Source organism: Mobula hypostoma, chromosome 1, assembly GCF_963921235.1.
Source record: "Mobula hypostoma chromosome 1, sMobHyp1.1, whole genome shotgun sequence".
NCBI classification, from domain to species: Eukaryota; Metazoa; Chordata; class Chondrichthyes; order Myliobatiformes; family Myliobatidae; genus Mobula; species Mobula hypostoma.
This window is the reverse complement of record NC_086097.1, coordinates 50,407,300-50,695,657: the sequence shown is the minus strand read 5'-3', so window position 1 is coordinate 50,695,657 and position 288,358 is coordinate 50,407,300. Positions and strand designations below refer to the sequence as shown.

Genomic DNA, 288,358 nt, shown 5'->3' with positions numbered 1-288,358 from the left:
TCCCTAATATTTGATTTCATGTAGTGTAAATTTATTTAGAGTTTTCCTCTTATGAAACAACATGTTGCTCATTTGTCCCAGTCGCTCTGTACTTGGCCCCGTTCCAGTGCTCTTTTTGAAGAAGGTTAACAAAATTGAATTGTTAGTTTTTAATTTTAAAATTCTCTTGATGTAGTCTATCTTGTGAAATGAAATGTTAACCTTTCCTCATTTCTGCACGGTGACTATTCCTAAGTCTTGGCATCCAGAGTGTGCTGTTTCTTAATGACAATGTCCATTTTTTAAAAAATGGGCAGTTTCTAGATAAATTCCAGTGAACCTATGGCTTTTATCTCGACCATCAGCCTGAACTCAGTGGCTCAGAATTTCCTAATGGTGTACAACTGTCATTTCATCAGTGATGTCTGTGTACATTTGGGAACTGTTTGAGAGAAGAAAATGCAGTTTCATAATTTACTCCTTTTATTATGCAGGTTGTTGAGGTGTTTTCAGTTTCCATTCAAAGATATTGGAAATTTATTTATTTTGGATCTCAAGAGAAACGGGGGAGGGGATTAACAGGATCCAGTCCATGCTTTTGATGTGTTTAAAATTCTAGTCTTAATTTTTCCAGTTTATTCAAAACTGGCATAAGTTAAGGAAGTTTACATATGTTATAGTTTTGCACAGGTTCCATGCTGTGTTAATGAATGGCAATGGTTTTGAATTTTAAAAAAAAATTTAAGGTCCAGGAAAGTTATCATGTGATTTTAAAAATGAGTAAAGATCTCTTGTGAATGAATTTCCCTGATTTTTTTTGTGTGCTCTGCCTTTGCTGTTGTTCAAAAGAAACTCTGGACTTCCCATTTATCATATTCCCATTTACCATTTCATAGTGTAGTTGTATACAATTATCTTGGTTTCTTTGGATTAATGCTGATTCTCTATAACAGCATGTGCTTTTCTGAATGTGCACATCACGTTACTAAGGCCCTCTATCTCCTTGTCATTTGCCTCAACTACTCTGCATCTCCAGCACTACCTTCTCCAACACTCTAGCAAACATTCCAGACTTCCTCTTGCCTAAGTGCTGACTTATTTAGGTTCTTATTCAGTGTTATTGCCTCACTTAGAAGGACCACCTCTGCCATGGATAGTTCAATGTGTTGAGAAGATTGACCAAGAGATTTCCTCACAAAACTGGACTTGAGCTGAGATTGTACAGTCACAGAACAATACAACATGGTTACAGGCCCTTTGGTTCACTCAGTTAGTCCCAGCTTTCTATGTTTGGCCCATATCTCTCTACTTCATGTACCTATCCAAATGCTTCTTAACCTTGTGTCTCTTGCATCTGATTCAGCCACTTCCTCTAGCAGCTCATTTCATGCACTTGCCATGCTCTGCATGGGATAAAGTTGCCCCTCGGAGCTGTTTTTAAATCTTTATCCCTCTCGCCCTAAACCAATGCCCTCTAGCATTTATCGTGCAGCATCCTCCAAGGAAATCCATCTGCTTTGATGGCATTCACAGTGGATTTCGAGCCAGGTGCTTCTCTGGGCTGGAATACATCATCAACCCTATCATTGCCAAGATGGCTAAAAGCTGCAGGATGTGGCCACTCTAGCCAAGTTGTCAGAAGGGAGGTCTCCTGAGTTTAACTCATTACCACCCACACGATGCCAGCACTGTTTGAGATCTCACTGCAGAGGCCGAGACAAAAGCTGCTGCACTTAACTGGTTGTAGCATTATACTGGATATAACCATCATTAAATTTGAGAAAGGTGACAAAGGTGCCCAATTACCTTAAGAAGATGGCTGGGTCATCATATAAAACATGCTGACTCACTTCAAGCTGTTGGCATCTCGTACACTTTTGCAGTGTAATTGTCACATACCGAAAGTGCAGCTGCATTCATGGTGCATATGACATTGGCAATTTGGCATACAGTTTTATCATGGTTTGAGCACCATTGTTCCACTTTATACTTGATGGGAATTTGAAACTGGCAGTTCAACACTGGTGCATAGGGTGAGGTCGGTGTTGTCAATATGACTTGTTAAGTAAGTTCTGAATGGAACAAGGCATATACATATCCAACCTTCACTTTTCGTGACGACCAAGTCTTTGGGCAAACTCATGATTTTAATCATTGTCTCTTAAGTTCAGCATTGCTGCACAAGTGTTGAGGATATTACTGGACACACAACTGACAAATCATATGTTTGATAAGGGGTAATTGAAGATATTAGAAGGAGTTCTTCTAGTTATAGATTAAAATACAGTGGTGACTTAAATATCTGAACATGCAGATAAAGTAGATGCAAACACAAGAAAATCTACAGATGCTGGAAATCCAAGGCAACACACGCAAAATGCTGGAGGAACTTGGCAGGTCAGGCAGCACCTATGGAAAAGAGTTAACATTCGACGTTTCGGGCCAAGACCTTTCTTCAAACGTATTGCTCCTTGCTGTGCATTTAAGGGAGAGAGACACACTTGCACATCAAGCTGAAAATCAAATGGAGATGCTTTCATTTGCTAATGCTTGATAATTTTTTTCCACACTGTTTTATCTTGCAAAGATTTCTATTTTAAAAAAAACAGAAAGGTGCTTTAAATTTATCTTGTGATGTCGTCAAGTGCTGCACGTTGATGTAATGGGGCTTTGGAATTTGTTTCTTCCCACCCCCTGCCCAATTAAGAAATAAACGTGAGATCTGCATGACATTCCTGTTGTCCTGAAATGTCATTTTATGTACAATATAATAGTTTTGGCTGATCATGCTGTGTCATTAAATCATGGCATCTGTTAAAGTGGTTCAGAATTCTAGTTAATAAAAGTTAATTATTTTTGTCTTGTTTATTTCTGATATCCATATTTCCATGATTATTTTGTACCTGAGTACGGAATTACCATTTTGTGACTCTTGACACTGTCATAATTTGAAAATAGCTGCACTCTTTTCTGCATGGCTTTCTTCAGTAATATGAGCTGCCATTTTAGATTATCTTCTGAGCTAATCCAGAATCATTTGGCCCCTATGAAGTATGTATCTGGTTGTTCTAAAAAAGAATTTTGAAGATTTGTTTCTCATCTAGCTGATTCCCCTGCTAAATGTTTGTGTTCTTGGCAGTTATCTTGCATATTTTTGGCAATAGACTTGAGTCTTTTCACTCTAAGTAACACAACACAGAAGTTGCTCCATTAGTTTTTCCCTTCTGTGAAGTTGTTTTGCCGAACATTAATTGCGCAAATTATAGGGAAAGATTGAATAGGTTAGGGCTTTATTTCCTTGAGTGTAAGAGAATGAGGGGAGATTTCACAGAAGTATACAAAAGTATGAGGGGTACAGATAGGGTAAATGCATGCAGACTTTTTCCACTAAGTGTCGGTAAGGCTAGATCTGAGGTCATGGGTTAAAGGTGAAATGTTTCAGGGAACCTGAGGAGGAATTTCTTCACTCAGAGAGTGAGTGTGTATAATGAACTGCCAACAGAAGTGGTGAATGCAGGTTTGATTTCACCATTCAAGATAAATTTCGATCAGCACATGGAAGAAAGAAGTATGGAGGGCTGTGGTTTGGGTGTGGGTCAATGGGACTAGGTAGAATAACAGTTCAGCAATGAATAGATGGGCCAGAGGGCCTGTTTCTGCCTGTGGTTCTTTATGACTCTGATTTTGACTCTTATCGTTGTTCTCAGCTAGTTCCATTAACTCCCTGTCAGCCTCCTCTGCATAACAATGACCCTAGGTTTGTAGCTCTAAGAAATTGTATCAAAAACACCAAATACATTCGTAATTGCTAAACATAAAACTTCAACCTGCCATCAATATGTAATATCTTGCCTACGTCTGGGAATGAATGACACAAACTGATTTGCCAAATACCCAGTTTTGATTTTTCTCCCCCCGTTATCAGCAGGTTGTCATTAGTGTATGTACAAACTGTTCAATGAATTAATCACTGTTTATCAAATTCTAACATATGAAAAGTCATGAACTAAAAGTTGTTCAGAAACATCAAAATCATAGCATTTAAATACAAACTTTGCTATATAAATACACACTGACAATCAATGCTTAAAATGGCACTTCGGTGCTGTGTTATTAATTAGTTAAAATCACTGGCTGAGATGTCTATAATTGTGGCAAGAGTAGTTGGAGAGTTAGGTTAGATAACTGACAGTATTAATTGGCAGCTCTTGTTATTTAAATCCATGTGTCTAAGAAATTATGTGGTGGGTGTGGATACATGATTTTCCCTTGTTATGAGTTAACAAACAGTAATTTGAAGAGGTATTATTTGTTCTTGTGCACTTGGTTAAAAGCTCCACGTTGGTTGATTTAAATATTTGCACCTTTAATCTCATGGACATTTCTAAGATAGTACATTTGCATATCTGACTCCGCAGGTGTATAATTATAACTTAATTATGTCTACGTTTGCTTGTTTTTTTCATAATGCAGGTGCTGAAGAGTGATTACATTTCCTGGCTATCCAGGATTAGTTTGTGATAAGAAGTGATGTACTTCTCCTGTCCAGCTACCTGTTAGGGCCAATTAATGAGTTTGATCATTTTTGTGCTTACCAAGTTTCTGGAGGATTTTAAAAATTGGAGCTTTTATTGTTTCCCAGCGTTTGTTTGACTTGCCGATTCCAGTTTGTGGGCATGCTGAAAACTTGAGTTTTATCCCAATAGCTTATTTTTGCCTACCCCCCCAAACACCCTTCTCCTACCCCACCTTTTATAAAAACATTAATCACACAGATTTAAATTGAGCAGATATTTAGATAGGAAAGATATTGAGTGATGCAGGCAAATGGGATTTATTTAGACCGGCATCAGGGTTAGTTCGGGTCAGGTGGGACGAAAGGGCTATATGATTCATTAAATCTTGTGGCTTTGTTGTCTTTAGGTCTGACGTAGTGTGTTTTAGGAGTCTTGGTTTTAGTATGGCAGACTAGAGGAAAAGCTAGCTAGATTTTCCTCTGTTTTTATAAGGTTTCTATTTTGAAATTAAGGGTTTTTTTGTTTACCACCCTACCTATTAGCAGTTTCCAATGAATACCAGTTTGTTTAGGCCACCCGTGGCATGGATTACTTCCTCTAGTGTGTCACTTTCTTTTACTTAAGATTTGCCAAATATAACATGGTTGACAGAGAAATGGAAGATTTGCCTTGTGTTGGACTTGTTTGCCTCCCACACCAGCAAGTGGTCTTAATTTGCTAAGTAGAAGGGGGCCGGAAACTTCCTGTCCTCAGGAACAAATGGTTTGAAGGTCCCATGGGAGGGATGGGGATTAAAATTGTTTTCTCTAAATTTATTACTGGACAAAATATTTATAATTTATTAATTGAAATGTTTTATAATTTTGTTTCATGGTGCAGGTCCAGAGGCAGGTACATCCAACCCTCTCAGCAAAGGAAGATGCCCTTTATTACATAGAAGAATTGATACTTCAGTTATTAAATATGCTGTGTGTTGCACAACCACGTACTGTTCAAGATGTTGGGGTAAGAGTTAAGTACTATTCTTTCAGAGGATAAAAATAAATGACACCTATTAATATTGTTTATGTTCAGCACCATTTAAATTTATCATCAGCATTGATGAGACGTTAGTATAATATGTGCAGTAAATAACAAGGGAACTGTTTTGAGATGAGTGAGAAAACTGATACATGAAACACATTAAGCTGGTTCAGAAATAGGCCAGTAGTTTTCTTATTTACGGCAAGACTTAAATGGCTAAGTTTAAACTTGAGTCTATTGCCATGTAACTGCCAATGTAAAATCTAATCCTCCAGTTTCTATATGCTGATAATGACTGCATACCGTTACAATTTGTGAATAGACTAAGGCAATGACATATAAGACATTGGAGCTGAATTAGGCCATTCAGTCCATTGAGTCTCCTTTGCCATTCCGTCATGGCTGATTTATTTTCCCTCTCCTGCCTTCTCCCCAAACTTTTGATGCCCTTTTACTAATCAAGAACATATCAGGCCCCACTTTAGGTATACTCAATCACTTGGCCTCCGCAACTGCCTGTGGAAATGAATTGCACAGATTCACCACACTCTGGCTAAAACAATTCTTCCTCATCTCTCTTCAAAATGGACATCCCTCTAGTCTGAGGCTGTGCCCCATGGTCTTAGATTCATCCACTATAGGAAACATCTGCTCCACATTCACCCTATCTAGGTTTTTCAATATTCGATAGGTTTTAAAAAGATCCCTCCCTCATTCTTCTAAATTCCAATGAGTAGAGGTCCAGAGCCATCAAACACTCCTCATACATTAACCTTTCCATTCCCAGAATCATTTTCATTAGCCTCCTCTGGATTCTCTCCAATGTCAGGACATCTTAGATGAGGGGCCCAAAGATACTCAATACTCCAAGGTGGTCTGACCAATGCCTTATAGAGCCTCAGCAATATATCCTTGCTTCTGTATTCTAGTCCAAATGCTAACATTGCATTTTCCTTCCTTACCACTGACTCAATGTGTAAGTTAACCATCAGGGAATCCTGCACAAGGACTCCCAAATACCTTTGCACCTCTGATTTTTGAATTTTCCCCTGTTCAGAAAATCGTCCATACCTTTATTCCTTCTACCAATATGCATGACCATACACATCCCTATACTATATTCCAGCTGTAACTTCTTTGCCCATTCTCCCAATCTGTCTTAAGTCCTTTTGCAGACTCCCTGCTCCTTCAACATCACTTGTCTTTCCACCTATCTTCATATCATCTTCAAACTTGGCCGCAATGCCATCAATTACATCACACAAATCATTGATATATAACCTGAAAAGAAGCTGTCCCGACACCGTCCCCTGCTTAACACCGCTAGTCACCACCAACCGACCAGAAAAGGCCCCTTTATTCATACTCTTTGCCTCCTGCCCGTCAGCCAATCTTCTATCCATTTCTAGTATCTTTCCTGTAATACCATGGACTCTTATCTTGTTAAGCAGCCCCATATGGTTTCTTTGTATATCGTGCCTGTATTTCATTAAAGAATTCCAACAGATTTGTCTGGCAAGATTTCCCCTTCAGAAGGCAATGCTGACTTTGGCCTATTTCAGCTCGTGCCTGCGAGTATCCAGAAGCCACCTCCTTAATAATGGATTCCAGCATCTTCTGAGGTCAAGCTACCAGGCCTATAATTTCTTGTCTTTTGCCACTCTACCTTCTTAAAGAGTATGATCACTGCCTCCTTTATCTTAATCTTGCTAATCAAATCTGGTTCATTACACAACACCTAGTCCTGAACTGCCTTTCCCTAAGTGGACTCAACCACAAGCTGCTGTTAAAAAGCCATCTCATGGGTATTCTACAAATTCCCTCCCTTGGGATCCAACACCACCCTGATTTTTCCCAATCTACCTGCATGTTGAAATCCCCCATGACTATTGTTACATTGCGCTTTTTACATGCCATTCTGTCTCCATTGTAATTTTTAGGCCACATCATGCTACTACTTAGAGGCCTGTATACAATTCCCATCTGCTTTTTATCCTTGAATTTTGTTACCTACCCTCAAGGATTCTACATTTTCCAATCCTATATTGCATTTAATCAATCCTTGAGTATTTCCTATTAAGTCAATTGCTGCAGTTGATCATATTTTTGGCTGCCTGTTTGAATTATCTTACATAAGTAATTCTGTGTAACTTGGTCTGCAGAAGTAAGCTTGTACTAATTGATTATTGTATTGGATTCTCAGCAACTTAGAGACCAAGAGCATATTCACACCATCAGACTGCTTGCTCTGAATTGCTTACTCCGATTCTACATTGATATCGGATGTCAGTATAGAATTCAATTTGTTTTGAATTCAGACTAATTTAACATTTTTGAGAACAAGCTCAAATTAATTAATTTGGGAGTTTTGAAATTCATTGGTCTAGAAATTCTGTCATGGGGTGAAAGGTATGAGCTCTACGAGATTAAACATTTTAAATAGGAAATCAAATAAGGAGCCAGAAACTTGTCCATGTGGAGTACAGAGTTTTCTTTGTGGGTCTTTCATTTTTCTGATCTGGTGACACTTGCATTTTGGAGAAATGCAGGTTGGCATCCAAGGGCAGAGCACTTCTGTGGTTTTATCTCACAATAGGGTTTTTCACCCACCACTTGGAAGTCAGCTAATATAATGGGGATGATCTCACATGGCTACCTCAGTCTTGATCACTAGTAATCTGACCCTAAAGGTTTTCAAGGCCTCAAAGTATCAAACTGAAATTTAATCCAGACAAGTGAGCTATTGCATTTTGGGTTGTCTGATACTGGCTGGACAGCAATTTTAGAAATGTTGACAGACAGGGAGATCTGGAGTGCAAGTTTTTGCTCCCTGAAAATAGCGAGACAGATGGGTAAGGCAGTTAGAAGCTGTGTACCTTGCTTACTTGCACAATCAGGGATATTGAGGACAAGAGCGAAGACGTCATGAAACATTTGAAGGAGACCTGAAGGGCCAATCTTTCACATAAAGGTTGCTGGGTATATGGAACAGGTTGCTGGAGGTGGTAGAGGCAGGTACAGTCACACCACTTATGAAAACAAGAAGTGGACAGTTAGGAAAAGAGTAGAGGAATATGGGCCAAGTCGGATGAAGGTGGGCATAGATGAATCGGGCTGAAGGGCCTGTTTCAGTGTTGTATAACTCTGACTTTACAGCTATGGAATTTTGTAGTGGCACACTCTTCGGGAAAATGCATTGCATATAGCTGAATTAATATGCCTTTCTATTAGCTAAAGAATTTATTGGCTGCTTTATTTTAATGTCTAATTGTTAATGATTTAGCAGTACTTTTGTCAATATTCAATTTTTAGATTACCATTGAAGAGTTTTATTTAGCAGAGTTGAACCTATCAGATTTAAAAAGCAGAAGAAATTTTACATACAAATGTTATTCATTGGGGGGAGGAAATAAAAGTACTTATTTGAGAATACCTTTTAGAAGTAGTCCTTTTGAGAGAAGAAATTCAATCATGAAGGTGGTTGTGGCATTTGAGAATTAAACAAGAAGTGAACAGGTTAAGAACTGAGTTGAAATTATTTATTTAAAATAGTGACTACAGTTGTAATGTCAAAAGGGATAATTTGGATGTCAAAGAGGTATCTGAAGATGATAAATGTAACATCAGTTATAATGTTGTCAACTAAAACTGAAAAACATAAAGTGACTGATGCTTCACTTGATTGCTAAAGCATTGTGGCACTTGTATACTGATTTATTCTCTAGCCAACGCTAAGTTAGCTGAACACAGTTAAGGTAGATACTGCATGAACTTGCTGAAAGTACTCAGCAGGTCAGCCAGCGTCAATGCAGACAGACCTTTCCTTAGAAATATAATCAAAAATAGGATATGAGCCTGGGTCTTCATTACAGATGGATAACTAAAAAAAAGACACATTTGTACAGCTTACTTTTGTTGAAAGATGATGTTCCCCATGGGAGATGAAGATTCTGCTGTGCTTGGTAGATTTTGAAATTTGCTACCATCCATTTATGTATTTATTTTTAACAAGTTTTGTTGGCTTGGGAAATGTTAACCAGAATGTTAAGTCAATAACAAAAAAAAACTAGCACTTCCACATCTATTTCTATTCTGCATCTACTTGGTTAAGGGAAGTAAATACATTTCAATCCTGTTTATTTGAGTGCTTTTGACTAAGTAATTATTTGGTTCAAGATTGCATTCAAAGTCACTTTTCTAATAATTCTCCATTATGTTTACAAGAAGCTTTTGGTCGACATAATTAATTTACTCATAAATAGTACCTGAATTTGTTAGTGTATTAAATGGGACAGTTTTGGGTAAGAGTTTGATTTTTCTTTGATGAAAGGCATCTTTTGTCAATGGCTCACACAGTGAGGTGGCATCTGTTTTGAAATTCAGTTGTGGAAATTACTCTTTTTTTTCAGTGTTTGAAAATGGAAAGTTATTTTTTTTCCAGGAGTTGAACACTATAAAGATCACTTCTGAGCAGCCTTGCTTCATTTTGGATATTCAGGTGTGATTTCAAGACGTGATTTCCTTTGTTGCTATTTCTGCATCAGTAGCACATGGGTTGATGCAATTGTTCATGCATTGGTGTTTTTGGAGCATTGCAGGGAAATTTGTAGCATGTTGCCCTGGAGAACCTGGTCAGTCCTTGAATAACGTGGTCTTCACAGCTCCATAACCAACTAGGACACTAAACTTTCTAAAATTAATTGTTTAACTTCGTGCTTGATCTTTCCAGACTACATTTATTCCACTCAGACTTGGCATAAAGAGGAGACAGTGCCCTACTGCTGTGCTAGAATTTCTTGGCAGTCCAAGCCAAGACATTGTTGTGAAAGTTTTCGACAAGAAACAGAAGCATAGCTGACTGGAGTTTTGCTAGTTACTTTAACACATTGCTTTCTGTATTGGTACTGCAAGCCAAGCATTTATTCCAATGGAATTTGTATTGGAATTCACTGATGGGCACTAACTTCCAAATGATTCTCAGTTGAATATTCTGGTTATGGAATATCTGTTCTAGTTTTTGATATTGGAGGATCTTGGAGTTTACTGCAGTAAAAGATATTTTGAAGTATGGATGGTGAGTGATGAAACTCATTACTTATTCTGACATTATATTTATGATGCATATGTTTATTTATATCATTCCCTTTAGGAGCGTGTTCAGAAGACTTTCCCACATCCAATTGATAAATGGGCTATCGCTGATGCACAGTCTGCTATTGAGAAACGTAAACGGAGAAATCCTCTTCTTTTACCAGTGGACAAAATACACCCTTTATTAAAGGTGCACAATTGTTTTGGTGTTATATTCATTTAATTAGCATTAAATATAACATAAAATCTGAATTACACTGCTTAAATGCTTATTTTAATTGTCAAATAACTGGTTGAGAATATTTTGTGCACTATGAAGTATTGGTAATGTGGATATGTATTTAGTCTTGTTAAACATTAATTTTGCACTCTGACATTCTTTAGCTGCATTAGCTGCTAAGTTATTACAAATGGATTGGTTTTGATTGTGGCAAGTTTTCCATGACATATAAATTCTCTTGATGTTTGGCATTAACATAGTGATCCAAGGAACCTATTCTGTGCGTCTTGGCTCTTTGACTCTCGACTAACATGGCAAAATGAATCTAATGGCATTACTTGGTTTCTCTGTCTGTAGGTTTAATTGAAGCATTTTGTGTTATTTACATTCTGTACTGTCAGGATCCAAGTTCAAAGTAAATTTATTATCAAAGTATGTATATATATATGCCACTGACCCAGCTGGTGGCGTAGTGGCATCAGCGTTGGACTTCAGGATGAAAGGTCCTGGGTTTGAATCCAGCCAGCCGGCTCCTCTGCACACTTTCCATCTGTGCTGGGTTACGAGCTGGTGATCTCTTTAGAAACTCACTTGGCAGAAGGCAATGGCAAACCACTGCTGTAACTTGCCTCATACGCGGTACCCCACTACGTCAGAGAGGCGTGGCGGGAAATCGTCCGCTAACCGGAGAAACTCCGGATGTGACGTACCTTCCTTTTTTATATATGTCACCAAATACACCCCTGAGATTCATTTTCTTGCAGGCCTACTCAATAAATCCATAGAATAATAACCATAACAGAATGAATGAAAGACCGCACCAACTTGGGCATTCAACCAGTGTAGAAAAAGACTGCAGATACAAAAAGAAAGATTTAGTAATAAATAAATAAATAAATAAGCTATAAATATTGAGAGCATGCGATGAAGAGCCCTTGAAAGCGAGTCCACTGGTTGTGGGAACATTCCAGTGATGTGGCAAGTGAAGTTAACCACTTTGTTCAAGAGCCTGATGGCTGAGGGATAATAACTGTCTCTGAACCTGGTGGTTTGGGTCCTGAGGCCCCTGTACCACCTTCGTGAAGAGAGCATGTCCTGGGTGGAGGGGGTCCCTGATGATGGATGCTGCTTTCCTGCGACTGCGCTTCATGTAGATGCTGTCAATGGTGGGGAGGACTTTACCTCCATTTATTTTTTTTGTCAAATTTTCAGTTTAAGGGCATTGATTTTTTTCCTACCAGGCTGTGGTGCAGCCTGTTAATATACTCTCCACTACACATCTGTAGAAGTTTGCCAAAATTTTAAATGTCATGCTGGATCTTCGCAAACTCCTAAGGAAGTAGAGGCACTTCTGTGCTTTCTTCTTAATTGTACTTGCGTGCTGGGCCCAGGACAGATCCTTCCATGAGAACTGGCTCATGGACCTCTGGTTTCCTTCTCCTGAAGTCAATAATAGCTACTTGGTCTTGCTGACATTGACTGAGAGCTGTTGTTGTGGCACCACTCAGACAGATTTTTCATCTCCCTCCTATGTGCTGATTCATCACCACCTTTGATTTGGCCAACGACAGTGGTGTCACCAGCAATCTTGAATATGTCATTGGAGCTGTGCTTAGCCACACATTCATAAGCAAGTAGAACAGGGAGCAAAGCGCACAGCCTTGTGAGGCACCTGTGCTGATGGAAACCATGGAGGAGATGTTGTTGCCAATGTGAACTGACTGGGGTCTGCAAGTGAGGAGGTCGAGGATCGGTGGTATTGACCTCCCACATCATGAAGACCCTGGAGAGACTTGTTCTGGAGCTGCTCCGGCCTATGGTCAGGCCACACTTAGATCCCCTCCGGTTCGCCTACTGGAGTGCCACCTGGTCAAGCCAGCGAGCACAGTGAGGGTCATGTTTTTTGACTTCTCCAGTGCGTTCAACATCCATCCGCCCTGCTCTGCTGGGGAGAAGCTGACAGCGATGCAGGTGGATGCTTTCCTGGTGTCATGGATTCTTGATTACCTGACTGGCAGACCACAGTACATGTGCTTACAACACTGTGTGTCCGATAGAGTGATCAGCAGCACTGGGGCTCCACAGGGGACTGTCTTGTCTCCCTTTCTCTTCACCATTTACACCTCGGACTTCAACTACTGCACAGAGTCTTGTCATCTTCAGAAGTTTTTTGATGACTCTGCCATTGTTGGATGCATCAGCAAGGGAGACGAGGCTGAATACAGGGCTATGGTAGGAAACTTTGTCACATGGTGTGAGCAGAATTATCTGCAGCTTAATGTGAAAAAGACTAAGGAGCTGGTGGTAGACCTGAGGAGAGCTAAGGTACCGGCGACCCCTGTTTCCATCCAGGGGGTCACTGTGGACATGGTGGAGGATTACAAATACCTGGGAATACAAATTGACAATAAACTGGACTGGTCAAAGAACACTGAGGCTGTCTACAAGAAGGGTCAGAGCCGTCTCTATTTCCTGAGGAGACTGAGGTCCTTTAACATCTGCCGGACGATGCTGAGGATGTTCTACGAGTCTGTGGTGGCCAGTGCTATCATGTTTGCTGTTGTGTGCTGGGGCAGCAGGCTGGGGGTATCAGACACCAACAGAATCAACAAACTCATTCGTAAGGCCAGTGATGTTGTGGGGATGGAACTGGACTCTCTGATGGTGGTGTCTGAAAAGAGGATGCTGTCCAAATTGCATGCCATCTTGGACAATGTCTCCCATCCACTACATAATGTACTGGGTGGGCACAGGAGTACGTTCAGCCAGAGACTCATTCCACCGAGATGCAACACGGAGCGTCATAGGAAGTCATTCCTGCCTGTGGCCATCAAACTTTACAACTCCTCCCTTGGAGGGTCAGACACCCTGAGCCAATAGGCTGGTCCTGGACTTATTTCCTGGCATAATTTACATATTACTATTTAACTATTTATGGTTTTATTACTATTTAATTATTTATGGTGCAACTGTAACGAAAACCAATTTCCCCCAGGATCAATAAACTATGACTAAATTCCACAGGGAGGTATTAAGGCCAAGGTGTAGGAACTTATTGATTAGTTTTGAGGGGCTGATGTTATCGCATGCTGATCAGCAATATGAATAAACTTGATTTGCATATTTGAAATTAATTGCATACAATAATGCAGTACTAATATACACTTATCAGGGTCTTGCCCTATTTTTTTTTTAGAAAAAAAACCTAGCAGGAAAGCAGATTGTTTTGTGAGGTGGCAGTATTCTGGGGAACTCTGTAATGGAAGAGATGCTGAAGGTGTGGTTTGTGTTCTGTGGATGTGATGTTTGTTTGTAATTTTTAATCCTTTCAGATTTATTTGGGTAATCTTTTACATGGGTATGTGTCGTGCCATTAGTAATATCATTTAGCTATCTTCACACATTCATTGTATTATATCTTAGCAAGCAAATAAATTTTCTTGCCATCTGCAGTGTGAGATGTGGCTTTCTATAGCATCATGGGGTAAAATGTCACATTCACCCAGAATTGTTCATGAAGATTGAATCCCAAAGTGAACTTGCAGAAATTTTTGCAAAGTAGCAGCCGTGAAAACCTCTGTAGGTTTGTAATCTTCAGGCCCATTTCCTATTTCTTGCTTAACGAGTTACTGGAACCTGTCAAAGTCGTACTTTGTGTTTAATTTGGAATGAGGTTAATGTTAAAAAAAACTGGAGTTTATTTGTTTGATTTGAAAACGAAGTATTTGTTACAAAATTGAATAATGACTAAATATGCCTAGGATACAGTTGTTAAAGCTTGATGTGGCTTAAATTTGGATTGCACTGGAAGTGTCATGTTTTTTTATCCTTACTAAGAGGGATGAGGAGGGGAGGGGATAAACGTAATAGTGGTGTTGGGGAAGGTTTGTGTAATCAGGGCAACACAGAATTTCTTTTTGTTTTATTCATTTCGTTGTTGCCCATACTAGATGATCCTTTACCTTTCTGAACGGTAGAGTCTTGCTGTTCAAGGTTCTCTCATGATGGTGTTGGTGAGGGAGTTCCAGGGTTAAGCTAGTGCCACTGCAGGAATGGTGGTGTAGTTCCAAATGATTACGTGCATGAATTTGAGGGGACTCTGCACCACGTGGTGGCACTGCCATGCTCCTAATAGCCTTGTTCTTGGTAATGGTTTTGGCTTTGAGCATTGCTGTCGAAGTGGTCTAAGCAAGTGGTTATCTACATGATGCAGCTGCAGTACACTGGTGGTAGATAGGCTGGCAGTGAGTGGGCTGCTTTGTCCATGATGAAAGTGAATGGGGAAAAGCAAATAAAACTGCAGATGTCGGTATCTAAAACGGAAATTCTGAAAGAACTCAGTCAAGCAGCTTCTGTAAAAAGAGAGACTGGTTAAAATTTCAGGTCAGTGACCCTTTCTGAGAACTTGGGAGAAGACTGGTGGGTTTGCAGTTTTCAAAATAGAGCTGGAGAGGACTGGGGTACAAGATAGAAGATAATTTGAAGATGGGCTAAGACGGGTTAGATGTGATCAGAACGTTATTACTGACTTAGGGATTTTAAAGAAACGGAGTGAGAAAGAGGCAGAAGCATGGGGGTGAAAACAACAGAATGCAGTTCACCCAAAGTTGGAAAACTCCAAAAGTTGTGAAGTGCCTGAACAAAGGAAATATGTTGCTCATAAGTATGAGATTCTGCAGATGCTGGAAATCCGGAGCAACACACAATGGAGGAACTCCAACAAGTCTGGCAGCATCTATAGAAAGGAAGGGGGAAGAATTCAGAATAGAAGAACAATATGTTGTTTTCTAGTTTGCCTTGGGCCTCACCTGGACAGTGAGGAGTCTGCAGATAGATGCTCAGGATTGGGAGTGGGGTTGAGAATTGAAACGGCATGAAACAGAAAGCTGAGGATCTCTGCTGCTGATTGAGCAGGAGTCCTGCAAAGTGATCATCCAATCTGTATTTGGTTTCTCCATTGTAGAGGAGACTACATTGTAAATACTGAATGCAGTACAGAAGATTAGAAGTAGTGTGAGTGAATCATCTAGATGGTAGGAAGCGAGGAGAATAAGTGACAAGTGTTTCATTTCCTCTGGTTGCCTTGGGCACTGTTGTGAGGTGGGTTGGCAGTTGAGGATGCAAGAGCAGGCCAATAATTAATGAAATAAGCAGCCCCTAGAAAATGAGGACAGGGAAGGAGAGGGGAAAAAGTGAGAATTGGTGGGATTGTGTTGGTGCTGGCAGAAATGATCAAGGATAATATGGTGAATGCAGAGGCTGGTGGGGTGGGACTCTTAATTTTGTTCTGTCCCGGGGGAGGGATTAAGAGTAGACATGCAGGACATAGAGGAAATGTGATAAACACCTCCTTCCACTATAGGAGTGGGAAGCTATGTTTGAGAAAGGAGGACATTTCAACTACATCAGAGGGGAAGGCATTGGAATATATGTAACAGAGATGATCGAAAGGACAGGCAGGAGATGAGGCACATTCACAGGGTAGTAGAGGTGTGGTGCAGTAGAAAGCAACAAATACTGGACTGAAAGTGTTGTATTTGAGTGCATGCAGTATATAAAAAAAATAAAATGGACGATCTTGAAATTCAGCTACAGATTGGCAAGTATGACATTGTGGCCATTTCTGAAACTTGGCTAAACGATGGCCGCCATTGGGAGTTGAATGTCCAAGGATATACGGTGTGTTTGTTGGAAAGATAGGTTAGTAGGCACAGGGGGTGGTGTGGCCCTGAGTGTAAGAAATAATATTAAATCATTAGAAAGCGATGACATAGGATCGGAAGGTGTAGAGTCTCTATGGGTTGAGTTAAGAAATGGCAAGGGTAAAAGGACCCTAATGGCAGTTGTATACAGGCCTTCAAATAGCAGCCGGGATGTGGATTGCAAATCACGGCAGGAGATAGAAAAGAGGTGTCAGAAAGACAATGTCATGATAACCATTGGGGATTTTAACATGAACGTGGACTGGGAAAACCAGGCCAGTACTGGACCTCGAGAGAGAATTTGTAGAATGTCTAAGGGATGGCTTTTTAGAACAGCTTATTGTTGAGCCCACTAGGGATTGGCTGTGCTGGATTGGATGTTGTGCAATGATCCGGAGGTGATAAGAGAACTTAAGGTTAAGGAACCCTTAGGGAACAGTGATCGCAATATGATCAAGTTCACTTTGAAATTTGAGGAGGAGAAACTAAATTTCAATGTGTTGGTATTTCAGTGGAGTAAAGGAAATTACAATGGCTTGAGAGGGGAACTGGCCAAAGTTGACTGGAAAGGGACATGAGCAGGAAGGACAGCAGAGCAGTAATGGCTGAAGTTTCTGCAAAAAATGAGGGAAGTGCAAGACAGATGTATTCCAAATAAGAATTGAATGGAAGAAGGACACTGCGTGGCTGACAAGTGAAGTCAGAGCCAAAGTAAAAGCAAAAGAGAGGGCATACATGAAGCCAAAGCTAGTGGGAAGAGAGAGGATTGGGAAGCTTTTTAAAAACTTGCAGAAGGAAACTGAGAAGGTCATTAGGAAGGAAAAGATGAATTATGAAAGGAAGTTGGCGATTAATATCAAAGAAGATACTAAAAACTTTTTAAGTATATAAAGGGTAAGAGAGTCGAGGATAGAGAGAGGACCTTTAGAAAATGATGCTGGGGATATTGTAAGTGGGAGACGCAGAGATGGTAGAGGAACTGAATGCACATTTTGCATCATTGTTCATAGTGGAAGACGTCTGCAGTATACCGGACATTCAAGAGTGTCAGAGAAGTGAGGTTTGTGCAGTGAAAATTACGACTGGGAAGGTGCTCAGGAAGCTTAATGGTCTGAGGGTGGATAAATCTCCTGGACCTGATGGAATGCACCCTTGGGTTCTGAAGGAAGTAGCTGGAGAGATTGTGGAGGCATTAACAATGATCTTTCAAGAATTGATAGATTCTGGCATTGTACCGGATGACTGGAAAATTGTAAATGTTACTGCGCTATTTAAGAAGGGTGGGAGGCAGCAGAAAGGAAACTATAGACCTGTTAGCCTGACGTCAGTGGTTGGGAAGTTGTTGAAATCGATTGTTAGGGGTGAGATTACAGAGTACCTGGAGGCACATGACAAGATAGGCCAAAGCCAGCATGGTTTCCTGAAAGGAAAATCCTGCCTGACAGACCTACTGCAATTCTTTGAGGAATTTACAAGCAGAGTAGACAAAGGAGATGCAGTAGACGTGATGTACTTGGATTTTCAGAAGGCCTTTGACAAGGTGCTGCTCATGAGGCTGCTTAGCAAGATAAGAGCCCATGGAATTACAGGGAAGTTACTAGCATGGGCAGAGCATTGGCTGGTCAGCAGAAAGCACAGTGGGAATAAAGGGAACCTATTCTGGCTGGCTGCCAGTTAGCAGTGGAGTTCCACAGGGTCGGTGTTGGGACCGCTGCTTTTTACCATGTAAGTCAATGATTTGGACTATGGATTTGTGGCTAAATTTGCCAGTGATACAAAGATAGGTGGAGGAGCGGGTAGTGTTGAGGAAATGGAGAACCTGCAGGGAGACCTGGATAGTTTAGGGGAATGGGCAAAGAAGAGGCGATTGAAATACAATGTTGGAAAGTGTATGGTCATGCACTTTGGTGGAAGAAATAAATGGGCAGATTATTATTTAGATGGAGAGAGAATTCAAAATGTAGAGATGCAGAGGGACTTGGGAGTCATTGTGCAGGATACCCTAAAGGTTAACCTACAGGTTGAGCTAGTGGTGAAGAAGGCTAATGCAATGCTAGCATTCATTTCTAGAGGTATAGAATATAAGAGCAGGGATGTGATGTTGAGGCTCAATAGGCTCTATAAGGCACTCGTGAGACCACATTCGAAGTATTGTGGGCAGTTTTGGGTTCTTTATTTGGAAAGGATATACTGACATTGGTGAGTGTTCAGAGAAGATTCCCGAGAATGATTCCAGGAATGAAAGGGTTACCGTATGAGGAACGTCTGGCAGCTCTTCAGCTGTATTCCCTGGATTTCAGGAGAATGAGGGGGATTTCAGATCTCAGATCTCAAAGGGTTTGAAGAGAAAGCAGGGGATGATTGGATACAATTAGATCAGCCCTTGATTGAATGGCAGAGCAGACTCGATGGGCCGAATGGCCTACTTCTGCTCCTATATCTTATGGTCTAAATAAACTGGGTACAAAGGAATGGTTTCCTTATAGGAGGCAGTTTGAAGGGGTACATGATCCAGGTAGCTTGGGTATCTGGGCTTAAAGATGCCAAGCTTTTATAAAGGTTAGCACATCAGCTATAAAAGGTGTGAACTATGAAAACTTCTCTTGAGTTGGAGACAAATGCAGGAAGGGACATGTCAGGTGTACCACAGAAATGTGGAAGCAGGTTGGAAATTGGCAGAAAATGTATGTTTTTTTTTAAATTCTGGTTCTATATGAATGCAAGATGAGACTTCAGTGCAGTCATCAAAGTAATGGAGTTGAGAAAGGGGTCCCAAATAAATTAGGAGGAAGGATTGTTCCATGTATCTGACAAAAAGACAGCTGTAACTAGGGCCCATGTCTGTTTGAATGTGAGTTACTAGCTTCAGAAAACCCAACCTCTGTTTTTGCCAAGCAATATGTGTCAGGTGTGGTTAAATATCAGGAGTTTCCTCATCCCCAACATTGATGTTAACAACAGGAATTCTGCAGATGCTGGAAATTCAAGCAACACACATCAAAGTTGCTGGTGAACGCAGCAGGCCAGGCAGCATCTCTAGGAAGAGGTACAGTCGACGTTTCAGGCCGAGACTCTTCGTCAGGACTAACTGAAGGAAGAGTTAGTAAGAGATTTGAAAGTGGGAGGGGGAGATCCAAAATGATAGGAGAAGACAGGAGGGGGAGGGATGGAGCCAAGAGCTGGACAGGTGATTGGCAAAAGGGATATGAGAGGATCATGGGACAGGAGGTCCAGGGAGAAAGTCAAGGGGGGGGGGAACCCAGAGGATAGGCAAGGGGTATAGTCAGAGGGACAGAGGGAGAAAAAGGAGAGAGAGAGAGAAAATGTGTGTATATAAATAAGTAACGGATGGGGTACGAGGGGGAGGTGGGGCATTAGTGGAAGTTAGAGAAGTCGATGTTCATGCCATCAGGTTGGAGGCTACCCAGACGGAATATAAGGTGTTGTTCCTCCAACCTGAGTGTGGCTTCATCTTTGATGTTAATTAACTCAGCAATAGTGATGCTATTGAATATTAAGGGTAAGTGGTTGGTGATGGTCATTGTTTAGCTCTTCTGTAGTGCAGATGTTACTTGCTGCTTATCACTCTGGCTGCATGTTGTCTAGGGATAGCTGAAAACAAGCTTTTACTGCTTCATTAGCTGAGGAGTTGTGAAGGGAATTGAACTTGTGTAATTATCAGCAAACATTCCCACTTCTGACCTTATTGGAAGGAAGTCATTGATGGAGGAGCTGAAGATGGCTGGGGCTGAGACAACTGCCCTGAGGAACACGTACAGTGATGTGTGGCGCTGAAGTGATTAATCTCAACGAGCTCATTCGTTTTACCGTGAGGTATGATTGCAGCTGTTTGACTGGTTTCCCTGTGATACTCATTGATTTTACTTTATCAGGGCCCCACGATGCCATGCTTGGTCAAATGCTGCTTTGATGTCAAAGCTTGGATGTAATCTTAAGATGAGTGGTAATGGTGAAATCCAGCTAGACATCTTTCAATGAATCTTTGACGGTGTTGCCTGATAGCACTATTTTATGATGTTCACCATCACTGATCCCTTAAGTGTCGGCATCTTCCATCAGTATGCTGATTTGAGAATTGCATTAAAACAGAATCAACGTGGATGTAATTCAGAATTTGTGATTTCCATTTCTTTCAAGAGCCTGAGATGAGGATTAAATATTCATGTTTTCATTAAAACCTCAAGAATTTCTGTTCAAATTTCAAGAATCATTTTATAATGTATCTGGAAAGGGTGTTGAATTTAAAAAGGCAGTGATGTTGAATATTTGGAAAATGTTGATGTCATGATTATAATTAGAATATAGCAAGCATTTCTGGGCAAACTCATGATATATTTCACACAAATTTTAGCAGGAATGAAATGTTAAGTAGCAGTCAAAGAATTGGGATGTTTTCATAACGAGATCCAGGATGAACCTAATTCGGGTTTTAAAGGTAGTTGAAGAGTTTCTGTGGGTATGAAGATCAGTGACAAGTTGAATTTGTTTAATCGCTTAACTTTTATATTAAAAAAAATTGATATTTCAAAAATCAACTGATTCTTGAAGAGGTATCTGAAGGTAATAAATTTAAGATCACTATTAGAGGAGTTGAGGGAAGTAAGGAAAAGTTAGTTTAGCAGGGGGTTGGAAAGCATAAATAGTAGCTTTCAGAATGCAAAGATACAAAATGCTTCAGAGAAGCTCAAAAGTAAGTTACTCTTTCAGAGACCCTATGCAACCATGTAAATAATTGTGGTTGTCACTTAGCCTATCTTTCTGTTGATCTGTTAATTTTTTGTTTCAGTGGCTCAAGTAAGACTTATTTTCAACAATTGTTTAAATTGCAGTTTTTCTTCCTCAATTTGGTTGTTTTTTTTGCCAAGGTCTTGATTTAGTACTGATGTGTTCTCTCTTACCTCTAGCTACTTCACAATTATGATGAATTGGAATTTGTCTTCTGAGCAGGAACTTCTGCACTCAATTTACTATAGTTCTTCCCTTTTTCTGTAAACTCAGATCATGATTTTACATCGCCATTCTGGCCTTGTTTTTCCTATTACCACGTGTTTTTACTTTTCACTTTCATTCATTTTGTCACTTGCTCTCTCCAATTTATTTCTCTTTCCTTCCTTTCCCCTTATCCTTCTCTACATCTTAAAAAGTGTTTTAACTTTTTCTGATTTGAGATGAATGGCTATTGACTTGAACCATTCACTCTTTCTGTCAATGGACAATAGGTGCAGGAGTAGGCCATTATGTCCTTCGAGCCAGCACCACCATTCACTGTGATCATGGCTGATCATCCACAATCAATATCCAGTTCCTGCCTTATCCCTATAACCTTTGATTCTGCTATCTTTAAGAGCTCTATCCACCTCTTTCTTGAAAGCATCCAGAGACTTGGCCTCCACAGCCTTCTGGGGCAGAGCATTCCATATATCCACCATTCTCTGGGTGAAAAAGTTTTTCCTCAACTCCGTTCTAAATGGCCTACCCCTTATTCTTAAACTGTGGCCTCTGGTTCTGGACTCACCCATCAGCGGGAACATGCTTCCTCCTTCCAGCATGTCCAATCCCTTAATAATCTTATATGTTTCAATAAGATCCCCTCTCAGCCTTCTAAATTCCAGAGTATACAATCCCAGTCGCTCCAATCTTTCGACATATGACAGTCCTGCCATCCCGGGAATTAACTTTGTGAACCTACACTGCACTCCCTCAATAGCAAGAATGTCCTTCCTCAAATTTGGAGACCAGATCTGCACTCAGTACTCCAGGTGTGGTCTCACCAGGGCCCTGTACAGCTGCAGAAGGACCTCTTTGTTCTTATACTTAATTCCCCTTGTTATGAAGGCCAGCATGTCATTAGCTTTCTTTACTGCCTGCTGTACTTGCATGCTTGCTTTCAGTGACTGATGTACAAGAACACCTAGATCTCGTTGTAGGTGCTCTCTTTGTAGGTGCTAACCTGACACAAGGTATTCCTGCAGTTTCTATCTTCATGCTTAAAATTTATATAGCATTTGTTTTGTTTGCAGGATGTGCTGGGTTATAAAGTGGATTATCAGATTTCCCTTTATATAGTGGCTGTGCTGGAGTACATTTCAGCTGACATTCTAAAACTTGCTGGAAACTATGTTGGCAATATTCGACATTATGAAATTTCACAGCAGGACATTAAAGTATCGATGTGTGCAGATAAGGTAAGCATCAATTCACTATTCCTGTACTGTAAATCAATACATAAACTTGTTAATCAGCTACATCATAAACATGAGAAATTGTGCAGATGCTGGAAATCCAAAGCAATGCACACAAAATTGCTGGAGGAACTCAGCAGTTCAGGCAGCATCAATGGAAATGAATAAACAGTGGACTGTTCCATAGATGCTGCCTGGCTTGAGTTCCTTCAGCATTTTGTATGTTCCTTAATCAGCTGTATTGCAGACAAACCATGTATGTAGTTTTATGTATATTTCTCAGTTCATTTTACGTTTTTACTGTTACTCCTAGTCTATTCATAAAATAATGTAATATTTTCTTATCAGTATTTAAAGCTCCTGAATCCCATTGTGATTGCAGGAGGGTTAATAAACTTATCCATTTTACTTATTCAGTGCTTAGAGCATCAGTACATCTAAACTTCAATGTCCTTGTACTGTGATAGTTAAATAGTAATATTGATTTCCATTCTTGGTAATGGAGCAATTAAGCTAATTTCTTTTCTCTATAATAGTTTTTTTTTTAGTACCCTTATAGTAGCACTTCTTCCATTGTTGTACTTTTTTCTCTTGTCAGATTATTGATCTCAAATTGGCTTTGTATAGTTACTTAATTATGTTGGTGTGGAAATCCAAACCTGTTATCTGCACTTTGCCAAAAATTTTTAGACTGTGTTCTGAATTCAGACACCTTGGGGCAGTATTTCCCTAGCATTCATACTTGGGAAGAATGGTGTCCCTTCTGTTGAGTGGAGAGGAACTGCTGCAAGAAAGTTAGATGACTAATAAATCCATTTTAAACGGTTTAATTTAGTTTGGACAATAACTTTATAAATGTTCTTAATTTTCAGAAGTCTTATTTAACACTTACCTGCTGCTTATCAGACTGCAGCATCTGCAGCACCTTGTATCCACTTACCAACTTTCTGTCTCTATCTCTACCTCCACCCCCATCTTCCATTCCACATGGCTCCATTTGCACCCTTTACTTGCCCCTTATCTGTCTCTACCTGTTATCCATCTGCCATTGGCTTTTGACTCTCTCCTTCCTCACCTGTCTCCATCTAATCTTTATCTCCCTTGTCACCTGGTTCCATGCATTACCTGCTTACCCCTATCATTCTCTTCATTTTACCCCTATCATTCTCTTCCTTATATTGGCTACTTACCCTCTCTGCTCTCAGCCATCAGCCCTGATAGAGGGCCTCAACTTGAAATGTTGGACAACCCTTTGCCTCCCACAGATGCAACTAGACCAGCTGAAGTTTGCCTTTACAGGTCTTTTTTTTTGCTCCAGATTCTAGCATCTGCAGCCTCTTCTATCTCCAGGAAGCATGCCTGGTATAGTGATCCATTTTGACAGTTGGCTAAACCATGGGGTATTTTCAGATATTGTGCAGGGCCTTGACAGTCGGGATCAGATCTGCTTGGGAGACCAGACAGATCTGAAGAAGGAAAAATTACTACTCTGGCAAGTTGGTCAGCAGTTGGCAGGACTGGCTTACAATTGGCAGGAAATTCAGATGAGAAAGACCTACATGATGCAAGAATAAATATTTGGATTTTGATGGATTAGGTGAAGCAGAAGAACTGAAATGTAACTTAGCTGCTGCTTCTATCTCGGAGAAAGGCTGCATCAGCTCATCATTGAAGGGGATTTAAAATGGTAGTGGATTTATTTCCAGAGCATTTTATTACTCCACTCTGTGCATTTCATAGTGAGTGCAGGAGGCTTACCTCAACCTCCTGAGGAAAGTTTTAGACTTGCACAGCACACTAACATCAGTGGGAATTTGATTTCTCCAATATGTTGATCTCTTGCAATGTGGCCCTGTGTTCAGGGTTTTTAATACTGTGAGATCAAATCCCCAAGCGTTAAAGCTAATCAACACCTCCAGCCATTAACCCACCCCTTCCAGCACTACTTTATTACTTCCCGTCAGTCATCTTAAGTACAGATGCTCCTGTAGTGCCTAGCATCACTTTATGGACATACCATTATTATTTTTATATATATCTAATTAATATATATATATATATTGATTTTTTTTATTATTGTGTATTTTTTTTGTGCTGCATCAGTTCCAGAGTAATAATTATTTCATTCTCCTTTAACTTGTGTACTGGAAATTACATTAAACAATCTTGAATCTTGAAATCTTGGCTATTGAGCAAAACTCCAACAGCCAAGTACACCACAACCCTATACTTGGCCTGCGGTCAATGCTGTCAAAAATTCTTCATGTGGAGTCTAGCGTTGGAGGACATTTGGATATTTTAAAGACATGAACTGCTGACTGCTAATTACTGAATTAAACAGCAAACCTTGCTGCTGTAACACAGAAAGCAGACTAATTTGGCTATTATTTATCTTTTAGCTTGTGGAAAGGTGAAAGCAACAGATATCATTATACCTGATTCTCAATAGTTTATTGTGAATATTATCAGAATATTGTCAGTTAAATTTTATCTGAATTGCTTTAATGTAGGGCAAGTCAAATGAGCAAAATTTTCCACAAATATTTCGTACTCCTTGTACCCTACCTCTACTAAGACTGAGCCTTTTGATGGCATCAATGAAGTTCAAGTTCAACTGTTATTGAGCTATATACTTGAATACAGACAAATGACGATATGACAAGTCCCCCCCCCCCCGCCACCACCATCACATTTCTATCCACTTCTTATTTCATTTGCTAACTAGCTTTTAATTTCATCTGTAATTTGACTTTTTGTTAAAATCTTCCCCTGTACACTTTTGGTATATTTTCTAAATATTTGGGTGCCTTGCATCACAGGTCAGATGTCATTGCTGTCTTTCCTAAAACTTCTATTCAACTGCTGAAATCCAGGAAGGCTCCATACATTATTAGTACACTACAGATGAATGTTGACTGCATTTCCATAATGCAGCTATATCTGATTTAATGCAGGTTTATGGTGATGAGGATCACTGTTATGTCTGTTACTGTTCGGTGTAGTTTTTTAAAGCATCTTTAATACTCTTGATATGTAAAATTTCTGGTGAAACTCCCCTGACCTAGAAATGATTTGGAAGCAGTGTTTGCATCTAAATTTTAACTTGTTGTCTTCATTTTCTTAAATAAAGGTAATGCACTTTTTTCTTTACAGTAAATGTTAAAAAATTATTAGTCTTTGCCTCAATTTTCTTTTCAGGTCCTGATGGACATGTTTGACCAGGATGATATTGGTCTATCTTCATTGGGAGATGATGGGTCAAATGTGACCGATGAGCAGAATTACTATGACTTAGTGAAAGCTGAAATTGCAGAGGAAAGGCAGTATCTGCGTGAATTGAATCTTATTATAAAAGTCTTCAGGGAACCTTTTGCATCCAACAACAAACTGTTTACTGCTCGTGTAAGTTGTTAAATTGCTGATAGAAAGATTATTATTGAAATGTAACTGTGCTAGCTTTACCTTAATCTTGGAATGTGTTTGAATGTTTCTTTATGAACAAGAATGTGCTTAACTGTTTAATATTTTTGTTGTTTATTTTCATGTGGAAATTTATTTTATGTTATTCTTTCCTAATTTATGTTTTATTATAAATGTAGCAGTATAATTTATTCACTCTGATACTATGATAAATTTACTCTACTACTTTCTTGACTTGACCTGGTAAACAGGATAAACCCTAAGGGACTGTAAAGGTTTTACATGTTTCATTGATGAAGTGTCCAAAATTATTTTAAAGTGATGTAAAAGAGTGGGAAATTTGAGGAGAGGGAGTTTTTGTCCACCTAGTTTTGCCAATGTCTCACTGAAAAAACTATTAATCAAGTTGCATATACTCTTTGAAATTTAAAAAAAATGACCATCAAAATATACTTGTTTCCTGAGTGATTTTGCAATCCATATTATAACAAAAGTAAAACAAAATATAACTCACTTTAATTCTAAATTACTGATATGCCAGAAATAATTTTCCTGAAGTGTACCCTTCAGTTTTGGTGACCTCAAATAGTTTCCTAAAACTTGACCAGTTTTTTGATAAAGTGTGTCTCTGTCTCTGTCTCTGTCTCTCTCTCTTTTTTTTTGCTTTGATTTAGAAATGCTATTTCTTTTCAACTGACTTCCCTCTCAAGCTTTTAAGATGTATGTGCAATGCATTGGAAAAAGTATTCAGCCCCCACAACTATTTTCACATTTTACCATCTCATTTTCTAAATTTAAAATATATTGAAGAAGGATTATTTTGAGTGCAACATGTCCAATCAAAAGAAAAATTCCAAAACCTGCCCAATTTACTAAAAATTAAAAACCAAAATTTTGTAATTACTACACCAACTTTCCACAAGTGCAATAAACAGTATTCCCTTACCAACTCCCCCAATTTGTTGATGTAGAAAATTGGAGGGTCACCTGTTTTCAATAAATTTATTACAATAAATACCCTTTCTCTTTGCTAGGTCCAACAATATGGTAGATTTTCAACTGACCAAACTAAAATAAAAATAAGAGCATTCAAGACACATCTGGGAAATGACAGAGAAACACAAATCTGGGGTAAGGGTACAAGACAATCTCAAAGGCACTGAACATACCTTGGAGCTCAGTGCAATCTGCTGTAAAGAAAGTGGAAAAAAATATGAAACCACAGTTACATTGCTGAGATCAGGCCACCCCTCCAAACTTAGTCACCAGAGAAGAATGGCACTTCTCAGTAAGGCTACTGTGATGCTAAGAGTCACTCTGAGTGAGCTGCAGAAATCAGTGGCTGTAACTAGAAATGAAGTTCATGACTCCATGATCTCTAAGGCCTTGCACAAAAAGGGTATTTATGGAAGACTGGCAAGGAGGAAGCCTTGGCTTTTTTAAAAAAAAGTGCACATATGCTTGCCAGTAAAGACTTTGCAAAGTGTCACTGAGCAGATACTGTAAAGATATGGAAGAAAGTATTGTAGACAGATGAGTGGAACATTTTGACCTCAACACCAAGTGGTACGTGTGGCGTAAATCTCATGCTGTGCATCAACTGGGTAACACCATCCCTACTGTGAAGTATGGTGGGGGTAGCATCACGCTATGGAGATGCTTTTCAGCAGCAAGGACTGGAAATCTGGCCAGGATTGATATGAAAATGAATGCTGCTAAATACGGAGATCCTGGATTAAAAACCTGCTAGCCTCTGCTAGAAAGTTTAAACTGGAGAAGAAGTTCATCTTTCAGCTGGATAATGACCCAAAGCACCCTGTCAAAGCAACCATGGAATGGCTTCTAATGAAGAAAATTGATGTGCTTGAGTGGCCCAGTCAGAGTCCTGACCTTAACCTGATCAAACTTCTCTGGCAAAACCTCAAGATTGCCGTCCACTGCTGCTTCCCAACTAACCTGGTACAGCTTGAGCAATTTTGCTAGGAGGAATGGGTAAATCTTGCTGTCATGTTGTGAAAAGCAGGTAGAGACTTATCCAAAAAGACTACTGGCTAAATTAGGTTCAAGGAGTGGTTCAACTAAATACTGAGCAAAGGGGGATGAATACTTTTAAACCGCTGATATTTCAGCTTTTGAATGTTTAGTTTTTCAATTTTCCCTGTTTTTTGGGCTCTATTGTGAAAAAAGAAGCATGTGATCTACAAATAAAACTTCTAAGTTAAGTTGATTAAGATTGCTGGATGTAATACTCATTTATGTGAACAAAGGGTTGGGGGCTGAATACTCTTTGAAGGTACTGTATCTGAACTCTGCTCTTCTTGCTTTATTTTACCAATTAGAGTTTACTGTTGCCTTTTCCTCCTAATGTTTCAATTATGTTGGTGCATTAATCTTATAAATTGCATTAACAAGTTGAATTTGAAAATTCTTGAGCTCAGCTTTCTCCTTGTTAGAACTCCCCTTTATTTGTGACGAATTCTATTTAATATCCTTTAGAAATATTAGTGATTATGTCTGTCTTTCTTGGCGATGCTTATATTTTTGCTTTGGCATCTAGAAATTTATACATTGTGGTTGTTGAATGTCATGTCTATAATTACTCAGTTCACCCAGTCTTCCTTTTTGTGCATAGATGTAACGTTGGTATCTCCCTGGTTCTTGGGCGTAACTTCTGTTCAAATGATTTTAGAAATAGGCTCATAGTCTCTGCTATTTCCTCTTTGACTTCCTTCAGCATTCTAGGATATAAATCATCAAACTGCCATCACTTTTTCCACTGAAATTCCACTAACTTTTGTAGTAATATTTCCTTGTGTACAGCAATTGCTACACTACATCTGCTTGCATAAACTCTCAGCTAGTTCTTCTCCTTCCTCTGGGTTTGTTTAAAGCATTGCTCCAAATCACTTTCCTTTATTTATTTATTTTATGTGAATTTTTTTTCCCCAGCTGTTCTGATGACTATAGTCTATTTTCTATTAACAGAATTAAAATAATTGCACTTTCTTCTTGTGCTGAAAATAAAACTTATGTGGTATAAAATGATGAAAAGTATAGGAAGTGTTAAATGTGGACATGTAATCAATTGTTATTGGAGAAACTAAAATTGTAAACCAGGATGAAATGAATTAAATGTGATTGGAGAAATAATTCTGTTAGACATTCTCAACAGAACAGAGATTTTAATTAATATATTTTCTTGACATTGGTTGAGGGAAATTGTTGTGTAAGAGCACCTATCTTGGTACAAGTATAACTTACTCAGTATCTTTTACTTACAAAGCTAGCTCTTCTCTCTTGCAAGCCTTGTGTCTGTTTTCATGGCAGCTAGGTTATTAACTTGTATATTACTAAGAAGTCTTTTATTCCAAGCAAAAGTATTATCCTTGAGCACATCAACAAGTGTGTAGATAGAGTGACATCACAAAAACAAATAAAAGTTTTCCCCAATCAGAAACCATGGATGAACAGAGAAGTTCGCCTCCTGCTCAAAGTCAGAGATTCAGCCTTCAGGTTTGGAGACCGGGAGGCTTACAGCTTAGCCAGGGCCAACCTGAGGAGGGGAATCTCTCAGGCTAAACACATATACAAACAGAGAATCGAGGAGCATTTCAACTCCTCGGACCCCCGGCGCATGTGGCATGGCATACAGGTCATTACAGACTTCAAACCACCTAGTACTGTGCCCCCTTCCAGCTCTGCTTCCCTCCCTGATGAGCTCAATTACTTCTACGCTCGCTTTGACCAAGAGAACAAGGAGGTCACCCTCAGAGTGGATCTCCCACCTGGTGAACTGCCTCTCTTACTTTCCACCTCCGATGTTTGCGCCACCCAGAGCAGGGTGAATGTACAGAAGGCAGCTGGTCCGGATGGAATACCTGGCCGTATACTCAGAGTCTGTGCAGTGCAGTTGGCCAGGGTCTTCACGGACATTTTTAATCTGTCCCTGGCCCAGGCAGTTGTCCCCACAAGTTTCAAGATCGCCACCATCGTGCCAGTGCCGAAGCATTCCACTGCCACGGGCCTGAATGCCTTCCGCCCAGTTGCACTCACCCTCATCATTGCAAAGTGCTTTGAGAGACTGGTTCTATCACATCTGAAATCCTGTCTGCCCTCTACCCTGGACCCCCATCAATTTGCCTATCTCACCAACAGGTCTACAGAGGATGCCATCTCCACAGCACTTCACTCTGCCCTGACCCACCTGGACAGCCCAACTCTTACGTCAGAATGCTGTTCATTGACTTTAGTTCGGCATTCAATACTGTGATCTCCTCCAAACTGATTGCCAAACTTTGCCAGCTTGGTATCAGCTGATCCCTCTGCAATTGGACCTTGGACTTTCTGACTGAGAGACCCCAATCAGTTAAGTTAGGCAACCTCTCCTCCTCCACTCTCACCCTGAACACCGCCGTGCTTCAAGGCTGTGTGCTGAGCCCTCTTCTGTACTTCCTTTTCACCTATGAAAACCTGCGTTCCTGTACATGGTGCTAACTCCATAATCAAGTTTGCAGATGACACCACGGTGGTTGGCCTGATCAGAGGGGATGACGAGACGGCCTACAGGGACGAGGTCCAGCACCTGGCTGCGTGGTGTGCCGACAACAACCTGGCCCTTAACACCCAGAGGACCAAGGAGATCATTGTGGACTTCAGGCATGCTAGGAGCCACACCCATGTCCCCATCTACATCAACGGAGCTGTAGTGGAGGGTGTATCAAGCTTCAAATTCCTTGGTGTCCACATTTCCAAGGATCTCACCTGGTCCCTGAACTCCTCCATCCTGATCAAAAAGGCACAACAGTGCCTTTATTTCCTGCGGAACATCAAGAAAGCTCACCTCTGTCCCAGGATACTGACGGACTTTTACCGCTGTACCATTAAGAGCATACTTACCAACTTCACCTCAGTGTGGTATGGAAATTGTCCCGTATCGGACCGCAAGGCACTCCAGCGGGTGGTGAAAACTGCCCAGCGGATTATTGGCACCCAATTGCCGACCATTGAGAACATCTACCATAAACGCTGCCTGGGCAGGGCAAAAAGCATTATCAGGGAGGCATCTCACCCTAACCATGGACTTTTTACTCTCCTCCCATCCGGTAGGCACTACAGGAGCCTCCACTCCTGCACCAGCAGGCACAGGAAGAGCTTCTTCCCTGAGGCTGTGACCCTGCTGAACCTCACATCACAGCGCTAAGCAGTATTGCACCCATATTGTTCTGTGTCAGTACTTTTATATCTGTGTGCTGTAGCACTTACTTTTTATTCGCAGTTATTTTGTAAATAACACTATTCTTTGCATTTCTGGTCAGATGCTGACTGCGTTTCATTGGCTTTGTATCTGTACTCGGCACAATGACAATAAAGTTGAATCTAATCTAATGTAATTTGGAATGGTTGCATTTCTCTGAATTTTATGAGCTGTGGTAAAACACCATTCAAGAAATTCTTGTTAAATGTTAAGTACAAAGTATGTGCTTGATTAAATTATGGACTGCTTAACTTTCTGAAAAGAAATGACCAAAGCTGGTCAAACTTGAACTGTTAGATATTCATATAGTTCTGCACAAGACCATGCCTAGTAGCCAGGATTGTCAGAGACTATTTAAAAATAAATTAGAGTTATAAAGCAGGGAAAATAGTTAAGGAATCAATGTTAGGTGAGTTGTTTAAATGTTTGACACCTTTCATATCATTTCAATATTTCTGGAATGATTAAGTAAACACATGTTTAAAAGAAACACAAATATATATCTGCTTTCCCCTGAAAGAATACTGTTTTTGGATTTTACCGTCCTTGAGAGAGATTACTTTGAAAATTTACATTGGAATTCAAAAGTAGCTAAGGCAATACCAACAGTAGAATTCTGCAGACTATAAGGCAATATGTGGTGAAATGCATTTCGGTGCCTTTGATTTCCTGCACAGAAGATTTATGATCTGTGTTGTGAAAATAGCTTCTGAGTATCAATTATATGCCTTTCCACTGGAAGAAAGAAAAATCGAAGGAGATGCTATTCACATTCACCGTTCAATACTTTCCATAATCTGATTGGAATTATGGCTGAGCTGAGAACTAGGTTGGAAGAATATGATTAATCACTATTATCTTACTCGCAACCAATGATATTTTGTGTAGAAACCTACCAGACCCAAAGGTTAAATGTGCAAGTGATCTTAAGTTTGTGCATTTTTTCTTAATAGGACATTGATGTGATCTTCAGTAACATCTTGGATATTCATGAACTGACTGTGAAGCTGTTGGGTTTAATGGAGGATACTGTTGAGATGACGGATGAAAGCAGCCCTCATCCATTAGTTGGAAGCTGCTTTGAAGATCTGGCTGAGGTATTTCATGATAGTGATTTGTATGTGGCCAGATAGTTTTAAACTGTAAGGTCCTCAACCTCAAAGTAAAGCCATTCAGGATTTTTGAAAGTCTTAATTGTTCCCATATGGCTTGTATGCTGGCAATCACCCACAATGTTCACAGCTTGTGTGTTTTGCCTTCTCAGCATTCCTAAAATTAAATATCCCTGATCCCATTCTTGGGATTCAGCAAGAAGTGACAATATGGTTGCATCAATTCTGCTTCTCTTTTTTTTTGGTCTTTTGTGAGCCATACTGATAACTTTTCATGGCCTCGTAGTGCATGTTGAATAAATAATTTTCTCTTCATTGTTTTGGATGTTTTGACTCAGCGAGTATCTAGTTTATTATTAACTAGAATATGTTTTATAAGAAAATGTACTTGCTGCATTGCGAATCATTGCAGGAATGAATTAACATTACGCTCCTCTGTAACATAAAATGTTTTGACTAGTGGGGTACCGCAAGGCTCAGTGCTGGGACCCCAGTTGTTTACAATATATATTAATGACTTGGATGAGGGAATTAAATGCAGCATCTCCAAGTTTGCGGATGACACGAAGCTGGGTGGCAGTGTTAGCAGTGAGGAGGATGCTAAGAGGATGCAGGGTGACTTGGATAGGTTGGGTGAGTGGGCAAACTCATGGCAGATGCAATTTAATGTGGATAAATGTGAAGTTATCCACTTTGGTGGCAAAAACAGGAAAACAGATTATTATCTGAATGGTGGCCGATTAGGAAAAGGGGAGGTGCAACGAGACCTGGGTGTCATTATACACCAGTCATTGAAAGTGGGCATGCAGGTACAGCAGGCGGTGAAAAAGGCGAACGGTATGCTGGCATTTATAGCGAGAGGATTCGAGTACAGGAGCAGGGAGGTACTACTGCAGTTGTACAAGGCCTTGGTGAGACCACACTTGGAGTATTGTGTGCAGTTTTGGTCCCCTAATCTGAGGAAAGACATCTTTGCCATAGAGGGAGTACAAAGAAGGTTCACCAGATTGATTCCTGGGATGGCAGGTCTTTCATATGAAGAAAGACTGGATGAACTGGGCTTGTACTCGTTGGAATTTAGAAGATTGAGGGGGGATCTGATTGAAACGTATAAGATCCTAAAGGGATTGGACAGGCTAGATGCGGGAAGATTGTTCCCGATGTTGGGGAGGTCCAGAACGAGGGGTCACAGTTTGAGGATAGAGGGGAAGCCTTTTAGGACCGAGATTAGGAAAAACTTCTTCACACAGAGAGTGGTGAATCTGTGGAATTCTCTGCCACAGCAAACTGTTGAGGCCAGTTCATTAGCTATGTTTAAAAGGAAGTTAGATATGGCCCTTGTGGCTACAGGGGTCAGGGGGTATGGAGGGAAGGCTGGGTTCTGAGTTGGATGATCAGCCATGATCATAATAAATGGCGGTGCAGGCTCGAAGGGCCGAATGGCCTACTCCTGCACCTATTTTCTATGTTTCTATGTCTATGTTTTATAGTGGATCAATAATTTTAAAGCAGAAAATTTATAAGATATACATTTTACAAATAACATTTACCTATTGATTTATTTCCACGTAACTTTCAATACATTTTAAATTCTGAACTGAATGGCAATGTCAGCTAATGACCATTTCATTAATTATCAAAATCCTAGTGTGTATATATAGCTTATTGTTGCTCTATTTGTTTTTAAAAATGCAACTTTTTTTAAGGGGTGTGATTGTTAACATGTGGAGTTTTTAACCATGCCATAGTTGGTACTGTAGGGAAGTGTAGGTTGAAGTCAAAGGGCTGGAAGTAACAGATGATCTTTCATTTTAAGTTTTTGAAAAAAATTATAGTAAGTGTTAAAATGTGAATTGCTTCATGTTTACTTTGTAAGCAAAATGAAGAGAGTAGAGCATTTCTTAAATGATAGATTTTGGTATTGGGAAAGAGATATTGTAAGTCAGACATATTGACGGTCGACCAGTTGAGCTATAAAATTGAGCGTGTTCTAGGATATAACATCTGCTGAGCAAATGTACTTTTCCTTAATTGGTTACCTGATTAGGAGATGAACTCTACATAACATGTAAATTGAGAGTAATTTATAAGATATGTTTGAGACTCTGCTGAGTTAAATTATTATTGAGCCCTAATATATAGTGAGCCAATATCAGCTTCCTTTTACCCTGAACTGTCTTTTCACGATTGTAAACTTTTCTATTACGTGACTCTAATCTGCTTTGACAACAAAACTGACACCTCTGTTGATTTGTATTTCTTGATTAAGGTGCTGGTTCAGTTGAAGTGCTGTTAATTAATTTGGGTCAATTTATTAAATTATAAGCGTTCTATCTGTAGAACAAACACACAAAGAAAAGAATTGAAATTGGACTTTGGATATAGAAAAATGAAAAAGCACGTGGAGTATTTCTGATCATCAAAGACTTCTGGGCTGAAGTCAGAATCACAATCAATCAGGATCAGGTTTAATATCACTGACATATGTTGTGAAATTTGTTTTATGGCAGCAGTACAGTGTAATACATACAAAGAAACTATAAATTACAATAAAAAAATACAGTGGATTCTGACGAATTGGGGACATATCGGGACCAGTACATGAAAAAATAGGTAGTGTTCATGGTTTAACTGTCCATTCAAAAATCTTCTGTCAAGGGGGAAGAAGCTGTTCCTAAAATGTTGAGTGTGTGTCTTCAAGTTCCTTGATGGTACTGGTGAGAGGGTACATCCTGGGTGATGAGGGTCCTTTATGAATGAATGCAGCCTTTTGAAGATGTCCTCGATACTGGGGAGGCTAGTGCCCATGATGGAAATAGCTGAGTGTGTACTTTTTGCAGCTTTTTCTGATCCTGTGCAGTTGTCCCCTCTGTACCAGACAGTCATGCAATCAGTTAGAGTACTCTCCACAGTGGTGGTTGTCTCTTGTGTCGGACAATAACAGGAGTCCTGTGTGGGGGAGGTTTTAATGTGGAAAAGCCATTGCAGTGGGACTGTTCCACTATCTTGACTTCAGAAGTCTGGGTTTAGTGCATAAACAAGTGTCACAGACTGGGGTCTTAGTTGCACTGGAAGACCATGGTGTTTCCTTTGCCTTTTCATGCCCTTCAATCTCCAAAAAGTGTTACAGTACCGCCTTCCTCACTATTGGATCTCACTGAAGATCTCGCCTGCCTGATCCACCGGAGCTGACTTCACAAGCTAGGACAGACGTATCCCTATCTCACCAGAGGTGCTTTCCCTCCATGGACACCCCATACAACCTATTGTAGATCTGTAGAAGTATGCTAGTGTTTGGTGGTATACCAAGTTCCCTCAAACTCCTAAAGAAGTGTCATGCTGTCATGCCTTCTTTGTAATTGCATCAATATATTGGGCCCAGGATAGATCCTCAGAGATGTTGACGCTCAGCAACTTGAAACTGCTTACCGCTTCCACTGCTGATCCCTCAGTGCGGACTGATGACTGTTCTCTCGACTTCCCCTTCCTGAAGCCCACAATCAGTTCCTTGGTCTTAGTGACATTGTATGCAAGGTTGTTGTTACAACACCAATCAACCAGCTGATCTACCTCACTCCTGTACATGAGTCCTGATGAAGGATCTCAGCCCGAAACATTGACTCTTTATTCCTTTCCATAGATGCTGCCTAACCTTCTGAGTTCCTCCAGCATTTTGTATGTGTTGCTCTGAATTTGCAACATCTGCAGATTCTCTTGTGTTTATGAACTGTACAATCATAATGTTTCTGAGAACTGTCCTATAATTCATTGTACTGTTAGGGTCAAAATGTAGCTGGCAATTGTGTGTTTTCTAGAAACATTAGCACTAGTGAATTCCGAGGGCATGGTAATTTTTACCAAACTCTGTGGAGGGATATGATAGAAGTTGCATCACTAGTTTTTTACTGTTTTGCAGTTGGCTCAGTGAACTTTCAGAGGCTTATCAGATCTTGAGGAATTATACCTTCAGGATATGAACAGACTGTCCTTAGTAATAAAGAGCATGTTTACTGCCGTCTCCTTGCAACTAAATAGGTAATGAACAAAATCATGTAATAAGAAAAATGGAAAAAAATTCAACTTTTTCTTTTTGCATAGGAGCAAGTATTTGACCCATATGAAGTGTGTGCACAAGACATTCTTTCACCACATTTTCATGAGTACTTCAATAATTTGATGTCCCGGTCACCTGTAGCCTTTTACTTTCAGGTGAGTTTTGTTTTGCTTTTGTTCATCTACAGTATACATCTGTTTTGCAATGGAAATTGGTGTGAGAAAGAATTAACAGAGAAGAATTGATTAAAATTAAAATTAACAACTAAATTGTGAAATAAATTTCAAAAATTGATGTTCCAAAGGAAGAGACCCACATGTGCACAAACTGGCCAATTTAGATATTCATGCTGTATCACAGTGATTTACTGCTGAAGTTGTTGTCAAGATTAATTGTAAAATGTGAAGTATGTTTGAAATGGTTTCATCTTCAAAGTTTTGCTTTTCAGTGCCTTTTTAAAAAGTAATTATGCTTACATATGCTTCTACATAATCACCAACTTTGAGAACTGGCTTGAGCTTTGTTCTGACTTGGTTATGTTTGTATGTGTAATGAAAACAAATAATGGAAATATTCATAGGTCAGGCTGCATTGGTGGGGAGAGAAACAGAGTCAATGTTTTAGGTCAATGACCTTCCATTAGACCAGTCACCAGAAAGGGTAACAATTGCTACCTGACTTGTTAAGTATTTATATATGTTTTTTGCTTTACATTCCTGGAATCTGCAGTATTTTTGCTAAGGTGCGTGTAGATTTTAAAATTCCTTTTGAGAATTGAGACTATTACACTTCATAATAGTTTGTGCTTCAAGTTCCTGGGCATAAGGATCTCTGAGGATCTGACCTGGTCCCAACATATTGAAGTAGTTATAAAGAAGGCAAGACAGCAGCTATACTTTATTAGGAGTTTGAAAAGATTTGGCATGTCAACAGATACACTCAAAAACCTCCATAGCTATACCATGGAGAGCATTCTGACAGGCTGCATCACTGTCTGGTATGGAGGGGCTACTGCACAGGACCAAAAGAAGCTGCAGAAGGTTGTAAATCTAGTCAACTCCATCTTGGGTACTAGCTTACAAAGTATTCAGGACATCTTTAGGAAGCGGTGTCTCAGAAAGGCAGTGACCATTATTAAAGACCTCCAGCACCCAGGGCATGTCCTTTTCTCACTGTTTCCATCAGGTAGGAGGTACAGAAGCCTGAAGGCAAAAACTCAGTGATTCAGGAACAGCTTCTTCCTCTCTGCCATTCAATTCTTAAATGGACATTGAATCTTTGGACACTACGTCACCTTTTTTTTAATATACAGTATTTCTGTTTTTGCACATAAAAAAAATCAATTCAATATATGTAATTGATTTACTTGTTTATTTTTTTATTTATTTTTTCCTCTGCTACATTATGTATTGCATTGAACTGTGGCTAATAAGTTAACAAGTTTCACGTCGCATGCTGGTGATAATAAACCTAATTCTGGTTTTTAAATTAGCAGCTTTCAAAACTGCCCCTATAATTTTAAGGGTAAATCCAGGGTCTTTTGGTATTAGATTTTGAAATGTATTTTTTATTTCACTGTCCATGAATATTTACAAATGGTAGGAATTTACTGAAATTAGAGGCTAACTTCTACACATGGTGTTTTAAATAGCAGTGAAGTTGATTAGGTTAAATGGGTGATGGAAGTCCTTGTCCATAAGTACTAAATTCTCAGAAGAATGCCTTAGTAAGCTGAGAAGGTCTTAATTTAACTTATCAGGAATACCTTACTAAATCTCAGAAGAACATCTTAATAAGTTGAGCAAAAAAAAATTATAAATTCATGCTGTTGAAATAATGCATTACTGAAGGTCATCAAAGCATTAAGAGGAGAGTTATTCACTGAAAGTATAAGGATGCTGAATATTTGAGGTGATTTTTGAATTTAGGAGTAGGAGGAATGTCCATGGTATTTATTAAATAAATAGTTTTACAAAGGGAGGATAAAGTAAGGCATGAAACTGAGACCAATAATTAAATTATAAGCTGCTTTTGCATTATGGTGAAATGAGATGAGCCTAACAGCACATTCGAATGTACTATTCAATATCTGGATGGACTTAGTTTTTATAAATAGTTTAACCATTTTGACCTGGTTATCAGATGTAGTTTCTTGGCATGGAAAGGTTTGGGAAAGATTCAATGGACTTAATTTTTTGAGTTCATATATGCCATCTATTCTAAAAGCTGCAAATCATTGATTTTAAGGAAACTGCTCACTTAATTATGTTGATCCAGTTGAGAAGAGACAGGCTTACATATCGTAAGCTTTATCAAAAACTGGTCAAAGTTTCTCAGAAACAAACATGACTGCGTGCATCAAGTGTGAAGGCACAGTATGGTGCATCAAGAAGGTCTATTCATTTGTATTTAATTGCCAAGCAATACATTTTTGCTTGCAATATAAACTGAAGAACACAATTTTAAATGGGTACAGGAACAGAGAAAACTAACAATATACTGTATTGGTTGATTAGTTGAAATTGGCAGGACTGGCTGGGAAAGGAGCTAAGAGTATACAATCATTGGCTTTTATAAATACACTGGTAGGGTTCAAGAGCAAGAAAGTCATGATAAACCTTTTATAAAATATGTTTACCAGAATAGGAACATTATACCCACGTCAGGGTGCAATAGTTTAGAATGGATGTGAGAAGCTCCAAGAATGTGTGGAAGATATGTAATATATTGCCTCCAGAAAAGAGAGACTTCAGTTGTGTGGCTATCCAACATTGTTGCAGTACAAAGTCTGGAGATTGTTCTTGGTTGCTAAGGAAATGTCTGATAGAACAATTTATATTCAGGAAGGGTAATATCAGAAATTCTTTCCATTTGAGGATTGGTTAAGAATAAATGTAATTGGAAAAAGACCATAAGTGACATGAAGAAAAGCTTTTATTCAGCAAGTATTTAGGGTCTGGAACGGACTGCTCATCTGGATAGTGAGCTTGATTTAGTTGTGGCATCCAAAAGGAAACTGGATAAGTATTCTGAAGAAAAACAATTATTAGACTATATAGAGACAACAGGGAAACAGGACTGGTTAACTTTTATTCAGAGTTAGTGCTGTGACCTCCTGTGCTACGCAACCTTCGTGATCCTATATATGCAAAGTTTCCACTATGCTCTATAGTCCTATTTGAGTTTCTATTCACATTGGCCAGACTAGACATTAAAGTATTTCTACAGAATCTGAAAAAAATCATGTGTTTCACAATCTAATATTACACAGTTTGACCTTGTACAGGAATGATGTTGGATATCTTGTAACTATTTGTGGTTCTTTCTGGAATCTGAGTCTGAATTTATTTTCAGAAGGTCTTTGACAAGGTGCTACACATGAGGCTACTTAACAAGATAAGAGCCCATGGAATTACGGGAAAGTTACATACGTGGATAGAGCATTGGCTGATTGGCAGGAAACAGAGTGGGAATAAAGGGATCCTATTCTGGTTGGCTGCCGGTTACCAGTGGTGTTCCACAGGGGTCTGTGTTGGGGCCGCTTCTTTTTACATAGTACATCAATGATTTGGATTATGGAATAGGTGGCTTTGTGGCTAAGTTTGCTGGCGATACGAAGATAGGTGGGGGGCCGGTAGTGCTGAGGAAATGGAGAGTCTGCAGAGAGACTTGGATAGATTGGAAGAATGGGCAAAGAAGTGGCAAATGAAATACAATGTTGGAAAGTGTATGGTTATGCACTTTGGCAGAAGAAATAAATGGGCAGACTATTATTTAAATGGGGAAAGAATTCAAAGTTCTGAGATGCAACGGGACTTGGGAGTCCTCGTACAGGATACCCTTAAGGTTAACCTCCAGGTTGAGTTGGTAGTGAAGAAGGTGAATGCAATGTTGGCATTCATTTCTAGAGGAATAGAGTATAGGAGCAGGGATGTGATGTTGAGGCGCTATAAGGCGCTGGCGAGACCTCACTTGGAGTACTGTGGGCAGTTTTGGTCTCCTTATTTAAGAAAGGATGTGCTGACATTAAAGAGGGTACAGAGAAGATTCACTAGAATGATTCCAGGAATGAGAGGGTTAACATATGAGGAACGTTTGTCTGCTCTTGGACTGTATTCCTTGGAGTTTAGAAGAATGAGAGGAGACCTCATAGAAACATTTCGTATGTTGAAAGGCATGGACAGAGTGGATATGGCAAAGTTGTTTCCCATGATGGGGGAGTCTAGTACGAGAGGGCATGACTTAAGGATTGAAGGGCGCCCATTCAGAACAGAAATGCGAAGAAATTTTTTTAGTCAGAGGGTGGTGAATCTATGGAATTTGTTGCCACGGGCAACAGTGGAGGCCAAGTCATTGGATGTATTTAAGGCAGAGATTGATGGGTATCTGAGTAGCCGGGGCATCAAAGGTTATGGTGAGAAGGCGGGGGAGTGGGACTAAATAGGAGAATGGATCAGCTCATGATAAAATGGCGGAGCAGACTCGATGGGCCGAATGGCCGACTTCTGCTCCTTTGTCTTATGGTCTTCTCTTAATTGTTAAGTGAACAACAATCTGTCTTCACTGCTCCAGTGAGGATCAACACTTGTGATAATTTGTATCCTGACTCCTGATCTTTGTAGTTAAGTTGAATTGAATTTTGTTTCATAAAAAGATTATTTCTTAGAAGCTATATAATCTGTGAAGAAACCCTTCTTATCAACAAAAGCCATCCCCTCCTAAAAGCAAAAACAAAAGAAAATCTGCAGATGCTGAAACCCTTCTAAAAGCAATCTGGTCACGTTGCTGCATGGGCAAAATAACCCTTAAGGTCTTATTTTTTTTTCTTCTGAAATAAACACTGAATTATCTTTATACTGCAAAGCACTTCTAACTTTCTTTTTAAAAAATGTCTCTTGCTATGATCTTGCAGTTAGAAGTGCAAACTTTTGTAGCTTTTATTTGTTGGTGAGGACCAGAGATCAATATAGTTGCATTTTTAAACTTGATTGCTCTAGACTTGCTAGCAAAAGTAATCTATTGATTTCCTGTCCCTTTATAGAAGGCTAACATTATAAGTGATGCATTGACTTCATACTTTGCTCCACTTAACTTGCTGTTTTCTTTATGATTGCCTATCTTTTGCAGTGAGATTACCTAAATAACTTTCCATTTTAATAAGCAGTTAAAGGGCATAAAGGTGAAAGGAGATCTTAAAAATTTAATTGCACTCTTATTGTAGGTGTATCAGAATCTACTATCAATCATTATGAAATGATAATTATGGTTCAATTCATAAGTTTATGCTTGTTTTGTGGCTTCAAGGTTCTTTATGATGTTTACAATCTAATGAAGTAATTCAAAGAGCAAGCCATTGCTAATAAATTATAAATCTTGCTTTCTAGTCTATTGCTGAAGGATTTAAAGAAGCTGTTCAATATGTACTTCCACAACTACTTTTAGTCCCAATTTATCATTGCTTGCATTACTTCGATCTGTTGCAGGTAAGATGTTTCTGTTGTTAAACTGAGGTGAACTACTACAAAATTACAAAATGATTAATTCCCTCTCACTAAGATCCTTACTAAATTGATCAAGTGGAAAATAATTTTCAGCCATGTACTGTGATATTACTTGTAATGTGAAGTTTTGCCTTTTCATGAATATTCATAATTTGTGCTCAAGTTTAAAATGACCTCCAAAGATCATTAAACAGTGCTGCCATCTTGTGACAGGCCACTGTGTTACTGATGTAACTTGATTTTTTTAAAAATAAAAATTAGGTAAGTTTGGCTACACAAAACTATACATATCTGGTGTCCTTCAACAGAAGAACTGTAACTCATCACCATCTGTAATCACTTGGAATAGCATGTCTATGTCTTATACCATTACTGTCAAACATGGGGGGCTAACGCTACTTCAGATGGGTGTGTGGAAGAGTGTCCCAGGAGCAGCATTAGGTGCAATTAAAAAGGAGGTAACTAGGTGAAACCACAATGCACGAATGCCAGCAGTAGAAAGAACACAAGAAGAAAATATAATGTGTAACTATTAGCACTTTCACCTTGCGGTATGATTCCTAGTAATGGTTTTAATTTCTCCTCTTCCCCCCCCCCCTTCCTTTCCCTGTATTTTAAATTTTTTATCTCTAATGTTGCCCCCTTTTGGTAATAACCTATTGAGCTGAAACATTCACTCATTCTCTTGCCGCAAATAGTGCTTGAGCTGCTGAGTATTTATAGAGCAGTTTATTGCTTTTCCGTTCTGATTTTATTTCAAATTTTCAGCATCTTCCATTTTTTTTCCCCACTTTCCTGACTGGAAATGAGTTATTGTTGATACATTTTACTGCATTATAAGATACTTGTCAGGCTGCAATGACCGTCCCTGGGATGCAAACTTAGATTTTCCCACGTAGGCCCACAAAGGAGGCCATTTATTTCATACTGTTGACACCAAAATTGAAAGCATGGAAAACCATGCAAAGACATTGAAAGATAATCAGCTGGCAAGGATGATATGAAATCTGGGTAAGAGAGAGGCAGTCTGTTCTGTGGAGGGATTTTACTTTTGGTCTTCCAGAAAGGACTCTGTGGGAGCCAAGAACACAATGTGAAACTTTTTAAGGAAGAAACAGGCAAGCAGACTGAAGTAGTATACCCTATCAGTTTTCAGTGTATGTGAATACTTTCACAGGGCCAGTGACTTTAGGGAGGACACAAAATATATTTCAATGCCTAAGTTATAGTTCAAAGTAAATTTTAAAGTTTGAAGTAAATTTATTGTCAGAGAACATGTACGTCACCAAATACAACCCCGAGATTCTTTTTCTTGCTGGCATACACAGTAGATCCAAGAGGGACAATAGAATCAATGAAAGATCACACCCAACAAGACAGACAAGCAGCCAATGTGCAAAATAAACAACAAACTGCACAACTACAAAAGACAATAAATAACGATGATGATAAATAAGCAATAAATATTGAGAACATGAGAAGAAGAGTCTTTGAGAGTGAATCCATAGGTTGTGGAACAGTTCAGTGATAGGGCAAGCGAAGTTATCCCCTCTGGTTAAGGGGTAGTAACTGTTCCTGAACCTAGTGATTTGGTTCCTGAGGCTCCTGTATGACAGCAATAAGGAGAGATCTTTGAAGCTCAAGCAATTCTTTCCTATTTTCCTAACTGGTGGTAGGCAGATGTAAATCTTCATTGTTGCAACTATAAAGCTAAATGAAAAAGCTGCTTTGTTGCAGCTTCTGTGTCTGAACTCTACATAATTCTGTTCATAATTAAGTAATGTCAAACAACCATGCATTTAGGCTTGATGGGGGCCATTTTTAAGTTGGAGCAGTAAACCTTTGCCCTCTTGTCTCCTCCCTATTCTTTCTCCATACTGTTTATTCTACTTATCCATTTCCATCTTTGCAAAACTTGAGTTACAGAGGAATGACCTCGCCTGCTTCAGTGGAATGTTGAGGGATTTGCATGCAGTAGAATATTAGCAGGACAGTCCAAGATTCACTAAGCATTCCTGACACAGGTTACTCAGATGATTCTTTATACTTTATACTTTATTGTTGCCAAACAATTGATACTAAAACGTACAATCATCACAACAATATTTGATTCTGCACTTCCCGCTCCCTGGATTACAAATCAATAGTAAATATTAAAAATTTAAATTATAAATCATAAATAGAAAATAGAAAAATGGAAAGTAAGGTAGTGCAAAAAAACCGAGAGGCAAGTCCAGATATTTGGAGGGTACGGCCCCGATCCGGGTCAGGATCCGTTCAGCAGTCTTATCACAGTTGGAAAGAAGCTGTTTCCAAAACTGGATGTACGAGTCTTCAAGCTCCTGAGCCTTCTCCCGGAGGGAAGAGGGAGGAAAAGTGTGTTGGCTGGGTGGGTCGTGTCCTTGATTATCCTGGCAGCACTGCTCCGACAGCGTGCGGTGTAAAGTGAGTCCAAGGATGGAAGGCTGATTGTGAAGTGCCAACATCACCATGTCAGGAGTAGTATTCCAGTAATAAATGTAATGCACCAATATGGGAAAACATTAATCTTCGTAATAAATGGTGGATTAAGGTTTGATACAAAATCGGTGTACAAAATCTGAGATGTTTAGTATCATTATCCAACCCACTTCTAGAAATGGATGTTACTGCTTTTCCAACAGATGCTCTTGGCCTTTCAGTGCTCTGCATCCTTAGATTCACACAATGCTAACCTAGGAAGATAAAATGTACTGCTGGATGGTAAATTGGAGTTAAAGCTGAGAGTGTCAGGGAAAGGAGTGGAGCTCCAAGAAAATCAGCATTAACCATCGGAGAGGAAGAAGTGGAGGGGTGGGCAGGCGAATTGAAGTGCTTGACTTTACTGGCAGAGCAGGGACTGGAATGTGTATTTATTAATGTAGGTGGTTGCCAGATTATTAGTTATTCATGTAGGTGGTTGCCAAATCATTAGTTATGGAAGCTCAGGTCTCTGCACTTTTCGTTTACCTCTGACTTGTAGTATTACTAGAAATATCAGATACAAATCACACTCAATTTGTATTCCTTGTGTTAGAAATTGGGTGGTGTTTTTTTTTGGCATTGTTCTACTGGGACAAAAAAAAGCCACACTAGTTTAATTTGCCTCCAGGAAAAATCTACTTTCTTCTGGCTCTATCCAGCAGAGTTTACTTTGATGGCTTGGCTATTGAAAGAGTAATAGCTAATGAGATGTGTAGCTTTTGATGATGGAGTCTCAGTCGATACAAAATACAACCCTTGACCAGTTTGCCTTTACTATCAGAGTCCTGGAGAAAATTAGGTGCACACAGCATAATCTGGTCTGTATTTAGATTTTAAGTCCCTCTGCTGTACAAGTTTCTCTCGGTTTTATTTTACAATACTTAGCCCATGAGTGTTTGCTGCCTTGATTGTTTCGTAAGGCAACGTGCAAATGCAAGAAACTTTGTGAATCACAGACATATTGTGGTTGGAGGGAAGATGTCATAGGAGGGTTTGCTGCTTGGCCTCGACTGTCTTTTTGTTACAAGTCATTTTTTTTTGTAGGTAGTCAGGTTACGCATGGATAATAACCAGCAATGAATTACAGGAGTAGCCATATATACTTGGAAACAAATTTATTATGGAATGGTATTTTCTTTTACATCAATCAATAAGTGCAGTCAGTTCAACGATATAGTTGCTCATTATTTAGTAATTTATTAATAAATGGAAGCAGCAATATTTATTGTCTTCTGACAGTACATACATGAAGGCAACTGAAACAACATTCCTGTGGACCACAGTTCTCCCACAATACATGTATCACACCCAGCTGATAAACCAAAATATTATGCTATAAATAGTTAATAAAATGTTCAAATTACATGTAGTAAAGCACAGCATAGGTAAACAGTACAGTGAACAGCTCACTGTCTTTGTGATGAGACCTCAGAGGTGACAGGGTATTCATTAGTCTCAGAGCCTGAGGGAAGAAGCTGTTACCCAAGCTCGCGGTCCTAGTCCTGATGCTGGTGTTCTTTTTCCTGATGGTAGTGGATCAGAAGGATTCTGGGATGAGTGGTGGGGATCTTCAACAATGCTTTGGGCCCTTTGTCTGCAATGTTCCCCGTAAATGTCACAAACAGAAGGGAAGGAGACCCCAATATTCCTCCTGGTGGATAGTAAAAATCGCCGAGGAGTGTTGGGGTCCTCTTCCTCTCCGTTTGTGACATCTATGGGGAGTATTACTGTAGTCTTGAGGTCCGAAGCCTTGCAGCTTCTGTACCACACAGTGATACAGCCAGACAGGACACACTCGAAGGCGTTCCTGTAGAAAGTTGTTAGAATCAGGGCGGAGTGCTTGAACGCCTCAATTTCTTCAGAAAGCGTTGGTGCTGTTGTGCCTTCTTGACTAGTGAGATGGTGTTGTAGATCCAGATTAAATCATCTGTTTTGGGCACACAAAGGAACTTCGCTCTCTCTCAATGGCAGAGCCATTGATGTGCAATGGAGAATGGTCAACCTGAGCTGCTTTGAAATCCACAGTCATCTCTCTTGTCGTGTCCAGGTTGAAACTCAGGTTGTTGTTCTCACACCATTTGACAAGCCTCCCTACCTCCTCACTCTGTGCTGACTCATCATTGTTGCTGATGAGGCCAACCACTGTAATAGCATCAGCAAACTTGAAGATGCGGATCTGACAGTGCAGTCGTGAGTCAGCAATGTGAACAGCAGTGGGCTGAGTACAAAGCAGTGAAATGGGCAGCAGTGGTTATGTCTTTGCGGTGACAATGACCTGGATTTCAGCAGTACTTGGGTTGGAGCAGGGCTCAACTTGGGTAATGTAAAGAAGCATGGCACCCAACTCCATTCATTAAAGCTCAGTCAGAAATTCTTTTTACTTCAGTTCAGAGGGAGAGATTGTAATGATGTTAGTGATGAGGTCACAAAGGATCCATAGAGTCATAGAACACTATAGCACAGAAACTCCCTTCAGCCCATCTAGTCAGTACCAAACTACTAATCTGCCCTCATCAACCTGCACCTGGACTATAGCTCCATTCCCCTATCATCCATGTAGCTAGCTAAATTTCTCATAAATGTTGAAATCAAACATGAAACCATCACTTCTGCTGGTGGCTCATTCCGCACTCTCGCCATCTTCTGAGTGAAGAAGTTCCTCTTCATGTTCCTCTTAAACAGTTTACTTTGCACCCTTACTCATGACTTCTAGTCTCACCCAACTTCATTGGAAAAAGCCTTCTTGTATTTACCTTATCTATACACCTCATAATTTTGCACACCTGTATCAAATCTGTCAGTCTCGTATGCTCCAGGGAATGAAGTCCTAACTTACTTGCCTTTCCCAATAATTCAGATCCTCAAGTCCTGGCAACATCATTGTAAATTTTCTCTGCACTCTTTAAATTTTATTGATATCTTTTCTGTAGGTAAGTGACTAGAACTACACATAATACTCTAAATTAGGCCTCATCAACATCTTGTACAATTTCAGCGTAACATCCCAACTGCTGTTCTCTATGCTTTGATTTATGAAGGCCAAAGTGCCAAAAGCTTTCTACGACTCTATTTACTTTTTGACACTACTTTCATGGAATTATGAATCTGTATTTCCAGATTCCTCTGTTCTGCCACACTTCTCGGTGGCCGACCCGTCACCTTGCAAGTTCTACCCTGGTTTGTCCTTCCAAAGTGTAACACCTTGTGCTTATCCGTGTTAAATTCCAGCTGGTCCAGATCCCACTGCGAGCTTTGGTCTTCCTCGCTATTTACTGCACTCCCTTGGTGTCATCCACAAATTTGCCGATCCAATTTACCATATTATCAAAGTTCAAACTACATTTATTATCACAGTCTGTATAAATTATACAATCTTGAAATTCATCTCCTAACAGGCAGCCACGAAACAAAGAAACCTAAAAAGACCCAAATTTTTAAAAAAGGACAGTCGAACACCCAATGTGCAGAGAGGGGAAAAAACACATCATTCAAACAGTAACAGCAAGCAAATAGCGTTCTGAGTTTAAGTCTGTAAAGAGAGTCCTATAGTTCAGTGCAGAGCAGCAATCTGAATCAGTTTGTCCCTTGCCTGGGGCCCAACACCATGACCTTTTCAATCTGGCCCGGTGCCTAAATCATCGTACAAACATAGAGTTCAATTGCCTCTACGCCCTGGGGCCAGGACCCCACCACCTCAATTTGCCTGTGGCTGTCCTCGATTTGGCCCGGCACTTAAATCTCCGTCTAAACGTAGAGTTCAGCTGCTCCGATCTGCTCTGGTGCCTGGTATTATCATTCAGATCATTGATATAGCTGACAAACAACAATGGACCCAGTACCGATCCATGTGGCACTCCACTAGTCGTGGGCCTCCAGTTAGAGATACAGTCATCTACCCCTCTGTGGCTTCTCCCATGAAGCCAATGTCCGAAACAACTTAATGCCTCATCCTGATTGCCAAGCGATTGAATATTCACTAACTTCCAACGTGGGATCTTGTCAAAGGCCTTGCTAAAATTCATGACAACATCACTGCCTTTATCAACTTTCTTGATAACTTCCTCAAACTCTAGGATTGGTTAGATGTGTACAAAGTTATCTTGACTCTTCCTAATTAGACCCTGTCTATCCAAATACTTGTATATCTGAACCCTTAGAACACCTTCCAATAATTTCCCACCAGTGATGTCAGGCTCTCACTGGCCTGTAAATTCCTGGCTTATTTTTGAGCTTTTCTTAAACTCTGGAACAACATTAGCTTTCTTCCAATCCTCCAGCATCTCACCTGTTGCTAAGAACGTTTTAAATATTTCTGCTTGCCTCCCTGCACTCTCTGCACTAGTCTCCTGTGGGGTCCGAGGGAGCACCTTGTCAGGTCCTGGGGATTTATCCACCTTAATTTGACACAAGACAGTAAATTCCTCCTCTCTGTAATCTGAATACTCTCCATGACATCAAAGCTGCTTTGATTTACTCCAATGGACTCTGTCCGATTCCTGAGTAAATACAGATGCAAAGTAGTAATTTAAGATCTCCCCCTTCTCATTTGGCTCTATGCATAGATGACCACTCTGATCTTCGAGGGGACCAGTTTGATCCTTTGCAATCCTTTTGCTCTTAATGTATTTGTAGAAACCCTTGGGATTTTCCTTCACCTTGCCTGCTAGAGCAACCCCATGCTTTCTTTTAGCCCTATTGATTTCCTTAAGTGTTCTCTTGCATTTTTCTTATACTCCTCAAGCATCTCATTTGTTCCTTCCAGCGTATACCTGCTATGTATCACCTTCTTCTTAACCAGGGCCTTAATATCTCTCAAACCAATGTTCCATATGTTCTTGGCTTTTATTCTGATAGCTCTGTACTGTCAAAATTTCATCCTTGAAGACCTGCCACTTACTAAGTACACATTTGCCAGAAAACAACCTGTTCCAATCCACAATTGCCAAATCCTTTCTGACATCATCAAAATTGACCTTTCTCCAATTTATAATCTCAACCTGAGAACGAAATCGATCCCTCTCTATAATTATATTGAAGCTATTGGTATCGCAATCACTGGACGCAAAGTATTTCCTCTACACCAGGGATCCCCAAACTGGGGTCCACAGATCGCTTGGTTAGTGGCAGTGGTCCATGATGCAAAAAAAGTTGGGAACCCCTGCCATACACAAATTTCTGTCACCTGCCCTATGTTGTTCCCTAATATGAGATCTAGTACTGCGTTCCCTGTAGTTGGGACCTCTTTGTATTGATTAAGGAAAGTTTCCTAAATGCATTTGACAAACTCTTTCCAATCCAGCCCTTTTACAGTATAGGAATCCTAATCAATATGTGGAAAGGTAAAATCACCTACGACCATAACCTTGTGTTTTGTAACAATCTGCAGTCTCTACAAATCTGTTTCTCTAAATTCCACTGACTATTGGGGGGGGGGGGGTCTATAATATAATCCCATTAATGTGGTCATTCCTTTCTTATTCCGCAGTTCCACCCATGACGCTTCGTTGGGCAAGCTCTCCATTCTGTCCTGTCTGAGCACTGCCATGACATTTTCCCAGACTAGTAATACCACCCTTTCCCCCTTTAATCTCTCCCGCCCTATTACATCTAAAGCAACTGAACCTCGGAACATTGAGCTGCTAGTCCTGCCCCTCCTGCAACCGTCTCACTAATGTCTACACTGTCATAATTCCATATCCTGATTCATGCCCTAAGCTCAACCAGCTTTCCTACAGTACTCCTTGCATTTAAATATATGCAACTCAGAACGTTAGTCCCACCATGCTGAACATTTTTGTTCCTGACTTTGTTTGTAGGCTTAAGAACATCTTCCCCGCAACTACTCCACTTTCTGTTCTGATGCTCTTGTTCCCATCCCTCTGCATCTCTCCCTCATGTTTAAACCCCTCCCTCATGTACCACCAGCAAACCTTGCCGCAAGGATATTAGTCCCACTCAGGTTCAGGTGCAAATGTCCTACCTGTACAGGTCTTGCCTGCCCTGGAAGAGAGCCCAATGATCCTAAAATCTGAAGCCCTCCCTCCTGCGCCATCTCTCTAGTCACATGTTAAACTGTATGATCTTCCTGTTTCTGTCGTCACAGCACATGGCACCGGTAGCAATCCTGAGATCACAACTGGGTAGGGCCTGTCCTTTAACTTAGCACCCAACTCTTTGAACTCTCAATGCAGGACCTCATCACCATTCCAGCCCACATCATTGGTACCAACGTGGGCCACGACTGCTAGCTGCTCACCTTTCCACTTCAGATAACTTTGGACTTGATCTGAGTTGTCTCTGATCCTGGCATTGGGAGCGGGGCAACATACTGTTCAGGAATCTCATTCCTCTACCTAGAACCCCTTGGTTGTCCCCCAACCATTGAATCTCCTATCATTACATATTGCCTCTTCTCCCCTTTTCCCTTCTGAACCACAGAGCCGGAGACCTGATTATTGTGGCTTTTTGCTGCTAGGCCATTCTCTCTTCTCCCCCCCCCCCCCCAAACAGTATCCAAAGCGATATACCTGTTGTTGAGGGGAATGGTCACAGAGGTACTCTGCACCGGCTGCCTATCCCCTTTCCCCCTCTTGACAGTCACCCAGTTATGTGTCCTGCACCTTGGGTGTAACTGCCTCCTTGTATGTCCTTGTTGATCACCCTCCAGCCTCCCAAATGATCTGGAGTTCATCCAGTTCCTGCTCCAAGTCCAGGTGTAGTTGTCAGGAATTCTGCATCGAGGATCCAGTTGTGATTTTGCAAATATGAATTGGAGATTTTTTCCCCCTGGATGGATAAGAAGAAAATGTGGTTGGGGGCTAGACGTGTTTTGGGTGGTGTGTGCCAATCAGACCTGGTCCCATCTGTGGTTGGGAGAATGGAAACCATAAGGTTATGTGGGATAGAGAGGTCAAGGGAATGGTTATGAAATATGGTTGGGCAAGTTTGTGCGAGAGAAAGAAAATAAAGGGAAGCTTGTGAGGAGAGAAAGCAGCAAATTTGAGAAGGTTGATATTAGTGAAGATGAAAACTGAGAACATTTTTATTATATTTTGATGTGCCCTGAAGAATGGGAATTTTTATTGAAGGATAAGTAGGACAGACAAGGTGAGGAGTGTAAAGGAGACAAAAATGCCAGAGGATTATTAGAACAGGCAAAGTTTATCTTGGTAATTCAGACCACATTGCTCAGCGGTGGTCTGGATTCAACTATCATAGGCTCATGTTAACGATGAAAAGCAGCCGTGTTAACACCTACGTTGACAGGATGAGATAGAATACTTTGATAAAGGGGTTCATAAAGTAAGAATTGTGCTGGTCATTCATTCTAATAAGTTTTGTGTTTTGCTTCCATATTTACTTGTCAGTTTTGAAATTAAATTATAATGTGCTTTAATTTTGCTTCCCATTCCGATATGTCAGTCCATGACATCCTGTACTGTCACGATGAGGCCACACTCAGGTTGGAGGAACACCACCTTGTATTCCATCTGGGTAGCCTCCAACTTAATGGCATGAGCATCGATTTCCCAAACTTCTAGTAATGCCCCACCCCCCACTCCACCGTTCTCTCACCTTATCTCCTTGCCTGCCCATTGCCTCCCTCTGGTATTCTTCCCCCCTTTTCCTTCTCCTTTGGCCTTCTGTCCTCTCCTAAACTCCTCCTCCTCCACCCCTGTATCTTTTCCACTAATCAACTTCCCAGCTATTCACTTCATCTCTCCCCATCCTGGTTTCACCTATCACCTTGTGTTTCTCTCTCCTCTCCCTCCCCTCATCTTCTAAATGTACTCCCCATCTTTTTGTCTCCAGTCCTGCTGAAGGGTCTCTGCCTGAAACGTCAACTGTACTTTTGTCCATAGATGCTGCCTGGCCTGCTGAGTTTTTCCGGCAACTTCTGTGTGTTGCTTTCAGTTTTATGCTCCTTTGATTTTTGATAAAGATTTATTATAATTAAGGTCCTCCAGATCAAAGTAGAATCGTTTGCATGAGTAAATGTATGCACAGTGTAATTGAAATCTTAGTTGCAGCAGTATCACAGGCAAGCAGTTCATAAAAATGTGATAAATTGTACACAATTTTTACAGGAAGAGGGAAAGCACAATCAGAACAAAGAATGCTGTCTCTTGTTGTAAAGTGATCATAGTGTTGCTAAACTGTAGTGGTAATCAGTGTGATATTGCTTATGGAAATACCTGTGCAACATAGATTAAGGTATAAAATACATTTAAAAAAAAACAGGAACTGTTATACTAGGGCTGTTCAGTATTTGTGAATATCCATTATTTAGCAAAGCTGCTTGTTTTGTTTATCATGTAAAATATTTATGACTGTCCAGGTCTTTCAGCATCTGAAAGAGTGTGTTTACAAGTGAAGCTGAGACTAGGTTTCACTGTAATTATAATGGATTTTCAGGTTTTTTTTCTGCCACCCTTTCATAAGAATTGATAGTCATCCAAAAGAATTGCCCTTTTTATAGTGTAACAGGTAAAAGTTATGATATCACTATGTTACGGTTATGTTAAATTGCCTCGAGAGGGGTATTTCCTTGTTTGTTTTCACCTGACCTTACTCTTGTGCTAATTGTATTTTTTTTTGTCTTTAAAATTATAAAAATTACAGCAACTACAAGAGAAGAGTAAAGATGGAGAAGACAGGGAGTGTTTGAAACAAGCCATTACTACTTTGCTGAATCTCCAATGCAGTATGGAACGTATCTGCAATAAACATCTTCCTAAACGCAGGGCGGGGTAAGCAAAAATGTTTTAGTATTTTCCTTTCTGTTGCCATAGGTAGTTGATTAAGTTGATACCTTTCTTTTTACCTTTTGTCAGACTGACCAGAAATCCAAAATAGTTTGTTGGCTGGGTAAATGCATCTTTATTGTGTGTGTATTAATAGTGCAAATTCCATATTAACAAATATTTTTTACCCTGAAGTACAATTGGGGTAAAGTTTTTAACAGCTTTATGGTTGTGAATCACCTGGGAGAAATGTAACTGAATAATATTGGATGTTGGGGCTGACTAGCTGCTCTCTTGAAGCATTATATGGGGGCAAGGTGAGAAAAGATAATCTACTTTCATGCACCATTTTAAACATTACCATTTGCCTCAGTGTCTTGGAGCATCTTTCTAGCAAATTGAATTGAAATTAACATGACATTGAATAACAGTCCTTGCACCATGGCTACTAATTAGTTTTTATCTTGTTGGGAATGGACAATAAATACCAGCTTTTTGAATGCAGTACTGAAAAGTAATGGATTGAAATGGGAGAGGCCTAGCAAGCAAACAGACCGAACACTATTGCAATTAGGGTGCTTCTGAGGGCTAATTGTTCTCTGGCTATTACTTCTACCCAGTTTTGATTATAAAAATTAAAAGGAAGGAATTCTTCAGTGCTCTGATCTGAATGTAGCAAATTTACTTAGATAATGAAAAACAGCATTTCTTCTATAAAGTCCCGTTAATTGAGTTTCTGATCATTTAAAGATTCTTGGTACAGGATGCATTTTTAAGTGTAGATTGATAATCACAAGCTGTAGGTAAATCAGTAACATTGCCAAAATCAAGGAATGATTTATTCTCTTTGAAATAATTTGGTGCTGGAGGATAAGATTGGTGTAGAATACAATGTGTTTTGAACCATACCTACTGCTAAGAATGCTTGATAGTTATGTAACCAAGAGACCAGATTCAAGTTAGTGCATACACCTGCATGCTGAAAAATAAGTTTTGTTGAATGATTTCTTGTAATTTTTAAGCAGCTTATGTAAATTCTCCCTTTTTTGTGCAAGCATGATTAAACTTAAAAAAATATTGTCCCTAACTAAGCATATTATCTTTGTGGTCAAATTGCTGAATACAAATACAACAAAATCTAATTTTTTTTTGTTTCACAGAGAACGTTTACCTCGCCTCTACAACCATCAGATGAGAAGTAAACATCTTGCTATCAAGAAAATGAATGAAATTCAAAAGAATATTGATGGATGGGAGGGGAAGGATATCGGACAGTGCTGCAATGAATTTATAATGGAAGGAGCACTAACACGAGTTGGGGCAAAGCATGAACGACATATTTTCCTTTTTGATGGCTTAATGATCAGTTGCAAAATCAATCACGGGCAGTCCAGACTACCTGGCTGTAGCAATGTTGAGTACAGACTCAAGGAAAAGTTTCTTATGCGAAAAGTGCAAATTATTGATAAAGACGACACTTTTGAATACAAGCATGCATTTGAAATTCTTTCCAAGGATGAGAACAGTGTAGTATTTGCTGCCAAATCTGCTGAAGACAAAAACAATTGGATGGCAGCTTTGATTTCACTTCAATACCGGAGTACCCTGGAACGCATGTTAGACACAGTCCTTCTGTGTGAGGAGAAGGAACAGCCACTCAGACTGCCAAGTCCAGATGTTTATAATTTTGCAGAAGAAGATTCTGAAGAGAATATAGTGTTTGAAGAAAACGTCCAAACTAAATCTGGAATACCAGTCATAAAGGGAGGAACAGTATTAAAGTTGATTGAGAGACTGACATACCACATGTATGCAGGTAAATGTAGTGGGGTTGATGGTGTTGATGGACTAATGGAATTTCCCATATAAAAAAAATTCTAGTTAATTAATCCACAGATGTACCATTCATTTTAGTTTCTGTTCCGTATGTAGTCTAACTTGGTGTTCTAACCTTGGGAATTGTACAACAAACTAAATGAACACAAGATAGAGAAGAATTATGTCTCAGTTCATTATTGGTTGGTAGAAGTAAAGGAGCTGAGTACTGACAACAGTACGTTGTATCCTACCTGTGAAATGTAGTTCCAGTGAAGCCAGAGAAGAGATGCAACTTGCTGCTGTTTCATTTGAAGGCACTTTGCATTACTCATCTGGATGAATTTCTGGGCAAACGTGTGTTCAGTTTCTAAATGAGATATTATAGTTCTCTGAAGAGGGAAACCAAACTGGAAACGTTTTTTCTGTAATAAACTTTGCCATGTGAGTTTTACTTGGGCTATCCTCTGTATCTAAGTTAATGCATATTTTGATCTCTGAGGTGAGTTAGCATTTACCTTTGATCCTTCCAGAAAACTTCCACTAGAATCGCTCAGTGTCAATGACAGGAGCTACTCCTTTACAGATGCATATTATTGTAATGCATGCCTACATTCCTGTTCATCAGCTTTAACTACATCATCACTCCCTCAATCCCAGTTTGACCCCCTGCTTTTTCTTGGTCAAGTACGAAATGGTAGCCTTGTGTCCTATAGGATGATGATGTGTGTCAGTGGCCAGCTCTGTGCTGAATATTAGCTGGTGTGGCTCAGGAGCTCCCCTCTGGAAGTTGTAAAATTTGTAATATCTTTATTATCAGGTATAGCATTGGGTAAATTGAAGTTTTGACTTCAGATGCTGTTGTAAGTATGCACTGATTCTTGGAAGAACGCTCTACCTTGGACTGTTCTACTTGTTGATTTAGAAACATATTTTGCAATATTTTGTTTGTGACATGTATTTTGTTCATTTAACTGTCTGAATACAGATTATTATGCTCTCACCTGCAAGGAACTGACACTCTCCTCACCCCCCCCCCAAACAAAATGGATGTTTACAGCCTTGTGTGGAAAGACGCTTAAATTAGGCTTTTAGATACACTTGTGTCCTGCTTTCATGTGGCGCGTGGCCAAGTGGTTAGGGTGTTGGACTAGCGATCTGTAAGTCGTGGGTTCGAGCCTCGGCCGAGGCAGTGTGTGTGTCCTTGAGCAAGGTACTTAACTAAACAATGCTCCAGTTTACCCAGCTGAGAATGGGTACCGGCAAAATGCTGGGGGTTAACCTCGTGATAGACTGGTCTCCTATCTAGGGGGAGAGTCTTGTACTCTCAATAGCTTCACACCACGGCATAACCATCAGCCTGATGGGCTTCAAGGCTCGTGACAGACTTTAATTCTGCTTTCACCAGTTTCTACACTACAAGTAGCAAGTTCTCTGAAAATAGCAGCTGATTGTAATGAGTTACTATTTTGTTCTAAAAGTTTTTAACACACACTGCAAACTGAACATCAGAATATTGGTAATTTGATTTTTTTTTCTTTCAGATCCTAATTTTGTGCGCACTTTTCTGACAACATATCGTTCATTCTGCAAACCACAAGAGTTACTGAGCTTGTTAATAGAAAGGTAAATAAGCAAAAGTTTTAACTAAATTCTATAAAAGCACACTTTTATAGGACACTCCAGCACAGAAACAGGCCATCTGGCCCATTTGATCTGTACTGACCTAGTCTGTAATCTACCTAATCCCATCAACCTGCAGTTGGACCATACCTCCATACCCATCCCATCCATGTACCTATCCAAACTTATCTTAAATGTTGAAATTGACTCCATATCTATCACTAGCATTGGAAGCTCGTTCCACACTCTGACGGCCCACTGAATGAAGGAGTTCCCCCTCATGTTTTCCTTAAACATTTCACCTTTCACCCTTAACCCATGACCTCTAGTCGTAGTCTCACCCAATCAACTTATTCTGTATTTTTTTGTATTATATATTTTCTGTTGAACTGTTAAATCAAAAATAAATCTTGATATTTATTTATATACAGATTTGAAATACCTGATCCAGAGCCCACTGAGGCAGATAGGCTCGCCAGGGAAAAGGGTGAACAGCCAGTCAGTGCAGAGTTGAAACGGTTTCGTAAGGAGTATATCCAGCCAGTGCAACTCAGGTGTGTTTACACTTTCAAAACAATTTTTTTCAAGTTGACACCATTGTTAGCTGCCCAGTTAGGGTGTCGACTACTGTCGTAACCAATCAAACTTTATTCTGCTGATGTAGTTTGCTATAGACTTTGTTTAAGTTGGTACTTGTAATGTTAAGGTGAGATATGATTCTTCGTAGCATATGTGAATTTTATCTAAAATTTTCCTGTGACATTCAAAAAACAATTCGTAAAAAATTTTATTGCTTGGCAACCAGTTAGGTGCACCTGGCTGGGAAAATGGGCAGTGGTATTTCAGGTTTCGTACTTGCATGTTTGGCTTTAACAAATAATGTGTCTAATCTCTCACAGTTCTCTAATTTTCATTTAAATCAAAGTCTTTATTGCAGAGAAATACTCCAGATAAAGTGTACAACAAGCAAGCGTTAAAGTGGGGAGAAAAGCCTTTCTTCCCCATGGAAATGTATGAGAGCAAATTGTAAATTGAAAAGCATTTTCAAAATTATTCAGGAGTAATATTTTTAATTCCTGTAAGAGGACCACAACCTTGTCGTAGGGTTTGGAGGCTTGTGTGCCTCAATGACCCGGAGAGTTATGTTGGCTGGAGCCAGGGCCTTGTGCTTTGACTCTTGGTGGGGTCACCCATGCCAAACAGGTCAAAGGATAGAGGCCAGACTAAGAGTGGTCCACTGGTCCTCCAGGTTTGGTGTTCAGCTCAGGGCTAACAACCCTGACTGGTCAAAGTACATTGTTACAGAAACAGCAGTGAAGAATCCTTCTTTCCAGACAGAGATGGAGGACCTTCATTGCTGCCCTAAATGCCAGCAGGAAAATGGGCAGTAAGTAATATTTTAATTACACAATTTTGGTAGCCTGCAGTGATCCCAGTGCATTTTTCAGAGTTCTCTTTATTATATAATTTACAAGACTTTTGAGGAAAAAATATGGTTTTCCAATGTATGTATTAATCTGCAATGAAATTGTACTTATTATTTGTAAATACTTATGCTCACACAACTTTGACTTTAAGGTATGAAGCAAGTGAATTTTGGAACAGCTACTCCAAAGGGGTGAACCAAGTGGATTCAGCCACTTTAAAAACTGCCCAGAGGTCAATTTTCACTATAAATCTGATTCTCTAAGGTTCTCTCAAGTTTGGTTTGCACTATTACTGTTGATATGAAACCTGAAAGTTGTAATTGATAAAATTAGACCACAATAAAATGTTCTTGTGCTTTAGTTTTATAAAGTCTTTTCTTTTTAGGGTGCTAAATGTTTTTCGACATTGGGTAGAACATCATTTCTATGACTTTGAGAGAGACAACATGCTTCTTAATAGGTTAGAAGCATTTATTTCAAGCGTGCGAGGTATGTAATTTTGCTGAAAATCCAAGTTTGTCAGGTCCGAAGTTGATTGCTATTTGTTCAAATTACAGATCGCACATTTTGGATATTCAATTTATAATAAGGAATATTGAAACATCCATTTCCTCACGTTGGGCCAACTTATCCTGCTAATGTCATTATTTTTATCTTTAGTTATGCAGTTCTTTCATTGTATATTTCTTCACAAAGTACATGTTTCTGGCTGTTTTATGTGTAGTTATGCCCTGGGGTATTCTGCACCGTCTTTCTTTCTTTACCCTGATATTCAAAAATCAAGTCCAGCTGTGGAGTTACAAATTTAAATATTGACTTTATTATTGTGAGAAACATAAATTGACTCTCATGAATAAGGTGTTGAATAAGACATTGGCCTGAGATGACAGAAAATGTTGTCTGGATTCTCCTGCTACTTGTTTAACTTACCAGGACAAGAAACTCACATCCTTGACACTTTTCAAATTAATGAATGTTTAAACTTTGTAGATAGTGTTTAACCATGGCTAAGTTGTATAACAGTGAAATTATTTGAAAAGTTCTATGACCTGAGAGTAACACAGCCAATTTATCTTTGTAGGAAAAGCCATGAAGAAGTGGGTAGAATCAATTACAAAAATTATTAATCGCAAGAGACAAACTCAAGTAAATGGGATCAGCCATGCTATCACCTTTGAGAACCCACCGCCTCAAATCGAATGGCATATCAGTCGACCTGGACAGATTGAGACATTTGATCTCATGACACTTCATCCAATTGAAATAGCACGGCAGCTCACACTCTTGGAATCTGACCTTTACAGGTAAAATAATAGTTACTTTATTTGGTAAGTAGACTCGGACGTAAGGTCTAACACTTATCAGCTTTTAAGTTGTTGCCATCAGAAATCCAAAATAGGAGTACTTCTAACCTATATCCAAAACCATTTAAAATAATTTGCTCTACAATGATAAATGAGCACATTTTGTTAAAGTTGTATAAAATATAGTCTACAAGTTGCTCTGGAGATTTTTGAATATGCAGTAAAATTGAGGTGGGGGTGACGTTCAGGTGATGAGGTGGTGACTTCTACTTTACAACACATCATGTGTCTATGCACTTTGCCAGTCTATGCATAACCGTGTATCTTTTCCGTTCGATCATTGAACTATATTGTTTTTTACCAGGACACATAATTACAAATTTTCAAGCTGTGTATCTTCCACCACAATGAACATTAAGATAGATAAAATGTAAATGTTTGAATTATAAATACTTCAGTTGAGTACAAAAAGCAGATCTTATTAGAAATATATAGCAATGGTTGCACTTAACATGCCAGTCATGGTGCAGCCCCACGTCCCACATCCAAGTGCTGGGCAGTCACACTGCTTGCTCCAACCTCGCAGGCAACCTCTCCACACTGAGCCAGGGGGAGAATTGTTGCTGGTGGAGCATCAGTGGAGAGTAGGCCTCCACAGCAGCTTCCTGGGACGATATTCCCACATGATATTAGACAGCATAACGGTGAAAGTGGCAGGGATTTGTGCATATTCAGACTGGGACACGGGTGAACGTTAATGAATCAGCCGTCCGCAGAATACCAGTGCAGGCCCACTAGCAGCTGAGTAAGTGAGTTGCTGCGTTTACTGTACACGTGTATAATTTGAATTATGAAAATCAGCTAAAATATTAAATAAAAGCTTTTATTCCATGCTGCAATTACAAACATGCTGTCCCCGTGTGCATTTTAGTTGTACATGTTACGAGCTATTAATAAAAATAAATGCTAATATACAAATTTATTATAGCTATTAATACTCAAACACCAATGATATAAATCTTAGGAGTTACGTGGAACTCTTGTCAATTCTTTGTTCTTGTATTTTTTGGTTTTAAAAACAATCTACTTGTCATTTTATAGGGCTGTTCAGCCATCTGAACTAGTAGGAAGTGTCTGGACAAAGGAAAACAAAGAGGTGAATTCTCCTAATTTATTGAAAATGATTCGTCACACAACAAATCTTACACTGTGGTTTGAAAAGTAAGTTCACATGATATATGACTTTGATTAAATGTGTAAATGATTTGGTTGAATATCTTGGTGCTTTGCCAATCTTAATGTTGCCTGCAAATTTAATCATAGTTGTGGATAGTGAGGAAGATATAAGAGCAATTGGAAGTTTAGGTGGAGAATTGGAGGTAGATTTTAATCTGGATGAGTGTGGTGATGCACTTTGGGAGGTCAAATGCAGGAGGAAAATGTGCAGTAAATGCAGCATTACTAGTAGCATTGATGTACAGAGGGCTGTGGGGTGCAATTCCACCAGAATGGAAAAACAAGTGGATGTGCTTACGGCATCTTTGGAAGCTTATTGTAGAGCCGTATGAAACTTAAGTTGTTCTAATTTGGAGTATTTCATGCCACGCTACAGGAAGAATGTGGAGACTTGTAGAGGGTGCTGAAAAGTTTCACCAGGTTGTTGCCTAGAATGGATTGTTTTCATTATAAGAGAGGTTAAACATAAATGGATTTTTTTTTTTCTGGGGTGTCAGAAGCTGAGAGGTGACCTGAAAAAAGCACATAAAATTATGAGGGGTATAGAGAGGGTAGATAGACTTTTTCCCAGGGTGGAATGTCAAATACCAGAGGACATACCTTTGAAGAAAGAGGGGAAAGTTTTAAAGGAGACAAGTGAAGCAAGGTTTTTTTTTAAAAAACAGGGTGTTATATGTCTGGACAGAAGAGTTACTGCAGATGCTAGACGTCATGAGCAACGCACGCAATAATGCTGGAGTAACTTTGCAGGACAGGCAGCATCTAAGGAGAGGATTAAACAGTCAAAGTTTCGGACTGAGACCTTCCATCAGGACTTTGAGAGAAGTTGGCAGGAGTCCGAGTAGGAAGGCTTGGGGAGGGAAAGGCATATAAGCTGGCAGGTGAGAGGTGAAATCAGGTGAGGGGGTTGGTGAATGGTGGGGGAGGGAGATGAGGTGAGAAACTGGGAGGTGCCTGGAGCATGCTGCCAGGGGAAGTAGTTAAAGCAGATAAGACAGCAACGTTTAAGTGCATTTAGACAGATGCATGTGCAGGTTATTTTCCCCTCCCCTGCCCAAATATTTCAGAGGGATTGCATTCTCAGAATAATGCCTATCAAAGATCCTCACCACTCAGGCCATGATCTTTTCTCACTGCTGCCATCAGGTAGAAGGTACAGGTGCCTTCGGATTCACACGACCAGGTTCAAGAAGAGTTACTACCCCTCAACCATCAGGCTCGTGAATAAAAGGGGATAACTACACTTATTCTACTTCTGGTGTTCCCACAATCGATGGTCTCACTTTAAGGACTGTTATCTTGTTATTTCATGCTCTCATTATTTGTTGCTACTTGTTTATATTTGCAAATATGCACAGTTGTTCATTGATCCTGTTTATAATTACAGTTCTAAAAATGCCTTCAGAAAATGTCTCAGCATTGTCTGTCATGACATGTATGTGCTCTGATAAATATTCGCCATGGTTTATCTCTTAATGGTAACGTCCCCACAGTTGTGTGGTTCGTAGGAGAAGGAATTTTGATTATACAGAAGGCAGAAGAAAGGGTTATCATTTTAAAAACCAGAAAGGATCAGTAGAAACTATTTCCTTTTTGGTTTCTGAAGTAAATACCATAGTTTGCTGGTTGGCAGCAGGTGCCTCTTTGTCTTGTCATTTTCCAAAGCAAATCTCTTTGCACCTTCCAAGGTAACTACAACAGTCACTGGTTTATGGCCAGGTATAATCAAGAGATCACCATGTCAGTTAAAAAAGCAAATTTGTTACAAATGGGTCAGCTGTTTGATTATTGGTGTGATGTGTACATTTTCAGTTGAGGCACAAGTGACTGCAGATGTAATTAAAAAGAAAAACAGGCTAAATTTGTTCTTTTGCAATTTCGTATATATTTATTCCCCCACATCACACATTATGTTGTGAACAATCTGGTTCAGTTCCATACTGTGCCAGTGTAGTGGAGGTTGAAGGCTGTCAATTTGAAGAGGTAGTGCCTGAGAAATGAGCAAATAACATCAGTTAACAAGAGGGAAGCTGGCAATAGTAGTAAGGTGATGCCATCTCTCTGGCCCTACGTTCCTCCTTAGAACACCTGGAGAATAAAGGTGCATATGTAAGGCTCCTTTTCATTGACTACAGCTCTGCCTTTAATACCATCATTCCAAATAAACTGATTCCTAAGCTCCGGAACCTGGGCCTTAGCACTCAGATCTACAGCTAAATCTTCAACTTCCTCACAGACAGGACCCAGGTTGTAAAAATGGGGGACAAGCTCTTCTCTACAATCACTCTGAGCACCGGTGCCCCACAAGGCTGTGTACTCAGCCCCCTGCTGTACTCACTGTACACCCATGATTGTGTAGCCAAATTTCCATCAAACTCAATATACAAGTTTGCTGATGACACCACAATTATAGGCTGTATCTTGGGTAATGATGAGTTTGAGTACAGAGAGGAAATTAAGAACCTGGTGGCATGGTACGAAGACAATAACCTACCCCTCAAAGTCAGCAAGACCAAGGAATTGGTTGTTGACTTCAGAAGGAGTAGCGGACCACACGACCCCATTTACATCAGTGGTGCGCAAGTGGAACAGGTCAAAAGCTTTAAGTTCCTCGGGGTAAATATCACAAATGACCTGACTTGGTCCAACCAAGCAGAGTCCACTGCCAAGAAGGCCCACCAGCGCCTTTACTTCCTGAAAAAGCTAAAGAAATTTGGCCTGTCCCCTAAAACCCTCACTAATTTTTATAGATGCACCGTAGAAAGCATTCTTCGAGGGTGCATCACAACCTGGTATGGAAATTGTCCTGTCCAAAACCAGAAGAAGCTTCAGAAGATTGTGAACACGGTGCAACACATTACACAAACCAATCTTCTGTCCGTAGACTCACTTCACACAGCACGCTGTTGGAGCAGTGCTGCCAGGGTAATCAGGGACACGACCCACCCAGCCAACACACTTTTCGTCCCTCTTCCCTCCAGGAGAAGGCTCAGGAGCTTGAAGACTCGTATGGCCAGATTTGGGAACAGCTTCTTTCCAACTGTGATAAGACTGCTGAATGGATGCTGACCCAGATCTGGGCCATACCCTCCAAATATCCGGACCTGCCTCTTGGTTTTTTTGCACTACCTTACTTTCCCTTTTCTATTTTCTATTTATGATATATAATTTAAATTTTTACTATTTACTATCGATTTGTACTCCAGGGAGCGCAAAGCGCAGAATCAATTTGTCACTGTGATGATTGTATGCTCTAGTATCAATTGTTTGGCGACAATAAAGTAAAAGTGAAGGTTGTGGAAATGGATGGTAGATCCTGTGAAGAAGATGAGATGTGTGTGTGTATATGTGTGTGCATAAAAGTTTTACATATGTATGTAAAAAAAAATTGCTTTAATGAATATCTTCAAAGTATTGTTTGTTAACACTGATTTTTTTGTTAAGTGCACTGGCATAGTACAAATAATTTACCTAGAGATAACATTGATAATTGATAAATCCTAGTTTTACTAAATTAAGATTGAATTGAGTGCAGAATTAAAATGGTAGATTAGAAAGTATTGAATTTAGAAGAGTTGTCTCTTGTGAATGTGAGGATTTTACGTAAAGTGCTTCAGCCAATGGCTTGATTAGGTTCTGTTTACTTTCATCATAGCATTTGACTTTCTATATTATGAATATTGTTTGGTATTGCAAGTGCAATACAATCAGTGAAGAGAAATAAGGATGAAACATTTTTGCAGGCCATCTTAAATTTTAAAAGGTTTCCTAATATGTAACAGTTCAGATTCTGTCCTTGTGACTTGATATTTTCTATTTATTCCCTCAGATGTATAGTGGAGGCAGAAAATTTTGAGGAAAGAGTGGCTGTTTTAAGTCGAGTTATAGAGATCCTGCAAGTATTCCAAGAGCTCAACAACTTTAATGGAGTGTTGGAGATTGTCAGTACAGTTAACTCTGTGCCAGTTTATAGGCTGGATCATACTTTTGAGGTAAGTAATGTATATTGTTGGCCTTGGCTAGTTTTGTAACTCTTGTTGCTCATTAGTTGGTGTAAATTGAACCCTCTACTCCAGTGTTGACAGGCAGTCAAAGTGACTGAATTTAGAAACACAGAAATCCTACAGCACAATATAGGCCCTTCAGCCCACAAAGCTGTGCCGAACATGTCCTTATCTCAGAAATTACCTGGGGTTACCCATAGCCCTCTATTTTTCTGAGCTCCATGTACCTGTCCAGGAGTCTCTTAAAAGACCCTATTGTATCCGCCTCCACCACTGTCGCTGGCAGCCCATTCCACGCACTCACCACTCTCTGCGTTTTTAAAAAAAAACAAACAAACTTACCCAACATCTCCTCTGTACCTACTTCCAAGCACCTTAAAACTATGCACTCTCGTGCTAGCCTTTTCAGCCCTGGGAAAAAGCCTCTGACTATCTGAATTTGTGTTTAACCAGTTCAGTTGATACGGATTTTCAAATAGAGCTAAATGTACTTACGCATGTAAATGCCAGTATGTTTGGAATTATTCACATGGTTGTCTCAAAATGTAGTCATCAGTGGAGCTCAGACTTGCTGTGATACCCTGGATTTAATTTGAAGACTGGTTCTCGTATCCTGTACCAGGAAAGATCCACTGCAAAATCCATGACTCCAGTGATATTTGTATGGTTGCAAGGAAGAAATGTAAATGGATGGCAAATTCCTTTATTTGTTGCATAATTTATATTGCTCTTTAAATCTTCCATTACTTGTCTCTCTTTAATGGCTTTAAATGTTAATTCCCCACTACATTGGAAATGGGGTGGGAATCGAAGTAAAGGGACTCAAGATAGGATGGATTGCAAAATAGCAAAGATAACATGCAGTCAGAATGTCAAGAAGGGCATGCAGATGATGGGACAAAATTGCAGCCAGCAGGGTGAGTATCAGTGTATTGGGGATGCAGAATCAAAAAGGGAGCAAATATAGTGTTATATCTCAATGTACAGAGTATAAGAAATAAGGTGGATAATCTTGTTGCACTATCACAAATTGTCAAGTATGATGTGGCCATCACTGAATCATGGCTGAAGGATGGTTTTGGTTGGGAGATGAATGTTCAATTTTACACGTGGTATCGGAGGGATAGAAAGCTAGACAGAGGGGATAACATGTCTCTGCTGGTAAAGAATGGTATTAAATCAGTAGAAAGATGTGAGTTAGGATCGGTAGATGTTGAATCCTAGTGGGTTGAGTTGAGAAACTACAGGGGTAAAAGGACCCTGATGGCAGTTATATACAGGACTCGCAACAGTGGCTGGCATGTGGACCACAGATTACAGTGGAAAATAGAAAAGGGCTGTTAAAAGCGCAATGCTATGATAGTCATGGGAGATTTTAACATACAGGTCAATTGGGAAGATCAGGTTGGTAATGGATCTCAAGAGACTGAGTTTGTTGAATGCCCGCGAGATGGCTTTTTCGAGCAGTTTGTTGTTGAGCCTACTAGGGGATCAGCTATACTAGTTGGGGTGTTATGTAATGAACCAGAGGAGATTAGGGAGCTTAAGATAAAAGAACAATATGATTAAGTTCAACTTGAAATTTGATAAGGAGAAGGTAAAGTGTGACGTAGCAGTTTTTCAGTGGAGTAAGGGAAATTACAGTGGTATGAGAGGAGTTGGCCAAAGTAAATTAGAAGGAAATGCTGGCAGGGATGACAGCAGAGCAGCAATGGCATGAAGAAGAAAACCTTTAACTTTGAGTGGAGTCATCAGGATGCCATCATGATGGCGTTTTTTTTTTTAGCAGGCCTTCTTATTTTTACAAGGCCGAGTTGCTAGCTCAACGCTCAACCCAGCACGGATGGAAAGTATGCAAGGGAGCCGGCTGGATTCGAACTTCAGCCTTTGCTCCAAAGTCCAGCGCTGATGCCAGTATGCCACCAGCCGGCTAATGGCATGAGTTTCTAGGAAAAATGAGGAGGGTGAAGGATAAATGTATTGCAAAAACAAAGAAATGCTCAAATGGGAAAATAGTACAACCATGACTGACAGGGAGAGTGAAAGCTAATATAAAAGCAAAAGAGAGGGCACACAACAAAGCAAAAATTAGCAGGAAGATTGAGGATTGGGAAGCTTTTAAAAACCTAAAGAGAGCAACTAAAAGAATCATTAGGAAGGAAAAGATGAAATGTGGAAGCAAGCTTGCAAATGTTATCAAAGTGAATAGTAAAAGATGAGTGTAGGTATAGAATGGCTAGAAAGTTACGCCGGAGCAATAATATCTGGGGACAAGGAGATGGCAGATGGACTAAATGAGTATTTTGCATTAGTCTTCACTGTGGAAGACACTAGCAGTGTGCCAGATGTTGAAGGGTGTGAGGGAAGAGAAGTAAGTGCAGTTACTATTACAAGGGAGAAGGTGCTCAGAAAGCTAAAAGACCCAAGGGTACATAAGTCACCTGGACCAGATGAACTGCACTCAAGGATTCTGAAAGAGGTAGTGGTAGAGATTGTGGAGGCATTAGTTATGTTTCAAAATTCATTGGACTCTTAGCATGGTACCAGAGGACTGGAAAATTGCAAATGTCACTCTACTCTTTAAGAAAGGAGGAAGGCAGCAGAAAGGAAATTATTGACCAGTTAACCTGACCTCAGTAGTTGGAAGGATGTTAGTCAATTGTTAAGGAAGAGGTGATGGAGTACTTGGTGACACAGGACAAGATGGGACAAAGCCAGCATGGTTTCCCTCAGGGAAAATCTTGCCTGATGAATCTGTTGGAATCCTTTGAGGAGATTACACATAAGATAGATAAAGGGGATGCAATGGATGTTGTATATTTGGACTTTCAGAAGGCCTTTGACAAGGTCCCACACGTGAGTCTGCTTATCAGGTTAAGAGCCCGTGATAATACAGGAAAGTTACTATCACGGTTAGAGCATTGGCTGATTGTTAGGCGGCAGCACGTTGGAATAAAAAGACCCTTTATGGTTGGCTGCCAGTGACTAGTGGTGTTCCGCAGAGGTTGGTGTTGGGACCGCTTCTTTTTATGCTGCATATCAATGATTTAGATGATGCAATAGATGGCTTTGTTGCCAAGTTTGCAGATGATACGAATATTGGAGGAGGGGCAGATAGTGTTGAGGAACCAGGTAGGCTGCATGCAGAAGGACTGAGACAGATTAGGAGAATGAGCAAGAAAGTGGCAAATGAAATACAGTATTGGAAAATGCATGGTCATGCACTTTGGTAGTAGAAATAAATGTGCAGACTATTTTCTAAATAAGGAGAAAATCCAAGAATCTGAGATACAAAGGGACTTGGAAGTCCTTGTGCAGAACGCCCTAAAGGTTAACTTGCAGGGTGAGTCGGTGGTGAGGAAGGCAAATGCAATGTTGGCATTCATTTCAAGAGGTGGAGAATACAAGAACAGGGATATGATGCTGGTGAGGCCTCACCTTGAGTATTGTGAACAGTTTTGGCCTCCTCATTTAAGGTGTGCTGGTATTGGAAAGGGTTCAGAGGAGGTTCACAAGGATGATTCCAGGACTGAAAGGGTTATCATACGAGGAGTGTTTGATGATTCTGGGTCTGCACTTGCTGGAATTCAGAAGGATGAGGGGGGATCTCATTGAAACGTTTCAAATGTTGAAAGGCCTAGACAGATGAGATGTGGAAAGGATGTTTCCCATTGTGGGGGAATCTAGGACAAGAGGGCACAGCCTCACGATAGAGGAGCATCCATTTAAAACAGATGCAGAGAAATTCCTGTAGCCAGAGGGTGGTGAATTTGTGGAATTTGTTACCTTAGTTGGCTGTGGAGGCTAGGTGGTTGGGTGTATTTAAGGCAGAGATTGATAAGTTCTTGATTGGGCACAGCATCAAAGGTTATGGGGAGAAGGCAAGGGAGTGGGGCTGAGGAGGAGATCAGCCATGATTGAATGGTGGAGCAGACTTGATGGGCCAGATGGCCTAATTCTGCTCCTATGTCTTGTGGTCTTGCATTCCTGTTACGGATTGGGTGGAGCAAGAATTGCAATGGAGTAGTAAAATTCCGTTTTTTTACTGAGTCATGTCAGTAAAAGTACACACTGAGCAATTTCTAGTGTGGGAGTGATGAACTGAGCCCACCAAGACACCCACACTGTAAGTTGCCCAGCATGTACCATTACAAACATGATTTAGTAAAAATGTTTAATTTTACTGCTCAGTTGTAGTTCTTGCTCCTTGCATATGTAACAGTTCCCACATTTACATGAATACCTTGGCTTCCCAGGGTGAGTCTAAACAAACCAGAGGAACAGAAACTCATATTCCAGCAGTATCATGAAGGATCCCACCCTCCTGGTTCATGAGCTGTTTGTCTCACTCCCATCAGGACATGACAGGACACACCAGATTCAAAAACAGTTACTTCTCCAAAGCAGTAAGGCAGACCAACACCTTCACCCACTAACCCACCCCACAATACCCTCCACCACCACTGCTTTATCACTTCCTGTCAGATTCACCTTGTGTACAGATGCTCCTGTGCCTGGCTTCACTTTATGTACATTAAATCAATCGATGTACGGTATTTGTGCTAGGAGCCATGTATTTATTTTCTGTCTGTATTGTATGTTGTGTTGTGTGTTTCCATTGTGGGTTACGGTAATTTGTCACATGGGTTAGGGGCATGGTAGAAGCAAATGAGTATTTGCGCTTTGTCCTCATTAGTTTAGTTAGAGCCGGGAATTAATTTTTTTTTTGTTGTCAGCTCACTTTGTTAGTATCATTGATTCTGATATTGCTCATTTACAATCTTTGCTTATTTCACTACTTTCACTAGTTTGCTAATTTTGCTATATTACGGTTGTAGATTGTTCACCTTTGCTGCTTTCGTAATAAAGGAGCGAATGTACTTTCTTCAACTTGGAATTCAGTTATTTGGAAATGTGACATAAAGTGTTAATTCCCTCTCTCAGTCTCAACGGTTTTGGTTTGTTTTTCAAGTAACTGCTACAATTGTGTTTTTTTTTTAATTTTTGTGTTCTTTATCTTATGTCTTTTTTTTGTGTGTGCTGCAACAGATCCGGAGTAACAATTATTTTGTTCTCCTTCACACTACAGTACTGGAAATAACATTAAACAATTCTTGAATCTGCAGCCCTTTGTCACCTCCCAATCTCTATCACAATTTCAACTCTTCCATCCTCTATATGCCTATCACTTGTCCCTGCCTGGATCTACCTATCACTTGACAGAACTTTCTCCGTCCCCTCCCTTCGTCTCTTTGTACTGGCTATCTCCACTTTATCTTTCGGTCCGGATGAGTGGTCTGAACTTGAAACATTGTCTGTCCATTTCCCTCCACTGATGCTGCCTGGCCCTCTTGAGTTCCTCCAGAACATTGTTTATTGCTTCAATTCTCATTTAATTGTTTTAGTTCTTCTGTGGATTGAGATGGTGGTTTTGTGCTTTTTGCTTATCCTTGAATCTTCCTTCCAAATAACCCTTTCAGCAGTAATGAAAATCTTATTTATTTTCATCTTCCTATTTGGTAGTTGACTCATGGGTGAAAGCATTAGTTGCAGAATTAGTGGTATTTGCAAATTAGTGATGAATATCACTTATTGTATAATATTGATTTCCAGGAATTATCTTTGGTCTAGGAGCATGAAATTTTGTATTTATTTACAACGTTTTAAAAATATATTTCTATGCAGGCATTACCTGAAAGAAAGAAAAAGGTTTTGGAAGAAGCAGTGGACCTAAGTCAAGATCATTTCAAAAAGTACCTAACCAAGCTTAAGTCAATAAACCCGCCTTGTGTGCCTTTCTTTGGTAGGCATTTTAACTATTTCTCTCTGTTTCCTTAGTTTGATTCAACAATGAATTGTACATGGAATTAGTTTCTCCTGTGTACTTAAATCCACTGGGTTTGTTACATTAGTTTTTAACCTCTGTCTGCTGTCTCATTTTTTTTTAAATCTTCCGCTCTTCTATATTTATTAAGCATGTTGTAGTTTTGTTTTAAGTTGGAATTTTTTTTAAAAAACTATTTCCATTCAAAGGTATTTATTTGACAAACATTCTGAAGACTGAAGTAGGGAACCCAGATTTCCTCAAAAGATGTGGAAAGGAATTAATAAATTTTAGCAAACGAAGGAAAGTGGCAGAAATCACAGGAGAAATCCAACAGTATCAAAATCAGCCCTACTGCCTACAAGTGGAAATGGATATAAAGGTAGCTCATAGATTACTTCTTTCAAAATTTAAATTTCTATACCCATTGAAAATTACTTTGGTCACCAAAAATTACCTAATGTCCATCTGTCTCAATGTATAGAAGTTTTTTGAAAATCTGAATCCAATGGGAAATATGAATGAAAAGGAGTTTACAGACTATTTGTTCAACAAATCCTTGGAAATTGAACCACGTAACTGTAAACAACCACCACGATTTGTAAGTAATCCTGAAGTTCCATTTAACTTGTATATTTCATAGTCATAGTCATACTTTATTGATCCCGGGGGAAATTGGTTTTTGTTACAGTTGCACCATATTTGAGAAGTAGGGTAATTTAAAATCAATTTCTGAACCGAACCTTGGAATTTGTGATAAGCAGGAATACCAAAGGCTTACCAGTGCTGAAATGTAATAAATAATGAAGGTGATAATAGAGGATGTGAAGGGCAGATGGAACTAGACGGACATTTGTTGGTAACACAGTGATAGTGGATGGATGGAAGCATAAGGGGAGAGGGAGGCAGAAAAAAACCGGATGGAGAGGTTGAGGGGCTTATGGGAAAGGGCAAAAATATGAGGATTGGAGGTAAATCAGAAAGATGGGGCTGGGTGAAACGGGTACTTGAAATTAGAAAATTCAATTATTTCACCATTGAAAGAGGTCTATTGGGCCTAGGTGAAATATAAGATATATATTGGGCCTGCCCAGAGGGTCAACTACAGAATATGGGAGTAGGAAGGGGAGTTGAGATAGCATGCAACTGGGAAATTGGGATGGCCATTTCCAGAAAGGGTGGAAGTGCTTTGGAAATTGATTGCCTAGTCAATGCTTGGTCTCACCGATGTAGAGGGGCCTCATCAGAAGCACTCAATGTAGTAGTTGAAGGAAGTGCACTTAACTCTGACTCACCTGGAAGGGCTTAAGTTCCTGGATTATTGGCCTCTAAACACAGAGTAGGCAAACAATCTGTCTGTCCTCCACCATCTCCATTGCCAGGATGAGGCACCATGCAAACTAAAGGAACAACTCCTGGAGTTCAGCCAAGGTAGTCTATAATCCAGTGGTTTGAACATTGAAATTTAGAATTTCAAGTAACCTTTACCTGAAGTGTTCTCTTTCCCAAAATCCTCCTTCCCCAAACCTCCATCATCCATTTTCATTGCACTATCCCATTTAGTTACATCTCCCTTTCACCTCTCTCTTAATAGATCCCATTATTGTCTTCCTTACTTATCAGATTAAAGTGCTTGGTAGTATTTGTGTCCCTGCTTATCAACCTCACTTCAGCTTCACCTGGCTCTCTATTTGCCCTTTCTCCCTGTTGTTTTTTTTTCTTTGCTGCCTTCCCTCAACTCCCTTCCCCTCTCTTCTTTACTTGGCTCCATCTTTCATCCTAGTCTTGTGACAGCAATGGACTGGGGGAGTCGATTATCCTCATGAGGACTTGTGGAAAACTGCCCAAACTAGTTTCTGACAAATCCATGATCTTCTCAATAATTGTGCTTAAATATTGAATTTTGAGGTTAAAGTGACAGTGGCAGAATAATTGAAATGCTGAACAGGTGAGCAGTAACATTATCCAGATAGCCTGAACAATATCGGATTCTAACATAAGAAAACACTCTAAATAAGCACCCTTTTATGCAGTGAGGATGCAGATTGAAATAACCCTGAATTGTTAGGTGAATTACATTATCATCTTTTCAGGTCATATTGAAATTATTGGTTAGATTAATTAGTTACATATTAATATTGAATAAGAATTCAAATTATTTTTGAGCTGTGATAATAAATTGTCTTGTCTTTTCTCTTCAGCCAAGAAAATCTTCATATTCCTTAAAATCTCCAGGAATAAGACCTAATACTACAAGACATACCTCTACCTCTGGAACCTTAAGGAATCCTATGCCATTAGAACGTGAACCACGCAAGATCAGTTTTAGTAGAATTCCTGAAACTGATAATGAGTCAATAATATCTGTTCCAAACTCTCCAAATACTCCATCAACCCCACCTGTGTCTGCTTCTTCTGATCTCAGTGTCTTTGGTGATGTGGAATTGCCCAGCTCTGGCAGTGAGTGTAATTCTCTATGGAATAATATCCCCGAAATTAAAATTGTTAATCAATATGTGTGTGCAATTCCTAGGCATTGGTTTTCAAAGTGCATTGTCAACTTGTTTTCTTTTTAAGATTATTGGAATCCTCATGTTTCTTTATGTTAAGCTCCCAGTGGTCAAATAGTTATAACTCTGAGTGTTTTAGTGGCAATCTTTAAATTCAGGAGATCATCCAAGGTTATTTAGCAATAAAGCTTTCTGAGTTTGTTCATATTGGTCGAAAGCATAGTCAACATCTTAGAGTTGGAAGAGGAAATTAATTGTGGTGTGCCTCTATACATACTTGATTGAAGGTAGTTTCAGAATCAGGTGTGAAGACGTTCATAGTTACACTAATTTATTCACAAGTGTTTATATTTATGCAAGAGCAATCATAATTTTAATGGAAGATCAGTGTGGCTAGAAATTCTTTCCTGGCTAGGAGTGCTAAACTTTCTCTATAGTTACTTCAGTACTCCGTACAGTCTCTAAAACTGATTTCCATTGAATTCAATGGAATAAATTTCATCAGCAGAGGATAGCATTCTAATGTAACTATATGCTACATTTAGTGCCTCTGATCAAGAGTAAATTTGTAGGTAGTGGCGCCTTGCTTAACTGCTCATTGAATAGAATTTGTGCTTTGAGTTATAAACCAGCTCTAATCTTGCATTTTCCAATGTTAATAAATGTTTATACAGATGCATGTTACTGCTGATAAAGGCAGTTTGTGACAAATTTGATGGCTGTTTTGCTTACTTGTCACTCCTGTACTTTCTGCAGGCAGTTCAAGTTCAATTTGCTCTACAGTCTTTGTTCCTGTTCACATTTCTGGTGGTATGTCTTTTCATGCTGCATTTTTCCAGTATCAAAATAGCTTCCTTATTTAGTTGGCTGGTCTCTTCATAGATAACTTGCATGGGTGCTGCTAATTTGATGCTTGTGTCTACCTTTTTTTCTTTGTGGATCATTTAAAGAATCTGCTTAACAATGTTTCTCTGTTATTGCTTAGGGTCTATAACATTAATTCATAATGTTTAGGTCATTCTGATTCTATGATCAAAATTGTAGTTAAATATCACTTCAATTATTTAGTTACAATTTTGTTCAAATTCCTAATTACTTTTGAATCGTTCCTATTAATGCATTATCAAAGCAAATTGAATCCTATTGCAGAACATGCATTTCATCAAATCTTGTGTAACCACAAAATACTTCACTAGGTATTAAATCTAATTAAGATGGTTATTGCACATGACATGTCAAATATGTGGAGTGTGCTGTAGGTATAAATAATGTGAGATGATTTCGTGTGTTAAGTGAATCATATTGACTTGCTCAAATATCATTCTGGATATTGAAAGTGCAATACTAACCAACATTGTAACTGGTGGAACACAAATTACTTGTTACATCAAGTTTTGCAAATTGATTTCGATCTCTTTATTAAGTTCTTACCAATGAATCATTCTTGATTTAAAAACTGATTTCCTTACAAATAATTTTTGTAAGAATTATCAAAATGAAAACTTTCACCAAAGATTTTAATTTTAAAATTATAGTTTTAATTGCTGTTTTCAGCATTATTCAATGGGCAAGTGTTTAATTTTCCTCAATGTCTGATAATTAATTTAAAATGAAATTCACTTCCTGTTCATGCTATGGTGATGTAATATTTCAGACTTGGATCACGTGGGTCCAGTACAGCCTTTATGCTCTGTGTTTTCAATATGGTAGGAGATTGTCCACAATTTTAAGATATCTTTCTGGTTTGAAAAAACACTTGGCATTCAACATGTTAAATGTGATATAATTTGCATGTGGAATATACTGGGATATATTTATTGGAGAGTTTTGTTGATTAAAGAAGAAAGAATTCTTAGTTTAACATGTTCATGTTATATAAATGATTTGTGTTTTGAAATGCATCCAAGGGTCGATTTGTGCAATTCTCATATCATTGGTTTGTTGTAGTGTCTTAATTAAAACAATTTCTCATTTTCCCTTTATAGGTAACAACAGTATTTTTGCACCTGTCCTGTTGCCACCATCGAGTAAGTTGAGTCCATTTACTTCATTTTGAGACAAAAGCAGAAAATACTGAAAATCTGATAATGCGTTGCTCTGCCTCTATTACACAGGTCCAGAATAGATTTTTTTCACCTTCTCTCTCTATTTGCACATCCTCCAAGTAGATTGGTTGCCATTATTAAATCTTCAATGCACTTTCTCATCTGACATCAGCCTCTGTTGTCCATTATGTTTTAGTCTTCACCATAACACAGACATTTCTTATTTTCTCCCACCCTTCACTTTAACTTAAATCAGGTCCACTTTCTAAATATTCTGTTCTGATGGAAGGATATCAATATGAAATGTTAACACTTTCTATTTGTACTTGTGCTGTTTTACCCACAGAGATTTTCCAGCATTTTCTATTTTTATTTCATAAACAGTATCAGGTGTTTTTTGCTTTCTTTATTGCCTTTCAGTTATTTTAATTTTAGTTAACTTATTGAAAGCTAACAAGTAGTAACAGTTAAGTTACCCAAGTGTCATCATGTATTTCTTTATCGTTAAAATTAAACCTACTTCTGCTGTTTTACGTTTCCTTGCCCATTAAACACATTCTGCCTCTGAACTCTCTCTCTTTCCTCAGAAACTTACTTTATTCATTCAAATCAAGCTGTCATTCGTTGTTTTCCCCTTCTCACTAAGTTGCTGACTACCTAGTTTCCTTGCCTGGTTTCAATGCCTGCTGGCATTGCAAATGTTTCGTTCACCATGATTGTGTTTACCCCTCTTCAAAATAACTGCTATCAGTCTCTTTTTAAAAATGAATAATTAAATCTCTGTTCTTACAAACTACCTTTCCTTCTTTCTCCCTCGTTTTAATTGTATCCCCATCTAAACCTGTGGCTATCTTTCCACAACTTCGTGTTTATCTTTCCAATAAGTTTATTCCTACCATAGAAATAAAATAGGCTATCCAATCCAATGTCACAAATAAATTGTTAACTGTAATACAAACAAGAGAAAACCTGCAGATGCTGGAAATCAAAGTACAGTAATACAAACAAAATTCTGGAGGAACACAGCAGGTCAGGCAGCACCTTTTGAAAAAGAGTAAACAGTCAACAATTCGGACTCAGACCCTAACGTCGACTACTTGCTCCTTTCAATAGATGCTGCCTAACCTGCTGAGTTCCTCCGACATTTTGTGTGTGTTAACTGTAATACAGGTTTCCCCTGCCATCCGAAGGTGGAGCATTCCTATGAAACGGTTCGTAAGCCGAAATGTCATAAAGTGAAGAAGCAATTACCATTTGTTTATATGGGAAAATTTTGTGAGTGTTCGCAGACCCAAAAATAACCTACCAAATCATACCAAATAATTCATAAAACCTAAAATAACAGAAACATGTAGTAAAAGCAGGAATGATATGATAAATACACAGCCTATATAAAGTAGAAATAATGTACGTACAGTGTAGTATCACTTACCGGAATCGGGACAGCACCGAGCACACTGATGATGGTGTGTTAGGCTGAGTCGGAGATTGGGTGATGCACTGGCCCCCACCCTCCAGGCCGCCAAGCGATAGATTGCCGTGAAGCATGCAGGGGTGCAGTGGTAGCCAGGAGGCACATAGCACATCCTTAAGAAAAAAAGCCGAAATAAACATGCTAATTAATTAGGTGCCGCCTGGCACGTAATTGTCGGCCCAGATCAGTGCCGATTTCTGATTGCATTGTCTCTGATCTGGGCCGACAATTACGTGTTGGTGACACCTAATTAATTAACATGTTTATTTGGGCTTTTTTCTTAAAGATCTGCTGTGTGCCTCCCAGCTACCACTGCACTCTCCGCAAATCGGTATCTGTCCGCGGCCTGGGGGTTGGGGTGGTGGGACACTGGGGTGTCTTCACCTCATCGTCTGTTTCCATTAGGACAGGCAGATCATCTTCTATCTCTGCCCGCCTCGATGTCGAAGGTCGAGGTTCGTCGTCTGCTGTGGCTGATGTGGAAGGCTTGCTTGACTGCTGAGCCTCGTGCATTTTTCTATCACACAGTTCTTCGTAAGGACTCAACCATACCGATGTACCCTTTCAAAATTAAAGTCATACTTTATCATTACTCATTCGGTTTCAATTGTTATCCTTTTTTCTTCCGATTGCATCAGCTCTTCATCTATCAGATCTTGGTCGTGGGATACCAAAACCTCTTCAACATCAGCTTCCACAAGCCAAACTCACGTTGTCCTTACTTCGTTCACCACGATCAAAACGCTTAATTATGTCTAGTTTTACGCTAAGTGTAACACCCTTACGAGCTCTTTTAGGCTTTTCCAATACCGTAGAACTCATCTTGCAAACGGCTGCTCACAGTCTCGTGTTTAAGCAATGCTGGTGAGAATGCAGTTCCAAATCTGGGGAGAGCGGCTGCTCGGGGCACGCACTGAATTTTTTTCGTAACAGTGAAAACACCTTCTGAAAACGAAAACGGTACTAATGTAGGTCTTTCGTAACAGTGAGGTTTCACAAAGCGAACGTTCGAAAAGCGGGGGACACTTGTACATCAGTCTTTAACCATTTTTAGAGCTCATTTTACAAATGAACAATCATCTTCCATCTTTTTACAAAATGTGATGTGTTCTCTTCCCCCCCCCCCCATTTGAATTCACACTACATATCCAACTGTGGCTAAGTTATTTGCAGCATTTTTTTCCCTTGCAATCCATGCACCATTAACTTTAGAGTATCCAAAGAAATTTCCTTGGTGCTATCCTTGTGCTCTTCCTCATACTGGAAATATAAAATGCAGGCATAAAGTTTAGCTTCCACATGTTTACTGATAATACCTTGTAGTGGTTACTTGAAAGCAAACCAAAACCGCTAAGAGACTGAATATGGGAGTTGACACTGTATGACATGCTTCCAAATAACTGAGTTTCAAGTTGAAAAAGTACATCGATCCTTTATTATGAAACCAGCAAAGGCGAACGGTCTTGTACAGCAATTTTTTTGAAAACTAACAAAGCTAAATTAGCAGTATAGCAGAAAAAGAGTTCAAATTAGAGTAAATAAGTGAAATAACAACAAGCGGTCAACAAAAAAAATCATCCCCGGCTCGCTATCTCTCCACTAAACTAAAACCAACTGAGACAAACTGTAAATATGTAGCTACACTTGCTTCTACCATGGCCCAACCCACGTGACAAGTTACCCACAATAAACACACAGCACAAGATACAATACAGGCAGACAGATAATAGCTACATGGCTGCTATATCCCAGCCCGTAATTATTACACTATAATAATTACAACTGCAAACTACAAAAAAAGGAGACTGAAAATTTTCAAGAATAAACATAACATTTATGCAAATATCCTCTTCAAGTCATGTAACTCATCGAGAACAGAGGTTACTAACACTTAGCCCATTACTATCACTCTCTGTTAAGTCAAAGTCCTGAAGCTTTTAGAGCTGTAGCTCCTCTGCCTCCTGTAGAAGACAGATCTTACTTGTAGGCCTGTCCAGACAGCTGGTCTTAGTCTTGATGCGCATCTGCCACATAAATCCTCTTTGTCTGAAAAGACTTGAATGACTTTTCCCATGATCCATGAACTGTGATACACTGAGTTGTCATCTATAAGCACGATGTCTCCTGGGAGGAAATTATGTTTTGTATCTGACCATTTTTGACATTCCTGTAACTGTGGTAAGTAATCCTTGATTCACCATTTCCAAAGCAAGTTTGACGTGTAATGGACCTACTTCCATCTACGATGAGCATAAGTGTCTTCCTTTTGGAACTTTTCCTGGTGGTAAGGATGGTGAGGTCTTCAGAAGCAACAGATGGTTTGGTGTTAGCGCTTCCAAATAATTGGGATCGGTAGATGCCTTAGTAATTGGACAGCTGTAGATAATGGCCTCTTCTTCGCAAAGGACTGTGTGAAAACCCTCTTCGTCAAGATTCTGTATCTTCATAGTGGAATTACGGACTTTTTGCATAGAACTGATTAATCTCTCCCATGTTCCTAAAATGATGTGAACCAGCCGGGGTGGGTGGGAAGGGCTTTTTAAAAAAAAAATCCACTTCCTTTCTGAAGAAGGACATCACTGATCTGTGAATGGTTCTACTTCTGAATGGCTTCTCCCAACTCACGCTCAGCTCCAACTAAGTTTGTTGCATTATCTGTGTGCAGTTCATGAAGCTGTCCCTGTCTTGCTATGAAGTGTCAAAGTGCATTAACGAAGGAATCTGTGTCCAAAGCATATGCCACTTCAATGTGAACACCAATAAAGTCAGTGAAAGTAATCGTATGGTTATATCTCTGGTCCCCCCCCTTGTCTTTCTTCCCGGACCTCCTGTCCCATGATCCTCTCATATCCCTTTTTGCCAATCACCTGTCGAGCTCTTGGCTCCATCCCTCCCCCTCCTGTCTTCTCCTATCATTTTGGATCTCCCCCTCCCCCTCCAACTTTCAAATCCCTTACTCACTCTTCCTTCAGTTAGTCCTGACGAAGGGTCTCGGCCTGAAATGTCGACTGTACCTCTTCCTAGAGATGCTGCCTGGCCTGCTGCGTTCACCAGCAACTTTGATGTATGTTGCTTGAATTTCCAGCATCTGCAGTATTCCTGTTGTGTGGTAATATCTACCTTGCTGTTTACGGACCACTATTCTCCCCTAATCCCTAAGCATTTAGGGCAATTTCTTTGTTACAGTCGACATATTAGCAGGCATGTCCAGCTCATGCATGTACCACACTTCTTCCATGGCTTTGCAATAGCCTCTAAGAAAAAGACTGTAGTCTGGAAGATCTTTCACATCTTCAGTTTTAATAGGTACCCAAGATGGAGCCTTTTGCATGTAGCTGAATGCAATTTTCTGTTCATTACAAAAATGTTTCTGTAGTAAAGCCGTAGCCTTTACATATCCTTTCTTAGGGTTGACCTGCTGGCAACTTTTGACAAGTTCTCTAGGGTGACCCCTAGTGTACGGTTCAGAGAAGTAAAGGTGATCACTGTGGCTGTCAGTCTAACCTTCAACACTATTTTCAAGCCCTTGTGAATGCATGATACTGCAAGGATCTCCATCAAAGATTTGAATCTTTCTTTTAGGGCAAAGATAAAATGGGTTGTTGTGCCAATAAGGTTGTTATTTCACTACTATTCTGATCTCTGTTGTCTGAAATGAGAGTGTTTCCATGCTGTAAGTGAGTGGCCCCATGAGCCCTTTGAGCTGTTGGATATGACATGGATTCAGAGTGCCTCGTTACTGCAGGCTGAGAGTAAATGCCCCGAACTATCTCCTAAGGAGTCATGTTCATGTTTTGCAGACACTTGAACAAATGAATCAACGTGGACATTGAGTGTTTTTGTTTTCCTCTGTTCCTCTTCAATACAGGAACTCACACCACAGCACTGTCCTGTTGGAACACTTTTAGCACTCACCACGCTTGAAGCCCTTAGCACATTAACTGTGGCAATTTCTTCCTGCAACGCAACCTGCTTCTTCCTTTCCCATAGCTGTTTCTCTTGCTTTTCCAGTCCCATGTTTTTCCTTCAATAATCGTTGACATGCGATTAATGCAGCTAAATCAGCCTCCACTTTAATGCAAGGCGAGGAGGTACTAGATACAGAAGATGCTCTTCCTGCAGCAGAACTTCGAGTGCTGACATTTGACACACTGTCATTTGGGTTTACATCATCTTGTGGGCCCTTTGCTATATGCGTCGTCAAAACATGCCTTGGAACTTGAGGAGCATCATCTGATGGAAGGTGGGACACATTGCTCTTGCTGTCTGTAAGGAGTTGGTGTGTGCTCCCTTTGACCACGTGGGTTTCCTCTGGGTGCTCTGGTTTCCTCCCACAGTCCAAAGACATGTCGGTTGGTAGGTTAATTGGTCATTGTAAATTGTCCTGTGATTAGGCTAGAATTAAATTGCGGGGTTTCTGGGTGGCACAGGCCTATTCTGTGTGGTATCCCAATAAATAATTTAAAAAATTAACTTGTTGCAGCAACTATACCTTCAATGTAATGTGTTTAGGTCAACCATTGTTTCACAGCCTCTGTGAATGCACTACTAAAGCTATCAATGTTTAAAAAATATTTGTTCTGTTTTCCCTGATTGTCCTTGGGAAATAATGAGATGAGCATGTGATGCTGTTTAGCAACAGCTTCACAGAGATTAATCAAGTCCTCAAGATCAGATTGCTTTTATAAGGCATTTTCCTTATTTTCCATAAGATCCTTGATGGTATTAAACCTTTAATTTTGATCAAATTTGTTTTATACTTATTTTAAAGACTTTTCAATTCTATACCTGCTAAAACTTTCAAAGAAAATTTAATTTCTCTTTTGCAAGCTCCGACTTCAGGGTCACTGACAACAGTTCCAAGCTTCGATTCAGTCTTATTGCGCAACTCACACTTAATTTTTTGTTCACCCACAGCACATTTGCAAAATGCACCAGCGATAGTCATTCAAGAAACGTAGGCAACGATCTGTGCATCCACAGCACTTAAACCAGAGCAAACAAACAGCGTTCAATTCAAATGTCGACAACTGAAAGAATATTTCAGAACTTCAATAATACAAAGCGACAAACTCTCCGACAAGCACCATGCAATTGAGCAATAGTTCAGAATGGACAGGCAACACTGACCATTCAAAACTGTGTTCAAATACACAGCATAATCAACAAAAGATCATGGACAATCCTATAACAAGCTGCTCCAGTTTCAGCAACAGGTCCGAGGCAATCCTTTGCTGTAAGCTGGTGTTCGTTTGGTATAACTTTTTTTGTTGACAGAAATGTTGCAGTTACTTGAAAACAAACCAAAACTTCTAAGGTGCTGAGTACGAGAGTTGACACTTTAAGATGCACTTCCAAACAACTGAGTTCCAAGTAAAAAAAAAGTACATTTGATCCTTTATTATGAAACCTGCAAAGACAAATGAGATTGTGTAGTGATAATAAAAACTAATGAAACTAAATTAGCAATACAGTGGAATAAAAGTAATTACAGGTTCAGAGGTTCACTTATTATCAATGTATGCATGCAGAATACAACTGAGATTTGTTTTCTCCAGATAGCCAAAAGATAGCATTCAAATTGGCACAATTAAGTGTAACTAAGCAAATTAATGAAACAAGTGATGTACAAAAAAAAATCACCTCGGCTTACTCCTTCTCCACTAAACTAAAACCAACTAACATAGATGAAGCATGAATATGAAACTAGCTCATTTGTTTCTACCACGCCCCAATTCACGTGACAGATTACCCACAATAAATGTGCAACACACAATACAATACAGACAGATAATAGATACATGGCTGCTTCATACCTGATCTACTGGTTAAGGCTGAACTTTTTTTTTGACTCCATGTGGTCTTCATTTTAGCCATAAGGTAGTCACCCCATGCTGTAGCCCAACTTCATTGAAATGTTCACCCAAGCCTTTATCACTTCTATTCTAAAGCTCCTCCCTGGCGTTTTAAGTCAATGAAAATTCAGCTGCCAGTACTGTATCCTATATAAGCACTACTCATTGATGCTATCTCATGCTGTGCTGCTTTGTTGTACTTCCCTCCCCAATTCAGATTTTGAAATTCTTCATGTTGTGTTTTAAAACTCAGCCTTCCCCTCTCACCAAACTAGTCATGAATATTCCTGATGTTGCCATTTCTCTGGCATTTGTGGAAAAACACACTTTTTGGTTTGCTATTGTGACAGTGCCTTTAATTGCCTAGCTCTATGCTCTAGTATTCCCACATATAAACACTCTCAGAAGACGAGCTGGGTTTCTCAGTAAATTATTTCTTGCTATAAACACTTTAGATTCTATTGCTTCTAGTTACTGCTTCAGTAATAATTTTTGGTATGATTTTCTGTAAAGCACCTCGCGGTAATTTTTCCCAAGTTGAGGACACCACAGTGCCACAGAAGTAAGCACTGCTGCTTCACTGCTCCAGGGCCCATTTTCCTTCTCGCCTTTGGTTACCATCTGTGTTCAGTTGTTACATTCTGATCTCTGTGACTGCATGAGTTTTGTCTCCTACTGCAAAGGCTTGCTAGTAGGCTAATTAGTGTAAATTATCCCTTTTTATATGTAGACGGTAGTAATCAAATTGGGGTGTGGGGTGTGCAAGAGTGGAAAAGAGGAAATAAATTAAGGGGCTACAGAAAATGGGTGAGAGGGCATGGGACTAATGGAATTGCTCTGAGAGCTGGCATAGATTTGATTAGCCAATTGGCACTGTAGTAAGCAAGTTTTTGATAAAAGGGACTTTATAAATACAAGTTACTAATAGGTTATGCTGGGCATAAATGATGCATTTTTAAAAAACGATTTCCCTTTTAATATTTACTTCCTAGAATCTCACTCCATTTCAAGTCTTCATAGGCCAAGTGAAGATTTACCTGCACCACCTCCTGTTCCTCAGCGAAGGAAACCTGATGTAGATGTGGCAAATATTAAGGTAAAGGAAATGTATGTTACAATCTGAGTTTGTGCTCTGGTTTCACTTTTGAACAAGCCTCCTGATCTCCCTAGAGTTCTGTAATCATTCACCTTTTATTCATAGTGCTCCTTTGTGGCATCCATCACGTGCTCAGATATTTCTCCTTCACAGAATTGTGGCTATATGTGGCATCATGCTTGGGAATACACTGGGCAGAGTGGTGGACTTGTGGAGGGATTCCATAGATTGTGGATGCAAGAAATGAATTTTACAGCCTGTCAAATGACCAGCCTATTAAATCTAGATACAAGCGAAATGGGATAAATCTGGTTGAGTTGTCTTCAGTGCTGATCCCAGATGTCATGGATAGTTATTCATCATGAATCATTTTAGGAGTAGGGAGAGAAACTAATTTAAAATACTGAGTAAAAAGATTCAAAGGGATGTGAAATATTTTATATTAGGCAGAGAGTAGTAAATGTTTTAAAAATATAATCGATGCCTGTCTCAGTTGTAAAAATAGAGTCATGCAGGACTTTAAAAAGAAATGGATGACTATTTGAGGAAATGTAATTTGGAGGGCTGTGAAGAAGGAGTGGTTCATAGGACTGAAGAGATTGCTGTAGTTTCAGACCTGATGGGCTGAATGCCCCCTTCTGTTGAGTAACAATAATTCACATAGCTTCATCCTTAAGGCCAGTTGACCCACCAAGTCCATGTGGACTTGTGGACATCTGTCCATCTTAATCACTTCTTTTTGCATTTGGCCCATAGCCTTATAAGCTCTAGGCAATTCAAGTATATGTCTAGACACTTCTTAAATGCAGTAAGCTACTCTGCTTCCACCACTCAGGGATTGTATTCCAGGTTCCCTGCCCCATTCCAACATTTTGGTCAGTGGCCTTCTCTGCTACTATGATGAGGTCACTCAGGTTGGAGGAGCAACACCTCATATTCCGTATGACTAGACTCCAACCTGAAGGCATGAACATCGATTTCTCTAACTTCAGGTAATTTCTCCTGCACTTTTTCAATTCCTCGTTCTGGCTTTCCTCTAACCCCTTATCTTCTCCTCACTTACCCATCACTTCTAGCTGGTGCTCCTCTTTCCCTTTCTCCCATGATCCACTCTCCTCTCCTATCAGATTCCTCCTCCTTCAGTCCTTTACCTCTTCTGCCTATCACCTGCCAGCTTGTACTCACTCCTTCCTCTCCTTCCACCGTGTTTTGGCTTCTTCCCCTTTCTTTCTGGTCCTGATAAAGGGTCTCTGCCTGAAATGTTTACAGTTTTTTCCTCTCCTCTCCCTGAGCTGCTGAGTTCCTTCAGCATTTTGTTTGTTCATCTGGATTTCCAGCATCTGTAGAATCTCTTGTGTTTATTGTATTCCAGGTACTTGCCATTTAGTGGGTGGAAAAATCCTCCCTAGGATCGTCTAAAATCTCTCGACCCGTACCCTAAATTATATGCTCTCATTTTAATTACCTCTGGCATGGGAAAAAGTTTCCTGAGGTCTTCCTTTGTATATACTCATCATAATTTTATATACCTCAGTTATCTCAGCAATTTCCCATCTTAATCTCCTCTGCTCAAGGGAGAAAAGACCCCAGACCCTCCGGTCTCACTTCGAATTGAAATGCTCCAGTTCTTTTCTGCTCTTGGTATCTGGTATTTGACTCTTGTAACCACTCCACTAACAGAGTCCAATAAACTCAAGTGTATGAGGACTAGAAATTGAGAGCACCTAAGCAATAAAGTTTAGAGATACCAAGACTTGGATAAGGATCTCAGCAGTACGTGTAGTGTGAGTGACTATGGGTGGTGTTAGGAAGGTAGAAGTTGGTTGTCCTTCAGGTTTTCCCACTGATTTGTTTCCTTAACACCACCATTCTATCACCGTATGTCATAGAGCATTATATACAACTTCCCTACCATGATGTGAATGTGCTTCCTAAACTCCTACACAATATTCTGCAATATTTCAAAGCCTTAACCAGTCCTTCACTCATGTTCCCATGTAATAGTAGTTTTGGGATGTTGTAATAAAAGTACGATGTCTAAACAAGTGGTTTTCATTTCGCATGTATTCAGGCTGGATAAGTTTTTGATGTTGAAAGAAAAATTCATTTGCAAATCGGACTGTTAAATAAAATATTATTTGTATCTGTTTTTTAAAAAAGTGCTTTTGTATTGATTTCTGCTTAGATCAAAATATAGTTCTGTATGATTTGCAAAATAACTTATGATTAATTATGGTAATTGCATGAAGTGAATGGCTATGGAATTAAAAAGTTACCATTGGAGTCCGTGTCGTCTGATGTTAGTTTCTATCATTTCAGTATAACTTTTAATATTTCATTGTTAAAAGTGCTGATACGAATTCCATTTCTTTATTTACAGCTAGGTTCAAGTATTCCAGATAGTCCTCCGGCTATTCCACCACGGCTGCCTCGGATTCCTGTGTTATGTGGCCCTTCTGATGGGTCACCGCATAGTCCACCGCCACCTCCTCCAAGGGATCCACTGCCTGATACACCCCCACCCATACCAACAAGACCTCCAGAGATCTTTATGAATGATCCATTTAATCTTCAGCCACCACCAAAGGGCCGCCTTCATCGGGATCAAGATTGGTACAGAGAATCTAGCTCTAACCTCAATTCCCCTAGTACTCCTCCTCCAACACCCTCTCCTAGGATTATCCGACGTTGTTCTAACCACAGTAACCCTATTTATCCTTCTGCTCCACCTGTACCTCCCAGACAGAACTCTAGTCCACAGCTGCCAAAACTTCCACCAAAGACTTACAAACGAGAATTATCACATCCTCCTTTGCACAGAGGTGGACTGCCATTGCTGGAAAATGCAGAAATTCCTCACTGACACTAAATTTCCTTACCAGCACTGTGGGAAATTAGGCAACTGTATTAAGGCACTGAGGCAAGAAAATGTTTTGCTGTTTTTAAGCTTTTTTTGTCTTCTAATTGTTAGTAGCCACACAGTCAAGGAGACTGTAATTAAGAACCTAATATTGGAGCAAAACTGAATCATCTTGTTTCTTTCAGACCACAGCACAGATTACTGTTGTGATCTTCTCTCAGGTGATCAGTAAAATTTTCTTTCCTCAGACTTGCAGTGCCAACATTATTACCTTGAAGTGTAACAAAAGTTTGCATTTGCACTGTACAATTGAATTAAATTATTTGAACTAATCATTGCACTGAGCCAACGAGATAAATCCTTGAGACTTATTTGAGCTCTAGTGGCCTTGTTAAGTGATGGAATTTTACAGACATCAGGAAGGTTATAATGCTGATCATTTGTGACCTATTTAGTTGTTAATACAAGCTATACAGGTATTTTACCAATGCAGTGAATATTTGGTGCAGATTACCTAGAAACTGAGTTTATAAAAATTGGCATCTCTTTCAAATTGTTGATTTTGTATCATGTATTCTATTGGTTGGCTGCTCCAAAAATTAGAGAAGAAAATATAACACTAATTTGGAACTTTTGAATGGGAGAAGTTGTCTAACCTCCACTAGAATGTAGGATACTGTAGCCAGTTTGTGAAAAATAAGCAGTAATAACTAATGATAAGAATTTCTTTCACTAATTATTATAAGCATACATGTTTTTCAGATGTGCCTTTTGATTTCATTTGCAGATGAGTAACTTCAATTATCACGTCATCTAAGTACTCAAAAGTGAGAACAAAAATAAGATAGGTGAATGTATGGTTTTGTTTTCATGCTATGTATACAGATAATGACAGCTATTTTATTTAGACTGAAGTGAATTATGTGAACAGTCTACTACCTGTCTGTAAAATTAGAATCTTAACTGCTGTGGATCAACAAAAACAACAAAAAAATCCTTCTGATGCAAATCTCAGTGCTAAACTGGCTCTGCTGTAGCATTTTGTAAATCTTCTTCAATGAATTTCTTTCAGTATTGTATTTCAACCAGCATACACTTCAAAGCTTTACTAAGAAAAAAAATATAGTAGCTATGACTTAAATTTGCCTACTTGCTATTATACAGGTGGTTTATGAAAAGGTGAAGGAATTTGTTGTTTACTGGTCGTGTTGTAGCTGCTTTATTGAAGTGGCAGTAATGATGGTCTTTTCATGTAATGTTATGTGGCCTTTCAACTGTACTTTGTATCTGTGTTCTTAATAAGATCAATAAATTACCCAGTCTTAATTTTTACTTAAACATTCACAATTGCATGTGTCACCTTTAACAAGATAAATTAGAATGTGAAACCATTTAAAATATTTTGACATGTTAAAATATATCTTCCTCAATTACTTCTACTTATTTATGTGAGCGATGTAGTTGCTTCAATGAAGACAAGGTCTGAAGGAAGTTTTGTTCCACTGAAGTTAAATAGTAGTGCTGGTACTCATCTTGCCTACATCTGCAAAAGGTATAGCAAGAAGTTATTCGAGAGTTCCAACAAACATTTTGTTGTTTGCTTTTTAATCTTGAGTCTAAGTAAATAGTATTTAATTCACTTACTATTAAAGCAGTTCATGAAAGGTAAGCAACACACATAAAATGCTGGTGGAACGCAGCAGGCCAGGCAGCATTCTGGCCTATTGTGTTCCACCAGCATTTTCTGTGTGTTGCTTGAATTTCCAAATTCTGCAGATTTTCTGGCATTTGCTTCATGAAAGGTAAGTGTGGCTGGCAAGACTGGCACTTATTGTCATTACTACTAATCCTAAACCAAAGTAGCACATTTCAGTTGAGAAAAATATCAGGCATTGAAATGAAACTTACACTTACAGTTTTCCTTCAAGACATTTGGTGAATCAGATGGTTTATTAAAACACTCTAGTGGTTTCATGGTCACTATTTTAATTCCAAATTTATATATTCTGATGCCCCATCTACTAGCATAGTTTTTTGAACTTTTATCTGTAGAGTGATAGTTCATTGCTCTGGATTACTAGTCCAGTTAAATCATCATACTACTATACTACTTGTGACTTTACATTTTTACGTGATTAGACAAAATATTGCAATTATCCTTTGTAGATAGAGGAGGAGTGATTTCAAAATGGATTTTTCTCCAAAGTAGTACAAGGTATTAAGAAAGGGAAGTCTAGAATACAGGATAAAAAGGGAATTCTGTGTCTGCTAAAGTGGGCTTGAAACTCGTATCTCGAATATCTTTTCAATATTTTAATCTAATTTGATGTAAGTTTTATATTTTTCATTACACATTCTAAGTAAAGAAATAGCAGTGTAAAACCTCGTCTATTGCTGTGATTTGTTTCTTTCGGCAGTATCCATGTAAATCAGTCCAGGCCCAAGTCCAATCAGCATATTGTAATAATAATTTCCCAGGCTCGGAAGCTGTTAAGGCAACGAGTATAACAACACATGAAGCACCTTTTTTGATTGCATGGGAGAATTGTTCCAAACTTATTGGGCTACGTAATAAAATGCCATCAGAATTTCAAAGTGTTGGTTTTAAAGAGTACATTGGAGAGAGAAACACCTACAAGAAGGTTCCGTGCCAGTGTTCAAGTATATTCATCTGACTATGCAATCGTTGATGGTATTTCAAAGAAAAGTGGTGATGGTCAGGCGGCAAAATTGTAGGAGTTATAGATACGAATATGGGAGAGGATGGTGGGATTTTGTGAGTTTCCACACCTGAGGGTCAAACCTTAAGAAGGCATTTAGAAATAAGGCAATATATTTTAACCTTGCCAGACTAAGAGAGCTGTGAAGGCTGTTACTGAATAAATTTGGTACAGAGATCAATAGGTATTTACTGCTTCCATTTCTTGTGTTATTTCTTCCACAACACAAAAGACAATCCATTCCTTGTAACAAAACAATTATTTCTCTACCTGAAATTCTGTATTTCTAAAATTATTGTGGCTGTGCAATAAGGTGCAAGAAATTTGATGTCTTCTACAACTATAATTTACAAGATTTTATTTTCAAAACAACCACGATAACATGTCTTTGCTGGAGTGTCAGATTTGTTCATATTTATAAGCTTCAATCAAGCATCTTTTTGACTTGTTTTGAACATTGAACAAAGTTTGAGATGTTCAAGCATATCTTAAGAATTTTATGATATAATTACGGTATCACCAAGATTCTCTCTACAGTATTGGTCTGTATTACTAGGTACAGCACGTGTCTATTGGAGCTTAACAACTGAATGAAAATGTGACAGTGAGGTTCCCTGTACGACTTTGGGGATTTTCTCTCAGCTGTGATGGAAATTTGTTCTGAGAGCTCTAGTGATTTCCATGCAATAACATACTGGAAAGCTGAACATATCCAGCAATAGACACTGAAAATGAGAGTATTTCAAACAATGTTGCAGGAAGAGATAAATGGGGGTAAAAGGCAAGAACATTCCTAAAGCTTTCTTGAAGTGCAACACATCCAAAATTAATCCAAAAGATAATTTGGCTAACATAAGAAGTAGAAGCAAGGAGTTGAGGTACACCATCAGAGCACAGCTGCAGCACTGGGTTCTGGGAAGCAGAGAATGATGGTTGTGAGTTGCTTTTGTGTGATTGGAACCTTGTGACATGGGGATCAGTATGTTTGTTGAGATACACTAACAATCTGTGTGAGAGTATTGAAAGTATGATTAGTAAGTTCATAGATGATGAAAACTAGTGTTAATAGTGAGAAGGGTAACATTCAGCTATGGAACCATATTGATGAGTTAGTAAGATGGGCAGAGAAATGTCAAATGCAGTTTAATCCTGAAAGATGTGAAGCCATGCACTGCTGAAGAAATAATAATACATGAATAATAAGACCCAAAAAAACGTACAAGCATCTCTGTGGCAACAACACGGGTAGGTAAGATGATTAAGAACATATGGTGTACAGGATGAGCTTCATTAGTCAATGAACATCTAAAAGAAAAGGCAGCAAATTACAACCATTAGACCACACATTGTGCACATCTCTGGTTGCTACTCTGGAAAGATATGATTACATTGAAGAAGGTGCAGTGAAGATTTACTGGGATGTTGCCCGAGATGAAGCAATTTGTTCATAGGGGCTTATTTTACTTTCCTTGGATCAGAGAGGAAACCTGACCTGAGGTATACAAAATCAAGAGTGACATAGATGGTGAGAGACTTTCCTCGATAATTGGAGACTTCCTCCTCTAGAAGAGGTGTCGATAATCAGAGGGCACATGTTTAAGGTAAGTGGTAGGAGATTTGGAGGGAGCATCGTTTTATTCCCACCATTGTTTAAATTTAGTATTAACAATCTGAGGGGTATTGGAGATGCGAAATTTCACAGTTTTGAAGTATTTGGATGAGCACTTTAAACACCAGAATCAGGTTTAATGTCACTAGCATATGTCATGAAATTTGTTAACTTGGCAGCAGCAGTACAATGATAATATAGAAAAAAAGTGAATCAATTGCAGTAAGTATGTATATTAAATAGTTAAATTAAAAATAGTGCAAAAATAATAAAAGTGAGGTAGTGTTTATGGGTTCAATGACCATTCAGGAATTGGATGGAATAGGAATGAAAAGAAACTGTTCCTGAATCACTGAGTGTGTGCCTTCAGGCTTCTGTACCTCCTTCCTGATGTTAACAATGAGAAGGGGGTACATCCTGGGTGATGGGAATCCTCAATGATACAGGCCGCCTTCCTGAGGCACCGCTCCTTGAAGATGTCTTGGATACTATGGAGGCCGGTACTCAAGATGGAACTGACTAATTTTACAACTTTCTGAAGCTTCTTTTGACCCTGTGCAGTAGCCCCCCCCCCGCCCCCATACTAGACAGTGATGCAGCCTGTCAAAATACTCTCCATGGTACATCTGTTTAAATTTTTGAGTGTTTTAGGTGACAACCCAAAACTCAAACTCCTATTGAAATACAGCTTAAACAACAGGAATTCTGCAGATGCTGGAAATTCAAGCAACATACATCAAAGTTGCTGGTGAACGCAGCAGGCCAAGCAGCATCTATAGGAAGAGGCGCAGTCGACGTTTCAGGCCGAGACCCTTGGTCAGGACTAACTGAAGGAAGAGTGAGTAAGGGATTGAAATACAGCTGCTGTCTTGCCACCTTTATAGCTACAGTGATGTGTTGGGAGGAGGTTAGATGTCAGGAACTTGAAATTGCCCACTCTCTCCACTTCTGGTGCCTTTTTTAGGATTGGTTCGTGTTCCCTCGTTCTACCCTTTATAAATTCCATAATCAGCTCTTTGGTCTCGCTGACACTGAGTGCAAGGTTGTTGCTGCGGCACCACTCAACCAGCTGGTACAACTCACTCCTGTACACCCTCTTGTTTCCATCTGAGATTCTGCCAACAATGGTTATATCATCAGCAAATTTATAGATGGTATTTGAGCTATGCCTAGCCACCCAGTAGGGCGGTGGGCTAAGCACACATCCATGCGGTACCATGGTAAAGCAGGCCTCATATGGGATAAACATACTGTAGATAAGTACTTAATAGCCGGCGTGCATGCAATGGGCTATTATAACGGAGAAGTAGCATTCGGGGATGTATCGAAAACCTTGAGGCGTTTCATACAGAAATACATAGGAAGCACTGCAAGCTATTTCCACTTTGGCTTCTTGTCCAGCTCAGAACTAATAGAGATGGAGAGGTAACAAGTCATTCTCACCCCCCAGTGGCGTGCCCAACCCCTGCTCGTAACGTACGTAGCTTCCCATCCTCTGGCGTTGGGTACACAGTACTGTTGCCCGATGACAATCCCTAAACGGGGTTTGATTGACAATAGTTGCCGAGCAACGGAGGGAACAGCCCCACCCGCGGACTGAACTGGCCAATGGGCACTCCTGTTACGGGGCTAGTAAGGCTGAGTATTTATTCCCCTCCATAGGCCAGGCCCGACCCGACCTGCCGAGTTCCTCCAGCACTTGTTGTGTGTCGTACCTGACAGCACTGCCCGGTAGAAGCCAGCCCCTTGACCCCTACCCACCCCCGGTTTGAGCGAGGTGCTCCCGCCGCCGTGATGGCGGACGTCGAGCGCGACTACTTCCTGCGGGCGGTGGAGAGGCGCGATGGGTCCCGGCTCCGGATTAAACAGCACTGCGCCGGCGACGTGGGCTGCGTGGTGTGGGACGCGGCGCTAGTGCTGGCCAAGTACCTGGAGACGAGTTCCTTCTACCGAGGCAGCTCTCATGTCTTCAGCGGGAAGAATGTGGTGGAACTGGGCTCTGGGACTGGAGTAGTGGGCCTGATGGCCTCCACCTTGGGGTAATGTTCACCTCCTGTTAATTTCATTGATGAGAGTTAGAGGCAGAGACCTCTAATGTAAACGTTGCTCCAAGTTGCGAATGCGGCAGGATTGGTGCTTCTAATACGATTCGCCCCCATTCTTGATACATTAGTTGGAACGGGCCAGACTTGTGGAGGCCAAATAGAGAAACATTGAAAAATGTCACAATAAAACAAGAATTTGCTGCCCTAGTTAACTAAAGATGGGAGGAAGCAACCTATAGAATAGTCATCGTCTTATTCCAGATAGATGCAGCAGTCCTCAAAGCACAATACCGTCCTGGACAAACAGCCTGTTTGATTAGTACCCTATCTAGTATCCTAAGAGCTTAAAGTTCAAGCTTAATGTCATCTGACTACATACATGTAACCAAGCAATGTTTCTATGGACCACGTGGGTGCACACAATACGTACACAGCACATAAAACAAAATATTACCACAAATAAATTAATAAAATATAATTCAAAATCAAAATGCATGTGAAGTGCGCAGCACAGGTAAACAGTACTCTAGACAGCTCACTGTCTTGGTGATAAGACCTCAGTGGTGGCAGGGTGTTGATGAGACCTGGGGGGAAGAAGCTGTTACCCAGTCTCATAGTCCTAGACCTGATGATCCTGTACCTCCTCCCTGATGGTAGTGGGTCAAAGAGACTATGTTAGGGACCCTCAATGATGCTTCAGGCCATTTGTGTGCTATGCTCTTGGCAGATGTCACAAATAGGGAGGAGGGGGGATCCCTATGATCCTCACAGGGTTTTTACTCGCTGTAGGGGCTTGCGGTACCACACAATAATGCAGCCAGGCAGGACACTCTCGATGGTGCTCCTCTAGAAAGTTGTTAGAATGGGGGCAGGGAGCCTTGCACGGCTCAATCTCAGAAAGTGTAGGTGCTGCTGTGCCTTTTTGACTGATGAGGAGATGTTGTGGGTCCAGGTTAGATCGGCCGTTATGTTCACACCAAGATACTTTTTATGTTCGTCACTCACGGCACAGCCACTGACATGCAACGGAGAGAGGTCAACCTGCACCTTCCTGAAGACCACAATCACCACTTTCGTGCACATTCAGACTCGGGTTGTTGTTCTCGCACCATTTCTCTACCTCCTCTCTGTACGCTGACTCATCGTTGTTGCTGATGAGGCTAACCACTTGTATCCATCAGTGGTTTGAACTGGATCTGGCAGTGTAGTTGTGAGTCAACACTGTGAACAGCAGCAGGGTGAGCACACACTGGAACTTGAGATGTTACTGCCAACTCAGACCAACTGAGCTCTTTCCATCTAGGTCCAAGATATAGAGAGGGGAGCCTCAATGAGCCTCATTCACCAGCCTCTGAGGGTTGATTGTGTTAAATGCTGAACTGAAATTGATGAACAATATCCTGGCGTATGAGGCAGTATTTTCTAGATGGGACAGGTTGGAGTGGAGGGCTGAGTTTATTCTGTTCACAATGGTTTTTCTAAAAGCTCTTATCAGAACGCTGATCTCTACCACCAAAAAAGACAATGGTATGAAAAAACACCACCTGCAGGCTATCTACTATGTCACATGTCTTCCTACTTGGAGATACAGAATATCACCGATTCTTCTTCTTTATTCCTGCATTTATAAATCTTGGAACCAACTGCAGTGTGGGAGTACCTTCACCAGCCTGTCTTTGTACAAATCCCAAATTTTAAACTGATGGTCCAAGGCCTCTGGAGCTCCCTTTGTACCTCCTCCTGCAATTCAGAGCTTTTAACCTACGTTTTGTATTTATAAATTTGGTTTATTGAGGTACAGTGAAAACATTGCCTTGCATACCATCCATACAGATCAATTCATCGCAAAAGTGCTTTGTGGTAGTTAAAGGTAAAACAATAACAATGCTGATAAGGTGTTACAATACAGAGAAAGTACAGTGCAGGTCGATATAAGATGCAGGGTCACAATGAGGTAGTACTTGCTTTGATAAAAAGTGACATACAAAATACAGTGGGTTCCAGTTATTAGGGACACATTGGGATCAATACATTTTGGCCCAATAAGTGGCTGCCCCAGTTAGCTGAAATTTCATGGAAATAGTCAAAAAGGTATTTTTTTTTAAAAAAAGACAAGCTACTGTTTAAATGAATATAATATGTGTAAGATGATGAGAGACATTGATCGTGTGGATAGTCAGAGGCTTTCTCCCAGTGCTGAAATGGCTAACACAAGAGGGCACAGTTTTAAGATGCTTGGAAGTAGGTACAGCGGAGATGTCAGGCGTAAGTTTTTTACAGAGAGTGGCGAGTGTGTGGAATGGGCTGCCGGCGACTGTGGTGGAGGTAGATACAATACGGTCTTTTAAGAGACTGTTGGATAGGTACATGGAGCTTAGAAAAATAGAGGGCTATGGGTAACCTTAGGTAATTTCTAAAGTAAGTACATGTTCGGCACAGCATTGTGGACCAAAGGGCCTGTATTGTGCTGTAGGTTTTTTCTGTTTCTACTAATAAATTATGTATCCAAATGAAATACAGATCAAATTAGAACATCACCAGTACTAATGGTGGTTGTCCATCATATCCGACTATGACAGGAAACCTGAGCAGGAGAAATTTTTAAAGTGCACTGGTGCAGTTAAACACTCTTGACCTCGGACGTCTGGGTCCAGTGATACAGATTGTCAAACTGGGGTTTTATTTGTTTGCCATGGGTGACCATGACTACTTCTGTGCCTCGTCATGCCCTTCGCTCTCCATCCACAGTGTTACAGAACTGCCTTCCTGGCCGTTGGATCGCACTGTTGATCTCATTCACCCGGTCTGCTGGAACTGACTTCACACGCTCTGACAGGCATGGCCCTATCTTGCCGAGATATGACACCCACTGGCTACCCTCACCTGGTTTAGCCTGCCTGTTGAAGTGGTGATGGCGGCATTGACAACGACATCCAGAGCCGCGTTAAACAGGGATCAGCTGCCTTTGGGAGACTTCGGCGTAGAGTCTTTCAGAACAGGAGCCTTCGTCCCTCCACAAAGGTCGCCGTATACCAAGCGGTCTGTGTTACCACCCTCCTTTATAGCTGTGCTTGGGTAACCTACAGCCATCACATCAAGTCCTTAGAGCGCTTCCACATAAGCTGCCTGCAGCGCATCCTGGGAATTACCTGGCATGAGCGGGTGCCTCACACTGAAATACAGTACTTGTAAAGACCAACTGCAGAAGTATTGAGGCCATGACTACTCAGCGTCAGCTGTAGTGGCTCGGGCACGTGATAAGGATGCCCCCATGTCGGCTACCCCACAGAGGGTTATACAGCCAGCTACATCGTGGTCGATGTTCAGCTGGAGGGCCGAAGAAGCACTATAAGGATCAGATGAAGAATGCTTTAAGGAAGTGCAAGATCAGACTTGAGGACCTGGAGGAGGTTGCTGCTGACCGTACCGCTTGGTGACAGCTGTGTAGGGACGGGGTTTGTATTCTGGACATGGAAAGAACAACCAGAAGACAGCAGAAGAGAGTCAGGAGAAATGCAGCCATGGTTGCCACCACTACTACTTATACATTCCCACCTGCAATAGAGCTTGTGGGTCCAGGGTTGTATAGTCATCAAAGATCTCACCGTTAAAGGAGTGGACGTCGTCATTGGATTTCAGTGGACAACCGAAGAAGAAGTAGTGTTATGCAGTGTAGCAGCTGTCATACGCAAATAGCTGCTTGGAGCCACAAGTGACAGCTGAGTATTAGGTGGGGGACCAAAGGTAAAATGCATAATGATCGTTTATACCTTCAAATTCTTTGTAGTCCCTAATTTCTTGAAGTAGTGGAATTGTTTCACTTTCACTCCTGGCTGTTTCTAGCATCTCCAAGCCTGAAGGCTTGAAACCACACTGAGCAAAACATACCTGAATTGTCTTGCTGCTTATTTCTTGGCAACTATCAGTGACAAAAATCTCTGCTTTTTGAACACAAACACACACAACTGATACTATTTAAAAACTGTTTGCTCAAAGCAGGGTGTTGTGTCTTAATGGCCACAGAAGAGCATAGGACTGACACTAATTAGAAACTGTTCGGCAACACTCTCCTGTCGCAATTAAATGGCATAGTGTTCCAGAAAAACAAAGGGAATTCCGGTTATTTTCTCAAAAATAGTTTTTGTTCTTTAAGAGTTGCCTGAAGAAGCGGTCGCCCTGATTAACCGATGGCCCAATTAACTGGAATCTACTGTATATCCAAATTGTTAAAACCAAGAGAATGTGGTTTTGCTTAACGCATTTTGTAGTTGTGGCAGAATTTATTGAATCTGTTTATTAATTTGTGGTGCTGTAAAATTTAAAACAAGATCTCTTGAACCTTTTTAAGTGTAAGCTCATGTTGTTTCTGTTTTTCAGGGCAAATGTCATACTCACGGATCTTGAGGAGTTGCAGGATTTACTCAATATAAACATCAAGGATAACAAGCACTTGGTCACTGGTTCTATCCAAGCCAAGGTACTTAAATGGTTTGTACTTGTTTAACTTTCCAATTTATACAAATTTCTGACTATTATCACTTCCACATTGCTTTTATCACTGGTTCACTGGGAGCCATTTCACGTGATCCGTAATTCTTTCTAGGTTGATATATCATCTACTTATCAAAAGATTTACCTATCTTTGGGGAGCAAGGTACGCATAAGATTGTCACAGTAATTAGCCTCAAGACATTTTTTATTTCTTAGTTGTATAGAAATTCTCCCTCTAGACAACTTCATTAATTCTCCTCAATGCAGAAACAAATTACCTGCTCCTCCAGTGCCATCCTTTTTTACCAAATTCTGTTGTTGTGGAACAGCCAGCAGATGAGAATAATTTTATCATTCTAAAAAGACTTAGAAGGATATAACATTAATAGTTTCAAGTATTTATTGATATAGCGCAGAGTAGGCCCTTCCTGTCCTTCAAGCCACACTGCCCCAGCAACCCCTGACAACCCTGATTTAACTCTAAGCTGATCAGAGGACAGTTAGCAAACCCGGTACAGCTTTGGCCTGTGGGAGGAAACCGGAGTACAAAGGGAAGACCCATGCATTCCACAGGGAAGACGTACGGTCTCCTTAAAGTCGGTGCAAGAATAGAACTCTGGAACACTTTGAGCTGTAATAGTGTTGTGCTAACCGGGATACTGAAGCAGAGGATGCAAGTTTAGGAGGTGGACTGGGGAAAAACTTTGTGTGAAGCATGACTGGAAGCTGGTTCTTATCTTTGCTGTTTTGATTTCTCCCTCTGTTGAGCAACCATGTCGGATTTAGAAGGTTTGCACCACTGATCGGTTCTTCATTTATCTTCCCAGAGAGACAATCACTACTATCTAAATCAGCTGCTTCATACACCTTTGCCTCTGCTAAGACAGCCTGAGCTTCACACTATCTGAGTGCTCTCAATGTAGCCTGTACATGAGCTTTCTGCATGTCAGTAAGAGGTTTTTCCATCAGCATTTTAACTTTGCACCTAGCATACGCTGCCTCCCATTCTTGCCACTTCAGCACTGGCCTGGGCTCATGCTGCAGCTGTGTTAATTGTGGTTTTGCTTGAGCATCGTGAAGACATGATCGATGTGCCACATTCTGACTTGACTTCCAGGGCTTGGCGATCAACATTGCTGGGATTGGAAGCTCACACTGTACGGTAAGGCGTTCTGATGCATCTCCAGTCTGCAGGCGAGGCCTTTGAAGACAATTTATCTTTTCACTCTTCTGCCCTTGCAGTGCATTTTGCACAAAGCTAGGCAGGAAGTTAATACCTTCTCAAAAATCACCTGAGCTGGAAGCTTTCTTCAGGGTTTTTAATGAGAAAGCTTTACTTTTACACAAAATGGCTGTGTTTGTCAGAAGAGGTTGGAGGTTAATTTTAATTTGAATGATACCTTTGGCTTTTTAACTTTACCAAATAATATAAAAACTAACATTTTTGAAGTTTGGTGATTGTTACTCAGGCAGCAAGTTGCATCCATCAGAATTTCATAAATTGTAAAGCATAATTCATTGGAGGTAATTGGGCTAAAGTAAGGACATCTTGCTTTTTAATAATGTTTGGAATCTTTTCACATTGAATTGCTTGGGTGGGACCCTAATTTAAACTTCCATTCAAACGCACTATGGTGTTAGCCTTGATAAGTCCTAGAATAAACACCTAAGATATTTTTTTTCCCACTAGTGTGAGCCAAGTGGATTCCTCAAGTGTTTGATTCTATTGAACAGTCAAACCAGAAATGCTTTTCATGGATTTTGTGTGTTTTTTTCTCAATGCTGTACAAGTGATGATTATAACAACTAAGAGCAAGCATTTGCTAGCAAAGCTTCACCTATGAAATTAAATAGTTGGTAAAATGAAAACTATTCCTTCATCAACTTTGCACTCCTTCCAATAGTAACAGGATATCGAGGAGCAGAGAGGAAGGCAGATTTTGCAAGGGTGTAATAATAACAGGGTTCTTGTGGTAGGAGATTTTGATTTCCCAAATATTGATTACCATCTCCCTAGAGTGAGGGGCGTAGATGGGGTGGAGTTTGTTAGGTGTGTTCAGGAAGGTTTCTTAACACAATATGTAGATAAGCCTACAAGAGGAGAGGCTGTACTTGACCTGGTATTGGGAAACGAACCTGGTCAGGTGTCAGGTCCCTCAGTGGGAGAGCATTTTGGAGATAGTGATCACAATTCTATCTCCTTTACCATAGCATTGGAGAGGGATAGGAAAGTTAGGGAAATGTTTAATTGGAGTAAGGGGAACTATGAGGCTATCAGGCAGGAACTTCGAAGCATAAATTGGAAATAGATGTTCTCAGGGAAACGTACAGAAGAAATGTGGCAAATGTTCAGGGGATATTTGCGTGGGGTTCTGAGTAGGCACGTTCCAATGAGAAAGGATGGTAGGGTACAAGATCCGTGGTGCACAAAGGCTGTTATAAATCTAGTCAAGAAGAAAAGAAGAGCATAAGAAAGGTTCAAAAAACTAGGTAATGATATGAATCTAGAAGATTATAAGGCTAGCAGGAAGGAGCTTAAGAATTAAATTAGGAGAGCCAGAAGGGGCCATGAGAAGCCCTTGGTGGACAGGATTAAGGAAAACACCAAGGCATTCTACAAGTATGTGAAGAGCAAGAGGATGAGACGTAAGAGAATAGGACCAATCAATTGTGACAGTGGAAATGTGTGTATGGGACTGGAGAAAATGGTGGAGGTAGTTAATGAATAAATGAATACTTTGCTTCAGTATTCACTACGGAAAAGGATCTTGGTGATTGTAGGGATGACTTACAGTGGACTGAAAAGCTTGAATATGTAGATATTAAGAAAGAGGATGTGCTGGAACTTTTGGAAAGCATCAAGTTGGATAAGTCACCGAGACCAGACGAGATGTACCCCAGGCTACTGTGGGAAGTGAGAGAGGAGATTGCTGAGCCTCTGGCAATGACCTTTGCATCATCAGTGAGGACGGGAGAGGTTCTGGAGGATTGGAGGGTTGCAGATGTTGTTCCCTTATTCAAGAAAGGGAGTAGGGATAGCCCAGGAAATTATAGGCCAGTGAGTCTTACTTTAGTGGTTGGTTAGTTCATGGGGAAGATCCTGAGAGGCAGGATTTATGAATATTTGGAGAGGCATAATATGATTAGGAATAGTCAACATGGCTTTGTCAAAGGCAGGTCGTGCCTTACGATAGGATGTGACTAAGCACACTGATGAAGATAGAGCCATAGATGTAGCGTATATGGATTTTAGCAAAGCATTTGATAAGGTACCCCCATGGAAGGCTTGTTGAGAAAGTAAGGAGGCATGGGATCCAAGGGGGAATTGGTTTGTGGATCCAGAACTGGCTTGCCCACAGAAGGCAAACAAACGGGTCATGTTCTGCATGGAGGCCGGTGACCAGTGGTGTGCTTCAGGGATCTCTTCTGGGACCCCTATTCTTCGTGATTTTTATAAATGACCTGGATGAGGAAGTGGAGGGATGGGTTAGTAAATTTGCTGATGACACAAAAGGTTGTGGGTGTTGTGGATAGTGTGGAGGGCTGTCAGAGGTTACAACGGGACATTGATAGGATGCAGAACTGGGCTGAGAAGTGGCAGATGGAGTTCAACCCAGATAAGTGTGAGGTGGTTCATTTTAGGTAGGTCAAATATGATGGCAGAGTATAGTATTAATGGTAAGACTCTTGGTAGTGTGGGGTATCAGAGGGATCTTGGGGTCCGAGTCCATGGGACACTCAAAGCTGCTATGCAGGTTGACTCTGTGGTTAAAAAGGCATACAGTGCATTGGCTTTCATCAATTGTGGGATTGAGTTTAGGAGCCAAGAGGTAATGTTGCAGCTATATAGGACCTCGGTCAGACCCCACTTGGAGTACTGTGCTCAATTCTGGTCGCCTCACTACAGGAAGGACGTGGAAACCATAGAAAGGATGCAGAGGAGATTTACAAGGATGTTGCCTGGATTGGGGAGCATGCCTTATGAGAGTGGGTTGAGTGAAGGATAATGAGAGGCATTGATCGTGTGGATAGTCAGAGGCTTTTCCCCAGGGTTGAAATGCTTAGCACGAAAGGGCATAGTTTTAAGGTGCTTGGAAGTAGGTACAGAGGAGATGTCAGAGGTAAGTTTTTTATGCAGAGAGTGGTGAGTGTGTGGAATGGGCTGCTGGCAGCAGTGGTGGAGGCGGAAACGATAGGGTCTTTTAAGAGACTCCTGGATGGCTACATGGAGCTTAGAAGAATAGAGAGCTATGGGTAAAGCCTAGGTAGTTCTAAGGTAGGGACATGTTCGGCTCAGCTTTGTGGGCCGAAGGACCTGTATTGTGCTGTATGTTTTCTATGTTTATGCTGTCGCCTTCAGATTGCAGTGTGTTTGGTATGTAAAAGGGGCATTATTGCTAGCTCTGACACTCTTGACTTGAGTTCCTCTGTTCAGATTCAAATCTGGATGTGAACAGTCCACATGGCTGTCCATTTCCTCCAGAGGTGCTACCTGAACTGCTGGGTTCCTCCAACTTTTTTTGCATGCTTCAAAGGGCTACATGCTGGTCAATTCAGTTCTTACCTCCTTGTGTTTTCCCCACTGAATTTAACCCTGTGAGTGATGTTTGTATCTGCTGGAGTGACATGATGATTGAAACATACAGGATTCTGAGGAGTTCACAGAAGATACGTGGAAGATGTTTCCTCTTGTGAGATGATCCAGAACTAAGAGTCACCCATTTAAGACAAAACCTTTTCTGAGGGTGACTTGTCTTTGGAATTATCTTCCACGAAGGACAATGGAAAGTGTTTTTGAATGTTTTTAAGGCAAAGATAGACAGGTACTTAATAAGCAAAGGGGTGAATTGTTATTGCAGATTATTGTGAAGTTGAGAGTAAAATCAGATCCGCTGTGACTTGATTATAGAGAAGGCTTGAAGGGTCAAGTGGTTATTCCAGCTTGAATTGTCAAAATAGAGAGTGATATTTTGAGGTAGCTTGGAGGCATCAGAGGTGTTATATATATCAGGGCTCAGAGATGCTTTTCTCGCTCTAGTGTCAAATTAATGTTTCCATATTTCTTGCTTTTCAGGGGCGAAACTGTGAAAGGCCTCCCATCTGAACCAGATTATATCCTTGTGGCTGATTGTATTTATTATGAGCAGGTCTGTACTAATAGTTTTCTTGAACTAATATCCAAATGGAATGCTTCTTGGTTTTTATTACAATAAAAATATTTTTAGAGAAAACAAATTGCACTGTTCTTATCAAGGCCAAATGATGACACAAATATTGTACCTGTCAGATATTTAATTAACTGCTTTATGTAGTGTAAATATAACATTTAACACTGTATACTGTTTTGATCCCCTTAAAAAATAAATCGTAATATTGGAGCCAGTACAAATGAGATTCACCAAGCTAATTCTTGGGATGATGGGGTTATCTTACCAAGAGAAAGTAAAGAGTTTGGGTCTGTTTTCCTTAGCTTTTAGAAGAATGGGGCATGGCTTTATTCAGACAAGTAAAATCCTAAGGAAGCTTGATAGAGTAGAAGTTAGAATGTGCTCACTAGTGGGAGAGTCTCAAACAAGAGGCATAACTTCAAGATAATAGATGGAAAATTTAAAACTAAGGAATATTGAAATTTCCTACTGCAGAGGGTAGTGTGTTCTCTTTGCTGGCAGTTGGTGAAAGCTGAATCAATAGAAGGATTTAAAATGGAGATAGATAAATATTTGATAGATGAGGAGATGGAGGGGCATGAGAAAAGGTTCAGAAGGTAAGTTGAGGCCAGCGTAGGTTGGCTATGATCATATTAAATGTTGGAGCAGACTTGAAGGACTTGATGGCCAACTCCTATTTTTGGGTGGTGGAAAATTTTAAAATATAATTCACAACCTTTTATAAAATTTAGTTTTATTTATGCCTTTTAATGAGTCCTTTGCATTTTTCTGTTTATTTGAAGAAAAAAGGCTACTGATGTGTTGAAGAATGAAGTTATTCACCAAATGTCAGTGGGTTGCCCAAAAAAGAACAATAAAGTTCAAGTCTCCCTCCCACAATCATTCTTTACATTTGTAAAATTCACAATTTTATATTGTTTGTGTAAAGTTACCTTGTTTACAGATGTCTGAACATCATTTATTGCTTCCTTCATAAATCAGTCTTCAATTTGACTTAAGAATGTCCTCAAAAATAAATGTGGATGGATTACTCAGATTGCATTTTTCAATAACAAAATTAAGTTTCAGTGTGTCAGACAATTTATTGGATTAAAAAGATGGAATTAATTATTCTTTGTCAGAACTGGGTAGTTTCAGAGCTTCATTTTCGAATTATACTTTGAATTTAATACAGAAATTGAAGGTTTTTTGGGGTTGGGTGGTGTTTGTAAAATTCGAGTCAGCACATTAGTCAAAACACTTGATCACATCAATGAAGTCATTGCTAAACCTACAACAACAAGTTAAGTTTTTTTCTGTTTGTATTTTTATATTACTAAAGATTTTCATTAGTTGAAATTTAACTGCACAATGGAAGCAAAGGATACAAAATAGTGGTTGGAGTAGAAAATCATTCATGGTCTTATACAGTTTAGACAATTAGCTTTTGTTTCTAACCTTTTATGCTAATTCAAAGAACTTGATACAGGGAATAGGTTATAAACATGTTATAAACATGCAATGGGTAGATTACAAGGTAGTTGCACTGAAGTTCTAACTAAAATAGGAATTTTGATTCTGTAGCAAATTTTGCATTGCTTCCATAAATATGTTATAGTTTCTAGGCATTATGTTTTAAGGTATTTAAATTAATATTTTTATTCTTAGTTAATGCTTTGTAAAAAAAAATTGCATTCCACTATTTTTCGCAGTAACCTTCCAATTATAATAGTTAGCAAATAATGATGGCCCGCTTTAGTCTTTGGCAATGGGCCAACACCATCCACTATAACTTTGGAAAAGGGTTCACCGAATGCAGGTGTAGGCCGAAGTGGGGCCAATGGGGTGACCTGATTTGGTTTACCCACAACTTGACAGGTGTGACAGGTTCTGCAAAAGGTCACAACATCTTTCCTCAAATTAGGCCAGTAAAATTCTTTCATAATCCTGTTTACAGTTTTATTCACTCCAAAATATACAAGATATACAAGATATTAAGAGGAATAAATAGGATAGCCAGCGCCTCTTCCCCAGGGCATCACTGCTCAATACAAGAGGACATGGCTTTAAAGTAGGGGGTGGGAAGTTCAAGGGGGATATTAGAGGAAGGTTTTTTACTCAGAGAGTAGTTGGTGCATGGAGTGCATTGCCTGAGTCAGTGGTGGAGGCAGATACGCTAGTGAAATTTATGAGACTACTCAGCAGGTATGTGGAGGAATTTAAGGTGGGGGGTTATATGGGAGGCAGGGTTTAAGGGTTGGCACAACATTATGGGCTGAAGGGCCTGTACTGTGCTGTACTATCCTATGTTCTATAAAGTTGATTTTGTATAAGGTGACATTGTGAAGTCTAACCATGTAATGGTCTTGTAGTCTTTAGAGCCGTTGCTGAAGACTATCAAGGATATTTCAGGAAACAAGACTGCTATCATTTTATGTTATGAAGAGAGGACAATGGGTAACAACCCTAAAATAGAGAGCCAATTTTTTGAGGTAAGTTTTGCTTTAAAATTGCCACATTTATTTCTTAACATAGCTTGAACAGATTGAGATACTGGAAAACCTCAGACTTGTTACAAAGCAACATGTTATTGTTAAAATGCCATTATTTTAATAAGGTGTTTAATAAAATGGGCTGAAAAATGGCAGATGGAATTTAATGCAGACAAGTACGAAGTTTTGCACTTCAGTAAAACCGACCAGGGTACACAGTGAAGAACAGGGCACTAAAGAGTGTGGTAGAACAAAGAGATCTGGGAATAAAGGTCCATAATTTGTTGAAAGTGGCACCATAGGTAGATACGGTTGTAAAGAGGCCTAATTTGGAGTAGTGTGCAGTTTTGGTCAACTACCTACAGGAAAGGTGTAAACAAGGTTGAAAGAGTACAGAGAAAATTTACAAGGTTTTTGCCAGGTTTGGAGGACTTGAGTTATAAGGAAAGATTGAATAGATTAGGGCTGTATTCGTTAGAAAGTAGAAGACTGACAGGAGATTTGATAGAGGTATTCAAAATTATGAGGGGTATAGATAGGGTAAATGAAAGCAGGCACCTCTGAGGTTGGATGGGACTACAACCAGAGGTCATTGGTTAAGGATAAAAGGTGAGAAATTTAAGGTGAACATGAGGGGAAAAAAGAGGTTGGAATGAGCTACCAGTACAAGTGAGGCATGCGAGCCCAATTTCAATGTTTAAGATAAGTTTGGATAGGTTCATGGATAGTATGAATATGGAGGGCTATGGTCCTGGTGCAGTTCAATGGGAGTAGGCAGTTTAAATGGTTTTGGCATGGACTAGATGGGCCAAATGGCCTGTTTCTGTGTTGTACTTCTCTGTGACTCTAAGGTATTTCACTCTTTACTGTCTGATTACTATCCAAACCAGTGTGGTGTAAGGTGAAGCTGCATTTATGTGAAGTAAATTATGCATGTATTCATTCCAAAATGAGCTTAATAAAATTATTGAGGAACTTGAGAGCAGCAAATAATCAGGTAGCCATGGTTAAATGTTAACTAGTAAAAATGCGATGTAGCTTGCTTCAAATTCAAACAGATTTCTTCTCTCTGTTCCCACATGGCTAAAATTCGGTACCAGATGAAGACTTCACTCCATACTTCAGTTAACCAAATTTAATTTGCAAATTAAAATTTTGTGTAACCTTTATAGCGATAATTTGAAATTTGTGACAAGATACAATATGGGTTCGCTGGAAGAAAAGACATAGACTTGGAGAAACTGATTTATTCTTGCTTTTTAGCTAAGAATGTTGACTTTTGTCTAGGTTTTCAAGAAAATAAAGTTTAGCACATTATCTTCATAAGGCACCTTGGTTATAAAGGATGGGCTAAAATTAAATCTAAAGTGGGATTAAAATGTAAAGTTCACTGGCAGGCTATTGTTGAGGTGTGGATTGCAAATACATTTTAAAAGGATTTTAAAAGGGGATGTAGTAATTAAAATACAAATACTAAGAGGAAGGGAACAAGAAAACTACTTTCAGTTGATAACTTGTAGAGAAAATGGAAATATTTGAAAGCTAAATAATATCAGCTTTTTAGGAGGTAATTGGATTATTTTCTGTCACAATCAGTTGATTTTTCTTCGTGGCTGGATCTGATGGCTTGATTTTAGACGTAGACTGTTGTGTCAAGTTGCTGCTGCCAAGTTGCTGTTAGCCGTACTCGGGTCACTAAGATGTGGAGAAAGCTAGGTGGCTTTGTTGCTGAGATAAGGCTGAAAATGTGAAATGAAATTTGTGTTTGAATTGTGCAATATTAACTTCCAGCATCCCTTGTTTTTTTTTTATCAGCTCTTGCAGATTGATTTTGAAATAGAAGAGGTTCCACTGGAGCAGCAAGATGAGGAATACAGAAGTGAAGATATTCATGTTTTGCACATCAAACGAAGAGGACACCATTAGGGAATGTTTGCACTAAAATCAAAATCACCACTTTGTTTTTATTCTGTGATGCAGCTGTAGCCAAAATAAAAAGATGGAATCCTGGTGTAATAAGGGAAAACTCGTCAGATGTTGTTATATCAACTCCACAAGCATATGTTGAAAACATGTGTTTTATAGCCCAGGAGAGTGGTATTCAACTCTGTGTACATTTTGTATGCTTTTCTGTTTTATCAAATGTCGTTGCTTTGTTTGTACTTTTCCCCTGAAGTACTAGTTCTTGGCAAGAATTAGAGTAGAATGATTTTGTCATTTTGTTTTGAGCATTTACTTACTGTATACAATAGCTATATGTGAAAGCCAGTACAGGAGGGGAAGTTGCAGTTAATAACAGTATGTGAACTACTTGAGTTTTGTTACTCTCTATTGAGTTCAAATGTGAATACTATGGAATGTTACATTTGATTTGCGGACAGATCACTTGTCCCTCTGATGACCATTGCTTTCATTTGAAGTTATATTCAATGTTTTTTTAAAAAATAAGTAGCAGGAGCAGCAATTGAATGGGAACTAGCTTTACTGTCCATATAAATGTTAAATGTCCATAATATATACAGTACAGTTAGAAATTTGAGCATGATTAATTTCTGTCATTTGAAATTAATTTGCTGCACCTACTTTTACAAATCTGGCCTCTGCGTATTTTGTAATGCACATTTGCTCAAAGGAATAAGTGCAATAATCAACAAAGAAAGAAAATCATATTTCTGGTACAGATTATATTCAAACAGATCAGATCCTACAAAAGGGAGTTAATTTTCCATAGGTTATGCTTGAGTTAAACATAATTATTTTCCTAAAAGGACTGTAGGGATTGAAAGGAATTTCAAATATGTACATTAAGTATATTTGACATATATCCTTGCAGGATACTGGCAACTTGATATCAGATAAGGATTCAAAATGTTGGTGGCCAAATGTTGAGCTCAAGACCTTATTTGTGTAGAGGGATCTCTAATTAATTCTGACTCGGCAATCCTCCATATTTTTCTATCCTCACACAATATAGGAGGCACTTTGGCCCAGTGAATTTTTGCTGCCTGTCAGAGCATTCCCATCTATCCCATCCCAGCATTTCTTTACTCTAATATATTCTTTCTTACCCGCCTGCCAATTCCACACCCCCTCCCCCCCCCCCCAATCCTCCTGCTAATCATGAACACTAGGGGCAATCTCCAGTTTGGAATTTACATACCAGAATGTCTGACATTTGGAGGAAACACATGCAGCCTCAGTGCAGACTGCATGTGGTGAGTGCCAGATGTCGGGACTGAATCCAGGTTGCTGGAGCAGCTAGTTGGACTGTTCTACAGATTTAATACTGCCTTTTGCCTGGATTTTTAAATAGATCCCCATTGCAATAGTGCATTTTTGTTCCATGACCTAACTCCAAATATTGCCAATTCTTAAAGGAATATGGAGGGATACAGTCGTAGTCATTGGTCAGGTGATCTTGTCAGCAAGTTGAATCACTGTGGATAGGTGAAGATGGGTTGGCCAGATGTATTTATTTATTTGGAGGTACTATGCAGTAACGGGCCTTTATGGCCTAACGAGTCTGTGCCAACCAACTGACCTACTGACCTGTACTTTGGAATGTTGGAGGAAAGCGGAACACCCAGAGGAAACCCACAATAAATGCCAAAATTGATTATGGATGGGAATTTGGATCAAATTACAATGGAGTCTGAAAGGTGGGTTACTTGTATTTAAAGATGAAATTAATTTAAAGATACCATTAACTTACAATCAATATTTTTAACTGTGGGTGGTGATAAAGCAAGTGTTCCCAATCTTTTTTTATGCCATAGACCAATACCGTTAAGAAAGGGTCCATGAACCCCGGGTTGGGAACCCTGTACTAAAGCCAAAAAAAAAACATGCTAAGAATTAAAATTCTTACCTGTTTGTTCCTAGCAGAAGATCATTGTTAAAGTGAGCACATTAAAGTAATCCAAGTTTCAAGGTCCTGACTGTATTGTCTTGTTAACACTGTCGGGTAGTGGTCTTTGAATTACTGCAACAAACATGTGAATATGCATCTCCACATCTATTATAAATTATCAACCTGTTGTGAAATGTGTGGGCTGCAATTCAATATTGTATGTAACAATTCCTCAGTGGATAAAACTGGCCACAACTGTAATGCAACAAGGTTAGCTACCTATTAGATCATGCTTCTCAAGTAATATTTGTGCTGTATGGGTCTGTCTGTCTGTCTAGGTACCATATCCGATGCGGACGTTGATGACCATGGTTTTCCATATAGATCTATCCCTCGTTCTTTGGATGACTTCCATTTCCTTGATGTGTAGCCACCTGGCTATGCTCTTGATGTATATAAGCCGAGGTCTTCCCCTAGGTTTGCTCCCCTCGATCTTTCCAGAGAGTGTGAGTTTTTCTAGTTCGTCTTTCCACACGATGTGTCCTAGGAATCTGAGTTGTCTTTCTCTTATTGTTGGTATGAGTGATCAAACTGCTTGGGCTCTTCTGAGAACTTCTTCATTTGATGTGTGTGTGGTCCATGATATTTTTAACATTCTCCTGTAAAACCACAATTCAGCTGCTTCTAGTCTCTTTTCCATTGCTGGGGAAATGGTCCAGCGTTCACTTCCATAAGTCAGGATAGAATAAATGTAGCACTACAGTATTCTGTTTTTAGTGTACATGCTCATCTTTCTGTCTGTTAATATGGTCTTCATTTTTTGGAAAGCTTCTTTCGCCATTGCTATTCTGTATTTGATATCTGTCACACCTGCCTTTACTTGTTATTAGGCTGCCAAGATATCTGAATTTGTTGACTTGTTTGATGTTTGTATTTCCGATCTTGATCACACATTGTGGGATGTTTGTCTTTCTGGAGATGACCATGCTTTTTGTCCTCTTGGTGTTGATTGAGAGGCCTCTGCGATTACTTTCTGCTGCCACTATAGTGAGTAGTTCTTGAAGTTTCTGAGTCAGCTATTAGTACAACGTCATCAGCATATCTGATGTTATTTATATTATGGCCTCCAATTGTGAATCCTTTGATGTCTTTGATACTTCTCAAGATATTTTCAAGGTTGAATAAGTGTGGTGAAAAGACACAACCTTGCCTGACTCCTCTCATGATATTCACATACTCACTCACTTCTCCTTCTATTCTGATGGATGCTGTCTGTTCCCAGTATAAGTTTCTTAAGAAACATATGTCTTTCCCATCTATGTCAAGATCTTGAACCATATCCAGAAGATCTTGCTGTCTGACAGTGTCAAAAGCTTTTGTATAGTCGATGAACCATAGATGGATGTCTTTTTGTACCTGGATGGCTCATTCACTGATTATCTAGCATGAAAATTGCATTTCTGGTTCCAGTGTTTTCCACAAAGCCGCATTGTTCTTTACTGATTTCTGGTTTTATGCACCGTCTTGCTCTCATCATGATTACTCTGAGAATAATTTTTGCCACGTGGCTTATCAGGCTTATTGTATAATGTAACTCACATTCTGTTGCTCCCTCTTTCTTTGGAACTGTGATGAACACTTGTTTGCTTAAATTATCAGGTATCTCCCAATGATCATAGATTTCATTTGCTATTTCTGTTACTTTCGCTATTCCAAAATCTTCTAAGGCCAGTATCATTTCAACAGCAATGTCTGGACCAGTTGCTCTGTTATGTTTTGTTTTATTTATGGCTTCTCGAACTTCTGATTTTAGAATGCTAGGTCCTTTTATATATTCTGTCCATCTGTTTAGGATTTCCTTCTTGTTCATAATTAAGCTGCCATCTTTTGCCTTGATGCATCCACTTGCTGAGCATGGTAACTTCCCCATTAGTTCTTTAATCTTACTGTGCATCAACTTTGTTCCAGGGTTATGGGTTTGTAGCATTTCTATCTCTCAGCATTTCACATTTAGCCATCTGTCTTTAGCTTCTCTGCATTTTCTTCTTATTATCTTATCAAGTTGTTTGTATCCTTCGTTGCCTCTTGGTTTGATGGTCTGTTTCTGTTGCATCAATTGTATTATATCTTCAGTTATCTATTTCTTTTTACTTTTCCGTTCTTTTCGTGGGATGGTTTCTTTTGCAGCTACAACCATGGATTTCTTCAGTATGCCCCTGGAAGGTTTGCCTCCTTCATCCTGCACCAATTGAAAACAGTTTTTCACCTTGATTGTGTATTCTGTTTTCGGATGAGGGTTGTTTTGTAGTTGTTGATAATCCAGTGGTTCTGATCTTTTTGGTTTCTTTAATTTTCTCAATTTTTTTTTCATTTTGCAAGTGACTGGTATGTGGTCACTTCCACAGTCTGCTCCAGGGTAGCTTTTAGATTAGTTATTGAGTTTTTGAATCTGTTATTGATTGTTATGTAGTTGATTTGATTTTTGTTGTTCCCATCTGGGCTTCTCCATGTCCATTTCCTTCTTGGATGATGTTTAAACCAAGTGTTGGTGATTATCTGATTGTTTGTTTTACACCATAATATAAGCTTTTCTCCTCTTTCATTTCGTTCTCCCAATCCCTGGTCTCCAACAATATGATCTTCTCTTCCCTCACCAACTTTTGCATTGAAGTCGCCCATGACTATGATGGCTTCTTGTGATTTGCATTCTGCTAGTGCTTTGTCTAGGGAGTGGTAGAAGGCATCAATTTCTTCCTCTGAGTTTTCCATTGTGGGTGCATATACTTCGATGATAGAGATGTTGTTTTGTTGTCCTTTTAGTTTGATTAGCATCATTCTGTCTGAGATATGCCAGCATCCTAGCAGGCTCTTGGACGTTTCTTTGTCTAAGATGGTTGCAACACCCTTTTCATGTTTATCTCCACCAGAGTATATCATCTTGTAGTCGTCTGATTGGAATACTCCAGTGCCTTTCCATCCTATTTCACTTAGGCCTAGGATGCTGACTTCTAGCCACCTCATTTCTAATTTTACGTTTTCTAGCTTACCAGCTTGGTGCACGGTTCGAACATTCCAAGTGGCAATTTGCAGTCTCTTGTTCTTGCGGACAGTAATGGTATGACGATCCGGGCTCACCTGTCTATTACATGATATCCTGTACCAAGCGAGGTGTCCGCACTATCTAGAAGTGGGTTCCCATTTACGCTATTGTCTTTTACATTTGTGTATGTATTAACCATGGTTGTACTAGGGATAAAATACAAGAAGTAACTTCCCCTTGCTTGCTTCCGATGCAGTGTCTTTACAAGACGGGTAACCCTGACCATTGTCCTATTAAAAGGATCTACTGCTCAGCATCTGAGAAGCAGGAACCATTGATTGTGTTACTCACGACTTGCCTTCTGCTTCATCCACCACCTGCATTCCGTGGCTTCACTGTAACCCAAGTAGGGAGGCTAACGGGTGCTACACCTTGCCTAAGGGTGACCTGGAGGTAGCTGTAGTTAATGGTAACCTCATTACCCAAAGCAAATGCTCCACAGCCGGATGTAGTTTATCCTCATACCTGGGAGATATGGGTATTAGACAATAATCATCTTCATCAAGAGCATCTAACCTCAACATTCAGTACTGAATATATTCAATGTCAGTACCATTACTAAGATTCAAGATTCAAAAGATTCAAAAAACGTCATTGTCATTCCAACCATACATCAGCTCTGCAGGGCAGAATGAGACAGCGTTCCTCAGGGGCAGTGCAATCATAACATAACAAACGCAACACTAAATAATAAACATAACAATAGATAGTAAAACACAACAGCCACATGTCAGTTAAATCAGTTATAAGTGTCCAGTGCAAGTTAAAAGTGTCCAAAGCAGAGTCAGGTGGAGCAGCTATTAAGCAGTCTGACTGCCTGTGGGAGGAAGCTGTTTAGTAGCCTTGTGGTTTTAGTTTTGATGCTCCTGTAACGTTTGCCTGATGGCAGAAGAACGAACAGTTCATGGAGAGGGTGTGAGGGGTCTTTACTGATGTACCATGTCTTCTGGAGGCATCGACTCTGAAAGAGGTCTTGGACAGAAGGCAGGGAGACCCCAATAACCTTCTCTGCTCCCCTAACCACCCTCTGCAAGGCTTTTTTGTTGACAGCACTGCAGCTGGAGTACCAGGTTGTGATGCAAAAGGTCAGCACACTCTCAACCAAGTGCCCCACCATCAACAATATAGGGATTACCACTGACCAGAAACTCAAAAAAATGGATAATTAAACTGGCTACAAGGTGCGATGCTGGGCATCTTCTAGTGAGCTATTTGCTACTGTACAGTTTTTATTTTCCTCCCATCTAGTATCTACAATGTACAAGTCAAAACCATGAGAAATATTCAGTTTGCCCAGATAAATGCAACTGTAGCAACATTGAAGGCTCTCGACACTACTGCGGATAAAACCATCACAAAGCTGGGTGGCAGTGTGAAATGTGAGGAGGATGTTATGAGAATGCAGGGTGACTTGGACAGGCTGGATGAGTGGGCTGATGCATAGCAGATGCAGTTTAATGTGGATAAATGTGAGGTTATCCACTTTGGTGGTAAGAATGGGAAGGCAGATTATTATCTAAATGGAGTCAAGTTAGGAAAAGGGGAAGCACAACGAGATCTAGGTGTTCTTGTACATCAGACACTGAAAGCAAGCATACAAGTACAGCAGGCAGTGAAGAAAGCTAATGGCATGCTGGCCTTCATAACAAGGGGAATTGAGTATAAGAGCAAAGAGGTCCTTCTGCAGCTGTACAGGGCCCTGGTGAGACCACACCTGGAGGTCTGTGTGCAGTTTTGGTCTCCAAATTTGAGGAAGGACATTCTTGCTATTGAGGGAGTGCAGCGTAGTTTCACAAGGTTAATTCCTGGGATGGCGGGACTGTCATATGTCGAAAGATTGGAGCGACTGGGCTTGTATACTCTGGAATTTAGAAGGCTGAGGGGGGATCTTATTGAAACATATAAGATTATTAAGGGATTGGACACGCTGGAGGCAGGAAGCATGTTCCCGCTGATGGGTGAGTCCAGAACCAGAGGCCACAGTTTAAGAATAAGGGGTAGGCCATTTAGAACGGAGTTGAGGAAAAACTTTTCACCCAGAGAGTGGTGGATATATGGAATGCTCTGCCCCAGAAGGCTGTGGAGGCCAAGTCTCTGGATGCTTTCAAGAAAGAGATAGATAAAGCTCTTAAAGATAGCAGAATCAAAGGTAATGGGGATAAGGCAGGAACTGGATACTGATTGTGGATGATCAGCCATGATCACAATGAATGGCAGTGCTGGCTCGAAGGGCCGAATGGCCTACTCCTGCACCTATTGTCTATTGTCTATTTATCCCCTTGATTGGCATTCATTTCCCCCACTATCACTATACAATAGTAAACTACTGCAGCAGCATCTCCCAAACCCACAACTGTATTGCCAGAGAAGGCAAGGTCGGCAGGAGCATGGTGTCATCCTCATGACCAGCTGATTGTAGACCATCCTGACTTGGAAGATCAGTGCTGCTCCCATGTCCCAGAGCACTCCTACCAATAGCATTATGGAACCACTTTCACCAAGATTACAGGAGTTCAAGAACTTTGCTCACCACCATCTTCAAAGGCAATAGACATTGGCCTTGACAACAATGCACATGTTGTCAAAGCTAAATTACAATGATGATATTTTCTTGTTCTTGTGATGGTTTGGGTGACATTACTTCACCTGTGAGTACCAACTGGGTCAAGATTTGGTAGAAATTTAATGATGAAAAATTCTTCTGGAGACTGGACGTCACCTTGATTTGCGAGCAATGTGATCTCAGGGCATGAGGTTCATTGGACTTGAGCTAGTAGCCTAGATTGGTAACTCAATTTGGTGAGGAACTGCTAAACTGTCAAAAATAAGAGGAGGGTTGAAGACGGGAGAAGGGGTCATTATGTGCTGCTGTTGTGACTCCCGTCTCCCCTTCCCCCACCACCACTCCGCAGCCCCGTCTTCCTCAGATCCCACCCTCCTCTTCTTCATGGACACCCCGCTCTGGTCTTCTGCCTGCTCTGGATCTCTTTATTGCTAACTGCCGACGGGACATCAACCGTCTCGACTTCACCACACCTTGTCCCCATTCCAACCTCACTCCTTCGGAACGCTCTGCTCTCCACTCCCTCCGCACTAATCCTAACCTTATTATTAAACCCGCCGATAAGGGGGGTGCTGTTGTAGTCTGGCGTACTGACCTCTACCTTGCCGAGGCGCAGCGACAACTCGCGGATACCTCCTCTTATTTACCCCTCGATCGTGACCCCACTAAGGAGCACCAGGCCATTGTCTCCCACACTATCACCGACTTTATCCGCTCAGGGGATCTCCCATCCACTGCTACCAACCTTATCGTTCCCACACCCCGCACTTCCCGTTTCTACCTCCTACCCAAGAGCCACAAACCTGCCTGTCCTGGCCGACCTATTGTCTCAGCTTGCTCCTGCCCCACCGAACTCGTTTCTGCATACCTCGACACTGTTTTATCACCCCTTGTTCAATCCCTTCCGACCTATGTTCGTGACACTTCTCACGCTCTTAAACTTTTCGATGATTTTAAGTTCCCTGGCCCCCACCGCTTTATTTTCACCATGGATGTCCAGTCCTTATATACTTCCATCCCCCATCAGGAAGGTCTCAAAGCTCTACGCTTCTTTTTGGATTCCAGACCTAATCAGTTCCCCTCTACCACCACTCTGCTCCGTCTAGCGGAATTAGTCCTTACTCTTAATAATTTCTCCTTTGGGTCCTCCCACTTCCTCCAAACTAAAGGTGTAGCTATGGGCACCCGTATGGGTCCTAGCTATGCCTGCCTTTTTGTTGGGTTTCTGGAACAATCTATGTTCCGTGCCTATTCTGGTATCTGTCCCCCACTTTTCCTTCGCTACATCGACGACTGCATTGGCGCTGCTTCCTGCACGCATGCAGAGCTCGTTGACTTTATTAACTTTGCCTCCAACTTTCACCCTGCCTTCAAGTTTACCTGGTCCATTTCCGACACCTCCCTCCCCTTTCTAGATCTTTCTGTCTCTGTCTCTGGAGACAGCTTATCCACTGATGTCTACTATAAGCCTACTGACTCTCACAGCTATCTGGACTATTCCTCTTCTCACCCTGTCTCTTGCAAAAACGCCATCCCCTTCTCGCAATTCCTCCGTCTCCACCGCATCTGCTCTCAGGATGAGGCTTTTCATTCTAGGACGAGGGAGATGTCTTCATTTTTTAAAGAAAGGGGCTTCCCTTCCTCCACTATCAACTCTGCTCTTAAACGCATCTCCCCCATTTCACGTACATCTGCTCTCACTCCATCCTCCCACCACCCCACTAGGAATAGGGTTCCCCTGGTCCTCACCTACCACCCTACCAGCCTCCAGGTCCAACATATTATTCTCCGTAACTTCCGCCACCTCCAACAGGATCCCACCACTAAGCACATCTTTCCCTCCCCCCCTCTCTCTGCATTCCGCAGGGATCACTCCCTACACAACTCCCTTGTCCATTCGTCCCCCCCATCCCTCCCCACTGATCTCCCTCCTGGCACTTATCCGTGTAAGCGGAACAAGTGCTACACATGCCCTTACACTTCCTCCCTTACCACCATTCAGGGCCCCAAACAGTCCTTCCAGGTGAGGCATCACTTCACCTGTGAGTCGACTGGGGTGATATACTGCGTCCGGTGCTCCCGATCTGGCCTTTTATATATTGGTGAGACCCGACGCAGACTGGGAGACCGCTTTGCTGAACATCTACGCTCTGTCCGCCAGAGAAAGCAGGATCTCTCAGTGGCCACACATTTTAATTCCACATCCCATTCCCATTCTGACATGTCTATCCACAGCCTCCTCTACTGTAAAGATGAAGCCACACTCAGGTTGGAGGAACAACACCTTATATTCCGTCTGGGTAGCCTCCAACCTGATGGCATGAACATCGACTTCTCTAACTTCCGCTAAGGCCCCACCTCCCCCTCGTACCCCATCTGTTACTCATTTTTATGCACACATTCTTTCTCTCACTCTCCTTTTTCTCCCTCTGTCCCTCTGAATATACCTCTTGCCCATCCTCTGGGTCACCCCCCCCTTGTCTTTCTTCCCGGACCTCCTGTCCCATGATCCTCTCGTATCCCCTTTTGCCTATCACCTGTCCAGCTCTCGGCTCTATCCCTCCCCCTCCTGTCTTCTCCTATCATTTTTCATCTCCCCCTCCCCCTCCAGCTTTCAAATCCCTTACTCACTCTTCCTTCAGTTAGTCCTGACGAAGGGTCTCGGCCTGAAACGTCGACTGCGCCTCTTCCTTTGATAGGGTGGGATTTCTTCAGTGCCTCTGAGAAATATGTAGAAAGTCCAAGGGGAGGAGAAGACATACTGGACCTGGTTTTGGGCAATGAGCCAGGCCAGGTGACAGACCTGATAGTGGGTGAACATTTTAGGAATAGTGACCACAACTCATTAAGTTTTAAAATAGTTACGAATAAGTATAAAATTAGATCTTGCAGGAAGATACTAAATTGGGGAAGGGAAAATTACAACAGGAGAAGATGGGAACTAGGGGCAGTGTGGTAATGTGCTAGGATATTTTAAGCTTAAGGAGAAGGTAGTACTGGGTCCTCCAAAGCGAATCAAGTCTCCAGGGTGTGATGACATATATCCCAGAATATTTAAAAAGAGGCAGTGAGGAGATCACTGGAGCTTTGGCAAGGAGCTTTGTGTCCTCACTAGCAACAGACAAGGTCCCAGAGGACTGGAGTGTAGCAAATTTGCACCTGTGTTCAACAAAGGAAATGGGGAAGAATCCAGATTATTACTGGGCAGGGAAATTCAGTCAATAGTAGGGATGCTGTTAGAAAGAATACTGAGGAAATGGATTTAAGTGGATTGAGCAAGACATAGACTGCTTAGGGACGGTCAGCATGGCTTTGTGCAAGGTGGGTCATGTCTTATAAACTTGGTTGTGTTTTTGAGGAGATGACTATGGTGCTTGGTGAGGGTAAGGCAATGGATAGTATCTACTTTAGTAAGGCACTTGAAAAAGGCTGCTCTGTGTAGTTTGATTTCAGAAGAAAAAGATGTATGGGATCTGGAGTAAATGATGAAACTATGTACAGGGAGGAGGTCAAACATCTAGAGAGCTGGTGCAGTGATAACAACTTGATGCTTAATGTCACCAAAACCAAGGAGATGATCGTCGATTTCAGACGGTCTCAGCCTGAGCACACACCCCTCAGCATCAGCGGCTCCACAGTGGAGAGAGTGGAAAACATCAAGTTCCTTGGGGTGCAGATCTCGGAGAATCTCACTTGGTCCAGGAACACCACTGGGATTGTGAAACGGGCCCAGCAGAGATTGCACTTTCTGAGGAAGCTTAAACAAGCATCACTCCCCACTAACATCTTAACTACATTCTACAGAGGCGTGGTTGAGAGTGTGCTGACCTTTTGCATCACAACCTGGTACTCCAGCTGCAGTGCTATTGACAAAAAAGCCTTGCAGAGGGTGGTTAGGGGAGCAGAGGAGGTTATTGGGGTCTCCCTGCCTTCTGTCCAAGACCTCCTTCAGAGTGGATGCCTCCAGAAGACACGGTACATCATCAAAGACTCTTCACACTGTCTCCATGAACTGTTTGTTCTTCTGCCATCAGGCAAGCGTTACAGGAGTATCAAAACTAAAACCACAAGGCTACTAAACAGCTTCCTCCCACAGGCAGTCAGACTGCTTAATAGCTGCTCCACCTGACTCTGCTTTGGACACTTTTAACTTGCACTGGACACTTATAACTTGATTTTAACTGACATGTGGCTGTTGTGTTTTACTATCTATTGTTATGTTTATTATTTAGTGTTGCGTTTGTTTTGGTATGATTGCACTGCTCCTGGGAAACGCTGTCTTGTTCTGCCCTGACAATAAAGTTTTTTGAATCTTGAATCTTGAAATTGCAAATCTGGATTTGAAACTGTTTACCATAGAAGACCCTAAGTAGGGATGGAGGGTTGTTATTTGGTTTGGAGATCCGTGGCCAGTGGTGTTCTGCAAGGTTTGGTACTGGGACTTTGTGATATGATTTTTATGAAAATGTAGATGGGTGGATTCGCAGGTTTGAAGATGACACTAATATTGATGGAGTTGTGGACAATGTAAAGGACTTTCAAAACATACAATGAGATATAGATCAGTTACAGATAAGTGGCAGATATTCAGTCTGGGCAAGTATGAGCTGTTGCACTTTGGGAGTACAAGTGGAAGGAGAAAGTATACAGTTAATGGTAGACCCTTTAATAGCATTGGGGTACAGAGGGATCTTGCAATCAAGGTCCTAGTTCACTGAAAGTGGCTACACAAATGGACAAGGTAGTAAAGAAGGTGTATGGCATTCTTGCCTCCATGGATAATAAGAATAAGGTTGAGAATGAGTAAGGAAGTCATGGTGCGGCTATATAAAACTTTGGTCAGATCACAGCATGTGTATTGTGTGTGGTTCAGGACGCTCCATTATCGGAAGGATAAGGAGACTGTGGAGAGAGTGCAGAAATGGTTAACCAGAATGCTGATTGGATTTGAGCTATAAGGGAAGGATGGACAAACTTGAGTTATTCTCCCTAGAGCATTGGAAGTTGAGGGGAGACATGATAGATGTCTTTAAAATTTATATATAGGCATCCGTTAGTCTCGTGAGACCATGGATTTGTGCCTTGGAAGGTTTCCAGGGCGCAGGCCTGGGCAAGGTTGTATGGAAGACCAGCAGCTGCCCATGCTACAAGTCTCCCCTCTCCACGCCACCGATGTTGTCCAAGTGAAGGGCACTAGGGCCGATATAGCTTGGCACCGGTGTCGTTGCAGAGCAATGTGTGGTTAAGTGCCTTGCTCAAGGACACACGCGCTGCCTCAGCTGAGGCTTGAACTAGCAACCTTCAGATCACTAGACCGACGCCTTGGCCATGTGCCAACACACTTTAAAATTATGAGAGGCGTAAGTACAGTAGACAGTCAGAATTTTGACCCCAGGGTAGAAATGTCAAACACCAGAAGGCATGTCTTAAAGGTTGGGGGGAGGGGAAGATTAAGGGCAAAGTGAGGGGCAAGTATTTAAGGCTTAAGGTGGTAGGTACCTGAAATACAGTAGGTTACCAGGTGTAGGAGAGGAATCAGATAGATTGCAAGACTTTAGGGAGGCATGTGAATTTGAAGGGTATGGAGTGATATGGATGATATGCAGGAGGAAGCCAATATAAATTGGCATCAAGATCAGCACCGTATTGTGGGCCAAATGGTGTGTCTAGTGCTGTACTTTTTTATGTTCTTTGTCAAGGTGAGACCACTTCTTGTCAACTAAATAGTAATACCATGCAACTACTCCAAGGGAACAGTGGAATGTTACCACAATCCAACCAAATATTTATCCTTCTATCAACCAATTACCTGATGATTTAAATTAATGTATATGATTATTATTTGTTGACTTTATGAGCATACTGTTGTGTTGTGTTTTTTTATTATAAAAGTGACTTTAGAAGTACTTGATTGGCTGAGGATATGAAAGGATCTGTATCAATGCATATGGCTTTAATATCTTTAAAATAGTTTAAAATCCTCGATTAAATGGAGTAAGAAGAAATAACTGGACTGTTTGTTAAGAGTCAGATCAGTAAAAAGTCATTTTATTTTCTCATATGATATGTTTTTCGGTCAGGCAATCTGAATATTTAGGAACTGTTTATAGTAAAAAAAACACAATTCCATCTTCTGACCTTGGTTTAAAGTAGAGGATCCACATAAAAATACAAACAAACTGCTGCTAATCTAGTTCTAACCAGTAATGTAGAAAAGGTATCAGAGAGGCTGCAAATATCTTGTTTTAGGAGCTAGTTTGAAGGGCAAAGCAGATAACTCATTCTGGTTGAAACAGATGGAAGTATTGTTGAGCTCTAGATATGATAGGAATGCTCATGAATGTCTCTGTACAGTTGTATTTACTGTCAACCTTTTTGAACTGCAAGTGGAGAGGCAATACTTTAAAAGCAGAATTTTACTTATTCCTTCAATGGCGATCCATTTCTAACATCTGTACATTAACTCCAAAATCAAGTAGATAATCTCTTGCTAATACATTCATAAATAGAATCTATTTACAAATTGAAATATAGGTATATTTTAAATTTGGTTTAACCTTAATAACATCTCCATAAATGTGAGCACACAGTTCTGTTTCATGTCCTTGTTAAGATGAATAATTATTTAATGCTGATTATTTTTGTAAATTAGTTTGAAGGTGGAGGAGAAGGCAAGTTGAACAAAACAAATTTTCATCAACTAAGATTTGACTCGTGAAAGGTTAACGTTATACAAAAAAATTATCGGAGAGATGTCTGGATGTTCCTCTGGTTTTGTAACTGAAAGCTAAAGCTCCATAAGTAGCTGGTCCACTTTCCATAGTAGCTTCTCATACTAACCCAGGAGATGCCACACCCTGAGCTATTATCCCTTTCCTTCCCATCAAGCAGAGACTAAACACTCCTTCCAGGTGAAGCATCGATTAACTTTTTCCACTTTGGTATCTGCATTGGTGACTGTCTTCCAGAAATCCCGGATCAGCCTATGAGGATGATCCTGACTGTCACTTTAATTCGCAATCTACTACCTTTCCACAAAACCTACACAAGTACAGCCACCTAATCTGACCTTGGAACTCAACATGGAATTCAATAATTTACCAAAAAAAACCTTTTGCAGTTTTATTTGTATCTAAGCAGAGTTTGCAGGAAATTTTTAATACACTCTAGTTAATATTAACAACACCTTGAAAAATCTGTATTTCACAGTTCCATCATATTTTCCCCTTCCTGGTCTTCAATGATTTACTACATTCCAGACATGTGATTTGCACTTAATAAACCTTTGCCAACATTTGAATGATGTAGTTTTTCTTGGTCTCCACCTTTGATCTCCACAATCTTGTCTTCTAATTTCTTGGTGCAAAGTAGTTCCAGGATCTGCTGTTTCTATTTCTGTTGTAAATCTGAAATAAATCCAATGATTTTTTTCACCAAGCAGATTAGGAAAGAGAACTCATTTCACCCACAAAGTCTTCTCAGCTTGAAGCATTAACCCTGTTTCTCTTTTCATAGTTGCCACAGGTACAGTACATGTCCTGCTGAATGTTTCTAACATTTTAGAACATAGAACATAGAATAGTACAGCACAGTACAGGCCCTTCAGCCCACAAGGTTGTGCCGACCCTCAAATCCTGCCTCCCATATAAGCCCCCAACTTAAGTTCCTCCATATACCTGTCTAGTAGTCTCTTAAACTTCACTAGTGTATCTGCCTCCACCACTGACTCAGGCAGTGCATTCCACGCACCAACCACTCTCTGAGTAAAAAACCTTCCTCTAATATCCCCCTTGAACTTCCCACCCCTTACCTTAAAGCCATGTCCTCTTGTTTTGAGCAGTGGTGCCCTGGGGAAGAGGCGTTGGCTATCCACTATATCTATTCCTCTTATTATCTTGTACACCTCTATCATGTCTCCTCTCATCCTCCTTCTCTCCAAAGAGTAAAGCCCTAGCTCCCTTAATCTTTGATCATAATGCATACTCTCTAAACCAGGCAGCATCCTGGTAAATCACCCCTGTACCCTTTCCAATGCTTCCACATCCTTCCTATAGTGAGGTGACCTGAGCTGGACACAGTACTCCAAGTGTGGCCTAACCAGAGTTTTATAGAGCTGCATCATTACATCGCGACTCTTAAACTCTATCCCTCGACTTACGAAAGCTAACGCCCCATAAGCTTTCTTAACTACCCTATCCATCTGTGAGGCAACTTTCAGGGATCTGTGGACATGTACCCCGAGATCCCTCTGCTCCTCCACCCTACCAAGTATCCTGCCATTTACTTTGTACTCTGCCTTGGAGTTTGTCCTTCCAAAGTGTACCACCTCACACTTCTCCGGGTTGAACTCCATCTGCCACTTCTCAGCCCACTTCTGCATCCTATCAATGTCTCTCTGCAATCTTCGACACTATCCTCTACACTATCTACAACACCACCAACCTTTGTGTCGTCTGCAAACTTGTCAACCCACCCTTCTACCCCCACATCCAGGTCGTTAATAAAAATCATGAAAAGTAGAGGTCCCAGAACAGATCCTTGTGGGATACCACTAGTCACAACCCTCCAATCTGAATGTACTCCCTCCACTACGACCCTCTGTCTTCTGCAGGCAAGCCAACTCTGAATCCACCTGGCCAAACTTCCCTGGATCCCATGCCTTCTGACTTTCTGAATAAGCCTACCGTGTGGAACCTTGTCAAATGCCTTACTAAAATCCATATAGATCACATCCACTGCACTATCCTCATCTATATGCTTGGTCACGTCCTCAAAGAACTCTATCAGGCTTGTTAGACACGATCTGCCCTTCACAAAGCCATGCTGACTGTCCCTGATCAGACCGTGATTCTCTAAATGCCCAGAGATCTTATCTCTAAGAATCTTTTCCAACAGCTTTCCCCACCACAGACGTAAGGCTCACTTGTCTATAATTACCCGGACTATCCCTACTACCTTTTTTGAACAAGGGGACAACATTTGCCTTCCTCCAATCCTCCGGTACCATTCCCGTGGACAACGAGGACATAAAGATCCTAGCCAGAGGCTCAGCAATCTCTTCTCTCGCCTCGTGGAGCAGCCTGGGGAATATTCCGTCAGGCCCCGGGGACTTATCCATCCTAATGCATTTTAACAACTCCAACACCTCCTCTCCCTTAATATCAACATGCTCCAGAACATCAACCTCACTCATATTGTCCTCACCATCATCAAGTTCCCTCTCATTGGTGAATACCGAAGAGAAGTATTCATTGAGGAACTTGCTCATTTCCACAGCCTCCAGGCACATCTTCCCACCTTTATCTCTAATCGGTCCTACCTTCACTCCTGTCATCCTTTTTTTCTTCACATAATTGAAGAATGCCTTGGGGTTTTCCTTTACCCTACTCGCCAAGGTCTTCTCATGCCCCCTTCTTGCTCTTCTCAGCCCCTCTTTAAGCTCCTTTCTTGCTTCCCTATATTCCTCAATAGACCCATCTGATCCCTGCTTCCTAAACCTCATGTATGCTGCCTTCTTCCACCTGACTAGATTTTCCACCTCACTTGTCACCCATGGTTCCTTCACCCTATCATTCTTTATCTTCCTCACCGGGACAAACTTATCCCTAACATCCTGCAAGAGATCTCTAAACATCGACCACATGTCCATAGTACATTTCCCTGCAAAAACATCATCCCAATTCACACCCGCAAGTTCTAGTCTTATAGCCTCATAATTTGCCCTTCCCCAATTAAAAGTTTTCCTGTCCTCTCTGATTCTGTCCTTTTCCATGATAATGCTAAAGGCCAGGGAGCGGTGGTCACTGTCCCCCGAGATGCTCACCCACTGAGAGCTCTGTGACCTGTTTTAATTTCTGATTTGCAGCATCTGTAGTGTTTAGATTTTCATTTAGTATTGTGCTATGTGAATGGAAGAAGGAGAACACTGAACTACCTACCAAGTGAAATTACATTTCTGATTTGCTAGTTCTAAAGTACAAGACACACAAAATGCTGGAGGAACTCCACAGCATGGATGGAAATGAATAATCAGTTAATGTCTCAGGCTGAGACTGTTCAACAGGTCACTTCAATTTCAAAGTGTTCCACTTTTCTAGCTATTTTGCATATAGAACTGTACTGTTTTGAAAAGCTTTGCAATATGCAGGGGGATGGGAACCAGAGTACCAGAACAGATAGTGGAGAGGTTGTGAAGACAGGTGTCGTTAAGACCTCAGACAAAATGTCTGAATCAAAAGGTTGAGCATGGTGCAACTAAAGTCCTGAACTGCGTATACTTCAATGCAAGAAGTTTTGTAGGATAAGCAGATGAGCTCAGGGAATGGATCAACACATGAAATTATGATATTGCAGTCATTGGTGAGACTTGGCTGCAGGAGGGGCAGGACTGGTAGCTCAAAGTTCCAGGGTTCTGTTGCTTTAGACCTGATAGAGTGGGAAGGATTGAAAGAGAATGGATAACCACATTAATATGGCTGTATTACAGACCACTCAACAGTCTGAGGGATTTAGAAGAACAAACTTGCAGAGAGATTGCAGACTGTTGCAAGAAACATAAGGTTGTTATAGTAGGTGGTTTTTAATTTCCATATATTGACTGGGACTCACATACTGTAAAAGGACTAGATGGGATAGACTTTGTCAAATGTGTTCAGACAGTTTTCTTAATCAGTACATAGAAGACCTAAGGAAAGAGTATGGGATACTTGATCTGCTATTCGGGAATGAGACGGCAAGTGACAGAAGTTTGTGTAGAGGAACACTTGGCATCTAGTGATCAGAATTCCATTAGTTTCGAAGTAAGTATGGAAAAAGATAGGTCTAGTGTGCGGATTGAGATGCTAAATTGGAGGAACGGCAATTTTGATGGTATCAGAAAGGATTTGGAAAGTGTGGATTAGGACAGGCAGTTTTCTGACAAAGGTGTACTTGGTAAGTGGGAGGCCTTCAAAAGTGAAATTTTGAGAGTACAAAGCTTATATGAGCCTGTCAGAATAAAAGGGAAAGATAACAGCTTTAGGGAACCTTGGTTTTCAAGAGATATTGAGACCGTGGTTAAGGACAAAAAATGGAGGTGCATAGCAGGTATAGGCAAGTAGGAATAAATGAGGTGCTTATAGAGTATAAGAAATGCAAGAGAATACTTAAAAAAGAAATCAGGAGGGCTAAAAGAAGGCATGAAGTTGCCTTGGCAAACAAGGTGAAGGAGAATCCTAAGACATTCCACAGATTCGTTAAGAGCAAAATGATTGCAAGGGACAAAATTGGTCCTCTGGTAGACTAGAATAGGAATCCATGTGCGGAGCCAGAAGAGATGGCGGTGGGGGGGGGGGGGGAATCCCAAGTTAATTTTTTGCATCTGTATTTACTCAGAGATGGCCACAGAGTCTATAGAAGTGAGGCAAAGCAGCAGCGAGTTCATGGACCCTACACAGATTACAGAGGAGGAGGTGTTTGCTGTCTTGAGGCAAATTAGGGTGGTTAAATCCCTAGGGCCAGACAAGGTGTTCCCTCAGATCCTGTGGGAGGCAAGAGCAGAAATTGCCAAAGCCCGAGCAGAGATATTTAAATCATTCTTAGTGACAGGTGAGAGACCGGAGGACTGGAGGATAGCCATTGTTGTTCCGCTGTTTAAAAAAGGCTCTAAAAATAAACCAGGAAACTATAGCCTGACATCAGTGGGAAAGATATTGGAAGGTATTCTAAGGGACTGAATATGTGGATAGACGTGGACTAATTAAGGATAGTCAGCACGGCTTTGTGCATGGTGGATTGTGTCTTACCAATCTTATAGAGTTTTTCGAGCAAGTTACTGGGAAAGTTGATAAAGCAGTGGATATTGTCTACGTGGACCTTAGCAAGGCATTTGGCGAAGACCCACAAGGGAGGTTGGTCAAGACGGTTCAGTTGCTCAGCATTCAAAATTAGGTAGTAAATTGGTTTCCACATTGGCTTTATGGGAGAAGCCTAAGGGGGGTGTTAGATGTTGGATCAGTGCTGAGTCCATTGTTATTTGTCATCTATATCAATGATCTGGATGATAATGTGGTAAATTGGATCAACAAGTTTGCTGATGATACAAAGATTGGAGGTGTAGTAGACAGTGAGGAAGGTTTTCAGAGCCTGCAGAGGGACTTGGACCAGCTGGAAAAATGGGCTGAAAAATGGCAGATGGAGTTTAATACTGACAAGTGTGAGGTATTGCATGTTGGAAGGACAAACCAAGGTAGAACATACAGGGTTAATGGTAAGGCACTGAGGAGTGCAGTGGAACAGAGGGATCTGGGAATACAGATACAAAATTCCCTAAAAGTGGCGTCACAGGTAGATAGGGTCGTAAAGAGAGCTTTTGGTACATTGGCCTTTATTAATCAAAGTATTGAGTATAAGAGCTGGAATGTTATGATGAGGTTGTATAAGGCATTGGTGAGGCCGAATCTGTAGTATTGTGTTCAGTTTTGGTCACCAAATTACAGGAAGGATATAAATAAGGTTGAAAGAGTGCAGAGAAGGTTTACAAGGATGTTGCCGGGACTTGAGAAACTCAGTTACAGAGAAAGGTTGAATAGGTTAGGACTTTATTCCCTGGAGCATAGAAGAATGAGGGGAGATTTGATAGAGGTATATAAAATTATGATGGGTATAGATAGAGTGAATGCAAGCAGGCTTTTTCCACTGAGGCAAGGGGAGAAAAAAACAAGAGGACATGGGTTAAGGGTGAGGGGGGAAAAGTTTAAAGGGAACATTGGGGGGGCTTCTTCACACAGAGAGTGGTGGGAGTATGGAATGAGCTGCCAGACGAGGTGGTAAATGCGGGTTCTTTTTTAACATTTAAGAATAACTTGGACAGATACATGGATGGGAGGTGTATGGAGGGATATGGTCCGTGTGCAGGTCAGTGGGACTAGGCAGAAAATGGTTCGGCACAGCCAAGAAGGGCCAAAGGGCCTGTTTCTGTGCTGTACTTTCTATGGTTTCTATGGTTGCCTCTCTGACTGGAGGCCTGTGACTAGTGGAGTGGCACAGGGATCGGTGTTGGGTCCATTGTTGTTTGTCATCTATATCGACGATATGGATGATAATGTGGTTAACTGGATCAGCAAGTTTGCAGATGACACAAAGAATAGGGGTGCAGTGGACAGTGAAGAAGATTATCATAGCTTGCAATGGGATCTGGACCAGCTGGAAAAATGGCAGATGGAATTTAATGCAGACAAGTGCGAGGTGTTGCAGTTTGGTAGGATCAAATAGGACAGGTCTTACACAGTGAATGACCACACTGAGGAGTTTGGTGGAACAAAGGATCTGGGAATACAGGTCCATAATTTGTCGAAAATGGCGTCACAGGTAGATAGTGTGGTAAAGAAAGCTTTTGGCACATTGGCCTTCGTAAATCAAAGTATTGAGCACAGTAAATGGAAAGTTGTGTTGAAGTTGTATAACATACTGGTGAGGCCTAATTTGGAGTATTGTGTGCAGTTTTGGTCACCTACCTACAGGAAAGATGTAAATAAGGTTGAAAGAGTACAGAAAAAAAATTCCAAGGATGTTGCCAGGTCTGGAGGACTTGAATTATATGGGAAGATTGAATAGGTTAGGCCAAGTGGTTAAGGCATTCAACTAGCGATCTGAAGGTCGTGAGTTCGAGCACCAGCTGAGGCAACGTGTTGTGTCCTTGAGCAAGGCACTTAATCACACGTTGCTCTGCGACGACACTGGTGCCAAGCTGTATGGGTCCTAATGCCCTTTCCTTGGACAACATTGGTGTCGTGGAGAGGGGAGACTTGCAGCATGGGCAACTGCTGGTCTTCCATACAACCTTGCCCAGGCCTGCACCCTGGAGAGTGAAGACTTTCCAGGGGCAGATCCATGGTCTCACAAGACTAATGGATGCCTTTATATATTCCTTGGAACATAGAAGATTGAGAGGAGATTTTATGGAGGTATACAAAACTATGAGGGGTATAAATTAGGTAACTGCAAGCAAGCTTTTTCCATTGAGGTTGGGTAGGACTACAACCAGAGGGCATGGGTTAAGGGTGAAGGGTGAAGAGTTTAAGGGTAACATAGGAAACTTCCTCATTCGTCATTCAGAGGGTTATGAGAGGGTGGAATAGGCTGCCAGTATAAGTGGTGTATGCAAGCTCAATTTCAACGTTTGAGAAGTTTGGAGAGGTAAATGGATGGTTGGGGTATAGAGGTCTATGGTCTCAGTGCAAGTCCATAGGACTAGGCATTTTAAATGCTTTCGGCATGGACTAGATTGGCTGAAGACCCATTTCTGTGCTGTACTTTTCCATAACTCTATGGCTCTATAAATAAGTCAGGAACATGCTGTTGTGAGCAATGTAATATGATCCAGGCCAATTAACTGGATTCTGGGAAGCTGCAGATACAGATTCTTCCTGTAGGTGGCAAACTATTAGTTTCACGGTGCCAAAGATGATTGCTCACAAAAGTTTTGTTGAAATGGTGTACCTCTACATTTAGCTACCCAAATTGACTTTGTAATATTGTTTGCTAAATTCTTGTGTACTTTTTTTGCAAAACACAACCATAAATTAATTTTTTTTTTGATTTGTTGTGTGAAGAAACCACGCTTGCATTAATTCTTTAACCATTAATATCAGTACACACAATGTGCTAGAGAAGCTGAGCAGGTCAGGCAGCATCTATAGGTGGGAATTAACAGCCGATGTTTTGTGATGAGACCCTTCATCAGGACATTACTAACAAATACTGCCAAATTTACATAATAAATGAAAGTATATGAGGATTTTTCTCAATTGTTGCATCACTTTCCTAGATAATTGCTAGTATCACTGTTGATAACTGATAACTTTCCCAAGAGCATTTAATTTACAAAAAATTAAAGCTTCTTATAAATTTTAGAGTTCTAACTTATGAACTATTTCTGTGGTACAGAGAAAAAGAATTGTTTTATCATTGTGATTTAGGAAAATGTGCAGTTGCAACAACATAGAAGTCAATGCTTCTAAGCTGCAAACTTGTTACTGAGATCTTGGGATCTGGAATTTCTAATCCATTTGTGACATTCTTTACATTTTTCAATGGATACATTTCTGTTCAGCTCTGTGCGCTGAATGAGGAAATTAATAGAAGAAATGCAGATTAAGTAGCAGCAGATGTGGCTGTGAATTTGTGAAGTCAAAACTGGTTGAAAGAGTTGAAATAATTTTCATGGATTCTTGCTCATGGATGTTGATCAGTGAGCCATGCTGAGTATAGTACACACAATGTCGAAGACAGCTGCCTGCTGGCTCTCTTAATCAGCCTTGCATATGGTGCATTTTGACTACTTGAATGAGTCACTTGGGTTGCCTGTGGATCATTTCCCCTGTATGACTGACCTCTGGTGAAAGGATAAACAATGGGGTTATTATAGAAGAAATTATTGAAGATACTAGTAGTAAATATGAGCTTACATGATCCCATAAGTCTAAACTTCACGTCCAGATAATTGCCACTCATTTTATTGATTAAACATTTATCTTGTCTGTTTTCATATTAAATTATGTCAGAGGGAAGACAGATCTTAATTTCTGAAAATTTGCCATCTTTAAACTTTCATGATTATGATGTCATTTTTATTAAATTATCATTTTAAACTTTCACCTTTGTTGCTTTATAATAGTTTTCTTTAATATATTTGAATGTGCGAACAGCAATGTTCAGTACTTTTGATTGCTTTGACAGCTGGCTAAGTTAATTGTCAAAATAGTTTTGAGACGTTTTGTGAGCAGGACCAGTTCTGTGCCCACAGAGCCCATATTGATGATTGGTAAAAAAACAGAACGGGTTACTGGTCTTGAGGATTTTGCAAACCATTGGTCCAGTCTGCGCTATGGCACCCGAAAAAAGTGACTGTGGTGGCTCATCACTGACAAAATCGCTTCAAGTTAATTTTCAGAAAGCAAGGCAATGCCACAAAGGAGTACAATATACAAGGGTAAATCAAAGGGAATATCATTCTACTTCATAAAAATATCCATTTTTCTTGATTGAACTGCTGTACTTGCGGTAACCACTGTTGAGGATGGAACGTTTAAGTATGTAGTAATATCAAAATTCCGGTTTTCCCTGTTTGACAAAAATCTTCCAACGAAAGATACAGTAGACGTAGATTTGTCTCTTCTGTCCTTTCAGTAATTCCTATTTTATTTGCACTTTTTCAGTTGCATTGTATTTAGTCATGAAGGTTCTGTAGAGGAAGAAGAAGAAAGCCCTTAACTCCAGGTGGAGTCATCAGGACACCGTCATGACAGTGGTTTTTTTTAGCGGCTTTCTTATTTTTACGAGGCTGAGTTGCCAGCTCGATGCTCAATCCAGCACGGGTGGAAAGCGTGCAAGGGAAGAAGGTTCTATAAGTACTTTATATTTTCTGCTTGTGATCGATTCTCCTGCACACCGCTGAACACCTATCCTTTAGAGATCATCTGTTGCTTTGTCAAACATGAAACATTCTCCTTCAGCTTTGCTGAAGAATTGACTACTTTAAATTGCTTGTAACTGTGTCAGCAGTATTGCTATATGTGATTACTGACTGGAAATTCATTTGTAAGTTTCTATAAAGAGCTGGTGTGAAGTTAATAGAAATATATTGGAGCGTGGCCAAGTGGTTAAGGCGTTGGTCTAGTGATCTGAAGGTCACTACTTCGAGCCTCAGCTGAGGCAGCGTGTTGCGTCATTGAGCAAGGAACTTAACCGCACATTGCTCTGCAACGACACCGGTGCCAAGCTTTATCAGCCCTAGTGCCCTTCCCTTGGACAAATTCGGTGGCATGGAAAGGGGAGTCTTACAGCATGGGCATCTGCCGGTCTTCCATACAACCTTACCCAGGCCTGCGCCCTGGAGACCTTCCAAGGCACAAATCCATGGTCTCATGAGACTAACGGATGCCTAAAAAAAATAATTTCATTAATTTCACTGATTTATTGGGAAATTTTAAACTTTAAGTTTGACATTGAAATAATGCATAACAGAACAGCTTATAACCAACAAGGATGGCCCTCCGAGCATATTTAACCACCTTTCTACAGAGCTCTATCTATTTTGCCATTTAGAAATATATACTGTAAGTTCATAAATACCAAAATATATTGAAATACTGTACATAACATTTTGTGACCTCTAGTATATTGTTGTCATTAGATATTTCTATCTCTGACAAGATTTTCAACTAGGTAGCTTAATTTTCACTTTTAATTCAATGTACAATTAATTATTTATTTCCTATCTGACATAAAGAGCATAGAACAATACAACACAGTACTGATCCCATGACTTTCTGGATGAGTCTTGGATGGGGATCCTTGTCAAACACCTTAGTAAAATCCACACACACCTCATCCACCAGATTACCTTTATCAATTTGCTTTGTCACCTCCTTGAAAAACTCAATTAGGCTTGTGAGTGTTATGTCTTGTAACTCCAGAAACTAATCAAAACATAAATACAGGAGCTGGGATTCTTATCTTCTCAGACTTTTTCCTCATTTTTAGTTAGGCACTCACATATGATATGGTAGTGTAATGATGTACGCTATTCATATACGTTGTACATATAACATACAGGCATCTGTTAGTCTCATGAGACCATGGATTTGCGCCTTGGAAGGTTTCCAGGGCGCAGGCCTGGGCAAGGTTGTATGGAAGACCGGCAGTTGTCCATGCTGCAAGTCTCCCCTCTTCATCCCACCGATGTTATCCAAGGGAAGGGCATTAGGACCCATACAGCTTGGTACCAGTGTCGTCGCAGAGCAATGTGTGGTTAAGTGCCTTGCTCAAGGACACAACACTCTGCCTCAGCCAAGGCTCGAACTAGTGACCTTCAGATCACTAGACGAATGCCTTCACCACTTGGCCACGCACCAACACATATAACCCATAATGAATTACGGAAACAAAGAATGCTGAATCAAACTATATATTTACAATATTACACAGCAACCTCCCTGCTTAGCTATTGGCTTTGAAACAATCTCATGTTCTGAGTCCTCCTCTGTGGTGCTTGTAGGAGTTTACTCTGGGATAACAGGAAGTGATTCTGACAGCTCGGGACAACTTTCTTCTCTATACTGAACTCTGTTCTCCTCAACTGATGGATGTGTCATCTCCGGCTGACGTCAGATGAAATCTCTGCTGTGTAGGAGAGTGGTCCATTTCTGTCCTTAATCTTTCTAAGTATCCACCTGATCATCTCTGTAGCCCGTTACCAAGAATGCTTGTCCAGAAGTGAAACATTGAACCTCCTTGTTTGAGGAGCCCTTAATATCACTCAGCTGTTTGTCCTGCATACTCCTTCTGAGATTGGGTTTGAGGAGATCCAAGGAACGACCCAGGAACACCATAGCTGGGAAGTTGTTGGTTGTGGAAGGTGCTAAACTGTGATATTTAAAGAGGAAATTGGCAAGCTTATGATTCAGTATCAGTGTAGTGTGTTCTGACATCGCTCACAGTGTGTTCTTTCGATTCTAGACAAACTTTTATGCTAAGCTATTTGTAGCTGGGTGGTAAGGTGCAGATGTAATAAGTCTTGTCCATTCATTTTCTGGAATGACTGAAATTGTTTCACAATGAATTGTGGTCCATTGTCACCGACTAAATGTTCTGGAACAACAGTCCTTGAGAAGAGGCTTCTCAACACATCAATATTCTGCGAGGCTGTAGTAAAAGCTATTGGAAACACTTCTAGCCACTTTGTACTGCAACCACTACTACAAAGAAATTTGTGCCCATGAATGGTCCAGCAAAATTCACATGAATCCTCTGCCAGGGCAATGCAGGCTATTCCCAGGGATGGAGAGGCATCTTCTGGACAAGTTGGCATCCTGAACAGTGCATGTCAAGCTGCTCGATGTGCTGATCTATCCCAGGCCACGGACAACGCTTTCACTTTGACCACGCCTAGGTGAACAGCACATAGCTCCCCCAACACTTCAGCTCTCAGCTTGGATGGTACAACAACTCTCAATCCCCATGTAAGGCAACCCTTGTCAAGGGCACGTTCATGCTGGGATAAATGGAGGAGCTGTAATTTCTGATGCACATTTCAGTCATTTTGGGTTGCCATGTAGATTTGAGACAGTGTAGGGTCTTTTGTTGTTTCGCTTTGGATTGTCTCTGCTGTAATAGGGAGACTTTTGATTTGCATTAGGAAGAATATGTCAAGAGGAGTGTCTCTTTTGTAAATTTTTCCTTTTCCAAAGGTAAATAAGACAATCCCTTACCATATCCATGATTAGTTATCCTCTTGAATTTGATCTTGTAATTGTGTCCTCCAAAAATCAGAGCCCATCTCTGCATTCGAGCTGCTGCTGTTAGTGGAACACCCTTCTGTGGATTGAAAATGGACACCAGTGGTTGATGATCAGTAATGAGGGTAAACCTTCTCCCATACAGGTACTGGTTGAAAAGTTTACATCCCAAACCGGGCGCACGGCTTCTCTCTCAATCCATGATGCAAAGCCTATGGGGCGTTCACTTCCATCACTCATAATATGTGAACTGACTGCACCTATACGATAAGGCGAGGTGTCACAGGCAACTCACTGGACAATGTGGATCATAATGTGTGAGTACAGTGTCTGACATCACCATTTCCTTTACCTTTTGAAAAGCCACCTCACACTGTTATGTCCATTGCCATTTCCTCCCAATTTGTAGTAATAATGGAGCACAGAGGCCAGGTTTGACAGGAACCTATTATGGTAATTGACAAATCCTAAAGAGGACCACAAGTGTGACACATCCTTTAGCCTTGAGGAATCCACCACTGGTGGAAATTTCTCAGCAAATTGTGTAATGCTTGTGTGTCAATGGTGTGACCACAGTAAGTGATGCTTGGTCTAAAGAATTCACACTTGTTGAATTGTGCTTAGAGCCCATAATCTTCTAATCTTTTTAACACTGTCTTGAGATTTTGGAGGTGTTCCTTGTCATCCTCACCAGTAACAATGATGTCATCCAGGTAACACTGAGTAATCGGGTAGTCTTGCAGCACCTGGTCCATGGCTTTCTGTCAGAGTGCAGCTGTAGATGATCTCCAAAAATAAGCCTATTATAGAATAAAGCCCTTTGTGAGTGTTTATGGTGAGAAACACTTTGGACTCTTCTTCCATTTCCATCCATAGGGAGGTCTCAGCGAACTCCACTTTGCTGAACTGTTTCCCTCCAGAAAGGTTTGCAAAGGTATCCTTTATCCTGGGCAGAAGGTATTGATTTAATTTCATTAATGGGTTGATGGTGACCTTAAGATCACCACAGATACTGACAGGCCCATTCTTCTTGGCCACTGGGACCACTGGCATTGTCCATGGGTTCCATTCAACCTTGGAAAGAATTCCTTCAGCCTCCATGCGATTTATCTCACTGGCTACTTTATCTTGCATGTATAAGGAACCCGGGGGCTTTGTAAAACCTAGGTGTAGTATTTTCATTTAACACTATTTTACCCTTGATATGTTTGAGTTTTCCAATGTCATCCTTGAACACTACTGAGGCATCACCCAGTAACTTGTTTAATTTGCTTCCAATTGACTCTAATGCAAGGGATGTTGATGCAAATGGTGGATGTATCTCTAATCAAATAGTAGTTGCCTCACAATGCTGACCCTTCTGTTTTTACCACATACAAGCCCAATGTGGCTTGTTGGCTGTTGTATTTCACTGTTACTAACGTCATTCACACAGGAGTTACCTTTTCTTCAGTGTAAGTTCTTACCTGGATATCTGCAGGTTTCAGTTTAGTATCCTTGAAATGCCGTTCAAACTCATTTTCTGGAATGACTGAAGGAATTGATCCAGTGTCCCATTCCATTTTAATTAATTTGCCGTTCACTTCTGGTGTAAGCCATATTGCTTGTCTGTTGTGAGTCTTCACATTGTAAATCTTAAGGCTACTCGGTCCTGCATCACTCTCATCATAAACAGCATGCAGATTAGTGCTCTTTTCGAAACTGCAGCTCGATATCTTTTTCACTTGCCTGTGCAGTCCATTTATTTTTGTCTACCCAACATGCTTTTTGTATGTGTTCTACTTTGTTGCATTTTCTGCAAGTTTCACCTTTAAATCTGCATTGGTCTGGTGTACGTGAGTCCCTGCCTCAATGCTAAGACAATTTGTTCAGCCAGGATGGTTTCTGTTTAGACATTGCAATTTTGTTCACATTCACTTTCATTTCTGTCTGCAATTCATTTGCATTTCTGGCTGCTCTTTCCATTGATACATCTATTTCAGCTGGGCCGCAAAGCATGTGCTACTGGGCTGCGAGGAAATGATATGAAATGATATGAGTCTGCTGCACCTTTCCTCATTCCCTGTCACGCACTGTTGAACTTGAAATAACCTTCCAAATCATACCAAATAACACATAAAACCTAAAATAACACTAACATATGGTAAAAGCAGGAAGGATATGATAAATACACAGGCTATATAAAGTAGAAATAATGTATGTACAGCAAACAACAGGAATTCTGCAGATGCTGGAAATTCAAGCAACACACATACATGTTGCTGGTGAACACAGCAGGCCAGGCAGCATCTCTAGGAAGAGGTGCAGTCGACGTTTCAGGCCAAGACCCTTCGTGAAGGGTCCTGACGATGGGTCTCGGCCTGAAACATCGACTGCATCTCTTCCTAGAGATGCTGCCTGGCCTGCTGTGTTCACCAGTAACATGTATGTACAGTGTAGTTTCACTTAACAGAATCAGGAAGATTAAGCCAAAACTGATTTGTAGAAAAAAAATTGGCACGTACACACATGCGCACGTCATATATGCGCACGTCACGTATGTGCACACAGGTGCCTGCGCAAGGCTTCATAGTCATGGTAGTCTTTCTCGGGGTAAACACAAGTGTCCCGTATTTGACTGCTACTTTTGTCCCTTAATTGGGAGTGAGAAAGTTACATTTACAATATTACAAATGCTCATAAATCCTGTCCCTATACATCCTATCCAATAGTGTGCCCACCACTGACATAAAACTACACTATATTCCCAGAATTATCCCTGTTAGGTTTCTTGATCAACTGAACTGCATTTGCCATCCTCCAATCTTCTAGCACTACTCTTGGTACCAGAGGCCCTAATGATTCATCGTCAATGCCCCCATTAGTCTGTTCCCTCACTTCCCATACTAACCTGGGCTATATCTCATCCGGCTCCCAGTGACTGATCCATCCTAATGATTGCCAGAAGCTGAATTTCTAATTTACTTTAGCAGAAAATAGCAAGTTTGCAGTTATTATAAAAGCTGCAGAAAGATCAGGTTGCTAGGCATGGTGAAATAATTAAACCTGTAATAATTGGAACATTAATTCAGTACATTATATCTATTAGACGGTTGTGGCCCATGAATGTGCAGGATCATGGACAAGCAGATGGGTTATTCAATTTGGCATCACAATTGACACACCCATCATGGGACGAAGGGCCTGTTCCTATTCTGCCGTTTAATGTTCTATGCATGGAATGAAGAACACTTTCTAAAATGAATGAGTTACAGGGGGTGGGGGGAAAGAATAATTAAGTAAGAAAGTGAAGATTTCTAGATAAATAATCCTCCAATGAAAATCTAAAAGTACTAGAACTGCTGGATTCTCAGCAGGGTGGGCAGCATTTTGTGTCACACATCTTTCAGCTGAACTTAGTATGAGAGAAAACAGGTTGGGTTTAACTTATTTTTGCAGTGGATTATGTTAGCAAAAGTTAAAGTTTGATGACTAATATCGTTCCTCTTTCATCATCATGTAACTTTTATTTTGACTTTTATGCAACTTCCTCATTTGAGCAATGAGAAAATGTTTTGAAATATTTGTCTTCTTAAGCCTTATTAACCTCCAGCTATTACAAGCTTAGAGTCCTTCGTTTTGTGCCCTGTGTTCATAGAGCATGTGGTGTTCAAGGAATATGTCAGTGGTGCTTAATGTCTAATATGACAGTGCAATTTAAACTAGATATCACTTAATTTGAGCCATCTGCATTCCCTCAATATCTTTACAACATAAACCGAGAAATATTTAAACAAAGTTAGACACCAGTCATTAAACTGTTTAATTTCACAAACAGCAAGCCAATGTACAGACAAAACAAATTGTATTAACTTCAGTCTTGTCCTTGAAAACGAGGAAATGATGAGACCAAATTCCTTGTCATATACCTTCAGTATTTTTTTTTCATTTCTGCTGTACTCTTCATTCCAGAGAATAACTGATTGCAAAAAAAAAATGCATGTTATTTAGCTCTGGACTGGACCTGACTGACCATACATTTTAAAACTTTATTATTTTGATTTTATTTGCCTCTTTTTATTTCTGATCTTGGATCTTTGAACACTAAAAAAATTCAACACTTGCCAACCCTTTTGATGGCTGTGAGGTGTGAAACATTTTATGGACATTGATTTAAAGAAAACCGCTGGGAAGGACTCAGTAGGCCAGGAGGCAGCACTTCCACAGGGAAATGGACAGGCTATGTTTCAGGGTGAGACCCTTCATAAGGAATGGAAAGAAAGAAGGGAGATAGCCAGGATAAATGGATGGGGTGGGGGGCAGGAAAGATGTGAAGCAGGTGCTGGCTGGATTCAAATGTGGGGTGGTGGAGTTTGGTGATAGATTGTTGAGGGGGAATGATGGTAAGGGCTTGGAGATGATAGGTGGAAGTGACAAAGGACTTTGTGCCAAAGTATGCGTTTGTTATGAAGATAAGTGGAGGGGTAGGTAGTCTTGAGAAAGCAGAGAGACTGCAGTAAGACTTAGACCAACAGATTAGGAGAATGGGCAAAGAAGTGGCAGATGAAATATAGTGTAGGGAAGGGTATGCTCATGAATGCTGGTTAAACAAATAAGGTGTAAACTTTTCAAAACGGGGAGGAAAATTAAGAAATTAGAGGTGCAAAGGGGCTTGGGAATCCTCGCGCATGATCCCATAAAGATTAACTTGCAGGTTGAGTCAGTGGTAAGGAAGGCAAATGCAATGTTAGCATTCATTTTGAGAGGACTAGAATATGAAAGCAAGGACGTAATGCTGAGGCTTTATAAGGTGTTAGTCAGTTCACACTGAGGGTATTGTGAGCAGGTTTGCCCCCCATGTCTCAGAAAAGGAATGCTGGCATTGCAGAGGGTCCAGAGGACGTTTATGAGAATGATTCCAGGAATGAAAGGGTGTGAGGCATGAGGAGCATTTGTTGGCTCTGTGTATGTACTCACTGGAGTTTAGAAGAATGAGGGAAGATCTCATTGAAACCTATCGAATATTGAAGGCCTAGATAGAGTGTATGTGGAGAGGATGTTTCCTATAGTGACGGAATCTAGGACCAGAGGGCACGGCATCAGAATAGAGGGATATCTATTTATCCCTTTAGAACAGAGATGAGGAGGGATTTCTTTAGTCCGAGGATAGGGAATCTGGGGAATTCATTGCTACAGATGGCTGTGGAGGCCAAATCATTGGGTATATTTAAAGTGGATTTTGATATGTTCTTGATTAGTAAGGGTGTCAAAAGGTTACAAGGAGAAGGCTAGAGAATGGGGTTGAGAGGGATAAAAAAAATCAGCCATGATTGAATGGCAGAACAGACACAATGGGCCAAATGGCGTAATTCTACTCCTTTGTCATATGGTCTTATGGCTGAACAAGATGGAAACTGATAGGAGAGAACAGTGGATTATGGAATCAATGGAAGAAGATGAGGAGGATAACTGGGAGGAGAAATATGTCCTGTCCTGTCCTGTCCCACCTGGGAAATGGGATCTCATATACCAGGCTGCTGTTTATAGACTTTAGTTTGATGTTTATCACCACCATACCCCAGAAACCGGTGGGGAAACTGTCCTTGCTGGGTCTCAACATCTCCCTCTGTATCTGGATCTCATACTTGTTAACAGTAAGGCCACAGTCAGTCCTTGTGGGCAGCAACGTCTCTCGTCCCGCTGAGCACTGGCACTGCCCGGGGCTGTGTACCCAGTCCGCTGCTGTTCACACTGCTGAGGCATGGCTGTGTCGCAGGATCCGGCTCAAACTGTGTCATCAAGTCTGTGGGTGACACAACAGTGGTTAGCCTCATCAACAACGAGCACAGAGAGGAAGTGGAGCAGCTGGTGGATCAGTGTGAGAGGAACAACCTAAGCCTGAATGTGGAGAAGACAGAGGAAATCATTGTGAACTTCAGGAAGGTGCAGACAACCCATCCCTCTCTGCAAACACATGGCTCCTCCTTACAAAGAATTAAGTGCACTAGGTTCCTGGGGTTCACATCATGGATGACTTCACTTGTTCCCTCAGTATCACTTCTCTGTATAAGGAGACAGCAACATCTCCACTTCCTGAGGAGACTGGGTCAAGTGCCGCTGGCAAGTTACATCTCCATCTGGTATGAGAGCAGCTGAGTATCGGACAGGAAGTCCCTACAAAGGACCATGAGAAGAGCTGAGAGGATCATAGCATCTCCCTACCATCCATCAGGGACATTTATCAGGATCTCTTAGTATTATTAAGAACCCCACCCATCCATCCAGCATGCTCTTTGACTTTCTGCCATCAGGCAGGAGACTCCGATGCATAAAAACAAGAACAGTCAGGATGGGATACAGCTTCTTCCCTCAGATCATTAGGTTTCTGAACTTCCGGCTGCATTGTATTCAAAGTGTCACCTGATCATTTGCATTGTACCCTACAGTATTTAATTTATGCACTTTACTTTGTTTATCTATGCATAATTCATTTGTAGACATAATTCTTAATTTTCCAAGTTATTGTGAGTTATGTATACTACTTTGCTTTATACCCTGGTCGAGAGAAACATTGTCTTGTCTGATGGTATAAATGTATATAGTTAAATGACAATAAACTTGTCTTGACTTGACAGGGATCCTACCACTGCTTTCTGCAGGGATCGCTCCCTCCATGACTCCCCTCATGATGGGCAACGTTTGACCCTCCAGGCACTTACCCCTGCAAGCATCGTGAGTGCTACACCTGCCAATACACCTCTTCCCTCACCTCCATTCAGGGCCTCAAACAGTCCTTCCAGGTCAGGCAACACGTCACCTGTGAATCTGCTGGGGTCCTCTATTGTGTCCGGTGCTCCCAATGTGGCCTCCTCTACACCTGTGAAACCTGTCGTAAATTGGGGGTTTGCTTTGTCAAACATCTCCCAATCATCCGCCACAAGCAGGACTTCCCGTTGGCCAAACATTTTAATCTCGATTCCCAATCTCATTCCGACCTGTTGATCCACAGCCTCCTCTTGTGCCACGATGAGACCACGTCAGGGTGGAGGAGAAACACCTTATATTTCACCTGGGTACCCTCCAACCTGATGGCATGAATATTGATGTTTCCTTCCGGTAAACAATTACCCCCTTACCCCCCCCCCAACCCCTATCCTCTATTCTACACTCTGACCTTTTACTTCTTCTCACCTGCCTATCACTTCCCCATGGGTCCCCTCCTCCTTCCCTTTCTCCTATGCTCCACTCTCCTCTCCTATCAGATTGTTTCTTCTCCAGCCCTTGACCTTTCCTACCCACCTAGCTTCACCTTTCACCTTCCAGCTAGCCTCTTTACATACCCCTCATCTTTTTATTCTGACATCTGCCCCCTTCCTTCTCAGCTCTGAAGAAAGGTCTCGGCCTGAAACGTTGACTGTTTATTCATTTTCATAAATGCTGCCTGACCTGCTGAGTTCCTCCAGCCTTTTTTGTGTGTTGCGTTGACTTGACTGTGTGGGTGATCGTTGTCATCATCGTGGCTATCCCTCGAGGTCGAGGATGATGGTCTTCATTCTGAAGAAGTGGCCCACAGAGTGAAGCCGCCTGTGCGTGTATTTATTTAACGTGTACTTGATGTTTCACTCCAAGAAGCACACGATACCTCACAAATCAACCAACTGATTCCAATGGCATGGAAACCACGACGATTGGAGCTGATGGATTTGTTGCAGCCTTCATCTGCCTTCACAGCCATTGAGTTCGAAGTAACTTCGTCCGTCTGTTCCACCGTTGAGGTCTTGGTTGGATTGTTCTTTGTCAGGGACCTCACCCTCGACCTTACCGCCATGGGTGACCCTACCAGGAGCATAGCTCCAGACGGCATCGCTCTCGCGATCACGGGACCACATGAGCTTCTCCATCACGACAAGGTGACAATCCACGGAGAAGTGTGTGGGTGATAGGCAAGTCGAGGGGGAAGGGACAGGAAAAAGATGGGGTGATGGGGTTCTCTCTCCTTCCCTCATCTTAATTGCCTACCCATTCTCCTTCACTGTTCCCCATTCCCATTTCCCCACTCACCTTATCTCCTTACCTGCCCATCACCTCCCTTTTGTGCCCCTCCCCCTTCCCTTCCATGGCCATCTGTCCTCTCCTCTCAGGTACCCCTTCTCCAGACATTTATCCCTTTTACCAATCGACTTCCCAGCTCTTCCCCCCTCCCTGTCTCCCGGTTTCACCTGTTACCCACGACCTTGTATTTCCTCCTCCCCTCCCCCATCTTCTTACTCTAACTCCTCATCTTTTTCCTCCCATCTTGATGAGGCGTCTCGGTTTGAAACGTCGACTGCTTACTCTTTTCCACAGATGCTGCCTGGCCTGCTGAGTTCCTCCAGCATTTTGTGTGTGATGCTTTGGATTTCCAGCACCTGCAGATTGTCTCTCGCGGGTGACGGGGTTGGTGGGACAAGGGAAGGAGCAAGGGGCAGAAGGGAGTAAGAAGCTGATGTTCATACTGTCTGGTTGGGGACTACCAAGATGTAATATGAGGCTCTGTTCCTCTAATCTGCATCTAGCTTCAAATTAATGGAGTAACAGTAATGGAGGCCATGGACAGATATGCTCAGTACCTCCTGTACATAATGAAGTGGCCCCTGAGTGTATGTTCATGGTCTTCTACTGCTACAGGTCTTCCACTTCAAGCTGTGACATCTTGTGCATTCAGAGACGCTCTTCTGCGCGCCACTGTTATATTGTGTGGTTATTTGAGTCAGCTGGAACCAGGTTGGCCATTCTGCCCTGACCTCTCTCATGTTTTTGCCCACACCACTGCCACTCACTGGATTTTTATTTTGTTTTTCGCACTATTCTCTAAACTCCAGAGACTATTGTGCATGAAAATCCCAGGATCAGCAGTTTCTGAGGTACTCAAAACACCCCTTCTGGCATCAACAATCATTCCGCCAAATAAATCACTTAGAACACATTTCTTCCCCATTCTGATGTTTGGTCTGAACAACAACTGAGCCTCTTGACAATGTCTGTATGCTTTTACACAACGAGTTGCTACCATGTGATTGACTGATTAAGTATTTGCATTAATGAGTCTATATCAGTGTGAGAACAGCAAGGGACATTCAAATGGCTGGACATAAGGATATCTTAGCTGGTATGATGGATAGATCGAGTGAAAGTGTTTATCGAAGCAATACTACAATTATATCAGTTTAAATAGATTCAGAACCATGACTTTTATAACTTTCCCTCACTTATTCACATCTAAAAGATTTCTCTAGCCTTTTTTTAAAGGAAGCTGGAAGATCTGACAATGGCCATCCAGAGTGCCTGACTGCGTGCCATTTCCATACTCCTGAACATTTCCACGCTGAGCTGTGCATCTTTCACCTTCTCTACTGTTGGGGTGAGGCCCAACACCAACTAGAGCCGCGGTTCCCAACCTGGAGTCCACGGAGCCCTCAGTTAATGGAAGGAGTCAATGACATAAAAAGGGTTGGGATCCCCTGACCTAGAGGAATAACCCCTCAGAATCTGCCAAGAAAATCTACAATGTAATGGTGTGGATATTGAATTTTCTAATTTCAGGAACCCTTACCTCATGTACTTTTAGTCCTCACCCCCTCCTCACTCCACCTTTCTCCACCATGCAACTCCAATCCTCCCATTTTGTTGCCTTTCCCATGTCCCCTCCCCTTCCTGATTCCACCCATCTACCCATACTTTACCTGCCAGATACCCTCCCTGCCCCCATGTAGTTCCACCTACCACTCACCTCTTCCCTAATCATTCCCATTATCACACTTCTTTCAAGTCAGATTGTAAAAACTGTAGCCTTTGTGTTTCTGTTTATCAACCGCCTGGCCGTCTCCACCTTCATCTTCGTTCCCCACTATCAGGCTCCATCTGCCCTTGTTTGGTCTGCCTTCATCTCACTGATCTGCCCCTGTTGTCCATCTCCGCCTCTTCTCCTCTCCTACCTGGTTCCCACTGCTTGTCATCGTTTACCCTCCTTCAATCACCGACTGCCCCTGCATCACCAGCTCCCCCTCTCCACTTTATACTGTGTATCCTTCCACTCCCAATCCACTCACACTCCTGATGCAAGGTTTTGACCATAGCTGTTGACAATTTCTTCCCTCACAGATCCCTGAATTCCTTCAGGAGATTGTTGCTCCAGATTCCACTATCTGTCGTCTATGTCCCTATGAAGTAACTCTTGTTTTAAACCGTAATTTATCTTGAATCACTCAGTTGTTAAAAAATTTGGTGTTTGTATCTTACAGAAATCTCTCAAATAATGTTAACGGTTTAGATAACTTAATAAATAAATTAAGGAAAGGTAGTAAAAATGTTGGAAGAAGCAGGTTAAAGTGATTGTGTTAATGTTAGGCTATTCCGGGTAAGGGCCATTAACTGAAGTGGATAGATTGGTACATGGAGCCATGATGATGTGGCCATTATAGAGACTTGGTTGAGAGAGAACAGGACTGGAGATTTAATTGTCCAGCAGTTTAGTGTTTTAGAAAAGGGAGGAAATAAAAGCAGGGATGTGGAGTTGCTCTATTTATTGGGGACAAAATCACAGGGAAGAAGGTAACAAGAAGCTTAGGTCTCACACCACCAGGTTCAGGACTAGTTCAACCATATGGCTTCTTAACCAGCAGGGATAACTTCACTCACCTCATCACTGAGTCACTTTCAAACACTCTACAACTCATGTTCTTAGTAATATCCATCTAATCTTTTACTTCTGTTTTTTTTGTATTTTCAGTTTGTCTTATTTTGCACATTTTGTCAGTCTTTGTAGTTTTCCATTGATTCTGTTTTATTTCTTTGTTCTATTGTGAATGCTTGCAAGAAAATGTATCTCAGGAGAATGCAGAGTTATGGTGACACGTTTGTACTTTCATAATAAATCTACTTTGAACTTTGAACAGCCGGAGGTCTCCTTTGCTGAGTCTATATGGGTAGAATTTAAAAAGTAAGAAAGATGCTATCACTGTGATGGGATTATACTTCACACTGTCTGAGGCCTCCGTCCATCAGAGTTGACCATGGATGTTGCATCCGAGCTGTCTAGTTATGCAAGCCTGGGCAGTACGATATGGAGAGCAAGCTGTTGCGCATGTAGCAAGCATCCCCCTCTCCATACATCTGATGAACCCAAAGAAACAGCAGAGACCGATACAGCAGCGTCACAGGAGTTGCCAGTCAACATTGAACTCAATGTACGACTACCTTAGGGACTCCAGCTCCAGGTTTTTCCCTCAGGGTTTACTCCTGAAGCCTTCCCCGTGAGTGAGTATAGCTGCAAGTCAGTGGAAGTTTGAGATCAGAGATTTCCTTCTCCTAGATGAGCAGCTAACCACAGCTGACAAGCCCCTTCTGCCAAAGCGACTGGTTTTAAGATGTCAGTAACTCGCCCTTGCCTCTTCTCCTGTCAGTAGAAACAGTTCCGCCAGGCTTAGTAGCTAAGCCACATGTGAAGGCCAGGAGCGGGATTTGGTTTTCAGAGGCTATTTGAGGTGCACGCCATTGGGAGCATTTAATAGGTAGTGGGAGCTTGTCCCCATTACCACCCCCAACTATAACAACCTTAAGGAACACTACAAACCCTCTAATAGTCACTTGGACATTGAGGAACAAATATAAAGGCAGACCAGGGAAATGTGTGCAAATAACAGAGTTCTTGCGGTGGCTGACTTCAACTTCCTTAACATAGACAGGGACCTTCTCAGTTCATTGGGATTCAGATGGGGCAGAATTTGCTAGCCGAATCCAGGAGAGTTTCTTAAATCGATATCAGGATAGTCCAAGTACAGGAAATGCAAATGGACCTGGTATTGCAAAATGTGCTTGGCCAAGTGACTGACCTTTCAGTGGCAGACTAATTAGGGAACAGTAATCACAACTTCCTTAACTTTTAAGGTAGCTATGAATTAGAATAAGTAAGGAGAGTTTTAAATTGGGCAGGAGTCAGGGAGAGTTGATTGGGACAGCTCTTTTTGGGCAAGTTCACATCTGACATGAGGAGAGTGCTTATAGAGCAACTATGTAGAGTACAGGACAGGTACATTCCAGTACAAAGGAAGAACATGGATGGCAAAGTATGTGAACCTTGGATGTCGAGAGAGGTGGTGAATTTATTCAAAAAAAAGTAAAAGGAAGCATATGTAAAGTTTAAGAAGCTGATATCGTGGGGCCCTTGAGGATAATAAAAAAAACTAGAAAATAACTTAAGAAAGGAATTAGGAGAAACAAGAAGAGTCATGAGAAGTCCTTGACAAGCCAGATTAAAGAGAATCCCAAGGCATTATATACATACAGTAAAAGCAAGAGGATAACCAGGGAGAGGGTAGGGCTATTCAAAGGAGGGAACATGTGCTTGAAGGTAGAGGAAGTGGGTGAAATCCTTAATGGACACTTTGGATCAGTATTTACAAAGGGGAAGGGCGGAGAGGAAAATGAGATGGGTGTGGAATGTGCTAACATGTATGCTAGAGAATCTTGAGATAAAGAAAGAGGTTATATTGTGTCTTTTGAAGAACATAAGTCTTCAGAACTTGTTGGCTATATACCCACGGTTACTGAGGGAAGCTAGAGATGACATTGTTGGGGCCTTAACAAAGATTTTCAGGTCCTCTCTAGCCATAGGTGATGCCCTGGAGGTCTGGTGAGTAGCTAATATTTGATTGTTCAAGAAGGGAAATTAGGATAGTTCTGGAAACTATATAGCTCTCAGTCTCTAAATCAGTGGTAGGGAAGCTGCTGGGAGGATTCATGAGCCTAATTAGGATTTATGGAAAACCATGGCCTAGCTAGGGACAGCCAGCATGCCTTTGTGCAGGGCAAGTCATGGCTTACCACATTGACTGAGTTTTCAAGGAGGTGACAAAAGTAGAGTTGTCCACACGAATTTCAGTAAGTCATTTGACATGGTCTCTTAAGGTAGGCTTATCAAGAGATTAAGGTTAATGGGATCAATGGTGACTTGACTATTTAAATTCTGAATTGGCTCACTCATAAAAGACAGAGGGTAGTGGTTGATGGAACTTTTTCTGCCTGGAGTCCATGATTAGTGGTGCTCCACAGGGATCTGTACTGGGACATCTGTTGATATTTCTGTGTGTGTAAGTAATCTGGATGAAAATAGAGATAGGTGGGTTACTGACCAACTCTAAACTAGGCATGACAACTTGCCTCAGAGTCCTGAAATGTTACGTTTATCCTGTTATGTTATATGGATCAGAATGTTGGACAATTTCTAGTAACATGAGGAAACGAATTGAAGCAGCAGAGATGCGGTTTTTGAGGAGGATGCAAAGAATATCATGGACAAAACGAATATCTAACGAGGATGTCATGAACAGAGCAAACACAAAAAGAGAAATAATGTATGAGATCATGAAAAGGCAATGTAACTTCATTGGACATGTGATTAGGAAAGAGGAGTTAGAATGCACGGTAATTGTGGGAAAGATTGAAGGGAAAAAAGCAAAAGGAAGGCAAAGACAAATGAAGATGGAGACAGCAGTCAGAGAACTGGAAATGAATACCAATGAATTGATCCACTTGACCCGAAACAGGAGTGTGTGGGCCATGGCAGTCAAAGTTCAAACTGGGCACGGCACCTGATGATGATGATGATAATGATGATGATGGGTTACTAAATTCACACATGATACAATGATTGGTGGCATTGTGGATAGTGTAGCAAATTACCAATGATACAACAGTGTATAGATCAATAGCAGATAGGTGGTGAAATGGCAGATGTTGTTCAGTTCGGTTGAGTATGAGCTGTTGCACTTCGTAAAGGGGCAGTACACTGTAAATGACAAGAGCCTTGACAGTTTTGATGGACAGAGGGATTTTTGAATCCAAGTCCATAGCTCCCTGAAAGTGGCTGCACAGGTTGAAAGGATGGCAAAGAAAGCACTTGGCATGCTCGCCTTTGGGCACTGAGTTCAAGGATCAGAAAGTTATGTTGCAGCTTTATAAAACTCTTGTTAGGTTGCATCTGGAGTATTGCATTCAATTTTGGTCATGCCATTAAAGAAAGAATGTGGAGGCTGTGGTCAGCGTGCAGAAAAGGTTTGGATTAGAGGGTTAGAAGGAGAGGTTGGACAGGCTAGGGCAGGATTCCCAACCTTTTTTATGCTGTGGACCATTACCATCTCGCAAGGGATCCATGGACCAATACCATCTCGCAAGGGATCCATGGACCAATACCACTGGGCAAGGGGACCATGGACCAATACGATTAGGCAAGAGGACCATGGACCAACACCATTAGGCAAGGGGACCATGGACCAATACCATTGGGTCAAGGGACCATGGACCAATACCATTAGGCAAGGGGACCATGGACCAATACCAATGGGCAAGGGGTCCATGGACCAATACCATTAGGCAAGGGGACCATGGACCAATACCATTGGGCAAGGGGACCATGGAACAATACCATTAGGCAAGGGGACCATGGACCAATACCATTAGGCAAGAGGTCCATGGACCCTAGGTTGGGAACCCCTGGGCTAGGGTTACTTTCTCTGGAGCAGCTAAGGGGAGACCGGCTAGTAATTTATAAGATTATGAGAGGTATATATAGTATAGATAACAGGAATCTTTTTCCCAGGGCAGAAATGTCTAGTGCTAGTGGGCATGCATATAAAGAGAGTGGGCAAGTGGTGGATGCTGGGAATGGGCTGCCTGATTTGATGGTGGAGGCAAACAAGATAGAGGCTTTCAAAAGGCTCATTGTTAGAAACACAAATATGCAGAGAAGGTGGTGTCATGGGCATTATATCATCAAAAGGAATTAGTTTAATTAGTTTAGCACAACATTGTGGGCTGAGGGGCCTGTTTCTGTGCTGTACTGTTCAATGTTTGTTCTCAGTACTTTGGAATTTCTCTAATTTATTGTGTTATGTAATGCAATTAATTTAAACATAGATGTATGATTTATGCAGGTCAAGATTTCTTTTACATAGAAATGGAAACTCCTTTTCACTTTTGAAACTGTGTATCATTTGGTATATTGTGTTGCATTTCTCATATCTAGACTTGATGAGAGTTACTTCCTAACAGGAAATATGTATGATCATAAACTGCAAAAACAAAATACTGCAATCGCTGGAAAAGAACGGCAGGTCAGGTAGTATCTGTGGAGAGAAAAATTTAGTTTTTGGGGTTGATCCTTCTCTTTTCACTGATGCTGTCTGACGTGCTCAGTATTCCCACAGTTTACAGTTTGCACTTTTTAAAATAGCCTATTTCTGTACAAACACGATTCTGATAAAGGTTATTGACCTGAAACATTAACTCTGTAGATGCTGCCTTGCTACATATTTTCAGATGTAAGCATCTGCACTTTATGCTTTTCCCACCACTGTCCCGTACCATTTTGATTCATATAGTAGTGCCACCACTATATGTCTAAAAGCAGCCAAAATGTTATTGTTTATGTGATGATGCATGCCACTTAAGGCATTGAACAAGGAGCACTCCAAAGTTATCTTAAAATTAATTTTCAAATCAAATTGACAGGTATGTAATATGTAAACCTATACTGTTTGATACTTCCCAGAATGTAGCAAATCTTCCATGTTGGACGATTCCAGATCAGCTATCTGGCCGGTTTTAATCAGTAACTAAAATGTAGCACAGTTTATGAAAAATAGATTTCAGCATTTTTGCAATATTGTAATACCATAAGATTATTAAGATGTGATAATGTGGTGATGCAAAGCCAATAAAGAAGCACTTCACGGGGCTGAAATGAGAGCTTTTTGGGATCCTATAAGGGAGTAAAAGCCAGTGGATATATTGAATTTACAGCTGTGTTCAACATAATCTAATGAATCATTTATGGTATTAAAATTCTGTGACAGTTTTCAATCACTTCATTAAAATGTTCCCACAACCTATGGACTCAGTTTCTTATCTTCTCAATATTTATTGCTTCTTGCTTGTTTGTTTACCTATTTATTTATTTATTTATGCATTCCTTTTTTTTTTCTCCACTCAAGCCGGTAAAATCTGGGGTATTTTTGTTGGTCTTTTATTATGTAGTTTTGATAATTCTTTGTGTTAACCACCTGGACCTGTATTACTGCAAGGAAACCTTCTGTTTCTGAGAAGAGGTTTCCAATTCTTCTTCTTCTTCTTCTCCTCCTCCTCCTCCTCTTCCTCTTCCTCCTCCTCTTCCTCCTCCTCTTCCTCTTCCTCCTCCTCTTCCTCCTCCTCTTCCTCCTCCTCTTCCTCCTCCTCTTCCTCTTCCTCTTCCTCCTCTTCCTCCTCATCCTCATCCTCCCTCTCCACCCAAGCTGATGCACTCTTTCATTTATTCTGATCTGGTTGTTATTCTATGGATTGAGTGTGCCCACAATGAATTTCAGAGTTGTATGTAGTGATATATATGTACTTTGATAATAAATTTACTATGGACTTAGTATTTTTCAAATGCAATTAAGTTATGACTATCATGAAATAAAGTAAATCAGAAAAATAGGTGTTTGTATAGCTGTTGAAAATGTAAAGTCTTCTCTGTGTAGCAACTACTAAGAACAACCAAAATGTTATGGTGATAATGAAGTGCATGAGATGATCCAAGCTGAAGCACTAAAAATAAGAATAATGTGTCGAGTTCAGCAGATTATTTTGATAGATCTAAAATAGATTCAGACAACATGACATTTCCTAGTTGGACTACTAAACCATAAAGGCAAATTTAGAGAAAATAATCAAAAGAAAAATAAATAATCTAATGTTTTGGAAGAAGCATTGATTTTAAAAAGAAAAAAAATCACCCTCCTTGCTGTAATTCAACCTGATCTTATTCTTTCTGCTTGTTTTCCTTTTTACCTTCTCACTCCCTGTTACCATCCCAATAGTCTTCACAAATGTTAGCTTGGAGGAGTCAGTAGCTTTCTGAGTCTTGAGTCATGGGTTATTTGGCACAGTAATAATTTGACTTAGTTGATATAATTCTTGACTCTGGGTCGTAAAAGTGCTTGCGTTTAAACTCTGCCATAAATTTCAGAACTAAACAAACACTTCATTGAATGGCTCTTGCTGCACAAGATTGTTGAAGGTGTCATCTTTTGAATGAGTTATTAATCTTTGGCACCAGTCTATGCTGAAAAATGCAGTAGATCTTGCCACAATCCTAAAAAAAAAGATTTTTTTTCTTGTAACCTCACCAACGTTACCTGAAGCTGAATGGTTATGTGAAGTCTGATTTGGTATTCTCATTGCTAGAACGTTATCATACAGTATTCTTTGATCACGTAATCTGCAGTTCATTAGTTGTACTGAATGCACATGTTGCACATTGTTTGACAAGTATCTAAACTTTAAAGTTTGTAGGGGTGTTCTGTGTTAAAATTGTTGCAATGATCACTGTGTCTCAAACCTGGGAGTGGGCAAACTGCTTCCAAATAGAAGTGATTCATCAACAGCAATTATGCTTTAAGTTCACTAGGTACTTGATTGAATCCCAGTTCAATGATATCAATGCCATAAACAAAATTTTAAAGCAATTGATAAAATAAACAAATATTTTCCTGAAGACATTTGTCGCATCTTTGCTAAAGCTCTGCAGTTCCTGTTCACACACTGCTTTTCCTACTTCCTTGATCTTGCCTATTCTGATAACCGCACCCTGTTCCAGCATAAAAATGTGCAAGAATTTATGCATGAGATGAATTTGGGGAAAGTTTCCTCCAACCTCAGCTTAGCTGAGTGGAATTCTGTACCTGGCTAGCTGCTTCAGCCTGCATCGACTCACACATTTTTCACCAATATAGAGATGGATCAGGTGCACTCTCCCGCTTTGGACAGCCATTCAGAAGCACTTCCTGTACATCAGCGTTTCAGTTCACCTCAGGGAAAACCAGGGGTGCATTCTAAAATCTCAACTTCTGCTTGAGGATGAGGCACGGATGCAAGCAGGTCGGGAGGAACAACAGGCAGTAAATAGTCCTAACTGGCAGCAAGATTTATATAACCATATAACCATATAACAATTACAGCACGCAAACAGGCCATCTCTGTGCCAAACTCTTACTCTCACCTAGTCCCACCGACCTGCACTCAGCCCATAACCCTCCATTCCTTTCCTGTCCATATATATATCCAATTTAACTTTAAACGACAACATCGAACCTGCCTCAACCACTTCTGCTGGAAGCTCGTTCCACACAGCCACCACTCTCTGAGTAAAGAAGTTCCCCCTCATGTTACCCCTAAACTTTTGCCCTTTAACTCTCAATTTATGTCCTCTTGTTTGAATCTCCCCCACTCTCAATGAAAAAAGTCTATCCACGTCAACTCTATATATCTCCCTCATAATTTTAAATACCTCTATCAAGTCCCCCCTCAACCCTCTACGCTCCAAAGAATAAAGACCCAACTTGTTTAACCTTTCTCTGTAAGTTAGGAGATGAAACCCAGGTAACATTCTAGTAAATCTTCTCTGTACTCTCTCAATTTTGTTGACATCTTTCCCATAATTCGGTAACCAGAACTGTACACAATACTCCAAATTTGGCGTTACCAATACCTTGTACAATTTCAACATTACATCCCAACTCCTATACTCAATGCTCTGATTTATAAAGGCCAGCATACCAAAAGCTTTCTTCACCACCCTATCCACGTGAGATTCCACCTTCAGGGAACTATGCACTATTATTCCTAGATCCCTCTGTTCTACTGCATTCTTCAATGCTCTCCCATTTATCATGTCCTATTTTGATTAGTCCTACCAAAATGTAGCACCTCACATTTATCAGCATTAAACTCCATCTGCCATCTTTCAGCCCACTCTTCTAACTGGCCTAAATCTCTCTGCAAGCTTTGAAAACCTACTTCATTATCCACAGCTCTACCTATCTTAGTATCATATTTAGGAGGTATCAATCTGCCTACAGTATGTCCGTAGAGTTGTTAATTTATTGAGATACAGTGTGGAGTAGGCCTTTCAAGCCACCCCACCCAGCAAACCCCCAATATAATCACAGTACAATTTCCAATGACCAACTAACTTAACAACTAGTAGGTCCTTAGACTCTGGTAGGAAACCAGAAACCCACATGGTCACGAGGAGAACGTACAAACTCCTTTCAGGCAGCGGTGTGAATTGTACCCGGGTCACCTGTACTATAAAGCATTGTGCTAACTGCTAGCTTTTTAGTGAATTAGTCAGTGTCCTACTCCTTACGTGTGGAAGCAGCAGCTAGCTGTCAGTAATACAAAATAAGGAATAATCTACACCACTAGGCTATGTGACAGACAAAGACTGGCATGGTACAAACACAAAAGAAAGTAATTTTTTTCTAAATAAAACACAAAATCTATAAATGCTCAGCAAGTCCAACAGCATCTGTGAGGAGAGAAATAGAGTTTCAAATTGCTTAGCTTTAATTAGAACAGACTTGAACTTTCTTTTGGGGGAGGGCTTGCTTTTTGCACATCAAAAATAAGAGAAAAATTTGTACTTTGGTGCCTCTGATATTGTGGATCCTGATCTGCACATTTTTCCAGTTTTCCACGGACATTCAGAATAAGAGTCTAAAAATCAGCATGTGAGAAGAGATCATGGCCATGCTGCTTGAGGGGTAATTTTAACTTGTTCTCAGCAGATAGCAGCAGTAGTAGTAGTAATCATACTTTATTGATCCCGGGGGAAATTGGTTTTCGTTACAGTTGCACCATAAATAATAAATAGTAATAGAACCATAAATAGTTAAATAGTAATATGTAAATTATGCCAGTAAATTATGAAATAAGTCCAGGACCAGCCTATTGGCTCAGGGTGTCTGACCCTCCAATGGAGGAGTTGTAAAGTTTGATGGCCACAGGCAGGAATGACTTCCTATGACGCTCTGTGCTGCATCTCGGTGGAATGAGTCTCTGACTGAATGTACTCCTGTGCTCACCCAGTACATTATGTAGTGGATGGGAGACATTGACCAAGATGGCATGCAACTTGGACAGCATCTTCTTTTCAGACACCACCGTCAGAGACACCAGTTCCATCCCCACAACATCACTGGCCTTACGAATGAGTAAGAAACACACATATTTTTGTTTTATATTTTCCAATGCGTGGGTGCAGTCCAAGGTGTAAATGAGCATATTAATTCATATTAGTTAGTAGGACTCATTTAAATTTAGCATCAGAGAGGATAAAATGCATGAATTTAGTAATCTCTTCAGTAGTTTAAGGGAAAAGGTAATCAGAACCAGGTTTAATATCACTAACATATAAAATTAAATTAATTAAGTAGGTGCAAAAAGAAAGGAGAATAAAATACGGAGGTAGTGTTCATGGGTTCAATGTCCTTTCAGAAATCTGATAGCGAAGGAAAAGAAGCCGTTCCTGACACAGGGAGTGTGTGCCTTCAGGCTTCTGTACCTCCTCCTCGATGGCGACAATGAGAAGGCATGTTCTGGGTGATGGGGTCCTTAATGATCAACGCTGCCTTTTTGACGCATCGCCTTTTGAAAGCATCTTGGATACTGGGGAGGTTAGTGCCCATGAAGGAGCTGGCAGAGTTTACAAATATCTGCTGCCTTTTTTTGATCCTGTGCAGTGGCCCCTCCATATCAGGCTGTGATAAAACCAGTTAGAAGGCGCTGCACAGTACATCTGTAGAAATCTGCGAGTGTCTTTTGTGCATACTAATTCTCCTCAAGCTCCTAATGAAATATAGCTGCTGTCGTGCCTTCTTTGTAATTACATCAGTATGTTGGGCCCAGGATAAATATTCAGAGATGTTAATACCCAGGAACTTGAAACTGCTCACCCTTTCCACTTCTAATCACTTAATGAGGATTGGTGTGTGTTCCCTCAACTTCCCCTTCCTGAAGTCCACAGTCAATTCCTAGGTCTTACTAACGTTGAGTGCGAGGTTGTTGCTGCGACACCACTCAACAAGCTGATTGATCTTACTCCTGTCTGCCTCCTCTTCAGCATCTGAAATTCCGCCAACAGTAGTTGTGTCATTGACAAATTTATAGATGGCATTTGAGCTGTGTCTGGCCACACTGTCGTGGGTGTAGACAGGGTCGAGCAGTGGGCTAAGCACGCATCCTTGAGGTGCACCAGTGTTGATAGTTAGTGAGGAGGAGATGTTATTTCCAATCTGCACAGACTGTGGTTTCTTGGTGAGGAAGTCAATGATTTAGTTGCAGAGGGAGGTACAGAAGCCCAGGTTTTGGAGCTTGCTGATTAGAACTGAGAATATGATTGTAATCAACAAACAGCAGCCTGATGTAGGTATTGCTATTGCCCAGCTGATTCATGGCCACAAGTGGAACGCTGGCAAGATTGCATCTGCTGTAGACCTATTGTGGCGACAGGCAAATTGGAGTGGGCCAGGTCCTTGCTTAGACAGGAGTTGATTCTGGCAATGAGCAACCTTTCAAAGCCCTTCATCACAGTAGATGTGAGTGTCACTGGAGGATAGTTGTTGAGGCAGCTCACCCTGCTCTTGGGCACAGGTATGATTGCCAGCTTTTTGAAGCATGTGGGAACTTCGAACCACAGCAATGAGAAATTGAATATGTCCTTGAACACTCCTGCCATTTGGTTGGCACAGGCTTTCAGAGCGTTGCCAGGTCGAGCATCAAGCCCTGTGAGGGTGCACACTCTTGAAAGATGCTCTGATGTTGGCCTCCAAGACAGAGATCACAGGATCACCAGATGCTGTAGGGATTTGCACAGGTGTAGTTTCATTCTCCCTTTGAAAGCATGCATAAAATGCATTGTGCCATTTAACAATATCTCCAGCACACCTGAATTGTGGTTTCTAGATGGAAATAGAGTGACAATAAGACCACTTCCAAATCTATCCTAAACTTTGGAATTGTGAGAACATGTGGTTATTGCCCCTACCGATGAGGGGTTAACTGAAATGCCCATAAGAATATTAATCTTTAGGGGCATTCAGAAATAACTTTTAAGTAAGTAATAGCTTGATTCTGACTAACGGCTAAAAACTTGCTAAGCTCATCACTGATCCAAGTTTAGATCTCTATTTTTAACCGTTTTAAAGCCAGAAGATGAGGCTATTGCTCTCCGATATTAGTGACTTGTGATTATTTGCAGTAGAGAAAGGAGCAACAGTAGAGAATCTGTTTAACTACATCTTGGAGGAATAATGGAAAACTACATATTATTTAATTTATGTTCTTATGAGCGCATGCCCCTGACATTAAGAGTAAAAACTGAAACATGCACTGTGGGGTGAGAGATATTGGATTTTTTTTGAAATAGGAATCCTTTGACGTTTGGTCATATTTATTTAGAGATACGGTGCGGAACAGACCCATCCGGCCCAACAAGCCACACTGCCCAGCAACACACTAAGTTAACCCTAGTCTAATCACGAGACAATTTACACTGACCAATTAACCTACTAGCCAGTACATCTTTGGACTGTGGGAAGAACCCAGAGCATTTGGAGGAAACCCATGCACTCACAGGAAGGACATACAACATTCTTACAGGTGGCTTTGGAATTGGACTCTAAACACCAATGCCCCAATAGAAACTTAGAAACATAGAAAACCTACAGCAGAATACAGGCCCTTTGGCCCACAAAGTTGTGCCGAACATGTCCCTACCTTAGAAATTACTAGACTTTCCCATAGCCCTTTATTTTTCTAAGCTCCATGTACCTATCCAAAAGTCTCTTAAAAGACCCTATCATATCCGCCTCCACCACCATCGCCGGCAGCCCATTCCACACACTCACCACTCTCTGCGTAAAATACCTACCCCTGATATCTCCTCTGTACCATTTCAGCCCTGGGAAAAAGCCTCTGACTATCCACACGATCAATGCCTCTCATCATCTTATACACCTCTATTCATTTTAAAAGACTTAACTTTTTATTTATGTACAGCTTTGGTGTGAGAATAACATGTAAATGGCAGAAGAGACATGATATCCCTACATCTACTGCAAATACTATTTCGAGCCTCGGGTCAAGAATTTGTATGTTGGTATCGGGCAAGACAGCTGCTGATGTCTATAATTGTAGCCACAACAAAGATGCAGTTTTCTGTGAAACATTTAAAAACACTGCGTCAATTTTTAAATTCACTGTTCTAAGCTTTTAGTAAATAATTGTCAGGATGCACACTTCTTTAGCAATGCAATCCCTATCTCCCTAACCATCTAGATGTAAACTGCAAATCTGGAAACTAAAATGCTGTAAATACCCAAAGGGTTAGGTGGCATCTGATCTGAGAAACAGAATTAATGTTTAATGTTATGTTTTGCAACTTTGAAATATTAAACTAATTCAAAGGAAGAGCTGGGAGTTCGAAATGTGGGTCTACCTTCAGGTTTACTTGAAGAAGTGGCACTGCTAGTCGTGATGACGTGTGCAATTCACATATTTATGCATATAACCCGTAATGAATTATTGAAATGAACAAGATTGCTTAATGAAACAAATGAGATCATTGGTTGTGGGCACATTACAATAATGGGGCAAGTGAGTGTAATTATCCCCTTTTATTCAAGAGCCTGATGGTTGAGGGGTAGTAACTATCTTGAACCTGGTGGTGTGAGCCCTGAGGCTCTTGTACCTTCTACCTGATGGCAGCAGATGCACAATAAAGTGTAACAGCTACTGAGCAAGTGTGGTGCAGATAGACAATAAGGTGCAAGACCGCAATGAGGTAGACTGTGAGGTCAAGGTTTCATCTTATTGTCGTAGAGAAAAACCATGGATTCCAGTTAATTTGACTGTCGGTTAATTGGGACAGCCACTTTTTTTGGGACAACTTTTAAAGAACAAATACTAATTGAGAAAATAACCGCATTCCCTTCATTTATTTGGGGCACTATGCAGCTTAATTGGGGCAGGAGCCTTGCTGAACGGGTTCTAACTAGCAACTGTCACACGTGCCTGTGTGGCCGTTAGATGCTACACCATGCTTAGTGCAAACAGTTTTTAAATAGCATCTGTTGTGTGTCTTTGAGTTAAAAATGCAGTGATTTTTGTTGCTAACAGTTGGCAAGAAATAAGCAGTAAGACAATTCTAAACAGTTTTGCTCACTGTCGTTTCAATCATTCAGGCTTGGAGATGCCAGATACAGGTGGGAGTGAAAATGAAACTATTTTACTACTTCGACAAGTAAAGAACTACAAGGAATTTGAAGGTATCTATAAATCATTTCGAATGCTGCAATTAAAATGAAGAATTGGAACTTGCAACTCTCAATAAGATTATATGAAGGCAGTCCATTATCTACAGTAAGTGTCTGCACTAATTTTGTTCATTGTGTACACTGGATGAATTCCTCCATTAATAACTATCAGGAGCTAATACACAGTTTTATAGTACTGTAGTACCATTGGTAGTGTTCTAACTTGTTCTGTATTTCATCTAATTACATAAGTTGTTACTCAGTTTGTCTTTTCTATACGTTTTTAACTATTCCTGTGAAACTTTGGTTACTTGGGACAGCCACTTAATTGGGTCAAAATGTACTCCAATATGTCCCAATTAACTGAAATCCACTGTATTCAATAGTCTTATAACAGTGTGCCTGGTTGACGTGGGGTGAGTAGGATCTTTGATTATGCTGGCTACTTTTCCGAGGCATCAGGAAGTAAAAACAGAGTCCATAGAGGGGAGGCTGTTTCCTGTGCTGTGTTGAGTTGTGTCATATCGAGCCATTATGCATCCAGAGAGGAAGCTTTCTATGGTGCATTGATAAAATAAGAGTTGACAGGGACGTGCCAAATTTCTTTAGCCTCCTAAGAAAGTAGAGACGTTGGTGAGCTTCCTTGGCCATGGGGCCTTAATCAAAGTGAATGAGGGTAAACTTTAATTAAGGTTTGTCATTTTGAAATTTTAGAATCTTATACCTTTGGGGAAAAGACTTCCGTAAGCTAAGCTTAGCTGAACTATGGTTAAAATGTGCGTAATTATTACTGGAAGATCAATTATGAACTTAAGCCTCTTATATTTTAAATATTTAAAATATAACAGCCACCATCACACCTCCAACATAGAGCAGTTCCTTCTGCTTTGATTAACTGTGCGAAAACTATTGTGGACCCAGACAGTCTCCACGAGGAAGTATGACAATTATGCATGATGGTCCTACAGAATGGCTACAAGGCGAAGAAAATCAACTGGGCCCTTAAAAGGGCTGATGGTAAAACCAGGAACCCTAACAATGAGTATCCACCATCACAACTCCCAACATACCTACCTGTCTTCCCTCTATTTCCACGGTTTCTGGAAGGATCACCAGGATCCTGAAGAATACCAGCCACAAGCCTATAAACTCAAATTATAGCTCACGCGGGTCAAATATGACCTGGGCCTCAGGACGGCTGGCAATTACAGGATTCGACCAGGCAGGATGCACAGTGAAACCCGCATCAAGGAGCAAAGGAGGTATATCTGTTTGGGTTACCCGGAGAAATCGGCTATAGCAGAACATTGCATTCACAGTGGACATAAGATTGACTTTGGTGGCACAAAACTACTGTGCCATGCCAATGGCTTTTGGTACTGCCTGGTAAAGGAAGCCATTGAAGTAAAACTAGAGGAAAAGAACTTTAACAAAGATGAAGGTCTCGCTCTAAGTAAGAACTGGAATTCGATTGTAAACAAGGTGGGACAGTGGAAATCTGATTGGCTGAGGATTAACCAATTAGGAGGGACTGACGATGGAGATATATATACCACTGGATTAGACACACCCAGGCATCATCCCTGATGAAGATGCCAGAGTTTGTCATTGAAATGGCAGTTAAAATAGATACCTGTACCCAAGAACTGCTTATTCATGAATATTTTCCCTTTAATTTTGAATCTTTCCGCAGACCAGATGAAAAATTTTTGTCTGGTGTCATTATAGTTCTTTCTGGTCTGTATGTCATTTGAAGCCCAGCTGAATGTTTCACTTGTGGGGGTGGGTTCAGTGTGCCTGGCACAATAAAAAATTCCATGAGTGGTGAGAGATGATTCTTTTCTTCTCCTGTGTACTAGGATGGAAATTAATAGTGAGGATTGGGGTGGAGAAGTGTAACTTTCCCTTAATGGCAATCATCTATTAGAAACTCTGAAGGAACAGAAACTGTTGTGTTGAAACCTTGCTGAGAATAAGCACTAGAGTCCATGACTGTAAAGCCACAAATTTGATTTCCTCCTTAAATGAAATTGGTGGCCTTCGAGAGATACTTTACAGTAGGTGTGTAATATCCTAATTGTTGCATTATTGATGCATTTTTAAAAAGTAACATAAAATTAATATTCCATGTCAATGACCTTTCATCAGAACTGTGAAAATGTCATAATGGGGAAATCCACTTTGATTGCAGGTGACTTTCACAATTATGGCCATAACCTAATGAACACTATCCCATTCTGTGCAACGCACATGAAATGCTAGAGGAACTCAGGAAGTCAACCACATCTATGGAGAAGAGTCAACTTTTCCAGCCAAAACTCTTCACCAGAACAGTAAAGGAAGGGGGGAGCTGGAAGGGGCAAGAATAAAACGGTGGGATTGAGGGGAAGAGCACAAGCTGGCAGGTGATACGTGAAGCCAGGTGAGGGGAAGGTAGATAGGTCGGGGAGGGATATGAAATACGAAGCTGGAAGAGATAAAGGACTGAAAAAAAGGAATCTGATAGGGGAGGATCAGGCACCATGGAAGAAAGGGAACGAGGAGGAAAACCAAAGGAGGTGGGCAGGTGAGGGTAGAAGGAGTGAGAGGGGAATTAGAATCGAGGAATGGAAAAAGAGAGAAGGGGGAAGGAGAGAGGTTACTGAAAGTTAGATAAATCCATGTTTATGCCATCAGGTAGAAGTCTACCAGAGGGCAATAACAGGTATTGCTCCTCCATCCTGAGTATGGCCTTATCATGGCAGAAGTGGAGGCCATAGACAGACATGTCAGCATGGGAATGAGAAGTCAAATAGAAATGGGTGGCCACCAAGATATGCTGCCTTTTGTGACAGATGGAGTGTAGGTGCTCAATGAAACAGTCCCCCAAATCTATGTCAGGTTTCCAAAGTAGAGGATACAGAGGCTTGTGGGTTGGTAGGTAAGGACGGAGGGAACCTTATACAATTCTGTTTTCTATTGCTGTGTTGGAAGTTTAGCTATGGAGATTGAAAAGGTTGTTATAGCCAGGGTAGGTATTGGGGATAAACTCCCACTATGTATTAAATGGTCTAAATGGCATGCATTTCAAGTTGCCTCTGACAACCAAGTCCAGCTCTGGCCTTCATTTTTCTACTGACAGGAAAAGGGGTAAAGGTGGGTTACTGGTGCCTTAAAACCAGTCGCTTCAGGCAGATGGGGCTCGTCAGCCGTGGTTGGCAGCTCATCTTGGAGGAGGGAAACTCTGATCTCAAACCTCTGCTGCCTTGTGGCTATACCCACTCATGGGGAAGGCTTCGGCAATAAACTCCGAGGAAAAGTCCGGAGCTGGAGTCCCTAAGGCAATCCTACGTCGAGTTCAATGTTGACTGGCAATACCTGCGACACTGCTAATGCCAGTCTTTATTGGTCTCAACTGTTCCTTTGGATTCATCAGCTGCATGGAAAGGGGGAGCCTACTGCATGGGCAACACCATGCTCCCTATATTGTACTGCCCTCGTTTGCATATCATGCAGACATCTAGGACACAACATCCATGGTCGACCTCGGCCAATGGAGGGCCTAGAATATGAATGTAACACCAAAACTTGTAGATTACTGAAGGAAAACTTCCATTTTTGGCATACTCTCCTTGTTAGGCAAGTTCACACACAGGAACAGAGCGCAGGTTTTCAGAGAAGGATACCTTTCAACCAGATGTTGCCCCAAATAATAGTGGGTGATACGCGTGGGCAGGTATTGTGTCTAAAGCCTGTGGTCTGCCATGCCTGATTGACATTTCAACTTTAGACAAGATGCATGTAAGTGATTTCTGTCATTGGGAACTATTCTCCCCTGTGCTTAAGCAAGTCGCTACTTTAATAACTTTGCTATATAAGCTCCAAGTGCACTTCCTAGGATTTAGAAGAAGAATTATTTGATTCTAAGTATCAGGGTATATTATAAAAGCTCAATTATATTCCTTTGAAGTTAAAGTGGACTACTGAGATAAAGTGATACAATGGAGTACGTAGACAGAAGCTATTTCTTCTGATTGGGGGATCCACAACAATTGTACTTGATCTTAAAATGACATCTAGGTTAATCAGGGAAGGCATTTACTCACAATGAGCTTGAGGATACTGGGACAAATGCATTTTCCAAAGCTGAACTGGAGTGAGCTATATATCTTCGTTGAAGGGGCCAATAGTGATGGTTTGGAGGATTATTGAAGAAAGCTAGGTGATTTGGCTTCACCTTGGCTGAACAAATGACTGCAGATGTTGGAATCTGGAGCAAAAAGCAAAAACAAGCTGCTGGGGGATCTCAGTGGGTTAGACAGCATCCTTGGAGGTAAAGGGACAGTTGACATTTCAGGTTGAGATCCTGTATCCAGACTCAACCCAGTCCTGATGGTTAAGATCCGGATCACAATTGGTTTGCATGAGGCTACGTATCAGTCAGGTTCTAAGGAGTGAAAGGACAACTCCTGAGCTGGTTTCTGATGAATTCTCTCTGAGAGCAGCTGTGAGGGAAGGCGGGAGGGACCTACACAGGTAGGTGAAGGATGGTGACATCTGGTTTTCTTCGTTCCTGATGATGTGGTCATCACTGCAAATGACAGAATTTATTGTCATTTCCTGATTCTCCTCAAGAACATGATGGTCTTCCCCATCCTTGACCCAATCCAGTCCTTCTGGTGAAGGGATTCCCACAATAGCATTGGGGAGAGAGTTCTAGGTCCCGGTCCCAGCTGTTAGGAAGGTCAATAAATTTCCTTGTCAGGAGGAGAACCTGTAGTTGGTAGTGTTTGCATGTGCATTACTCTGGGTGCCGGAGATCATCGGTTTAGATGGTGCTGTCAGAAGAGCCAAGATAAATCAATAACACAAGCTTCTGGAGGGACTCAGAGGACCAGGCGGTCAGAGGGATAGTTGACGTTTTGGATCATGACCATCAGAACTGGGTTGAGTCCTGATGCAGGGCCTCAACCCAAACAATTAACTATCCCTTTACTTCCACAGGTGCTGCCTGAGCTGCTAAGCTCTTCCAGCAGCTTGGATTTTTTTTTTTTTGCTTCAGATTACATCAGCTATAGTCTCTTGTGCAGCCAAGGTAAATAACTTTGTTACTCAATGAGACAGAGGAAGTCTTTTCATCCATCAGGTCCATGCCATTTCTTGACAGAGCATTGCTATCAGATTTGTTCTCCCCGTTTATTCCCATGCGACACATTCATGTTTAGATTGGTGGTTGGGTTACCAAAAAGCAGCCCGCTTTGTTGATAGTGTTGAGATTTTTGAGTATGGTTAGCTGTGCTTGACCAGACCAGTGAAGAGTATTTCATTGCACTGTACCCAGCAGCTTGTTTTTTTTTGCTCTAAATTTCAGCATTAGCAGTCTCTTGTTCAACCAAGGAGATACTTATGTGGCAGATCCAGCTGAGTTTATGGTCAGAGACTTCCTGGTAGAGGGACCTGGCAAAAGTAATCCCATTGAATGTTTAAGGTGGATGATTAAATTCTTCAAAACTACATGTTCATTGTCTGGCACTTGCCAAATCTAATCTGAATATTGCTTCACCATGGTCCATGAAGCATCTCATGAATGGAAAGCCAGTCGTGTCGCAGAATGTAGACGACAACATCAAGGGCATGTCATATGCAGGTAAGTGAGTGGAAATCTAGAATGTTTTGAGTGAACATCTTGCCAGGAATAATTGTGCACAACAAGCAATCTGCTGGAAAAAATCAGCAGATCACCCAGCATCTGTGAAAGGAAAGGAATTGTTGATGTTTTGGGTTGAAACCCTGATCCTGATGCGGGGGTTTGGCCTGAAACATTGACTATTAATTTCCTCCCACAGATGATGCTTGACCGGCCGAGTTGCTCCAACAGATGGTTTGTTGCTCCAGATTCCAGCATCTACAGTCTCTTGAGTCTCCATGGCTGCGCACAAACTTGGACAGTATGTCAGAGTCAAGATTTTTTAATGCACTGCATTAAAAAAAATGGCAAAATAATAGATAGTTTTTTGAGAACTTTTACCACAGCAAAGACTGCACACCAGATCCTCAGGTGATTTGGCCACCTTGTCCTTTGTGTCTAACATCTGTGCAGAGTCCGAAGAAGAGGAAAAACTAGGGAATTAAGAGACCCCAGAATGTTGCAGTGTGTTTTTTTCCCCTAGAATCCAAGACCCATGAAAATGGCTTTGTCTCCTCCAATGAGTTACTTCCTCTCATGGATGGAGAAAAAGCCTGGCTCTCTGGCATCAACCAGGCACTGAGGTGTTAATGCTATTCCTCCTTCACAATAACACCCATTGCTCAGTTGATGCTAGACTGGCAGTTTAGCCAAGCAGTCTCAACTCGTGCTAAGATTCAGCAGCCTGTAAATGGACACTTAGTGTGCCTGAGTCACCTCAGTAGATATTCTGTTGTCTTCCACTCTTCAGAGGTATATGTACTGAGAAACTAATGGACATGTGCTGTATGTCTCAAAGGAGTTGTAGGGAGATATAAGGGCACTTTGGCAGCCAAACTATCTCAGAAATGCTAAAATAATTGGTTACTAATTCTGGAGTTTAAACTACTGTAATAAAAAATGAGATAAAATTGTGAAAGATCTGGAAGGCCTAAATTCTTAAAATAAGTTTACAGTTTGTCAGCTATTACTTTATTTTTATCAGCTCCAAGGAATGGTGGTGGTTGTGTACTAAATTTCAGTGAATGAACTGATGCAGATGGAAGGGGTATCATTTCATTTTTTGGATTTAGCATGACTGTGTAAGAACAGCAACAGGCCAGGATCAAAGTTTTCAAATGAGGAAGCCCTAATGTTACAACCCTGAGATGTGAGTGAGTCAAAGTGGATTAAAAATAGTAATTAGAAAGTAAATCAAAGCAAAGCATTCAAAAAGTAATAATGTTCAGAACATAATGTCCTGACGAAGGGTCTCGGCCTGAAACGTCGACTGCGCCTCTTCCTATAGATGCTGCTTGGCCTGCTGCATTCACCAGCAACTTTGATGTATGTTGCTTGATTTTCCAGCATCTGCAGAATTCCTGTTGTTAATGTTCAGAACAAGTAGGTTCCCACAAAGTAAAAGATGAAGTTCCTAAATTTTTAACCCTCTGTCTGTTAAGGAGCATATGGATATAGAATAGGATAAAGCATAAAAGAAAACTTATTATCACATTGCAAGAGCAAAATATTGTTGAAAGCCTACGTGAGTATGGAAAATACAGTGGTAAAAGCAGAGGAAACATAAAAAGAAAGGGCATGGGAAAATCAAGGAAAGCTTAAAGGATGTTGTGAAACAAAAAGAACATGCGAAGGGCAAGACAGAAATGAAGAGTGGAGCCAATTAAAGAACAAAAAGAGTAACCTGTCTGTGGAGACAGAATAAAGTATGGGTTTTAATTTTTCACAAATGGTTAAATGTAGTCAATAGAATGTGTGTTTAAAAATTATGAGGGGCACAGATAGAGTGAATGCGCAGGAAACTGGGGTGGCATGGCAATGTGGCAGTCAGTGCAAACGCTTTAGAGTGCCGGTCGCAGGGTTTCATTCTTGCTGCTGTCCGTAAGAAGTTTGTACGCTCTCCCCATGACTGCGTGGTTTTCTCCAGGTCCTCCCACAGTCCAAGGATGAATGGTTAGAGTTCTGGGCTTGCTACGTTGGCTCAGAAGTGTGGTGACATTTGCAGGCTGCCCATCACAATCCTCACTAATTTGATTGACGCAAATGACACATTTCACTGTATGTGACAAATAAAGCTAATACAAATCTTTTTTAGACCATAAAAACATAAGACACAGGAGCAGAATCAGTCCATTTGATCCATTGAGTCTGCCATTTTGGCTGGTTTATTGTTTCTCTCAACCCCTTTCATTTCTCCCGATAACCTTTGATGCCCTGGCGAATCAAGTGTTCTTTATATATTAATCCCTTCATACCCAGGGTTGTATGTGGTGACATGTATGTACTCTGATAATAATTTTACTTTGAATTTTGAGAAACAATCTTGTGGATCACCTTTGGACCCTCTCCAATGCCAGCACATCTTTTCATAGATAAGGGGCCCAAAACTGTACACAATTCTCCAAGTGCAGTCTGACCAAAGCCTTATAAAATCTTATAAAGGTTCAGCATTGCATCATTGTTCTTAGGTTCTAGTCTTCTCGAAATGAATTTGCCTTCCTTACCACCAAGTCAATCTGCAGGTTAATCTTTAAAGAATCCTGTACAAGGACTTCCAAATCCCTTTGCATTTCTGATTTTTCAATTTTCTCATTTAGAAAATAATCTATTCCTTTATTCCTTCTGCCAAAGTGCATGACCATGCACTTCCCTTTTACTATATTTCACCTGCCACCTCTCGGCCCATTCTCCCAATATATGTCCTTCTGTGGACTCCCTGCTTCCTCAACATTACTTGTCCCTCCAACTATCTTCAGATCGTCCACAAAGCCATCAATTCCATCATCCAAATCATTGACATGTAATGTAAAAAGAATCAAGTTGAGGAATCGAGAACTAGTGAGCATTTGTCTACGTGAGAGGGAAGAGGTTTAATTGAAATTGAGCACAACTTTTTCACCTGGAGATTGATCAGTATGGAGTGAGAACCAGAGGAAGCAATTGAGGCAGGGACATTAATAATATTTTAAAGGCACTTGGACGTGTATGTGAAGAGCAAAGGTTTAGAGTAGGGATTTTCAACCTCAGGTCCATGGACCCCTCAGTTAATGGTACTGTTCCATGGCATAAAAAAAGGTTGGGAACCCCATGTCTAAAGGGGTATGAACTAAATGAGGGCAATGTAATGTATGGATCTATTTCTTTTAGAGCAATGAGCTCTCGGTGCAATGTGAATAAACCAGTTAAAGCCATCCCCCACATGCATGCTTTTATTTAATTGATATGTAGTTGTGCACAGACACAACAAATTGGCGACGTGTACAAACCTGAATGTCAGAGAATATCACCAACCGCACTGACAGTTACGGAATGAACCGGTGAGAATTAAACAGCACAAGAAGGCCGCCACAGATGCCAACAAACATGTGAGTACAGTGCATAGTAACAGTAAAAGAAGAGCTGAATTTAAAATGAAAATAATGTGGTAATGGCTTCAGTTGTGAAAGTTGACAAATTTGATATAGCTAATGAAGGCTGCGAGTTGTATATTGAGAGGGCTGAACTGTATTGTAAAGCAAACAACATGAAGGAGCAAAAGAAAGCCCCTACACTTCTTAACTTGATGGGTGTAAGGACGTGCAGTCTCTTATGCAACCTAGTAACCCCTGAAAAGCCAGCAGGCAACACGTTCAATGAAATTGTTACAATTTTACAAAATCACTTGAGCCCTGAACCGATGGTAATAACTAAGAGATTTAAGATTTTACAAAAGGATCCAGTCAGAAGATGAAAGCCTTTCTGAATACATTACAGAACTGAGCAAACTTTCCTAGTATTGTGACTTTAGAGATGGACTTTCTGATGCATTAAGGGACAGGTTTATATGTGGTATGCATAGTCAAAGCACTCAAAAGAGGCTACTGGCAGAAAGAGAACTAACCTTAGAATGGGCATTGACTATTGCAATATCATTAAAGACTGCAGCAAATGATGCAGTAGAACTACAGAAAAGGAGGTTAGAATGTGAAATGCACAAAATGTCCCCGAATAATGCAAAAAGCCAAAAATGTTATCGATGTGGCAAATACTCCCATAATGCAAATGATGGTTGGTTCAAAGAAAAAGTCTGCAGAAAATGTCACAGATGAGGTCACATAGAGAGAATGTTCAAGGGAGACAAAACGCACCACTAAAGAGAAAAACCACACAGAGTGAAGAGTTTCACACACAAAACTAAGCAAACGCATAAACTGACCAAATGTGAAACAGACAACACAGAGTCTGACAATGGTGAGCTGTAATGCACAGAATTACATTGTATCACTGAATCAGATGACAAAATCATCTGGATCACAATAGATGTGTCTGGTGTAAAACTGAAAATGGAACTGGACAGTGGGTCAACTTTGTCCATCACTTCAGAGGCTGACTACAACTGACTGTTTTCTAAGATACCATTAGAAAAGACCTCAGTGATGCTAAAGACCAACACAGGCAAAAAAATGTCTCCCAAAGGCAAACTGAAGGTTAATGGGACATATGGAGGCCAAACACAGCAGTTAGAGCTTTATGTTTTGAAAAGTGAAGGGCCAGGATTTTTCAGATGTGAATGGTTGAGAAGAATCCAAGTAGATGGGCATTCAATCAATGCTCTTAGTGTGGCATTAATAGACAACTGCAGCCCAAACTGTAGCACTAACCAGAGACTGTCACAGCTGCTCAATGCTAATGAGAAGGTGTGGAATAGATAAACAGATTAAAGACTTGGCCAAAAGCTGTTCGGGATGCCAAAAAATTCAAAATGCACTCCCACATGCAGAGTTATGCCTGTGGGAGTTGCCGTCTTCACCATGGCAAAGTGTACATATTGACTTTGCCGGGCCATTCACGAACTCCACATTTCTGATTGCTGGGGATGTTTATGGAAAGTGGCTAGAGGTCATACCAATGAAGTCAACAATCTCTGTCTCCACTCTGAGGACTATCCTCACCAGAAACAGCTTACCAGAACAAATTGTGTGTGACAACGGGCCACAATACACATCAGAAGAAATCCGACAGCTCATGAGGACAAATGGCATCAGACATTTCAAGTCAGCTCCTCACCACCCAGCGATGAATGGGTTAGCTGAAAGGTTTATCCAAACATTCGAGAAGTCCATTAAGGCGATGGACAAGGAGGACATTCCTCTACAGCACAAGGTGGACAACTTCCTTTTTGAGTATCAGAACTCTGCCCATGTGATGTCAAATCGAAACGCCTGCAATGCTGTTCATGAGCAGGAATCTGAGATCTCACATAGACCTCCTGAAACCAGACCTCTGGAGGGAAGTACAAAATGAACAGTTCAGCCAGTTGCCAACTGAAGCAGCAAGGAACTTTGAGATTGGACAAGAAGTCATAGTGTGTGATTACCAAGAAGACAAGTGGACACCTGGTAGGATAGCTACAAGAACCACTGATGTACACAGTGGATGTTGAGAGCTCTGACATGGAGACGTCATGTGGACCAGATACTGGATGCTCAACCGAAGAACATACTTAAGTCAACTGCATTGAACAAGACGGACACATTACAGTGACCAGACTTACCTCTGTGATGATGTCACTGACAGCAATGTAACACTGGAAACCAAGAACATTATCTTAGACAAGACACCTAACAAACCCAATGCCACCCCACAGGTCCAGAGGTATGATCCTGAAAGAAACAGAGCGCCACCCAAAAGACTGAACCTTTAGAACTGTGAAGTTAGTTATGGACTGATATTGTGAAAGTATGTTTATTTGGGATATGGGTTTATGAAAGGGAAATATAATGTTTTGTACATATACAGTTTTATGTAGCATTAACCTAACGGAGGAGGAAGTGTAATGTATGGATCTACACGTTTGTATTTCTTTTAGAGCAATGATCTCCCTTCCCTTAGTAGTACATATTGATCTGTTGTCTATACATGCGTTGTTGTCTATGCACGTGCATTTTCTCTCTCTCTCTCTCTCTTGCTGTAATGTGAATACACCAGTTAAAGCCATATCCCACATGTGTGCTTTTATTTAATTGATATGTAGTTGAGCACAGACACAACAGGCAATTCATCCTCTCAAAAAAACAGTAATTACCTAGCTGTGATGATGATCTTATTCAGCATAGGCCAGTTAGGCCGAAAGCCCTTTCTCTAGGCTGTGTAGTCGATGATATGGAAGAAATACGTATACTGTAGAAAGATGTAACCACATTGATAATGGAAATGGAAAAGTAGCAAGTGAAATACATTTTGAAAGGTCAAAACATGGAAATGAATAAATGTTAGGAAGTAAATAATGGACAGAAAGACCTTAGAATTTGCCAACTGATGATCCGGTTGGAACAGCAGAGCAAGTTAATTAAGGTTAACAGAATATTTTGCAGCTTTTGCCGGAAAACTGGGAGCACATTTTCAGGACTTGCTGCCTATGGTCGGAAATAATCTGTGTGCTGAGTGAATGGAGAGTTTCCTGTTATGCAGCATATGGCTTAAGAAGGCAGCTTTTCTTTCTTGAAGGTGAGATGTAACATTGCATCAAGAATCGCTAGATGGGCTTTGAGCATAGAGACCCTGTTTAAAAAGCACCAGTTCACAAACTACCTGCTCTGTATGGCAGCTCCTGCCTCATCTGTGGTTCACACCAGGCCATCTTGGCCATCTCTCAACCCACAAAACTGGTGTGAAAACAAGTCATCCTTAATCCTGGGGGACTCCCTGAAAGGAGGCTATTCAATTCTATGTGAGAAAAGTATATGGTACCCCTACCAATTCCAGCAAAGTAGCAAATCACAGGGCTTCCTCTCTTTGCTTATCCACTACTAGAAACCTAATAGGAATGAGGATTTCTTTATTGCTTGTGGAAATTGCCTTTCATTTCTTCCCACCATGGTTGACTTAGGAGGTTAGGAACATAATTTTTTATATATTCATCTAATTTATTGAGATACAGCACGAGATAGACCCCTCTGGCCCTTCAAGCTGCACCACCCAGCAATTCCCCAATTTAATTCTAGCCTAATCACGGGACAATTTGCACTGATCAATTAACCTACCAACTGGTACACGCTTGGACTGTTGGAAGAAACCAGAGTAGCCAGAGGAAACCCACCCGGTCACTGGGAGAACGTAGGCAGCAAGGGGAATTAAACCCAGGTCGCTAGTACAGTGAAGCATTGCGGGAACCACCACGCTGCCCTGCCACCCCAAGTGGTATATCAACACTGATTCCACAAAATGCTTTTCAGCTACAGGAGCGTTCATCACATTAAGTGGGGCTATTGAATGCTGTCAGATGCCTGCAATGTATGCATAATTGTTGTGGAAAACTGCAACACAAATCTAACTTCATGCTGTTACTTTAGGATACTAATCATATCCAACTAAGGGAAGGAAATGAGAAATAGTATTTCTACTACAGCTTTTCACGTTGTCTTCATTTTGTTGTTTTATTAAGTTGCCTCCATGGAAGTTAAGCGTCTGTGTGATGTTACTTTAAGTTATATAAACTAAAAATTTCATATGACTTTATCACATTGGCCTCCTGTTCCAGACATATACGGCCAGCATGGGGTGAAAATCTTAAACTCAATGACAAGGACAGCATGGAGAGTGAAGAATCAGGGGAGCATAAATGTCATGGCAATCTTTAAAAACTTGAAGTTCTGGAAGAAACTGACAAGGTAGAGGCCATATGAATCTTTCCCTAGCAGGAATGATCTAGAACTAGGTAAATGATTGTCCATCTTTGTCAGATGAGGAGGAATTTCTTTTTCAAGAACATGATGAATCATTGGTGTTCTTGACCCTAGAGAAATGTGTGCTGAATGTATTGAAGGCCAAGAAAGATAATTAGGGTCAAAGGTTAAAGGGGATAAAACAATAAAGAAAAGATTAAAGGCAAGTCAGCCATGTATCTATTCAGGCTCAAGAGGCCATTTGACTTGCTCCCTATGTTATATCGTTATCAACCTGTAACCAAAGCTCTTTCAGAGGGTGCAGCCTGGCTTGAAGAGCAGATGGTCTGTTGGATATCCCACCCATGCAAGAGGGTGAAAGTGATTGTCATTTATCATAGGTGGAGCAAATGCACAACCCAGCGTCAGTACACCCCCACACCACAGATGCAGTTTGACCTACAGAGTTCCTCCAGCAGGTCGTGTGTTGCTATTGTCTGCAGTCTCTGTCTTCAGTATACATCAATCACATAAATGGACTGGTGCTTGTTTTGTACGTTGCTAAATATATTCTAAGAGCTTAGTTGCCATGCCATTAACGGTCTGACTCAGTAATAACCTGGGTGTTGGAAGTGACTCAGAACTTGGTTTAGATTTTTAAAACAAAAGGTAGTTTTGATAAGGCTACAGTGAAGGTTTTCTATGGAGTTCAGCTTAATTGCTGTGAAGTTCCTTAAGAATGCAAACTGTATCAGTGACAGATAATGACAAAACTCACTCCCCCCAACCCCTCCAAAATTAGAGGGTAATGTTACTGCATAACATTTCATCTGTTGGCTTGGCTGAGAGCTGCTGAGCTCAGCTGACTCAGATATGCAAGTCTGAGTCACAGGCAGCCTATGGTTGGAAAAGAACAGTTCTCATATGAGCATGCAACTCCAGTGATAATTTGTAACATGCTGCTACCGCTGTAGATTAAAGATTGCAGGAACTGAGCATCATGTAGTGTTCAGCCAGTGATATGATAAAACTTACTTGAGGAGTCAGACAGATTGTGTACTGTGGGAATAATGTTTTAATTTTTAAGGATGCTACAGCTATTAACATGGAAGGAGGCATCAACCATTCAGTTTATGTGTTGCTCTTTCAGGAAGCACGCGGGCTGCCTCTTGCTTTGGTAGCTGCCATTTTTACAATTCTTGGTTAGAACATGTGGTGAAATTATACTTCCTCAGACAGGAAAACATTATTCAGAAACCCTTCAAATTTCCTCTTCAAGTTTTCATAATTTTTAGTTGCCTCTGAAATTTCATTTTAAATATTGATGTTTCAGTTATTTTCATAATAATTAACATTTTAATGTCAATTACTTTTGTCCATACCAACACAAATATGCTTAAGGTAACAAATTTTAATAAATCTCTGTGATGGGTAAGTACAGATTGCTACTTGCTTTCCTTGTAGTCAACGGTGTCAGTGTCTCTTCCTTTGGCTGCTTTTTATATAATGACAGTGAAGATAATTCTGTGGCAAGTTCATTGATTGTAATTTCAGTTTGGAGTTCTTCATAAAGAGAAAGAGACACGTTCCCCACAGAAACAATTGTGTAGAATACAACCATAGAGCAGTGGTCAGAAAGCCACAAGGAGTTAGATTTTAATAGAGAGAGTTCAAGACATATAGTTTTAAATGCATAAACTTGTATGCTGAAACAGCCTAATATGACAATACCAACCAAAGTGCCTTTCTGAGCCAGCACCATTTGCCTACATTTGGCCCATATGCTTCTAAACCTTTCCTACCAATAAATTTGTTCAAGTATAAAATTACAAGGTTATTAAGACCTGTTTGATTCTTATCCCTGTGGTTTCCTGCATTTGGTTCAAAACTTTTAGAGATGAGCAATAATTTACATCTTATACAATATTATTTCCCCTTATTTTGTAAAGGTGTTAATACTTGGTACGATTTTGTTAATAGTCTCTGAACCAGACCATCCTAGCATCAAGTCAGAAGTGGGGATGTTTGCTGATTGCATGATATTTAATACCATTTGCAAATCCTCAACAAATGAACTGGTCTATGTCAGGCTGCAGTAAAGCTTTGAAGACATTTAGGCAGGTAAATGCATATAACAGTCCCAGGCAATGACCATCTCCAACAAGAGAGAGTCAAACTATCTTCCTTTGCTATTCAGTGACATTGAGTCTCATAATCATCAAAATCAAGTGGATTGCCATTGACCAGAAACCCAACTGTAACAGCTACATAATTACTATGTCTACAAGGACAGTTCAGAGGACACTGACTTGTCCTCTTAAGACGCAAAGCCCTTCTACCATCTGCAAGAAATATCAGACAAATGATGGAAATACTGTACTCTCCACTTGCCTGGATGAACACAGTTCCAATAACACTCAAGAAGATTGCAACTATCTGGGACCAAACAGACCTTCCTGTTCAATTTAGACTTCTACACACAAAGAATAACCTTACTTCAACAATTTTGCTGAATGCTTTGCACTTGATTAACAATTAACAATTTACTTTAGATGGCTTAACCAAGTCAATAGTGTACTTGGTTAATTATCTTCCATCTGTAACCTCATTTAATGCCTCAGGAAGCCTACGCATACCATCCATAGATATCCCCATGCAACATCAGAGATCCCATCCAGTGACCCAAAATATACTTCCACCTGAAGCAGCGACTAACCTGCACATCTTCCAATCTAATGTACTGTAGTCAATGGTCACAATATGGTCTATATAACATTGAAGAAACCAAATACAAATTGGGTGACCTCTTTGAAGAGTGACCCTACGTACTGGTTAATGTGACATTGGAATTTGGGGTTCAAATCCAACGTCACCTTTATGGAGTCTGTACCCCCTTCCCCTGAACACATGGATTTCTGCTGGGTGCTCTAGTTTCCTCCCACAGTCCAAAGATGTATCGGTTAGTAGCTTAATTGGTCATTGTAAATTGTTCGGTGACAAGGCTAGGGTTAAATCGATGGGTTGTTGGTGGCAGGCCTCGATAAATAAATTAAAGTATCCTGTCACCTGCTAGTTTAATTCTTCATCCACTCTGACCTATGTGTTTGTAGACTTCTGTACTATTATAATGAAGCCCAATGTAAGCTGGAAGAACAGCACCACATCATCCAGATCAGCAACCTGCAGTCCTCTAGACAATTCTACAAATTAAGATTTATCACTTTATCGATATCAGTATTGACCAGTCTGTCATCTTGGCTCAGTTTCTTTGCTGTCATTATTATTGCCTGGGTTGTGCATTTCACATCTTTTACGTTCCTTTCTTTGTATTCTTTCTTCTTTACAACTCCCCTTATTAACCTCGTAACCTGAATACTTCTACAGTTTTCCCACAGACCTACTCCGGACTCACCCTGTCAGGGAGATCTGTTTATTTCTGTCCATCACCCGTCCTCCTGCTGCTGAAAATAACTTTTCTCATTTTCTCGGTTCTTATGAGAAGTATTCAACTTGAAATGTTAATTCCATTTCTCTTTCCAGAGATGTTGCCTGAGGCTCGCAGGCATTAATTTAATTGTCATAAACATTCCAGTATCTACTATTTCAGTTACTGACACAAAACATGATTTGGGCTTGTTGAATATAAATTATCTTTTACAAATTCAAATTAGACCTTTACACCCCTGTACTAGAATATAGCTAGTTAGTTCTGTGAAAAGGGTCAGTGCCAGTAGAAGTGAAACTAATTGTTGTCATTATTTTTTAAACAGCCATTTTTGTTAGTTTTCCACAGTCAATTTTATAACAGTCTGCCTTGTGCTATGTGATACTGATTTCTGATTAGTCTATCTCTAAATGGGCATCTTATTGAGAAATCATTGATCTCTCAAAATTAGTGCATAATTGCAAAGGGCTTTTGTGCTAAAAAAGATGCATTTTCATCTCTTGTGCACCTATAGGATTGTAGTATTGAAATGGGCTATTTGGCCCTTACAGTTTGTTTCAGGGTTTATACCTCACTTCAGTGTCCCCCAGCCTTTCTTATCCTAATCTATCAGCATGACCCTCTATTCATTATTCTCTCTTGCACGTCCTCCTCTACTAATGTATCTTTATTATTCACTTAAGCATTACGGTGAGTTCCATATTTTCATTGATCTTTGAAAAGAGTTTCTTCTGCATTCATGTTAGATGCCCTGGTTGTTTTTTTCTTTGATGATATTAGTTATGATGTTCCCACGAATGGAAATATTCACCATCACTCTGCCAAAACCTTTAATAATTTTAGATCCAGTAGATTAACTATCTGACTACTTGAGGAAAAAATGAGATCCAGTCTAGTAATCCTTTCTTGATGAATAGATCTTCATTTCAGGTATACATATACATTCTCTCTTCACAGCCTCCAATCTATCTTTTGATGTGCACTGCTGGTACAGAGGCAGAACCTGGGATAATTAATGTATTTTTGTAAAAGACTTTAAGTCCTGATTTGGTGCAAGTTTGCAATAAATTTGTCAGGTAATTTTTGTCTTGGTATATGGATTTGTTAGCAAAGTATTTACCTGTCTTTTGGAAAGATCTGATTGAAATAGACTGGTCCTGGACTTATTTTCCATCTGGCATAGTTTGCATTTTACATAGAAACATAGAAAATAGGTGCAGGAGTAGGCCATTCGGCCCTTCAAGCCTGCACCGCCATTTATTATGATCATGGCTGATCATCCAACTCAGAACCCCGCCCCAGCCTTCCCTCCATACCCCCTGACCCCCGTAGCCACAAGGGCCATATCTAACTCCCTCTTAAATATAGCCAATGAACTGGCCTCAACAGTTTCCTGTGGCAGAGAATTCCACAGATTCACCACTCTCTGTGTGAAGAAGTTTTTCCTAATCTCGGTCCTAAAAGGCTTCCCCTCTATCCTCAAACTGTGACCCCTCCTTCTGGAGTTCCCCAACATCGGGAACAATCTTCCCGCATCTAGCCTGTCCAATCCCTTTAGGATCTTATACGTTTCAATCAGATCCCCCCTCAATCTTCTAAATTCCAACGAGTACAAGCCCAATTCATCCAGTCTTTCTTCATATGAAAGTCCTGCCATCCCAGGAATCAATCTGGTGAACCTTCTTTGTACTCCCTCTATGGCAAAGATGTCTTTCCTCAGATTAGGGGACCAAAACTGCACACAATACTCCAGGTGTGGTCTCACCAAGGCCTTGTACAACTGCAGTAGTACCTCCCTGCTCCTGTACTCGAATCCTCTCGCTATAAATGCCAGCATACCATTCGCCTTTTTCACCGCCTGCTGTATCTGCATGCCCACTTTCAATGACTGGTGTATAATGACACCCAGGTCTCGTTGCACCTCCCCTTTTCCTAATCGGCCACCATTCAGATAATAATCTGTTTTCCTATTTTTGCCACCAAAGTGGATAACTTCACATTTATCCACATTAAATTGCATCTGCCATGAATTTGCCCACTCACCCAACCTATCCAAGTCACCCTGCATCCTCTTAGCATCCTCCTCACTGCTAACACTGCCACCCAGCTTCGTGTCATCCGCAAACTTGGAGATGCTGCATTTAATTCCCTCATCCAAGTCATTAATATATATTGTAAACAACTGGGGTCCCAGCACTGAGCCTTGCGGTACCCCACTAGTCACCGCCTGCCATTCTGAAAAGGTCCCGTTTATTCCCACTCTTTGCTTCCTGTCTGCTAACCAATTCTCCACCCACACCAATATTTGTTGTTTGATTGTTTGTGGTTTTTGTATTGCTATATTTATGCTCTATACTTGGTTGGTGCGGCTATAACAAAACCCAATTTCCCTCAGGATCAATAAAGTATATCTATCTATCTATCTTGTATGTTGGACATTCCATGCAAGTTATTTCACATATGAATATAGACAGGACCTTTAAAATTTTAACTCACAAGTGTGAGGTTACACATTTTTGGATGTCAGGATCAAGGATCAACCTTATCTGCCATGTACTGTACATTTACACATGTTAGGACATTGTTGTGATGTGTTGGGGTGACATGCAACAAAAAACATCCAAATTCAGCAAGTAAACAAAGATTCTATAAAATAAATTTAGAAGTACAGATATGGAATAAAAGGTGCATAAATACATAAATACCAGCATGTAAATACCACAAAATAAAACATTATAAAAAGTGTTTACAATGCGATGCAATGACTGAGGTAATAGATGGGGGGAAGGTTAACTAGAGTAGATGTTCAGATTAACTGCTTGGGGAAAGAAACTTTTAAGATGATGAAGTTTTTATTTTAATAGCCCTATAGCACTTTCCAGAAGAGAGCTTTTGGGAAAGGCAGGTAGTTGGGTGGGTAATGTCCACAATTACTTTTCCTACCTGCTTCTTTGACCTGGACACATACAAGTCCTGCAATGATGGTAGACTGCAGCCAATGTCCTGACAGTTCGCTGAAGTTATTGCATATTGTGAGAGGATGCTGTGAGGATGACATAAGGATGCTCTCTGTGATGGCAGTGTAGAATTGGATGAATATATTCCGGCGAAGGTGAAATTTTACCAACCACTGCAGGAAACCACTTTGGAGGCCCAATCAGCGGAGGGAGTACTGCTCTTTGACGCTGTTACTCGCAGGTCAGCAAATCTTGTATAAAAGGAGAGCTTTGCGAGCACTCAGACATTCCAGAGGCCCAATCAGTGAAGGGAGCAGAGTACTGCGAATTAAATAGAAGAACAGAAGGGACAAGTGGGGCGGTCATTGGTGGAAGTAGGCCAGTGGTGAGAGTAGGAGCTTGACTCAAGAGGCTTTGATGAGAAGAGGCTGAGGCCAAAGAAACAGGTAAGGAGGGTAAGTTTTTTCTTTTGTTTTTCCTGAGTTGGTCTTGGTTGCCCACTGTACCATGCAGACAGGATGGCAGATAATGCTCTTCCTGTGGGATGTGGGATTTCATGGAACCTGATGGTCTCTCTGATGACTACACCTGTGGGAAGAGCAGCCAACTCCAGCTCCTGAAAGACTGCATTAAGGAGCTGGAGTTGGATGGACTTAGGATCATCTGGGAGGCAGAACAATTGATAGATTTGACTTTTGAGCAGGTGCAGCATTCGGGGAGTAGATGGGTGAACACCGAACAAGATAAAGGGAGAAGGAAGGCAGGCCATCTCCCTCAGCAACAGTTTACTGCTGAGGGGGGTCACCTATCTGGGCAAGGCAGCAACAGCAGCCAGACCAATAGCACTGAGGTCGGCTCTGAGCCTCAGAAGGGTAGGGTGAAGTCAAACGGAGAAATAGTCAGAGGGGACTCGATAGTTAGGGTGGCAGCAAAAGCGATTCCAGGGTAGTGTATTGCCTCCCCTGGCTGCAAGACTCATTCAGAAAGTAAGGAGGCATGGGATCCAAGGAGACCTTGATTTGTGGATCCAGAATTGGCTTGCCCGCAGAAGGCAAAGGGTGGTTGTAGATGGGTCATATTCTGCATGGAGGTCGGTGACTAGTGGCATCTGTTCTGGGACCTCTTCAGTTTGTGATTTTTATAAATGACCTGGGGGAGGAAGTAGAAGGGTGGGTTAGTAAGTTTGCTGATGACACAAAAGTTGTGAGTGTTGTGGATAGTCTGGAGGATTGTCAGAGGTTACACCGGAACATTGATAGGACGCAGAACTGGGCTGTGAAGTGGCAGGTGACATTCAATCCAGATAAGTCTGAAGTGATTAATTTCAGTAGGTCAAATTTGAAGACAGAATATAGTATTAATGGTAAGACTCTTGGCAGTGTGGTGAATCATTAAGATCTCGGGGTCCATGTCCACAGGATACTGTAAGCTGTTACGCAGGTTGGCAGTTTTGTTAAGAAGGGATATGGTGTGATGGCCTTCATCAACCATGGGATTGAGTTCAAGAGCCATGAGGTAATGTTACAGCTATATAAGAACTTAGTTAGACCCCACTTGGAGTACTGTGGATACTATAGAGAGAGTGCAGAGGAGATTTACAAGGATGTTGCCTGGTTTGGAGAGCGTCCCTTATGAGAATAGGATGAGTGAAATTGGCCTTTTTTCCTTGGAGCAACGGAGGATGAGAGGTGACCTGATAGAGGTGTATAAGATGATGAGAGGCATTGATCATGTGGATAGTCAGAGGCCTTTTCCTAGGGCTGAAATGGCTAGCACAAGGGGACATACTTTTAAGGTGCCTGGAAGTGGGTACAAGGGGGATGTCAGAGGTAAGTTTTTCACACAGAGAGTGGTGGGTGCGTGGAATGCATCGCCAGCGAAGGTGGTAGAGGCAGATAAAATGGGGTCTTTTAAGAGACTCAGATAGGTACATGGAGCTTAGAAAAATAGAGGGCTATGCAGTAGGGAATTTTAGGCCGTTTCTTGAGTAGGTTACATAGTCAGCACAACATTGTGAACCGAAGGGCCTGTAATGTGCTGTAGATGTCTATGTTCGATGTGACAAGAAACACATCCTCTCACAAACCTTTTTGTTAATGGAGAGGTGTGTGATTATCCAACAAGAGGTCCTGTGAAATAATGATGTCCGGGTATCTGAATGTTGAAGCAATGCTAACTGTAGTGTTGTTAATGATGAGTGGGTGGAGAGGAGACTCATTTTTCACAAAGTTGATATGCATCTCGATGACTTCGAGTGAGTTCAGCTCCAAGTTGTTGTGATTGCACCAGGACTTTAGCTTGTTTACTTCCTGGTGCTACTTTGATTCATCACCTCTGGTGATTAGTCTGATAAAAATGGTGCCGTCCATAAACTTCATCAGTTTATCTAATAGATTACTGGAGGTTCAGTCATTGGTGTATGGAGAAAATAGGAGAGGAGAGGAGAAGGAAGGACACCCCTGTGGTGCACCAGTGCTGGCAGAGCAGGATGTGGAGATATGCTTGCCTAGTCTCACGTACTGCTTCCTCTCAGACAGGAAGTTTGTGATCCACTTGCAGATATGACCTGGTCAGATACTAACAGTAAATGGCAGGCACCTCAGGCGTATTGATGTACAGTGCAGAGGAACCCTGGGATGCAAATTCATAGTTCCCTGAGAGTGCTGGATAGGACAGTGAAGGAGGCATTTGGCATGTTTGCTTTCATCAGCTTTGTGTGCAGGAGTTGCACTGACATGTTACAAATCATTGGCCAGGACACACCTGGAGTATTGTGTACAGTTCCAGCTTCTACTCCGTAGGATACATATGACGAGTGCAGAATGGATTGATCAGGATGTCCCCCGCAATGGAGGATTGTACTTGTCAGCAGAGATTGGATAGGCTAGATTTATTCTCACTCGAATATAGGAGTCTGAGGGAAGACCTTAGAGACTGATAAAATAATGAGGGGGAGAGAGGAAAACTGAGACTCGTTCCTAGGGTGGGGGAAGTCTAAAGCTAAATGACACAGGTTTAAGGTAAAATGGAGAAAATAAAAAGAGATCTAAGGGCACAAATGATGGTCGGTATGATGGGACAAGCTTTCAGAGGATGATACAATTCACAGCATTTAATAAAAGGCATTTGAGCAGGTGGTTTGATAAGGAGCAGAGAGAGAAAAGTGCCTAATGTTGTCAGACAGGATAAACACCACAGTTGGCATGGATGAGTGGGGCTGCAGATCCCATTTTCTATGCTGTACTACTCTGTGACTGTAACTGCCGTCAAATGATATAATTATACCAGATCCAGAGGCTGAGGCTGCTCCTTGCTATCTTAAAATATCAAAATTGATTAGTCTTGGACCAGCACTAAGCAATCCAGCCTGTGTTCTTGTGGACACACTGACTTAGGAAAGATAACTCTGTTGCTTCTGCTCACACAATTGAATGTTTCTGTGTTTGGTTGTGCTCTCTGTCTGAATCGCAGAGTTTCACCATGCATGGTTGCATTTATGGGGCAGCTGTGTGCTGGGGCAGATTTGAAGCCACGTGCTTCTGACTCAGAACATGAGTTAATATGCAACTTCAGAAACTGAATCTAGGTTGACGTTTCAATGCCACGTTCTCAGAGATGGTTTTTGGATGAGACATCAGTTTGGGTTTCATTAGTATGGTCCAGATTTATTTTTCAACAGAAGAAAAAGATGATCTGACCTTCTTCATGTTGCACTTATAAAAAAAACTAAACCTGGGCTATATGAAATCTAGTTGCAATGCTTTTTCGATGACAATAAAGACCACTTTCAGAAGTGTTTGAAAACTTGTGAGACAACTAAAGCCCAAGAGAAACACACTTTTCCATTCAGTGTCCTGGAAATTATCTAGGTACAACAAAGTGCTGAATAGTATGATCCAGAAGCCTTTTCCAGTCAGATTTCCAGTTGACTAGTCACTGTTGAAGCCAATCCTGCAAGTTTAATTCCTGTCAAGTTAGCATTGCAACAGCATGCTAATCACATTATAGGACAGCAACATGAATGTGTCTGAGAGATGTTGACTGCCATTCAGCCAGAGCTAAAGTGATTTCAGGTAGGATTAGAACTAAAATAGAATGATGTAAAATCTGCAAAAGAATTGATGTAATCATTGGGTCAACATAACTTTGACCAAGGTTATGATGATTTCTGTCTCCTGGACTTATGTTATTTCTGGATTGCTTTCAGAACGATAAGGAACATTTTTATTCCTTTGTACAATCAACTGCAGCAATTTAAATGGCATGTAAGTAAACCCAGGCTTTCTGCATCTTGCTCCTTTTATTCACTTTTTAACCTTTAATTGCAAAATGCCTTGTTTAAAGAGTGATGAAACTTCATAGCAAACGTAAATTTGTTAGATTCAGTCATTCATTGGTGGTTGTGTGAAAGATTGTTTAAAATAGTGTGGACCTTATTTTTAAAAAAATTTCAAGAATCACAGTGAACTCACATTTATTGCAGTGGTCAATAAGCTACATAGCTAGAGGTGTTAATTGAGACATAAAATTTTAGGTGCTTTTATTTAATTACTGGTGCTTTGAACAAATATTCAGAAAGGATATTTGGCCTTTGTGGACAGTGCCAGTTTGCAGACATTACAGATAAATCAGATGAAACAAAAATTCATATTAGAGAGAAAACACAAGGAATGTGTTTCCTTTTAAAAATGCTGGAAACCTAGCAGGCCTGGTAGCCTCTGTGTATGAAAAATGAGTTAATGTTTCAAATCAAAAATTTTTACTTAGAACTGGAACACAGCGGTAAAACGAGCTTTATGAAGTGGAGCGAGAGTTGGGGTGTCTGTGGGGGAGGAGGAAAAGCAAAAAGGAAGATTTGTGATAGAATGAAACACAAAAGAAATTAAGTGGAACAAGAAAATTCATGTTACTTACTGAAAAACCAACTGCTCTTCACAGCAGTCATTGCCTCAGCACAGCTGTTAAACTCGTAAAGTCAAAGCAGTATTACCTTTTAAATAAACATGCAAGAATTATTCAAGAAATCTAATATCCCCTTCTTAGATTCCCTTTATATTCAGCTTACGCCCAGTACTGCAACTTCTCTCTTCCCCTTGAGGATGATATAATTATACATATTTAGATTACATGACTGAAAAAAACCATGTGCATACAACAGTTAAAGGAAGTAAGACTGCATGACTTAATAGCAGTGCGTATGTATCTGTTAAAGGATGTGGTGAATCTTTACATGTTCTTGTAATTGAGACCTTACATGACAAACTACTGGTTACATACAGAATTTACGATATTCATCGTAAGTGCAAAGTTATTGCTCATTTCCAGATTCAGATGTTTGTGGTGTGGAAAATCATTTCCTACAGTAACAAACTTGCATCAGTATAGGCAAGTAAGCCTCAGATTTCAGAGTTATTGGACTCTCAATTGTCAGTAAAGTGAAGGGGTGAGTTGTTAACTATAAAATCAGGTGGAACTTACCAATAATCTGCTCGTTGATTTTCAATTGGTTCAGCCAGGATGACTTTGCTTTTGACCTCATTACAACCTTGCTGCATAGATGAACAAAAAACTTGTGGTGTGTTAGACCATCTTTGACAGCAAGGTCACGTTGAATTGCTTGTATGATAAATGAGCTCTGGGAAAGCTGAATGGTACTGGGGGAAATCCATCCCATGCCGTGAATCATATTTAACATAAAAGTCTGGAACTGGGCTATGAATCGTATTTGATAAATGTGCATTTGTGTGCCGTCCTTAGAGAGCTGTGTTCTGTTCTGCTCTATGATGGAATCCACTACTTTTAAAATAATTTCACCTTGGAAAGTGTTTTGTTTGAATAGCACGTTATTTATTTTGTCTGTATCTGATGATAGATCTAATATTTTTAAATGATAATGTTTCAAAGTTCCAGTGTGTTTGAACATTATTAGTGTGTACAGCCCCCACTATCTGATAATTGGTACAGCTAAACATAGAACAGTACAGCACAGGAACAGGCCATTCGACCCACAATGTTGTGCCAAACCAGCTCAGAAAATCAAAAGCACCCAAACACTAATCCCTCCTACATAGGTCATGTCCATATCCCGGTATCTTCCTTACATCCATGTGCCTATCCAAATGTCTCTTAAAAGTCTCTAGTTATTTGCCTCTACCACCAAACCAGGCAGTGCATTCCAGGCATCCACCACTCTCTGAGTAAAAAAACTTACCCCTCATATCCCCTTTGAGCCTAGCCCCTCTCACCCTCAATACTAGCCCCCTGGTATTTGAGATTTCAATCCTGGGAAACAGATATTCTCTGTTCACTCTATCTACGCCTCCCATAATCTTGTAAACCTCTATCAGATCTTCCCTCAGCCTCCAGTGCTTCAGAGAAACCCCAAGCTTATCCACCCTCCCGTGATAACACATGTCCTCTAAACCAGGCAGCATCCTGGTAAACCTCTCCAAAGCCTTAACATCCTTCCAACCAGAAATGTATGCAATACTCCAGATGTGGCCTAACCAGGGTTTTAGAAAGTTGCAATATTACCTTGTGACTTTTGAACTCAATGCCTCAGCTAATGAAAGCAACCATTCCATAAGCCTTCTCAACTACCTTTTTGACCTGTGTAACCACTTTCAAGGAGCTATGAACTTGGACCCCAAGATCTCTCTGCTCAGCAACACTGTTAAGGACCTTACCCTTAGCAGTGTACTGTCTCCTTGTATTTGCCCTACCGAGGTGCAACACCTCACATTTATCTGGGTTAAACTCCATCTGCCATTTCTCAGCCCATACCTGCAACTGATCTATATTGTCACAAACACGAGGAAATCTGCAGATGCTGGAATTTCAAGCAACACACATAAAAGTTGCTGGTGAACGCAGCAGGCCAGGCTGCATCTCTAGGAAGAGGTACAGTCGATATTTCGGGTCTTGACAAAGGGCCTTGGCCTGAAACGTCGACTGTACCTCTTCCTAGAGATGCTGCCTGGCCTGCTGCGTTCACCAGCAACTTTTATGTGTGTTGATCTATACTGTGTTGTATTCTTTGCCAGTCTTCTACACTATCCACAACTCCACCAATTTTGGTATCAACCGCAGATTTACTAACTCACCCATCTATATTTTCATCCATGTCATTTATATACATCACAAACAGCAGAGGTCCCAGCACAGATCCCTGTGGAACACACTAATTACAGACCTCCAGCTCAAATAGATCCCTTCAACCACTACCCTTTGTCTTTAAAATGCAAGTCAGTTCTGAATCCAAACAGCTAATTCACTGCAGACATCATGCCTCTTAATCTTCTGGATTAGCTTCCCATGAGGAACTTCGTCAAACGCCTCACTAAAATCTATGTTGATAACATCCACTGTCCTACCCTTATCAATCCCTCTTGTCACTTTGTCAAAAAACTCAGTCAAGTTAGTAAGGCCCAACCTGCCACGCACAAAGACAAGCTGGCTCACCCTAATTAGGTCATGGGTTTCCAAATACTCATATACCCTATCCCTAAGAACTTTCTCCAGCAATTTCCCTTCAACTGATGTGAGACTCACCGGTCTATAGTTCCCAGGATTTTCTCTTATTCTCTTCTTGAGGTACAACATTAGCCACCCGCCAGTCCTTCGGGACCTTGCCTGTGCTAGAGAGGACATGAAGATACTGGTCAAGGGCCCAGCAATCTCATCTCTTGCCTCCTTCAATATCCATCAGGTCTTGGGGATTTATCCACCTTAATACTCATTAGGAGACCCAACACCTCATCTCCTTGACCTCTAAACATCCTGATGTATTTAGACATTCAGCTCTGATCTCCAGGCCTTCCATATCCTTTTCCTTGGTAAATACTAAAGCAAAGTACTCATTAAGTATCTCATTCACATTCTCTGCATCCATGTAAATGTTCCACCTTTATCCTTGAGTGGTCCCACCCTTTCCCTAGTTACCCTTTTGGTTCTGATGCATGTTTAGACTGCTTTAGGATTCACCCTAATCCTACTTGCCAAGCACTTTCCATGACCCCTCCTGGCTTTCCTAATCTCTTCTTTAGTTCTTTTCTGGCTTCTTTATATTACTCATGCACTTCATTTGATCCTAACTTCCTGAGCGCACACCAATTACTGATGGCCCCACAGTCGTGCCTGAAAATATTAGCAGAGCAACTGGTCAGGCATCAACAACTTATTGTGCTGTCTTATGATCCATGGGATACCCACATAGCATCTAATTCCCAAAGAGAAAATATACAGACTCTTCCAGCCTTCACTTTGGGTGCATATTGGCTTCAGCACCACAAAAATCCTGAGTTCATCATAATGGAGTCAGTGATGCGTATCCCTAACCTACCGTTCATTTTTCCTTTTAAGCCAGGTTTGACACATTGATTGCTGTGGTGGCAGAGAGCCGGTCCACAGATTTGTGATTTTCCATCTCTGATTAATGCTTTCCAGTAATTGACTACCACTGTTGTGTAGAGTTCCAATATCAGGATGTCTAAGCTCATTAATTTCCCAAATACTGTAAATACAGTGCTCAGGATCAAATTTGTGGCAGAGCTCTTACAAAGGAATGCTTTGTCCTTAGTTGAAGCACACCATCCTTGCAAGTGGTTGAGTCAGATTGACTTTGGCCCTCTGATCAATCAGTCAATCCTTTATTTCCTTTTCATGACATCAGGATGTCACAGAGTCATTTTATAGTCAATAAACTACTTATTTAAGTCAATTAGAGTGCTGTATGACCCTATTAAGCTTGTCAGGGCCTGTCCTTGCTGGGAGGAAAACTTCTTGTAGAGGAGCATCAACAGTTCATAACTAACATTGTTTAAAGAGAGATATTTCCTGCCAGTTGTGTGGTTTGAGGTTACTTTCCCCAAAATATTCCTCCATCATCTCAAAGTTCAGCTATTTTATTATTATTCCATGGGTAGGTATCATGTTCGTGATCTCCTTCCTGTTTCAGCCACGTGCTGTTCTGTTGGTAGTGTGAGGTTTTCATCAAGGTACGGTGAACCAATCCTTAACATTTAGAAATAATGAACAGCCCCTGCATCAGAGATGCTGAATAAAACTACTTAAGCATTTGGCCCACTCTCCGAAGAGTTCTCCCTGTGAATACATGGAACAGTTACTTGCTCCACAGTATGTTGGAGCTTCCCAGTGCAGATGCCTGCACAGATGAGAGATGCTGTGCTCTGGGTTAGAATCCACTACTACTCCCCCATCACTGATCCAACAAGAGTCTCTGTAAAACATAAACACTTCTGATTTGAATTATTTTATAGAATCAACTCCTGAGAATCCAGCATTCTATTACCAAAAATAGGACATTGTTCCTGCTTAATTTAAAAATAACACATTGATTGGAAAAAAATTTAAAATATATTGAATGGAAACATTTATTTCATATCTGGTTGAACTTGAACAAATTGACTTTTATGAACTCATGAGATATGAATTTCACTTTTTAGACCTTGATTGAAGATTTTCCCTGGGGAAACTGCTTAATGAAACAGTTAGGTTCTAACTTTTATATATTTCACACAAGCTAGTTATGAAATGGTGATTCATCTCCTGACATCTTTCTCCCTTCTCCAAGGCACAAAGCAAAGTGTGGTACTCTCCTTTTCCCTGTATGAGTGTAGCTTCAATAGCACTGGAAGCCTAACACCACGAGGACAAAGCAGCCTGCTTGATCAGCAGTCCATCCAATCTCAAACAGTCTCTTCCTGTACCACCCATGCACAATAGCTGCAGTATAAAAATGCACTGCCGTTCATCCCAAACCCACAAAGTCTGATACCAAGTAGAATGAGGCCAGATGCATGGGACTTCCCCAGTGCAGGTCCCCTGACTTGTGAATAGTTGCTGTTCCTTCATTATAGCTGGACCTGAGCAAACATCAGCAGAGGGGGTACCTTCACTGAGTCTGCAGCAATTTCAAGGCAAGTTTAACGTATCACCTCAATCATTTAGTTCTTTCTAAAATGAGATCCGGAACTCTGCCTTTTTAAAATAATAGTGGGGGGGAGGGGGGGGAGGGGGAATGTCTCCCCTCCCCCCCCTTTAAAATAATAATTACTTTGTTAATCTATATGATTCTCTAGATTCTTCTACTTTTTACATTCCAACACACACTTTCTAGGGGATATGCAAAGGGGAGATTGGGGTAAAAAGACTATTAGAGGAAATCGGTGTTGTGCAACTAATTTTAGATTGCTACTGATGAAAATTAATTGTTGGGTAGGAAATCTAAAGTATGTAATGAGTGTTTTTATATACATATATAATACTGCATAAGATTATTTATATTATGAAGTGCCATCTGATCTATATTTTTCTGTCAAATTTTTACTGATGAAATACCTTGCAAGGAATATTTCTTTGGCTATGTACAGTAAATGTTTGCAGTGTCATGGCCATCAGCTGTACCTAGTTTGTAATATTCAGTTCCATCAAAGTCAACAGAAACTTTTCTATTGGTGATGACCAAAGTCACAGTTCTTTAAATTATTTATAGGACTGTACTATGTTTTTTTTAATATTAACAAAGATGCAAAAGGTCTCAATTGCACAAAGCAGAGTGGAAATAAGTTCAGATAAAACTAATGGTTTCTAACTTCCAAAAATTTGTTAAGCATCAGGATTAAATGAATGGCAATTTTTAACTTTCAGAGCCTTTGTTCAAAAATGTCTTTGCCCTGAAATTAATTAATAACATTAGTCCTTATTTTTGTTCCTAAATCTTTGGTTATACTGTATTTATATATCTTTTTCTTCATAAAATGTGCAGAGTTGGAGTGTCTGTTCTTGTACATCACCACTTCATACCCAAAATTCCTCAAACTTCATTCACTTAAAATATTTCTCCAGAAGCTCAATCTCCACACAGCTGAATGTGCTCAGCTATCTTACATTTGTGTGCTGTGCTATAGCTCTGACATAGGCACATGTCCAAATACAATTCAAATGCATAAAGCAGCAAGGGGGAGGGCCAGAGACAACACATTACATATGGACCTTATGTTATTCTTATCATCTGCAGACCAATTTATGTGTGTGTTTTAAGTTGGGGAATATTGTCAGAGATTAACATTAAACTTTCTAAAGCCATGTTAAAAAAGCACAAGACATTTATGAAAACTTAATTTCAGCTAAGATTTTTAAAACATGTCTTGAGAAATACTAAACGGACTCCTCCCTACCAGCCCAGCTTGTCTGGCTATAGTTCAAGAAAATCCATGCATCACTTACTTTGACTAAACTAGTTTCCCTCATGCATTCCATATGTCCTTAAAACAATAGAAATTAATTTTGTACATTTTTTTAATTTCTCAAAAAAATATTTATTTTAAAAACTTAAACTTCAAAACGCATGCAAAGAAATAGAGTGAAATTGATCTGGGCCAGCAACACAAAATGGACAAGGGTAGGATGTCATCTCCCTGCCTGATTTTTATAAGGCCATAAGGAAGAAGAGAATATCATAGGCAATTGCTGGCAGCAAAGTTCCCCTTTCAATACTCCAATTCATTGAACTGCAGCACTTAGGCAATCTAATTAAAGACATGTCAAAAATAATTAAGTTCCTTCCTTTTCAGAATGTTCTTCCAGCACAAAAACAGAGAAGGCAGAACTAAAATTAATGTTGCATTGGGACTGGATAAGGAGTAATGGGTGAGATTGCAAAGGAGGTGGCAGGCAGCAGGGATTTCTGTGGAGATTATCCCCCTGATGCAATGACTTAGCTTTCCAACATTTCCATAGCCTTCTGCCAAAGGCTTGATAGAAGAATGATGGAATCTTTGCAGAGGTCAAACATCCCTTGAGATTTGTAATGAAATCCATCCCAGATGTGCTAAAAGACTTAGTCGAGAGACTAAATGGAAGTAACTTGAATAATTCTCAATTCATTTTTATTTTACAAGTTAATGGAAAATAGTAATCAAATTTCATATTAATGGCTAGGAAGTATCTTGCATAATAAATAGAGGGAAAAAATTACACTGCTGAACAGTATATTGTTCTCATTTGGAACATAATGTATGTTATTAAGTTATGCTAAATTATATCATGATCTACATCAAAACTGGGACTGATCAAATCTGGCAATGCTTGCAACAAAGGATGTAAAGTGTGCAAAATATTCCATTCAGAAGCTTTATCATCTGTCATACTGACAAGCATGAAAATTGTCAAAATTGACATTATTCCATGATTAACTGGTTAAAAAAAAGAATCCAATTCCTCTCCTGCCCCTTACATCCCCCAATTGAGAAGAAACATGTCATGCAACGTATTTTATCTGGAAAACCAGTTTAAACTGAGTTCCTTCTTTTTTTTGTTGGGAGCTGTTAGCTCTTCCTTTTCAGGGGCAGATGGCGAATGGGTGAACATCTGTAGAAATTCATCCAGCATCTGCCCTTGCACCACTATCCACAATTTTGGCAACTTTCTTCCTTGTCTAGCCATTCTTTATATTCTTTCCAGCAACACACACAAAATGCTGGTGGAATGCAGCAGGCCAGGCAGCATCAATAGGAAGATGTACAGTCAACGTTTCGGGCCGAGACCCTTCGTCAGGACTTTCATATTCTCTCATATGCTGGAAAGATGCATTTGGTGGTAGTATCCCATTAAGGTGCTACTCTTGCTCAAATCTTACCCAACTCTCCCCCCCCCCCCCACTATTCGCTTTCCACAAGGATCATGCTCTCCCTGATACCCTTGTAAGGCTGGCATTTAATTGCCTAGTCCTAGGTGTCCTTAGAAAGATGGTGAACTGCCTTCTTGGACTGCTGTGGTCCTTGAGGTATACCCACAATACTCATAACTAAAGGTTGAGAAGCAGGATAGTTTAGTTGCATCATAAATGGGTCTCACTTCCCAGATAGAATCTTCTTTAAATATTAGGTTTGAAATAATTGTAGGCTAGAGATGCACTCATTGTTGGCTAAGCTGAAAATTAAAAAAAAATCATTGAGCTTGTTTTAAGAGTGGAGGAAATTACGAGGCCAAATTAGGCCACAACTGGATTGGAACCAGAATCAGCAAAGTTTTGGGTGGCTCCCCATTCAATTGTCCACTTGGTTGAAATATGGTATTTAAGCCAACTTAATTAAAGACATGTTAAATATAAAGTGTTAATATTTAAAAATGTATGAGTGGAAGTGATTCATCATGCTTCAGATAAAGTATTTGATCTCTCCTACTTTAAGTCTGCTAGATTCCTGGCCAGAAATGATCATAAATTCATTACATTTTCTTCCTAAAAGCTAAGTTTACCTTTGTCCTAATTTTACTTCCATATGGCTGCCTGCATGGATAGGACACAGTCTGATCACAAACTGCCGAAATGACTCAGTACTTAGTAGCAAGGAGATAAGGTGAGTGAGATTTATTCCTCGTAGTTCCCTCCCTTTCAGCAGGGGAATGCTGATGCTGCTCATGTTACTGCTTTATAAATACCCATATGTGAAGACAGTGTAAAAAAACTTCCAGTAAGTTTTTTTTCCTCCCTAAGGTGCTTAGATTTCTGCTTTGTATTTACAAGCACATTAGTTCAGTTTGCAAATAATGGCCTTCAGCTGTATTACATCAAAATGATCTAAGAACTGACAAAATTCTCCCTCTGAGTTGAGACTTAGGAATTCACACACATAAAATTCTAGTATGCATCTTCTAACAGTAATTGTTTTATAACTAGATACCAAGATGAAATTGCTAAACTGAACATACCTCACACAAAAAAAAATGATGTTTGAAACCAAAAAAGATGAAAACAACAAAAAAAAAGAGGGAAATGCTCAGCAGATCAGGCAGGGTTTGTGGAGACTATTACAGAGTGAATGGTTCAGATTAATAACCCTTTGCCAGAAATTCTACTGGTCATTTACTTGGAATGTTAGCTCTGCTTCTCTTTCTGCAGGTGTCACCTGACCTGCTGAGGTTTTCCAGCATTTTGTAATCTTACTTTAGATTTTGGGAATTGTGTAGATAAAATGCAAGGATTAGTGAAATTTCCAAAAAATAGCTTTCTTTTTCATCATCTTTGTTGCTAATGAACATGAGATATGTGTATGGGTTTCCACAGCAGACAAACTGTATTTGGTTAACAGGGAGCAGATCTTAATAAATATGGTTGATTTTAAAGTTTTATATATACATAAATGAAAATGATATATGAAATATCATGAAGTTTCAAAATTTCATAAGTTGAAGCATGATTGAAATTACAAAGACACTGCACAACGCAGTATTTCCCAGCCAATTAGAATAAATTCCTGGAGACTTTTGGCTCCCAAATTTGTAAACGGTGAAGTGTTTACAGCTGCATAGCTTTGATTGTGGGGAAATGTAGGCTAGTGCTATACAATGGAACTTAAATTTGCTTCTGTTTGCATCAGTCCTCGAAAAACATGCAAAATTCTGGTAGGCACTAACAATATGGGTGTAACCTTTGGGGTGAAAATGGGAAACACGAGCGGTTTGGCAGAGTTTGGGCCTCATCAGCTCCCTTATCACTGGTTTTGTGGCCAGTCCTCGAACCCCAAAAATGATGCATTTATTACTCTTGATTGCTTCCTGGGCTAAAACAGTGGAGTCTATCTCTGTGGCCTCTTATTCTGGTAATCAAACTAACAGCAATAAAATAGTGATAGTGCACGCTTAATTCCTAACTGACGATGAATTATAAACAAAGAGAATTGAAATTATGGTTTGTCTATTTAGCATCAAAGTGCAATCTAATATAATACAAGGGATTAGGACAAAGCTATCCTAAACTGGAAAATAAAAACAATTCATTCACTTTTAGCCACCAACATCTTAAGTGAACTGCATTTGAACTGTTTGTTAAACATAGCTACTGCTAGAGCTTTGGTTTATGCACATTATGGTAAGCAGTCTTGCCCTAACATCTTCCTTACATAGTCAGAACCAGACTAAGACGCCTACAGGCCACCAGGGACAGAGTCTGTGTGCATACTGAAGTCTCCAAATAATTTTTCCCAGCAGTTAACAGAAAGAAATTTCTGCTCATACAGTGCAGGACAGAGAGACTTCAAATCAATGGAGACTTGAAAGGAGTGGTGATGACGAAGAGCTTGATGTCATTATAAACATGTTTTCGAATTGCTATGAGGGTGTGAAATGCTGGCATTGTGTGTAAACCTCCAAAGCAATGCACTATAGAAAACATAGTTGAACTTTATGCATACACTATACTCCAGGCAGGAACATGAGCGGACTGAATAGTCTGAACAATAAGTAAAAGATATTTTTCTTTAATTCTAAATTCTGCATTGATTTGCACTTTTCTTAGTGGCAGAGAGAATTTTGGAACAGACAATTCCAGACCGTTATGTGGAAGCATTGGAACGGGTACAGAGGAGATTTACCAGGATGCTGCCTGGTTTAGAAAGTATGCATTATGATCAGAGACTAAGGGAGCTAGGGCTTTACTCTTTGGAGAGAAGGAGGATGAGAGGAGACATGATAGAGGTGTACAAGATAATAAGAGGAATAGATAGAGTGGATAGCCAGCACCTCTTCCCCAGGGCACCACTGCTCAATACAAGAGGACATGGCTTTAAGCTAAGGGGTGGGAAGTTCAAGGGGGATATTAGAAGAAAGTTTTTTACTCAGAGAGTGGTTGGTGCGTGGAATGCACTGCCTGAGTCAGTGGTGGAGGCAGATACACTAGTGAAGTTTAAGAGACTACTAGACAGGTATATGGAGGAATTTAAGGTGGGGGCTTATATGGGAGGCAGGGTTTGAGGGTCGGCACAACATTGTGGGCCGAAGGGCCTGTACTGTGCTGTACTTTTCTACGTTCTATGTTATTTCTTGTTCTTGCACTTACGTTCATGTTTCCAGAGGAAGGGAGTAAATTTTGTACTCTGATGAGGTAGTCTACACTGAAAGTAAAAAGGAGATGGAACTAAATTAATTCATTAAAACTCCTGCTAAAAGGAAGCCTCTTTTTTTGCAATTTTGCGACTTTGCACAGATGCAGTATATTTTAAGAGGCAGGCAGCTGCTTGGTAAAGCTGACAGAAATGGTATTATGTGAGGCAGTCCTGGAACTAACTATATCAGGTTAGGTGCATCATTTAGAGATTTCAATGTGTTCAACAGCCCCAGCAGCAAATTCCAATGAAGTGGCAATTGAGAACATTTAACAAAATTCAGTCATACAAGATCTATATTGACACAGTCATACAGAAATGCCTTAATGCTTAATTAAATAGATTTTAAAAAACAGAATGTCATTCCTGAAAAAGTTTTTAAAACTGGTAGACATACTTAAGATTGGTGTGAACTATGTCACATGAGCCTTAATTTTGTGATCTAGTATTTACTACCTTGCCTGAGTTGTCTCATTGAAAGATTGGTTTTAAATATTTAAGGGCCGGAGGAATCTTAGACCAATTAATCTCTGATCTAGTTTGTGCAATAAAAGGAAAATAAATACATATATTGACAGGCAGCAGCCAGTTAAGGGACGTGGACTTTGACTTTTATTATTCATCCTTAATTGACTTTGAGATGGTGATTCACCTTAAATCTCTGTTGGCCTGATTAAGGTACTCCCACATTATTAGGTAGGGAATCCCACAACATAGCTCCAGTGATGATAAAGAAAATGAAATATATTTAATTGTCAGGATAGTGTACATATGTAACGGGGCGAACCAACAGATCGTCACATACCTAAGGCTTTGCAGCACCACTTCTTGGCAGAGGTTGTTGCTCTTTGGAGAAGTTGTTGCAGAAGCCTAGGGAGGTAATTACAGCATATTTTGTAGAAGATGTGAACAGCTGAGGTGGTGACGGCATACCGTACTGAACATTTGAGTTTTTAGACCTGAAATCCTGCAGGGAACTCCTAATTTCCATGTTGTAGGGGATTTGGGGAATCGGCAAATGAACTTGTTCACTATAGGAAAAACAGTCTTCAATCTCTGCTTGCAATCATAGTATTTTGTGGCTGGTCATTCAGAGTTTCCAGTAAATGCTGATTCTTAGAATGCTGTTAGTGGGACATTCTGTCTGGAGAAGTAACACCATTAATACTGAGAGAAAGTTGTTCAACACTGAGTCTGTGGCGAGGAAGGCAAATGTTAGCATTCATTTCAAGAGGACTAGAATATACAAGCAAGGATGTAATGTACTTGAGCCTGAAGACACAAACTTAACAACAGCTACTTCCATTCTGCCAACACACATCAAAGTTGCTGGTGAATGCAGCAGGCCAGGCAGCATCTCTAGGAAGAGGTGCAGTCGACGTTTCAGGCCGAGACCCTTCATCAGGACTAACTGAAGGAAGAGTTAGTTTATAATGTTAGAAAGATATGACTAAATAAGCAGGTCATATAGTAACATTTATTGATACAGAATGATAAAAATACATGAACAGTTAATATAATTTGTCAAAATATCAAGGGATAATGTGATTGAATAGTTTATTATTTGGATTAATTTATAACCTGTCAACTACCTTTGCTAACAAGCATGACCATAGCTCTGTAACATGACAAAACCGGTTTGGATTTCAGTACATTGGCATCTGCTTCCCTTTCACTCTAATTGATGATATTCAACACTTTAATTCGATTTTATGCGCAGATTCGCTGGTTGTGGTGCCACTGCATGGACATTATGCTATTTTTTTTTCCTGTCAGTCTACTTAGTATCAAGTAGAATAGGAAGTAAATCTTTAAAAATTAATCAGAGTCTGCATTTCACTTTGAGATGGGTCACATACATTTGCCAGTTCTCTGTGTTTCAACAGATAAGACTGTAAGACCATAAGATAAAGGAGCAGAGTTAGGACATTTGACCCACCCAGTCTGCTCCTCCATTTCATCATGGCTGATCCAATTTTCTTCTCAGCCCCAATATCCTGTCTTCTCCCCGTATCTCTTCTAGCCCTGACCGGTCAACAATCTATCAACATCTGCCTTAAATATACAAACGTACATAAAGATTTGGCCTCCACAGCTGTCTGTGACAAAGAATTCCACAGATTCACCATACTCTGGCTAAGGAAATTCCCCCACATCTCTGTTCTAAAAGGATGCCCCTCTATTTTGAGGCTGTGTCCTCTGGTCTTAGGATCTCCAACCATAGGAAACATCCTCTCCACATCCACCCTATCAAGGCCTTTCTCTATTCAATTAGTTTCAATGAGGTCACCCCTCATTCTTCTGAATTCTAGTGAATACAGGCCCAGAGCCATCAAACACTCTTCATATGACAAGTCGTTCAATCCTGGAATCATTTTCGTGAATCTCCTTTGAACCCTCTGCAGTTTCAGTACATCCTGTCTAAGATAAGGGGCCCAATACTGCTCACAATACTCCAAGTGAGGGCTCACCAGTGTTTTATAAAATCTTAAAATTACATCCTTGACTTTATATTCTAGTCCTCTTGAAGTAAATGCCAACATTGCATTTACCTTCTTCACCACAGACTCAAGTTAACCTTTAGTGAATCCTGCACAAAAGTCCCTTCACACCTCAGTTTTTTTTTGTACTTTCTCTCTTATAGTCAACCCTTTCATTTCTTCTACCAAAGTACATGACCATACGCTTCCTGACGCTGTATTCCATCTACCATATCTTTGGCCATTCTCCTAATCTAAGTCCTTCTGTAGCCTCTCTACTTCCTCAAAACTACCTGCCCTTCCACCTATCTTCATATCATCTGCAAACTTTACAACAAAGCCGTCACTTCCATCATCCAAATCATTGACATGTAGCGTAAAAAGAATTGGTTCCAACACAGATCTCTATGGAACAACACCAGTCGCCGTCAGTCAGCCAGAAAAGGCTCCCTTTATTCCCACTCTTTGCCTCCTGCCGATCAGCCACTGCTTTATCAATGCTAGAATCTTCCCTGTAATACCATGGGCTCGTAGCTTGTTAAGCAGCCTCACATATGGCACCTTGTCAAAGGCCGTCTGAAAATCCAAGCACACGACATACACCAATTCTCCTTTGTCTATCCTGCTTGTTAATGCTTCAAAGAATTTCAACAGATTTGCCAGGCAAGATTTTCCCTTGAGGAAACTATGCTGACTACGGCCTATTTTATCATGTGCCTCCAAGTGCCCTGAGACCTCATCCTTCATAATCGACTCCAACATTTTCCCAACCACTGAGGTCAGGCTAACTGGCCTATAGTTTCTTTTCTTCTGCCTCCTTCCCTTGAAGAGTGGAATGATATTTGCAATTTTCCAGTCTTCCGAAACCATTCTAGATCCTAGTGATTCTTGAAAGATCATTACTAATGCCTCCACGATCTCTTTAGCCACCTCTTTCAGAACTCTGAGGTGTACACCATCTAGTCCAGGTGACTTACCTACCTTCAGACCTTTCAGCTTCCCAAGAACCTTCGCTCTAGTTATGGTAACTTCACACACTTCATACCCCCTGACACCTGGAACTTCCACCATACTGCAAGTGTCTTCCACAGTGAAGACTGATGCAAAATATTTATTCAGTTCATCCCCCATTACCACCTCTCTAGCATTGCTTTCCAGCGGTCTGATATCCACTCTTGCCTCTCTTACACTTCATGTATCTGAAGAAACTTTTGGTATCCTCTTTCATATTATCGGCTAGTTTACTTTTGTATTCCATTATTACCGTCTTAATAACTTCTTTGGTTGCCTTCTGTTGGTTTTTGAAAGTTTCCCAATCCTCTAACTTCCCACTAATTTTTACTCTCTTTGGCTTTTATGTTGGCTTTGACTGCTCTAGTTAGCCATGGTTCTGTCATCTTTCCTTTAGAATACTTCTTCCTCTTTCCGATGTATGTGTCCTGTGCTTTCCAAATTGCTTCTAGAAATTCCAGCCATTGCTGCTCTGCTGTCATCCCTGCCAGTTGTCTTTTCCAATCAATTCTGGCCAACTTCTCCTTCATATCTCTGTAATTCCCTTTACTCCACTGTAACATCTTCTCCTCTCAAATTTCTGGGAGAATTTAATCATATTATAATAATTTTCTCTTAAGGGTTCTTTTACCTTAAGCTCTCTACTCAATTCTGGTTCATTGCACAACACCCAATCCAGAATAGTTGGTCCTCTAGTGAGCACAACCACAAGCTACTCTAAAAAGCCATCACATAGGCATTCTAGAAATCTCCCCTCTTGGGATCCAGCACCTACCTACATATTGAAGGTGCCATGACTATTGTAACATTTCCCTTTTGACATGTATTTTCGGTCTCAAATAATCCACAAATAATCAAATGCATCTTTATTTTATGGCTTTGTGTGCAAAAGGTTTAGGCCACTGCACAGGAATTATGCTTGAAGTTTATTGTTTAGCTACCAAATCTCTTGGAGGTGACCAGGTTGAAGCCATAAGGCTTGAAGATTGCAAACAGGCTAAAGATATGGATTGTGGATCACCAAGATTTTTAGTGGCACCATTAGTTTTGGCTACCTTTTTATATTTATACTCAAGTTCGTAATTCTTTTTTTTTATATATAATTTTAATTAAATTTTCAAAAATACATGAAAAGATAAAATCTACCCCCCCTCCCCTTAGCCCTCCCCCCCCCCCATATGTAGTCCTACCTAAAAGAAAGAAAGAAAAAAAAAAGGAGCCGCCTGGGTATTGGAAGGTTTCCACATGCTCCATGGGATTCAAAATAAATTTGGTATAATTATTCGTTACTTTCCCCAAGTAACCAAATTCTTTGTCGGAGCACTTAAATATGACATCCTATCTTTTGTAAATAAGGGCGCCAAATATTCAAGAATGTTACATAATTATCTCTTAAATTATAAGTAATTTTTTCAAGTGGAATAGAACTAGCCATTTCATTATTCCAACGATCCATGCTTAAATACGAATCAGATTTCCAAGTAACTGCTATAGTCTTCTTAGCTACTGCCAGTGCAATTTTTATAAATTCTTTCTGATATTTATTCAATTTAAGTTTCGGTTTTATCCCTTCAATATCACCTAATAGAAATAATACAGGGTTATGTGGAAGTTGAATTCCAGTAATTTGTTCCAATAAGATTCTTAAATTTATCCAAAAAGGTTGAATTTTAAAACAAGACCAAGTAGAATGTAAAAAAGTACCAATTTCTTGATTACACCGAAAACATTTATCAGATAGATTTGAGTTTAATCTATTTATTTTTTGTGGTGTAATATATAATTGGTGTAAAAAATTATATTGTACTAATCTAAGTCGAACATTTATTGTATTTGTCATACTATCCAGACAAAGTCTTGACCAATTTATTTCATCAATATTAATATTCAGATCTGTTTCCCATTTTTGCTTTGACTTATGGGTTCCTTGTTTAATTGTCTGTTCTTGAATCAAATTATACATACAAGAAACAAATTTTTTAATTTTTCCTTTTTGAATTAAAATTTCAATTTCATTAGCTTTTGGCAAAAACATTGTTTGACCCAGCTTACCTATCAAGTAAGCCCTTAACTGAAAATAACAAAAGAAAGTATTATTAGATATTTTATATTTATCCTTTAATTGTTCAAATGACATCAATATACCTCGCTCAAAACAATCTCCTATAAATTTAATCCCCTTTTGGTACCAATTATATAAAAGTTGATTGTCCATTGTGAAAGGAATAAGTCTGTTCTGAAACAAAGGTCTCCTTGCTAATAGAGATTTCTGCGTTTCCTTATCAACATTCATCTTATTCCATAGATCAATCAAGTGTGTTAATATAGGAGATTCTTTCTTTTCCCATATCCATTTAGATTCCCATTTATATATAAAATCTTCAGGTTTATTTTCTCCTATCTTGTCTAGTTCTATTTTAATCCATGCTGGTTTTTGATCATCGAAAAAAGATGCAATAAATCTAAGTTGATTTGCTTTATAGTAATTTTTAAAGTTTGGAAGTTGTAACCCTCCTAACCTAAATTTACATGTCAATTTTTCCAATGATATTCTTGACATTTTACCTTTCCAAAGAAATTTTCTCACAGATTTATTTAACTCTTGAAAAAATTTCTGTGGCAATTGTATTGGTAATGTTTGAAACAAATACTGTAATCTCGGAAATATATTCATTTTTACAACATTGACTCTACCTACTAATGTTATTGGTAGTATCATCCATTTGTCAAGATCTTCTTGAATTTTTTTCAATAGTGGTAAATAATTAAATTTATATAAATTTTTTACATCACTATCAAGTCTTATACCTAAATACTTTATACCATTTACCGGCCATCTAAATTGGGTTACTAATCCACATTGACTATAGTCTCCTTTAGTAAGAGATAAAATTTCACTTTTATCCCAGTTTATTTTGTAACCTGATACCTTCCCATATTCATCCAATTCGTAATTCTTAAGGAGAGTTTAGGGATCCTTTTTTTTTAAAATTGTAGATGAAAAAGTTAATTCTATGCGTTGAAACATTTATAAGATAATCCTGTATGGAAAGGAAGACACACTGCGCTGGAGGTGGCATTTGTTTACATGAAATTGATGCTGGGAAGCCAGCCTGAATCTGGACCTTGGGTTTCATTGATATTATTTTGGCCATTTGTTACTACCGTTTGTGCTGCTACAGTTGATTTTTTTGAGCATAAACACCTTGTTAATGAGGGAGGTCAGAGAATAGCCAGGCTGATTCAAACTGACAGAAATATAACAGTAGCTCAAATAACCACGTGCAACAGAAGAGCACCGCTGAATGCACAACAGGATGAACCTTAAAGTGGATGAGCTTAAGCTTCAGAAGACCATAAACGTACTCAGTGAACATTTTATTAGGTTCAGCAGGTACCTAATAAAGTGGCCACTGAGTATAAATTGATGACAGAAAAATTGGAGGGGGGGGGAAGAGGGAGGGAGGAAAGGAGGAAGTTTATAGACATGTAAAACAGAATAAGTTACAGGGAAATAATTGGGGGAATAGGGTGATAGGATTGTTCTGAGAACTGGCAGAGGATTGATGGGTTGAATGGCCTCCTATGTCACAAGCAAAATTACTAAATGAACAGTGGAATGTTTAACTGTTTGGCCCAAGCACAGAAGGTCAGTGGGCTATGTTCCAATTGGGATACGTCTGGTGAAATGCCATATATATGATTCCTTTCTTTTTAAATCTTTTTATTGAATAAGTATACAAAAGGTAAGCCATATAGGCACTAATACACTGTGAGAATATAATAAAATTACAGGAGATATTAAAACAGAAAAGAAATGATACAAACAATGTAATTTAAACATAAAATAATAAGGTAAGATAATAGTATACTAATTTTTTATATATATATCTAAAAATAGAAAAAGAATCAATAGAAAAAGGAAAAAAAAAACCCCAAAAAAACCCACCGTGCAACTAAACTAAAAGCAAAACAAAGCAATGGGCTAACTTGGAAACAAGTAGAGTTAAAAGACTTAAAATCATGTCCTCAAACCCGACCTCCATTAAAAACAGTAGAAAAAAAACAAGAAGGGAATACATATATATGATTCCTAGCATCAGAGGAACAAGTTAAAGTAATGATTATAAGGAGGCTAGCAGACTGAAACTAAAAATCTGGCTACTATATAAACAAACATGAAAAATTATGTTAAGATCTATTCCAAAATAGCAAAGAAATTCCACATTCAGATCTAGGAGTATTTTAGTAACAATATTCAAAAGGATTTAATTTCAGTGTTAGGCTACTATGAATTGTAGGGAAAAATAGATACCTTATGGAGGGGCCTTCAGGGGGAAGGGGCAAACGTGAGGCAATATGACACAATATAGTAAACAGATTAAACCATTAAACAAGTACCCTTTACCTCAGCCCAACTCTAAGCTCTTAAGAATAAGCTGTTTATGTTGAAAATTGAAAGAAAAACAGCAAAAGCTGGAAATAATCCGCATGTATTCTAAGGAGTTCTGGCCAGAAACCTGATTGTACGTGGTCTGCAAATGCTGATTGACTAGCTGTGTTTCTCCAGCATTTTCTATTCATGCCCTTTGGCAAGCATCTACTCAGTCTGACAATATTTTCCAAGTCTATTCATTACTTACTCACTCTATTCACTGTTCCCTGGGTACAGAATAGCAGCTATTGACTAAGCAGCATTACTTTTCATCTGCCTGCTTCCTTTTGCCTGGCTTTTTAAAAAAATATAGTTCAGCATTTTTTTAAAAACTCAGTCACAGGATGTGAGCATCACTCATTTCCAACTGCCTTTCAAAATATGTCAGAAAATATTCTTGAGCTGCAACAGTCCTAATGGTAGAGGGCTCCTCGTTTGCTGTTAGGTGGGAGATTCCAGAATTTTGAGGCAATAAACTAACTAATGAATGAAATAGCCGGGATGATTTTTAACTTGGAGTTGGCGATATTTCCACAGCCTCTTATCCTTACTCTCCTGGGAATATCAGTCAATGGTTTGTGAAAATCCTTCAAAATAGCCTTGATGAATTTTTGCAGTGCATCTCAAGGTGGGAGGCAAAGCAGCTGCATTAGACTAGCAGTGGAGGGAGTGGCAGTTAAATGAACTGCTTTGTCTTGGCTTGAGCAGCATTCATTCAGGCAACTGTTCCATTATCCATTTGACTTGCAGGGAGTTGCCCATTGCGAGATACCAGCCTCCCTCCCATACAATATTTATGAAGGAGATCCTGCTAAATTTCTGGAGAATGATTCCCCCTCCCCCCCCCAATAATGATGTTGAGGGAAATTCAGAGAAGGTAATAGCATTAAATGTCAAAGAGAAATGGCTATATAAACAATCAGCTGTCCTCACAAAGGCTAACATGTACATTTTGAATATATGCCTTTGCCTAGAAACTGTCAAACTCTGAATGGAGGTTTTCTTCATCCTCTGTAGAGAGGCTTACCAGCAATGATCCTGAGTAGTTAGTCATAGAACAATACAGCAGGGATATAGGACTCTCGGCCCAAGTCCGCGCCCACTACCATGTCCATACATCTTGTCCCAATAGCCTGCTTTTGGCCCATATCTCTAAGCTCCAACCCTGCATTTACCTATCTAAATGCTTCTTAAATGATACTATTACACCTGCCTCAAGGAACTTGTTCCATATATTTACCATCTTGTGTGTGAAAAAGTTACCCCTCAAATCCTTTTAAATCTTTCCCCACTCATCCTAAATCTAGGGCTCCTAGTTTTGGACTCTCCCACCCTGGACAAATAGCTTACCAAGGCCCATCATGATTTAATTAACCTCTATAAGTTCAGTTCTCACTGCTCTAGGCCAAAGACCTAGCTGAGACAACCTCTTTCTATAACTCAGGTCTTCTAGTCCTGGCCACATCCTTATAAGTGCAACCTCACCAACAACTTATAAAATTGCAATGTCAGCCCAACTCCTATACTCAACCCCCTGAGTGAAGTCCAGCATGCTAAGTGCCCTTTTCTACCCTGTCTACCCATGATGCTGCTTTCATTGAACTATAGACTTGTTCCATTACAGTCCCTTGTGGCTCACCATTTATAGTATTAGTCCTACAGTCTTTTGCCTTTCCAAGATACATCACCTTACATTTATCTGTATTGATCAGCCCACTTTCCTAACTGATCAATATCCTCCTTTGATCTTCAATAAGCCTCACGACCAACAGCACAACCTAACTCCATGTCATCTGCAAGCTTACTAATCAAGCCTTGTGTGTTAACATCTAAAGCATTTATATATTTAATGAGTAATAAGGGTCTTAATGCTGACCCCAGCAGCACACCACTAGTCTCCAGCCTCCATTCTGAGAAACAACTTCAACCACCTCCGTCGGCTTCCTACCTCTCAACCAATTTTGAACCACCTAACTAGCTCTCATTGGATTGCATGGGACCCCATTATTATTATTTTTTTTAAATTTTTTTTTTAAGACCAGCCTACCTTGCAGGACCTTGTTTGTTCCCAGTTTATGTGACAATTCTTCCATGTGCATATCAGTGAAACTTCTCTAATCCCAAACAAGCAGCTCCTCCTTGAGTATGACATGCCTATAGGTTTCTGTTTCTTTTGCTGGTATCTGAAAGATCAGGCATGATTTCATTGAATGGTAGATTAGCATTAAGAGGTCTACACTTCCTCTACATATAAATTATCATCAACTCCAGCCTGAATGTTGTTTGGATTCTTCTATATAGAGGCACAGGCAATTTAATAATCTGGTAAATTAATAATGTAACCAATATCTCTGCACTGAACAGTGCTGGGATGGGAATTATTGAGTTGAAACCACAATAACCAACCAACTCAGTGCGAGGCATGTCTATACCCCATACAGCCTCCCCACTGATATCAACAGAATAAAGTTGGTGATATTAAACTCAGTCAAATCATGTAGCATTGTCAAAAGCCGCCTGTGTTCTGCTTATATTTGGACCAGGCCTGTAAAGAGCTCCTGGCAGAACCTAGATTGAGCAACAGTGGACAGGTTTCGCATGACTGCACTGTCAGTAGCATTCCCGTGAATTCCACTTACTTTTTAATTCTACCCTTGCAACTGTGTCACCAGGTGTAGCAGTACCTGATAGTTTGAGAACCATTGCTCTGAATTATTTGAATGCTTTCCTGGCTGGTATCCTATTTTCCATCCTGGGTAATTGGAGAATGACCAACCTCTAATCAAATTCTGGTTTGTGAGCAGATAGAATACCAGTTTTAAAATGCTCATTACTGCTTTGGTCCATATCTGTAATGTCCTGCAGCTATGCAGTCCTCCTATCTCTGGACTTCAATTCTAATCTCTTGCATTTCCCTCATTACTGCTGATGGCTATGCATCCAATTGCTTATTATTGGAACTCCCAAATCAAACTCCAACCAATCATTGCCTTGTGGCTTAATGACTAATGCGAAACACAATTTGATACTGAGCACTTAGTGACTACACAAGGGGAACTATGTAATTGCAAATATATAACTGCACAATGAATATTACATTACATTCATATCTAATGCTTACATATGAAGATCCAATCACACTTCTATATACACAGCAGCATCTAATACAATGTATTTTAGAAGAGTTTTACTTTAAAACAGAAAGACATCTGCAACTCAATGTTTCACATTAATCAAAATTCTACTCTCACAGTTGCTTTCCCTGCATCCACAGTAAAGCACTTCTTGAAAGCTACCATTGTTTTAAAAAATATCCAGGCTCAAGGTGACCAACATTTGTAATAAGGTGAGTGCTGTTCACACAAGACAGGAACCATGACATTACTGAAAAGAATAAGGAAAACTTGGTTCAAAACTTGTTAATTTGTCTTAATACATAATTGGGATTTAATGAACTTCGATTCGGTGCTCTCTTGGAGAGCATTTGCAGGACAGCCCCGAAACAATCCAAATATCTCATCTGGAAAATCATAAAGTAGGACTGACCTTTCTTTATAAATTCCTCACTGGATTATGGCAACAGATTACATTCATACATATTATCAGTAGAAATATCTTAACCAACATAATTATAAAAAATGACTGCACCATCATAAAATAGACTAATATTAGAACTATCTGGGTAACTAAGTTCTCCCTGCAGAGCAATGTCAACTAACAGTGTTTCAATTCTTTCCAATAAAGAACTGTATTACATGTTCTTAGCTCCTATAAAGCGTTCAATTATTTGAACTATTTGTCAGAAACACCATACTCAATAGATTGTTATTCACCCGTGTCACTTAATAAGTCACTACAGATTTGATGATAGGTAACACACCATATCATTAATTGCCAGTTACAGCTGTGCTGCTATCAGTCAATGCATAAGCCCATTACTGCACAAACATTGTCAAAGGTGCTCCCTGGATACTTTAATCCAGCCATAGTACATCACCTACCAAACTGGCAATGTGATGTAGTTTTCAGCTATGTGACAGAAATCTTCTGTTAAAAATATAAAATGCATTCAGAAATAACCGAAAACAAGAATGAACCTCCTTCATTTAGCTGCAATTTTCCCTGTATAATATGGGTGTCCACCTCTGGTGGAGGGGCTTGTGTCCTTTCTCGGGCAGCTCACTCATCTTTGGTCCACACCGGGCACTCAGCACTCACCTGTGGCTCCAAGTAGCTGTTTGCATGCCACACCCCAGTATACCGCTTCCATGAAGGGGGCTAAACCAGGTGAGGGTAGCCATCAGCCTCATACCCTGGGGAGGTAGAGACATGCCTGATTAGCATATGACATCAGCTCCAGTGGGCAGATGAGATCTACAGTGAGATCCAATAGGTAAGAAGACAATGGAGAGCAAGGGGCATGCTGAGGCATAGAAGACATTGTGGTCATCCACTACAACCAAGGAAGGTTCCAGTTTGTAATGCTTGTTAGTCCCACTGGACCCAGACTTCTGAAGTCGAGAGAGTGGAACTGCCCCAGGGCAATGGCTTTCCCACTTTAAAAACTCTCCTGCACAGGTTTCCTGTCATCATCGGACATGGACAACCACCACCAATATCCAGTACTTGTTTGTAGTCATTGAAGAATGCAAGTCTATTTACAAAGCTTAGATCAAAATTGTTCACAGCTACTTTTCCTATTTCTAGGTTCTTGAGGAACTCCAGGCGAGGCAGGGGGCAGGTGGTATGGAGGGGAAGGGAGAGGCAAAAGTGATGATCATTAATGGATAACAATGTGTCCAAGAAGCAGCTTTTTTTTTACTGAAAGTATTTTTTTCTTTGAAACCCATCTGTTTAATTTTTAAAAGCTGATACGGTTAATAATGAAGTGACAAACTGAATGAATGTCTCTCGCTTTGGTGGATAGGAGGTCTCTACCTCTTATGCATTTTGGTTGTTTCAAATCAAGTCCTGGAATATATGCAAGCCAACAGCATAAAAATATCCTTAGTTCAAGACTAATCATCAACATCCAGATATCATTTATAAACATTTGATGTAAGAAGTATAAAAATATCCTAAATTGGTACTATGGATATTTCTTAAGGGTTGGTTAAAGTGGAGTTATTTTCTTGGAATGATCTTTCCTCGACTCCAGAGTATAATTTCTGAACGGAAGTGCCCAATACTGATGTTGGCTGTCTGAAATGGAAATGTTCCATTATGAAGTAAAATGAACACAGTTGGAACTAATTACTTAAAGATCAGCCTGAAAAGGGCCATGTTTAGAAGCAGGATTAGATTAAGAAAATAAATCCCGCAACAACACATATTAAACTGGGAAACAGAAGAAATTGTGGGAGGTCAGTTGTTTTCCTTGATGAATATCCTTTTTCTGGCATTGATGGTTTTCTGGGATTGATTACCAAAACCATGAAAAAGTACAGAAAGAGCTAGGCTCTGCAGAGAAACACAGAATAGAAACACATGAATCCAAGCAGTATTTGCCAAATTTGAACCTAACAATTGCACTAATTTGCATTTGAATTATATATTCTATTATTTCAATCAAGTAAAGAGGTGTTGTTTGGAGGAACAGAAATAAGTGGCTATCTTCAAAGCACCTGCATGGAGAGGGATAAAGTCTACTGATTTTTGCTCAGTTTGAAGGTAAGGATTGGAAGTTATCCTCTGTTCCAAGTCAAGCAAGGTTACTGCTGGATCTACGTTAGCTGGTCATCCTTTTGTCACTGATATTGGGGCTTCTTCCCTGATGCTATAAGTAAAACAAGCTATAGGATCTAATGTCCTTGAGTTACAAATCTTTGATATTTGTGAAAATTGCAGATGCTATGATATTCTTGGTTTACAAGATAGAATTGTCTTTGTCCAGAAAATGGTAACAACCTTAGACAGTGAAGGTTATCAAAAATTAAAGGGGATATTGATCATCTAAGTTGACTGAGGAATGGCAATTGGAGTTTAATTCAGATAAGCGAGAGGTGTTGTATTTTGGAAAACCAAATCTTGGTAGATCTTTCACTTTAGAAGAGGGACTTGGAGTTAAATACACGGCTCCCTGAACGTGGAGTCACAGGTAGATAGGGTAGTGAAGGCAGCATTTGGCATGCTGGCCTTCATCAATCAGGGCATTGAGTGTAAAAGTTCAGAGGTCATGTTGTGGTGAGGCCATACCTAGAGTGTTGAAATGGTCACCCAGCTATTAGAAAAGCAGTAATAGTCAAAAAAATGCTCAAGCACAGACACAGTCCCTTCTGCCCACCTAGACTGTGTCAAACTATTACGCTGCTCAGTTCCATTGACCCACAACTGATCATAGCCCCCATACCACACCGAGCAATGTGCTTATCCAAATTTCTCTTAAATGTTGAAATCAAACCCACATCCAGGACTTCTGACGGCAGCTCAACCCACTCTCACCACACCCAGAAGTTCCCTTCACATTCCCCCTAAAGGATGTTATTAAACTGGAAGAGATTTAGCCAGGATTTGAGTGACTGGTTAATAGGGAAAGGTTGGATAGGCATGGACTTTATTCATTGGAGTTTAGGAGACTGTGGTGATCTAGTAGAGTATAAAATCAAGCAACACACACAAAATGCTGGTGGAACGCAGCAGGCCAGACAGCATCCATAGGAAAAAGCCCAATTGACGTTTCGGGCCGAGACCCTTCATCAGAACTAACTGAAAGAAGAGATAGTAAGAGATTTGCAAGTGGGAGGAGGAGGGGGAAGATCCAAAATGATAGGAGAAGACAGGAGGGGGAGGGATAGAGCTAAGAGCTGGAAAGTTGATTGGCAAAAGGGATACAAGGCTGGAGAAGTGAAAGGATCATAGGATGGGAGGCCTAGGGAGAAAGAAATGGGGAGAGGAGCACCAGAGGAAGATGGAGAGCAGGCAAGGAGTTATTGTGAGAGGGACAGAGAGAGAAAAAAAGGAGGAAAAAATAATAAGGGATGGGGTAAGAAGGGGAGGAGGGGTATTAACAGAAGTTAGAGAAGTTAACGTTCATGCCATCAGGTTGGAGGCTATCCAGACGGAATATAAGGTGTTGTTCCTCCAACCTGAATGTGGCTTCATCTTGACAGTAGAGGCATATCAGACAGTAGACATATCAGAATGGGAATGGGACATGGAATTAAAATGTGTGGCCACTGAGAGATCCTGCTTTCTCTGGCGGACAGAGCGTAGGTGTTCAGCGAAACAGTATCCCAGTCTGCGTCGAGTCTCACCAATATATACGTATAAAATCATGTGGGGTATAGATAGGGTGAATGCTCCCAGTCTTTTTCTGAAGGTTTGGGGAATCATGAACTGGAAGGTATAGGTTTAAGATCAGAGGGAAAAATTTAATAGGAACTTGACGGCCAAGCTTAAAAAATACACAAAGAGTGATTTGTATGTGGAATAAGCTACAGAGGAAGTGGTTGAGATAGGTATAATGACCTTTAGCACACAGATACAAGGATTGGAAAAGCTTGTACAAAATTAGACCCTCACATTTAAGACCACAAGACATCGGAGCATAATTAGACTAATCAGCCCATCAAGTCTGCTATCCCATTCCATCATGCCTGATTTATTATCCAGTTCAACCCCATTCTCCTCTTCCTTCCGATAACCTTAGAAAACCTGACTAATCAAAAACCTATCAATCACCGCTTTAAATATACTCAATGACCTGGCCTCCACAGTCCCCTGTGGCAATGAATTCCACAGATTCACTATCCTCTGGCTAAAGAAATTCCTCATCTCTATGTAATCTAAGGCTGTGCCCTCTTGTCCTATACTCACCCGCTATAGGAAGCATCCTCCTTAATCCACTCCATCCAGAACTTTCAATTTTCAATAGATTTCATTGAATGCCCCTCATTATTTTAAGCACAAGCAGGAACAGGCCCACAGCCATCAAATGTTCTTCATACATTAACCCTTTCTTCCTGGGACGATTCTTGTGAACCTCCTCTGAACCCTCTCCAATGCCAGCTCATCCTTTCTAAGATATGCTCATAATACACTGTGGTCTAGCCAATGCCTTATACAATGCCTCAGTATCACATCCTTGCTCTTATATTCTAGTCCTCTTGAAATGAATTCAAACATTGCATTTTCCTACCTTACCACCAACTCAACCTGCAAATTAATGTTTAGGGAATCCTGCACAAGGACTCCCAAGTCCCTTTGCATCTCTGAGTTTTCAATTTTCTCCCTGTTTAGAAAATAGTCTATGACTTTATTCCTTCTACCAAAGTGCATAAGCATACACTATATTCCACCTGCCACTTCTTTGCCCATTCTCCCAGTCCAGGTCCTTGTACAGATTCTCTGCTTCCTTAATACTACCTGCCCCTCCACCTACCATTCATCTGCAAACCTGGCCATAAAGCCATCAATTCTGTCATCCAAATCATTCACATAAAATGTGAAAACAGGTGGTTCTAACACAGGCCACTGTGGAACAATAGTCATTGCCAGCCACTCAGAAAAGGCCCTCTTTATTCCCAGTCTTTGCTTCCTACCAGTCAGCAAATCTTCAACCTATGCTGGTATCTGTCCGGTAATACCATGAGCTCTCACCTTGTTAAGCAGTCTCATGTTCAGCACATTGTCAAAGATCTTCTGAAAATCCAAGCAAGCATCCTTTGTCTACCTTACTTGTTACTTCCTCAAAGAATTCCAGCAGATTTTGTCAGGCAAGATTTCCTATTCAGGAAACCATGCTGACTTTGGCCTAACTTTTTCATGCACTTCCAAGTACCCTGAAATCTCATCCTTAATAATGGACTCCAACAGCTTCCTTTCTTCTGCCTCCCTCCCTTTCAGACCATCAATAACTCCAAAAGACTGGAAGTAGAGTCAATACTGAAAGGCTTTTATTCACAGTAAAATGTGACCTCCAGCATGCTGAGTGTCTGCCTCTGGACTGAGAGGAGGAGCCAAGGCCCAGTCGCCTTTATTCAGGGATCTGTGGGAGGAGCCACAGGGACAGTCAGCGGGGGCGTGTCCAGACAGGTAACCCACTTACAACATATATATATGGTTTACCACAGTAAAACTTACAATTTCCCAGCCCCCCGGGGCCATTCCAGATTCTTGAAAGATTATAAATGTCTCCACAGCTACCTCTTTCAGAACCCTCAATGTAGTCCATCTTGTCTACCTTCAGAATTTTCAGCTTCCCAAACACCAGATTCTCCACAGTAATAGTAACACACTCACTTCTGACCTCCGACACTTTTGCATTCTTGGCATTCTGCTAGTATACTCCACAATGAAGACTGACGTAAAATACTTAAGTTCCTCCACCACTTTTTGGTCTCCTATTACTACTTCTCCAGCGGTCTGATATCCACTCTCACCTCTCTTTCACCTTAGATATTTGGAAAAAAAAACTTGTGGTATCCTCTTATACTATTGGCCTTCATATTACACATTTTCTCTCCTTATGGCTTTTAGTTGCTTTGATTTTTTAAAAAAAGTTTCCCAATCCTCTAACTTCCCACTAATTTTTGCTATATTGCTCTCGTCTGTCTTTGAGTTCCCTTAACAGCCAAGGTTCTCTCATCCTCCCTTTAGAATACTTCATCTTTGGCACATGTTATCCTGCAGCTTTGAATCGTCCTCAGAAACTCCAGTCATTGTTGTTCTGCTGTAACCCTGCTAGTGTCCTCCTCCAATCAACTTTGGCCAGCTCCTCTCATCCCTCAGTAATTCCCTTTACTCCACTGTAATACTGATTCATTTGACTTTATTTTCTCCCTCTCAAACTACAGGGTGAATTCTATCATATTATGATCGCTTCCCAAGGTTTCCTTTACCTTAAGTTCCTATTCATATCTGTTCTATTACGGAACAACCAATCCAGAATTGCCTTTTCCCTAGTGGGCTCAACTACAAGCTGCTCTTAAAAAGCCATCTCATAGGTATTCTACAAATTCCCTCTCTTGCATGCACATTGAAATCCCCCATGGCTATTGCAACATTGCCTTTTTACATGTCCTTTCTATCTCATTGTAATTTGTATCCCACATCCTGGCTACTGTTTGGTGGACTGTTTATAATTCCCATCAGGGTCTTTTTACCCTTGCAGTTTCTTGTAGAGTCGATTTATACACCATTCGATCTTCAGCACAATCATTCCAGTTCCCACTCCTCTGCCAAAATAGTTTAAAGGCTCCCCAACATAGGAGAAGAATTAGGCCATTCACCCTGCTCTACCATCATTCATGATTGACTGGGGCAACACGGTAGCATAGTGTTTACCTCAACATTTTACAGTTCCAGTGACCCAGGTTCAATTCCTGCTGCTGTCTGCAAGGAGTTTGCATGTTCAACCAATGACTGCGTGAGTTTCCTCCCACAGTGCAGAGATGTATTAGTTGGTAGGTTAATTGGTCATTGTAAATTGTCCCATGATTAGGCCAAGGTTAATTTGGAGGTTGCTGGGTATCACGAAGGGACAGAAGGGCCTGCTTTGCACCGTCAATAAATAAAAATAAAATTGTTTTCGCTTTCAACACCATTATCCCCGCCTGACCCTTCACATCATTACTAATCAAGAACCCATCAACCAACACTTTAAATATACTTAATCACTGGGCCCCCACAGCTCTCTATGGCAATGAATTCCACAGATTCACTACCCTCTGGCTAAAGAAACACCTCCACCTGTCTTTTAAAGGGATGCCCTTCTATTCGGAGTCTGTGCACTCTGGTCCTAGACTCTCTCAGTTTTGGAAACATCCTCTGCACATCCACTCCAACTAGGCCTTTCAATATTCATTAGGTTTCAATGAGATACTCCCTCATTCTTCTAAACTCCAGTGAGTACAGGCCCAGAGCCAAACATTCCTCATATCAAACCTTTTCATTCCCAGGACCATTATTGTGAACCTGCTCTGGACCCTCTCCAGTGCCAGTACATCCTTTCTTAGATATGGGACTCAACACCACTCACAATATTCCAAATGTGGTCTGACCAATATCTTATAAAGTGTCAGTAGTAAAGTCTTGCTTTTTTATTCTAGTCCTCTTGCAATGAACTTCAGCATTGCATTTGCCCTCCTTACTGCTGACTCATTTGCAGGTTAATGTTTAAGGAGTCCTGCACTAGGACCTCCGATTTCTGAATTTGCTTGCCGTTTAGAAAATAGTCTACACCATTTTTTCTCTACCAAAATGCATAACCATATACTCCCCTACACTGTATTCTACCATTTCTTTGCCCATTCTCCTAATCTGTACAAATCCTTCTGCAGACTCTCTTCTTCCTCAACACTACCTGCCCTTCCACCTATCTTTGTATCACTTGCAAACTTGACCACAAAATTCCACCATCCAGATCATTAACGTTTGGGGGTTGGTGGGTGTACATATTCACACAATGGAGGTTACATGTTGCATTTAAGCAATTTTTTGTGAACAAGTTTATATACAGCATTCTGTGAGAACTTTGTGATTCTTTCTTTCCTCCTCTCTTGAAGTAGTTATCAGACTTCTCCTGAAATTTAACTACTTGCAGTGGTTGGTGGGGTGATTTTCAAGAGGTTAACATAACTTCTATCAAGCTTATGGCTTGCTGTTTGCATCCTCCTCCCTTAAATACATCCCTGGCATAAGCACTATTTATACTGACTTTGCAGGACCTCAAAGCTGATGGGCATTAGTCACAAGTAAAAACTACATGCTTAGCACAATTTTCTTCTGAATGCGTCATTTTTCTAATCACTGTGAAATAAGCAGCACAAAAGAACTGAGCAAAGTATCTGCACAGCTTGTCTGTGTTAATCAACTATTTAGCCAAGAAAATAAGCAAAAAAACAAAATTTGTCACCCGAGATCCTTAAGGGCAGAATTTAGTCATTAGTAAAAAGGAAAATATTACAAAGTAAAAAAATTTGCATCATTTACAAATACTCTCAAACAAGCAGTTCTAGTGTCCCAGTGCTGAGAAATTAACTTGTGTTAGTTGTCACTTGTATGTATCTCGGTGTCGGTAGGTGTTAAGTATAGGGGAGAGTTGTGTGAACATAAAAACCCCAAGCTGATACTCCTGGTTTGTAGCAGGAACTTCAAAATAAAAGGTTAAACTATCCATTTTGGAAACTGGCCCATGGCTGACATTTTTTCTTCAATCAATCTAACTGAAAGCCGAGGAGTTTAGTTGTCACTTAGTTTAATATTTCGAACATGCCGCAGATTTCACACACACTTCATTAGCTGTAGAAGAAACACCTTAAAGACTGCATACAAAAGTTCAAAGCTGTTTTGTTTTTAAATTGGTTTTGTTAGGCAACTTTCTTGTTCAATAATATAATGGTTTGGTTTAACAATCCTGTTAAAAGAAAAATCTATGTAGGTGTAATAGGAGAGACCTTCTGGAACAATTTAGATCAGCTCATTTACACTCACTATGGTGGGAAGTCGGTGGCGTTACTTCTCAGGCACAAGCTCTAACCAACCCAACTTTCTATATTTATCAGAAAGATTTGCTTTGTTTTGCAAATAGCCTGAACATTCTAGCTGTGTCACGATTATTCTTTCTGACACACCTTTCTCTACACCCTCAATTCTCAAACCACCATCTATACTGGGGTAATTTACCAACCAGTCTGCACACCTTTCAAATGTGGAAGAAAACTAGAGTTCCTGAGGGAAACCCACAAGGAGACAGTGCAAATTCTATACAGACAGCACTGAAGTTAGCTTGAAGTTGAGGTAGCAGCAGTACCAGCTCCCACCTAATGGCACATTGGGAATATTTCTTCCACCGTACCAACAGTGGAAATTCAATCCTGAAACAGTTTGTCTTGGCTATGCTGCTATTTTACACTAATTGCAATAGTCCTCTCCTTCCCCACCCCCAACAAATTTTGCAAGTGCTAGTTAATATTGTTTGGCCTTAACTTCTTAAAGCAAGATGCTCAGGGGAACCAACGTTAAAAATCGTCTCAGCAATAGAAAGATAGAGTAAAATAAAACTAAAAATTAGTGATAAACAGCTTGACCCGTGTCTCTCAACTCAATATAAAATTAGAATTAAAAAATCAAAATTAGATTGCAAATTTACAAAGTACAGCTAATACGAGCTCAACTCACCTCCACTACTGTCAAGCAAATGAAGAGAAAGACTTGTAGTTATAGAATCTTTCAAGTCACTTTTAGGACTCCAAAAACACTAAAACAAACCAGTGAATGACTACATAATCTATTTTACTATTTTGTATGAGAAATATACTGAATGGGGTGAAAATTTCTCCCTTCCTCAAAATAATGAGAATGTATTTCCACAAAGCAGCTTGAATTTTTGTACAAACAATGAGCACCACTAGTGTTCTCCTGGGCCATGTCATCAGCAAGTGACACATCTATTTTTGTGTTTATTCCTGATTACAGTTTAAAAACATTTTACTATTAATGGCACTTGAATAAAATGCACACTTATGACAAATTTATTAAAAAGCTGTATAGTAAGCAGAATTAGAAAATAAATCAGCTGTTTATGATATTTATAAACAATTGCGTAAATACTTTGCAACAGTATGTGCAAGAAATTATTTTTAATACCAACGAAATTTTCCAAGTGGAAGCAAAACAATCCTCCTTTTGCCATACTAAATCCTCATAGTAGGTATAACTAGTAGTTTAACATCCTCAAAAGGGGATAATGTTGCAATTTCCAATCATTAAAGTTTAATATACAAGGTGTTTAAGTTATTTCTGATACATAAACAGCTGTACTTTGATAGTCTACAAGTAATCATGCAGAATCAATTACATATCCAATCCACAGGGGTACCACTATTGTCAAACACAAGGAGCTTGTATTTGTAAGAGGTCATAGAAACATTTACATGCATGACTGAAAACAATATACAAAGAAAATTGCTATTACAAATAAAAAGCCTTCCAAACAGTGCTATTAGGCCATGTCAGGAAACCATATTGAAACCCATATTAGCACAATTACATATCAAATCTTTAAATTTAAAGTAATTGAAGTTCGAAGGAGAGATTGAGCTTGTTCTTTTTTTAAAAAATTAACTCACAAGCAATATTTAACTGAACTGCTACTATGCTAAATTGGATTTACATAAACCCTATTTCTTTTGCTAACTTTACAAGCTCAAACTTAAGCCATTTAATTGAACATCTGGATAATTAAGTTTAAGGTCAGTAACACAGCACTTAAATTCAGTATTTATAATTACACAGGTTACCATATTGGATTATTTTGTATCTTGGCAACCAAACTTACTTTTAAACATACCAACCTGTTCAAATCAACCAATACGTAGGGCTCTTGAATCCACCAACCAATTAGCTCTACTGTTAAAACTGACTTTAAAGATTTACAGTTCTATTTATACACACTGATGATTTGCAAGTGTCATGTTTCCAACTGGTATTGTTTATTTAGAATCTAGCATGCACTTGGCCAGCTTTTTAGCTATTTGAGTTTCTCCCCCACTACCACTCTATTGATGCCTCCAAGCTAAACAGCTCTCAAATGTCAGTTAACATTTGATATGATTATCAAGGATCTACATTTTCCATACATATAATCAGGCAGACAATAACATTAAACAGTTTGGTACTTCCTGGAAAGATGCAACTAACCCAAGGTCAGCAAGTCCTAGGAATTGGAGGTCCTTGCAAGCAGGAGGGATGAGGGCCAGTGATACCCCCTCACCCCCCCCGCCAAAGGTCAGTGTGTCCTGAGATTGGGGATCCACGCGAGTCTGGAGTTCAAAGTCGTGATCGAGTCCTGGGGTCGCTACCGAAGGTAGCAGCCTGAAAGCTGAAGGTCGAAGTTGGTGAGTCCAGAAGTCGAGGCCTGATGGTTGAGGCCTGGAAGTCGGAGGCTCCATGTCTGGGCCAGGGACTGGAGGCTAGAGGCCCAGACACAGCCTCTCCTGCAGTCGGAAACATGTGTGAGGGAGGGAGAGAGGGAGGGGAGGGGGGGAGTGAGGGGACTGGTTTTGCTTTGCTGCTCTTATGTGTCATTGCTTATGTCGTTCTGCTGAACATGTTGCTGTATGGCAACACTCGCAGGCTGCCCTCTGCACATCCCTAAGTTGTACTGGTTGTTAATGCAAATAGCACATTTCAATGCATTTTCGATGGACGTGTAATAAATAAAGACTGCCAGAACTCCTAAAACGTTTGGCTTCAAAAAGCTGCAATGTTGCATGTCAGACAATTTATATAGAAATATATCCACATTGAAAGAAGGCATTTTAAATAGGTTTCAGAAAACAATTAAAAGATTAATGAGTGCTTATGTAATGCTCTTATAAATTTCAAAACCTTTTGTAGAACCTTTAATGTCAGAACAGTTGTAGTTAACAATGCAACATGTCAGTGCACCCTGGAGATTCAAGTCTACTATTTACAGACATAGGCATTTGTATACACCACCACCAAGGACAGAAAGGCGTTTATAGAAATTTAATTGCCCTGCTGCATGATAAATCAGAAAAGAAACATTTCTCCTTTTGAAATGTGTCATTAAGATAAAGAATACCTGAATTCAGTTCAAACTTCAGCCAAATGGAATTGTGGTCCTAACAAAATTCCAACCCAGATCTCAGTATCTTCCATTGTATGGAACTCTGACTACAAAATACTAATCTATACTATTACACTAATACTCCATCTAGTTTTCAAAATGACTGGTTTAAGGTGGCACTACCAAAGGTGTGCAACAGCTTACTGGTACTTCGAAAGCAAAGTAATTTGATTGAAACACTACCAATAACATTTTTTTTTGCAGTGAATTGTGGTGAACTTTCATCGCAAACAATAAAGAGGCAAGCAAAGGCAACAGCAATCCATGTGTGTGCAAACGGAATAGCCGTTGCCCCTCCAATCGGAGTCTGGACTCATTGTGGCTGTAGAAATGACCGTGGACTGACATGTTGGAATGGAATAGGAAGTGGAGTTGAAATGGGTGGCCACTAGGAGATCCCACTTTTTCTGGCGGATGAAGTGCAGGTGCTTGGCAAAGCGGTCTCCCAATCTATGTTGGGTCTCCAATACACAGGACACAAGATATGACCCCAACAGACTCACAGGTGAAGTGTCACCTCATCTAGGAGGACTGTTTGGGCCCATGAATTGTAGTGAGGGAGGAGGTGGAGGGGCAGATCTGGCACTTGGTCTGCTTGCAAGGATAAGTGCCAGGAAGATCAGTGGGGAGAGACAAACGGGAGAAGGGAGTCACGTAGCAAGCTATTCCTGCAGAAAGAGGGGAGAGGGAAAGATGTATTTGGTGGTGATGGATCCCACTGGAGATAGTAGAAGTTATGGATGGTTGTGTGTTGGACGCGAAGGCTGGTGGGGTGGTAGGTGAGGACAAGAGGAACCCTAGCCCTGGTGGGGTGGCAGGATGGACAGACGTGCGTGAAATGGAAGAGATGCAGCTGAGGGCAGTGTTGATGCTGGAGGGAGGGAAGCCCTTTTTTGAAGGCGGCAGCCATCTCATTAGTTCTGGAATGAAAAGCCTCATCCTGAGAGCAAATGCAGTGGAGATGGAGGAATTGAGAGAGGAGCTGGCATTTTTACAAGTGACAGGGTGGGAAGAGGTTTGTCCAGGTACCTGTGAGAATCAGTGGGTTTATAAAAGATCAGCAAACAAACTGTCTCCAGAGATGGAAAGAGATCAAGGAAGGGGAGGGACGAATCAGAAACAAACCTGGTAAATTTGACAGCAGGATGTCAGTTGGAGGCAAAATCTCTGAGTTCTGCATGGGTGCAGGAAGTAGCACCAATGCAGTCAATGTAGTGTTGCAAAAGTTAGGGAGTGATACTGGTATAGTCTTGGAATGGACTGTTCCACATACCTGACAAAAAGGTAGGCATAGTGGGGACCCATGCGTGTGTCCATGGCTACGCTTTTTGTTTGAAGGAAATGGGAGGAGCCAAAAGAGAAATTATTGAGAGCGATGACCAGTTCTGCCAAACGAAGGAGAGCGGTGGTGGAGGGGAACTGGTCGCATCTGGTGTCCAGAAGGAAGCAGAGAGCTTTGAGGCATTCCTGATGGGAGAATGGAGGTGTATAGGGAGTGGACATCCATGGTGAAAATGAGATCATCTGGGCCAGGGAAATTGAAGTAATTGAAAAGATCAAAAGTACGTGAAGTGTCACGGATGTCAATAGGAAAGGACTAAATCAGGGGAGTAAAACAGAGCCGAGGTATGCAGATACAAGTTCGGTGGGGTAAGAACAAGCAGAAACAATGGGTCTACCTGGACAAAAAGGTTTGTGGATCTTGGGTAGGAGGTGGAAATGGGAGGTGTGGGGTGAGGGAACTGAGGTTGGTGGCAGTGGATGGGATATCCCAGAGTTAATAAGGTCAGTGATGGTGCGGGTAACAATGGCCTGCTGCTCCTTAGTAGGGTCCTGTCCAAGGGGTAAGTAAGACGTGGTGGCTGAGAGTTGTTGCTTGACCTCAGAGGTCAATCCACCAGACTACTACAGCACCTCCCTTATCTACTGGTTTGATGGTGAGGTTAGGATTAGTGCAGAGAGTGGAGAGCAGTGCTTTAGCGAGGAGTGAGGTTAGAAATGGAGAGAGGAGTGCTGAAGTCTAGACAGTTGATGGCTGATCATCACTTAGCAATGAAATGATCCTGAGCTGGCAGAAGATCAGAGTGGGGTATCCAGGAGGAGGAGGAGGGTTGAAGATGGGAGAAGGGGTCATCAGTACGGGCTGGCTAAAGAAGTAGGATTAGAGGCGGTGGAAGAAGAGCTCAGTGTCAGTGTCACGGTGGGAATGGAACTCAGATGTGGGTGCAAGGAAGCTGTGATCTTACATTTAATTGTTTTGCATTTAATCACAGTATTTCTAAAACATGCAACACATTTCATTAGAGTAATCAGAACAAATTACCACAGTTGTTGTTCAGTAATCCAATTTGTAATGCATCGCATGAAACCTACACAAATTATCAGTCAGCTCACTGCTTTCAATTTCCATTAACATAAGGACGCTTGAATAAGGAGTACACATTCGTTCCTTTTATTTTTAAAAGGGATCAAATCTGCTGGTTGACATCTTGGGATGTTGATTCTCCAGGACATCATCTGTCATAACTCTGTTGTACTTTGCTGAAGTTTGAAATATAAACAAGGACATACCTTCCTTTTGGCAGGAGAGGGTGCAAACAGAGGGAGAAGGTAGAAGTTAGCAACAAAAATGTGATATTCAAACAGAATAACATAGAGTAAGGTGGTGTAAGGTGATGACAGACTGTTCAACTTAACATTATATTTTCAAATTAAATTCCATGTACTTCAGTGAACATGGAGATGCAACATGACTAAAGTTGGGTTTTTTTTCAAGCTCCAGTATTGAAAGCCAGCGATAATATGTTAATCACAGAATACTTGTATCAATGAACATTTTAAACAGAATCCTGTAATTCACTTATCTGAGTGCAAATCTGGCTCCGTATACATATTCAATAAGGCCAAAAGAAAAGCAATCAATCTCCTAAATTACAGGAACTTAATCTTTTCATGCGTTCTGTACAAATCTGGTTTTTTTTGATGCAGCCAAAGAAAATTAAAAGATTTTCACTGAATTATACATAGTGGAAAAACTTGACATATCCAATCACATGGTCTATTCTAAAAGATATCACCTTTCACAAATAAGCTAGGAACAAGTTTCTTTTTCCCCTTGCAAGCTGTCTAATGATTACTAGCTTAACTGTGCCTGCAGAACAAGTTAGTTGCAAGGTCACCTCCAACTCCTGAACTACATTAATTGGTGAAACCTGTTCCTGACTCCAGAGAATGAAAACAATCTAATTTTGTGGAAACTGAGTGCATAATTCCAACAAAATATTTTCAGTTTCAATCACTTTAGAGAATACTGATTTATTAATTTTAAAAGTTGTGTGTGTGTGTGTGTATATATATATATGTATGTCGTAGGTAGACCAGTTCAAACTGAATCTAAAAGATGTTTAAAGTTTGAAAATATTAGAGTTTGCTAAATATCATTTCGCATGTATAATGATAACGTTAGATGCATCAGCAAGGTACTAAGTTGCTTTTAAATGCACAAGGTGATAGGAGAATATTGGTTGTTGGATGGAACATTAATACCATATGAAAATACAATCTCCTCGTCACTACATGAGGGATTCAAGATCTTTCATTCATGAATACAATCAAAAATGTTCATGGGTACAAATCAAAATTTGTAAATGGTTTGTGCCATTAAACCATATGCCAGATCTTTAAAATATTTCTACACTGTCAACCTTGCCAACAATTTTCTCTTTTATATGATTAATGGCTACAGGTACTTCCTTGATCTTCAGATGTTTACAGATAAATATTTTCTCATGTTACTCTTCAGAGTTTTATTGTTATTCCTTTCCGCACCTTCTGGTGCATCAGGCAGCAACCTTACCATTTCATCTTTTTTTTTTTTACAAGGCCGAGTTGCTAGCTCAACGCTCAGCCCAGCAGGGATGGAAAGCATGCAAGGAGCCGGCCGGATTCAAACCTGGCACCACTCACCTCAAAAGTCCGTTGCAATGCCACTAGACCACAGGCTGGCTAATTTAGAGTTTCATTGCTGGATTAATAACTGAAGAATGCAAGTGAAAATTAACAAGTATGAGCGCTCTATGAAAAGACTGGTAGACAGAGACCACAGCCATTCAGATCAATCACAACATACAGCCCCCACTTGCCAAAATAAATACTGTACAGTATGCACATCCCAAAACTTAAAATGTTTCCTCATCTGAATCACATTGTATAGTCAGCATATTTGATAATATAATGCAAGTTTTAAAGATGTACAATATTAAGTGTTACCTGTTAAATACAAAAGCTGTAAAATGTACAAAAATAAGAATGTTGTATGCACATGAAATCCTGATAATTTCCTCTACTGGTTTGGTTTCTAATCTCAAAAGACACTTGTCCTAAAAGCAAGAATTGGTAGAGTATATTAAAAGTAATCGCTATTCAGCTGGGTAAAGATTTGTATTTGGGTGATAAAAACCAAAGTAGAATATTATTAATACCATCTCTGCAGTGTAAACAGATATAGTGGCAGCACTGCCTCAAAGTTATCATTTATAACATTTGATCATCCCACTTACTGCCCCAGCCCTAAGTGGGATCAAGATCTAGGGATGGCTTGTTACAAATGTGAAATCAGTTATGTTCATAATACAAAATACTTCTTAACAATCAATATGCAACTCTGTAAGATAAAGGGAAGAAAAAAAACAATGCACTGAATAGCATCTTCCACTTGAATGAATCAACCCTATTGTTCTCAGGCTGTGCAATGCTAAGCTGTAGCTGGTTAATAATTCAGCATATACCAGACACTTATTTGAAAAACAAAACTAATTTACACTGTGAGAGTTAATTCATGGAAATACCTGTATGTTTGTTGCAGGAATAGCTTCGCTTGATATTCACCTGCAAAATGTAGTTTGTACAAATTTGGAAGTTTATTTAAAAATTCAACCCATCAATGGAACAATTCATGCAGAATTGTCAGTCAATATTGACACGATTTTTCCACTACTTCAAAAGTAAAATCCAGTTTAGGAAAAGCGTCAACTTTGAAAATTATTGATAAACCAAAGAACCAAAAGCAACTGAAAACCAAAAGCTTGCAGGTAGTGAATTAAGAATTGTTGCAAACACTTGAAGGATATGCAGAAAAATAGTCTTTAGGTTAACTCTGTACAGAAGTGAGAGAACTAATTAGTTTTAGGTCACAGAAATGGATGGATAGCACAAGGAATGATGAGGAAGTTTCTTCCCCCAGGGTATTAGGCTCCTGAACTCCCAGACGGATCATATTCAAAGTGTCACTGGTTAATCTGTTCCTTACCTTCCAACATTTAAAATTAATGCACTTTAGTTTGTTACTTACGTGTGATTCATCTGTAGATTTTAACTGTACCTTCAAAAGTTATCATGTATTATGGGTACTACTGTATTTTATACCCTAGCTCAAACAAATGTTGTCTCGTTTCTACATACATTATATGGTTATATATGTTATATAAATGACAATAAACTTTACGTGATACTTAGCAGAATGAAATCCAGGTTGCCAAGGTGATCCCATGGTTAATGGAGCTGAAAAGTAGACTGAAGAGGACAACTAATGAAAGACAAAGCAAACAAATTGCAATATTAAGGCTGAGAAATACAGATCAGAGCTATTGCTAAAATCAGAAGCTAAATGGTGCATCCTGGAAATGCCCTGCACATGTAAAACCACAAGACCAGGGAGCAGAATTAGATCATTCAACCCAGCAAGTCTGCTCTGCCATTCCATTATGGCCGATTTATTATCCCTCATTCTCCTGCCTTCTCCCTGTCACCTTTGACACCCTCATTAATCAAGAACCCCCATCAACCTCTGCCTTAAAAATACCCAATGACTTGACTTGCATAGCTGAGGAATTCCACAGATTCACCACCCTCTGGCTAAAGAAGTTTTTCCTCACTTCTGTTCTTAGTGGATGTTCCTCAATTCTGACGCTGTGCCCTCTGGTCCTAGACTCCCCCTGTATTGAAAATATCCTCTCCACATCCACTGTATTCAGACCTTCTATTCAATAGGTTCAACGAGATCTGCTGCCCACCCCCCCCCCATTCTTTTAAAACTCCAGAGTGCAGGCCCCAGAGCAACTCATGTTGATCTTTTCATTAGTGGGATCATTCTCATGAACTTCCTCTGGACCCTCTCCCATGCCAGCACTTTCTTTCTTAGATAAGAGGCCCAAAACTGCTCACAATACTCCAAGTGTAGACTCACCAATAACTTAAAGCCTCAGCATTATATCCTTGTTTTTCGTATTCTAGTCCTCTTGAAATGAATGCTAACACTGCATTTGCCTTCCTCACCAATGGCTCAACGTGCAAGTTAACCTTTAGGGAATCCAGCATGAGGAATCCAAGTCCCTTTGCACCTTTGATTTTTTTCCATTTAGAAAATAGTCCATGCCTTTATTCCTTCTGCAAAAGTGCCTGACCATACACTTCCCTAAATTATATTCCATCTGTCACACCTTTCCCATTCCCCAAACTGTCTGTCCTGTAGACAACCTGTCCTTCAACTACATTTGTATCACCCACAAACTTGCCCACAAAGCCATCAATTCCTTCGCCTAAATCATTGACACATAACGTGAAAAGCAGCGGTCCCAACACTGGCCCTTGCAGTACACCACTTGTCACCAGCAGCCAATCAGAAAAGACTCCACTTTATTCTCCCTGGTTGGCTCCGGCCAGTCAGCCAATTTTCTATGCATTTCCTTTCCCATAATACCTTGGGCTTTTTGTTAAGCAGCCTCATGTGCGACACCTTGTTAAAGGCCTTCTGAAAATCCAAATTAACAACATCCACTAATTCCTTTGTCCATCCTGCCTGTTATTTCTTCAAAGAATTCCAACAGATTTGTCAGGCAAGATTTTCCCCTTTAGAAAACCATGCTGACTTTGGCCAATTTTATCATGTGCCTCAAGTAACCCCAACATCAAATCCTTAATAAGACTCCACTGTTTTTCCAACCACTGAAGTCAGGCTAACTCACCTATAATTTCCTTCCTTCTGACTCCCTCCATCCCTTCTTAGAATAAAGTGACATTTAAAATTTTCCAGTCCTCCAGAACCATTCCAAAATCTAGTGATTCTTGAAAGATCGTGACTAATGCCTCCACAATCTTTTCAGCTACCCCTTTCAGAACCCTGGTGTATATTCCTTGTGGCCCAGGTGTACCTTCAGACTTCTCAGCTTCCCAAGCACCTTCTCCTTAGTAATAGTAACAACACTCAATTCTGTTCCCCCACCCACCAAAAACACACTCACATTGTTATTCTGCTAGAGTCTTCTTCACTGAAGACTGATGCAAAATACTATCTCTCCAGTGTCACCTTTCAGTGATGTGATATCCATTCTCATCTCTCTTTTACTCCTTATATATCTGAAAAACTATTTTTGTATTTTCTTTTATATTATTAGCTAGCTTACCTCTGAAAGTAGATATAGGTAGTGTTTGGAGAAATTAGTGAGTTATTATCATAAATGGGTAAACTTGTAGCAGAATACTGTACCAGTGTTAGACAGGATGCCATAGCTTGGGCTGCTGTGCATTTCCTCCAGTTCTGCACTTCACAGCTTTACATACCTTTTCTGTGTTCCCCCTTAACCCCTCTATAAACATATCAGCCAGATCCTTTCATCTACAGCTCATCACTATGGCACTACCCCAATAATATTGCCTTTGTCCAGTGGAACATGTTCAATGGGACCAAGTTTTCTTCTAGTTAAAATATTTTAATCTAAATTTACAATTATCCTATCTTTCTTTTAAATACCTCTGACCCTAGCTCTCGAATTCCCAGCCAGGAAAACATCCTCACCATATTTATCTTTGTGCGCTCTAAGAATCTTCAATACTTCCATCAGCCGATCTCTTTCTTTTGAATCCAAGGAAGTCTTAGCATTTTGAAACTCTCATATAACACAAAGCAGTCTGGTAATCAGAGCTAACGTTTCAGGTTTCAAACTCTTCCACAACTGAAAATAAGATGCTCCCTGCTGAGTGTATACAACATTTTCTGCTTTTATTTCAGATTTCCAGCATCTATGTAATATAATTTTTTAGTCTGGTGAATTATTGCTGTACCTGCTCTGAAGCCTATTGATATTCAGGTGAAGAGACTAAAGCAGTCTACAATACTTCAGCTGAGTGTCACCAAGGCCTCAGGTAATTGTAGCAAGATACAAATTGCCTTCCTCAGTGCCAACAAGTTAGCTCTGAAGTGAAAAGTGCATTTTGACTCCCACTTCTCTTTGAATCCCTCACCATTTAAAACTCAACATTTCCTACTACTACCAAAGATGATAATCTTACATTTTTCTATATTGTACTTCATCTGCCATGCTGTTGATTCACTTAGTTTGTACATCTCTTTGAAACCTCTTTCCTTACATAGCATCACTCACAAACCTACATGGTTTTGTATCAACAGCAAACTTGGAAGTGTTACATCTGGTCCACTCTTCTAAATCATTGATCTAAAGTAAAAATAGTTAGGGTTTAAGTGCTAATCCCTGCAATACACCAATAAAAGTCTGTCAGCTGAGGAAAGACCCATTGATCCCTACTCATTGCTTCAATTAACCTTTTACCCATTTTCAGTTCTGCACATACAGCACATATTATCCCCACTTCCACACACTCTTAACTTCATTCAGCAACTTCCTGCATGGAAACTTAGTGAAAGCTTTTCAAAAATTCCAAATACATCTCACACATTGGTGTTCGTAGAGAAGATAATGGAAAGCCAGATACATGTAATAAATCTGGTTTGCCTTTTTAGCCATTGTACTTATGCACAAGACTACCACTTTCCATTATAATTTAAAACATGCTACATTGCAACAAAAGTTGAGTTCTTTTTTTGCTTCAAAAACTGGGACCAGAAAGGATTAAGTACTAAAATTCTCAGTTCCCCGTGAAATTAATGGAAACATTAAAGTAAATGAAGGGTACCATTTTTAAAGTAGAGAATCAAAACTGAAGTCACTAACTTTTCTAATTCAAACTCTTCTAGTATCAATATTTTCTCTTAATCTTCATTTAAAAATTCTAATGCTGCTGCTCTATTTTCTGAGTGCTGGAAGACACTGTAATAACGCAAATCTTGGTTTTGCATCTCAATAAGAGGTAGCTATTAAGTGACACTTAGCTGTTCATAGATCACCATATTCATTAGGCTTTCTAAAGTAGTTTTAAAATTCATAATGTTTTTTTTAAATCAAGATAGAGTCAAGAACCTAATGGAGAGGAAAAACATGACAATTGTGTATCTACAATTATTCAACATTCTTACAAATGGATTTTGGCGCAGATGAAGTCCAGAAACAATGTAGCTCAAACTCCCAAAATGTACAAATCAACCATTCACTTAACAATTCTGTCAAGTGTGAGGTACTTAAGTAGTCAATTTACAGAAACAGAATTGTTGCAATATAATTCCTACCTAATGTACATGACTTTGGAACAATTGGTACATTGTTGATTTCAAGCTACATAATGCTTGCTCATTCAAATAATAGCAATTCAGTGTTATGAATGAGTTTGATGCCAATTACAAGGTTCAGGCTCTTGAAAGATTACTCACAATATTGGGAGTAATGAAATGTTTCAAATTGTAAAAACTTACAAGATAAAGTTACATCAATAATTAGAAACACTAGATCCTTAAACAATAGCATTTAAGCACTCACTTGAACAGTGCTGCCAGACATCTGGAAAGCAGAGGTTAATCCAATGATGAAATGCCAGAAAGAGAAACCTGATACATTCCACATATTCATGGAATTACAATCAATTATCTCAAATCCTGCAGGAGCTTCCAAATGACAAAAATGCTGGCGCATTTAACACCATGTGTAGCATGCAAGGGATGTAGCAGGGTTCACTTGGAAACCTAGCACTATCACTAGGATCCAGGCAAGTAAGCAATTTCTTGCAGATAGGGTAGAGGCCACAGAACAAGATGGCCACTTAGAAGGCTCAAACAATACCAAAGTTGAGAATCCAAGAACACAGTGAAACACTCCTCTCATTGGCTTCAAGAGGATGAAATTGGAGGTCCATGAGCTAGTCTTCATTAGGGGATCAAAGGTGGAGGTGGTCAGAAACTTTAAACTCTTCAGTATCATTTTAGAAGAGCCTGGGCCCAGTACGCAAGTGCAATTACAAAGAAAACACAGCATCACCTCTGCTTTCTTAGAAGGTTATGAAGATTTGGCATGACATCTAATACTTTGACAAACTTCTACAGATGTGTGGTGGAGAGTACATTGACTGGTTGCATCACAGCCTGGTATGGAAACACCAGAGCCCTTGAACGGAAAATCCTACAAAAAGTAGCGGATATGGCCCTGTCCATCAGGGGCAAAGCCCTTCTCTCTATTGAGCACATCTACACGGAGCGCTGTTGTAAGAAAGCAACATCTAATATAAGGGACCCTAAACATCTACATCATGTTCTCTTCTCACTGCTGCCATTAGGAAGGTGGTACGGGAATCTAAGCACTCACACTACCAGGATCAGGAACAATTTACCCCTCAACCATTAGGGTTTTGAACAAATGGGGATAACTTCATTTGCCCCATCACTGAACTGTTCCCACAATCCATGGACACACTTTCATGGGCACTTCATCTCACGTTCAATACTTATTGCTTATTTATCACTTTCTCTTTTATATTTGCAGTTTGTCTTTTGCACTTTGGTTGTTTGCCCACCCAGTTGGATGCAGTCTTTCATTGATTCTAATATGGTTCTTAGATCTACTGAGTACGCCCGCAAGAAAATGCATCTCTGGTGACGCATTTGTACTTTGAGAAATTTACTTTGAACTTTGAAGCAGAAGTGGTCTTCAGCTCAGAGATATGCAACTGCATCAGAAAAGCAGGTAAACTTTCCCTCTACCCCATGCACTACACAGGACCTTTCTGGGGCTAATTTGTAAGTGTCGAAATTTGCTTGTCACTGGAAATAAAGTTTTGATTAAATGACGAAGGAGAAACACAGAGTACCAATTGAATGGTTTCTTTGTTACTAGCTGTCTGAATACTGTAGGTGAGATGACCTTTTAATAACCAAATTGTTCTAGTTCCAGTACTGGACAAACATTGCAGTATGTTAAATTGTAACAAAAACCTCCCACCAACCTGTAGAACTGCCAAGAATTTAGGGAACAAATTCAGACTTCAAAGTCTCAAGTATACATTAATCTGAACCAGCTAATTTACTGTTAAAAAGTTACATCAATATTCTTTAGGCAGATCATATTTTAAACAGTGCAAAGATTAAAAAAAAATGTCCATCAGACAGAGGAGGCCACCTGGCTTGACTTCAAATCAGGGTTCAAAGGAACGTCATCAGTCCCATTTCACTTAAATCTCCCTGCAACATTTAATCCAAGGTCAATAAGGATATCATCTGCAAAAATTTGCAAGAGATGGCATGAATTCACTTTTCATCATGGAAAGAAGTTACAAGGAAAGAAATTATATGGAAGGCAAAATAATTGCAAAGCCAGCAACAAAATCACGGAAAAGAAGAATTCTAGTGCAGCTTTTTCTACATGCATTAAGGTAGATACAAGTGATAGCTTACTAGATGCACACTTCTGAAGTCGCTTACAATTCAAGAGCTACAATTCAGCAGGAGCAATCTAAAGAGAGGTTTGAAAGAACACCCAAATTGGAGTATAGAGCAAGTTAGCTGATTCTGGTATCTATCCGATAAGTGAAACAAACATTTGATTAAACAGCATTTTAGTGAAAAGACTTTAACTAGAACACGGCACCACCATAATGCAGCGGTTAGTGCAACGCTTGGGGCGTTCCGTGAACCATGCGAGTTTCCTCCAGGTACTCCGGTTTCCTCCCACAGTCCAATGACATACCAGTTAGTGGTTAATTGTTCTGTGACTAGACTAGTGTTAAATAGGTGGTTTGTTGGGTGGTGCAATTTGTTGGGCCTGAACGGCCTGTTCCAAGCATCATCTCCAAATAAAACATACATTGCCTGTAAAGACAAGTTCAAGGTTATTGCCTCTACGGCTTTGCCTTTAAATAAGGGTTTGCACAGTCACATTACTTCCAATACTGTACCTTAAACAGAAAACGCATTTTCTAATTTGTAGTTCCACATATAAACAAATGTTTCAGATCAAGATTCTGTAACAGCTTCAATGAACTAGGAATAATAAAATTCTTACACTTTGTAAATAAAGCTTTATGTGCATGATTTTGAGAATGATGTTAGAAGCCTTTGTAACAATGCCCATGTAATCATGGAATAAGAGACACAGCTATGGCTCCTTTGATAGCTTCTGAAACACAAGAAAACTCATGGAAGAAATATAAAGGCTGACATTGCAAACCAATGATAGCTTTGCTTTGTCAGAAGTGGTCTTTGAGGTGAATCTTTAAACCAAGACTGGAAAAAGGCAAAATATGCCACACTTTAGAGAAATATTCAGTATCCCAGCTAATATTACACCCACATATCATTAAAATTACTTGGTCATCAACACATTGTGGTTCACAGGAGCTTGCTGACTGCTACATGCCCTACAGCAGATAATTTAAAAGTATGCCTCTGACGGGTTGAGGGGCATCCTTAAAAAAAAAGGATACACAGGTGCAACTTAAATGCAAATCTCTCCTTTCTCCATTCAAACTTTACAGTACTTCAGTCTTGTGAGCAGTGCAAGACAGAAATACTGAAAGCTATGATAGGGCCCACTGCAGGGGATATATTTACAGCATCACAAAGTTTGTTTCATTAAGGTAATACAATCAATAGATTTATCAATGCGTTAAATGAATATTATACCAAACTTGTAGATAAAATAAATGATACTACATACAATTTCTTGAGACAGGTTAATGGTTCTTGAAGTCCACTGCAGTCTTAGAAAAACACTCCTGTTGAATTTTAAACATAAATCAACTTATCCTCAGAGGTGGAGTGGAGTGATGATGGTGCTAAACGGTGAATCCTTTGCTTGCATCTCTGGAAACAGCTCTATTTCCATCTTTAATATCTTTATTTTTCCCTTTCAGGGTTCTTTTGAAGATCTTGGCCCAGAGTTACACGTTGACTGTGGTTCTTTGTGGGAACGGGACCCCCTATCGGGATTTCATAACCGACCATTGCTGTTCGGCATGCCAAGGGCTCAGCCTAAGAGTCCAGCTCAGCTTTGAAGGCCTAGGATCTCAGGGCTCTGGAGGTGGGCAGATTGAGGGGTCAGTGTCATGGCAGGAGACCCCTGTGTTGTCAGGGGAGTCTGAGGCTGTGTGCCCAGAGACCCAAGATCTTTGAGATCTTCTGGCAGAGCTCAAAAAAAGTGACTTAACGGACTTTGAACATCATAAACCAGCAAGTTTGTTACGTCTCCCCACTCGCTGTGAAAATGGAGATACCTCTTTCTCCCTTATTAGGGGGAGAGAGCGCCTGTAGTATGTCGAATACCGGATGAAATGCGAAGTCTTTGGGTTAACTGCAAGTCTGTGTCTTTGCTGTTGCTTTGCTCACGCTTGAGTGCTTGGTGGCAGGTGACGACGCTTTTTTGCCGTGGGGGGAGAGGGATTGTTATTTGCTGCCGCTTACGTGCGGGAGGGGAGCTGGGGGGGGGGACTCTGGGGTTCTAACATTTAACTGTTGTTCATTCCTTGAGGCATTCCCCTGTTTTCATGGATGGTTGTGAAGAAAAAGCATTTCAGGATGTATATTGTATACATTTCTCTGACATTAAATGTACCTTTGAAACTTAATTTATAGACTGGAGATAAAAGAGATTGTAGACACTGGAACTATGTCAAGCAGCTTCTACAGAGAGAAAAAAAAGTTGACTTTTGGAGTCAGGACCTAGCATCAGATTGTTTTTTCTGCTCAGAAGCTTTAACAAGCCGTAGACTTTAATAGATTTAAATTCATGTAGATGAAACAAGCACGTAAAACATTACCTAATAACTTTTGAGGACCACAAGATAACTGCTCTTCAAACAAAATTACAATCCTTGAACTTTGACAGGTGCTTACAATATAGGCATAAAGGAGGAAAATTGCTGAGGAAATGATTTGTAACAGAAATTTCTGAACCTTCCTCAGTGACATTAACAGATGCCAAATAAGTTCAATGCAGGATTTCACAAGATTTGAATTCTATTTATGCTATCAACTGCTACAGTGGGTAGATGACCATGGATGCAAACTATGTTTAACGACAGAAATAAGTTATATCTATACACACACACACGTATGTGTTGGTCTCACTGTTTTGAATGGGTTAACATTATGTATTGCTATACAATTAAGACACTGTCATAACAGTTAAGATATTTACACAGAATATTCAATTCTGCAGTATTTTTCTGATCCATTCTGGGTTACTTTGACTTGGTCAATATCATACAAGCTGCAAACAACATGAACCAGAGGTGTATTTTCAGAGATTCAATCTCCAATCAATTGTTTAATGTGGACTTATACGTATTCATTTGAAAAACAGAAGTGTTTGCAACAAAAATAATTGCAGTCAAGCCAGTCCTAAAATACTCAAGATAATTTTATAATTCAAAAATTAAAAAAAATTTAAATGCTGGAAAAATCAATGATCTCTGGTCTACAACATTAGGTCATTCTGATTATACCAATGCTGATTAACCTGTTGAGTATTTCCAAAGTTTTGTTTTTATTTCACATTATCAATTTTATCCTCTGTCCTTACCTACATTTGTCTAACATTTGTTTCCTTAAGGATTCCTAACAATGAAATGTATTCCATAAAGGACTCCTAAATTGACCTTCTTTAACTTTTACTAGTGCGCCATACAATTGCCATTAATCCAAAAAAGTTTCCTATAAAATGAGTTTCTATCCCACTGCAAAGCTATCTTTACAGGCTTGTGTTTAACTTCCACTTCGAAAGAAAGGAAGAAACGCATTAACTAAGAATTTGAAATAATGGGAATGACTTTAAACAACAACATTTTAATCATAAGATGCTGTCCTAAGTTTACCACTGATTTTGCTATGAACAAGGGGAAAGTCATTTGCAATTAGAGTTAAGAGAGGTACTTTCACAACATACAGGCCATCTGACTGGTGAAAATACAGGTTCATACTAAATTTTTTCAAGGTAAAAATTACATTCATTGCTAAGAAACTTGAAAGTGCAGTGTTTCCTCTAAGAAGTTAGATCATAGTTTGTTTTGAAATATCTACAAAATATACTTTGACAACAACTGTTAAAATTCATGGCTATTATAATTAAGTTTATAACATAGCATGTTCAGATCAGCCAGGTCCAGAAGCATCTCTGGATGCATAACATTTCAAACTTAAAATGTATCAAGTATTGTGTGTGTGTCTGTCTCTCTCTCTAATGTAATGGTCACAAAACTGGATGAAAAAAGGTAACTTGTTCAAATCCCACATCTTAAAGTGAATCAACAGATGCTCTACTCTAGCATATGCAAAAACAAATGAAAACAGCTACTGGTCTAAAAGAATCACTGTCAACCTACAGGAAACAAAATTTGCAACCCCCTCTCAGTCTGACATGTTTGATTTTTGGATGACTGTCAATTATTATGTTAGAATGAACAGAAACAAAGAAATGATGTCTCATGTTGTTCGCAATCTACAAGAACAGAGTAAAATCCACTAAGATTGGGAAATCATCAGAAAATTTAAATACAATTCAAGTTCCCTCTAGAAGGGAAAATAGACACAAGTAAGTTTATGTAGAACAATAAATATTGGTACATTGAGCTTTAGGCAGATTATAAGTAAATAAAAGAAAGCTACACATACTAGGCGTCCAACAAAAATAATTACTGGAAAAAATGTGGAAAAGAAGGTTAACGTTTCTAGGGAACCCTTCATCGGACTTTCTACAGAGAAATAAATTAGGCCAAACAGCAGCAAAATGGGGGTGAATCCAAAAGAGTTTCTCTTATAAAATGAAGACATATAACAGTGGGATAATTATTATGATAGTGTAATTTGTGGCTAATGCGGTTCTGGATTAGTGAGGCATGTTCAGCAGGGCAGAAAGAAAAAAAGTTGCCAAGCTCATATATACACAGGAAGAGCATGTCATCTAAAATTAGATAAACAAATTAGAAGTATCATCCTTATTCAAGTGTATAAATCAGAGGTTTGATGAATTTCTTGTGATCAAAGTAACTTAGACAAATCACGAATTTTCAAATTTACTAATTCAAGTGCACCAGGCAATTTTCATTCAACATAAATTCAAATGTCCTGAGCTAAATTCGAATTATGACTTGAACCAGCAAATGATAAAGGCAAGTAGATACTTGACTCCCAAATTAGTTTTAAATGGAATTAAAAAAAATTGAACTCATCTAAATCTGCAGACATTTATCTGTACTAACCAATCTTCCTTCCTCCCCAATAATAACATTTGATATTTGAACAGTAGATTGATCATTTACTGAGATTGCAAATTGATTTCAAATTAAGAATATTCCATGCTGAAGTCAGAAAAATCTTGCCCAAATACCTGCAGGTTAAGTCACATATTATAAATAATAAACTATAAGATTGTATCAGATGGGGTAGACTGTAGGAAACTTTAACCCCCATATCAGAGGTAGATGAAACTACAGGACATGGGTTTGGAGGGGCAGGGGAAAGAGAAGGAATTGAGAGGATATGACAAGACCATCTTTATCTAGAGAGTACACTGCCTCAGAGAGCAGTTGACACAAGGATGCTGATAGCAATTAGATATCTAGATGAGCACCTGAATTGCTTAGATACAGAAGGAGCATATGCTGGGCCTAGTAGTTAATATGAAAAGGTGGCTAGTGTGGATAAGTTGAACCCAATGCCATTTCTCAATGCTCTACCGTTCTATGACACTAAAATTAAATTATTCAAACAGTACTAAATTGCCATAAGTTTAACTGCAATTTAATGCCAGAGGTTACCCTAAATCACTTAAAGTTCCAATCCAATGTTCAGCGAGTGTATAGAACTCATTTGTCAGTCACCTTCAATACATCATATATTAACTGAGTGTTAACAGATTTAAAGCCATAATATTAACAATGGAATGCAAAACTGGAAATGGTACATTTACTACAAGCTATGAATTCTGACCAATGGCATTTCAGGACCAGAAATTAATGACTAGGAACTGTTTCTTCAAATAAATAACCTTCAAAAGCTGCTTTAATGTCTTTACATTTGTATTCAATATGCTACTAATTTACAATCAGCTATAAAAGTGGCCTTGCCTCTCCTGAGACCTCTTTTCAGTTCTGCGGAAAGCCACAGGCACAGGAAGTTGCAAGTGACAGCACTCATTGCTACACGCATACAAGTACATTAAACTATTACTGCTTTAGATTAAACTGAAAAAGGTTGCCCTTGCTAATCCTCAGTGGAAAAGAAGTACCATTTCCTCCCACAAATACCGAAGGTAAAAAGCTGGCCCGCAAGAACACCAGTCTTGAATGACATTTAAGAATTTCAGCTGTCCTCTTTAGCTGATATTTGGCAAACTGAATGGATGCAGAATCAACAATCTTGCTCCAGAATGATTGTATTATTTCAGCCATTCTAGCTTTCACCAAACTTTAAAATGACATCATTCAATTTGGAGATTTTTAAATAATTATAAGTGGCAAAAATATAAAGTTTCATCTGCGTTAGCATCTGCCCCCCATTAGAAAATAATTCAAGTCACATATGCACCATTCAACTGATTTCCCACCACTAAAATAACTGATTAATTTTGGGAGTATTTAACTTATTTAGTAAACAAAGTGCATTCATTGAAAGGCAGCATGAAAATATATTAAGCTGGTGCCTCCAATAATTTCTTTGCATTTTTCCCCCTCTTCTACTGGCCTGCAAACATTTTCCTTATGGCTGCACTTTTGTGTTAGAGGTATTATAAAATAGTTAATCTAAAGCTCAGCAGTCAGAAAATGCAAGTAAGCCATTTGTTAAGGATACACCCTATTCAGAATACAAATAAAACATTTCACTGGGAACCTTCAAATTCAAGTTGACACATGACAGGGCTCTATAAATTGCTTACGATCAGAATTTTTTAAAGAAGACAAATTATACAGTGACTAGTTTGTTCAAATAAATTTTCATATTTACTAATCGAAATATAGTCCAGACATTTTTTTCCATTAATGTAAAATCGGCGATCTACAGCAATTATAAAGGAAGTCTAAACAGCTTTAAGTATTGGAAAACTCAAATCGAATCATAATACAGAAAGAGGAAGTTATTCAAATCATAGCAAACATTTTAAAGAAAAACCTTTCAAAATGCTTAATATTGCGATGTCGTTCACAAGGTTAGAAAATTTCATATGTGCTGAATTAAAGCAAAGCCAACAAATGCAAAAAAAAGCAAACAATGATTAGTAAAAGGGCAACGATCACTTCTCTCAGTATATATTCTTCCGAGAGGCAACTATTTGCCATAAGTTTTGTTTCGATATACTCATTTAGATTTGTAATTGGACGTTAGCCACGTAAGGCCTTCAAATAGTCCATCTCCTGAAGTTGCACAGGACGGCTGCACGTACCAATTTCTATCCCGGATACGAGTTAAACCTAATTTCTCTTGAATTTCATGTGGCTTCATAGCATCGGCCAAATCTTGCTTATTTGCAAATATCAGGATGATAGCATCTCTCATCTCCCGGTCGTTGATGATGCGTAAGAGCTCTTGCCTGGCCTCATCTATCCGATCTCTGTCGGCACAGTCTACCACAAATATTAATCCCTGGGTCCCAGTGTAGTAGTGCCGCCACAGAGGCCGGATTTTATCCTGACCACCCACGTCCCAGACATTGAATTTTACGTTCTTATAAGTCACTGTCTCCACGTTGAAGCCCACGGTGGGAATGGTGGTGACTGACTGGCCCAGTTTTAGTTTGTACAGGATCGTGGTCTTACCGGCTGCGTCAAGTCCAAGCATCAATATACGCATCTCCTTGTTCCCAAATATCTTCGACAGTACCTTTCCCATCTTCTAGAAAGTACATAAGAGACTACGGCAGCGAGAGGCGCGTGGCGGACGTCTGGGGTGGAGGGAAAAGGGGCGAAGGCCTCCTGAAATCCTGCCGCCTGCTCTTGACTCGGCAGCTCAGGGCTGCAGCTGTCAGTGAGTGTGTGAACCCCGCCCGCGCTGTAACTACAGCACCGGCACCGCACTTTCGGACAAGCTCATTGATTCGGGCTCCCTTGCTCTGTAACGGTCACAAGAAGACAGTTTATACTTAATGCAAAGTCCTCTGAACTCTCGAGCTTTTTTTAAAAACACTTTTGTTTTGTTACCTGAGTGGTCTGGGTTGAAGCCGGTCCGGTCTGCTCTGGGCGCCGCTCCGCTCCTGTCCGGTCTCGGCAGCACCGGAAAAGGCGCGGAACGAGTAGCCACTTCCCGTGGCCACCGCGCATGCGGCGAGGCGAGACCCGGGGCTTCGCGTGTAGCCACGCGACGTCCTGACACGTCACAAAGCGAGCAGTGTGATTGACAGGCGGGGCGGGGACCGGGAGAGGAGCGAGAGCCGGAGCGGCGCTCTTGTCTTGAGCAAGATGCCGATGACGTGCCAAGTGTTTGGAAACGCTGATGTAAATGTGCAGAATAGTTTCCACATACACCACTCGAACAGGGTGTGCGTGCAACAATTACCCACTTTGGGGTTTTAATTATAAACCGACCTCGTCTTGAAACACGTCGGTTTAAAATTAAAACTCAAAAGTGAGGGATTTCAGGCGAAAACTGATGATCTCAGTTGAAAAGTATTCTGTTGTGTTCCATTTACATTACTGATGCTTGAAGAATTTGAAAAGCTAAAAGTTCACAATAAACGGCCAACAGGTGCCAGAGGTCTCTCTATGCATCACTTTAAATATATTTAGTATCTAATGTTTCGTAGTGATTAATTTGATTGACCGCTTTGCAGATCTTGAGGTCAAACGTTTCTCGTGACCAGTTTTCAATTTGCCGGAAACAGTTGTTTCTCGTTAAATTAGAGCACAACCATGGTAAGATGACCTCATAGGCAACTGATCCGGCATTACTCAACGCACTATAGTCTCAGAGGCCGTGAGTGAAAATGGTGAGAGACAAAAGTCGTGGCACCGTTGATTTAAAATCTGTGTATTTCGCCCCATTCCTGAAATATACACACTTTCATGAACAATGACTGAAGCCCAAGAAAACAATATTCCAAAGGCCCTGTCTATTATAACATATTAAAAGTACAGCACAATAATAAGCCCTCAATGTATAGACCGCGATGTGTATTAAATTTGCACATCTGTCTGCACGTGGTCCATATCCCCCCATTGTGTCAGTTCTTGTAACTGTGTAAATCTGCACTGTTATCGCCTCTGCTTCTACCATTCCAGAAACCTTTCAACTGTATAAAACAAACACACACACTTACTCAGCAGGAAGAAGCCAGGCAGCATCTCTGGGGGGGGGGGGGGGCAGAAAAAAACTTACCTAACAAATCTCCTTTAAATATTCTCTGCCTCACCTTAAAGCTATGCCCAATAGTATTTGACATTTCCACTCTGGGAAAGTGGTCCATCCACCCTATCTATGCCTTTCATAATTTTATACACTTCTTTCAGGTTCGTTTGTCTTCCTTGGCCTCTGATTGTCCAGATAAAAGCATCTAATAACCTTGTTATTTGTTTATAATATGTACATGACTTGGATGCAAATACACAAGGCTTGATCAGTAAATTTGCTGATGACATGAAACTAGGAGAAGTGAAGAAGGTTATCATTGATTACAGGGGGTCTTGATTAGTTTGAGAAATAGGCTGAGGAGTAGCAAATGGATTTCAATACAGGTAAATTTGAAGTGATGCATTTTGAATGGAACAGAGGGACTAAGGAGTACAAGAGCATAATTTGTTGAAAGCAGTTTTTTAGTTGGTGAAAAGGTCATTTCACATGCTGACCTTCATCAGTTAGGTCATCAAGTATAGGAGTTGGGACATACTGTTGCAGTTGAATAAAACATTAGTGAGGCTGCACTTGGGAGTACTGTGTGCAGTTTTGTCACCCTGTTATAGGAAAATATGCTTAAACTGGAAAGGGTGCAGAAAAGATTGACAAGGATGTTACCAGGACTAAAGAATCAGAGTTACAGAGAGAGGTTAGACACTCTACGTCTTTTTCCCCTGGAATGTAGGAGAATGAGGGGTGACCTTATAGAAATGTTTAAAATCATGAGACGCATAGGTAAGGTGGATGGTCACAGTCATTTCCCCAGGACAGTGGAGAGCAAAATTACGGGACATGGTTCGAGTGTGAGAGGGAAGAGATTTAGAAGAGATCTGAGGAACAATCTTTTACACAAAGGGTGGTGGGTATAGGAACAGGCTGCCAGAAAAAGTGGTCGAGGCAAGTGCAATAATAACAGCTTGGATAGGTACATGGAGATGCAGAGTTTAGAGCAGGGGTTCCCAACCTGGGGCCCACCAATCCCTTGCTTATTGGTATTGGTCCATGGCATAAAAAAGGTTGGGAACCCCTGGTTTAGAAGGATACGTCCAAACACAGGAAGTTGAGTTTAGCTGGATGGCCACCATGGACAACATGCACTCAATAGGCCGAAGGGCCTGGATCTCTGAACCTATGTCCTCTCACTCAATATCAGCAAAACAAAATAGCTGATTATAGACCACAGGAGGAAGAAATCGGGATCCTTATGACAGTGCTCATCAGGAGATGGGAGGAAGAGAGGATCAGTAACTTTAAATTCCTGGGTATTATCAGATCAGAGGATCTATCCTGGGAGCAGCACCATTTCACCAATGACCAGTGCCATTTCAAAGAAAGCACGGCATCACCTCTACTTTCCTAGAAGTTTGTGCGGATTTGGCAAGGGAGAAAGGAAAAGGGGCGATGGTAACTTGGCAAATATTTGGGGGACCCACAAACCCAATGGGGCGGAGTTCTCGGCTAAAGTAGAATCAAGGCATTTCAGACACACTGATGCAGAACACAGCAAAGCAGAGCAGCTAGAGTGAAGGTGGAGAGAACAGTGGTCCAGGGATTAAGGAACTGTAAGCATAATAGTTGTGGGAGCCAGCACTGTTGCAGTTGACAGTAGTGACAGCTGATTCCCTGAAATCTGAGATATGAAGAACAGTCCTCATTTCTCTTTTTGGGGACTTTCAAGCCCTTCGTATATCAATGACTATGTTGTTGCTGCTTCCTGCCTCATACAGAACTCAAAGATTTCAGTACTTTTGCTGCCAATTTGCAACCCACTCTCATGAATCATCTGTGATTCCTCCTCACTTTCCTGATCTGCCTCCACCACAAACACCACAGAGGTCCATTTCGAAGCTACAAACGTCCATAGCTAACTCAACCACTCTTCATCCCATTCAGTCTCTTTTAATTACTGCTCTCTATTCTCCCAATTCTCCGTTTCCATTGTAATTGCTACAATCTTCCTGAATCATCTTCTCCTTCCACATAGCTAACCCACTACATCCCAACTATTTCCCAAACTTCCCCTCCCGGACGGAGCAAGGATAGAGGTCCCTTGGTCCTCACTCTCCATCCCACTAGCCACTGCATTCAATGGATCATCCTTCACAATTTTCACAGTTTTAAATGAGATTCCACCACCAGGCACACCTTCAGTATCGCAGTCTGTGACTCCCTTCTCTACTGTGGATTGGTAGATGAGTGGGTCACCATACGTTTCCCCTAATTCAAAGTACAAGGTATGTATAAATTATACAACCTTGAGATTTGCCTGCTTGCAGGCAGCCACAAAGCAAGAAACCTGAAAGAACCCAATTAAAAAAAGACCAACACTCAATGCATAGCATTTGAGAGTAATGGAATGTGTGATGGGTTGATGAGGATGTAGGTTACAGAGAAAACTAATGGGGGGAATGAGATTGCTCTGTGAGCAGACATAGATTCAATGGGCTTGAATAACCTCCTACATGTAGAACACGTATTATTGTGGAAATGGTGCAGATTAGGTGACAGCCTTGTAGAAAACTTGTATTTCGTCTCCAGCCTCCTGTTGCCTGCCACATTAATTCTCCATCCTGCTCCCACTGTCTGACCGTGGCCAGCTGACCTGCTTTAACATGGCCCAGTATTAGCTTGAGGAACAGTACTTTGCATTATGTCTGGATACATTGCAGCCTTCCAGAAGAAAACATTGAATTTTGCACTTTTAGATAACTCAGTTGCTCTGTATCGGAAAATGCCAGATTGTCTATCCGAGAATTCTTCTCTCTCTACTAGCACTGCCTCACCCACATATTTTACAATTCCTACTTCCCTTAGTCCGTGATTTCAATCTCTTTTCAAAGCTTTAATGAGCAAAGCACCATATTCTCTCTCCCTTACTCCCCCACCATTAATCATTAACTAACTTTATTTAGATTTTATCCCAGGGCAACTCTGGACTCAAACTATCACAGATTTTCTCTTTGCCTTTTGGTATTCACGTTTTCTCTTCTTCCCAGTTCTGACACAGAGGATTCAACCTGACGCATTAACTCTTTCTCTTTCCATATGCTGCTTAACCCGATAAGTACTTTATCTATTTTCAGTTTGTACTTAAGATTTCCAACAATTTTTTTTTATTTTGAAGGAGGAATGGGATTATACCCAAGATATCAGAAATGCCAGAGAATTATCAATTGATTATAGCGGCTAGTGAAATGGGTCAAGAATATAATTGTGTTTCTGGGAGAATGGAGACAGAAAAATTGGGAGAATAATGTAGAATTTTTGCTACCTTCGATTTTTGTTCAAGTGGTGTTCAACATAGAAAAGTGATGCATTATTTCAGGGACAGTGGTAGTTTGCAATCAGTATTTTTCCCCTCAATACTTTACACTAAAGTTAAGAGGCACAGTGTCCCTGAATCAGTTGGCTTCCATGATCATACCTTATCTGCCGAACAGCACGGTGCTGTCAGCTTTAATAGCTCAGTTTTGCCAGTGGGATAGGACGTATCTGGTCTGGAGGAGCCTAAGACACTAACTGACGGGCACGCTTCTTTGAGTATCACTACATCAGGTTGTTTCTCTTTCAACATTATTATATATTTTTTACGGAAGACAACTTTGCAGGATCCATCTTGGCTTGGTGACTATTCATTGTGTCAGTTTTCTATTGTTCAGGTTACAGCTTACTGCACCACTCCCCCCCCCCCATTCTTTTTAGCAGTTTGATACAATTCAGTGGCTTTATCAAGCTGTTTCACAATGAAGCTGAGAGACAACTGTGCTGATGTGGGACCAGAGTCAAGCATAAGCCAGACCAGATGACAGCTGCTTTCCTTCCCTAAAATATGTTAGGGGAGGAAATGTGTGTAAGTTATGCTGATATCACAGATGTGATATGCATGCATCATTGGACACTTATTTTGGCAAGAAAAGTACGCAGTCTGTGCACTCCAGATATTTTTGAAGGACCTAGATTTTCTTTAAGTATTTCTGTGATATCAGCAGATGTTATTCCAAAAGTCCCTGGTAATGGAGGAACCCGAGGAATGCACCTATGTTTTTGTGACATTTACAGTCCCTTGAAGAGCAATACCGACAAACAAAATTTCACTTAAATGGAAATAAATGTAAATGAATTAAAAACATAATTTCAAATATGCTTCTGTAGATAACTTCCATCAGATTTTATTTATATATATATTTTGCCTTATCGGAGTAGCATTTAGTAGGTCTTATTTTCTAAAGCAAGTTTGGGAGTCCACAGGTTGAGAGAGGAGCAAAATATTGTGGAGGCCTAGTGAGCAGCAGTTGCAGATTCTTGTGATAGGTGCAGAACAGGTCGCATACATGCACTGTGGGCACGCTTAGAGGTTGCTAAGTGTTTCCAGTTTGAAATTAAAGAGAATTTTTTTCACCCAGAGAATGGTCAGAATGTGGAACTTGGAATATCTGAAGTGAATAACTTGGCTGCATTTGAACAATTTTGACAGTTTCGGAGTGAGTACACTTGTAGCATAGAATTAGGATCAGATGAAGAAAGATGGGAAAGGAAGTCATGTAGGCACTGACATGTTGGAATTAATAACTTCTTTGATTTTGTGTTCGCTGTGCTGCAATCGCCAGACTATAATGTCTTTGTGGATTTTAGCTAGGCATTGTAAACTACAACATTCCTGGGATAGGGAGGAAGAAAGCCAGCCAGTGTTGTCTGCAGTGTAATTGGGATGTTCATCGACCTGTCTTATTACATGATGAGGACAGGTTTGGACTGGCTTTGATGCATCAACAGAATAAGACTATCAATATACATATGTCAAGTCTATTCAATACGGCACCATAAAGAAAGCAACCATCTCAAGCAGATTGAACCGTGATGGATGTGTGCCACACCCAGGCACTATAGTATCATTCTTTTCTTTAACTTACTGATTTCCTATTCTTTTCAATTCTCATATCAGTAAAACAGCAATATTTCAAACCCACATGATGAAAAATCCTCTCTTATCTATTTCACAGTATGGTTAGGCAATGTTGTCATTTTCAGTCAGATGATAGGACAACATGAATATCACATAAGAATAGTGCTTCTTTAAGTGCATAACTCAGAAACTGCGCCCTACAGGTAGACATCAAAAGTTGTAAAAATATTAATTAGCACTATATTTGCAATCATTTTATTTTGTTTTAATAATGAAGAACCATTTTTACTAACAGTTGGTTTTATAATATACCATTATATATTTGTTTTACTCATGTTGCTTTTGTAAGAATGCTAAATAAGGCATTATACAAACTGAGGATTAAATTAATATTCTCTTCAAATGCAGGTACATATTTTCATTCTCTCTATGTACAGATCTATTTCAAATGTGTGCAAGAAATATTATTTATCTTACAGTTCATTCTTTCTATGCTTTATTGATGTCTATATCATTGAGAGAGTATTTTCTCCTGGGCTTCATGTGTATAGTCTTTGTCTTGTCAAGCATTCCATTGCTTCTCTATCACCAAAGTGGCAACGAGGCGTGCAGGGATGTGCAGATTTTACAGCCGGATGTGCATTTAGAAGAGTTTCTTTCCTGCCTCTAGTAGCTTGGGCCTCACTTTGAAACATCATTCTGTCTCATTCAATTCATTGAGGGTTTTTTTCACAACATCATATAATTATACATAGTTTCTACCAAATGTTCTGAAGTCAATTTCTACATCACACTATTCTATCTTGCCAGTGAGTTTTAATAACGTCATCTCTTAACTTTCTCAGTAACTCTCCGTATGGCTTAGAATTTTGGAAGAAATTAATTTTGCCTCTTTCTAGATCATCATGTACAGTCCCTGCTGATCTAGGTTCCAGCTTTTAAAATATACATTCAGCTAACAAACTTTACCTTTTGAGTTTTTATATATTGGATTCTTACATCCTCTTCAAACGAAATATACTAGCCTGCAACAAGACACTGATGTTGATTGAAGTTTCATTGCTACTTTATTCAATACTCTTGGATTTATGAAATTGCATCAAATGCCACCTACACAAGACCCATCATAATCACTTACAAATTTACTATCACTGTTATGCTTTTTGATAAAATGAATGGTGAGTAAATATTTGGAGCAAAGGACTGTAAATACAATTGGTGATGGGAAGAAACTTAATCTTTATAATGTAAATGTGATTATATTTGCACATTTTATGTAATTAGGAACATGTAAAACCAGAAATGTCAGGGTTAAATTAATTGATGGCACATGTCCAATCGGCTGTGTTAGTAAGGATTAATCAGAATCAGGTTTACTATCACTGGTATATGTCGTAAATTTTTTTGTTATGTGGCAGCAGTACATTGCAAAACATAACTTAACTGTAAATTACATTATATGTATATATTTTCAAAACTTAGATAAGTAGCGCAAAAAGAAAAAAAAAATAGTGAGGTCGTGTTCATGGGTTCAATGACCATTCACAAATCAGATGGCAGAGAGGAAGAAGCTGTTCCTGATCATTGAGTGTGAGCCTTCAGGCTCCTGTACCTCCTCCCTCATGGTAGCAATGAGAAGAGGGCACGTCCCGAGTGATGGATGCCGCCTTTTTGAAGTATCGCTCAATATTCATGTTTTGAAGAAAAGGGAGATTACACCAGCAAAGAATGTTTGAAACCATTGATTAAAGGCTCAGTGAACACAGTCTTAAAACAAACTAGAAGTTTAGCTATGAAGACTGGATCAAAAATTGTGAAACATGCAAGCTTAAGTTGATAAATCAAACAATAAAGGACAAAAAGTGATTGAAATTTCACCCAAAAAACAAAATATGAAATGTAATTGAAAATTTTTAAGAACTGTGGATGCTGAAAATCTGAAAAACAAAACAGAAAATACTCAGAACAATCAGACTGCATGTGTGATACCATTTCAAGTCCAAGACCCTTCATCAGAACAAAGGTTCTTCAAACAGAAACATTAAGTCTAAATACAACGTCATTTCTGGGATCTTTATTGTAATTCATAACTTAGAGACGGTATCTGTGGTTATCCGCAGTCGGTTCAGAGGTAAAAAAGCATGAAAGTAACAGTACCAATGGCACAGCACACACAGCCAACTGAAATCAGCACCATTTGTGAGATTCATGAACAAAATCCCCTGACAGCCAAACATGTGCCAGTGATCACACTGGCCAGAACAATTACACCCTTTGTGTATTGGTGGTTGGTGAGTAATTTATACATCAAATTGGGTTTGCCTAAAGCAGTAGTGTGAGTGGTAACTAACACTTCAGCAAGAAACAGCTTGACACAAATAAGATGACCTAATGGCAACAAGACAAGACTGCTGAAGTCATGCTTTCCTCTGAACTTCAGTACTGCAAAAGCCATGGAAATGCTTAAACATAAGGGATTCTCCAGAACAGCAAACGCAAAATGCTAGAGGAACTCAGCAGGTCAGACGGCATCTATGGAGAGGCTGAGAGTCTACTTTTAATTGCAGTAAAAGTACGTGGAAAGAGGGATGAGAGTGCTTGGGTGACGCTGGTACATTGAGGTCATATTAAATAGAGAAGGAGCCATAACAATGCGGATTATTATTTTGGCCACACAAGACTGAGCAACAAACACACAGTGCTAGAGGAACTCAGCAGGTCAGTCTGCAACGATAGTTTATTTTTAATTACAGTAGAAGTACGTGTTTGTGTGACACTGGTGCAATGTGGTACACAATGGAAGTACCACATTAAACGCAGAAGGTGCTGTAACAATGGAGATTATTATTTTGTCCAGATTTGTCAGATCTTTCAACTTTATTTGAGTTTCCAGCCTTGCCTTGGGTGCTTTTATCTGTTTTGAATTCTCCCTCCAGTCTGCTGGTCATGTTGGCCTCTACACTCGAGTCCCAGCAGAGGGGAAGATTAGGCCCCTGTGCACCTTCACCCTGCAGAAACCTATAGATATATATAGACACACACACACACATACAGCAATTCACAGTTTTTTAAATTATGCATTGCAATATACTGCTTTTGCAAATTTCATGATGTATGCAGGTGATATTAAACCTGATTCTGATAACTGGGTACCATTACCTATACTGTAACCACTTTAATACTCCCTTCGCTTGGTAACAAAGATGATAATGTCCTCCTGCTCTTTAAGCTGCCAGGAGGATTGCCTGAGGCCCTGGCATCCGCACTGGTGTACGGGAAAAATCATGGGCCATTCATCTAGCAAGTGGCAATGTTTTAGACCCCCCTTCACTTTTCTACATCGATTCAACATGCATAGTTAAAACCTACCATAACAGGCAAGAAAGTAACAGTTTACTGATGAAGCTCACATCTTATCAAAGCCACCATCTAATCAGCTTGATGGATTATAGGATAGTTTGCAGTAGGGTGGGGCAGACACATATTAAACACATAATTTGGACACAGATGCACATACACCTGAGAAAATAACTCACTAATTTTTGGGGAATGGAGTTAAGCTTTGATGTTTCACTCTATCTGTACCCCTGCATGCAGAATTTAACACCTTCCAAAAAATGCTGTAGATACTCTACGAGCCTCTGCAAGAACAGAATACCTATCCCTATGAATGCCACTATTACTTACTGTCTTATTTCTTGTCATTAAGTGATTGGCACTACTAAAGATGATTCTTTATGAGATTTGATAACTTTAAATATGTGTTGTAAAATTATGAAAAATGGAAAATTGAAGTTACGAATTCTTGACAGAACAATTTCAAAAGAAAATCCTTTGCAAGTGCCATTTTTACAGATGATCTTCAGAAGGCATGGTATCTATTGTCCCATCCAACAGTAAGTCATTGCAAATTACTTATGGTGCTAATAGCGTACATCTGCCATAACGTTCTGTCTTTGCTGCTAATGTTAACCTGTTCTAATGAATTTTGTAGAGTATGGCGCCACCAAGTGGTGGGACATATAACTCAAGAAAGCTGGTCTGGCAGATTTGTTTGTTAAATAAGGTACTCAGTTTCACACATTTTAGAAGTTAGCAAGAAAAATAGGCCAGATTTTCTCTTTGGCAAAATTCTGTCCTTAAGAAATTGTCATAATTATAACCTCTTGTTACATTGTTGTGACATAAGACACAGAAGCAGAATTAGGCCCATCCAGCCTGTCAAATCTGCTCTGCTATTCCTTCATGGCTGATTTATTTTCCCTCTCAGCCCCATTCTCCTGACTTCTCCCAGTAACCTTTGATGCTCTTACTAATCAATAATCTCTGTTTTAAATATAACCAATGACTTGGCTTCCACAGCAGAATGTGGCAATGAATTCCACAGATTCCCCACTCCCTGGCTAAAGAAATTCCTCCTCAGCTCAAAGTTCAAAGTAAACTTTATAATCAGAGTACATACACATCACCACATACAACCCTGAGATTCCTTTTCTGTGGGCATACTTAGCAAATCTTTAAAACAGTATCTGTAAACTGTATACATCAGGAACTGTTAACTGTAGACATACTGTGCAAATGCAGATATAAATAAATATGTCCACAATCCCTTATCCAAAATCCTTGGAGCCAGTTGCATTTCAGAATTCCAGAATTTTTCAGATTTCAGACCGCACCACCCCCCCCGCACCCCCAATACCAGAGACATCATCCACCCGCCTCATCCAGGCGCCTAAAATGACGCTTACGGGAAAAAAAACATTGACATGTAACATTCTTTCTAAGATAAGGGGCCCAAAACTGCTCATAATACTCCACAAAAAAGAGAAAATCTGCAGATGCTGGAAATCCAAGCAACACACACAAAATGCTGGAGGAACTCAGCAGGCCAGGCAGCGTCCATGGAAAAGAGTACAGGCGACGTTTTGGACCGAGACCCTTCAGCAGGATTGCTCTGACTCCACGTATGCTCTGACAAGCGCCTTATAAAGCCTTAACATTACATCTTTGCTTTTGTATTCTAGTTCTCTCAAAATGATTGCAAACATTGCATTTGCTTTCCTTACTTCTGAATCAACCTGGAAGCTAATCTTTAGAGAATCCTGCACTAGGGCTCCCAGATATCTGGATTCGCTCCCCATTTGGAAAATAGTCTATGCCTTTATTCCTTCTTTCAAATTGGACTAATCATCAATCATCAACATTAATTATCCAGGTTTTGTAAATTTAAAAGAAGAGTGTCCAACGACTGACCAAACTTTTCTCACTGCCTGCTTCTGGAAGCCACTGCCACTCCACAAGCAAGAGTGCTGAATCTGTATGACCATCTGCAGAAGGTGATGGGTTGGACATGATGTGTAGCACTGCGGCTGACAGTTTTTGGAACTGTTTCAAGTAGGTTGTCTTGAACATTTCAAGATAGTTTGTAAATCTTGAACTTTTTAACAGTGATATGATAGGGCAGAAGATTAGCAGGTCAAAGAGATGTCTGCTTGATGTGTTGCTCTCTGCCAGCCTGAAGTTCAAGTCAAATTATGCACCAGGCATCAGTTCATACTAAGCAGAGCATTCACTCTGCACTGCACACCATCCCTGCCCCCATCCAACTGCAGCTTGTTGGATAAAAAGGATGACAAATTTGCTAGTACTTACCCTGACTGGCTGACATGCTACATTTGGAAAAACATGGCGGGCAGCTGGAAGATTACGTGGACATATTCCATAGTAAGGACGTGGGGAGGTTTTACTGAGGCCCAGAAAAAGTTTTAAATCTCTGGCTACTTTTTACAATGTCCCGCCAGAGGAATTCTTCTGAGTATCATTTGTTCCTGTACTTTGAGTAACATGAAAAGAAGGGTTTTCAGGACTAAGGGTGGAAGCAATTGAGTATGGAAGCAAGTTGGCAATATTCAAACCAAGGGAGAAGTCCTGATAAAAAGATTTACAACTCAAAGCAGCAAATCTATACTTCTCCCCACAAACGCTACCTGATCTGGTGAGTGTAAGAATCTCCTTTTTCTCTGCAGGACAAGAGATGTCCTCCAACAAGACCACAACCTTGTCATAGGGTTTGGAGGCTTGTGCGCCTCAACGACCTGGAGAGTTGTGTTGGTTGATGTCAGGGCTTTGTGCTTTGACTTTTGGTATGGTCACCAATGCCAAACAGGTCAAAGGGTAGAGGCCAGACTAGTCCACCAGTCCCCCAGGTTCGGGGTTTCAGCATAGGATTAACAACTCGGACTGGTCAGCAATGAAGAATCCTTCCACATCTGTGTGCGACAGTATTCCTGGGTCTCCACCTGGGATTTGTATGACTGATAGTAGTGAAAAATGAGAGGAAGCTACTGGCACAATGAAGGGAGCCCTGAACACTGCCAAGACCATGACCAACATTGGGTTTTGGAATCTACGAACTACGTACAACACTGGCAAGCTAGCACAAATATCTGCAGAGATGTGTTGTTACAACCTACGTATACAGGGTGTCAGGGAAAGCAGATGGACAGGGTCTGGCAGACTAAAGGCAGTAACCGGTGAAACAGCTTTATACTCAGGAAGGGCTGATGGTCAGCATCATGATGGTGTAGCTGTTGTTATGAAGAAAGGCAATGAGAAGTGCTTGAGGGAGTGGAAACCAATCAACAGTGAGTGGGCTGATGAGAGTCAGGCTGGAAGGGAAGCAAGTGAACATGACTGTGATCCAGAGCAATGTCTAACAACGGTGACATTGAAGAAACAGATGTTTTCTACAAACAGCTGTAATCAGAGGTAGAGACATAATCATCATCACTGGAGATCTAAACACCAAAGTGGGAAATAACAACTCACACTGCACTGGGACCATGGGCACTCATGGATGTGGAATGATGAATAACAGTGGTGAATGACTGGTGGAATTCTGTGCCATGAACAATCTGGTCATAGGAGGGACCCTCTATCCACGCCATGAAATCCACAAACTGACATGGTGCTCATCGGATAGATGTGACCATTTAATGATCAACATTACATGGAGACGATCTGTCAGGATGTAAAGGTGAAGAGAGGAGCAGATAGAGGAAGTGATCACCATCCTATTGGAGCAGTATGAAACTCAAGCTGAGAAGCACTAGGACCAGAGAACATGTATAAAGACATTTTGATGTTGAAAACCAAGGACACCAGTGTGAGATCTGCCTTCACTATTCAGCTTAAGAACAGATACCAGGCCTTGTAAGACCTCGACGAGGATTTGGCAATAGACAGGATCGACACAATATGGAAACGGACCGCCTCAGTCTTCAAGGAGAGCAGCGAGGCTTGTCTAGGATACAGAGCTGAAAGGAAGAACAAAGAATGGATACAGCAGGAAATATGGACAGCCTTGGAAGAAAGGTGTTAAATTAAGAAGAAAGTGTTAGATGCAAAGTTAACATGAATTAAGGCGAAACCAACTAGCATACACTGAAGCTAACAAGAAAGCGAAGAGACTTGTAGGACAGGAGAAGAGAGTCTACGTGGAAGACACGCAGTGGTGGCTGAAGCAGCAGCCAATCAGGGTGATCAGGGAAATAAATACAAGCTTTCAAAATTGGTATGCAGGAAGTTCCAGGCCAGATCCAGTCCCGTGAGAGATAAGAACGGTCTGTTTTTGACAACTGAGAAGTTCCAGCAGCATGATGTACAGAGTATTTCAGAGAATTACTGAATAGACCACCAGCAGATGAAGAACTTGACATACAAGAGGCAGCAAAGGACCTCAACATCAACACAGATCCACCCAAGAAAGATTGTTGCTACGTTTAATTCATTACAGAACAGCCGATCTCCAGGACATGACAATTTGAACACTGAACTGTTCACAGCTGAACCAGAAGTTGCAGCAGCCATCCTGGAACCACTGTTTCCCATAATCTGGGAATGGGGACAAGTAGCCAAGAACCGGACAAAGGGAGTTATTGTTAGGATTGCCATGAAAGGAGCGCTAAGTGATTGCAACAACTGGTGTGGCATCACACTTCTGTCAGTGCCCAGCAGGATTCACGCCAAAGACATTATTCAATGGATTATAGATGCTGTCGATATGTGCTTGAGGAAGGAGTAAGCAGGCTTCAGGAGGAACAGAGGCTGTGTCGACCAGATCTTCTCGCAGCGTAACATCACAGAACAGTAAACAGAGTGGCAGAGACAACTGTATGTGAATTTCGTGGACTTAGAAAGGCTTTTTATAGCATCCACAGGGAAAGCTCTGGAGAATTCTCAGATTCCACAATTGTCCAGTTTATCCAGAGTTTTTATGCTAACTTCAGCTGCACAGTGGGACTGCAATTTGATCTTTGAACTCTAAGCAAGAGTCAGGCAAGGCTGTGTGTTGTCGGCGATATTATTTAACCTGGTGATTGACTGGATTATGAGGCAAACAACAGACTGTGAAGGATTAGAATTCCCTCACTGATGCTGGTGTACAGTGCTTCATGGATTGAATCCATCCCATTGAACACCATGCCAGTACAACACTGCATATTTGAGGATGTCTTCAGTGTGAGGATGGAACTGCCCTCTTCACTAGACTGTGGAATGGTCGCTATTTCTAATTCTGTTATGGACAGAGAAAATTGCAGTTGATAATCTGGCAACAAACTCGGGCAGATCACCGCCTGTCTCAGTTTGGAAACGGTTGTCTTTAAGAACGCAGTCAGCTTATTCGGTCAAAGTGCTACCAAGCCACAACTTCTTGACATTGTGAGGTGCAGCAATATTTTTAGTTACTCAGGAAATCTAGAGATGTGATATTTCTGCCGAGGCATGGTACTGAGATAAAAGATCAGCCGTGAGCAGTGGATGAAAACCCCTCTCCAATTTCCAATACTTATGTTCTTCCATAATCACATGTTGTGACCTTCCTAATTTTAGTGTCACAAAAGGAGAAATATGGAGGATTCATTAACAGACAGTTATCAGCAGATTTCCCTGCTCTGTTGTTAGATCGAATATTATGAGTACTCATATGGTTTAAAATCAATGCTGTAGCCTTCCAGAGCCACAGCTACCAGGCTCTGTAACACTGCCACTTTAAGGTGTCATTGGGGAGAGATGTGATGGAGGAATCTAGGACACTGGCTGAAAGACATAATCCTGTGAGAATGACTGTGTCAGACAGTTGCTTTTGAGGCTGTGAGACAGCTCAGCACAAGTCCTCATTTATTTTTGAGGTAGTACTTGCTGGGTTACTAACTCCAATAAAGCTAATCCTTTAACCGGGCTGGCTAAGCTTTTGCTGCATCCAAAAACAGGGCCTAGGTTGGTGCTAGGTGGCTGGTCTGTTTCTATTTTTATAAGGTTCTGCCGCAGGAGTTAAAAAAAAATTTAACAGCTTGTGAGGTCATTTTAAATAACTATCTGAGGCAACCATGTTGTTTTTGGTTCCAAATTACAAACAGTAATGTGCAAAAGCCTTAGCCACCTATATATAGCTAGGGTGTCTCAGACTTCTGCACAGTGCTGTAGTAATTTTATGTACTGCAGTCTTGCTGCTGCAAAAACAAACCAACAAATTTCATGACATACGTGAGTGATGATAAACCTGATTCTATTTGGGTCTCTGTTGTGGACTGAGAATGGGAAGGGGGCAGGGAGAGGGGAATCATGGTTAGGAAAAAGGAAAACGAGAGGGGAGGGAGTGGGAAGCACCAGGAAGACATTCTGTAATGATCAATAAATCGATTGTTTGCAATTAAATGACCTTGCCTGGTGTCTCAGGGCTGCACCACCCCCCACCCCTGGCACCCCTTCTCTACCACTTGTCCCATACCCCTTCTGTGGTGCTCCACCATTGCCACTTCCAATATCCTTTGTTCTCGCCAGATTTACAAACTCGCTCTCTGCTCCACGTTGACAAATACAGTAGTCTGCAAAAGTCTCGGACAGACAATAGAGAACTAGATGGTTTACTACACTTGAATGGTTTCGTGGGGACCATAACAGATTTTTTTCCCACTCCACGTTTTTTTTAAAATGAACTTAAGTTTCATCGCAGGAATAGTTGCTTTCGACTTATCTCCATCACTTTACTTCAGACATCAGTACTGTATGCTCAAGAACTCAGACAGTGTTTACTTCTCCCTCTGGGCTGCCACCTTCCCTAGATTCTTAATACTTAAAGAATGCATTGTCATCAGCCTGCTATTGTTTTACCTTATCACTTCATCTTTCAGAGTCCCAGCAACAATAATTATAATCCCATTAATTCCTGAGTCACTCACTGATTTGCATGTAAGTTTACTGTTGTGTCATTAGTACAGAATTGAATTGCGCCTTTATCACTGATCATTGTGGCTCTTACTGGTCCCTTTCTTCAGATTTGTTTATTATCATATCTCTCTGTCTACAACCAGTGAACCAGCCACACAAAGGGTCAATGACTTGCCTTAAATTACAAGTACTTTAAATTTAGGTTACAGATTCTAATAATGTGAAAAAATCTATATTAAATGGATGAATAACTACTTACAAAATCCTCCCATTGTCTTAGTTCTTCTTCAAATAACTTAATGTTTATAAAACATTCCCCAACTTTCATACATTCATGAGGATTCTCTAAACTGGTGGTCGTCTTATTAATTATTAATTTCATTAAAAAAATTTGACTCTCTTTTCTGTATACTTGTCATTTTTCTTACATCTACTGTTTTCCAATTGGAAATGAACAATCACAGAATAGAGGGAGCTTTGGAAAGTCATGGCTAAAGTGTTTGTAGAAACCATTAGTCCTGGGGATTTGTTAGTGTTTAGACATTTTATTTTTTTTTACTGATACCTCTCTGTCACATATATATCAGGCCTCCCCCTAGTTATTGTAATCAAATGAAGATGTGTCTGGCAGTGACATCACGTTGAAGGTGGCAGAAATTAGGAGAACCCTAACGTGGACGGTGGCTGGATGGAAGGTGAGGACAAAGGGAAGCCTACCTTTATTCCAGGTAGAATGAGTATGGGAAGTGGAACAAATATACTTAAGAACCCTCATGGAGGGTGAAGTAGCGAACTAAGTTAAGGAGAATGGAAAAAACTTTGGAAGCACAGTGATACAAAGGAGTAGGAGGGAATGGGAGAATGGAACTGAGTTCTCATAGGAAGACTTTGTCGCCACAATACTGAAAATTTACATCAAACATTTCATGTGACCTTTAGTTTAACATTCACCATAAGTGTCTTTGCATCCACCCAAACAAGGCATGTCATAACTTTGGAGGCTTCTGTCAGGTCTTCTCAAAGTCTTTATTGCATGGAGCTCCTGCTAATTAGCCTGTCCTGAGAGTTGCAGCCTCCTGATTCCAGCATCGTCTTGTAAATCTTGCCCGCATTTCCCCCCAGATTCGAGGTTATAAATGGACACAGTACACAGGATGTGGTGAACCAAATTTTACATTTCTTCTCTGTGTGTACATTTCATTGTTCTGGAAAGTGATATTTTAATTACATAATACTATACTTATTATTTGTGGATAATTATATCTTAGCATAGTATACCTGTGCTCCACATAATAAACTAACAAGTTTTAGTGCATCCACCTCACTGAGTCTTTGCATTATGAATGTTTACAAATAAAATTCTTCCTAAGCGTCAGGAACAGCAAACAAGCTCAACCTTGCAATCGAACCATCACCTTTGCGAGCAGGAGAACAACCAGAAGCAAGGGTAAAGCCACCCACAGGGGTTCTGACACCCACTCATGACTGGCAGCTGATGACTAATCTGGAGAAACAGCTGAAGTTCCCACAGCACATCGTCAAGACAACCTTCACACCAGACATCTTCCTGGACTCACAGGCAGCAAAGCACATCATCCTGCCGGAGCTGACTGTGCCCTGGGAGGAGCTCTGGAGGATGCACATGAGAGGAAGCTTGCCAGATATAAGGAACTGGTCAGCAACTGTCAGAGGCAGGGATGGAAAGCAAGGTGCACGCCCAGTGAAGTGGGCTGCCAGGGCTTCGCTGGGCAGTCTCTTCACGGAGCCCTCAGCGCATTGCGCATTGCTGGTACAAGGAGGCAGAGAACCATCGGCAACATCTCCGAAGCAGCAGAGAAAGCCTGAAGGTGGCTCTGGATGAAGAGAACAAGTCCATAGCTTGATCAACCACGGTTGGGTCGCCTGGGTGCAGGTGTCTGATGCTGAAAGACCCGAACCACCCTACGACCCTGGGTTACATCACCAATGTGTTCAGAGCATCGAGGTGTATTCTTCAAATTTGCTTGAATTCCACTAGGTGGCGCTGCGACGATCTCTCAGACTGTTACACCCAATGATTGATAATTCACCACCTGATCATGAACAATAACTTCCGTAGATGTAAGTGTTCACTTTCCATCATTGCCCTAAAATCTATGCAGTTAAGAATCTAATAGCCTGCATATAGATTTAATGGAAATGAAACTTCAAATTATTTTTGAATACACAAATCTTAACACATTAATAAATCCTATACATTAATATCACTGGTTCCTCAAAGTCAAATTCAAGTTTATTGTCACATACAGAAGAACAATGAAAAATTTACTTGCAGTAGTATCACAGACACATAGCATCATGGAAGCAGCATCCAGAGGAAAATATAAATGAAATGCAAATTATACACAAGTTTTGCAAGAAAGAACACAACTGGAACAAAAAAAAATCCAATTTTGTGCAGTGATCGTAGTGTCATTGTGTTCCTAAACTGTAGTGATTGGAGTTCTGCCGGTTGGTTCAAGGGCCAAATGGTTGAAAGGAATATAAACTCAATTTCCATACTGTTATTCTGCTACATTTAAATGAGTCAGCTGGCTACATTTTGGAATTTATTTTCAAATGTTTCTGTTCTCCAAAATTACGGAGACACTGCAGCAAGAAAATTCTGTGGTTGACTCCAACAAACCCTGCTGTAAATACCCCCCAACAGGCCACAAATTAAATTCACAACTTTAAAAAAGCATTGTTGTAGTGTTTGTCATTGCTGCTTAGACCTGATACTTTGCGTATGGTTCATAATTTGTTACAATTGGACCCCAGCAAGTCCATTTCCCCACTGTGGCCCCCACAAAGAGCCTGAGGAGAGAAGAAAAAAGTAAAATCTTGCCCAAAGAAGCAGCTGAAGTAGGCAACAGCAGTGAGGGTCCAAAAATCTACTGGAAGCCACACTCCTAGCGTAATTTGTCCAAGCATCAATCTATATAGAAGCTGACATTTTTCAAAGCAGTAGTATCAGAGATATTCCAGAATTTGAGTCAAGTACCTTCCCCTTGATTGCTTTATCTGTCGAAGTCAAGATTGGCTTGCCTCAATTTCTTAGCCTCTGATTCATTCCAAAGATCATGACCGGTCCAGGACAAGAGGAGCCAGGACTTTTTAAACAAATCACCTACAATTCTCTGAGTATCAACCAGCACAGCTGAGTAGATATTCCCAGATCGCAGAGCTTTTTGTAGGCTTCAGTTCAAAATAAATTTGTTATCCAAGTCCCCAATGTCACCATATACTACCCTTCAATGAATGATAACCTTTGGCCTCCACATATCAACAATTGGTCTCTCATCACCTCTGCTTGCTGATTATATGAACCACATGTAACCACCCAAAGTTCCTCATGGTCTTCAAAATACCCCAGAGAAGTTTGTGCAGCTTGTTTATCCTGAAGTAATGACCCAGACCTATTTTACTTCAACAGCTGATGAACAGATGTCTCTTAGGGGACCAGGACCATACCCTCTGGCAACCTCATTCCAGGTTGGGTTCTTGGTCACACTGGGAAATGCTGTAATAATTGCAGCAATCTCAAGACACAGTGAAGGATTTCATCAGGTTCCCTAGGCTGGGATACAGGTGTGAGATTACAACATGGAACACCCAACAGTACAGGGAAAATCCTGCTGCAGATACATTCCCTCCCCATTGATGAAGGCAGAGGCTTTAGTGGGGTCATAAAGGCCACGTAGACGGGTTGGTGCTGCTTCTTACATTTACCTGGGAGTTCTTTAGGGAAGACCCTGTTCACTGTGTCTCTGCATGGAAAGAATCCACACTGTGATTCAGGGAGAAACCTTTTGCCTGTATGGAGGATACAGTTGGAAAGGACTCTTGTGATGACTTTGCCTGTGCGAGAGTCACATGTGTGTCCTTTCTCAAAGGCAGACTTTATGATAGCATCTGTGTCCAGCATTGGCAAAACACGAGTCCATTCAGATATTTCACTGTTTATGTACACCTTTTCACTTGTAAATCACTACATTGTTTCCTATTGTTTCTAATCAGTTATTCTACATTAATTGATAGTAAATGTAGCTCAGGTAGACACCTGTTTTAATATAAGCAACTATGAAAGTTCAAAGTAAATTTATTATAGAAGTACATATATACAACCCCGAGATTCACTTTCTTATGGGCATCGGGCATTCACGTAAATATAAGAAACACATCAGAATCAATGAAAGACCACCTCCAGCAGGCTAGAAACACAGTCAGTGTGCAAAATCAATAAAATGCAAATACAAAAAGAAAAAAAAGAACATGAGATGAAGAGTCCTTAAAAGTGAGTCCATAGGTTATGGGACCATTTCAGTGACAGGGCGAGTGAAACTATTCCCTCTGGTTCAAGAGCCTGATGGTTGAGGGGTGACAACTGTTCCTCAACCTGATCACGTGGGTCCTGAGGTTCTTGTACCACCTTTCTAATGACAGCACTGAGAAGAGAGCCTGGCCTGGATGGTGGATGCTGCTTTCCTGCAACAGCGCTCCGTGTAGATGTGCTCGATGGTGGGGAGGGCTTAACCCGTGATGGACTGGGCCATATCCACTACTTTTTGTAGGATTTTCTGTTCAAGGGCATTGGTGTTTCCATACCAGGCCGTGATGCAACAAATCAATATACTCTCCAGCACACATCTATAGAAGTTGGTCAAAGTTTTAGATAACATGTCAAATCCTCATAAACTTCTAAGAAAGTAGGTGCACTGCCGTGCTTTCTTCATAATGGCACTTACACGGTGGACCCAAGACCGATCGTCAGAAATGATAACACCAACAAATTTAAAGTTGCTGGCCCACTCCATCTCTCATCCTCCAATGAAAACTGACTCATGGACTTCTGGTTTCCTTCTTCTGGTCAATAATCCATTTCTTGGTCTTGCTGACATTAAATGAGAGGTTGTTGTTCAGATTTTCAGTCTCCCTCCTATATGTAGATCTGTCACCACCCTTGATTTGGCCAATGACAGTGGTGCATCAGCAAACTTCAATATAGCTTTGGAGATGTACTTAGCCTCACAGTTGTAAGAGTAAAGCAAATAGAGCAGGGGGCTAAGCACACAGTCTTGTAGTGCACCTGTGGGTTGTGAAGGAGATGCTTTTGCCAATCTGGACTAACTGGAGTCTGTAAACAAGGAAATCGAGGATCCAATTGCACATGGAGATATTGAGGCCAAGGTCTTGAAGCTTATTGAGTAGTTTTGAGGGGATGATATTATCGAATGCTGAGCTGTAGTCAATGAACAGCATCCTGATTTATGCATCTTCACCATCCAGATGTTCCAGAGTTGAGAGAAGAGCCAATGAAATGGCATCTGCTGTTGGCCTGTAGGCAGATTGGAGCGGATCCCAGTCACCTCTCAGGCAGGACTCTGATTCCCGTGTAAGAAAACTCATTTGAGTTCTATTGGAAACCTGTTTACCCAAGACAAATTACCAAGCAGATTGTCATCTCGATAGCCATTAACTTTTGAGATAATTCTGCTTGTTACCTTCTGGTGTTATGTAGCGAATCAGTAACTTAACAGAGCACAGTCAATAAATTGTAAATCATAAACAGAAGTTTGCACATCACAAGTGCCTATGTGGAGCTGCAAATGTAAACACATGAAATGTCAAGATGAGTGAAATTATATATTGCTTACTTTTGATACTGCTTTAATTTTTTTCTTTCCTTCTGTTGATTCTTGACTCTGGTTAGTTGGATTAGCTATCTTCAGTATTACAGCATACTGACCTTGTCCTATATTACTCAGCATTTTCCTGATGTTAGCATATTAACCCAGCTTTACTTAGGAATGCCCATGGTGCAACAGGTCATCAGGTAGTGGACTCTTTATCTCACCTCCCTCCCCTCTCCCCGCCCCCCCCCCCCACAGGATGCAGGAAGCACAAGCTGATTGTACCATGCCAAGTGAAATGGACATGTGTTACCTGCTAAGAGTTATACCGCTGGAAAAAAAAACCCTTTGACCCAACTCATCAATACATCTTATTTGGATGTATAACAGCTTGGTGTGGCAACTGCTCTGTCCATGACCACAAGAAATGGCAGATAGTTGTGGACCCAGCTCAGCAAATCACTGGGTGTAACTCCCTGCTCAACAGTGTGGGAGCACCTTCACCATTATTTTTTCAAGGGCCATTATATTTGAGCAATAAACACTGGCCTTGCTGACGGTGACTACATGCTGTAAATTAATAAGATAGATTTGCCTCATGTTGGTCCAATAATAAACCAATCATAGTCATAGTCATCCTTTATTGATCCCGGGGGAAATTGGTTTTCGTTACAGTTGCACCATATATAATTAAATAGTAATATAACCATAAATAGTTAAATAGTAATATGTAAATTATGCCAGGAAATAAGTCCAGGACCAGCCTATTGGCTCAGGGTGTCTGACCCTCCAAGGAAGGAGTTGTAAAGTTTGATGGCCACAGGCAGGAATGACTTCCTATGACGCTCTGTGTTGCATCTCGGTGGAATGAGTCTCTGGCTGAATGTACTCCTGTGCCCAACCAGTCCATTATGTAGTGGATGGGAGATATTGTCCAAGATGGCATGCAACTTGGACAGCATCCTCTTTTCAGACACCACCGTCAGAGAGTCCAGTTCCATCCCCACAACATCACTGGCCTTACGAATGAGTTTGTTGATTCTATTGGTGTCTGCTACCCTCAGCCTGCTGCCCCAGCACACCACAGCAGATATGATAGCACTGGCCACCATAGACTCGTAGAACATCCTCAGCATCGTCCGACAGATGTTAAAGGACCTCAGTCTCCTCAGGAAATAGAGACAGCTCTGACCCTTCTTGTAGACAGCCTCAGTGTTCTTTGACCAGTCCAGTTTATTGTCAATTCGTATCCTCAGGTATTTGTAATCCTCCACCATAGAAATCATAGAAACTACAGCACAGAAACAGGCCCTTTGGCCCTTCTTGGCTGTGCCGAACCATTTTCTGCCTAGTCCCACTGACCTGCACACGGACCATATCCCTCCATACACCTCCCATCCATGTATCAGTCCAATTTATTCTTAAATGTTAAAAAAGAACCCGCATTTACCACCTCGTCTGGCAGCTCATTCCATACTCCCACCACTCTCTGTGTGAAGAAGCCCCCCCCCATGTTCCCTTTAAACTTTTCCCCCCTCACCCTTAACCCATGTCCTCTGGTTTTTTTCTCCCCTTGCCTCAGTGGAAAAAGCCTGCTTGCATTCACTCTATCTATACCCATCATAATTTTATATACCCCTATCAAATCTCCACTCATTCTTCTACACTCCAGGGAATAAAGTCCTAACCTATTCAACCTTTCTCTGTAACTGAGTTTCTCAAGTCCCGGCAACATCCTTGTAAACCTTCTCTGCACTCTTTCAACCTTATTTATATCCTTCCTGTAATTTGGTGACCAAAACCAAACACAATACTCCAGATTCGGCCTCACCAATGCCTTATACAACCTCATCATAACATTCCAGCTCTTATACTCAATACTTTGATTAATAAAGGCCAATGTACCAAAAGCTCTCTTTACGACCCTATCTACCTGTGACGACACTTTTAGGGAATTTTGTATCTGTATTCCCAGATCCCTCTGTTCCACTGCACTCCTCAGTGCCTTACCATTAACCCTGTATGTTCTAGGTTGGTTTGTCCTTCCAACGTGCAATACCTCACACTTGTCTGTATTAAACTCCATCTGCCATTTTTCAGCCTATTTTTCCAGCTGGTCCAAGTCCCTCTGCAGGCTCTGAAAACATTCCTCACTGTCTACTACACCTCCAATCTTTGTATCATCAGCAAACTTGCTGATCCAATTTACCACATTATCATCTAGATCATTGATATAGATGACAAATAACAATGGACCCAGCACTGATCCCTGTGGCACACCACTAGTCACAGGCCTCCACTCAGAGAAGTAATTCTCTACCACCACTCTCTGGCTTCTTCCATCGAGCCAATGTCTAATCCAATTTACCACCTCTCCATGTATACCTAGCGACTGAATTTTCCTAACTAACCTCCCATGCGGGACCTTGTCAAAGGCCTTACTGAAGTCTATGTAGACAATATCCACTGCCTTCCCTTCATCCACTTTCCTGGTAACCTCCTCGAAAAACTCCAACAGATTGGTCAAACATGACCTACCACGCACAAAGCCATGTTGACTCTCCCTAATAAGCCCCTGTCTATCCAAATGCTTGTAGATTCTGTCTCTTAGTACTCCCTCCAATAACTTACCTACTACTGACGTTAAACTCACCGGCCTATAATTTCCCGGATTACTTTTCGATCCTTTTTTAAACAACGGAACAACATGAGCCATTCTCCAATCCTCCGGCACTTCACCCATAGACAGCGACATTTTAAATATTTCTGCCAGAGCCCTCGCAATTTCAACACTAGTCTCCTTCAAGGTCCGAGGGAACACTCTGTCAGGTCCCGGAGATTTCTCCACTTTAATTTTCCTCAAGACAGCAAGCACCTCCTCCTTTTCAATCTGTACAGTTTCCATGGTCTCACTACTTGATTCCCTCAATTCCATAGATTTCATGCCAGCTTCCTTAGTAAATACAGATGCAAAAAACCTATTTAAGATCTCCCCCATTTCCTTTGGTTCTGCACAAAGCCGACCACTCTGATCTTCAAGAGGACCAATTTTATCCCTTACAATCCTTTTGCTCGTAATATACTTGTAAAAGCTCTTTGGATTATCCTTCACTTTGACTGCCAAGGCAACCTCATGTCTTCTTTTTGCCCTCCTGATTTCCTTCTTAAGTATTTTCTTGCACTTCTTATACTCCTCAAGCACCTGATTTACCCCCTGTTTCCTATACATTTCATACAACTCCCTCTTCTTCTTCTTTATCAGAGTTGCAATATCCCTTGAGAACCAAGGTTCCTTATTCCTATTCAATTTGTCTTTAATCCTGACAGGAACATACAAACTCTGCACTCTCAAAATTTCCCCTTTGAAGGCTTCCCACCTACCAATCACATCTTTGCCAGAGAACAACCTGTCCCAATCCACGCTTTTTAGATCCTTTCTCATTTCTTCAAATTTGGCCTTCTTCCAGTTCAGAACCTCAACCCTAGGACCAGATCTATCCTTGTCCATGATCAAATTGAAACTAATGGTGTTATGATCACTGGAACCAAAGTGCTCCCCTACACAGACTTCTGTCACTTGCCCTAATTCGTTTCCTAACAGGAGATCCAATATTGCATCCCCTCTAGTTGGTCCCTTTATGTATTGATTTAGAAGACTTTCCTGAACACATTTTACAAACTCTAAACCATCTAGACCCCTAACAGTATGGGAGTCCCAATCAATGTATGGAAAATTAAAATCCCCTACCACCACAACTTTATGTTTCCTGCAGTTGCCTGCTATCTCTCTGCAGATTTGCTCTTCCAAGTCTCGTTGACTATTGGGTGGTCTGTAATACAATCCCACTAATGTGGCCATACCTTTCCTGTTTCTCAGCTCCACCCATAAGGACTCAGTAGACAAGCCCTCTAATCTGTCCTGCCTGAGCACTGCTGTAATATTTTCCCTAACAAGCAATGCCACCCCCCCACCTTTCATTCCTCTGCCTCGATCACATCTGAAACATCGGAACCCTGGAATATTAAGCTGCCAGTCCTGCCCCTCCTGTAGCCAAGTTTCACTAATTGCTACAACATCATAATTCCACGTGTCAATCCACGCCCTCAACTCATCCGCCTTCCCCGCAATACTCCTAGCATTGAAATATATACATCTCAGAAGATCTTTACCACCACAATAGCCTCCCCAATAGCACTAACAAACCTCCCTGAAAGGATATTGGTCCCCCTGTGGTTCAAGTGTAACCCGTCTCTCTTGTATAGGTCCCACCTGCCCCAGAAGAGGTCCCAATGATCCTGAAATCTGAAACCCTGCCCCCAACACCAGTTCCTCAGCCACTTGTTCATCCTCCAGAGCATCCTATTCCTACCCTCACTGGCACCTAGCACAGATAGCAATCCTGAGATTACCACCTTTGAGGTCCTGCTTTTCAACTTCCTACCAAGCTCTCTATACTCACTGTCCAGGACCTCTTCACTCTTCCTTGCTATGTCATTGGTACCGATATGCACCACGACATCTGGCTGGTCACCCTCCCACTTCAGAATGTCATGCAATCGATCAGAGACATCCTTGACCCTGGCACCTGGGAGGCAACAAACCATCCTGGATTCTCTGTCACGACCACAGAACCTTCTATCTGCACCTCTAACTATCGAGTCCCCTATCACTACCGCTCTCCTCTTTTCCCCCCTCCCTTCTGCACTGCAGAGCCAGACTCAGTGCCAGAGATTCGGCTACTGCAGCTAGTCCCAGGTAAGTCATCCCCCCCAACAGTATCCAATGCGGTATACTTGTTGTTGAGGGGAACGGCCACAGGGGAACCCTGCTCTGCCTGCCCTTTCCTCTTCCCTCGCCTGACAGTGACCCAATTTCCTGTCCTCTGCTCCTTTGGCGTAACTACCTCCCTGTAGCTACAATCTATAATCTCCTCATTCTCCCGAATGATCCGCAGGTCATCCAGCTCCTGCTCCAGTTCCCTAACGCGGTTTGTCAGGAGCTGCAGCTGGATGCACTTCCTGCAGGTGTCGTTGTCAGGGACACCGGAGGGCTCCCTGACTTCCCACATCCTGCAAGAGGAGCATTCCAACATCCTGCCTGGCATTCCACACTGACCCCCTGGATGGAAACAGGGGTCACCGGTACCATAGCTCTCCTCAGGTCTACCACCAGCTCCTTAGTCTTTTTCACATTAAGCTGCAGATAATTCTGCTCACACCATGTGACAAAGTTTCCTACCGTAGCCCTGTACTCAGCCTCATCTCCCTTGCTGATGCATCCAACTATGGCAGAGTCATCAGAAAACTTCTGAAGATGACAAGACTCTGTGCAGTAGTTGAAGTCCGAGGTGTAAGTGGTGAAGAGAAAGGGAGACAAGACAGTCCCCTGTGGAGCCCCAGTGCTGCTGATCACTCCGTCAGACACACAGTGTTGCAAGCACACGTACTGTGGTCTGCCAGTCAGGTAATCAAAAATCCATGACACCAGGAAAGCATCCACCTGCATCGCTGTCAGCTTCTCCCCCAGCAGAGCAGGGCGGATGGTGTTGAACGCACTGGAGAAGTCAAAAAACATGACCCTCACAGTGCTCGCTGGCTTGTCCAGGTGGGCGTAGACACGGTTCAGCAGGTAGACAATGGCATCCTCAACTCCTAGTCAGGGCTGGTTAAGTGAACTGGAGGGGATCTAAGTGTGGCCTGACCATAGGCCGGAGCAGCTCCAGAACAAGTCTCTCCAGGGTCTTCATGATGTGGGAGGTCAATGTCACCGGTCTGTAGTCATTGAGGCCGCTGGGGCGCGGTGTCTTGGCAGGACGTCTTCCACAGCACAGGAGCCCTTCAGAGCCTCAGGCTCAGGTTGAAGTCATCGCGAAGTACTCCACATAGCTGAGGGGCACAGGCTTTGAGCACCCTGGTACTGATACCATCCGGTCCTGCAGCCTTGCTTGGGTTTGAGATGTTTCAGCTGTCTTCTCACCTGTTCAGCTGTGAACCCCACCGTGGTGGTTTTCTGTGGGGAAGGGGTATAGTCATGAGAGCAGGGTTGGGGACTGTGAGGAGGGGTAGGAGGGGAGAGTGGAATATGTGTTGGTTGGGGGCCGACAACAGATGACTCATGTGGGGGATGGGCAGGGACCACAATGTCAAATCTGTTAAAGAACAGGTTAAGTTCGTTGGCCCTGTCCACACTGCCTTCAGCCCTCTGTTGCTAGTTTGCCGGAACCCAGCAATCCCAATCTGTGCCAACCAACGTGCCTTCTTGAGTCAGTCCCATTTTTCTGTATTTGGTCCATGTCTTTCTAAACCTTTCCTATCCATATATCTGTCCTAATGTCTTATTGTGATTGCACCCACATCTACCATTTCCTTTGGCAGCTTGTTCCATGTGCCCAGCACCCTCTGAATGAAAATCTTGCTTCTCTGGTCCTCTGTAAAGCTTTCATTTCTCACCTTAAGCCCACATTTTCCAGTTTTTACTGTTCCCTACCCTAGGAAAAAGTGTGAGCATCCACCTTATCTATGGCCCTCATGATTTTATAAGCCTTTATAAGGTCACCTCTGAGCCTCCTTCTCTCCAGGGAAAACAGTCCCAGTTTCATTGTACGTTCTGATGTACATGTGATAAATAAATATAATCTTAGTTTCTTCAGTCTCTCCACATAAATTAAGCTCCCCCAGTCCTGGCAATATCTTTATGAATCGTTTCTGCACTCTCCGGCCTATTAACATCCTTCCTATAGTATGGTGACCAAAAATGAACAAAATACTCCGTGGTGTTTACAGCTCCTTTTATAGCTGGAGGATGATGTCCGTACTCTTACACTCAATGCCTGTCCAATGAACATTAGCATAAGGTATGTTAAAGATCATTCTGGGGTTATGCCATTATGGATAACATAATTAAGAATGAAGTAAATGAGAACCAGTCTCCAGAAAATAAAACCTGTATACAGTTTGACTTCCAACTGATACTTTGTGGCTATTGAAGCCAATCCTTGAGTGTGAGATATTCTGCGACCCATTGAGACATAGGGAAAGACAATGGATGAATGTTTCTGCTATAGGCACATCATTGAAGGTGTATCTCTTCCACTTAAGGCACAGTTCAGGACAGAGATATTTTGTTACTTAACCTTTTGATCAGTTGCATATTCATGGAGCCATCCTTCCACACTGTAACAAAATGGGTATACTTTAGTTGTCTGGAGTTTATACTGAGGCTTTTCAAACAGACACCAGTATTAAATAGTCAAAGAGATACTGCTAGATCAGAAATGCACAAAGTATTCCAAGTGATAAACACAAGAAATTCTGCAGATGCTGGAAATCCAAAGCAACACAGACAAAATGCCGGAGGAACTCAGCAGGTTAGGCAGCATCTATAGAAATGCACAAACAGTCGATTTTTCGGGCTGGGACCCTTTACCGGGATCTTATACCGTCGTATATTTACAACAGGCGCTGCATGTACCTTACTATATTCCAAAGATTAAAGTTAATTTAATTTAGAGATATAGCATGGTAACAAGCTCACATCACCCAGCTAACACATATGCCTTTGGAATATGGGAGGAAACCGAAGCACTCGGAGGAAACCACACACAATCACGGGAAGAACATGCAAACTCCTTACAGACAGCCGGGTCACTGGTGTTACAACAGCATTACGCTAACCGCCTAACCGCCATGCTAACCTACTACTTATAGCAATTGAAACTGTAGTTAATCATTTCATGATACTGTACTGTATCTTTGTGGTGAAGAAGTATAAAAATTTGTGACAGGAAAGTGAGAATCTCTTGGACTCTCTACACACCCCCCCAGATATTTGCTGTGTGAATAAAGACTTTTATTTTTATATCCCCCAGTTACACCTTCCTTGTTGCTCAGTTTTACTTCTACTACGTCCACACTACGCCGGGTAATTTTGAAAATGAAGATTTTTCTCTTCGTTTTGACCCTCTGTCCACACTAAAACGGCGTTTTCATCCCCCGAAAATGAAGACTTTCAGAAACAGTCTCCAGAGTGAATAAATCTGAAAATGCCTAATATCCGTTGCAGTGTGTATGGGGTAACCGGAGCTTTTTAAAACTGCTGTCGTGACGTGCCGGAACAGATGGCAGCAGCGCGGCATTTCATTGTTTTCTTCTTCTTATTATTACTACTTTATTGTCGCCAAACAATTGATACTAGAGCATACAATCATCGCAGCGATATTTGATTCCGCACTTCGCAGAACCTAACAATTTCAGAACAGATGGCAACGAGACTGAAGCCAGAAGCGTTTGAAATGTACTCACCAAATACTTTGACCCATAGCTTACTGAATAAATAAGTATACTCACTTTGCCCTGTTTTCTGTCCTTGTTTGCATGAAGGTGGTTTACCTATTTATGCAAGTACTTCTCTGACAATAGATGTGTAACAGCCTAATGTAACATTGTATGGAAATACAAGATAACACTGATGTAGACATGTTTTATACATTTAACAAGGTGCTTTATTAATGCAACAGAGTTAGTCAGTTTTTCAATGTTCGTCGTCAGCCGGGTCATACTGTCCGTGAACTCCCTGTAGGTTGCCTCCATACGCTCCGGTATTTGTTTTTTTAAGTTTTAAGTCCTCCTGTGTGAGAGCCAAGAGCAATTCCTTTTAAGTTTTTCTACTCTGTAACTGGACAAACGTGCACTAAGTATACCGTTTCCTCTTCGCTTGTTTTCTGTGTGTCCTGCATGTGCCCAGTAGAGGAGATTCGCCCAAATATCTGTGTTAGTGTGGACAGAGATATTTTGAAAAACGCTTAGTGTGTACGCCTGTCGTTTTTACTCGAAACCGGCGTTTTCAAAATTATCCGGCGTAGTGCCGACGTAGCCTTAGTCACCTGTATTGCCATCTCCAGGGAATTACTACAAATATTGTATCTTCAGGTCTCTCTGTTCTACAACCCTTCACAGGGCTTTGACATTACTATGCAAGTCCTGCCCTGATTTAACTTTCCACAAAGCATCATCACTTTGCACTTCTCTAAATTAAATTCCATCTGTCATTCCCTTGTCCACTCTCCAGATCCTGTTGTAATTTATATGACAACCAGTGGACCTAGGTTTGATCCCTGTTGCATACCACTGGTCACAGACCTCCAATATGAATAACCAACCTTTACTATTACCTCTCTCTGACTCCATCTACTAAGTCCATTTCATATCCAATTAGCTAACTCACCCTGGATTCAGTGTGATTCATCTTCTGGATCAGTCTACCACACAAGATCTTGAAAAAGTCTTCATGCAAACAACACCTATCGGCCTGCCTGTGTCAATGTTCTGTCACCTCTTCAAAACACTCAATTAAATTTGTGAGCCTTGAGTTTGCATGCAGAGAGCCACGTTGACCAGTCCTCGCCTTTCCAAATGCAGATCAGTCCTGCCTCTCAAGTTTGCCATCCTGTAGCTCCCTGGCTTATTTTTACAGCCCTTCTTAAATAAAGGCATAACATTAGCCCTCTTTCAACCTTCTTCTGGTACCTCACCTGTGACTAAGAAAGATTTAAAAAAAGTCTCTGCCAGGCCCCCCTGCTATTTCTTTGCTTATTTCTCACAATGTCCCGGGGATTTATTCAAGACTGCCAACACCGTCATATTGATATGGCTATCATCATCATCTTCTCTGAATTCCCTACTTTCCAAGACTTTCTTCATGGTAAGTACTGTACATGTGAGAAGTATTAAGACTTCACCCATCTCCCATGCCTCCACACACACATGATCACGCGATGCTTAAAGAAACCTGTCTGTTTGTTGATTTGCCCATCTGTCTGTCCATCTAGTCACTTTCAAACAATATGTTACAAACAGTACAGAAATAATCCTAAAATTCTCAGGCAGCACACTTCCATGTTAAGTACAAATATTTTGGTAACTTCACTTGGGCTGTCCTGGGAAAAAAAATTGTTGTGTTTCACAGCCTGCTCTGTAACTCTCACAGTCTAATCAAATATCACTACCTGCTTGATTTGAATTTTGAGCAGGAACTGTTTCTGAAAGGTTCAAAGTAAATGTATTATCAAAGTCCATACTTGTCACCATACACAATACACAACCCTGTGGACACACTCAGTAAATCCAATAACCATAATAGAATCAATGAAAGTCTGCACCAACAGGTCAGACGACCAACGTGCAAAAGACAACAAGCTGTGCAAATACAAAAAGAAAGAATATTATAATAAAAAATAAATAAATATTGAGCACATGAGATGAAGAGTCCTTGAAAGTGAGTCAATAGGTTGTGGGTACATTTCAATGATGGGCCAAGTGAAGTTGAGTGAAGTTATCCCCTCTGGTTCAGAGGTAATAACTGTTCCTGAACCTGGTGGTGCGAGTCTTGAAACTCCTGTACCACCTTCCTGATGGTAGCAGTGAGAAGAGAGCACGAACAGGGTGGTGAGAGTCACTGATGATGGACGCTGCTTTCCTTCGAAAACGCTCTGTGTAAATGTGCTCAGGGGTGGGGAGTGCTTTACCTGTGATGGACTGGTCTGTATCCACTACTTTTGGCAGGATTTTCTGTTTCACCGGCTTTGCTGTTTCCATACCAGGCTGAGATGCAGCCAGTCAATATACTCTCCGTTACATATCTGCAGAAGTTAGTCAAAGTTATAGATGTCATGCCAAATCTTTGCAAACTCCAAAGAAAGTAGAGGTGCTGTTGTGCTTTCTCCATAATTATACTTATGTGCTGGACCCAGGATAGATCCTCTTAAATGGTAACACGGAGGAATTTAAAGTTGCTGACATTCTCCACTTCTGATCCCCCAATAAGGACTAGCTTATGGACCTCCTGAAGTCAATACTCAGTTCCTTAGTCTTGCTGACATTGAGTAAGAGGTGATTGTTGCAGAACTGGCCAGCCAGATTTTCAATCTCCCTCCATGAGCAGGTAACCTTGCCTAATGGCTATGCATAATATAATTCATTAATTCATGCATGATATACTAGAGTGTCTGATATTTTCAGCTGCTCCATGTTAATCATTACATTTTTTGTCTCTAACCAACGAATAAATATAAATGGTAATATAAAGGAAATAAAAATATTTAGGGTGATTTCTGCTACCTGAAGCCCACACCATTTCCTATGTCCCAGAATTAGCCAGAGAATCTGTTCCTTCCCACAATCTCAGTCCAGGTACACCAAAAAATCTTGGCGAAACCTGAATTGTTGGCCACAGAGATTCCACTCCCCGCCACCCCTGCACTGCAGAGGCTAGGACATTCCAGATAGAAGAATCTGCTTCATCACCAAGCAGTAGATTAAAAGGTTGATAGTTTAGTTCAGCAATTGGTATGTAGCCCTGCCAAACCATTCCCCTTCTGACCCAAACTACAGCTGCAGCAAAAACTCCGAGCTGCTCAGCAGACAATCCTCTGTGCAACAACTGGTGGAGTGGTGTCAGTCTCCAGAAACTATACCTGGAAACCTGAAATGTACAGAAAACACTGGTCATAATCAGCAGGTCAAACAGCATCCACAAAGCACAGGTCATTATCTCTCTGTTTTTTTCTCACTACAGATGCTGCTTAACCTGCTGAGTGTTTTCAGCATTCTCTGTGTCCAGCCAGCAACTTGTGTTTTGCAACAGCAGGTTTCCTGGAGGGTCAGTGTGGTTGTCTATGTGTGGAACCACTGGATGGGTGAGGTCTCGGGTGAATACATATCTGTATTTACAGCAGTTAAGGACATGGAAACTAGGGAACTCAGGGAATGAAGAGTGATATCCTGGAGTATATCAACATTACAAAGGAAGAAGTGTTAGAATTTTTGAACTGCATTAAGGCAGATAATCCCCAGGACCTGATCAGGTGTATTTTAGGATGCCATGGAAAGCAGGAGAAAAGAGTGTGAGGCCACAGTAGAGGCTTTTGTATTTTCATTAGCACAGCTAAGGTACCAGAAGATTTAATGTCAGTTAATGTCGTGGCGTAGTGGCATCAGCGCTGGACTGCAGAGCGGAGGTTCTGAAGTTCAATCCCAGCTGGCTCCCCCTGGCACGCTTTCCATCCATGCGGGGTTAAGAGCTGGTGATCTCTTTGAAAAAATACTCACCTGGCAGAAGGCAATGGCAAACCACCGCTGTAACTTGCCTTGTACGCGAATTCCAGCTATGGCAGAACGGCATGGGAGGAAGTCGTCCGCTACCCGGAAAAATTCCGGATGCGACCTACATTATTATTATGTTGTGATATTATTTAAGAAGGCCAACATGAATAATCCAGGGAACTACAGGCCAGTGAACCTTGCATCACTTAGGAAAATTATTGAAAGGGATTCTGAGGGGCAGGGTTTGTTTACATTTGGAAAGGCAAGGGCTGAAGGTCCGCTTGGTGGCTGGTCTGGAAGATTAGAATACATGGGATTCAGGGTGAGTTAGCAAAGTGGATACATGTGCTTGGTGGTAGGAGGCAGAGAGTGATGGTGGAGGATTGCTTTTCTGATTGGAAATCATAGAGCATTGGGATCGGTGCTAGATTCTTTATTGCTTGTATATATTAATAATGATTTAAAAGGGAATGTAGGTGGCATGGATAATAAGTTTGCAAGTTACACTGAAACTGGTGACATAGAGGACAAGAAGAAGTTATTTAAGGTTACAACAGGATCTACATCATTTGGGAAAGTGGGTATTGGAATAGCAAAGCGATACATTTTGGGAAACTAAATTAGGACAGGATATAGCCAATGAATGGCAGGATCCAGAAAGTGGGAATACGGGTAGATGGGGTGGTGAAGAAGGCATGTGGCATCTTCATTATCCAGGGCACTGATTCTCCAGATGCTGGAAAACCAGAGCAACACACGCAAAACACTGGAGGAACTTAGCAGGTCAGGCAGTATCCATGGACATGAATAAGCAGTCGCCGTTTCAGTCCTGATGAAGGATCTTGGCTCGAAACGTTGACTATTTATTCATGGTCATAGATGCTGCCTGACCTGCTGAGTTCCTCCAGCATTTTCTGTGTGTCTGACTGAATAGAAGAGTTGGGCCGTCATGTTACAGTTATACAAAACGTTGGTTAGGCTGCACTTGGAGTATTGTCTGCAGTTCTGTGCACCATAAAACTGGAGAGCTGTAACTAAGCTAGAGGGGTTGCAAAACTGATTCACAAGGATGCTGACTACATTGGAAGCCTCAATTATCAGGGAGACTGTAGAGCTAAGATGTATTTCCCCTGGAGTGAAGGAGGCCAAGAGATGGCATGATAGAGGTAATAAAATAATGAGAGGCATGGATAGAGTAGATAGCCAAGGTCTGTTTCCCATGGTAGTGGTGTCTAAAGCTATGTAGAAGGCATAGGTTTAAGGTCTGAGGAGGAGGTTTAAGGGGAACCTGAAGAGTGAGATGTTTCACATTACGAGTAGCTGGTGTATAGAATGATTGCAGAGATGGTGAAGACAGAAACAGTAACAACATCCAAAAAGCTTTGGACAAGTACTTGAATGTGCAAGACATAGAGGGTTATAAATTAATAGAGGCAAATGGCATGAGTAAAGATGGCTGGCTCAGACATGATGGGCTTATTCTATACCGTACAACTCTATGACTCTATAACTACCAATTTCCTTGTCAGTAGTTGCTGGCACAAGCTTACCTGTAGGAACACCATGAAATCTGCAATTATTTTCTCAGCAGATTCTGGACTGTTAAATGCTGAGCATCATGCAACTTCTTTAACACTGCAAAGGCTATTTTATTCATTAAAAGAATCAAATAGATTTAATATATTCAAGTGATTTTTTTTTCACCAGTCACTCAATGGCAACACATTATCAGCTGCACCACCCTTGAGCAAATAGGCTACTGGTTTTAATACAGATTTTTTACTGATTGGTGTGCAAGCTGGAGTGTTTACACTTCCCCATGGGACTGTTGCAATGGCTCTACCCATCTTCAATGTGTACCAGAGTATGTGATTCTGGAGCTCACAGCACACCGCACGTGGACAACAGCTTGCTCCGCAGTGCCAGTGCGTTTTGGGAAAACCAGAAGACATCATTCACCGCACTGATTGTTTCCAGTAGCAGCTGGTACTTGTCTCAGTGTAAGTCTGTGCGATGCAGCTGTTCAGAACACACCTTCGCAGACAGCCCTGCGTCTTCCAAGACTTTTATTTTGGCAAAGAAATACTTCGCAATGAAACGGGCAACATTTCCATTTCCAGGGCAGCGTGTGGGGTGTAACCAATATTCCAATCAGGCACGAAAAATCTGACAGGGAGAACCAGACAAACAAGATCACGTAAGCCTTGGTGAGATGACAATCCATTCGGAGAGTCACCCCACTTATCCACTGTCTCCCGTTCCTGCAGGGCTGTGGTGACACTGCATGATTAATTTTGTCAAAGGTCCCCTCCTGAGGAACAGCGGGCGTGAAACTTTCTTCTGAAAGGAAAGTTCCAAAGGAAACATTGCAATATTCCTCCTTTACAACACCAGGAATAAATAGATTGATCCTCAACACCTCGTGTCTACATGAGTTGATGTAACATATACAGAAAGTAGTCAACCATTAGACACATTTCCCCAAATTTATTGTCTTCTGAAGACTGAAACAATAAGGTTCTGCACAATTGCTCCATTATGAGCTCCAGATAAATCAAAAAAGGTCACATGATTGCACTTGCTTTAAGTATGGCATCACCAAGATCACTTTGGATCTGACGACCTGGTCCTGTCCCATGACTGAAAGTGATCACCACTGCCTGCATACCTGTTTTTTTTTTCTTGAACTACTCTCTGAACTCTTGGCTCCTCAGAGCCACATTCCCAGCACCTGCAGATAGTTGAACCTTATGATGAGATTAAGATAAGGTTTGCTTTATTCGTCACATGTACATTGAAACGTTGAAACATACAGTAAAAGTGTTGCTTTGCATCAATGACCAACACAGTCCAAGCTATGCTGGGGGCAGCCACAAGTGTTGCCACACTTCCAGTGCCAACATAACAGGCCCACAACTTACTAACCCTAATTCTTTGGAATGTGGAAGGAAACCGGAGCACCCAGAGGAAACCCATGGGGAGAATGTACAAACGTCTTACAGGTGGCGGCGGGAATTGAACCCCAATCTTAGAGCTGATACTATATAGCAGCATTATATTAACCTCTACATTACCATGCCTAGCTGACTAGGAAAATGTTCAGTCCTCCAGTCCAATGCATGGATTACCATATCCCTGAGTAGTAAAAGGCTGCCAAGAGATGGGTTTGCTGCAGGTCTGATGGGAATGAACATCAGGTCCAGGACAGACTTCAACTTGATTGGTCATGAGCTTCCACATGATCTCGAAATCCCCATTGAGCAATGTGATTGGGTACCAGTCTCTCACTTTCTCTTTGTCCCTCTTCTGTACAGAGATGAGAACGATTATTCTGGTACTGAATGTTGCCGACCAGGAACATAGTTATGTGCACTGCCACCATCGAGGATATCTTCAATAGGAGATGCATAAAAAGGTAGCACCCATTAAGGACCTGAACACCTAGGACATGCTCTCTTTTGATTATTACCATCAGAGAGGAGGTACAGAAGCTTGAAGACACACACTCAATGTCTTAGAATGGCTTCTTCTCCCCCTCCATCAGAATTCTGAATCTAAAAGGAACTCATGAACACTTTCTCACTATTTCTGCACTTATTTACATTTACACACATATATATATATACCACACATACATATACACACACACTGTAATGCAATTCATATAGTATATTTTATGTATTGCACTGCACTGCTGCAGAAAATCAACATATGTCAGTGATAGTAAACCTGATTCTGATTCAGTATATATGGATCTATCTGATTCCATACAGCCAAATTGAACTCCAATGGCAAGCCTTCTCATCTGCCTCGATGGGCCAACTTTGTCAGCTCTCTGAGGGTCAATGAGTGGTCCACAATTTCGCATTAGCTTTTATCTAAATCTTCCTAATGAATTATGGGAGACTGTCCAGCTCCATGCACATGGGTTTTGGATGAGGCGGAGACTCACAGCAATGCAACCAGGCCAAAGGTACAAGATAACTCCGAAATGTATTCATTTATTGGTTTGCTTCATGATTCTATGATTCTATGCGCAATTATGGATGATGACATTGTTTATGAACGTAAAGCCTACGCTTTTCGATGTTTTTTGAAACCATTTATTTATAAGGTGCTCCCGACTGAGTACATGCCGGCTTTTGGAGAATTACCTGGTGTTCTTGACGATTTTCCTGATGATTGGAGATTTCCTCTGTCACCTCCCCGCTGCAGACACAAGAGGGATCTTGCGACTGCAATATAACAGGCTGGTCAACTTTCCGAACTGACGTCACCGAATTGGACTGAACAAGAACATTGACCCTATGGGCGGAGCTAGAACCTCCGTATATGTCAATCAAACCGCCGCTGAAACCATAGCAACCTGATCAACCTGCCTCCCACACCTGTCAATCAAAGAACATTGCTTCCTGCCGCGGCGGCAAAGATTGTGGTCCGTTTCCATCATTTCAGGTTTGAAATCTCACCCACTTTATAGCCTCATTCATTTTGTTTTCCGCATTAGATTCAGGCGAGGAGGAGCGTAACATGTATTAATCATATTATTAGTGTTTCTATTTCGACGGTCATTCGGTGAGGAAGGTGTGAGTTAATCTAAAATGGCGGTCGTTAACGGAGAGTTAAAGTCAAATGTTTTCGGGAATATTTTTAAAGGAAGTGCGCAGTAGCGTGAAGTGAGAAACAGATCGCATTGCGACCTCTTCGATTTTTGAAGTGGTTGGCACTGACGACATGTTTAAAATTCACTTTTATTTAAACTTTTGTCGCGGTAAATTGCACCGCTGGTAGGCCGCCTGAAGCCTGCCCACGTAGGCCGGCGGTCACGTGGGTACTACCAGCGACGTCATAAATGTGAATGGACTGGACTGGACTGGGCGCCAGTGTCTTAAAGGAGCAACATCCGGCCTCGGCGAAAAATTGGTCCTGTCCCCACGCTCAGATACTAAACTCACCCGGCAGTCCTGTTGCAGCTTCTCACGCCCCCTTCCCTCATATTACTACCATTTGTCTAATTTTTCAAAAATAAAGTCGCAAACAATAACTTTGTCAAACAGTTCCTATGTAAACGAATCGCGGAAAGTTGTACGTGCAGAGCGGGCTTGGATGTGGGGGGAAAGTGAAGGTGAAATGTGCTTTGCTGAGGGAGGGTGGAGAGAGTTTATTTTGAAGAAAATGGTTGGGATGTTTTTGGGAAGGAGAAGAGGAAGTTGGAGATGCTGAGAAGTCGACTTGAGGGCAAGAAGAAAATGCAAGGGTGGGGGAGAGGAGTGGCAAGGGCAGGAGTGAACTAGGGAGGCGAGGGATTTGTGAGGGAATGGAGAATGAGGGATAGTTGTAGGATAATGATACTCAATCCCTGCACCACCACCGTTCATTCAGGTAAAGCTAATTTTCTTTCATCTCTCTGAATTAAACAAGTGACACTCGTTTAGGTTTTCTATGTCCATACTCCTGATGTAAAATCCAAGGTTTCAGTTCTCTTTTTTTCTAAATGCTCAATAAAACTAAACTACTGGCTTTAATATTCTACAAACTTAATTCCATTCATGGCACAAATTTACCCAAAATATTTTGTCTCATTTCTGACACAATTCTGCTTTTTATTGTTCATTATCAGTTTACTCTGACAAATTCAAAGAATAATCTTAAAAAGTTAACATGACTACAGATTGAACACCACTTCGTGCATCCAAATAAACTACATACAAGACTAAGCTTTAAAATTAACTTTGTATCAAACACTGAGAAGTTTGTTAAAAGTAATTCCTGTATCTACAATATAAACAATTTTTACAGTCTTCTCTGCATTCTAAACAACTAATATCTGATCATTTCTCCCACAGTATCATGTTGAAGACTAATTTAAATTACATGCTTTCAATATGTGCCATTTTTGATCATCCTCAAATAGTTTACAATGCACAGTTGGCTCTCGCTGAAATCAATTTCAGTTTCATTTTGTTCCATTAATAAGATGTTAAATTCATCCCTCTAGGATAGCTAAATGTTGCAGGGCACTTCACAAGAGCACCTCCTGTATAAGCAGGTATCCAAAAGTTTGCTCAATGCAGAAGGCTTTGAGGATCATTAAAGTAACAGTAAGAAGTAAATGAAGGTGATTCTGGAGTTGCAGTTGTAATTGTGTTATCTAATGGTAGAGTTGGAGAAATGTTGAAAAGCCAAATTGAAAGCATGCAGGGTTACACTGAACAAACTTTATTTTACTTCAGCTTTGTAGTAAATTCACACCTTACCCCATTCTACCACAATGATAAGTAACTGACCTGTAATCACCATTGGTTCTATCTTTTTTTTGAAAACATGTAGAACGTTGACAGTTCTTCAACACATTTGCATTCAAACTCCTCATACATTAACCCTTTCATTCCTGGAGTCATTCTCATAAACATCCTATGCACCCACCCCAATGCCAGCACATCCTTTCTTCAATAAGAGGTCCAAAACTCAATACTCAAGTGTTATCTGACTTCCCTGCACTATATTCCACTGTCACTTCTTTGCCCATTCTCCTAATCAGTACAGATCTTTCTGCAGACTCCCTGCTTCCTCAACACTACCCGGCCCTCCACGCAGAGCCATCAATTCCATCATCAGAATCATTGACATATAATGTGAATAGAAGTGGCTCCAACACAGACCTGTTTGAAACACCGGGAGCCAACCAGAAAAGGCCCCTTTATTTCCATTCTTGTTCTGCCAGTCAGCCAATCTATCAATGCTAGTAATCTTTCCAGTATTCGCGTGAGCTCTTGTTTAGCAGCCTCATGTGTGGCTCCTTGTAAAAAAGCCTTCTAAAAATCCAAATAAACAACATCCACTGACTCTCCTTTGCCTAAACTGCCTGTTACTTCCTCAAAGAATTCCAAAAGATTTGTCAGTCAAGATTTCCCCTTAAGGAAACCGTGCTGACTTTGACCTACTTTATCATGTGCCTCCAAGTACCTCCAAGATGTCGGAGTTCATTACTCATCCTTAATAATGGACTCCAGCATCTTCCCAACTACTGACATCAGGCTAACTGGCCTGTAATTTTCTTTCTTTTGCTTCCCTCCCTTCTTAAAAGAGTGGAATGACATTAGTAATGTTCCAATCCTCAGGAACCATTCCAGAACCTAGTAATTCATGGAAGATCATTACTAATACCTCCACAACCTCTTCAGGTACCCCTTTCCGAACTCTGGGTTATAATCCATCTGGCCTATCTGCTTTCAGACCTTTCAGCTTTCCAAGCATCTTCTCCTTAGAGAATAGCAACTACACTCAGTTTTGCTCCCTGACATTCTTGAATTTCTGATCTACTGCTGGCATCTTCCACAGTGAAGACTAATACAAAATATGTATTAAGTTAGTCTGCCATTTCTTTGTCCCCCATTACTTATCCAGCATTATTTTCCACCAGTCTAATATACACTCTCCCTTCTCTTTCTCTCTTTATATATCTGAAAAAACCTTTGTATCCTCTTATATTATTGACTAGTTTACTTTCATATTTCATCTTTTCTCTCCTTACTGCTTTTTTAGTTGCCTTCTGTTTGTTTTTAAAAGATTCCCAATCTTTTAACTTTCCACTTTTTTTTTTCTATATTACATTCCCTGTCTTTTGCTTTTATGCTGTCTTTGACTTCCCCTTGTCGGCCATGGTTGTTTCATCCTCCCTTTAGAATACACATTTTTCTTTGGGATGTACCTATCATGCGCCTTCCAAACAGCTCCCAGAAACTACAACCATTGCTGTTCTGCTGTCATCCCTGCAGGGGACCCTTTCCAATCAATTTTGGCTAGTTCCTCTCTCATGCCTCTGCAATTCCCTTTTCTTTAACTGTATTACTGATACTTATGATTTTAGCTGCTTCCTTTCAAACTGCAGAGTGAATTCTATCATATTATGATCATTGTCTCTGAATAATTCCCTTACCTTAAACTCCTTAATCATAGTTGGTTCATTACACAACACCCAGTCCAGAATTGACTTTTCCCCAATGGCTCAACCATAAGCTTCTTTTAAAAAAAAGCCGTCCTACCAATTCCATCTCTTGGGTTCCAGCATCAATCTGATTTTTCCAATCTACCTTCATATTTAAATTCTCCATGATTATCACAACATTGCCCTTATTACATGCCTTTTCTATCTCCTGTTGTAATTTGTATCCCATCTCCTGGCTACTATTGAGAGGTCTGTATATAAGTCCCATCAGGGTCTTTTTACACTTGTAGTTTCTGAATTCTACCCACAAAGTTTTTAACATTTTCTAATCCTATGTCATCTCCTTCTAAGGATTTGATTTCATTTTTTTACCAGCAGAGCCACCACACCCCCTCTGCCTATCTGTCTGTGCTTTCAATACAATGTGTCTCCTTGGATGTTAAGCCCCCATCTATAATTTTCTTTCAGACACTACTCAGTGATGCTCACCCCATACCTCCCATTCTCTAATTGTATTGATTAAAATAGATCAAAGTAGTTGAATCTTCTATAAGTTATGATTAGTTTTTAACTTGGTTCTGAAGAATGAGCTTTAATTGTTTTGTTCTTTAGGTCAACATGTTGACAAAAGGGATAAAGCGAAAATTTTCTGAAGAACAAGCTGTGGATGCCTGTCTTGATCCTGTTGGCAGCAGTGTTAGTTTGCCATACAACTTGCAACGCCAGTCACTTCTAAATATCTCATTGTTCAAACTTCAGCTGTGCAAAATGCTGGTGGAACCAAATCTTTGTCGCTCAGTGCTTATAGCCAACACAGTGCGACAGATCCAGGAGGAAATGATACAAGATTGCAGCTGGCAGGGACAAACTGCTTTCACAGGAAGCGATCTCTACGTAGGTCATACTTCCTCAGATAGTCTAGTTGCTACAGACTTCTTATGTACTCCAATAAAAGAGCAACATGTGGAAAGTTCCACTGCCTCCGCAAGTAATACCAGCAATATTACTAAAAGCAAGGTAAACTGTTCATCTTGTGAGAATATTACTTGTTCTGCTGCTGCTGCTTCTGTTAAAGACGCCAGTGCTGTAAAAGATCTGGTTCAAGTGCATTTTGAAAATGATCTGAATATGTTGGAATCTGAGGAGCAGCAAGTGGATCTAAAGGAGTGTCCAAAGCCCTTGGATCAAGTATTCGGGAGTTTTGAGTTTGCAAATTACTCTAGCCCTCTCACAGACATGACAATAGATGATTTGTTTGCGGATATTGACACCTCCTGGCACGAGCTTGACTCAGTTATGTCTGGGTTGATGACCAGTCCAAAAACGACACCAGTCATATTTGAATTACTAAATGGCTTGCCATCACACACATCAACACCCATAAATTCTGCCCAGAACTGTAAAACAGATTTAACTGAGCTTGATCACATCATGGAGATTATTGTCGGGTCCTAAGTTTTAGAATTTTCTTCATTTTAGGATACCTGTACAATTTTTAAATCTCTCTTGTAAAGTTTTCTGACCAGATTTTAAAAAGAACAATGTCACCACCAGTGTTCAGGTGATGCCTTTTGCTTACGGTGCTTTCATTGCATTTGTTCTCTTTGTCAGAATTGTTAAAATTTAAATGGTACATATTTTCATACACAAATATATATATTAATACCAATTAGCTTTTTTTACAGTTTTAAAACTTAGCTGTATGGATTTTTACTTCTCATAGTTTAAAATCTTTTGTATCAGAACAATATGATTCAAAGAAGTTTTATGAAACGTCTTCCTTAGTGGTGCCAAGTAAAGATCACAACTTCTATTTCTAATTACATTTTCAGAATTACCACTCAAATGGAACTCTTATCAATTCTATGTGGTAATTCAGAAAAAAGGGAATTGTCACTATAAAATGAGGGGAAAATGTTCTTACATTGCTGTCTTACAAAGTTCTTAATTATAATCTGTAAATTCAATGTGTTAGTAGTTGTATGTGCTATAATGGTATTGAATTGTTTCCTTGCTAGATGCTCTGTGGACTTGACATGAAAATGTTCCACTTTGTTCTGTGTAATCGCAACAGTACTGTGAATCTGGGCACAGAAGACCACGCTGACTAAAGATTGAAAATTTGTGTAAATTTAAAGGTTTATTCCCAATATTTAAAAAAATAAGCGCTTATGATTTATGCTTTATGGTGCATATTATTTCAAATTAAGCCACTTTTTACAATTACAAAAGCCATATTTTCTGATGGTTAGATAGTTAGCACAAGCTGAATTCTAATTGGGACTGTTGATCTAAGTTATTAAACGTGTTATTTATTTATTTAAGTGAATATGATACATTTGTGTTGTAGCACAGAACTGATTATAATTATGAATCCTGATATGAAAGGCAATTTTTAGGCCAGTTTGTAAGCATTGTAGGAACTACTTTAAAAGAATCAGAATTATTTTTTAACAGTATTATAATAGAGTTACTCTCTTTAAATAAAAACATTAGAAACATTTTCAGTATATAAATAGCTCAATCTATCAACTTGTAAGTCCCAGGAAAAAAAAATTAGGTTAGGTTTTTATTAAACTTGTTAAAATTAATCTATTTTGTATTATCCATGAATAAAGTACATTTATTAGTCTTAAGCAATAACATAGAAACTGAAACATTAATGTATACTTTTAACATTTGTAAATGTATGCTAGATTTTTTACGTAATTATATTATCTTAAATAAAAAGATTTCACATCTATTTTTGTTTAATTATTTACTATATTGAACTTGTAAGCTTCAGAAGTGTTTTCCTTCATCCTGTGAATTAAGTTTTCTTTTTATTTTGAACTAGGCTCAGCAGAGTTAATATTATAGAATCGGACATTCTCCCTAATTCCTTAAAATCCTACTTTGAGTCAAAGTAAATTATTTGAGGAAAACTGCATTGCATTACGTCTCATAGGTGTTGGAGCCATTATCAAGATCTATAAAGGTGTTTTGGTTTGAGAAAATTAGTTCTTTGTGACTTCTGATGCTGTATGTATGGAGTTTCTACATTCTTCCTTAAATTGCATACTCTTTGCTATGAAGGCCAAAATGTCTTTTGCCTTCTTAACTAATTGTTGAACCTGCCTGTTAGCTTTCTGTGATTCATGTCCTGGAGCAGCTAGACTCCTCTGCACTTCATTAACAATCTCTTTCCATTTGCCATTTGATTTATCTAACTGAAGTGAATGACCTAACAATTCTTCACATTACATTAGTGAGTCTTTTGCCCTCTCAATATACAGTGGCATGGGAAAGTTTGGACACCCCGGTCAAAATTTCTGTTACTGTGAATAGCTAAGCGAGTAAAAGATGAACTGATTTCTGAAAGGCATAAAGTTAAAGATGACACATTTATTGAATATTTTAAGTAAGAAAACTTTTTTATTTCCATCTTTTACAGTTTCAAAATAACAAAAAAGGAAAAAGACCTGAAGCAGAAGTTTGGGCACCCTGCATGGCAGTACTTAGTAACACCCCCTTTGGCAAGTATCACAGCTTGTGAAAATTTTGCACCCTTTTTTCTCCAAACATACCTTTGTTCATTGCAGCCAAAAGGTTCAAAGGAACATCTAAATAAGACTGGAACATCTAAATAATTTTGGAAACAAGTCCCGTGGACTGATGAAGTTAAAATAGAACTTATTGGCCGCATGAGCAAAGGTATTTTTGGAGAAAAAAAAGAGTGCAGAATTTCATGAAAAAAAACCCTCTCCAACTGTTAATCACGGGGGTGGATCGATCAGGCTTTGGGCTTGTGTTGTAGCCAGTGGCACAGGGAACATTTCACTGGTAGAGGGAAGAATGAATTCAATTAAATACCAGCAAATTCTGGAAGCAAACATCACACTGTCTGTAAAAAAAAAAAGCCGAAGATGAAAGGAGGATGCCTTCTACAACAGGATGATGATCCTAAACACACCTCAAAATCCACAATGGACTACCTCAAGAGGCGCAAGCTGAAGGTTTTGCCATGGCCCTCACAGTCTCCCGACCTAAATATCATCGAGAATCTGTGGATAGACCTCAAAAGAGCAGTGCGTGCAAGATGGCCCAAGAATCTCACAGAACTAGAAGCCTTTTGCAAGGAAGAATGGGCGAAAATCCCCCAAACAAGAATTGAAAGACTCTTAGCTGACTACAAAAAGCGTTTACAAGATGTGGTTCTTGCCAAAGGGGGTGTTACTAAGTACTGACCATGCAGGGTGCCCAAACTTTTGCTTCAGGCCCTTTTCCTTTTTTGTTATTTTGAAACTGTAAAAGATGGAAATAAAAAAAGTTTTCTTAAAATATTAAAGAAATGTGTCATCTTTCAACTTTATGCCTTTTGGAAATCAGTTCAGCTTTTACTCGCCTAGCTATTCACGGTAACAGAAATTTTGACCAGGGCTGCCCAAACTTTTGCATGCCACTGTATCTTGTTGCAGAGTCACCTTATCCTTATCCAGTCATGCACTTGTACCTATTTACACTCTTTTCCAATAACATAGGCTTTTAATTTAAGCACTGGAATCTTTTATGTGGTATCTTGTCAAATGCATTTTGGAAATTAAATACAGTACAGCTACAAGTTCCCTTCTATTCACCTCTTCCTGTTACATCCTCAAAAAATTCAGACAAATTTGTCAAACACAAAATACCTTTCATAAAGCCAGATTGACTGGATTTAATTATAGTCAGCTTTCCTAGATGATTAACTATTTCCTTTTTGATTATTGGCTCCAGTATCTTGCTGACAATAACTTAAACTAAGTACCCTTAGTTCCTCACTAACTGCTTTTTTGAAGAAGGAGGTTTTCCAACATTCTAATATCCTCCCACAGTATAGACAGTTATGAAAATTTCTATCATAAGTCTACCCTCTGCAGAATCATGGTGGATTCCATCAGATCCTGCTGACTTGTCCTCCTTTGGCCTTTTGTGTTTCTTCAGTTCTTTATCCCTTGCAATTTGAAATCTGAGTTGCTTATTTCTACTCCTGTTTCTTGTGTACTTATTTATATACCTCTTAATGTGTATGAAAATACACAAACATAATGGGAAAAAAACTGCTACACAAAGAAAGGAGATCTTGAGAACAGTAACCAAAACTTTGTTCTAGAGGGCAGATTTATGTATCATCTTGGAGGGAGAGAGGAGGAGGAGGAGATTCTATCAGTGGTAGATTGACTAAAATTTGGGATGTGCAGGAGGCCAGAAATGTTGGAAACAGAAGAAGAGGACCAGGGTAGTTACAAGATGAAAGGGAAGAGACCAATCACAAGAAAAAATCTAGATGCTGGAAATCCAAGAAACACACACAAAATGCTGAAGGAACTCAACCGGTCAGGCAACATCTATGGAAAGAGTATGGTCGACATTTTGGGCCAAGATACTTCATCAGGACAATGACTATACTCTTCCATAGATGCTATCTGACCTGCTGAGTTCCTCCAGCATTTTGTGTGTACTGAAAGGGAAGAGACAGTAGGATGTAAAATCACGGATGAATTTTTTAATTTGAGAAAGACCATGGGAGGAAGGGAAGTAGGAGGGGCACTGGGGGAAGTGACAGGGAGATGAGGAGCATCGGTAAGAGTGGGGCCAGAGTGAGGAACTGATGGGGAAGTGGGGGGGGGTGGAAGTTAACAGGAGAAATCAATGTTCATGCCATCAGATTGGAGGCTATCTGAACAGAATGAGGTGTTGCTCCTCCACCCTGAAAGTGGCCTCATGGCAAAAGAGGAGGCCATGAACCAACATGTCAGAACGGCAGTGGGGATAGGAGGTGGGCCACCAGGAAAACCCGCCTTTTGCAGACGGGGTGAAGGTGCTAGACAAAGTAGTCCCAAATCTACGTTGGGTCTCACTAGTGTACAGGAGGCCACATCGGGAGCACCGGATACAGTAGATGATTCCAACAGATTCACTACAAGATAGCTAGTGTTGACTTAACGAGCTTGCAATACTGCTATTCCTCAGAGTTTAGGAGTTCCAACTACTACCTCATATGCAAAAGAACATTAAGTAAGGCAACATTGGATCATGACTAATTTGAGTTCTAAGATTAGGCAGTATTATACCTTTATAGGGCAACATAGAGTAAACAGTCCAAAGCTGAGATCATACCTCACAAAAAGGAAGGTCATAGTGTTAGAGAAATTAATCATCCAACCTCGGTATCTCCGCAGGAATTCTTCAGGCAGTATCATCTTGCCATCTTCAGCAGCAACATCAACAAACTTCCATTCATCATTGTATTGGAAATGGGGATATTTACTGGTGGTTACATAATGTTCACTTATATTTTCAGCTCAGCAAATGATGCGCTTCAAGCTTGTATGCAGCAGGAGCTAGATCACATTCAGCTGTAGGCTGACAAGTAGTAAGTACACAAAAGTGTCAGATAACAATCATCTCTGACAGAAAGGAGTATAATCCAATGATATTATTGCTGAGTTCACCAATATCATCTTGACAGTCACTATTGACCAGAAACACAACACAACTGGACCTGCCACATAATATACTAGCTACAAGAAAAGCAGGATAATGGCTTTTCTGCAGTCAATAATTCACTTTTTCGCCAACCCCAAAGGGTTTCCATCATCTATATGGCACAAGTCAGGAGTGTGATGGAATTTCGTTCATTCACTTGACTGGTATCTCATCCAGCACACAAGCACAGTGGCTACAGTATGTATCACCTATAAAATTTATCATAGTTAAGGATTGCCTTATTTGACTGGTTCCTCTGCATTCTTGCTGAAGATCCCTTTTTTCCTTGCAATCTTTTTATTGTCTAAAGTACATTCTGTGATCAACCTGCACAGCTTTTCAGATGTGTGACGTTCTGCTTTATACCTAATTGTTCAGAGCTACTATGGCAACAGAATAAATTGGAATATAAATACTGCACTTTGATTGTGACATCCCAAAGAGAATGCAATAAAAATATTAATTCATATCCACTCCACATATTTAGTGGAGATATTACTTGTTATATGAGTCACCAGTAATAAATCATCCATTCTTCCAATCATTTACCCAATTTGTTGTTCATGGTATATTCACTAATATAATGTGTAAATATAATCGACTGATTCCAAGTCATCCAACAGCTTGATATATCTTCCATTCCACAAATAATTGCTTACAGTGCCTTGAAAAAGTATTTAGACTCCAACCCTTTGTTCACATAAATGACTTTAGTTCACAAAATCAGGGATTTTGATCAATTTAAATGAGATTTTTTATTTGTGAATAACATGCTCCTTTTTTCATAATCGTGCCCCCAAAGGCAGGGAAAATTGAAAGGTATGAAAAACTAAAAATTCAAAAAACTGAAATGCCAGCAGTTCAAAAGTATTCATCCCCCTTTCCTCAGTACTTGGTTCAACCTCCTCTTGCAGCTATTATAGCGAGTATTTTCGGATAAGTCTCTATCAGCTTGACACAATGTTTTGGAGCAAGATTTGCCCATTTCTTCTTGCAGAATTGCTCAAACTGTGCAGGGTAGTTGGGGAGAGGCAGTGCACAGCAATCTAAGCCCTGCGAGAGATGTTCAATCAGGTTAAGGTCAGGACTCTGACTGGACCACTTAAGGACAGTGTGCTATGGGTCTTTGTCCCACTGAAAGATGAACTTCCTCCCAGTTGCAACTTTCTGGCAGAGGAAAGCAGGTTTTTATCCAGGATCTTTATTTAGCAGTGTTTATCTGCCCATCGATCATGGCCAGATTTCCAGTCGTTGCTGCTGAAAAGCATCCTCATAGCGTGATGCTGCATGCAGCATACCTTATAGTAGGGATGGTGTGATCTGGATGATGTGCTGTATTAGATTTACGCCACACATACTGCTTAGTATTGAATTTACACTTCAGTCTCAACCAACAACAAGACCTTCTTCTAATAGAGTGATAGGAAAGTACAGCATCGAGACAGGCCCTTTGGCCCATCTAGTCCATGCTGAACTATGTAAACTGTCTAATAAAAACCATTGTCCTCCATACCCCTCCCATCTGTGTATCTATCCAAACTTATCTTAACTGTTGAAATCGAGCTCACATGCCCCACTTATGCTGGCAGCTTGTTCCACACTCTCACAGCCCTCTGAGTGAAGAAGTTTCCCCTCATGTTCCCCTTAAATATTTCACCTTTCACCCTCAACTCATGATCTCTAACTGTAGTCACACCCAATTAGTGGAAAAAGCCTGCTTGCATTTATCCTATCAAAATCCCTCACAATTTTGTATACTTCTATCAAATTTCCCTCCCCTCAATCTTCTACGTTCCAAGGGATAAAGTTGTAACTTAATCAATCTTATAACTCAGGTCCTCCAGTCCTGGCAACATCCTCGTAAATTTCCTCTGTATACTTTTTCAATCTTATTTACATCTTTGCTGTAGGTAGGTAACCAAACTTCAATATAACATCCCATCTCCTGTATTCAACACATTGATTTATGAAGGCCAATGTGCCAAAAGCTTTCTTTCCAACCCTATCTACCTGTGCCGCCACTTCCAATGAATTATGGAACTCTATTCCCAGATCCTTTGTTCTACCGCAATCCTCAGTGCCCTACCACTCTGTGTAAGACCTAGTCTGGTTGGTCCGACTGAAGTGCAAAACCTCACACTTGTCTGTGTTAAATTCCACCTGCCATTTTTCCAGCTGATACAGATCCTGCTGCAAGCTCTGATAGTCATCTTCGCTGTCCACTACACCCCCCAATCTTGGTGTCATCTGCACACTTGCTGATCCTGTTAACCACATTATCATCCAGATTGTTGGTATAGATGACAAACAACAACAGACCAAGCACTGATCCCCTTGGCACTCCACTATGCCTCCAATCAGAGAGGCAGCCATCTATTACCACTCTCTGGCTTCTACAAAGTCAACATGTAATCAAATTTACTACCTCATCTTGAATGCCGAGTGACTGAACCTTCTTGATCAACCTCCCATGTGGGATCTTGTCAAATCCCTTGCTAAAGTCCATGTAGACAACATCCACTGCATCCATTTTCCCGGTTACTTCCCCGAAAAGCTCTAGAAGACTGGTTAGACAAGACCTGCCATACACAAAGTCATGCGAACTACCCATAATCAGTCCCTGTCTATCCAAATACTCATATATCCCGTCCCTTAGAATACCTTCCAATAACTTTCCCAATACCAATGTCAGGCTCACTGGCCTATAATTTCCTGGTTTGTTCTTAAAGCCTTTCTTAAACAGCAGAACAACATTAGTTTTTATCCCATCCTTCTGTATCTCACTGCTACTTTGCCTTACTTCTATAGGCTCTGTGTCCATTAATATGGATGCAAAAAATTCATTTAAGATCTCCCCCAACTTTTTTATCTTCACGTATGGATTACCATTCTGATCTTCCAGAGGACCAATTTTGTCCCTTGCTATCCTTTTGCTCTTAACATATCTGTGGAATCCCTGAGGATTCTCCTTCACCTTGTCTGCTAGGGAAATCTTATGCCTTCTTTTAGCCCTCCTGATTTCTTTCTTAAGTGTCCTCTTACATTTCTTATACTCAAGAGCCTCACTTGTTCCTACCTGCCTATACCTGCGATGCACCTCCTTCTTTTCTTAACTATGGCCTCAAGATCTCTTGAAAACCAAGTTTCCCTACACCTATTATCTTTACCTTTTATTCTGACAGGCACATATAAATATTGAACTCTCAAAATTTCACTTTTGAAGGCCTCCCACTTACAAGTACTGTACATCTTTGCTGGAAAACAGTCTGACACAATCCACACTTGCCACATTGTTTCTGACACCACCAAAACTGGCCTTTCTCCAATTTAGAATCTCAACCCATAGACCTCACATACCTTTTTTATATTTACTTTGAAACCAATGGCTCCAGGGTGACCAGGGATGGGAGCTCAACGTTCAGGGATATTCAATATTCAGGAGGTATAGACATGAAGGAAGGGGAGGTGGGGTGGCGTTGCTGGTTAAAGAAGAGATTAACG

General features: G+C 40.5%; 4 protein-coding genes and 3 long non-coding RNA genes across 10 annotated transcripts in view; 4 read left to right on the top strand and 3 right to left on the bottom strand.

Annotated features, from left to right (window-relative positions):
- sos2 (son of sevenless homolog 2 (Drosophila)) overlaps positions 1 to 87,894 on the top strand; it is a 115,337-nt gene extending 27,443 nt beyond the window's left edge. The window contains exons 2-24 of one of the 2 annotated variants that reach the window (XM_063048459.1): positions 5,376 to 5,501; positions 10,669 to 10,800; positions 22,574 to 22,738; positions 25,934 to 26,137; positions 32,363 to 32,506; positions 36,620 to 36,730; positions 41,960 to 42,058; positions 53,201 to 53,328; positions 54,483 to 55,138; positions 56,682 to 56,763; positions 57,192 to 57,314; positions 58,573 to 58,676; positions 59,269 to 59,491; positions 60,593 to 60,712; positions 64,557 to 64,719; positions 70,417 to 70,534; positions 70,765 to 70,937; positions 71,040 to 71,156; positions 72,757 to 73,015; positions 73,822 to 73,875; positions 75,051 to 75,092; positions 83,432 to 83,535; positions 85,916 to 87,894. In XM_063048459.1, coding sequence (XP_062904529.1) covers positions 5,376 to 5,501; positions 10,669 to 10,800; positions 22,574 to 22,738; positions 25,934 to 26,137; positions 32,363 to 32,506; positions 36,620 to 36,730; positions 41,960 to 42,058; positions 53,201 to 53,328; positions 54,483 to 55,138; positions 56,682 to 56,763; positions 57,192 to 57,314; positions 58,573 to 58,676; positions 59,269 to 59,491; positions 60,593 to 60,712; positions 64,557 to 64,719; positions 70,417 to 70,534; positions 70,765 to 70,937; positions 71,040 to 71,156; positions 72,757 to 73,015; positions 73,822 to 73,875; positions 75,051 to 75,092; positions 83,432 to 83,535; positions 85,916 to 86,398 — 3,930 coding nt within the window. In that variant the 3' untranslated portion in view covers positions 86,399 to 87,894. The remainder of the gene's footprint in view (positions 1 to 5,375; positions 5,502 to 10,668; positions 10,801 to 22,573; positions 22,739 to 25,933; positions 26,138 to 32,362; positions 32,507 to 36,619; positions 36,731 to 41,959; positions 42,059 to 53,200; positions 53,329 to 54,482; positions 55,139 to 56,681; positions 56,764 to 57,191; positions 57,315 to 58,572; positions 58,677 to 59,268; positions 59,492 to 60,592; positions 60,713 to 64,556; positions 64,720 to 70,416; positions 70,535 to 70,764; positions 70,938 to 71,039; positions 71,157 to 72,756; positions 73,016 to 73,821; positions 73,876 to 75,050; positions 75,093 to 83,431; positions 83,536 to 85,915) is intronic. The other variant, XM_063048468.1, reaches the window with a different exon arrangement.
- Positions 87,895 to 92,320: 4,426 nt separating this feature from the next.
- Positions 92,321 to 109,371, top strand: vcpkmt (valosin containing protein lysine (K) methyltransferase). The gene is made up of 5 exons (XM_063065588.1): positions 92,321 to 92,763; positions 97,147 to 97,257; positions 102,335 to 102,407; positions 104,780 to 104,899; positions 106,715 to 109,371. The coding sequence occupies exons 1-5, from the start codon at positions 92,519 to 92,521 to the stop codon at positions 106,823 to 106,825; spliced, it is 660 nt and encodes a 219-aa protein (XP_062921658.1). The 5' UTR covers positions 92,321 to 92,518; the 3' UTR covers positions 106,826 to 109,371.
- Positions 109,372 to 121,656: 12,285 nt separating this feature from the next.
- Positions 121,657 to 274,656, bottom strand: LOC134346794 (uncharacterized). Its single transcript, XR_010018033.1, has 3 exons — positions 274,557 to 274,656; positions 133,663 to 133,768; positions 121,657 to 121,818 (listed from the first exon to the last, which is right to left on the bottom strand). It is a non-coding gene; the product is annotated as an uncharacterized LOC134346794 (long non-coding RNA).
- LOC134346789 (uncharacterized) lies at positions 137,530 to 183,097 on the bottom strand. The gene is made up of 4 exons (XR_010018031.1): positions 183,027 to 183,097; positions 182,463 to 182,538; positions 139,246 to 139,471; positions 137,530 to 137,647 (listed from the first exon to the last, which is right to left on the bottom strand). It is a non-coding gene; the product is annotated as an uncharacterized LOC134346789 (long non-coding RNA).
- Positions 180,927 to 231,219, top strand: LOC134346783 (uncharacterized). 2 transcript variants are annotated; one of them, XR_010018027.1, is made up of 4 exons: positions 180,927 to 181,621; positions 181,756 to 181,813; positions 227,764 to 227,890; positions 230,055 to 231,219. It is a non-coding gene; the product is annotated as an uncharacterized LOC134346783 (long non-coding RNA). The 2 variants fall into 2 exon arrangements; XR_010018023.1 differs by lacking the exons at positions 180,927 to 181,621; positions 181,756 to 181,813 and adding an exon at positions 215,813 to 216,213.
- LOC134346744 (ADP-ribosylation factor 6) lies at positions 231,362 to 236,488 on the bottom strand. Its single transcript, XM_063048340.1, has 2 exons — positions 236,331 to 236,488; positions 231,362 to 236,242 (listed from the first exon to the last, which is right to left on the bottom strand). Exon 2 carries the CDS (start codon positions 236,020 to 236,022, stop codon positions 235,492 to 235,494), a length of 531 nt encoding a protein of 176 aa, XP_062904410.1. The 5' UTR covers positions 236,023 to 236,242; positions 236,331 to 236,488; the 3' UTR covers positions 231,362 to 235,491.
- A 79-nt stretch (positions 274,657 to 274,735) lies between the features above and the next one.
- Positions 274,736 to 281,062, top strand: cdca4 (cell division cycle associated 4). 2 transcript variants are annotated; one of them, XM_063048419.1, is made up of 3 exons: positions 274,736 to 274,857; positions 278,963 to 279,367; positions 280,369 to 281,054. In XM_063048419.1, exons 2-3 carry the CDS (start codon positions 278,969 to 278,971, stop codon positions 280,459 to 280,461), a joined length of 492 nt encoding a protein of 163 aa, XP_062904489.1. In that variant the 5' UTR covers positions 274,736 to 274,857; positions 278,963 to 278,968; the 3' UTR covers positions 280,462 to 281,054. The 2 variants fall into 2 exon arrangements, with proteins under 2 accessions (XP_062904489.1, XP_062904480.1); XM_063048410.1 differs by having other exon boundaries at positions 278,963 to 281,062.
- The last annotated feature ends 7,296 nt before the right edge of the window (positions 281,063 to 288,358 follow it).

Coding starts and splice junctions, on each gene's coding strand:
- vcpkmt (XM_063065588.1), top strand. CDS start 92,519: ATGGCGGACGTCGAGCGCGACTACTTCCTGCGGGCGGTGGAGAGGCGC. Junction 97,258..102,334: donor CAAGCCAAGGTACTTAAATG/GTTTGTACTTGT, acceptor CTTGCTTTTCAG/GGGCGAAACTGTGAAAGGCC. Junction 104,900..106,714: donor TAGAGAGCCAATTTTTTGAG/GTAAGTTTTGCT, acceptor TTTTTTTATCAG/CTCTTGCAGATTGATTTTGA.
- LOC134346744 (XM_063048340.1), bottom strand. CDS start 236,022: ATGGGAAAGGTACTGTCGAAGATATTTGGGAACAAGGAGATGCGTATA.
- cdca4 (XM_063048410.1), top strand. CDS start 278,969: ATGTTGACAAAAGGGATAAAGCGAAAATTTTCTGAAGAACAAGCTGTG.